The 286,495-nt window shown below is 39.9% G+C and overlaps 3 protein-coding genes and 1 pseudogene across 8 annotated transcripts; 2 read left to right on the top strand and 2 right to left on the bottom strand.

Moving 5' to 3' along the window:
* Positions 1–27,129: 27,129 nt before the first annotated feature.
* Positions 27,130–29,521, top strand: LOC140517542 (proteasome maturation protein-like; annotated as a pseudogene).
* A 23,301-nt stretch (positions 29,522–52,822) lies between these two features.
* Positions 52,823–154,441, bottom strand: PDLIM4 (PDZ and LIM domain 4). The gene is made up of 7 exons (XM_072629995.1): positions 154,156–154,441; positions 123,717–123,868; positions 96,674–96,758; positions 62,616–62,785; positions 57,980–58,137; positions 54,108–54,228; positions 52,823–53,348 (listed from the first exon to the last, which is right to left on the bottom strand). Exons 1-7 carry the CDS (start codon positions 154,363–154,365, stop codon positions 53,144–53,146), a joined length of 1,101 nt encoding a protein of 366 aa, XP_072486096.1. The 5' UTR covers positions 154,366–154,441; the 3' UTR covers positions 52,823–53,143.
* Positions 154,442–220,783: 66,342 nt separating this feature from the next.
* DLGAP5 (DLG associated protein 5) lies at positions 220,784–260,359 on the bottom strand. 6 transcript variants are annotated; one of them, XM_072629989.1, is made up of 15 exons: positions 259,859–260,359; positions 247,842–248,108; positions 246,408–246,622; positions 242,751–242,813; positions 238,709–238,805; positions 238,504–238,605; positions 238,080–238,156; positions 237,517–237,812; positions 236,522–236,640; positions 234,444–234,573; positions 233,548–233,633; positions 232,363–232,523; positions 230,507–230,599; positions 224,077–224,305; positions 220,784–221,303 (listed from the first exon to the last, which is right to left on the bottom strand). In XM_072629989.1, the coding sequence occupies exons 2-15, from the start codon at positions 248,074–248,076 to the stop codon at positions 221,224–221,226; spliced, it is 1,983 nt and encodes a 660-aa protein (XP_072486090.1). In that variant the 5' UTR covers positions 248,077–248,108; positions 259,859–260,359; the 3' UTR covers positions 220,784–221,223. The 6 variants fall into 6 exon arrangements, with proteins under 6 accessions (XP_072486090.1, XP_072486091.1, XP_072486092.1 ...); XM_072629990.1 differs by having other exon boundaries at positions 238,086–238,156; XM_072629991.1 differs by having other exon boundaries at positions 238,709–238,790.
* Positions 259,519–267,866, top strand: LOC140517536 (uncharacterized). The gene is made up of 5 exons (XM_072628901.1): positions 259,519–259,612; positions 259,661–259,757; positions 260,243–260,735; positions 261,231–261,480; positions 266,824–267,866. Exons 1-3 carry the CDS (start codon positions 259,519–259,521, stop codon positions 260,670–260,672), a joined length of 621 nt encoding a protein of 206 aa, XP_072485002.1. The 3' UTR covers positions 260,673–260,735; positions 261,231–261,480; positions 266,824–267,866.
* Positions 267,867–286,495: the final 18,629 nt, after the last annotated feature.

Here is a 286,495-nt window from a genome sequence, read left to right as displayed (position 1 = left end):
AGGTTGGCAGTAGCAAAAACATACACTGAAATGTAAAGGTTGGTGAATGACGTTGATCTAGATATCCCACGTCTTAAACTGTATTATAAAATGGTAAATATCAAAACAATATGATACTAAGAAATAGAGTGGTGAATCAGTGGAATAGAGTAGGCGCATAATATATTATACTTAATGATCATGGTAATCTAGTATATGATAACCCCCTAAATCTATACTTTTGGGACAAAAACTCATTATTTGACAAAAATTTCTGGGAAAACTGGAAAACAGTATGGCAGGACTAGGTATAGGTTGACAAATCACACTGTATACCAAGATAAGGTCAAAATGGATACATGATTTGCATATGAAGGATGATAGCAAGTTATGAGAACATGGAATAGTTTACTTGCCAGATCTAGGGATAAGGGAAGAATTTAGGATGAAACAACATATAGAGAGCATTCCAAAATGTGAAATAGATCATTTTGATTATATAAAAAAAATTTCACAAACAAAACCAATGCAACCAAAATTAGAAGGAATGTAGAAAATGAGAAATTTTTTTGCATCAAGTATTTCTGATAAAGGCCTCATTTGTCAAATTTATTGAGAACTGAGTCAAATTTATATGAATACAAGTCATTGAAAAAAAGAAAACAAGTCATTGCTCAATTGATAAACGGTCAAAGGATATGAACAGGAAGTTTTCAGAAGAAGAAATGGTTGTTTTAACATGCAATTGGGAGAAAAATCAAATATTATTTTTTAAAAATATGAAGGTTAGCATTATCAAAAACAGACATTGCAATGCAAAGGTATATAAAACACTCCCCACCTTAGAAATCATAGGAAGCTTGAATAGCTCAATACTATATAAAAAGGTCAACAGAGACAATGAACTTGCCTTTAGGACACAGACTGCATTTATACCTTTGTCTCTGGTCATTCATCTACATGAGGTTCCCACAAGAATCTGGGAATTGTTGCTCATCATGATAAGCAAAAGTGGAGTCCCTCACTGAGAGTACTTGTTCTGTACCAGGAAGGATTGTTGAGTGGGAGAGGTTAGACCTATCTAATCTCAGATCCAAGTCTCACAGAAAGTCAAAGGATAGAAGCTTCTGCCAATTCTGAGGTGAACATTATTTCCAAAGCTTAAAGAACACTGAATACTCTAGTTGGCAAAGGTACTGTAACACTCCAGCTGAATAGAGAATGGCCAAGTATCCACCCACTGTTGCAGTGCCAGAAAGTAGAATATGACTGTAGCTTCCCACGGAAGAGTAAGCTCACGGAATCGAAGCAGTCACTGGAACAGAGACTCCACACCCTTAGAAGGGTCCAGTGGCTGAGAGAGTTGCTTGCACAGCCTGCCTGGCCTACTGGGTACCTGGGTACCCAGCTCTGGGCACACTGGTGGGGGAGAAGATCAAGAGATACAGGTTAGGAGAGCAGCCACCCAAGGGTTAGCTCTAAACCTCTGATAATGGTAATGTTCGTATCTGTGATGATTCAAATGCCAATGTCAGAGGGTTTATTAAACAAGATTTGGGTGGTTCACTGGGTAGGGAAGGGGGGCAGATATATATTAGAAATAAGGGTGATATAAAAACAGAAGATTTCAATAAAAATTAAAGTTAAAAAATTTAAGTGGTGATTAAAGGTACAGTGATGTTTGGAGCATGAACCATATTAGGCTTGTCCCAAGTAATTAGAGGGACCTTAGATGATGAAATATTATCATGGCGATCATAGCTGCCCAAAAAACAGGACCAGACTTACAGTTACTCACAAGTGGTAAGACTGATCAGGTAAGAAGAAAGACAGGACAATAGAGAGAGATTTCAGGAGACATGTATATATACTAGCCAAATGACTTCTATGCTTCCAGCTGAAGTATTGGATAATAGTATAAAGGGGGATTTGACCTATCAGTTCCAGATCTAGGAACATGCTCTCTAAGAAACTGTTCAAGCTCAGGGGCCAAAAAGTTCAGTTATTGGCGCTGTACAGAAGGGGTCCCACAGGGCTGGTCTATTGTTATGAATGTGGTCAGGATATCCCCCTGCATGCTGAGCACCCTCTGGGTATGTCAGCAACTACAGTCTGATGGAAAGGAGTCAGAAACCGATAGAGGGTGAAGGGTTTGGGGTCAGGTGGCATCTTAGACAATGACTCTTCCTAGACCCATTCCTCCAGGATTCACAGGGCCAAGGACTGGAGTGAATGTAAAGATTGAGGAGGTGGAATGCTAAACTGTGCTTTATAGTAGGCTATAATATTACATCTGAATTACTATTACATCTGAATCATTCTGTGAGCAAATCTGGAGGCATCTACTTTTCTAAGAGGAAGAGACTACTTGTGGATTTAGTGACAAGGGCTATTTATACCAGGAGTTTATTGTAGGACATCTGAAATTCCCAGGGAAGTTCTGGTCTTCTGGAAGGATGTGGGCATGGTATTTCTAGACATAAGTGTTATTCCTGATGTTTTGGCTTTGGTTGAGCCAAACTCAAGCTTCTGTGGAGTAGAAACTTGGTAAAAGTAGTACTTACTCACTAAGTTCTTGCTGAGCAGGTAGCAAGTGAGAGCCTAGTTTTTTAATACCCTGTCCTCTTGGTAGAAGCTTGTCAGAGTAGAATCATGGAGATCCTAAAACAGGAAAGAACCACAGAGGCTATTTAGCCCAATTCCTTCACTTTAGTAATGAGAAAACAGAAGCCCATAGGGGTTAAGGGACTTTCCCAAGGTCATATAAGTACTTAGTGGCAGGGTCAGAATTTGAACCCAGGTTCAAACTCAGTACTCCAAATTCAATCCCCTTTCCACTATACCAGGCAATACTGGCAGAACTCCACAGGTTTCTCTCTAACCAGCACTCTGAGACTTTTTTCTGAGCTAGCAATTGATATGACTCCTTAGAGGTTTGGTTTTGGAGATTTTGCTCTGCCTGAGGAATGGAGAGGTTATCGAAGGAAGAAACTCAGCACTGGATCTGTAGTGTTTTCTCTGCATGATTGCGATGTAGGTGGTGCTCAGGGAACTGTTTGCCTCCATGACTCCTGACCATTATGAGAATGGTCTAGTAAAATTGTTTTGTCGAAGGTGAAGGATCTAGGCAGGCCTGAACAACATATGACCCTTGTAGCCCTTCCAAGGATTTCAGGAAGCCCAAGAAAAATATAGAGGATGTTAAAGAAAGTAAAGAAGTAATGAGTGCTTTGTTCATGCCCTGCTTAACCTGCCTTCCATTAGTTGCTATTGTGCCCATCATGTAACTTAGCAGGTGGGTTGCCACTGCATACTCTCTCCTGTTTTTCACATAACCTGTGGCAACCAACCATCGTCAGTCTGTCTCTAGTCCAAGACAAGCAAGAGTCATATCTTTTCACTGTGTTTTAGGTCATTATTGGTGTTGAACAGGGACAAAGTGAGGGCAGACATGTGCCAACACAGCTGATGCCCACTCTGCTATGAGTGGCAACAGCATCAGGCCTTCTTCCCCTCCCTTGATACACAGCTGCTCTCAAGTTACATGAACGTCTGGCACTTTCTCCAAGGTCAGACACTCAGTTCAATATTTTTTGTGTATGAGCAGTTGCTGTGGAGATTTTTTGGTTCTAACATTAAAGTTTTTGGGGTGACTTTATACAATGGGTGATAAGAAATAGAAAATCAAATCAGAGCATAGAGTGTTTACCTAAAGTAGACAAATAGATACTTGTTTACTTGCCTGAGAGACAAAATATTGTGCCTTCTTTGTTGAGAAGTAGCAGCCATTCCAAAGGAAGACAATTTTCTTCGCTATGTCAGATCAAAACATCCTGACTTGAGCAAATTGAACACCAATGAAAAGCCAATTAAAGCATCCAAATTATTGAAAAATCTCAGTGGGTAACAACAATTTTTCATGAAAGTAAATCGATTTCAAACATGATTCTGGAGTACTATAAACTGCTGACCAGAAGTATGTGTCTCATTAACTAAATGTAAATAAGTAAGAAAACCTGAGAGATGTACAAAAACTTCTACCATTTAACAAAGTAATTTCAAAAGCATTAATGTAATTTTATGATAAATAAAAATCTTAAGCAATGTGTACTTAATTGATATTAATTTAAATTACCCTTTTAAAATATGATTTATTTGCAAAATAGTTTAATCATTAATTATACCTTTACCAAGTGAGCTGCAGCCTGTAGAAGTTGAACCTAGTCTAATTTTGGCCCCTTCTTACTGCCAAGTTGTGCAGGTCTGATCTAAGGAATCAGCTGAGAGTAGCTAACTCAATGTCTTTGTTATAACAACCTCATAATAGTGGAGTGAAAGGAGACCAGGAATGTCATGATTTATGTAGACAACCGTACCCTGAACCGAAGAAATAAGAAGGATTGTACACTGTGCTAGGAGCCTGAGATTGTCTTCTAGAGAGCCAGAGGGTTTTGTGTTTTTGCGGTTGTTCAGTTATTTTTAGTCATGTCATACTCTTTGCAACCTCATTTATTTGGTTTTTGGCAAGGATATTGAAGTGGTTTGCCATTTCCCTCCCTAGCTCATTTTATAACTGAGGAAACTGGGGCAAACAGGATTAAGTGACTTGGCTGGCATCATACAGCAAGTAAGTTTCTGAGACTGGATTTGAACTCAGGAAGATGAGTCTACCTGACTCCACTCATCCACTGTGCCACCTAGCTACGTTAGACCTGGCCAGTTACTAGTATCAGATCTCTATGCAAGAAGAAAATAGAGTAAATTTTCTTTTAGGAGTAAAATGTCTATATTTGTCCACTGAGGCTGCACCAGAGGCATAATGAGTGCTGCTTTTGCTGGTAATGGGGGTAGTAACTAGGAGGTTGATCAATCCACAGACATAAGTACCTAGGATGTCAGGAACTGGGGATGCAAAGACAATAATTTAATAGTCCCTGCCAGCAGGGGACTTGTATTATATGAGGAAAACAATATGTATATATAAAAGTATATGGAAAGCAAATGCGAGGTAATTTTAGGGGAATCTAGAAAGATCTCATGGAGAAGATATCACTTGAGCTGAGCTTTGAAGGAAACTAGAGATTTTTAAAAATTATTATTTTTGTTTTGAATTTAAAGCGTACAAAAAATAGAGAGCATTTCCATATATAAGATTGAAGAAAAAAAGGAATATATGTGAAACAGTGAATCTTTATTATATAAAGCTTGCTTTAAAAAATATGTAATGAATCTAACATGCTACTTTCAAAGCTGTCCTATTTGTTTATTTTCCCTCTTTTGCCTTTTTTCTATAGATTAAAAAAATAATGAAGTTCTTTTGCTTCTTTTCTTTCCTTTGGCAACCCTATCACTAATTCTCATCTAGACCCCCTAATCTTCTTACCCAAATAAAATAAGAAAAAAACAATCCTCGTACCAAATAAGCATATTTAAGCAAAACAAACACATATATTTGCCATATGCAAAAATGCATGACTGTTTTAACTTGTGTCCATCATCTCTCTGTCAGAAGGTGGATAGCATGATTCATTAATAGTCCTCTGGAATCATGGTTGGTCATTGAATTGATCAGACTTATTCTTAGTTGAGTGATCTTGAATTTTTCAAAATGGTTTTTCTTTGAAGTGCTGTCCTTACTTTATAAATTGTTCTCCTGATCCTACCCATTTCTCTCTGCATCAGTTCTTCCCTGGTTCCTCTGAAACTGTCCCTTTCATCATTTCTTATGGTACACCCATCTCATTGGGATCACGTGTATATTTGTTCTGTCATTCCGCAGCTGGTGGAACCCCATTAGTTTCCAGTTCTTTGATAGAACAAAAAGATGTGCTATAAATATTTTTTGTACAAATAAGTGTTTTTCCTCTTTCTTTCATCCTTTTGGGGTATAGGTCTAGTATTGGTATAGTTCTGGTGAAAGGGTATACATGGACTTTGGGGTCATAGTTCCGAATTACTTTCCAAAAAGGCTAGACCAATTCACAGCTCCACCAAGAGTGCATGACTATACTTCTCTTGCCACTACCCCTTCAATAATTGTATTTTTCTTTGTTTGACATCTTTGTCAATCTTGTGATTGTAAAGTAGAACCCCAGGCTTGTTTTATTTTGCATATTTCTATTGTCATATGGCTTGGATTTCTCCCTTTGAGAACTTGCTATTCGTAGATATTGAGATAGTGCCAATTCTCTACGTAGAATTGACTGTCGTTTCTATATATTGGAATCAGTTCCTCACAGGTTTTTGATATTAGACTTTTATCAGAGAAAAGTTGTTACAAAGAATTTCTTTGTTTAACCATTTCTCTTCTAATTTTAACTACATTAATTTTGTTTGTACAAAACTTCAATTTTGCATGACCAAAATTATACATTTTATATTTTATGAGACTCTTTATGCCTTGCCTGGTCATAGACTCTTCCCTGGTATTTGAAATGAGGGCCTCTAAGAGGCCGAGATGAGGATAAGGTACATCTGAAGCATGGTGGACAGTCAGTGTAAACTCAGTAATAGGAGATACTATATGAGGAATGAGAGGTCTGTCTGGCTAGGTTGTAGACTGCAAGAGGTGGGGTAGTTTATAATTTGCTTCAAAAGGTAGGTTGGAGTCAGATGGTGAAGAAGTATAAATGCCAAATACAGGAGTTTGTGGTTGATCCTTGAGGCAATAAGGAATAATTGAAACTTATTGAGTAGGAGAGTCAGATCTGTGCATTAGAAATAGCATTTTGATGCCATCCACATTCAGAGAAAGAACTCTGAAGTTTGAATACAGAGCAAAGCAGACTATTTTCTTTTCTTTTGTTTTGTTTTCTTCCTCATGGTTCCTCCCATTTGTTCTAATTCTTCTATACAACATGATTAATATGAAAATATATTTAATAGGAATGTATATGTAGAGTGTATCAGATAGCATGCCATTTTGGGGAAGGTGCAGAGGAGGGAAGGGGAGAAGATTTGGAACTCAAAAGCTTGGGAAAGTGAATATTGTAAACTAAAAATAAATAAATTTAATTCTAAAAAAAAGAAATAACTTATCGTAAAAAGAATTAGCATTCCAACAACTGTGTGCAGTATAGAATGGGGTGTGGGAGGGTTAGAGATTTGAGGTAGAAAGCCCAGGTGGAAAGCTGTTGCAGTGAGAGCCAACTGGGGATGAACTAGGCTGGTGAATGTGGGAGTTGAGGGAAAAGTCTGGATACTAGAGATGCTTTGAACATGAAATGAAGCATCAAAAGAAGGACTTGAAGGGAGAGGGCAGCAACATCTAGGGGAAAGATTTCCTAACATCTTGTACCAATTAGAGGACTTTATCAACCCTCATCCTAATCTGGCCTGGGAAACTAGATGGCAACCCAGAGATGAAGCAGGAATAGACAAAGAAGAAAAAAGGGGAGGAAAGGGAGAAATATCTTTCTTCTTTGAGTGGCAAGGAGCAGCTGGGAGAAACAGGCCAAGAGAACTTGTGTGAAAGAGCCTCATCTAGACGATGGGACTCTAGGTGAATCTAGGAACTTAGACAAATCTTCAGGGCTATTGATTCCTCATTTAAATATCTTTGGTTTATTTTCCTATAAAGAAATAATGTCCTCTATGATTCTGTGAAGTGCATACTTCCAAATGAGGGGCTGGTGTTGATATGCTGAGGGTTGCTATGCTTACATTTTCCTACATTTCCCAAGTAGAGGGCTATAAGCAAAGAATATTGACAGCATTCCTTAGAGTTCCCCAGGCCCTTCAGGTCATGAGACAGTCTCTAATACAAAGGTTAGTTACACTTATAAAATGGGGATAGCAATGTCTTGCCTCTCTCATGAGGCATGGTGAGGAACAAAAGGCATCATGGATGTGCAAAGGCTTAGGGACTTTATAGAGTAGTGCCTATGAGAGGGAAAGGAGCAGACAGGGCCATGCCTCTGGCGAGCTCACAGCTGATGGACACTGAGGTGTCCACTGAATAATATTGGAAGCAGCAACTGGTGTAGGAACCATGTGTGTGGGGCAGGTACAGATATAAACATGTATATCTGTTTCAGTGTGAAAATTGGCAGCGGACTGAAGATGAATTCAGAAGCTGCCTCACTGAGTAGAAAGTAACTCAGAACATTTTTTTTCTGAAATGAAGTGTTTCTTTTGGGCAAGGCCTTGCAGAATCACATCAGGTCAGATTTGGAAGAGATCTCAGAGAGCATCTAACTGTGCCATATTAATCTGAGTTATTATCATTATATTCTATTCCAACCCTACAAGCAATAATTCCTCCCATGGCAGGGGTTCTTTTTAAAAAATTAATTAATTGATTTTAGTTTTCATCATTCATTTCCATAAGATTTTGAGTTCTAAATTTTCTCCTTCCCCCCTTTAATACGGTGTGCAATCTGATAAAGGCTATACATGCACATTTATATTAAACATACTTTCACATTAGTATGACAAGGATCACAGACATGGAGTCTGTGAACTTGTTTGAAAAATATATCAATATGTGAATTTCAGTATAATTAGTCTCCTTTGCAATCCCATGTATTTTATTTTATGCATTTAAAAACTTTATTCTGAGAAGAGGACTACAGGCTTCATCAGACTGCCCAAAAGGTACAATAAATTATATCAATGATACAAAAAAAGGTTAAGAGCATCTGCTCTATGACATTCTGGACTAATGTTATCCAGGTTCTACTTGAAGACATCCAGGAACAGGAAACTCACTACCTTCCAAAAGAGTACATTCTACTTTTGAACAGTTCTGCTTTCTAGCAGGTTTTTCCTGACATCTGGTTGAAATTTGCCTCTCTGCAATTTCTATCTTTTGTTCCTAGCTTTGCCCTTTAGGACCAAGCAAAATAAAAAAAATTAAAAAAAAATCTCTCTTCTTTATGGTCCATTCCACCTCAAATAATAATGATGATAACAACAATAGTAAACATTTATATAACACATTAAGGTTTGCAAAGCCACTTATGCATATTATCTCATGAATTAATAATGACTAACATCTATATAGTGCTTACTGTGTGCCTGGCACGGTACTAAACCCTTTTAAGTTATTATCTCATTTGATCCTCACAACAACCCTGGGAAGAAGGTGCTATTAATATTCCCATTTTACAGATGAGAAAACTGAGGCAGACAAAGGTGACTTGACTCATTCAGGGTCACACAGCTGGTAAGCGTCTGGGACCAGATTTAAATTCAGGTTTTTCTGATTCGCTGCCCAGTGCTCTATCCAATGAGCCATGCAACTTCTCCTTTTCAGACCACATATTCCAGTTTCCTTCTGCTGATTATCGTGTTGCATTGTGTCTATTTCTTTCACCATTTTGGTCACCCTATTATGGGTATGGACCCACTTGACATTGTCTTTCACAAAATGCGGTGTATAGAGCTAGATTCCTCATATTCCAGATGTCGTCTGCCTAGGGTCGAGCTCAATGTTTTTGAAAAGCTATGTGAGAACCCAATTTTCACAAATGGAACAAAATAAAATGCCCTCTGGAAGTTTGCCTTCTAAAGGACTCCCACTGTGGTTCTTGTATAAAGTGGAAACTCCTCTGTCAGCTGAAGAAATGTCCCCTAATTTATAATCTCTAGTAATCTGTGTTTGCCTAAATCAGGGAGAAGCACAGACATTTGTTTTAGACAGTTGATGATAACATGCAGCCAACCTACAGTAACTTTTAAAAATTAACCGCTACGTAAAAGTTTATTGAGAGAAACAGTGTCTCCCATGGTGACAAAAGCCTCCACTCTGTCAACCTTTAATAATACTTTGAAAAGTTTTGGTAGGCTTGTGCATGAAGTTAGATGGAACCTGGTTTCTTCTGTAGTTCTACATTCATACGTTATGCAAATAGCAGTGTTGTTCAGTTGTTTTTATTTGTGTCTGACTCTTTGTGACCCCATATGGGGTTTTCTTGGCAAAGATACTGGAGTGGTTTGCCATTTCTCCAGCTCATTTTACAGATGAGGAAATTGAGGCAAACGGTTAAGTGACTTGCCCAGAGTCACATAGCTAGTAAGTGTCTAAGGGCATATTTGAACTCAGGTCTTCCTGACTTCAGATCTGGCACTTTATCCATCGAGCCACCTAGACGTCCAAGGAGGAATGTATTGAATGATATATATACTTAATTAGGGTTCAAGCCCCAGTCCAAGCTTAGATGGGAACCTTCAGAGGTTCCCAAACTTATTTGGCCTACCTCCCTCTCTTCAAAAAAAAAAAATATTCAGCTTCCCCCTAGAAATCTATTTTCTCTAACCCTTTAAAATTTTTTTTTAAAAATTGTGTTATTTCAAAAAATATAGAATATATTTTTAAAAAGGACGCATGGGGGGGGGGGTTGGACCCTAAATGGTGGACTAATAGCATGGACTTTGTAGAGCACTCCCCCCATGCCTAGCAAAATACCTGTAAAAATTACTCTAAACAAATTCTGGAGCTGCAGAACTCACAGAATGATGGAGTGAAGCAAATCTCCAGCCCAAGACAGCCTGGAAGTTCACCAGGAAGTGTCTATCATGCCATGCTAGGAGCAGAGTGCAGTCCAATGTGTGCCATGCCAGCACACAGAGGACCTGAGCAGGCCTTGGGGGAATTGAAATCTCTCATTCCTTTGGCGGTTTCCAGACTTCACGACCCCAAAATGCTGAGGACAAATTGGAAAGTCAGTCAAAAAAAACCTGTGGGACCTGTGTGAGAGACTAGAGTGGACCAGCCCCAGCTGCAGGGTGGCAGAGGGGGAAGGGGATGGAGGAATCAGCAGCAACCACAGTAGCAGCAGGGGCAGCGGCAGCCACTGTTTCTGGAGCTCTAGGCCCACAGATTGTGGGGGATCAAGCAACTGACAGTACACCCCCCCGCCCCACTGGAAGCAGAGAACTACGTTGACAAAGAGCAGAAAAGTCAAGTCAATGCCTGGGGAAATGAGCAAAACTGAAAAAAGAATCAGACTACAGAATCTTACTTTGTGACAAAGAAGACTAAAACATGTAAACAGAAGACAATAAGTCTCCTCCATCCAAAGTCTCCAATAAAATATGAGTCGGTCTCAGGCCATGGAAGAGCTCAAAAAGGATTCTGAAAGTCAAGTAAGAAAAGTAGAGCAAAAATTTGGAAGAGAAATGACAGTGATGCAAAAACGAGTCAACTGCTTGCTAAAGGAGACCTCAGAAAACGCTGAAGAAAATAACATTTTAAAAACAGACTAACCCAAATGACAAAAGAGATCCAAAAAGCCAATGAGGAGAAGAATGCCCTAAAAAGCAGAACTGGCCAGATGGAAAAGGAGATACAAAAGCTCATTGAAGAAAATAATTTCTTAAAGATTAGAATGGAGCAGATGGAAACTAATGACTTTATGAAAAATCAAGAAATTACTTTTAAAAAGCCAAAGGAATGAAAAAATAGCAGACAATGTGAAATATCCCATTGGAAAAACAACTGACCTGTAAAATAGATCCAGAAGAAGCAATTTAAAAATTATGGGACTACCTGAGAGCCATGATCAAAAAAAGAGCCTAGACATCATCTTTCAAGAAATTATCAAGGAAAGCTGCCCTGAGAGTTTAGAACTAGAGAGTAAAATAGATATTGAAAGAATTCACCAATCACCTCCTGAAAGAGATTCCAAAAGGAAAACTCCTAGGAACATTGTGGCCGAATTCCAGAGCTCCCAGGTCAAAGAGAAAATATTGTAAGCAGCCAGAAAGAAACAATCAAGTATTGTGGAAATACAATCAGGATAACACAAGATCTAGCAGCTTCTACATTAAGAGGTCATAATGATGATATTCCAGAGGTCAGAGGAGCTAGGATTAAAACCAAGAATCACCTACCCATCAAAACTGAGTATAATACTTCAGGGAAAAAATGGTCATTCAATGAAATAGAGGACCTTCAAGCATTCTTGATGAAAAGAACAGAGCTGAATAGAAAATTCCACTTTCAGACACAAGAATCAAGAGAAGCACGAAAGGTAAACAGGAAAGAGAAATCATAAGGAACTTACTAAAGTTGAACTGTCTACATTCCTACATGGAAAGATAATATCTGCAACTCTTGAGACTTTTCTCAGTATTTGGATAGTTGGAGGGATTATATACACTTAGACAGAGGGCACAGGGTGAGTTGAATATGAAGGGATCATATCTAAAAAAATAACATTAAGGGGTGAAAGAGGAATACATAGGGAGGAGAAAGGGAGAAATGGAATGGGGCAAATTATCTCTCATGTAAAAGAGGCAAGAAAAAGCTTTTTCAATGAAAGGGAAGATGGGGGAAATGAGAGGAAGAAAGTGAAGCTTACTCTCATCACATTTGGTTTAAGGAGGGAATAACATGCACTCTTAATTTGTTATGAAAATCTATCTCATACTACAGGAAAGTAGGGGAGAAGGGGAGAAGGTGGGTATGAGGGGATGATAGAAGGGAGACCAAATGAAAGGAGGGGGTAATTAGAAGTAAACACTTTTGAGGAGGGATAGGGTCAAAAGAGAGAATAGAATAAATGAAGGTTAGGAAAGGATGGAAGGAAATATAGTTAGTCTTTCACAACATGACTTTTCTGGAACTTTTTTGCATAACTACACATGTATTGTAGTATTGAATTGCTTGCCTTCTCAGTGAGGATAGGTAGGGAGGGAAGAAAGGAGAGAAGTTGAAACTCAAAGTCTTAAAAAAGAATGTTGAAAATTGTTTTTACAAGCACCTGGGAAGTAAAATAAACAGGTAATGGGGTATAGAAATCTATCTTGCCCTACAAGAAAATAGAGGAAATGGGGTAAGGGAAGGGAGGGGTGTGATAGAAGGGAGGGCAGATTGGGGGAAGGGATAAGCAGAATACATAATATATTGGTGGAAGGGAGAGATGCGGAGAAAATTTGGAAATCAAAATCTTGTAGAAATGAATGATGAAAACTAAAAATAAATAAATTTTAAAAATAAAAAATGATGCATCTTTAATTTAATAATTTATTGTAAATTTGTGCATTTTCCTGCATTGAAATTTTGATAATGAATTTTGCATCATATAACCATATAGTATTGTACTGTAAACAAGCCATTACATGCACACATTCCTGCTGATGCATGCTGGATTTCCTGACAATGTTTGACACACTCTCCTGTCAATACTTGCCTATTAAGACCTGTCGGCAGATCTGACCACTGATGGGTTATAACTTTCACTTTGTGTGCTTATTTGGAAAATAATGTAATCGCTGCAACTACATAACAAATAAAACATGGATGAATGGTTTTTCAAAATTCTCTTCTCTTCTTTCCTTATGCTTCCACTGTCCCCTTATTTTTATTCAGCTCCCCCCAACTGCACTTGAGGCCATCACCCCCTGCCCCTGATCATTCCAGTGCCCCTCAGGGGCCTGTATCACCCACTTTGGGGACATCTGTACCTTCTCAAACCAGTTTGCACCAGACTAACAAAATCAGAAAAGGATTTTAAAATCCTTTTAAAAGGATTTTACTCATTTACTTTTACTCATTTTAAAAGTAAAACATTTAAATGAACATAAAGCAATTGGCAAAGGAGTAAGGAAAGAAATCCACAAATATATTCTGGGGCCACAGTTCTCAAACTTTTTCGAGTCAGGACCCTTTGCACCCATAAACATTACTGAGGACTGCCAAAGAGATTTTATTTACATGGGTTACATCTATCAATATTTAATATGTTAGCAATTAAAACTGATAAATTAAAAAGTTGTGAATTCTCACACAGATATAGTTAGAAAAAGGAAGAGCATCTTAGTGACCTTTTCAGAAAATTGTGGTTATTCTTTGATAATCCTATACCTAAAGCTGGGCAAATGGTAGTTACTTAAAGGGTTGGTTGCAATGTAGAATCTGAAGCCCAGTCAATGAACTTTTCCTACTCAGTTACATTAAAATTCATTGATCCATCTTGTACTTGTAGTGGATCTTTTACTCATATGTGATTTTATAACATCAGCATTGGACATTTGGAAAATATTGGTTGTTCACTGCGTTATGCAGACACTGACCCATTTCATTATACAATATCAAAAACTTCACGGTTGTCAATAATACAAGTTTTCCAAAATTCTAATTTGTACTGGAATACTCAAATTGTATAATGAGCAACAAATACCCATAGCTGTTTTCCTTGAAGTGACAGGATTGAAGAATATTCATTTGAATGAATGAAAGAAGTGCCAGGCTCATTTTATTCATTTTTGAGAAAAATGTCTGCCAACAGGGCAGCTAGATGGTGCAGTAGGTAGAGCACCAGCCCTGTTGTCAAGAGGACCTGAGTTCCAATCTGGTCTTGGACAGTTACCAGCTGTGTGACCCTGGGCAAATCACTTAACCTTGATTGCTTCAAATGAAAAGAAAGAAAGGAAAGAAAATATCTGCCCAATACCCAAATCTGAATATCATACTCTGCCTGTCAGTTGTTCTTTCAAGTGAGAATAGTGTTCCATGAAAAAAGGGATGAGCTCAGATCAAAAACTCAAACAATCACATGTGTGCTCTTCATCTAAACAACCATCATACTTTGGTATGCAATAGAAATGCTTTATTTGTACTTCTCTTTTCAGCACACAGAATATTAAAGATATGTGTACTTAAGGGTTGATATTTAGTAAATTTAATGATTTTTAGTTTCATCAATGACATTCTTAAATGAAACTGGAAAATATGTAGCAGTGAAGGCTCCCTTTCTCTTTATGTGTTTCCCCCTACCAATTAGAGTTTTAGACTTGTAATGCAATTATTTATCCTCCCTATTTTATATATATCACTTGGGACAACCTCTTTCATATGTAAGATTCCTGGATTTGAAGTACGCTGTGAAATGGTACTCACTAAAAACTATAGTTTATGATTCTGAGCAAGAACAAACACTAAGCAAAGAAGGCAGGGTTTTTGTCCTTCACCATCCTATTCCTGTTCCACATTCCTGCCCTTAATTTTGTCTCCTGTTTCTTTTCCTACCAGTCAGACTATTCCTTTTTAATCTGATTTGATGGCTCATCAGCCACATCATTTCCTCTGAAAGAGCATATTCTTTAAGACCGGTATCTGCTTCTTCTCATTTCTCCCTGTATTCTTTCTCTTGTTGACTTTATCATTGGATTAATTATCATCTCTATGAAGATGATGCATAAATCTCTATATCTAACTCCAGTTTCTCCCTAAAGTTTCAGTTATTGGGTAATACTATATAAGGTAGTCACTTCCCCTAAATTAGATTAATCCTATAGGTTTCATGGTATGATTCAGCTTGCTCAGATTAGCACTGTACCTGCTCACCTTAACCCATTCCCAGGTTGTCTCATATAGTCACATAAGGCAATGGTCCAGACTTGGGAATACAATAAGCTACCAAAAAAAAAGGCTACAACTGCTGATATTCCACACCCCTCCTCTCCCAAGCAGCCTATATGAAGCCCATTTCTCTCCAACCCCTTTCTCCAGATGAGAGAAAATTTTGTTCCTATGACTCAATAGAATTTTCTGGAGGTTATGGGAGGGAAGAGGAGTCATGTCTAATTCAAACCCAGTGTCTGACTTGTACCCTGGAACCTATTAGAAACATAAAATCTGTATTCTTAAATTGGTTTTTGGATTCTTTGTCTTTTCAGTTCACCAATATCTTAGTATTTTCATTTCCCACTGATCCCATATCTAGGAAATTGGCTCATTTAAAGCCAGTCTGATAAAATTACACATCACAAACTGTCTACTGGGCGTTTCAGACTGAGTGTTGTAGAGACACTCAAGCTTATCATATCCAAAATGGAACTTAATCACATATGCCCATTTTTGTCCTCTGACAATGACATCTGAGGGCCTGGTTCAGGTGCTCATCACTCAGCATCTGGACTATTGGAAGAGCCTGTTGGTTGGTCTTCTGACTCAAGTTGTTGCCCACTCCAACCCATCCTCCACTCGTCCTCCACTGGTGCACTGATCTTCCTAGAGCTCAAGTCTGACCTGTCACTTTTTCCTCCCATTCAATCAATTCCCATGACTTTTTATTGCCTCCAAGATCAAATATAACCCTGTATGACTTTTAAAATCTTCCATAACCTGACTCCTTGTACCTTTCTAGTCTTTTTAATACAGAGTTCTTTGTATTTACTCTACAATCCCATGGCTCTGGCCTCCTTGTTGTTCCTCACACAAGCCCTTCCATCTCCCAACTCCAGGGATTTTCTCTGGTTGTTCCTCATGCCTGGAATGTTCTCATCTCTGCCTCCTGGATTTTCTGGATTCCTTCAAGTCTCAGCTAAGTCTCACCTTCTTTAAGAAGCCTTTCCTAGTTGTCAATCTGTTGATTAATTCCAATGGAGATAGCTTATTTGAGTCTAATTGTTTTCATGTAGTCTCCCCCATTAGGCTGTGAGCTCCGTGAGAGCTGGAACTGTTGTTTGCTTTTCTTTGTATCCCTAGTGCTTAGCACAATGCATGATATATAGAAGGTGCTTAATAAATGTTAATTGATTGACTCAACTTTTCCCTAAAGTCTGCCCCTATTCCAAACTTACTTTTCTGTCCAAGGCAGTCTCTGAGGTTCATAACCTCTGTTTTTTATCAACTACTCACTTGTCCTAACCCCACATATCCAATCAGTTGTCAAATTGCTTCTTTCCTTCTTCCACAAAATCTCTGGTATCCAATCCCTTTTCTCTACTCACACAGAGACTACACATTCAGGTGTTCATTGCTTCTCACCTATGTCATTATAACGACCTTCTAACTGGTCACCCTGCCTTAAGGTTTTCTCTACTTCACTCCAACCTCCACATGTCTGCTGTTATATTTTTCCTTAACCTCCTAACAGACCATGTTAATCACTTTCTCAGTAAGCTGCAGTGCCTCTCCATTGTCTTTTGAAAATTATTTATTTTTAATATTCTTAAAAAATTTTTTTGAGTTCCAAATTCTCTCCCTCCCTCAACCCACTGAAAAGGCAAGCAATATGATAACAATTATACATGGGAATCATGTAAAATGTATTTCCGTATTAACCATATCACAAAAAAAATCAAGAAAAAATAAAGCAAGCAGGAAAATTATACTTCAATTTGCTTTCAGAGTTCATCAGTTACTTCTCTGGAGGTGGATAGCCTTTTTCACCACAAGTCTTTTGGAATTGTCATGGATTATTGTCTTGATCAGAGTTGCTAGGTCTCTCATGGTTGATCATCTTCACAATATTTCTGCTACTATGTACAATGTTCTCATTCATCTCAGTTCATACATCTTCCCACGTTTTTCTGATACCACCCCTATTGCCATTAGTTATAACACAACAGTACTCCATCACAATCATATGCCACAACTTGTTCAGCCATTCCCCAATTAATGGGCGTCCCTTCAATTTCCAATTCTTTGCCAGTCTATTTCTTGATTTTGAACTTTATATTAAGGTTAGACTTCTTACTTGGGGTGGAGAGGCACTATCTCAAGCTTCAGGCTTTCTTATGCTGCTGCTTTCAGGGCCAATTCTGGGAGGGTCTGCAAGTTTTCAGTGCTTCCAAGGTAGTGTGATCCGGAGAGAGGTATGGTCACTGATCTCTTGGTTGGCACTCTGGTTTTTACCCAGAAAGAGCTCCTGCTTCTCTACAGCTGCATACAGAATTGTGCATGGGCAATGGAATCATTGATCGCTATTAGCTCCTCCCAGTGCCAGCAAAAGGTTCCCTGTAATCTCTTTCTAATCAATTGTCTGAACAACTCCAGAAATAACTGTTGCTACTGTCCCACCTGCCTCCAAGTCCCGCCACTGGTATGGCCTCTGCATGCTCTCAAGGTCAGCTCCTAGCCCAGTGTTACAGATCTCTTCTGCCAAACTCCTAGGTTGTCTTAGTCTGGAAAAATGTCTCACCGTGGCCTTTTATTGGCTCTGCCAGTTCAAGATTCAATTTGAGGAACTGTTTTAAAGTTGTTTAAAGGGGAATGTTAAGAGTTTGACTGGGTAGCTGGCTCTAATCCACCATCTTGGCTCTGCCCCACCCTATTGTCTCTTACATAAAAACTAAACTTTATCTTTGAAAAGCTTTCACAACTGGGCCCGACCTATCTTTTCAGACTCATTGTACATTACCACCTATCTCCACCATACCCCATATCAACAAAACTGGTTTTCGCTTTGTTCCCATCTTTATGCCTTTCTACTGGCTATTTCCCATGCCTGTATAGTGGATTCAGTCTCCCACGGTGAGGCCCTCTATATCTTCCCTTAGGTTTTTAGGGGAAGTCCTGAAGGGTTGGGGGTATCTTCTCTAATGCTATTGGCTTGAGCCCCTATTCTGCTATGTTCTCTCTAGTATCAATCCTCAATGATTATTACCACTTTCATTTCACATAGCCATTTAACATTAATGAGCTTTCACAAAGGGATATTTACTGAGAAGATATCGCAAGAACAGAAGGACACATGCTTTCCCTTAACATGCTTCTCTATACTAGTCCCTGAGAAGAGTGGGTTAAAATTTAAAGTAGCTTCTCCATGGGCCTTTACCCACCAACTTCATTTCTAAATGTTTCATGGTCAGAGGATAGGTGACTTTGCATTCCTACTGTCACTGGTCTAGGTCAGTCAGGCCAAGACCTTGCTCACCTATGCTCAGCTTCCTTTGAATCCCAGCATGGACTCTGGATCTACTAAATTTCTGTCAGTATTCCAAACTATTTAAGCTCACAAAGTTGTAGTTATCTTTAATGCCCCCTTTTCTAAAATCAGGTAAAGTAGACAGAAACAACAGCAGGGTCACCAAAGGCTCTTCTTCTTCACTTGAGCATAGCCAAGCAGGAAAGAAGAAGAGAGAGACACTTGCTTTGGCCTTCTGAATTCATTACAATTCCAGCTCAGTGGCCAATTAATTTGTTTCTTGGTTATGTTTTTACCAGACCAGAACCAGTTAAGTGATGTTCATGCATGCTCAAAGCTGGGGAGCAGAACCTTTCCAACATGTGTCATTGTGACTTTCTGGAAGCAGGCTCTCCAACTTCTTCCACTTGGGCAGGCAGCAGGTAGAGCATGCTGGTTATGCTTGGAGACTGAGATTCCATGGACCAGGCTCCTACAACACTTGGAATGCATCCCCTCTTCACCTGTGCCTCTTTTCTTTCAGGATGCAGCTCAAGCACACTACTTTTTACATGAAGCTCTTCTGGATCTTCCAAATTGCTAGTACTCCTCCTCCTTAACTACTTTGAATTTATTTCCTTGATTTTTATTCTGTAAATATTTATAAATGTGCCTATCTGCTCTCCCATTAGAATGTGAACTCCTTAAAAATAAGGATTGTTTCATTCTCTATATTTGCATCTGAGCAATTGAGAACAATGCTAAATATTTGTAGGCCCTTGATGAATGCTTTCCAGTTGGTTACTGGAGATGTTTGCATTCAGTACATGGCTATATCTAAAATTCACATCAATCCAAGGAGTATTTATTAAGAACATTAAGTATGATGGGCTCTGGAGATCCAGAGATGACAAAAGATATCTCCTCTTAAGGAGTTTATAATCTGTTAGAGGAGACACATAAATAGACCAACAAGTATGTTAAGAGGTAAACTGTTTGAAGGGCAAAAGTGAGTTAGATAAACAGCCTTTTAGAAAATTTGAGGAAGGAAAGATCCCTTTCAGCTGTGAAGGTGATAAGGAATAAAGAGAAGGAAGGGAGGGAAGTCAGGACTAGCTTCATAGAAGGTGTAGAATCTGAGTTGGACCTTGAAGAAAGTTTTTTTTAATTTATTTTTTTTAAATTAAAAAATTAATTTATTTTTCATTTCCAACATTTACATCCACAAGATTTTGAGTTCCAAATTTTTTCCCCATCTCTCCCCTCTGCCCACCCCAAGACATCATGCATTCCAGTTGCCCCTTCCCCTAATCTATGCTCCATCACACTTCTCCCTTCTCTCATCCCCTCCTCCTCTATTTTCTTATAGGGAAAAATAGATTTCTATACCCCGTTGTCTGTATATCTTATTTCCCAGGTGCATGTAAAAACAATTTTTAACATTCATTTTTAGCACTTTGAGTTCCAGTAGCTCATCTTTCCTTCCTCCCCTCCCGTCTCCACTGAGAAGACAAGCAGTTCAATATGGGTTTTACATGTGTAGTCATGCAAAACACTTCTATAATAGTCATGATGTGAAAGACTAACTATATTTCTCTCTATCCTATCCTGCCCCCCATTTACTCTATTCTCTCTTTTGACCATGTCCTTCCTCAAAAAATTTACTTCTAATTACCCCCTCCTCCTATCTATTCTCCCTTCTATCATGTCCCTCTCTTGTCTTCTTCCCCCCTCTACTTTCCTGAAGCACAAGCTGGATTTTCATACCAAATTGAGTGTGCATTAAGCCAAATGCAGTGAGAGCAAGGTTCATTCTTGCCCTCTCGCCTCTTTCCCTTCATTGAAAAAACTTTTTCCTGCCTCTTTATTGTGAGAGATAATTAACCCCTTTGTATTTCTTCCTTTCTCCTCCCAATATACTCCTCTCTCACTCCTTAATTTTATTTTTTTTAGATATCATCCCTTCAAATTCAACTCACTCTGTGCCCTCTGTCTATATGTACATAATCCCTCCAACTATGCTAATACTGGGAAAAGTCTCAAGAGTTACAAATATTATCTTTCCATGTAGGAATGTAAGTGTTCGACTTTAGTAAGTTCCTTATGATTTCTCTTTCCTCTTTACCTTTTCATGCTTCTCTTTATTCTGGTGATTGAAAGTGAAATTGTCTATTCAGCTCTAGTCTTTTCATCAAGAATGCTTGAAAGTCCTCTATTTCGTTGAATGACTGTTTTTTCCCTTGAAGTATTATGCTCAGTTTTTCTGAGTAGGTGATTCTTGTTTTTAATTCTAGTTCCTTTGACCTCTGGAATATCATATTCTAAGCCTTTTGATCTCTTAATATAGAAGTTGCTAGATCTTGTGTCATCCTGATGATGTTTCTACAATACTCAAACAGTTTCTTTCTGGCTGCTTGCAATGTTTTCTCCTTGACCTGGGAGATCTGGAATTTGGCCACAAAATTCCTAGGAGTTTTCTTTTTGGGATCTCTTTCAGGTGGTGATTGGTGAATTCTTTCAACATCTGTTTTACCCTCTGGTTCTAAATATCAGGGCAGTTTTCCTTGATAATTTTTTGAAAGATGATGTCTAAGCTCTTTTTTTGATCATGGCTCTCAGGTAGTCCCATAATTTTTAAATTGTCTCTCCTGTATCTATTTTCCAGGTCAGTTGTTTTTCCAATGAGATATTTTACATTGTTTGCTATTTTTCATTCCTTTGGTTTTGTTTTATTATTTCTTGATTTTTCATAAAGTCATTAGCTTCCATCTGCTCCATTCTATCTTTAAGGAATTATTTTCTTCAGTGAACTTTTGGCCCTCTTCTTTCATCTGGTCAATTCTGTTTTTTAGGGCATTCTTCTCCTCATTGGCTTCTTGGATCTCTTTTGCCATTTGGGTTGGTCTATTTTTTAAGGTGTCATTTTCTTCATCATTTTTAGGTCCACTTTCGCAAACAGTTGACTCATTTTTCATGATTTTCTTGCATCACTCTCATTTCTCTTCCCAAATTTTGCTCTACTTCTCTTTCTTGATTTTCAAAATCCTTTTTGAGCTCTTCCATGTCCTGAGACAAATTCATATTTTTCTTGGAGACTTTGGATGGAGGACCTTTGATTTTGTTGTCTTCTGTTTGCATGTTTTGGTCTTCTTTGTCACCAAAGTAAGATTCTATTATCTGATTCTTTTTCCAGTTTCTGTTCATTTCCCCAGGCATTAACTTGACTTCTGAGCTCTTTGTAAGGTAGTTCTCTGCTTCTAGTTGGGGTGGGGGTTGTACTATCAGCTGCTTGATCACCCTACAATCTGTAGGTGTAGAGCTCCAGAGACAGCCCGCTGTTCCTGCTGCTGCTACTACTGCCACAGGCTTCTCCACCCCCCTCCACTGCCCAGGGGCTGGGGCCCAGACCACTCTACTCTCTCACAGAGGTCAGACAGGTTTTTCCCACTGACTTTCTAATTTGTCATTGTGTTTTGGGATTGTGAAGTCTGGAAGCCACCACAGGTGCCAGAGATTCAGTCCACCTCTCAGCCTGCTCAGGGTTGTAAAGGACAGCCCACACTGCACTGAGCTGGGCTCCCAGAGCAGTGCAATAGATACTTTCCATCGACTTTCCAGGCTGTCATTGAGTGAAGATTTGGTTCATTCCATCATTCTGTGGGTTTTGCAGCTCCAGAATTTGTTTAGAGTCATTTTTTACAGGTATTTGGCTGGGTTTGTGGGGAGAGCACTAGCAAATCTCTGCTTCTATTCTGCCATCTTGGTGAATGACTCTAAAAAACTGATTTATTTTTTATTTTAAAAAAATGTTTAATTCTGAATTCTCTCTCTCCCTCTGCCCTTCCCCCACCCATTGAGAAGGCAAAGACGTTATATTAAGTATACATTCGAAATCATGTAAAATGTTTCTTTATTAGCCATGTTCCCAAAAAAAAGCAAGAAAGTGAAAGAAAGTGAAAAAAATTATGCTTCAATTTGCACTTAGGTTTCATCAATTCTGTCCCTGAAGGTTGACAGCATTTTTCATCATGAGTCCTTTGGAATTGTCTTGGATCGTTGTATTGATCAGAATAGATTGTATAATATTGCTGTTACTGTGTACAATGTTCTTGTGTTTCTGCTCACTTCATTTTGTGTCAGTTCATATAAGTCTGAACAGATTTTTCTGAAACCATCCTGCTTTTCATTTCTTATAACACAGTAGTATTCTATCATAATCATATACTACAATTGGTTCAGCCATTTCCTAACTGATGGATATCCCCTCAATTTCTAATTCTTTGTCACTGTAAAAAAGAGCTGTTATGAATATTTGTGTACACATATGTCCCTTTCTTTCTTCTTTGATCTCTTCAGCATACAGACCTAGTTGCAGCATTGGTGGGTCAAAGGGTATTCATAGTTTTATAACCCTTTGGGCCTAGTGCCAAGTTATTCTCCAGAAGCATTAGATTAGTTCATATATCCACGAATAGTACATTAGTGTCCTAAATTTTCCACATTCCCTCTAATATTTGTCATTTTCCTTTTCTTCCATGTTAGCTAATCCGATAGGTATGAAATAGTGCCTCAGAGTTGTTTTAATTTGAATTTTCTAATCAATAGCAATTTACAGCTTTTTTCATACTCATAGCTTTGAATTCTTCTTCTGAAAACTGCCTGTTCATGTGCTTTGACCATTTATCATTTGGGGAATGACACATCGTTTTATAAATTTGACTCAGTTTCCCACAATATTTGAGAATGATGCTTACTTAAAGAACGTTTTCAAAGGAGGTTTTTAACAGGGAAGTAATGACTACAGAATGCCCAGATCCAGGAGAGGGCAGGAAGAGATCAGGAACAGCTGATCTCTGGAATTTGGCTGGAATGTAACTTGCCTGAAGCACAGTGTCTTGACAAAAGCATGTAGGCTGAAGCCAGAATGTAGTAGGCTTTAAATGTTAGGCTAAGATATTTGTATTTTATCCTGGAATCGAAAGGGATACATTGAAGGCTTTTTCAGGAGGGAAGTGGTATGATACCCCCAGGATTGGCCCCCACTCTCCATCTGGAACCTTCTTTCTCAGTCAATAACCTCATATTCACAGGATGCAAGCAATTACCATGACATAACTACAGAATTCATAGTGAAAATAACATGGCCATGTTTCATAGTGAAAATGAAAAAAAAAATGGTAAAGTGCTTCTGTTTTGGATGCCTCTCTGCCTCCAGTCATTGCAAACTCCTTTTTACCCTAACAGTTATTGGGGATGCCTGGGTGGGTCTTCCCTCCTTTAAAGCATCCACACTTGAAGGTCATGATTAGAATTAAGGAAAAGGAGTACAGAATTTCAAACTTTCTCATAGTTAGCAACTCAAATGGAAAGCAAGATCATGCCAGCTTCAATCCTCACAATCAGTTTGCATTGTGGCCTGCTTAGCAATGACATTAGGCAGTCACAGGCAGGGGCAATAGATTCTTAGACTACAGTTGCTGCTGTTGCACATTCTTGATCACAGTGGCTCTCTCTGGAACCCAGGAGTCCTGTTCTCTACATCAGCTGCCACTGGCCTGCACAACAGGCTGATAACCTCAGCAGTTTTTTGCTCATTGAATGTGGGCAGGAAGAGTCTCTCAAGGGCAGTGAAAGGGGGAAAGGGGAAATTGATCCAAATCTCATCCCCTCTTCCTTCCTATTACGTGGCTTTCTCATTGTATTCTTGACTATTCTGTGTTCAAACCATTTATCACTACAGGTCCTGAGATAGATAAAAATTTAGGACAGGTAAGAAGGCTGTTACTCAGGGGATTATATATTAGTGGTTGATGTCTGTCATTCCATTCCCCTCTTCCACTGTTTTTTCTCCCTGGGGTCAGTTAATGCTAATCCATGGACACTTACTGATAAGAGACTAATGACTTTCTGGAATGAGAAATATGGAGTGATTCCTTCAAATTTCTGCTACAGCTGTACGGAGAAGGGACAGGAAGAATGGAAGGGGGGAGGAGGGAGGAATAAAGTAAAGGAGATGTCAGAGCAAAAGAGAGAGAAAAAAGAAGGGTATGAAGAGGGGAGAGCAGAATGGCACTGGAATGAATGGGTCATGAGTCAATGAGTTAAGCTTGTGGCTTACAACTATTTCCAAATGATGCTTGGTCCTGTGCCTTCCTTCTCAGGAAACCACAGTGTCCTCTGGCATAATAGTTCCTGAGCTAGAGAAATAGTCTGTTCTGCTTGTTTGTCAATTCACATTAATAATGGCATTCACAGTATAATGACCTGGCCCTGCAGCCATATTACCAACCTCTTCCACACCCTGGGAAAGTCACACAAATTATTCCAGGATCCACACCCAATATTAATTTGCCTCAAACATTCCACAGTTCCCTACACAAGAGCCTACAAATGCACCCCACCAACTAACTATTAAGTCCAAATTCCAAATACCTGATACTAAAAGCCTTTTGTAATCTGGTGCCATTTTAGATTTATCAAATCACTAATCATCAAGTATTTATTAAGCACTTATTGTATGTTAGGCACTATGCTAAATCCATTACTCACCTCCAAAAATTCCTTGCTCTCAATAAATTGATCTCTACTTTGCTTGGCATCTGCCAGGGTCAGTCTTGCCTCTGAGTCTTTTCTTACACCAGGCTTCTTGTCTGAAATGCCCTTTTTTTTCTCCTTTCTGCTACAACTTTCCCCATTCTTCAGGGCCCAGCTGGAACGCTTTCTTCCCCAGGAAATCTTCCTGGTCCTCATTGATTTTTCCTTCTCTGAGCTCCTATGACACTTACAGAGCCGTTTAATGGTAGAGTATGGCTTCTAATAATTTTGGTAGAGAACTCCCACATAGCCAGGCAGGGTTCTTTATCTGGTTCAATGGAACACTCAGAGACTGAGAATTCAGATAAACAGTTTCTTTAATAAAATTATATCTGCAATCCCTCAGGCAACTAAAAGTAGCCTGAGAAGGCAAAAGTAGCAGACAAGGGTAATAAAAGCATCCAGGAGCTCTTGGTCAGTCCTCAAATTCTTCTTATGTTTTTCTTGTCCAAAAGATCCACAGGTGGGGCATGTGTAAACCCATCTGAAGAAAAATTAATACAAACATCCCTGGGACATCTCCACAGTGTCTTGGTTCCCAATAGCCCTGGTTGGTTTTGGGGAAGAGGTAGTATGTGGAGGTTAATGCAAAACCACCCACTATCACTATTATGGCCCACAACGGTAGGGAAGGCAGGATAGATGCTTTCTCTTTTGTACCTCACACAGAATTGCTCAACAAATGATTGCTGTGGGGTGAAGGGTGGTGTCAGTATATGGCTGTTGATAGTTCGTGGGAAGATGTGTATGACCTGGTAGAGATAAAAATAAATAGAACCAAGACATATATATACATATATGTATACATGTGTATCTATGTATATACATGCATATACATATATTACATACAACTAAGAGAGCTAGCTGTCTCACCAAGAGTGCTGTCTCTCTCTTTCTCTCTCTTCTCTCCCACAGAGTATCTATCTCTCCATACACACATGTGAATATTGAATTCCCAAGGACACTTTGACATTATATGCATTTAAATGAAAAAGACTACTAAAAGGAAGCTCAACTTTGAGTATGGAAACACCAACGAAGATTCTAGAAGAGAGGCACAAGCACATAAGTGCTTGCTATGTATTGGGCACTGTGTAAACACTGGGATACAAATATAAGCGAAAATAAAAGCAGTCCCTGTCCTCAAGGAGCTTACAGGAGGGGAATGAAGGACAGCAGCTTAGGTCAGATCCCTAAGAGGGACTAGTTGGGTAGAAATCTGTATGCCTTGGCAGACATAACTCTATATTGACTGTTTTTGCCTAATTGTATTAATACTGAGTTCCAGTACAATGTATTTTTTGAATTCCCATGGGTACATGCATATATATACACATATATTATATATACACATATACATTTACCACACATATATTTGTAGTGTGTGTGTAATGGGGAACCTGACCGGTGAGGCTTTGGTCCTTACAGCATATACAACATCCTCTTCTTAATATCAAGCCAAATGGAGTCTTGGTGAGCCTACTTCTAGAAATGCATGGTTCAGGGACCCCTTTCCTTTCCTGTTCAGAGATTGCACAGGTTTTTTTTCTGACTAGTTTTTGTCGAAAAGCCTTATAGAATTGGCTGCTAAGCTAGAACTGAGGGTTCATACAAAAAGCTTGAACTGAGAAAATCTTTCCATCTTTTCTGGTGTCAAGAGATGCTAGCTGCCTTGTCTCCCAACCTGGCCACCTTTTGGCCATGAACACATGGTATGACTGTTTCTTTTGTGTATGTGTTTCTTTTCTGATCTCAAGTGAATAGGTATTGGAGATGGAATGTGCCATGTTGTGACTTTATGAACTTTGAAACATCAGGAGAATCACAGAAAGTCCCCTTAGCAGTCAGAATTAGTAATATCAATAGCCAAGTGCAAAGAGGAGTCAGTTCTGAGGAGCAGCCCATTTGATCCAGCTCTGTAGTGAATCAAACTGGCAATAGAGACATTAAGTCCTCAAGGACAACTCATCCATTGGCTATGCCACACCCAGAAGTGAAGTTGGCCGAGGGAATGCCAGAGGTGAGCAAGTTTGAGTCCATGTTTCTTAGGGACTGTAGTGGTAAAGAGCAGTAAGTTCCAGTCTGGGAGGTCTTTGTACTTAGATTCTTGTCTTATTTTCTTGGTGAGTGTCCCTTTGTAACAACTAATTGATGATAACTGGTCATTTGATACTGAAGGAACACCCTGGATAGGGGATACTAGAACAAATGCCTCAATACATCAAGGTTGCTTCTAGAATTTTGTAAGGAAAATAATAGTCATGAATAGCCATGCTTTGGGAAAATGGTAGCCATGCTCTGGAGACCAGACCTGCCAGTGGAGTGAGGCTTGAAAGAGTGAGCCCCAGAACCTGGGATCCATCAGGATTTGTTATCTGTTAATTTATGAAAGATTGTGAAGTTCTGATGAATGATTCTGGTGGCCAAGTTGTACTAGAAATGAGAATTATAGCAGACAATCCTGTTGCCCACAATCTCAAGGACATAAAATTGATCCATAAAATTTTTTTTAGGATTTTTTAAACAGATAACACCATACCAAATTCTCATAATCTCTAAGCTACCTAGAAAGAAAAGCTTTCAAAATACAGATAGCAAATGGAAAAAAAAAGTCATATAGGGATGTGTATGTGTTCATCCTTCATTGCCGAAGAAGACCATGCCATCAGAGAAATAATGACATGACTAGCACTTGACTTTGTTTTGAGTGAAGGAGGGTTGTACAGGTCACTGGTCTCACTTCTCCTCCACAGTCATCTGAATCCAGAGACCAGATATTCATCAGGATGACTGGAGATGACCCAGGATGAGGCAGCTGGGGTTAAGTGACTTGCCTAAGGTCACACAGCTAGTGAGTGTTAAGTGTCTGAGGTGAGATTTGAATTCAGGTCTTCCTGACTCGTGCACTAGTACTCTATCCACTGCACCACCTAGCTGCCCTCATATAGGGGTACTGTCATGATAAAAATCTGTGACAAAGATAAACTGAGGTAATAAAGTTCCAAGCATGTTCAATTTATTAGCAAGGCTAAGCAATTGCCAGTAAATGGAATCCAAGGCTCCTCAGTAGCCAAGGATGACAGAGCTCTTCTATAGTCAATAGAAAAGAACACAAAAAAAGAATCAAAAGTTACAGAATCTTGAGTAAGGCAGGTATTAACAATTCTTGATTGACTGAAGCATGATACCATAACTTGAGGTTGGGACATTCTGGGAATAGGGAATTGAAAATGGGGAACTATTTGGGGAATAGGGAACCATATTGATTTGTAGTAATAAGCTACTGGGCATTCTGAAGGAGTGGCAGTGTCATTTAGTAAAAACTCTTTCTTTCCTATTGGTTACAGTATTAAAAAGGTGTGGCAAGTAGGATGCTTAACAACATAGAAATCTATGCCATAACAAGAGAACTGATTAGGACTAGTTAAAAAGAGGAACTTAGCTCATCAGTTTACTTTTGTAGAAGCTTAGCTTTGCAGAAACAGTGGAACTACAGGGAGGATGAGAATGAGGATCAGTGCAGTGGTGGCAGGTAGGTGTATCAAAGATAAATACCAGAGGAGTTGGATCTCAGCTGAACGACATTATTTCAGTTTTTGAACTTTCAGACAGGGCTCCTTTCAGAAACTATGATATTCTTCAAAGAGGTTTTTTTCTTGGATCAAAAATGAACTTTTGCCAAATCATCCTCTCGAATTATCAGAAAAATATTTCCAGCTCATTCAAGATAAAATGAATTTTTCCACACTGAGAAATATCCCATGTCTATATGCTCTCTTGAGGTCACAGGTGGAATTCAAGGCAGTGAAATAGGTTCAGCATATTCCACTTCTTTAAAGCTCAAACCTCTCCCTGGATATTTTGGGGGGTAATGATGAGAGTACTGGATTTAAAGATATTCTTAATGATCCATCACAAAGTAAAATAATGAGAGAACCATATATGATGGTGGAATACAAACTTGGTTTACTGTATGAGAAATATGCTAATGAAAATAGAGGAACAGCATCTTGCTCATAATTGTCTTTTATTATGATTTGATGTGTATAATATTAAAAACATTTACATAACTTCTTATAGCTAATATATCCTATCAGGAATTTAAATTTGTTTGGCTCCATGTTGTACTACTACGTAACCATTTTATTTTGAGGAACTGAATATTATAAAGTGAGGCAATAAAAAAAACTGAACCTTAGTTCTTAAATAAGAAGACCAAATTTTTGTTATATATTTAGAGGTATCATCGTAAGAGCATAAAACAGATGTTCTAATTAACCTCATCTTGATATATCCTCTTGCAGTGACACCATCTGGTTTGAACATAGGCCTCACCCTTAAAACAAAATCTCTTAGAAAAAAAAAGTACCTTTTTGGAGACAAAACCCTTTAACTCAAGAGACTGACATCACTCTCCTCTTTTCTTGTGTAATATATTTTCAAATCCAAAGCTAACCTGAGCAGGATTCCAATTCTTATTTGAATAAATGTTTAAGTTAAAAGTTAATTAATTAATTAATGCTTAAGTTAACTTAAAATATTTTTTCTAGATTTTACCATATTAAAACAATTTATGAAAGTAGGCAGGGCTCTTTGGTTTGCTTTGGTTGCAAAGTCATCCTTATTTCCTGGGTTTGCCAGAAGAGAGTTGCCTTAAGGTTTACTTCACGCATTAAGTATTTTGCTCTGGTGATGGCAGTTACCTCTCCTGGCCAGTAGAGGGTACTAACTAGTGAGCTTGCAGTTAAAATGAAATTAATGGGTTTCATCGTCCCTGTAGCATACCAATTGTATAACAAAATGAGACCAAAGAAACGGATTTTTATGCATCAAAAGAAAGCAATAAACAAGATATAACATTAGGTAATCTAATTTTTAATTGGAGCAAAGATTAGGGACTTCCCAAATTAGGAGGGAGAAAACAAAAAAGTCCCATTCTTTGAAATGAGAAAAAGAGGTGTCCCATTCCTCCAAATGTCTATTCCAGGGGTGATCACCCAGCAGCCTCAGGGCCACGTGTGTTCTTGGTGCTTGGGTACGGGCTTTTGAATGAGTCCCAGGTTTTAGAGAACAAATTCTTTTACTAAGAGGATTTATTTTGTGGAGTTTGGATTCAGTCAGAGGGCTGCACTTCCGGATCTGGAAGGCCACATGTGGCCTTAAGGCGGCAGATTCCTCACCCCTGCATTGAATCAAAGGGACATGGAAATAGTAACTGACTAGCCGAGGGCTGACTTTCAGATAAGTCTGAGATGTAATTGTGAGAAAACTCCTTGCATCAGTCTTTGGATTTGACTGAGTTTCTGGTAACCTAGGTGCTTAGTTAAGATTCTTGAAGCAACAGGTAGAAGTGGTCCAGCTTCTCAGCCACTCAAGACTAGGTCCGAAAAATGCAATAAAGTTTTCCCACAATTTCCATTCTAAATTTTCTCACGGGACAAAAATTGGACAAGATCCATAATTGAATAGAAAGGGAACTGAACTCCAAAACTGAGTCACAAGATAGTCAGTGTGTTTCACTCAGTTCCCACATTATTAGAGCTGCCACCATTCATTTTACTGAGTGTTCAATCTAGGACTTCCTTTGTCTCTGTTTTGCTTTTGTAAGTTGCATCCAGATTCAAGTTATTTTATAAAAAAAAAAATTGTACTATGTGGTTAAAATATGGGAAAACAGGAAAATCCACAATAAAAATATTCCAAATTTATAAAAAACAGAAGAAGCTCACTTGCTGCAGCCAATGTTCTGCTGTCCTGCATAGGGTCATAAACACACTTTTATTTCTCCATTACTAAATAATATATATACAAATATATTTTCATATATAGCTATAATAAAATAATATATAACTATATAAAAATTACATATAAATAACATAACTAAATAACCTAATATGATTTATAGGAACAAACCTACAAAATCAATTGATTAAAAGAAGTAATTTATCACAATTTTACCATATAGCATTTCCATCAGCCTGTTACTGGAAGTATCTTAAAGATGTTCTTGGTGAACATTCAAAAGATGAGATTATATCCCAATTCTTTTGGTCAGTTACAAAAAAGTTATTATATCCTCCTGTGCAACAGACTATAGAAAATTAAATATAAAGTAATAATAGTAGGATAATGACTTATTACACCTTGCCTTATATTTCACTGAAAAAATTATGGCCATTTCCTGAGAGTTCTTTCTTCTCCTCTTTTCCTCATCTCATATCACCCAGGTACCTTCTACCACTATTTCCTTCTTGACTCCTTCTCTAGACCAAGGTAAACCCCTCCACATGCACAAAGGATCCCATTATTACTACTTCTCCAGCAGAATGCCCCTTTTATCATCCCCACTCACTCATTTATCTTCAAGTTCTCCTTTTCTAATGGTTGCTCCTCTATTGCCTATGAACACATCCATGTGTCCCCCATCTTCTAAAACCCCTCACTTGATCCATCCATCCCTGATAGCTGACCTTAACCATTCTAATTCTCAGGTATTTTCCAGATCATCATCACAGCCTGCATTCTCTCCCTCCCCCATCTCACCCCTTGGTGAATCCCTTCAACTCAACAACATGCTTGTTTCTCAAGCCCCTGCCCTATTATTCTATCCATGATCTTGCCCTGCTAAACCCCAGTCTTGGATTCCCCCTACCATCTTGGGGCTTTGCTCTTATTCTCCTATATGAAGCTGAATGAAGCTGGAGAAAAAACAAGAAAATGTGCTGACTGGTTCATTACAAATTTGTGTTATATTATTCCATTTGGGCCTGTATCATGGTCAGGAAATCCTGTACATCTCCTTAATCAATTCACTATCCCACTCACCATAGTGACTTTTCAAAACCTTTTTCATTTCTCCTCAAACATCCATTGTTCCGTTTCTTCCACCCTCTCAGCTGACAATCTTGCCTCATTTCATTGGAAAAAAAATTGGGTCCATTTGCTGAGAAGTCCCTCTTCTTACCTTCTCATCCCACATCACTCAGATGCTTTTCTCCACTATCTCCTTCACCCCTTTCTTATATGAAGAGGTGGCCCTTTTCTCCTTGTCGAAGTCAAATCTTCTATAATCACAAATGATTCTAATCCTTACTGTCTTCTGCAGCAGATTGCCCCTTCTATCATTTCCCTTTTCATTGACCTCCAATCTCTTCCTGTCTACTTTCTGCTTCCTTATTGCCTACAAATATGTTCTTGTCTCCCATCCTTAAAAACCCCTCCCCTGATCCCTCCATCCCCACCAGTTATCATGCCATATCTTTCTTTTCTCTTGTGGCTGAACTCCTTGAAAAAGTTATCTACAGTTTGTTCCATCACTTCCTTTCTTCTTGCCCTTTTTGTAACTTTATAGTTTGACTTATTCAAATGAAGCTGCTCTCTTTAAAGTTACCAATGATCTTTTAATGGCCAAATCCAATGGCCCAGTCCTCATACTTCTTGACCTCTCTGCGGTCTTTGAAACTGTCAATCACACTTTTCTCTTTGATACATTCTTTTCCCTGGGATTTTGTGACACTGCATTCTCTTGGTTTTCCTACCTGTCTGACTGCTTCTGCTCTGTCTCTTTTGGTAGATCTTCATTCAGATTATGACTAATAACCAGAAATGTTCTTCAGGGCTCTATCCTGGACCGTCTTCTCTTCTCCCCCTATGCTATTTGACTTAGTGATCTCAACAACTCCCATGGATTCAAATATCATCTTTACACAGATGATTTTCAGATTTATTTGCCCAACCCTAATATCTCTCTGGTGTTATATATCCAATTGGCTATTGGGTATCTGAATAGGATGTCTTATAGACAACTAAAACTTGAATGTATCCAAAACTGTACTCATGTTTTTTTTCCCCTTCAAATCTTCCCCTCTTTCTAACTTTCCTATTGCTATTAAGGGCACACTATTCTCCCCATCACCTAGGCTTGCGTTATTTTTGATTCCTCACTCTCTCTCATTCCTTATACCCCAAATTTGCCAAATCTTTTCATTTCTATCTTCGTAACATTTCTTATGTGTATAGCCCCTCTTCCCTCTGACATTACCGTCACCTTAGTGCAGGCCCTTATCACTTCAGGCCTGGATCATTGCAAGTTCAGTCATTTTAAGTCATGTTTGACTCTTCATGACCCCATTTCAGGGTTTTCTTGGCAAAATGCTAGAGCAGTTTGCCATTTCCTTCTCCAGATCATTTTACAGATGAGGAAACCGAGGCAAACAGTGTAGGGTCACATAGCTAGTAAGTGCCTGAGGCCAGATTTGACCTCAAGTCTTCCTGGCTCCCGGCCTGGCCCTCTGTCTGCTGTAACACCTAGTTGCTATATGTTTCTGGTTAGTCTTTTGTCTCAAGTCTCTTCCCAGTCGAATATGTCCTCTAATCAGTTGTCAAGCTGATCTTCAGAAGCGCAGGTCAGTCCATATCACCCCACTAACTCAATGAATTCCAGTAACTTCCTATTACCTCCAGGACCAAATATAAAATCCTCTGTTTGCTTTTTAAAGCACTTGAAAACCTGGCCCCTCCTACCTTTCCAGTCTTCTTGCACCTTATACTGCCTCCTTCCACGTACTCTGCAACCTAGGGACGCTGACTGTGCTGTTCCTTAAACATGACACTCCATCCCCAGACTGAGAATTGTCACTGACTCTCCCACATGCCTGATACTTTCCTTTCTTACCTCCACTTTCTGGTTCCTTCAAGTCTCAGCTAAAATACCGCCTTCTGTAAGATTTCCCAATTTCCACTCCTCCCACCATGTTTTCCAAGTGCTCCTCAATTATAGCACTTTCCTGCTGCCATTTATCCTGTGTATACACACACACACACACACACACACACACACACATATGCAGAATATATACACACACATATATATATACAAGGAGGATACACACACACATATATACACACAGCTATATAAAATTTATCCTGTGTAATGTATGTGTATATATGTGTATATATATATATATATGTCCTGTACATATATACATATACACACATATAAATATACACACACATACATATACAGGATATACACATACATATTTATATAGGATATATATACATACACATGTATATATATACATATATACAGGATACACACATATACACATATGTATATATACAATATGTGTATATGTATATACATAAAATTTGTCCTGTATAATGTATGTATGTATATATACATACACACAACACACACATATATGTTATGTATGTATGTATGTATGTATGTATGTATGTATGTATCTATCTATCTATCATCTATCTATATGTCCTGTATATATATGTGAGTTCCTTGAAAGCAGGGACTGTTTTGGTTTTGTTTGTTTCTTTTTCTCTTTCTTTAGATCCCCAGTCTATAGCAGCAGTTCCTGGAATATAGTACGTGCATAATAAGTGCTTATTGACTTGATGTCTCCTTTTCCATAAGTCTGTAGACAATATGTATTCAATTAACAAGAGTATAATATGTACTTTTTCCACCAGGTGGCACTGTAAAAAAAGCCACCAGTCAAAAAAAATTTTTTTTAAATAGAATCTATTGTACTTGTTATGAGGCAGGAAGATGACTGTGATGTATATTCAGGAGTATTACTAAAAAACTAGAGTGTCCTCATTGACTATAAACAAAGGACAAACAATCTCCTTTATATCTCTCAAGGTATATGTAGCTCATCAGGTAGTGGGCACTGGCTCCAGATTCAGTATTGATCTAGAGAAATAGAATTGAAATATGACTCAAATTTATTAAAACAGAAATTCCTGTGATTGCTCCTGTTCTGGTTGACTGGGAAATTTCAACTTTATGCTGCCCCCTACAAGTGTGTGTGTGTGTGTGTGTGTGTGTGTGTGTGTGTGTGTGTGTGGCACACAGTTTTGTGGCAGAGGATTTATTAATCAGTCAGCTCAATCAACAAGCACTCCATGCTAGATGCTGGGTATACAAAGACAAAAATGAAGTAGTCCACTCCCTCAAAGAATGGACATTCTCGATGAGAAGAAAACACGTATACATATAAATGAATACAAAACAGGTATATACAAAGCAAATATGAGGTCAAGGTCAACAAGCATTTATTAAGCCCTTACTAAGTGCCAGGTACTGTGCTAAACTCGGGGAATATAAAAAAAAGGAAATACAATCCCTGCCCTTTTCTTTGTATCCCCTGAGTTTAGCACATGCAAACAACTACATACAAACAAGATATATACAGTATAACTTTAAAGTAGTCTCAGAATGAAAGCACTAGCATTAAGGAGAAGGGGTTAGGGGAGTGGGTCTGGGGAAGGCTTCTTGGAGAAGGTTGGACTTCATCAGACTTGAAGGAAGCCAGGAAGTCAGGGGTAAAGATGAGGAGGAGCATTCCAGGTGTGGGAGATCATAAATGGAAATACATACAATCTGGAGACAGAATTTCTTTTTCAAGGAATAGCAAAGAATCTGGGGTTAGTGAGTTGTAGGTACATGCTGGAGATTAAAGTGTAAGAAATCTGGAAAAGTTGGAAGGAGCCAGTTTTTGAAGGGTTTTAAAAGCCAAACAGAAGATTTAGTATTTGATCCTAGAAATAACAGATACTGGAGCTTATTGAGTGTGTGTGTGCGTGTGTGTGTGCGTGTGTGTGTGTGTGTGTGTGTGACATGGTTCAGATTTGTGCTTTAGGAAGATCGCTTTGAAAGCTTAGTGGGGAAAAATGCACTACAGTAGGGAGAGACTTTAGGCAGGGAGACTAATCAGAAGGTTACTTCAGTAGGCATGGTGTGGGCACCAAGGTGGGGGCAATTACACAGGAGCTGCTGTTCAGTTCTATTCAACTCTTTGTGACCCCATTTGGAGTTTTCTTGGCCAAATACTAGAGCAGCCTGTCATTTTCTTCTCCAGCTTATTTTACAGATGAAGAAACTGAGGTAAATGGGGTTAAGTGACTTGCCCATGGTTACACAGCGAGTAAATGTCTGAGGCTATGTTTGAACTCAGGTCTTCCTGTCTCCACACCTGGCACTCTATCCTCTGTACCATCTAGCTGCCCCAGAGGAGAGAAGAGGGCATATACCAGAGATACAAGGAATGCAGAAATAGCAGGATATCACTACTCATTGACTAGGGAAGAGTTGGGGAGAGAGAGAGAGAGAGACAGAGAGAGAGAGAGAAAGAGAGAGAGAGACAGAGAGAGAGAGAGATTCTTTTGCCTTTCCTTTTCTCTCTCTCTCTCTATTCTCTCCCTTGGTGATCTCATTTACTTCCATGGTTTCAACCACCACCTTTATGCGGGAAGGGAGAATACTTGGTTTCAGATAGTTTTATCACTAATGGTCAGCATGAAGGAGTTCGCTTGCAGTCTCTTTTGTCTTAACATAGATTCATCTCCTTTGTCTCCTGTCAGAAGGCCAATAGGCCTGTGCTGTGACCAGTGCCACCAGTCATTCCTGGGAAACTGGAGAAACAGAGACATGTGTGTTGCAGCAAAGGCACTAGAATGGGCAATGGGGAACCTGGGTTCAAGTGTGCCTTCTACCCCTTACCCACTGTGTGGCTGTGGGTGTGCTAAGGTTTTGGGGCATCCGTTTCCTCATCTATAGTATTGGTATAGAAGTATCTGTACTACCTACCTCATGAGGCCATTGTGAGGAAAGTCTTTTGGAACTAACCTGCTGTAGAGATGGCAGCTGTTTGAGGAGATGGGAGCCAAAGGCTCATTGGTGGTGGTATTGCATGTGTGTGTGTGTGTGTGTGTGTGTGTGTGTGTGTGTGTGTGTGTGTGGTGTTGGAGTGGGGGTGGGGTCTTCACCCTGAGACTCTAAAAAGAGACAGAAGAGTTTTAAACACATTAACCCTAAGTAATGGGAGGATAATGAAATGAGACTACTCTGGCCTGGTCTGGGAGAGAAGCATCTGGACCATGTCACCTACAAAGGGGGCTCAGCCAGGCTTCTTGTCCTTTCCTTGTCGACTCTAGCTTGGGTCTGCATGAAAGGTGACTAAGGCTGACAGTCATGCTCTTTTGTAGGGCTCAGAGAAGTCTTAGAGGAGTACTGACTGGTTCTAGGACAAGGCAAATAGACAAAGCTTTGCAAGAAGCGGTGCCATGGGCAGTGGTGGGAGTAAGCAGCCTCCTGGAGTGAGAATCTCTCCAGCTGCAAGGGAGAATTGCTAATTAAATAAGGAAACAATACCTTAATCCTAATGAGGACAGCTCTCTGATTAAATACTGGTCCAGAAGGTGAACTTGTTAAAAAAACAAAACAAATCCCTTTCCTGAATCCCAGCCAAGGGGCCAGAGCAGAGCAGAGCTAACTAGGGCAGGATCTGATTTATTGTTGGATGACTGAGTTTCATAGACAATGGTTCACTGGAGGGAGGGAGGGAGAGAGGGAAGGGCCATGCTTGGCTGCCCAAATCTGTATTGTTAACAGGTTGGCATTAGGGAGAACACCTGCCCTCAGGCTCCCACACCTAGATGTTCTTTTGGACCTGGCTCCTGTATAACCTCCCCTTGGGATTTGGCATGAGGGCTGCTCTACTCATTCGAGACTCATCTGAAGTTTTTCAGAGACTGTTCTGAGGGGCAAACAGAGTAAGAGCAAGTCCCAGACTTGGAATGGGTGCCTGCTGCTTGGGGATCTGGCTCTTAGTGTGATATGTAGATCTCCCTTACAGCTGTGACAGCCCTACTCCCCATATAAGGGGAGGGGATAAAGAGGCAGGGAGCCTGGGAAGGAAGGGAGGGAGATCTGTGACTTTGAGGTCTTATGGCCTTTTCTTTTAGGTATTAGATTTGAGTGTTTCTCTAAAAGTAGAGACAAAGAGAACCAATAACTGCATTTTAAAAGCTTGGACAGGAGACGAGTACTATTAATCTTTTTAAAAATCAGCCTGTAAGGCAGTTTGCAGCAGAACAAATGAAAACTCTCTGTAATCATGTGAAAAAAATGCTCTAAATCACTCTTGATTAGAGAAATGCAAATCAAAACAACTTAGGTACCACAAAGCACCTTTCAGATTGGCTAACATGACAAAACTGGAAAATTATAAATGTTGGAGAAGATATAGGAAAATTGGAACTCTAATTCATTGTTGGTGGAGTTGTGAACTGATTCAACCATTCTGGAGAGCGATTTGGAACTATGCCCAAAGGGCTATAAAAATGTGCATACCCTTTGATCTAGCAATACTGCTTCTAGGAGTGTATCCCAAAAGAGATCATACAAATGGGAAAAGGACCCACATATACAAAAATTTTTATAGCAGCTCTATTTGTGGTGGCCAAGAACTGGAAACTGAGGAGATACCCATCAATTGGGGAATGACTGAACAAGTTGTGATATATGAATCTAATGAAATACTATTGTGCTATAAGAAATAATGAGCAGACAGATTTCAGAAAAATCTGGAAAGACTTATATCAACTGATGCTGAGTGAAGTAAGCAGAACCAAAAGAACATTGTATACAGTAACAGCAACATTGTGTGATGACTGACTTTGATAGATTTACCTCTTCTCAGCAATGCAGCAACACCTACAAAAGACTCATGATGGAAAATTCCGTCTATATCCAGAGAAAGAAATGTGGAGTCTGAACGCAGACTGAAGCAAACTATTTACTCTCTTTTTATTTTGCTTTTTCTTTCTCATGGTTCCTTCCATTCATTCTAACTGTTCTATACAATGTGACTAATGTGAAAATGTGTTTAATAAGAACGTATATGTAGCACCTCCATCAAATTGCATGCCATCTTGGGGAGGGGTAAGGGAGGGAGGTGGAGAAAATTTAAAACTTATGGAAGTGAATGTTGGAAACTAAAAATAAATGTCTAAATCAATATTTTTTAAAAAATCAGCCTGCAAAATGATGATGTATTTAAAAAAAAGATTTTTTAAAACTCTAAACATAAACACAAAAAGGAACATTTCTATAAATGCAGCAGAACATAAAAGAGGATTGTATATAAAACAGAGAACCTCCATTCCATTTTGCCTTTTAAATATTATGTATATATACAAAGATATGTATATATATATATCAATATCATAAATTCTACACATTACTTTCAAAGCTATCCTACTTATCTGTATTTACTTTTTGAACTTTGTTTTGTCCTCTCCTGTGTGTTGTTAAAAAAGATTCAAAAGCCTGATTTGGCGAGCATCACCATTGCTTTATTCTAACCCTCTCCTCCAATTTAAAATAGCAAGAAAACCCTCAACTCACCTATGCACTCCAGAGTTCTTTCAGAATTATGCTTCTGGGGCCTTTCTTCTTCTTCTTCATCCTCCTCCTCCTCCTCCTCCTCTTCCTCCTCCTCCTCCTTCTTCTTCTCCTCCTCCTCCTCCTCTTCCTCTCCTTCTCCTCCTCTTCTTCTCCTTTTCCTTCTCCTTCTTCTTCTCCTTCTTCTTCTCCTTCTTCTCTTTCTCCTCCTCCGCCTTCTTATCCATCTCCTCCTCCTCCTTCTTCTTTTTCTTTTCCTTCTTCTCCTCCTCTTCTTCTTCTCCTTCTCCTCCTTTTCTTCTTCTTTTCCTTCTCCTTCTTTTCTTCTCCTTCTCCTTTTTCTTCTTCTTTTCCTTCTCCTCTTTCTCCTTCTTCTTCTCCTTCTACTTTTTCTTCTTCTTATTCTTTTTCTTCTTCTACTCCTTCTTGTACTTCTTCTCTTTCTCCTTCTCCTTCTCCTCCTCCTCCTCCTCCTTCTTCTTATCCATTTCCTCCTCCTCTTCTTCTCCTTCTTTTCCTTCTCCTTCTCCTCCTCCATCTCCTCCCCCTCCTCTTCTTCTTTTTCTTCTCTTTCTTCTATCTCTCTCTTACTCTGTCTCTCTCCTGTCCTTCCTCTTTGATCTCATCTTCCTCCCTTGCCTGGGGCCTGGGTGAACCCACAGTAAGCCAGTATTGGCTGCTTGCCATCACTGAGCCAACTCACACCCTCCCTCCACCCTCAAATGCAGACATCAGGAATGAGGAGTTGAAAGAAAGTGGGGACTTTGGTTGTATCTCTGTGGGCAGAGACAAACAGTGGCTAAGATAGAAGGATGAACTGATCTTTATCCTCTAGAAACTGAAGGATCATAAAGATAACAGAACTAGAGCTGAAAGAGAACCCATAAATGATTTAATCCAACCCTCTTATTTTACAAATGAGGAAACTGAGGCCCAGAGAGATTAAACCATTTGCTCCAGGTTACACATGTAGTGAACAGAAGAGGCAATATTTGAATCTGGTCCTTCTGATTGTAGAACCAGTGCTCTTTTCTCATCCACTGAGAGTTCATTATGCTCAGGGCTCCCTTCAGACCCAGGGATGTGGGGGAGGTTGCTCTGAAGGACCCCTGGGTATCTCAGCAAGAAGAAGAACAACAAGAAATGGAAATTCTATGGATATTGATGAACAAAGGCTGCAAGAAGAGGCTGGAAATTTCCATACAGCCACAAGATGGTGAGAGAGTTGCTGGTAGTGGGTTGGGGAAGCTGGGAAGATGCTTTCAGTTCTCCTTTTTATGGAGTCCAGTCCCTGGGCAGTCTGAGGGTGGTGGGGACAGGAAAGGGACATGGCCCCTGTTGCTGTGATACCTTCCTTCTTGTGGCAGACAGCCCAGCCTCCCTGCTCCCAAGATCTGGATCCTGAGACTTTACAATCCTAACATCAGCCTCAATGTCTCCATCTGTGCAGGGTGGGAGCTCAGATTCACAATGCACTTTATGGGAATCTTTTAAAGCCCCTTAGCCAAAGGCAGTAAAGTAAATCAGGCTCTAAGTGACGTCTGAAATAGTTGGCAAAGGTCCAGGGGAGGGAATGGTTTTAATTGAGCAAATCCACTTTTATGGCTGCCAGGCCCAATACCTGTTAGGTTCATACCTGCCTGCAGACTGCCTGCCCTCCCATAGCTGGAGTCAGGAGTGTTTTACTAATAGTTTCTTTTAATGTGGCGTCAGTTGCAGGAGTGGTATCCCTAAGGAGGGGGATCAGAAAGTAGTCTGAGCCAGTAATGACTGACCTGAGGTTGCAACTTGCCCCAGTTCACCTGTTAAATTTTGAATGAGAACAGCTAGGATTTCAGAGGATAAATGCATGGTTGGACCACAAGCACTTATCCCATTTTTCCACTTGGCATTTTTTCTTCATCAGGGACTACAGGATTCAGAAATAGCTCTTGGGTCCCCAAAGCTTGAGGAAGGCTCTGTCCTTCACATACAGCCTCAGGGTGGGGCAGAGGGGGGAGGCTTTTACTTCTGGGAAGATTTTGAATTTGTTAACCATACTAAAGTACCACCAATCCAATAATGAGCAAATGGAAAGTCTTATGGACCTGATGTTTATATTGTGTTATGAGGACTGTCCTCTACATGTATCATGGGAGTGTTATTGTGTGGTTCATAAGGAAGCAGAATAAACATCTCTAGCCTCTTCTCCCCTCCACCCTTCTCCAAGGGAGACTGCCAGGAGGGGAAACAAAGAGCTGGAAACCAGAGGCTAACTGCTTACTTTCCTCAAAAAGAGGGAGTCCCAGGCTGGATTGCATCTATCTGCTCCCTTTAATATTATTAGTCTAAGGGATATAATTTTACGTTCATGTTAACTTCTGATTACTTTTTCATTAATCAAGGAAAAATGAAGACCCCAAGTTTTATATTCAAGGCTTTCCAACAAATACCAATTCCACAATGAACACAGGGATTCTCAAAGAAAAAAGAAAGATTCTCAAAGAAACCTGTTGATCCAATTCAATAGCAAAACAGAAATCAGAGAAGTTTTATATAACAGAATATATATTAGACAATACAGAGTGAAGGAGATTTGAAACTCAGCTTAACTGAGAGTCCCAGATCTCACCCTAGGAGAAACTCCTGGAAGGTTCCTGTATAACAAGCTGGGGATACGGGACATGAGGGAAAATGCTCACTCCTCTTATGATGAATTCTTCATAGAGTTTTTTCTTTTAGCACCTGAAGTAGGGTTGGCATCATCCATCTTCTTTCTGGAAGATGGAAACCAGTAGTACCTGAAGTACAGAAAGACTTGGTGATTTGAAGAAGACTCAAGAACTCACCTCTCTCTGACTCTTGCCAACTCTGCCCTCTCCTGACATAGGTGTAGAACTTTGATCACCGCCAACGAGGAGACAATCCCATACCAATGGCTTTGAGATTAGAGTTACATGTGCTTTCAGGCTTGAAGAATTCTTTACTTAAATGATCACATTTGATTCTTACAACAACCCTATGGAGTAAGTGCTACAGCTACTATTATCTCTATTTTACAGATAAAGAAACTGAGACTAAGAGAGGTTAAATCACTTAGGATCATAGAACTAATGAATGTCTAAGATGAGATTTAAACCCAGGGCTTTCTGACTTCTATTTCCTATGCATTCTGAGTCATTTCCTTCACATGACCTTATTGGATCCTCCCAACAGCCTTGTGAAGGAGCCATGGCAGGGGTTATTAAACCCATATTACAGATGAGGAAGTTGAGGCATAGAAGAGAGAAAGTTCCTTTCTGAAGGTCCGAATAAAGAGACAGTGAGTTTGTGACAGAGCCATAGCTAGAATCCAAGTACTGCCTTATTCTGCCTCCTCACATGAACTGACCAGTGGAAACGGGGAGATACTGGAGATGCTATTTTCTAGCCATCACCTGGAAGGCGCACCTGTGCTTTTGTAATTGAGCTCAGTCCACTCTCCAGGGCCTAATTATGTGACTTGTGAATTGCCCAAGCCTCTTTCTTTTCTTCTTTCTTCTACCCCTTCCCTTCCAGGGCTTGCTCACCTTTGGTCAGCTACATTACTACCTAACACATTTCTCTGGAGGAACCAGCACATGACACGCTCCTGCGGTGGGGCCAAAGGGAGATTACTGACGTGACAAAAGGAAATGAGACTTAGGTCGGGCCCCTTTGTGACTGTGGACATGAATAGAATATTTGTGGGGGAAGAAGATGACAACATTTGGAAAATATTAAGTTCATATAATTTCTGTAAACTTCAATTATTCATGCTCCTTTTCTAAATAGAGTATTCAGTATAAACTACTGTCTCTGACATTTATTTTGCTATAAAATTAGAGATTTCTAAGCCTGTTTGCCATAAGCTCATTCTGTTTTAATAGCTATATGAGGGTGAGGATAGAGACAAATTTGAATAGTTTGGGTCTTTCTATCCTGAAATCTCCAGGCTTTCTACAGAATAGAACTGGGGTTTTCACATCCTTACTGCCTAGTATATGCTCTCTTGGAGGAGAGGATGCTGGTAAACTGAGCACTCTATGGTCTTTGCATTTATATAGGGAAGCAGAACTTCAGGAATGGGAGACCACAGATGGCTTGTGATCTGCATTGTTGGAGAGAGTACCTACATCAACAACATCATGGATTTTTAGCATATTAGAGTTGGAGCAACAACTTCTCTGAGGAGCTGCTCATTTTCTCTTGCGTAGCGTTTTGGATAAAGCACTGGATTTAGGGTCAAAGGACCTCGGTTCAAACACAACCCTGCCAGTTAATGCTGGTGTGACTCTAGGTAAGTCACATAACTTCTCCTGACTCCAGTTTCTTCATCTGTAAAATCCAGTGGTCAGATTAGGTGGCTTCTGAGGTCTCTTTCAGCTCTAAATCTATGATCCTAAAATGAAGATAAAAATCCTATCCTCTAGAGTTGTTGTAGAAAAGGCGCTTTGTCAATCATAAAGGGCCAAAGAAATGTGAGTTATCGTATTATAGACAGAATAAGACAGGAAGCTAGTGAAGATGAAGAAGCAAGAACAAGGATAGTGGTGGCTTTATGAATTGTTGTACTCATTATTGTGGTTTGGCCTTCATTCTTGAAGAAGACCAAGATATCAGGAGGGTGATATCTTGACTTGCAAATGATTTGGATTTAAGTGAGGCAGGGCTGTGCTAAATCACCAGCCTCACTCTATTCTCTGGAGCCATCTGGGGAGTGGCAAGAGATAGATCAGGATGAATGGAGATGGCCCTGTATGCAATGGGAGACCTTGGCCTTATTAAGCTAAGATCTTTTTCCAGGTCTCAGTTTGTCTGAGGAAACACCCATTCAGTGATTAAGGCTAGGTAAGAAATGAGGCCAAAAATGCCCTCTTTTACATACTCAAAAAAAAAAATCAATCTGGGAGGGGAAGACCCGAAATGTTTCTGGCCAAAACAGAAACAATTGCTATTTACACTCACTTTGAGCCATCAAAACCAAAACAATTGAAGCTTGGGCCTATTGTTGGCCAATCAGTGAGAGCCAGAGTGATTTGGATTTAAGGCATGTTCAAGAGGGTACATTTGAATCCCTAGGGGCTTTCTCAAAACCTGGTTTTCCAGTGCTCTATTTCAAGAAATCACAAATGAAATCACCTGGGGCAAAAGAGTTAATTGTTCCAGTTTTTTTTAAATGATGGGATAGATAAGCAGAAAAGAGGGAAAAAAAATCTAGCCTGTAAACCCCAAGACATCTTGCGTGGTTTCAAAGACCAAAATTTATATTCCTTTGGGCAGAGCACCCGTAGGTAAGGGTATGATACCCAAGGTGGGACTTTATGAAAATAAAAGATTAAATGAGGTGCTCTGGTCACACATATGGCCACAATCAAAGGATTGCCTAATTTCCTAGTTCAGAACTCTTTCCACTATACTATGTGGCTTTCCCTAAATTATTTTCATTCTTCAATGAATGTTTCAACTCAAAGCCTACTTTTTCTAAGAAGCCTTCTCTGACTGTCCTAGACATCAAGGAATTCTCCCTTTTCTTAATTCCTGTATCTCTACTGGTCCATATCTCAGCTGTCTGAGCCTTGTCTTTCTACGGGGCTTGTCAATCATCTGACTGAGGTCAGGGGTTGGATCTTCTTTGTATCCTCCACAGCATTCAGCATAAAGGTAGGCAAGAAGTAATTTTCTATCTGCTAGATCCAATGGCCTTCTTTCCTTCCTCATCATTCTTGACTTCCTTTCAGTCTTTGGTCCTGTCAGTCATCTTCTGGATCCTCTCTAGGTTTTCAAGATTCCATTCCTCTTTGGTTTACCTCTTAGCAGTCATTCCTTCTCAAGCTCCTTTCCCACTAATGCTGTGTTCCCCAAAGCTCTGTCCTGGACCCTCTTCTCTTTTGCCTATGAATTGTCTTGCTTGGTGATTTCATCACCAAGGTATTTAGTTATCATGTCTATGCAGATCATTCTCAGAACATTCATCTAGCCCTCAACTTTATTTGGAGCTAGTCTTACATTAGTAGTTGACTATTAGACATCTCACAGGCATCTCAAACTCAACATGCCCAAAACTGAATGAATTATTTTCCCCCTATACCTTTCTCTCTTCCAAAATTCCCTTTTGCTATAAAGGATATCACCTCCTCCCTCTCCCCCAGACTGAAACCTTATCCTCAATTTCTCTCTCACCCTCACACCACATATGCTTTCTGTTGCTAAATTGTCATTTCTCCTTCACAGTATCTTTTATATATGTCCTCTTCTCTCCACTCATACAGCCTTTGTCACCTTACACTCAGACTCTTGCAATAGCTTTCTGATCAGTTTTATTGCCTGAAAGCTCTTCCCACTAGAATTCATCCTCCAATGAGTTGCCAAAGTGATTTTTCCAAAAAGCAAGTCTAACCAAGTAATTCCTTCCCCTACTTAGTAAACTCTAGAGGCTCACTATCACGATCAAGTATTAAATAATATAATAATAACATAACATTATATTATAATAGGAAATGTAATACTATCAGAATCAAATATAAAATCTTCTCATTGACATTTAAAGCTGTGTAGAATTTAGATTCTTTTTAACTTTCCAGTCTTACATTTTATTCCTTTCTAAGTATTCTTTAATCCAGTGAAACTGGACTTCTTACTGATCAGTCACTCAAAAATATTAAATCTTTACTAAGTGCCAGAGGATACAAAAAAGGGGGCAAAAATAGTCCTTCCCCTGATGGAGATCAGGTTTACTGGAGGAAAAAACATGCAAACAATTATGTACAAACAAAACAGATCTGGGACAACTTTCCAGTAATCTCCCAGGGAAGGCATTAAGATGAAGGAGAACAGGAACAGAACTCTTGCAGAAGGTGGGACTTTAGCTGAGACTTGAAGGAAGCCAGGGAGGCCAGGAGGCAGAGGTGAGGAAGGAGGGCATTTCAGCCATGGGGAACCATGAGCGGAAATGCACAGGATCAGGAGATGAGGTTTCTTGTTCAGAGAACAGCAGGGGGATCAGTGTCACATGGAGGAAAGTGAAGTGTATAAATGGAAAGATGGGCAATTAGGTGGAGCAGTGGATAGGTGCTGAGCCTGGAGTCAGGAAGATGCATCTTCCTAAATTCAAAACTGGCCTCAGATTTACTAGCTATATAATCCTGAGCAAGTCACGTAATCCTGTTTGCCTCAGTTTCCTCATCTGTAAAATGAGCTGGAGAAGGAAATGGCAAGTCTCTCCAGTATCTTTTCCAAAAAACGGTCAGACATGACTGAAAAGAGAGTGGAAAGATCGAAAAGAGTCACGTTATTTAAAGTTTTACAAGCCAAACAGATGAGTTAATATTTGATCTGGAGGCCATTATAATAGGGAGCCACTGGAGTTTGCTGAGTCGGGTGGTGACAGTTCAGACCTGTGCTTTAGGAACCACTCTGGTAGCTGAATTGGAAGAAGCACTGGAGTGGGGAGAGTCTTATGGCAGGAGGACCAACCAGCGGGCTATTACAGGAGTCCTGCAGTGCAATGATGAGGGTCTCCAGAGTGGGGACAGTGTCGTTGGAGAAAAGGGGGCAGATACTTTCTGAGATTCGTATTGTACGTATCTTATTTGTATAGTTATTTCCATGTTATCTCCCCAGTTAGAATATGAGCTCCCTGAAGACAAGAGCCATGTTTTTGCCTTTCTTTGCTTCTCCAGTGCCTATTATAATGTCTGGCATATAGTAAGTACCTAACATATGATTTTTGATGGACTGACACAGGAGGGAGACATCAGTTGGTCCTCTACTGGTTGATCCTCATTCATACTTGTGTATGAAGGGGACCACATTATCTAAGCAATCCTTTCCTCTAGATTCTTCACTGTTCCTTTCACATGGGGCATGTGCCAGGAAACCGAGTAGAGGGATCTGAAATGCCCTTGCTTCCATTGTCCTGCCAAGGCGAGTGAGATCACATTCCATCCTAAGGCTTTATTATGAGCAGAAGCTGCAAGCAGGATGTAGAAAGCCTTGAGATAATTCCACCTCTGGACACATCCTGGGAGGAGCTGCCAATTCCCATCAAAGGCAGTAAATGTATCAATTGCTCAAAACCCAACAAGTGTTTAAAACAGCCCTGAGATAATCAGGTGGAAAATCTGATTTTCGAGAACTTGTTTCTAAAGAAGAAAGTCATGCTGTATTCAGCCCTCTCCAGGTACACTGCTCCAATTCTTTTTGACAACATAGCTGAGTCCCTGCCCAGGAGCCCACAGGCTGATTTATGTGATAATAATGTTATTAAATCACGGGATCCATGAAGCTGTTTATGGGTTTAAGGTGTGCCTCATCAGGAATAACCACAAATAAAATATACATCTTGCACCTGTGGCATGAAACTAGGGCATGGGCTGAGGGAAAGAGACAGAGGGTGTGGTGAGATGGTATGGGGTGGGGTTCTCTGGGCCTGAATTAGAGAAGGAGAAAGAAAAAGAAGGTCTAGACACAAACTCAATAGTCCCTGAAACCAGTGTAATCAACCTACTTTCTATTTCCTACTAGAGAACTATTATTCCTCAGGACCTACCCTCTTTGAGCCTATGGACTACTCACAAACACTGAAGAGGCAAGGACCATGAAGTCTATAGCCTTCCCAGAGGATCATTCCCCTCCCCATGTGGGCTTTGCTTGTTTGAGAAATTATCCCTCAGTGCTCCTGCTAACTTTCCCATGCTATGGGAATGACAAATCCTGGCTTGGCAGGTCACCAGGAATTTGAGAGAGAGCACTGTGGCTACTTTCCTCAGTTTCTTCCTTTCTGTGGAGTCCCAGGTGATGGCTCCTTATCATGAGGAAGCCTTACTATACTGTGAAGCTCAGCAGACCTATGTATCCTTAGTGGGTCTTCAGTACGTCTTGCTGCAAACATTACTTCTTATCTCCCTTGCCCAACTCCCATCTCTACAGGTCCCCTGAGAGAAGCACCGGCCAATTGGCATGACTTGAAAAAGAACTCAAAAATCATTATATGATACTTCTCCTTAAATTTTAATGAAACAACAACCTCTCTGGAAGGGAGACTAGGCTTGACCATGGATTTGGGGGTAGTGGGGCCTCTGAAAGGGAGTAAGGAAATAGCTTTTTCCCATCCTGAGGTCTGGGAAACAAGTACGTTGCTGCTCCAACTTGGGCCAAGAAGAGACCTTAGCATTTGGCCATTCTCTATGTGACCTGAAGGCGCCCAAGGCAGTAGGGCTTTGCTATAAGATGACTGGGCAAGTGATAGGTGTGAAAAGATCATGAAAACAAGACAATCACCCTATCTGTTCAGCCAGGAACAGAAAAGAAGCTGACCAAGCAGACGCTGCTGACACCACAGACTTGGGATTTCCAGGGACTGTATTCTCTCTCGTTGTGCCCCATTACTTTTCTTCAGAGGATAGGAAGGTACCGAGAAATACTAAATACCAGTTAGAGGAATAACACTTTTCCATCCGGTGAAACTATGATTTTCCATGGTGGGCGATGGTCCGTTCCCACGAGGCACAGGCAACCATGACTGATCCTTTCCTCCCAATGATAGTTCTGAACAGATTGTGTGGGCTCCTGGCATGGCTCAACAGATGCCTACCATGAGCATCCGGATTTTCCTAGCAAAGCTTTTGAATCCTTGGCCCCAGGCCGTGCATGACCTAGGATTTCTTCTCTCACCCTCCAAAAATGAATGAACTGAATTCATTTACTGTTACCAAATCCCACACAGGCTAGTTTTATTACTTTCCTGTTTTTTTTTCGTTTGGTCACTCACCCACTCACCCTCCATCCCTAGATTTCAAACTCTTAGAGGGTAGGTTTGCTTCTCTCTTCTCCTTCCTTGCTCCCAATGGACTCACAGAAGTCGTGACCTGGGGGGTGGGGGAGCTCTTCTTATGTCTCTCCCAGACTGCAAACTCCTCAAAGGTAAGAGTGTCGATTCATTCCCTTTGACTTCTCCTTCCTCCACTAACCAGTAGAATTTAGCATTGGGTTCTATCCACGAACACTCACTGAGTACTTAATGAATTGAGACTGAGTTATGACATAACAGATAGTTCTTTTTTCTCCTGCTGTTTCCTTCTTCCCTTCATCCTGCAGTCCTGAGGATCATCTGACCTCCCACCCCAGCCATTGTTGACCTTGCCTTGAAGCAAATATCCTCTACTTTCCAAGTACTCAAACTACTTTTTTATATCCTGGGTAGTCTAGAGAACAGAACACATCTCTGCTTCCTCACATGTCCACACCTGGTACTCAGAAGGAATGGGTAGTGGGGTCCCAAGCAGGTCAAGTTTCAGATGTGATCTTGACTCTGACCCTGGCATGTGTGAGAACATCTCTCAGCCTGGGGTAGGGGAGGTAGGGGTTGTTGGAAGAAGGCCAGGGAGTGAGTCACTATTTGGGACTGTTACTAGAATTCTCTCTGAATTTCTTTGTCTCCAGGGCCTGGGTACTGGGTGGACAGTTTGCCAAGAGATCACAGAACTGCTGAGAAAAAGAAAAAAAACTCCTCTGTTCCCCAGTGCCTAGCAGAGCAGCTTCCTTTCCTCCTTACCCACACTGCCTCACAGAAAATCGTAATAGTTACCATTCACATAGCACATTAAGGTCAGAAAAACACTTATCACAAATATCTCATTTTATGCTCATAACAACCTCACATGGGAGGCAGGTTCTATTTTTGTTCCTATTTTACAGATGTGAGAACTGAGGCCCACCGAGGTTAAGTGGCTTGCCCAAAGTCAAACAGCTAGTAAGTATCTATGGCTAGATTTGAACTCAGGTTTTCCTGACTCCAAGTCCAGTACTCTATCATCTAGTCCTTTAGGTACAGAGTCATAGAAATGAATAGCTGAAAGGGAGGCCATCTAATCTGGCTACCTCAGCATAGTCATCGTCTTCAAAGCAACCTTGACAAATGGCCAGCTAACTCTCCACTTGAATAGCCCAGGTGAAGGGGAATCTACTGCCTCAGTGGAATGACAGTCCATCCCCCTTCTGTATAGCTTTCAAGAAGCTTTTGCCTAAACACAATCCTATCCCTTCCACTCTACAGCTTCCTAGTTCTTCCATCTGGAGCTAAGCGCAACAAATATAATCCCTCTTCAACAGGACAGTCTTTCAAATAGGGGCAGGTAGGTGGTGCAGTGGATAGAGCACCAGTGCAGGAGTCAGCAGGACCTGAGTTCAAATCTCACCTCAGACACTTGACACTCACTAGCTATGTGACCTTGGGCAAGTCACTTAACCTCAATTGCCTCATCTTGGGTCATCTCCAGTCATCCTGGACTCAGGTGGCTCTGGAGGAGAAGTGAGGCTGGTGACCTGCACAGCCCTCCCTCACTCAAAACAAAGTCAAGTGCAAGTCATGTCATCATTTCTCTGATGGCATGGTCTTCTTTGGCAATGAAGAATGAACACACTTTCAAATACTTGATGAGATATTTTATCTACCCCCAACCCTAGATTTCTCTTGGATAAACATACCCACCTTCTTCTAACAATCCACCGAGGGTGTGGTTGCCAGCCTTCTCAGGAATCAAGGACACTTTCTTTTGGATTGAATTACCTGTCAATATTCTCACTAAAATGTGATTCCTTTAAACTAAGCATAATTAATAGTAGAGATGTTCTGACCAGGGTAGACAGCAGGTTCTTATTTCCCACCCTCTGGAGAAGGTTAACATGTGTGATGTTTGTCTTGTATCTGTGTAGATTCCTGCTTTCAACTACTACTTTTATTTGGGGCAGTGTGCTCCACAAAATACCATTCACTACTGTGTCCTTGGCCACTGTCACCCATTGTCCTTAATGTATCTAACCCAGGACAGGGGCTTATCTTCCCTCAATAGGCAGATTTGAAAAAAAAACAAACAACCCTCCCTGGATTTTGCTCCCAGCAAACTACATGACATAGGCAGGGGCTGCCTTTTCACTTGGGCACAGGAAGTCCCCCTCCCCCATTCCTGGAGCACTTTCTCTCTTCACCTCCACCTCTTAGAACTCCCTCAAAGGCTCTGCTCAGGATGCCTTCTTCAAGGGGCTTTCCTGGTTCCCTTTGTGAGTGTCCGACACTATCATTTTGCATTTATTTGTATATATCCTGTATTTACTTATCTGTGAACATGTGGTATGCCCCCAGTTGAATTTAAGTTCCTTGAAGGCAGGAACGATTTCCTTTTTGTCTTCATATGCCCTCTTAGTGCCTCACATGGTGCCTAGAACATAGTAGGTGTTGAACAAGCACTCAGTGATTAAGGGTCAACACATCACTGGGAAGATTGGTTTATTCCAAAGCATCATCAGCTTGCACCTCCAGTCAGAGGAAGGAGTCATGGCTCTGCTTGGGGAAAGGGTCAAGGTTCAATGTGGGGCAAGGGTGGGCATAGTTGCCCTTCCTTCCCTATTATACAGTGGCTATGGCTGGTGCTCATGGCCCTGGATGATCCCTTGAGGATAGGAAGGGTGGCTCCCAGGCCTGGTACCCTTTGGGGCATGAGTGAACATGAGAATCTTGGCCAGAAAGAAAGTATCAAATGGCAGTGAGTGGCCATTCCTTCACCCAGCCCCCTTCCACTCCAAGGAGAGAAGAGAGGTAGCAATTATTTTGGGTTCAATGTCTATTCCTTCCTCCTTGATAGTTTTTTATTTTCTCTCTAACACTCCCTATGGGAGTGGGTGCTTCTGGTATTATGTCCTTTGTCCCTGGAAAGAAACAGTGTCTCCTAATCCTTTCTGCTTTGTGGCCATGTGTGGCCTGGTGTGCCTTGATGACTGAGCACCAGAGGCCAAATCAGAGCTGGGTCTAACTCCATGGGGTTGGCCGGAAACACAGATCTAAAACCTTAGATCTTAGATCCAAAACTAGGAGGGCTATCAGAGGCCATCTAGTCTAACCCCCTCATTTTACAGATGAGGAAGCAGGTCCCAAGAAGTTAAATGACTTATCCAAAAGCCTTGAGTCCAGCTTCTCTGATTTCAGAGCTCAGCACTCCTTCTGAAGTCTCCCATGTTTTATGATGAATCAAAAGACTTCAGAGAAACATGAGAAGGCTCATATAAACTGACACAGAGTGAAATAATCAGAACCAGAAAAACAAGAAGATGATTGTAGTAATGTAAGTGGAAAGAATAAAGAAACAAAACTGCAAGATGTGTAATTATAATGACCAAGAAAGCTGGCCCTTTCTTTTCTAAGGTGAAGTCTGTGGGTATGGAATATTGAGAACATGGTCAGATTTAGCTTTTGTGATCCTTGGGTTTACAGGGGATGACGGAAATGGAGGGGGGAGGATGATATTTGGTAAAAGGGTGACATAAATACAAAAGATATGAATAAAATAAAAATAAAATAAAATCATGTTTTAAAATTCAGGGCCATTCATTTAAGCTGATTCAAGCAGCTCATCTTTTTTCTTTTCCTATGAAGTGTTGAACACTTAACTATGTCATGAAAAGGACCTCAAAATACAGAATGTTGGTTTTATTGGTGACAAGGTAGAAAAGGCTTCCTATATTTACAGAGAGTCTGGATGAGGCCAGGGCAGAAATGTTAACAAAAGCAGAAATTACAATATAGACAGGGAGCAGCGCGAGGAGGAGCAGGAAATAGCTCTTCCATGGGGCAAACTTGATACCCTTCCTTCTCCTGAGGGAAAAGGTGTTTTACTGTGAAGGTGTCACCTACAAGGTTTGAGCTGTGTTACAAAGGGTGTAGTGTGTATGTGTGCATGGCTAGGGTGAGCCACCTGGTCAATGGCCCGCAGGTCTGGGGATGGCTGGGCTGCTCTCAGACAAGTTCAACTTTGGCGTTGGGGTAGACAGCTACAACGTCGTAACCCTCTGGGGGCTTCACCCGGGCCTTGGCATGGGTCTCACAGTACAGACACTCCTCAATAAAGAAGTACCCTCTCTGCTTGAGGTTGAGGCCACAGTCACTGCACATGAAGCACTCCGGGTGGTAGAGTTTGTCCCGTGCCTTCACAATTGTGCCCCTGGGGAGAGAAGGAAGGGCACGAAGAGAAATCACAATAGATGTTTTGATCACCACCTTGCACCAGCTTTCACTTCTTGGCCCTCCCTTGTTTTTGTTTTTGTTTTTTTTTAACGTTTATTAAACATACATTAAGACTTCAACAGTGAAAATGGAAAGAATGATAACAGGACCCAAAACTGAATGTTGCAAAATTATAATGACCAAACTTGTTCCTGAAGAGAGTTGGGAAATACTTCCTTTCTTTGTAGAGATGGAAGAATAGGAGTATGGAACACTGCACAGACTATCAGATTCAGCCGACATGATGGCTAATTTTGCTGAACTGTTATTTATTCCTCTTTTAAAAAATTCTTTGTTACAAGGGATGGTTTGTTGTGTAGGGGAGAGAGAAAGGGTTTTGAAAATTAAGGTAATGTTAATAGATCACATGTCCTACCCTTAAATTTCCAGCAAAAGGAGAACTCAGCATAACACATGAGGCTAATGTAGTCCACATCGAGGGGCCCCAGAATCTGTCAATGCCTTTGGTGCCTCCATTAAAAACCATTGCTCATGTGCCTGATGGTCACAAGCTAGCTGTGGCCTGAATCCTTCATGGAAGTTCTTGGCATTAAAGAAATATAGATGTCTTTCACAGGAACAGTTTACAAAAGTTGTTCTCATCATTGTAAGGGAACCTGACCTGCATGACATGCCCCAGCCCCAGAACTGACACACTAGAAGAGAGAGAGGAAGGAAGCTGCCTGTATGTACTCACACGATGCCATTCCCACATCTGGTACACTCAGGGAGCAGCTGCAGACTGCCCATGGGGCCACCTAGCTTGGAGACAGGAGACTTGAGGCTTCTGGGGCCACCTGCCCGATCTAATTTCTCACCTGCCAAGGGAAGGGACACATTTTGGACATGGACCAGACTTAAATGTCCTGACCATCAAGCTAGAGTTTAGAAAGCTGGGCAGTTGGGACAGGAGCCCAAAAGAGAGAGACAAGCACAAAACACATGCAGTCATTTGTACCACAGATGAGAACCCAAGAAAGATGGAGAACATACAGGTGTCACTTGGGGACAGGTGTTTGGGGACATACATATCATGCACATCTGCATCTATAGGGGCTCAGAGCCACTGGACTGTGAAAAGTCACAAACTTCATTTTGAAAACCACATTCTAGCTCCTTTGTGGCAGACTTGTGTCTCAGAGACATGGGGCTTTGGGATCCTTGGCTTGGTTTGTGGCCATGCTGGTGTTCAGGTACTTCATTGTCTGATCCACCCATTGTGCTACCCTGAGAGAGAGCTGTACCCCTGGCATCCCATCTTGCCCTTACTATTCTTAGTCTCCCACCCTTTCCAGCTCCCCATCCTGTTCCACACACCCTAATCTGTGAGACTACCAACAGGCTTCTCCAATCAATGACTATGTCTGTAATGATGGTAATAAAGATTCACCGAGTTTGAAATCATTGTGTATTTCTTTGGTACACATTCTGTTCTTACTTATCTGTGAACAAATTGTGTCCCTCTAGAAGAAGGTAAGGTCCTTGAGGGAAAGTATTGCCTGTCTTACTTTCATCTATTTATCTCCCGCATCTAACCCAGTTTCCAGCACACAGTAGGTGTTTAATAAATGCTTGTTGATTGACTGATTGATCTCCCAGTTCTATTCCTATGTGATGCAGAATGAATGAGAACCATTATAGAAAATGAGGGACACAGTGACCTGACCTCTTTGCTCGAGGCAGTTAAACTGTTTTCCTCCTTGCCCCTTTCTCATCCTCCTACCTTGGTCTCTTCCCCCACCCCCAAGTCATAAACCTGTACTCTGGTGCGAGATCATTATAAGTGTGATATCCACTGCATGTGGGCATACATTCACAAGCGTGTGTGCACAGACATTTGAAATGACACCCCTAAGCCTTGCATTGAGCATACTAGTATGCACATGTCATATTTTTATAGGCGGACAAAAATATAGTCATAAGATCATAGTTTTAGAGCAGGAAGGGACCTTGGTGGTCATCCAGTCCAACAGCCTAATTTTATAGTTGAAGAAACTGAGGTCCTGAGAAGTTAGGTGACTTCCCCAAAGTCACTCATCAGCATCAGAGGAGGGTTGGAACCCCCTAAAAAAGCATTGCTTTTTCTATTGGTTTTCTCCTGTTTCTTTCTAATTGCTAGTATCTGATAATCAGTTGTGATGCTGCCCACCCATTCTGGACTGAAACCTAGAAATGGGATGATTTAAACTATAGCCCAGAGAGAAGGAGCCTCCAGGATGCAGGCATATGCATCTCTATCCTCACTCCTTACTTCTGTAGGTAACGATGAACCCTCAGGTTCATCCTTTTTGTAGGTAAAACAGACAAACAAACAAACAAAAAGACCCCACACTCTACTACCACAAACTAAGAGCTTTGGGAGGCAGGGATATTAAGCTCACTATTTTAGCTAATTTGGGCCAATAACCCAAGCTGAGGCATGTGGGAAGACAAAGGCTGCCTAGATCACCTTTGGCCATTTCCAGGGAATATCTACCCAACTCCTCTGCTTCCTGCCAACTCAATACTGGCACTGCCTGTGGGACTCTGTCATCCTTGGCAGAGACCTCAAGGTCTCAGACACCATAGCTGGCCATCTGATGTTGCCTGATACAGAAGAGAGGGAAGAAGAACTTTCAGAAGCATTTAAGACTGAGATAGCTTTTACTGAGGACATCAAAGCTGGAGTATAGGGCTCTCATCTCTCCCCCCTTCTGGCAAAGATGCAGAGACACAAAAAGTCATAAAAGCTATAAGCTCAAAATCCTGGCATAAATATGGTAAATAATCAGTTCTTAGGGTTGTGGTGGCAGAAGTTACCAGGGCAAATACCAGGTTACAGCAGGGAAAAGGGGAAGGGTCACCCCATGACATGGCATAGATTCTCAAAATCACAAGAGTGAGGTCTAATTAACTCGCAGCCCCTCTGCTTAGAATGTCCTGTACGGAGAGACTTCTAATCCGTCCTACGGGATATGCAATTTGGGATGTCCAAAAGGCAGTTTGTGATTTGAGACTGGATTTAGAGAGACTAAGGCTGTATAAAGAGATATGAAAGTCATCTGTATGAAGATGAAAATTTGAACCCATGGGAACTGATGAGATTACCAAGTGAAAGAAGACAGAAAGAAAAGGGAACTCAGAACAGAATGTTGGGGGACACTCATCATTTTCAAGCAAAAAAGATTCAGCAAAAAAAGGCTGAAAAAGGGAAGTAAGACCAGTAGAGAGAGTAGACTCATGAGAACTCAGAAAGGAGAGTGCATCTAGGAGATGGTCAATAGTGTTAAATGCTTTACAGAGAAGTTAAGGATGAGGGTTGAAAAGAGGACTTTAGAGTTGTCCGTTAAGAGGTTACTGAGGAGCATAGAGCATCTGCCCAGGAGTTGAGACCTGAATTTGAATCCAGCCTCAGATACTTACTAGCTGAGTGACCCTGATAAATCACTTAACTCTGATTGCCTCCAAAAAAATAAAAAGGAGAGAGAGACAGAGATGGGGAGGGAGATGGGGGGGAGGGAAATAGGGATAAATATATCCTTTGAAGAAAATTCCAGAGGGAACTTACCTCAGCCCCATAGCTCTTGACCACCCACAGACAGATGAGGTCAGCTGTTTCTGACAAACCAATCAGCCCCCTCAAGCCCTACATGTTCTAATGTCTGACCTGCACTGCCTAAAGTCAGTCTGCCCTGTCTCAGATGGATTACTGTTTAACTAAATCTGGGACATGAGTCTTGTCTACCCACCCCTCCTCTCCAACCCCTAAGTGTGAGCTCTCTGAGGGCAGGAACCAGGGCTGTGCCTCAGTCTCAAAAGGAGAATGATGTCTGGGTCAGGAATCCCTTGAGAAGTTCAAAATAATACCCCAAATGCCCATAGTTTCTCTCTTAAGTGTTCAGTATCCTTTAGTTTTTCTTAAACTTTCATCAGTGGGCACAGAGTCATTTTATAGGTGATGACACTGTGCGATAGCAATTTCGCATACAATCCTTCTTTTTAAAAATGTTTTGTATATTGAAATGCCTGTGTTGGCTGATGACTGTTAGGCTCATGATGAAACCCCACCCCCCCTTGCATTTTTAGAGGCTTAAAAAAAGAGAAAAAAGAATGATAGAGTGTTGCTTCAGACAGGTCACTTAATCTCTCTGAGCCTGAGAGTTATTGGAAGTAAGTTCAGAGGAGAACCCAAGGTTCCTGGCTCTCAGTTCAGTGCTGACCACATCAGATTGTGGCACTCCTAGCTCAGAAATGAACAATCCAAGAGCGTTAATGGTCTGTAGGGAAGTTGTTTTCTGTTTTTTACTGAAAGCTGTATTTTGAAAGCCACCCCTCCCAACCCCCATCTTACTGCTAATGGGTGAGGTTAGGCACTCAATTCATTGAGCCCACCCTTCTCATGAGGACAGAGGCCCAGAGGGGTAAAGTAACTATTCCAAGGTCATGCTGTCAGTCAGTAAGGGGCAGAGGCTGACTTTGAATGCAGGTTTTCTGATTCCACAGTTTGGACTTTTCCTGGTAGGTCGTACTTTGTCCTAGGCAAGCATAAGACTGGGTGGGGAGAAGGGAAGGAAGGGTGGGACATCTTACCATTTTCTCCAGCTTCTAGCATGCCCTGTAGGTATCTGAAGGACCCAGACTGCTTGGGCTCCGAGGCAGGTTCTCCATATTCCTGTAGCATTTTATACACATCAGATTCCACATCAATGCCATTCCTGCTCCTTGGGAGAGATCTTGTAGAGTCAGCACTGCAGGGAGTGGAAGAGAGAGAAAGCACAGGTCCCATGTGGGAACTTTCCAGCTGCTACCTACAATGGACCCTCACCCTCATGGCTCAGGCCAACTGGAGGAGCTGTCCCCAGACAGGGTGTCTGATAGAGACAGCCAGCTCCTCATCTGCTTGGATCAGAGCTCAGCCCAATTTGGGCCAGGTGGAGGAGTGGGAAGATTGTGGGGGTGGGGGCAGAGTGGTCCACGCTGCTCTCTCCTAGAGAGACTCTGCTCTCCTTCTAGGCCCTAGTAATGCTGCCTCATACCTCTAGAGGGAAGGAGAGGCTTGCCTATGGTATCTTGACTGGAAGGAGTCCAAGTTGTTTAGAGATCAGGAAAAAAGGATCATATCTGTGAAGGATCATAGATTTAGAGCTGGAAAGGAAAGTAGGATTATGGAATCCCACTCTCTTATTTTAAAGATGAAGATACACATGACTACACATGTATAACCTATATTGAATTGCTTTCCTTCTCAATGGCGGTTGGGGGGGAGGGAGAAAAGGAGTGAAGGTGGAACTCAAAGTTTTAAAAACAAATGTTGAAAAATTGTTTTTCCATGCAACTGGGAAATAAGACATACAGGCAATGGGGTATAGAAATCTATCTTGCTGTGCAAGAAAATAGAGGGGAAGGGAATGAGAGAAGAGAGAGGTGTGATAGAAGGGAAGGCAGTTTGAGGGAAGGGGTAATCAGAAAATGCATGCCACCTTGGGGTGGGGGGAGAGGAGAGAGATGGGGAGAAAATTTGGAACTCAAAATCTTGTCGAAGTGAAAGTTGGAAACTAAAAATAAACAAAAAAGAAAGTGGGAAAAAAAAGATGAACATAAAGAGACCCTGAGGGATTCAGCGACTTGCCTAAGGCTAGCTGATAAAGTGCTAAAGCTCAGTGATCTGAGCTCAGGTTCTCTGCCTCCACATTCAACATTCTTTCCACTGCATCGTGATTCTGAAACGGGAGTGTCCTGGTAAATGTGTTTTTGTATGTACTTTTGTCCCTTCCCTCCCTCACTCAGGGCTTAGAGGAGCTCAGCGTTCCCCCTTAGATGATACAGTCAACAACTTCATGGAATACCTTCCTTTCCCAAGTCTATGTCTCTCCCATCCTGTTCAAATTCTCCATGAAATCATGGCCAAGAGCTCCCCATGGTTTAAGGGGTGGAGAGCCAGGATCTTTACGAGTTTCACAAAATCCCTGGGGTATCCTGGGGGAGAAGCCAAAGTAAAGCAGAATGATAAAGTGCAGTGTTTTCAAACCTAATCTATGACTGAGGCAGTGTGGTACAGTGCAAAGTGCGCTTGTTTGGGAGTCAGAGGACCTGAGTTCAATCTCCCAGTGTAACTTTGAACAAAGAGCTTTGGGTCTGTTTCCTCTTCTGTAAAATGAGGGGGTTAGACTATATGGCCTCTAACACCCTTTGCAGCCCTGAATCTATGATCCTACAATCACTTACTACCTGTGTGACCTTGGTCAAGTTACTCCCACCTCTGGGCTTCAGTTTCTTCAGCTATAAAATGGGAGTAGAGGGGTTGGACTAATATAGTAGTATCAAACTTATATAGTAACGGAACAAGGGGGTAGCTAGGTGGTGCAGTGGATAAAGCACTAATGCAGGAGTCAGGAGGACCTGAGTTCAAATCTCACCTCAGACACTTGACACTCACTAGCTGTGTGATCTTGGGCAAGTCACTTAACCTCAATTGCCTCATCCTGGGTCATCTCCAGTCATCCTGATGAATATCTGGTCACTGGATTCAGATGACTGTGGAGGAGAAGTGAGGCTGGTGACCTACACAGCCCTCCCTCACTCAAAAAAACAAAAGTCAAATGCAAGTCATTTCTCTGATGGCATGTTCTTCTTCAGCAATGAAGGACGAACACACACACAGTAACAGCCACATATTGACTTAGAAAACCACAAATTAACATTTTCTATGTTGTATTGTATTTTCATTTATATTAAACAATCCCCAATTACTTTTTAATCTGGTTCAGCCAGGGGAGTTTGGAAGGCCTTGAGTCTGACACCTCTGGACTAGAGGACCTCAAAAGTCCCTTCCAACCCTAAATCTAAGATTCAATGCTGCAAGCTGGTAAGTTCTCTATTTTTTTCTACAAATTCATCAGGGTAGCTTTCAGAGCTTCAACACTACGACCCAGTGCTGCAGAGAAGGAGAATCACGGAGCTGAAATGACTAGGTCAGCTAGTTCAAACTCTTTATTTTACAGATAAGGAAACTGAGGTCAAGGAGATGGGAGAAGAAGGTTATGAAGAATCATTTTCAAAATATTCTAACTATAGTTTTTAAGGTTTTTGGTAGTGAAAGTTTTGGAACAAAAAATGCCCATGAGGATTAGTACTGACTGGTGGTGAGGAAACACTGTTGTTCGGAAGGGAAGGGCTGGGTGCTTAGCAAAGGGCAGAGTCACAACCCCATGTCTTGGGTGGAAACCCAGACCCAAAACACTATACATGTCCCTGGCATCTTTAGGGCCCCCAGAAACTCTGACCCAGTGCATACCTGCCCTATGTACCAGTGGCAGAAGAAAGTAGGTGACTGGAGCTATACTTTTAGCATTACCATCCAAATCTGACCAGTTACTTGGGACTACCCTTGATTCCCCTTGTCCAAAGAGAGATCTGTTTCTCTGCCAAGTTCTCGGAAGAGAACTTGGAAGGAGGTTGCTTTTGTTGACAACTTTTGGTCAAGAATTGAAGGGGGATCCAAAAAGCCCCAGCTACCTTGTTTTTTTATGGCTAAATTAGCATTTAGATTAAATGAACACTTCTTCACTGAAGTGGAGGATGATGAATGTTGAACATTGTATACGCTGTGGAACACATTTTATGTGCTGGGTATTTTTGTTGAACCACTTTTTCTTCTTCTTTCCTTTTCCTTTTTGTTATAGGAGCGGTTCTCTGGGTAGGGAAGTAGGGAGGGAATTATTTAGAAGTGAAAGGGATTTAAAAATAAGAGATATCAGTACAATTTTTTTTTTAAACAAAGAAAATAATGTGTCTCAGAGCTGATCAGAGAAGAAATAGTAGTGCCTGGCCAGACCATGCCTTAGACATGGGTCTCTAGCCTAGACCTCACAGGACAGCTAGAATCCTGAGGCAGAAAAAAATGAACAATGGGGAGACCAGTTAAAAGTCATCTGGAAAAAGGGAAATAAGTCCCAGGAGGGCTTGAAGAACATGGAATTCTGGAAAACATAATCAGAGCTGGACAGAAAAGCGGATGATTGCGTCTTTGATGGCGAAGTCTGTTGGCTGATTTATTGAACGTTTAGCACCTGTTTCTGTCTGAAAATCACAATGAAGCAAGCTTTTGCCTTTCTGCTCCACTGGAGGTTTCTGTTCTCCCTGAGTTTACCCTAGGACACATATTTTATTATTTGAGAGACAGGATGGTGTAGTGGATAGACAGTGGCTTCCCAGTCAGGAAGTCCTGAGTTCAACATACTGGCTATGTGACCCTGGGCAAGTCATTTCATCTCTCAGCAACCTAGACTGTTGAACTGTGGAAGGCTAAATTGCAGGGAAAGTGCTGCTTTGGTAAAGGTAGTTCCTGATCAGGAGCTCCACAAGCCAGTGGAGTCATAGGTCTGATCCCTATTCTTTCTCTCTAGGAGAAAAGACCCAAAGGACAGATGCTCATTGACAGATTCTCGAGGTGCCATGAAGAATATGTCCACTAATTTGTTGTTGCTGTTTTTAACTGGACATTTAGCAACTTTTTCTTCCAGCCCAAACCTGCTTCTTAATTCCTGCCGGTCTGGGATAGGGGCTCCAGTTTCTGTATAATTTTTGAGAAAAGAGGTATTTCTCAGAGGAGAATGTGTCTGGGGCTGCCCCCTCTCAGGAGGGTATCCTTTCCTTTCTTCCGAGTGACCAAAAGAATTCTACAATTTAACAGGTGGAGTCAACAAAAGCTAGGATGGGGACACTAGGGTAGGTAATAGAAGCCCCAGGAAGGCACAAAAATGGAGCTAGAACTGTGAAGTTTTGAAGGAGAAACAAGAGCAGCAAAAAAAAAAAAAAAAAAAAAATCGCTCCTGCAGCTGTAGCTTGGGTTATGGCAGGGGTGGGGAACCTGTGGCTTTGAGGTCACATGTGGTCTGCTAGGTTCTCAAGTACAGCCCTTTGACTGGATCCAAACTTCACTGAACAAATCCCCTTAGTAAGAGGATTTGTTTTGTAAAACTTGGGCTCAATCAAAAGGCTGTATACCCAGGAACCTAGACAGACTCAAGGCTGTAGGTTCCCTACCCCTGGGTTAGGGGATAGAGTAGGAAGGAGCTGAGGCCAGGACTAAATTACTGGAGAAGGGGAAACTTATCTTGGAGAACAATCTACCCCAAAGGGTAGAAGTACTCATGGTGGACCTTGAGGTCCTTGACTATTTTAGGCAAGGGTTAGGGGAGCAGTGAGGGTTAGCTGTTCCACTTACCTGTGGGGTGGAGACACATGGAGGTTGCTCATCTGTGCCTGCAAACTGGCCTCACTGTTGTGGGAGTAGAGGCGGGATGGCGTCCCATATTGGAGGCCCAGACTGGCCTTGCTGTCAGCCAGGCTCCCTCCTGAGGCTGAAGACCTTCTACTGTGAGTGAGTCCATTGTCCTAGAAGTAAGAAAATGTTGTGAGGCTGAGACAGCTCAAGAGAGTGTGGGTAAACTGAGGCAGCAGTAAAACACACATCTACTCTAACATAGACACCTGAAAGAGACAGCTGCTTTTGCAGCATCTCCTTGGTCACTGTTTTCTATTCAGTTCAATTCTATTTGTTTTGACAAGTGGTTATTAAGCATTTGCTATAAGCCAGGCACTGGATGAGAGACACAAAAACGTGAAACAATCCCTACCCTTAAGGAACAGACATTCTGCTGGGGATAATAGTATCAGACTATGTTTCTGGGACTAAAGGGGATTCACAGAAGAATTCCATGAACCTAACGAGGTTGCTGGAGAGGCAGTGGTGGGTATTTATATCTACCTTTATACCTCTTTCATGCACTTGTGCACCTAGCACTGAGGAATGATTACTGCAACCAGGCCCTTTAAAAGGCCTGAGTTGTACCTCAGTTGGGACCAAGAGTGTGTTGTGCCTTTTTGCTGCGTAGGTAGTGAGGTGTTGGTAAATCTTTTACAGACTGCTCTAGGGAGGGAGGGAAAATAAGCAGGATCCACTTTTAAGTTTAATCTGTTTTCTCCATCACTTTCTTAAGTCTAGACAACCAACAAATCATGAATCAAACCCTGCTGATTTCCAAGGTGTGAATGCTCACACTGAAAACTTACCCATTGGTTAGAGCTGTTGGACCTAGCCGGATTACAAGGGGACAGCAGGGGGCTCTGCCACTCAAAGTGTTTTCCTCAGGGTAGAGGTTATCTAATGTTGATGGAATATGATAAGATATAAGCACTTACTCTGTGCTGGAGGTAATAAATACCAAATTGAGGGAATCTTTGCCTCCAAAGATCTCACATTCTAATAGAGGGACACAACATACATACGGGAGTGGAGGCCAGGGAAGGAAGTCTTAGTCTATGGAGCCCCAGGGATTATGAATGGAGCCACTGGACAAAATGCCCCTTTCAGGCTACAGTGGTAGTTCTGATTTAATTAATCACTCCTAGAGGGGCAGTTAGGTAGAGCAGTGAATAGAGCACCAGTGCAGGAATCAGGAGGACCTGAGTTCAAACCTCTACTCAGACACTTGACACTCACTAGCTTGGGCAAGTCACTTAACCCCACCTGCCTCATCCTGGGTCATCTCCAGTCATCCTCATGAATATCTGGTCACTGGATTCAGATGGCTCTGGAGGAGAAGTGAGGCTGGTGACCTGCACAGCCCTCCCTCACTCAAAACAAAGTCAAGTGCAAGTCATGTCATCATTTCTCTGCTGACATGGTCTTCTTCGGCAACAAAGGAGAAACACACACAATCACTCCTAGAACAGGGGCAAGAGCCATACACGTGGGTGTGCATATGTACTTGAGTCTAGGCTCACACTTCAGTGTGTGTGTGTGTGTGTGTGTGTGTGTGTGTGTGTGTGTGTGTGTGTGTGTGTGTCCTCCTGGATGGAATTAGAAGGTGATCATTGTTCCTATTTCAAAATGGAAACTGAGGCTAAGGAGAGGGAAGAGATTTATCCAGAGGCAATATGAGACAGAATTGAGACTAGAGTTCCCAATCTCTGAAGGCTTGTCTGTGCTTATCTATGCTATTTCTATGTAGAGTGGCCCTAGAGTAGCCTAATACCCTGTCCCTACTCTCCAACAACTCCCTTAGGTTATAAAATTTAGAACAAGGACATTCAAACGTGAAGCAGATTGGAAGATGGCAGAACAGAAATGCCAGGCTTTGCCAGTGAATTAGCACCAAAGAGATTGAAGTAACCCTTGTTAGTTCAGTCCTATCTGACTCTTCATGACCTTACAAACCATACTGTCCATGGGGTTTTTTTGGTAAAGATACTGGAGTGGTTTGCTATTTTCTTCTCCAGTGAATTAAGGCAAACAGAGCTTAGCTGACTTGGCCAGGGTCACACAGCTAGTAAGTGTCTGAGGCAGGATTTGAACTCAGGTCTTCCTGACTCTAGACCCAGAGCTCTATCCACTGAACCATCTAGCTGCCTTGAATTAACTCTGCACTCCTCTAGAATCTCAGCTCCAACTTCTAGGTGGACCTAAGCCTCTAATTAATATACATGTCATTTGTGAACAGTCTTATACCCTCTATTGGCTGGGGGACCAGTGTAAACCATACTTCCCTATAAGGGTTAGGACTCGATTTCTGAGTCATTGTGTGACATTGGACAAGTCCTTTTCTCTTTCTGGGCCTTAGTTTCTCCATCTATAAAAGGAAGACAGTCTCTCCCAACACTGAGAGTCTAATTTAAGCCTTTAGAGGGGAACAAGCTGGAGGACCAGACTCCTGTGGACCTGGGGATGGAAGCAAGAGTCCAAGACACTGTTTTGAGGCTCACTCAGCCTCTGCTCTTTCAGGAAGGGATGAGGGCTTCCTCCCCACCTTCCAAAGCCCTGAGTCACCAAATCCCTGCTTCCTGACGGTGGGGCACCCCAGGACTGGAAACCAGGAAACTTTTGAAAGTGGTTTGAGCCTAGGGGGGTGGGAGCAGGATTACAATGACTGGGAGGGTTACAGACAATTCAGCTGCAGCAGCTGAAAAAACAAAGCCAGCCTGGGCTTGACAGTCACCTGCTTGGCCCTTTGTGATAATGCTCAGTTCTGTGGCTATCCTTCATCCCCACCCATCCAGAAACTCCTGAGCACCATGCCTAATGCCAATGCCCCAGTGGATTGGTTAAGTGGGGAGGGGTTGTCTAGGAAGGATGGGAGACTGCATGTGAGTACTGAGGGCATACAGGACAGGTAGGAGAAGAGTAGCCTATAGAAATCAAGATCATGTAATTGGAAAAAAATAAAATACTATTAAGTGGTCAAAAAAAGAAATCAAGAGAATAAAAGATTGGAGAAAAATGCCCCCCCCCCCCCCCAAACCACACACTCACTGAGATACACACACACACAGACACACACACACTCTCTTTCTCTCTCTCAAAGGTACATGTTTACATATGTACACCCCTCCCCAACCTCCAAACACACAGAATTCTCTTGGAGAAGATCCAGTGTCCAATGGAGAAGTGAGGTTGGCAAAGTCTGTCAAATACCAGGGGTTTTCCAGCTGCTCACAACTGGCTCGTCACACAAGTCTGCCTAAATCCTTCTTGTGAGGTAGGTCTGCAGTTGTTTGAATGAATTACTTAAAAACAGCATTACAGGCCAGGCCAGGCTTCTGCCAGCCAGAGCTTCCTCTGCCCAGTAGGAACAGAAGAAGCTCCAGTAGAGGTGCCCATGGAACACTTCCTATGGCTTGTCTGACCTTCCGAAATGTGATTGTTTGAAGACCACTGAGTAAGAATATAGGGAGACAAGCTGAGGCCTGGGTCTCACACAGGACACTGACTAGTGCAAAGCAGATGATGATGATAGATATCTGATACATTCCCTTTATGGGCAAAGAATCTCTCTCCCTCTCCTTCTATCTACCCTTTATATTTTGGTATATACTTTCTTCTTATCTCTCTGTTTCCTGAAGTATTTCTCTTAACTTCTGGTTAAGACAGTAACCAGAGGAGTCTGGCTCTCCCACACCTAATTCATCCAAGATCTATAACAGCACCTTATGGAATAATGTTCAAGAAATCCAAAGAGAAAATGTACTAAGCACCTTCCTCCAACCTACAACTGGGCAAAGAGACAGCCAGAAGCCTGAAGACATGGGGATGCAGGGGGACCACTCCTGACAGTGGTCAAGCACTAAAGAGAAAAAGAATATGGTAAATAAATTGGGCACACCCATAAATAACACTAGAAAACCAACAAATAAAAAACTCTCAACTAAACATTAAAATAGAAATTCTGAAAAAATGAAAGGTTAACAAAAATGAAGGCAAAAAAATCCTCATTTTATTAAACTTGGAGCTGTTTCTTTTTTTAACTAATAAAAATGCATTAGTTAACCTATTTTAAAGAGAGACAGGGAAAGCAAATTGATAACTTAAAATGAAACAAAAAGAAGTCACAGCTAATGAAGAAGAAATAAAGGAAATTATTAAAAATTTTTTTTCAAGGGGTGGAGCCAAGATGGTAGAGTGAAGGGGCTTTGAAATTCCCCTCCAGAGAACATTAAAATAACACGTCAAAATAAACTCTGAAGTGTCAGAACCAACAAAAAGGACAGGGTGAACAATTTTCAGGTCCAAGATAACTTAGAATTTTGGCAGGAAAGCTCTGTCTTATTGAGGTGAGAATGGACCACAGACTAGCTTAAGCTCCTCCAGCACAAGCTGTGCCAGGCAAACCAGCAACAGGTCTTGGGATTGTATTGGCAGCTTCTGGAACTCTTAGTCCATAGACAATGAGAAGGTCTGACAACTGTTCAGGAGGAGATTACAGGGGACCTTTTGCTGGTAACCTGAGCATAGTTCCAGATATCAGTATCAGGGTAAGTAGGAGAACTAGCAGGAACAGGGACCCTGGACACAGTTTGAGGGTAGAAAAGAGTTCTTGTGGTTGCTCATTGACTAGAGCACAGACTAGGAGAGCAGTGATCACATCTTTCCTTAGATTATACCACCTTGGAAGAACTAAAGACGTATAGACCCACTAGAACTAGCTCGGAAAACAGCAGTACAAAAATTTGAAGTTTGGGACAATGCCCTCTCCACCCTGGGAGCAGGGTCCAATTTTAACATAAAGTTAAAAGTCAAGAAATAGGTTAGAAAAGTGATCACACAACAAAAAAGAACCTGACCATAGAAAGTTACTATGGTAATAGGGAAGATCAAATATAAAAACAGCTACAGGCAAAGCTGCAAAGAAAAATATGAATTGGTCTCAGGCCCCAAAAGTATTCCTAGAAGAGCTCAAAAAGCATTTTAAAAAATCAAATAAAAGAGGTAAAGGAAAAAATGGAAAAAGAAATGAGAGTCATTTAAGAAGATCATTTTAAAAAGAGTCAACAGCTTGGTAAAGGATGCACCAAAAATACTGAAGAAAATAAATCCTCAAAAAACAGAATAGGTCAAATGGTAAAAGATGTACAAAAATCCACTGAAGAGAAGAACTCTTTAAAAAGTAGAATTGGCCAAATGGAAAAGGAGGTACAAAAACTCGCTGAAGAAAATTCCTTATTGTGTAAGAATTGGGCAAGTGGAAGCTAATCACTCCATAAGACATCATGAAACAATAAAACAAAATCAACAGAATGAAAAAATAGAAGAAAATGGGAAGTATCTTGTTAGAAAAAGACCTGACCTGAAAAATAGATTGAGGAGAGGTATTTTAAGAATTATTGGACTAACTGAAAGCCATGTTCAAAAAAAAAAAAAGGACCTAGACATCATATTTCAAGAAATTATCAGGGAAAACTGCCCTGATATATTAAAACCAGAGGGTAAAATAAAAATTAAAGAACCTGCTTCTCATCTCCTGAAAGAGATCCCCAAATGAAAATTCCCAGGAACATTATAGCCAAATTCTGGAGTTCTCAGGACAAGGAAAAAATATTGCAAACAATAGAACAAATTCAAATATCATGGATATGCAACCAGGATAAAATAGGATTTAGCAGCATTTACATGAAAGAATCAGAGGGCTTGGAATATGATATTCCAGAGAGTAAAGGAGCTAAGTTTATAGCCCAGAATCACCTACTTAGCAAATGGAATTCTCTCCTTCAGGTAGAAAAATGGATATTTAATGAAATAGAAGACTTTCAAGAATTCCTGATTCCTGATCAGAGCGGGAAAGAAAAGTTGACTTTCAAATACAAGACTCGGGCAGGAGAAGCATAAAAAAGCAAATAGGAAAGAGACATCATAAGGGACATAAGGGACTCAATACTATTATTAGGGCAGTTAGGAATCTACACCCCCTCCCCCCATCTTCCCCTCTACCATAAAAACTCTTTTGTGCCTCTTTTATGTGAAACAATTTACCCCATTCTGCCTTTCCCCCCTTCTCCCAGTACATCCCTCTTTTTCACTCCTTAATTTTGTTTTTTAGACATCATCCTATTATTGCTAATTCATGTCTGTGCCCTCAAGATTTTGAAGTATCATCTTTCTATGTAGGAAAGTAAATAGTTTAATCTTATTGAATCCCTTATGCTATTAGGATATGCCAAGTCCCAGGCTCACTAGGCTAAAATGAGGATAATAACATTTGCTCCTAACTGCTTCATTTGGTTGCTGTGTGAGTGAACTGAAAAAGAACGAGTACACATACACATTTATACAACTTATATGGCAACAATAAAATTATAAAGAAAACAACTTTGAAGAACTCTGACAAATTCAATGACCTACCATGACTCCAGAGGATCAGTGATGAAGCATGCCACCCACAGCTTGATGGATGAATGGTGGACTCACGGCGCCAAATGATACATACATCTTTGGGCATGGTTGATGGGGTAATTTGTTTTACTTGACTGTGCTAATATATTAGAAGGATAGTGTTTTCTTTTTAAAAAATGGGCAATTTGGGGGAAGAGGGGAGCAAGAAATAGTTTTGCCAAAAAAAAGAAGGAAAAAAAGAATGAAAGGAAATTAAAAGGGGGTCATTGAAGCATTGTTTAAAATGCAAAGAAGAGAAAAGAAGGAAGCTGAGAAACATAGACAAGCAGGACAACTTTGAAAACAACATGCTCAAATTATATTCTTTTTTTAAAAAAAGCAAGTTACACTTAATAGATTTGTGGATTCATACATAAATCTTATTTTGTTTCCTTTGAGATGGAAATGTTCTCTGTCTCTGTCTCTCTGTCTCTCTTTTAGAATTAGATAAATTCTATGTTCATATGGGTTCTATGTCCATGTCCCACCATGAATCCTCCAAAAGAGCATGTTCCCAATGTACTGGAAGCCTTCCTTTAGATTTTTTTAATGCTTTATGGGTGTCATTGCAACACTTGTCCATGTACTTCCTACTTGATTGACATTTTTCTGTCATGCAATTCCCTTGATGATAAAGATTTAGGTTAATTTTTTCTGAGGCAATCAGGGTTAAGTGATTTGCCCAGGCTCACACAAATACTACTAAGTGTCTGAAGTTAGATTTGAACTCAGATCTGTCTGACTCCAGGACCAATGTTCTATTTTTTTTTTTGAGGCAATTGGGGTTAAGAGGATATAGTTATGATAGAGGACCAGTATAATCACAGTGGAAAGAATAGATGACTAGAATTCAGTAGACCTTGGTTCAAATCCCACCTCTGACTAATTAATTTTATGCCTGGTTCTGTTTCCTTATCTGTATACAGAGATAGTACATCATAGGGTTGTTATAAAGATAAATTTAGAAAGATTTTGAATTTGACTATGCCTGCTGTTTAAGGACCAGACTGGCAAATGCTGGCTCTTCACCAGTAGGTGATTAATTTTTGACCATTTTCCAACTCAGATAACAAGAAAAAAATCAAAACTGACTCTTAGTCCTGGATGGCTCCTTTTACTTCCACAATGAAAATGTAGAGGGACAAAAAAGGGGACAAAGGATGCTAAGAACCCCATGGTTTTTAGGCTATCTATAACCATTAATTGTTGGTATTTTGAATGTGACATCTTTGTCCAGTGACCAATGAGCTGATACACTACTGGGGGAACTGAACCACATCCAGAATAGACATGTCATAAATGGAACCAAAAGGTATAAGCAAGTCATGGCTAGGTGGTAGGCAAACTCATAGGTCCTCCTTGGAAAGTCAAATAAAGGAACTGGTTTCTTCAACAAATGTAATTGGGCATTTAATCATCTTTCTAGGCCATGCTCATGATGAACCCAAGCAAAAAGAATGTCATGAACAGCTTGGGTACAAAATGAGGCAGGTTCATTAGAAATGATCAATGTGTTGACTTGTTTTCTTTAACTGTACTTTACTAACACAGAGGATTCTATTCAGGAAAGGGGAAGACCGTAGGAATGACTGATGTAAAAAAACTATCAAAAATATTTTTTAAAAACCAAAAAGTTCATCACATGAAAGTAGTAGCATCTTCTTTGAGATCAGTTGAAAAAGGCAGAGAAATTCTACCAGTGTTTCTTGCCCAGGGGGAAGTGGAGAGTAATTCATTGGCAACTTGGCAAGGCCATTCAAACCAAGTCAACGTAAAAAGATGAGTTCAGGGGAAGAGATGATTAATAAAAACTCTGATATTAGATAATTATAATCAAGACATGATAGGGGCCTCAGAATCAGTCTATTGATAACATATACTATGTACTCACTATGTTCTAGGCACTGTGCTAAGTGCAGGGAATACAAATATGAAAATGAAAGTGATCCTTGCAGTCAAGGAGTTTATAATCTAATGAAAGAAGATGGGGAGAAAGTAGAGGGGTGACTAGGGGCATGATGGAAAAATCCAGAGGATCACAGCCAGGAGAGAAATGAAGAGATGCCCAGACTGGGGCCTTATCTTTAAATGGAGGTTCTTGGAGGACCTTCCATCCTCCAATCAGAGTAAAGGGCAGAGAGTATAGATGAGGTGTAAGTTCCAGGGCTAAAGTGAACTTACAGGATTAAGAAGTTTCTGGGTCATGATGAAAAAGTCCAGACAAGTGAAGTTGGGTGGGAAATGACCTCTTGTTCAACCTATGCACTTTTCAGATGAGGAAACATAAACATCAGAACTGAGACTTGAATTCAGGTCATCCAGTTCTATAACTAAAGGTCTTTCCATGGTCCCATAATGCCTTTCTGCAATGAATTGAATCAAAGGTAACTCTGCCACTGACCCACTATATGACCTTGGGCCAGTCATATCCCTTCTTTAGACCTCAGTTTTCTTCTTCATAAATGGAAAATAATTAGTTTAATCAGCGAAACATTCCCTTTTCCCTTTTATTTATAAAACCCTGTGTTTGGCAGAGACTTGGAAATAAAGATGAGTAACTGCTGGTCCCTGCCCTGGGGAACTCAGTCTTTTAACAAGGTTTGGAACAAGTATAAATACATAGGATAATCTCTCTCTCTACTAGACTATTGTGAAGGTAAATGAGATAATGGATGGCAAGCCTTTAAACAGAAGATAAACTTGAGAAGTTAGTGGAAGAATGTGAGGTCGTTGTTATGGTCGTACCATCTTGGGCCCCATTCTGGATGAGATCATTCATTCAAGTGCAACATGCTAATATACTGTTACTGTGCCCATAGTCTCTGTGGGAGACACTGTTGATTTTGGTGTTATACAAGGAATATTTATTATACAATGTTTATGTAACTGTGGGCAGAGGAGGGTGCCAGGCTCTGGGAGAGATACAAAGATGAGGTAACATATAGTCCTTACTCTTGTTGAGCTCCCAATCATTTAGAAGTGCTCTGCTCTGGTCCAGTCAGGGTGCATCCTCTTTGTTGCCAGAAGTCTGGGAGCCCAAGACAGTACTTTCTCAACCCAAGTCAGCCAGATTTGTAGTATTTTAATTCCTGTTTTCTGCCCCTGCAGATACTTAAGAGTCAGACAGAGGCAGCTGCTCATTCAGTGATTGAATGAGGATGAATTCAAGACCATGACATTCTTATTAAATAGAGAGAAAACTTCTGTCATTTTTTGATGTATGATGCTGCCAGGATATGCTTTGTAGCCAAATGGGAGTGTTCTCTTAAACACATACACACACACACACACACACACACACACACACAAACACACACACGAATAACTGAAATGTATGCAATGCCTACAGGCTAGAAACAAATATGATCTCCTTTGGACCTCATGACAGCCTTACGAGGTCATCTGACAAGGTATTATTATCCTCACTTTATAGATGAGGACTCAGGTTCTAAACTCTAAGTTTACAGCATACAACCAGTAAGCGTCAGGACCAGGACCCAAGTCTAGTGCTCTTTCTGCTACTGGATTGTACGTGTTTCCATACACTGACACACACACACACACACACACACACACACACACTCACATGTATAGCTCTACCCCTCACACCAAGATTGAGCCAAATGCTACCTCTATGGGGAGACCCTTTAAAGACCCACTCCAGTTGTTTAGGGAAAGGGAAAGATTAATGGTGTGGTTTAAGACATGGATGTGAACTCCTCTTTATTCTTTTGCTGGGAACCCAGTTCTGGGATTCCAAGTCCCTTATTGTTTATCATGTGTCAGATACTATTTTAGGTCAACTGGAGATAAAAGTTCCATGCAAAGATGGAAACAATTCCACTCATAAGCAGCTTATGTACTAATAATAGAGACAACAAGTTCATGTATAGTGAATACATACATACATACATACACAAATATATACAAACACATGGACAGTACTTAAATACAAAGTATTAAACTATCAAAGAATTATTTTATAGAGTTAGAAAAATAATAACAAAATTCATCTGGAAGAGTAAAAGGACAAGAATATCAAAGAAATCAATTTTTTAAAAATGTGAAGGAAGAAGGTCCACAGTGCCAGATTTCAAACTATATTACAAAGTGGTATTCATCAAAATAATCTGGTACTGGCTAAGAATTAGAGTGGATCAGTGGAATAAATTAGGTACACAATACGTAGTAATAAATGACAATAGTAATCTAGTGCTTGACAAACCCAAAGAGCCAAGCTTTTGAAACAAGAACTCATCATTTGACAAAAATTGCTAAGAAAACTGGAAAGCAGTTTGGCAAAAACTAGGCATAGACCAACATCTCACACAACATACTAAAATAAGATCAAAATGAGTCAATGATTTAGACATAAGAAGTTAATCATAAATAAATTAGGGAAGCAAAAAAAAAATTACCTCTATGGATAAGGGGAGAGTTTATGACTTGAGACAAACAAGAGACAAAGAGGATCATTGGGAGCAAAATGGATAATCCTGATCACATGAAGTTAAAAAAATTTGGACAATTAAAACAAATGCCGTCAAAATGAGAAAAAAAGCAGAAAGCTAGAGGAATAATTTTTTCCACAAGTTTCTTTGATTAGGGTTTTGTTTCCCAAATATATGGAGAACTGAACCAAATTTATAAAAAAATAAGAGACATTCTCCAATTGATAAATGGTTAAAGGATATGAACAAGGAGTTTTCAGAAGAAGAAATCAAAGCTATCAATATTCACATAAAAATGTTCTAAAAATCACTATCAATTAGAGAAATGCAAATTAAAACAACTCTGGAGTACGACTTTATGCCTATCAGATGACTAACTGACAGAAAAGGAAAATGCTGGAGGGTATGTAGAAAGACAGGTACACTAACGTACTGTTGGTGAAGTTGTGAACTGGTCCAACCATTCTGGAGAACAATTTGGAACTGTGTCCAAAGAGCTATAAAACTATGCATACCTTTTGCCCCAGAAATGGCACTACTAGATTTGTATCCAAAAGAGATCAAATTAAGTGAAAAAGGACCTACATGTACACAAATATTTGTAAAAGCTCTTTTTGCAGTGTCAAAGAATTGGAAATTGAGGGGATGTCCATCAATTGGAGAATGGCTGAACAAGTTGTGGTATATGATTGTTATGGAATACTATCATGTTATAAGAAATGATGAGCAAGATGGTTTCAGAAAAACTTTAGAAGTTTTATATGAACCAATGCAAAGTGAAGTGAGCAAAACCATGAGAACAGTATACACAGGAACAGCAATGTTGTAAAAATGGTCAACTATAAAAGACTTAGCTATTCTAATCAATACGATGATTCAAGACAATTCCAAAGGATCCGTGATGAAAAATGTTATTCCCATCCAGAGAGAGAGATGATGAAATCTGAGTGCAGATTGGAGCAGACTTTTATTAAATTTTATTTTTCTTGCTTTTTTTGCAACATGGCTAATATGGAAATATGTTTTGCATGACTTCACATGTATAATCGATATTTTATTGCTTCTCTTCTCAATGAAGAGAGGAGGGGAAGAAGAAAGGGAGAGAATTTGAAACTCAAACTTTTAAAAATGGATGTTAAAAGCAAACAAATAAATAAATGAAAATAATTATGGAGAACAGTAGCAATAGAACGCACTAATTTCATACAGAAGAGGGTTATTGGGCTCCATTTTAGAGGAAGAGCAGGATTTTATAAGGTGGAAATGAGGACGTAGTGAATTCCATGCATGGGGGCACAGCTCATATGCCACATCCTAGAGAAAGCCCTTGTGTGAGCCCCAAGTTTTCTTTCTTCTATGATTCCTCAGTTCATAAAGTATATACTTACCTGGTTTTATGTTATTATAACCCCCAAGTGGAAGGGAAGTTCACTGAAGACAAGGACTTGTTTTATCTTTGTATCCCAGAACTTAACACTCTACCTTGCTCATGTAAAGTGCTTTGCAAACCCTAAAATGCTATAAGAAGGCAAAGTCAATTATTACATAGTAGGTATTTATTGCTTGCTGAGTTGGATTGGAAGAGGGGTCCTCCCCAGGGTCAGACAAAGATAGGCAGGTCAGGCAGGACTGTTGACACAAAGAAGGGCAGGGAGAGGATGGTGCAGACAGGGCGCAAATGCGAGGCTAACTTTCCAAGCATTCTTAATTCACTAAATCATTAATTCACTATATTATAAACATAAAGTTCCGTTGGGTCCTGAAGTCCAAAGGCTGTGTATTGTGTGCTACAGAAGTCACTGCCATCCCAGGTACCACGGAATCCCAGACCAGCCATTATAGTCTCTATATCGTGTGAGTTATCTCACCTAACACTGTAGCATGTACTACTCCTTTCCTGCCTCCCACAGATTTTGAGTCCCCCTGAATACAAGGTATAGGCCCACACTTTCACTGTCTCTCTCAGGCTATGCCCTCCATGAGAGTAGGGCCTGGGTCTTCCCCTGTGTCTCTCACAGACTATTGACCCTCTGAGGAAAGGATCTATGTCTATTCTTTCTCTGGCTCCCTCCAGGCTTCATTCTCTCCATGCTACAACCAAATCTTTCTGAGAGCAGGATTCAAATTTGAGGATTTGCAGCAGAAAAAGGTGGGCTTTTCATCTAGGCCAATCTTCACTTTTACAGGTGAGTATTCTGACTCAGAGAATTTAAGTGATGTATCCAAGCTCATACAGGTAGTAAGAAACAAAGCTAGTTTCTTAGACTCCAGATCCTGGAATTCTTAATGGCCCTTTATACACTGGGAATACATTTCTTTTGGCAGGAAGCTTAGTACTACAAAGAACCTACTAGAAAGATCAAATGATATGCTTTTCCTAACCCCAGGACAGGATATATGGCTTGGAAGGGATCTACAGCCAGGTGGATGGGATCTGTCCTGTGGAGAACAGCCCATTCATAACAGCAGGGAAGGCTGGGGCCATTCCAGAGCTAACCATCCAGATTTCCTAAGAGGAAAGGAGACACATTGGAAGGAGACACATTGGTGTGTTTGCTGGGGCCTATGAAGTGATATAGTCACATATTCAGGCACAAAGTCTAAGCAGTGAGGACTTAACTACCTGCTGAGCACAACAGGCACCTTGCTGTCTGCTTGGAGAGGATAGGCCATCCTCAGAGATATTCAGGGGCTTAATTAAGGCTTTGTGTCTGAGCCTTATTCTTGGCAAGATGAGGCATCCTCCTTCCTGAGACATGACTATATGGGGAGGAGATAGAGATGCCAGGATGCATTTTTGTCTCTCCATATACCTCTTGGACTTTGATGGGGGAAACAGGGTCTTTCTGTGTTTGCCTCCACATCTGAAAAGACTTTGGAAACTTCTGGAATCCCAAATTCCTCCTGTATCTTAGTATTCCTCTCATGAGGGCCTTCTCTACCTCCTCCCACTTTTTTGGGGGGATGGAAACTATTTAAATGAAGATAGATTGTGGAGTCCAGAGTTCTACAGGAACCTATATTTATCTGCATTTTCATTTCTCCCTCCTTACCTTTCCCCACCACCCACTAAACTCCTGCCATTATCTCAGGTGTGAAGACTGTACATGATTCAGTGTAGGGTCTTTCTCTGATGAAAGATTTTTTCAAGAAGGGCCATATAAAAACTGAGCCCTCCCTCCCCCCTTTCTGGACTTCTCCCTTCTCCCACCTATCCTGCCATGAGCCACCACTAAAATCCTCTGATGCCTCATTGAGACTGGTCTGTAACTTTGGATTTTCCAAGGTTATATATGTTGGGAATAGAGGGAAGGGCAGAAAGAGGGTGAGATGGGAGGTGGAAGAATACAAACTATGGTGGTTCATAGCATCACAGGATCAGAGAGCTAGAGTTAGAAGTCATGTCGTTCATCAGAGAGCTAGAGTTGGAAATCATGTAGTTCAATCTCCTCATTTTACAGATGAAGAAACATATCTTAAGGAAGTAAGTTCATATGTGCAGCTAGGCGGCACAGTGGATAGAGTGCCCCCTGTATTCGGAGTCTATCATCTGAAGTCTTGCCCAGATATGTGCAGAGACTAACCAGAATATCTGCTATCAAGTGATGAGTTTTTTCAGGCACAGTATCTCAAGAAGATGCTTTAATAAGGAACAGGGGCTGGGAAGTTGCAATATCCATCAGTGGAGAGAGTACCTGTGCTGATGAAACAGAACACTCAAGTTTGTTGTTGTTCGGTTTTTTTGCCCCATGAGGCTATTCCACTCAATCATCTCTGGCTCTGTTCTCTTATTTTCCAGAGAGCCTTAGATCCAGCCAGTCTGTGGTTTCATAGCCATTTTAATTTTTAAAGGTTTGGTTGCCCTCATGGGATTCAGTTTGCCTCTTCTCTCAGTTGTAACTTCAGCCAACTGGGAAGTCTCATTTTGGCCATTTCTGCTGCCATCCCCTCTAACTGGCACTGATTCCTAAAGCTCTAAGCCAGGGGGAGCACAGGCACTTCCATAATACTCAAATCCTTCCCTTTTTGACTTTCTTAGTATCTTCAACTCTTAGCAAAGCATCTAGCACATAGTAAGCATTTGTAGACTGACTGACAGATTTCTTTCTCTTTAAATGTCTGCCAAGATATCCTCTTAGATCTGGGAAGCCTAGAAAATCTTCAAGTGGGCATGGGTGGCTCCCAAGTTTGGGCAGAGCAGGTTGATGTCTTACATGTGCAACCCAGTAATCACTAAAAACCAAGCCTGCTTGAGGTTGTCTCTAAATAGGTTTTAGGGGGTTTCTCTGGATTCTCCTATAGGGCAGCTCAGTACATACTAAGTGAAGCATAGTGGACTTTCTCTAAGCTATCAGAAAAGTTTAACTGCTTGGTCAGTGAATGACCTCAGAGTTCATGACTCACTAGCAAATAGTATGTGCCGGAGCCCTTTTTTCCCTCCTTGATCATGACCCTGGGGGGTGATAGGTAGGTTGTCTGAGTCCAGTCAGTACAGACAAGCAGTTTAGATCCTTCCAGCCCCAAGTGCCTTTTCCCCCAAGTCACAGATTTTACATGCCTAGGCCTACAGCTTCCTGCCTTCCCCAATGGCCCCTCTGTTCCTCTCCTGCCCACTGCTCCCTTTTTCTTGATAATCTCATGTCCCTCCTCTTTCTCTACCTCTACTTCCTCCTCCTTCTTATTCCCTAGTTTCTCTTCTTTCTATCCTGTTCCCAGCTCACACCACTCAGAACTTAAATAAAGACAAGTCGAGGATGGAAGTGAAACCAGGTCTTCAGCAACAAGCTATTGTCTATGATTCTAGAAACACATGTTTCTGAGCATCTGCCTTCAAGTATCAAAGATTCTCATTCTTTCCCCCCTCCCCAACCTTAAGGAACTGTTTTAACCCTCACAGTGTTCACTCCATTATGCAGCTTTGCCAAAGCTAATTATCTTTGTCCTAGAGTGAGGACTTGTTAGCCACAGAATATTGGCAGTTCAGTATCAGATAGAGTAGTCCATGGGCAGAATACCCATTAAAATCTTGAAAATGAGTCTCTTCTTGTTCGTGTATCTGTTATAAAGATGGGATCAAGGTATTTTCTGCACAAACAGTTGAAACCAGTGGTCTTGTCTGTCTCAATTATGTGGTGGTTGTAGGGCTTTAAAAGTCAGAGGAATAAAGATCCAAGGTAGAAAACAGGTTAGAAATAGGGAAAAGCATGAAGTTGAAGCAATTACTTCTCATCCAGTCTGAAAGATGAAAATCTAGATCAAAGCTAATCACTGGAGAGAAAGAGAAGGTTACCACGTGGTCCAGTTTGGTCTAATTCACAGTCACCCAGCCCTGAACATGGGGCCCAGATCTGTTTTTCTTCAGTTCCTCTTAGGCCATTCACTGTGTCTCTTAGACCATGAGATTCCTGAGGGCAGGATCCAGGTCTATTTCTCTTCTGTCTCCTCTCACAATGTGAGTATATAAGGAATGGACACAGTGCTGGGCACACTGGGTAGATAAGGCCTTAGAACCTGATTCACAGATAAAAACAACAGTAGCAGCTCTGGAACTCAACTGGAGTGTCAGGCCCCTCTGGAATAAGGTGGGATGGCCGTTCCCCATCCCTCCAATCCAGGCTACCGCTTCCTCAAGTTTCCCTGACAAATAAGTCACAGTGGACTCTGGTCCTATGTTCAGCTTTATATTTAAGTTTGAAAGGTTTTTAATTCTTTTCTCCCCACCCCCACCTCCATCACCTTTTATTTTGTTAACAAAAGAGCAGGAAACCTTCCAGTGAAACTCGACTCCTCTGGAGCTTGTCACAAGTAATAGGTCTGTATCTGCTCCTAATAAGGTTTGCTGGAATTCATCCTGAAAAACTTCTCCAGCTAACATGGAACAGATGGGGTCTGAGGCTGAGGAAAGGCAGAACGTCTGTGCACAGGGATTGTGCTGCACACGGATGCTTAAATGCCTTTAATTTTCTAACAGCTAGAGAGAAGGGACAAAAGGACCCAAAGCTTCATTTCTGTGCTGAGGGCAGGTCTAGAGCTAGCAAACTGCACAGAAGCATGCTGGTGGAGAAAGCACCTACTGAATTGACCGGGAGTGGCCCTTCTGGAGGAGAAAAGTATGAAGGGGCTGGGGACTGGGTTGGCAACCTCCAGGAAGATGATTGGGTCATCATAGAAAATATGGCTCCTGTTCCATCCAACCCTTCCTTCAGGCACCCCTGCATTGTCCAGAGGGGGCATCATCTTTTCACTGAAGGTGAAATAAGAAGAGGGCTCAGTTCAGAAAGTCCCAGCTTGCTTTGTTTTTCATCATTTTCCATTCATCTAAGTCTTCCAATGGCCTGGGTGCTACTCTGCCTTCTGACACCCAGGCAAGACCAGTTTTTCATTCAAGGCCAGAGTTAGCACCTACAAAGACTCCATCATGGAAAGTATTAAGATCCAATTTGCCTCTTCCCCCTCAAAATTCTGCTGGCTGCATGTTTAAGTGGGTGATGGCAGTACCCCCTCCCTCTCTGCCTCCCCCCCCCCCAGCACCATCCAAGAGGGAGTTTCTGACATGAGGTTTTTATTATGACTTTTTGATGGAAATACCATGTGCTCGGTACCTCAGTTAGCAAAAGCACTGAAGTAGTTTTTCAAAACAGAAAAATAGCAAGTTTTCCAAACTAAGGAGAAAAACAACAACCTCCAAACAAAATAAACCAACCCGAAATTAACTGAAATGTCCAAGTACCTGTACGGAATGATTCCGTGAGAGGTGTTATCTGACCTACCAACCATCATCAGTGAGAAGAGACTATCTCTGATGAGTATTCCGAGAGGAGGAGGATATCTCTGACTAACCCAACATCCTTAGGGAGAGAGGTACATCGCTGACTGAAGACACAAGCAGTACTAGGAGATTTGTCCCTATAGTTACTTATATGCACTGAATCCAAAGCTGGATATTGTCGAAGAATCATGGGACCATAGACTTAAATCTGGGAGAGACTTCAGAAATCATCAGATTTTCCTTTTTCATTTTACAGATGAGAAAACTGATCGCCAAGGAAGTTAAATGATTTAATAAGATCACCCAGGTAGAAAGTGTCAGAGTTCTTACAGGGCTGATATCCCTCTTTGATCCTAAGGTAAGAGAGACATCATTCCAAGACTTCAATGGAGGGTCTGAGCCCTCTTCCAGTCTATGCCTGCTCCTGTTTCTTCTGTCTCTTTTTCTTCTAATTCTCCATGGAATTCTTTTGTTTTAACTGAATAAACCTCCTTCAACCTCCTCTTTTCTTCTTCTCAGGTCTCCAAAGAACTTCAACTACTTCTATCCCTAAAATCTCCTTCTGCAAGGATCTGGGGTAGGTCAAGGACAAGATACTCACTCTTGTCTACTTCAGTCCACCATTGGTGGTACATCCTTAAAAACAGTCTTTGTATAACACAAAAACATCCAAAATAGACTATGCGTCTGTCTGTGATTGTCTTTGTGCTATTGTATGAGCTCATCAAGGGATCCTATCATTTATTGAAGTGATGTCCAACAAATAAGACTTGTCAGATAATCACAGACATACTTATTGCAACTCTCAATAAGTTATAAAGTTGGACCCTTAGATACTCAGATTTTCAGACATTCCTACATTTGAATGCCCAGTCAGTCAGACAACCGGAATGTCAGAATCTCCTCTATCAGTCAGGAGACAATTCTGAGACAATGTTCTAGCCAAAAATAGATGCAATCTTTGCTCCCAAGGTGGGTTCAGGCCAAAATAAGTTTGCTGTCTTGCAAGCTTTTGCTTCTCATTCTTAAGCAAGACATTTTAAAGTCTCTTTATCCTTACCAGGTAATAGAACACTAACCAAACATATACACAATTTATAGAACTGATTTTTTAAATTTGAGTTTGTCTCAAATTTAAATTCTTCTTCTTAATTCTCAACATTAGGACTTACCTGTGGCTGCCCAGATAAGCAGAGAGTTTGAGGGAACAATGGATAGAAGTGACTAGGTAGGAAGTTAAAGATTTGGGCTAGAGATAAGGAAATCTTTTTGGAGGAATATAATAGGCTTTTTTTAAGGAAAAAAATCATAGATAATTAAAACAACTCAATCTGATCTATTCATGTAAGTTGTTGATAAAAATGGGATATGATTGGAAAGAACATAAACACAGATTATAATAATTTGATATAGAAATTTAATCCTGTAGATCAAATGATGTAAAAAAAAAAAGACCAAAAGAACCTAGAAAGCATCTTAGCAGACACTTGTCTTACCTGTTTAACAAAAAAGATATGACAGCCAGTGGTAATACCAATTTAGAATATTAACATTTTCATATTAAATTTTTATTCTGAACTCAACAAACACCAAGTAGAGAGGACATTTGCTTATACCTAGTAGAACAGAAAAAAACACTACAGACTTTTATTATATGTAGCTTGATTTTTAAAAAGTATATAATAAACTTAACCTATAGCTTTCAAAGATGTCTTGCTTCTGTGGAACTCACTTGTACAAATCTTATGAAGAAACATGTTGGAAGATTATGAACAGTATTGCCTCATAAAATAGGAAGCAGCCATGGACCAGTTTAAAGAAAGTATGGTCAAAACAACAACCAGGCCAAGTCATCCCAAAGGTATCAAAGGAAGAAAATGGAAGGATAACAAGTAGATGAAAAATGGCCATGATCTACAAACATTTTTGTCAGAAACTTTTCATCATCAAGATAAATGGAGTCACTCCCTTGGATTCCAACAACACAGTCCTACATTTGCTTAGAGAGGAGGTAGAAATGACAGTAATAAGAATAAAGGTGGAAAAAGCAACTGAATTATGAAGGTATTCAAGGACTGAATTGTAAGATATTTAAAAAAGGAGATTAAGGTGTGGAATAAATCTCAGACATTATTAAATGCTAAATGAAAATACAAATGAGAGAACATGTACCAACCTATATGCTTATATACCAGCTATATAGTTTTTAAAAAAATACATCAAGAAATTAATTGATGACATCCTCAGTGAGGGCACTTGTAGGGAAGAGAAAACTTCTATGAGAAATATTCCATAATAGATAATATATTTGTTATCTCACAACTGATTAAAATATAGAGAACACAAGATTCCACTGTGTTTATTGTTTTTACTATTTTTTGTAAATAGTATTGTATTTTTTGTAATTACGTGTAAAGATAGTTTTCAACATTATTTTTATAAGATTTTGAGTTCCAGATTTTTTTCTCTCTCCTTCTCCTCCACCCTCCCCAAGATGGAAAGAAATCTAATACAAGTTATACATGTGCAATCATGTTATTATTTGTTTATTATAAGAAGCATTTGATTTGGTACAATAAAATTGCCCCTTAAAGGTTCTCTCCAACAGGGTATTTTCCATCCTTATATAAAAATTTTTCTAATTTCTCTGAAAGGTAAATAACAGAGACTACCTTGTTTGGTGACCCATGGTCGTCAGCTGAGGTATAAAACATTGAGGCATGTTCATTAAAGGTATTTGCCACTGTTGTTAGAGGAGATCCATTGCAAAACTGAGGTATGATGTTATTTCCTATGGACCTCAAGTCCCCCAGATAATTTGTCTCTGGAAGACCATGCTGATGCTATCAAGCCTTAGAACTTCTGTCTTTCCAGAAGGCTGCCTATCTCTTTAGAAGTCTGAGGGCAGGAGTGGAAACTGAATTCAAAGTCATGACTCCAGTTACCAGGGAAAGCCAACAATTCAATATATTTGCACTTACCCTGCCAGCCTGAGCCCTCCTGATCAAAATCTGTAACCACTCAAAAAAGTTTCATCTAACCATCCACACAAGAAAAACCAAGTGGATATACATCTATTGTCCAGATTTTGATTTTCAGTCATATTGACAATCTATAAAGCTCATTCATTGGTAAATATGCCTTGCAAAGATAGTGCAAATGGACAAGCTGGGCACCGAATTAAATAAGAGGAAGGGAGCAGATTGAATTGCCTATAGGAATTTCTTCTAGGAAGGAAGGTTTTAATGCCAACATTCTTTCATCAGTGTTGTATGGTTGTGAATCATGGAGCACTATAATCTCTGAAGAATTAAAAATGAATATTACTCAGGGTGCAAGAAAGAGATACACAGATGAGAGTAGGCTTAGACACATAACTAAGGAACTATGAATAAGAACTGGAATAACAGATGTCTTCAAGGAAACTCATAATTGAAAAAGAAGATAGGGTGGTCATAAGTCAAAAACAAGGGATAACTCAAGGGAAAGCTTGTGTTCTACCAGTATCTCTTCAAATGTCAGGAGAAAGTAAGGAAGATTCCCAGTGCATTGGATGGACTCTCAGGAGAGCTTATGGGAAGATATGGCTGAGAGTGGCACAGGAAGAGCAGGAATGAATAGGTAACCTTTTTTTTTTATCATGATGGGAACCTCTACATTCATAAGATGAAGGATTCATTTGAATATTTGATAGCATCGACAATTTCAGTTGTTTTGAGAGGAGTACAGCCAGGATGATGAAAAGCCTTGAAGATTATATCATATATAACTGATTGAAGGAACTGTAGGTATTTAACCTGGAGAAAAGAATGCTCAAGGGAGATAACTATCTCCAAGTATTTGAAGGACTGTTGTTTGACAGTGGTATTAGATTTATTCTTGACCCCAGAGAGGCAGAATTAGAAGTAATGCATAAAAAAACCCTATTTTTAGTGGCACTGGTTGTGGTAATGGCTAAACCAATTGTGGTATATGTATACAATGGAATAATACTATACTATAAAAGATTATGTGTGTGATGAATACAGAGAAGCAAGGAAAGACTTACATGAACTGATTCAAAGTGAAGAAAACAGATTAAAGAAAACATTTTACACAATGACTACAAGAATGTAAACAGAAAGAATAATGACATGAAAATAACAAAAAAATGAATGCTGCAAAATTTCAAAGAATAAGCTTGACTCTAAATGAAGACACTTCCTCTTACTCCTTTACAGAAAGAGGTGTAGAATTCACAGGTGTAGAACATCACATCATAATGTCAGATTTTTTGACTGCTTTATTTTTGCAGAATTTGCTTTATGCTTCCATTTTCTTTTAAAAATTATTTGCTATAAGGCCTGGCTCTATGGGAAGAAGAGGGACACAGAGGGAAATCTGTAGAGACAAAGGGCACTCATAAAAAATCTACTTAAAAAAAGAAGTAAGGCAGCAGAAAATAGGGGGGAAATGCCATAGTTTTAAAAAGAAGTAATGGGTAGATATTGTGGAGAGCCAGATTTTAGCTCAATGTAAGAAAAATCTTAATTACAGCCACTAAAACTTGGCTACCTGAGGAGTCAGTAGGTTCCCTTAATTAAAGGTCTTCAAGGAAAGGTGGGCTGGTCACTTTTGGGGAGGGTATGCTAGGTAGCTCAATGGATAGAGCACTGGGCCAGGAATCAAGAAGAGCTGAGCTCAGATCTGGCCTCAGACATTTACTAGATGTGTGACCCTGGGCAAGTCACTTGATCCATTTGCCTTAATCCACTGGAGAAAGAAATGGCAAACCGCTCCAGGATCTTTTCCAAGAAAACTGCATGGTCCATGGGGTCACAAAGAGTCAGACATAACTGAACAACAACAAATGATTCAGGGATGTTCTGGAAGAGACTCAGGCTGAGAGTTTCGTAGTTAAATTATCAATGTGAGCATCTACATCCTGAAAATTGGTAAATTCTACAAATCTGACCTTTTAATGACTATCTAGACTCAATAAATCAAATTGGAAAATGTCAATAATGTTAACCAAAACTGAAAGTGTATTGGGCATGCCTTTTTTTTTGGAGAGCTGGTTGTTAAATACTTGCCAGCACCCCCTTGGATGTAGTGGGAATTCTTATTCATATATGGCTTATATATGATGGTCTTCTAGAGCTGACATTCTGTGAACTTGGTAAAAAGTAAAAGGGCTGCTTTGGGAGGTAGTGGGTTTCCTTTCACTAGAGAACTTGTAGAATAACTTGAATGACAACTCAATGGGTATATTAGTGGGCATCCTTGGGAAGGTATGATGACCTCTGATGTCCTTCCCAGTTCTGATATTCTGGGGAACATTCTGGCTGGAAAGTACCTGCTGTATGCCAGGTCCTATGCTGACGGACAGCTCAGCACTTGGTTGCCAGCCTGGATTCTGAAACCAAATGGAACTTTCAGGGCTCTGAATGTCTCTCCAGAAGGCTGCCTGGTCTTTAGGGGTCTGGGGGTGGGAGAGGAAGCTGGATTCAGAGTTGTGACTCCAGTTACCAGGAAAAGCCAGAGTGATTCAATATGTTTCCACTTATCCTGCCAGCCTGAGTGCTATGTCTGCGGACCACTACTTTCCCTTCCAAAGAACACATAGACTTGCCCCCAAAAGCAGGAGAGAAGGAGAAGGGCTCCATGTGCTTGCTGCCCTTCCTGCCCCCCCCCCCAACTTCCAAAGTTAGTTTGAGTGTCAGTGTCCCTCCTTTCAGGACCCCTAATGTGCTCCTTGAATCATCTGCTATGTGAGGACTTGAGAGCTGCAGACTAACTTACTGCACTTCTCCCTGGCCCCTGGCCAGCTCTCCTTTTGCCCCACCTCCTGGAATACAAACATCTCCAAACTGCTGTCCGGGCACTTGGAGCTCTGTTTAGTCTAATTCTCCTGCAGCTTCCCAGGGGAGAATAGTCCTTCTCTGCTTAACAATGAGCTCTCTGTTAGCTAGTAGCCTGGGGTGAGCCCTGATGGGCCCTAATACTCTGAAAGACACTTCTGGCTCCCAGGTTTCCTCAGGAATGTGGCACCAACAGGACCCAAGAGAAGCTCCCCGGGAAATTCTCCAGTGCTGTTTCTTCCCCTGGAGGTGAACTTGAAGTCCCTGCTCACCCACCCCATTGCTCAGGTGGCAGTGCCCACTGGGCACTATACCAAAAGAAGCTTAATGTCTTTAGCATTTTTGTGGTCAAATTTTATGAGGTCTTGTGTAAAACCACAAAAAAAAAGTCCACTCAAGGGGTCAGTGGCAGGTGATGAGTTAATTCTGTCCTATCACCCATGGATAAAAAAGGAAGAATGAGGCAGTCAGAGCAGCCTGAGTCATCCTAAGATGTCTCCATGGGGAGGAAAAACTGATGAAGAAAACAGTGACCTTTCAAGACTGCCTGGGGACTGGAGGTGAGGGGGTGGGGATAGGAGGAAGGAGCCTCAGGTAGGTGTTACTGACACCCCTGGAATGTGGCTAGTGGGAGGTTTAGGACCTAGCTTTCAGAGTGAAGGAATCTCTGCCCCCCCCCCCCCCCCCAACCAAGCTGCCACTCTTCATTAATGATCCCAAAGCCTCCCAGGATGACAATAACAGAACTTCACTCTGAAGGGAAACCCAGGCCAGTTAAGTTTCCAGATCTCAGTTTTCTTCTTTCTCTTTGGGGACCAGTAGAGTTTGCAAACATGGACTCAGGAGTCTGGTTCCAACTTCCCCAAGCAACTGTGAATTCCCCCAAATACCCAATGAAGACTTGCTGAGCCCTTTCTTATCAAGAAGCAGGCCAGAGTGTTGGGCAGTGTGTGTGTGTGTGTGTGTGTGTGTGTGTGTGTGTGTGTGTGTGTGTGTGTGTGTGTGTCACAGAGAGAGAGACAGGGCGGGTGGGGGGGAGAGGGAAGGAGAAAGAGAGAGAGAGAGAGAGAGAGAGAGAGAGAGAGAGAGAGAGAGAGAGAGAGAGAGAGAGATTGAGATCCATAGGCCACATGACTGTCTTTTGCATAGACTTTCATTTTTTACTATAGGTCAAGCAGCCCTTGACGGGTGGGGGTGGGGTGGGCAGGAGAAAAGAGATGAGATGTAGAAATGTGGATTTCAAAGCCCCCTCCCACGCAATAGACACATTGGCCAACAAAATACAGCAGAGAGAGCATTGAACTGACAAGCAGTCAAGACATCTGGATTCTCATCTTAGCTCTGTCAATTTCTGGCTAAATGACCACTGGTGAGTCCGTTCCCCCTCTCTGGGTCTCAGTTTCTCCATCTATAATAAAGGGTTTGGATTAGATGACTTAAAAGACCTTTTCCAGCTCTAACCTTTTATGGTTCCATGATCTCCAGGGGAAAATGGAATCTGGTGGCTATAGCAGGACTTGGGGATTATTTGTGCATTTTTGCCAATGGGTGATTAGAAGGGGTGACACATTGTTTGATGAGGAACTTTGATAGACTTAGCTCTTCTGAGCAGTTGAAGAATCTAAGACAACTCCAAAAGGCTCAAGATGGAAGACACTATCCACCTCCAGAGAAAGAACTATGGAGTCTGAATGTAGACGGAAACATGTAATTTGCTCTTTTTTTTTGTTTTTTTCTTTCTTGTGGTTTCTCCCATTCATTTCATTCTTCTATACAACATGACTCGTGTGAAAATATGTTTAATTAGAATGTATATGTAGAGTCATTATCAGATTGCACGTTGTCTTGGGAAGCGGGGAAGGGAGGGAGGAGGAGAAAATTTAAAACTCAAAAGTTTATGGAAGTGAAGGTTGAAAACTAAAATTAAATAAATTAATTTTAAAAAAATGATGACAATAATAAAGATTCTCATTAACTTTGGTCTTAAGCTGAGAGGAGAGGAGTCCTCAAGTATCAGTGAACATGTATTTTATTTATAAGATCCCTACTATGTGCCAGGCATTCTGCTAGTGAATGGTGATACAAAACCAAAACCAAAATATTTGCTGCCCTAAAAAGGTTGATATTCTATGAAATATATACCAAGTAGATACAAGGTAATCTTGGGAATGGGGGGCGGGAGGAATTAACAGTTAGAAGGATGGAGGAATGGGTTCATGTAGGAGATGAACTAAGGATTCTGATTTGAAGAGAATAGGAGCACATGTAGTTCAGAGAAGGAGAATATCTAGGGCTTAGAGAGATGGGAGGTGGAAGGTCATATGTGAAGGTCAAATTGGCTGGATTGTAGAGTTCATAAAGGGAAGAACATATAATGTAGTTGCAAAGGAAGTTTGGAGCCAGACTTTGAAGCACCTTAAATGTCAATGGAATTGACATGGCATTCTAGACCAATAGCTACTAGGATTTTTTGAGTAGGAGAGTGACACAGGTCAGATTCATCCTTTAGCAAAATCACTTTGACAGATGTGTGGTGGATATGTTGCAGAAAGGGGACTGGAGGCAGGGAGACTGACTAGAACCCTATTACTATGGCCTAATGGAGAGAGGTGAGGAGGGACTGAAGGGGGAGGATGCAAGAGATTTTGTGGAGGCAGCATTAGTAAAATGTAATTTTTCTAATTGCCTTTTGCAGCCATTACAGACCCTCCCACAGGTTACAGGGAGACGTTTCTCCATTTGAGACATGCTGAGCTATTGTCTTTCAGCACAGATTGAGAGGGCGAGACAAAGGAAGTAGTCACATGGAAGGAGTATGGCATATTTACATGGGAGCAGGCACATTATTTGATTGTACATGGTGCTGGATGGATCTTCTCCTAGACAAAGCAGGCATCTCAATCTTTCATCCTAGCTGGGTAGTGACATGCTTTGACAGTGTCTATAAACTACATCCAATTACATGGTAGGTGACATTTCTCCAGAGTCCAATGAGGTATTTCCTGTCATCATCACCCACAGGAGGGATGTCTCTGTGCCTCTCTTCAGAGGGGATGCATACTAATTTTTTTCTTGTCCTGGGTCTGAGGTACATTTGTCACTACCTATAAATCTCTTCTGGCTTCTTCCTGAATTTCAGTCTTCAAGATTTCTACCACACCTCCAAATGAAAGACGTATAGATGTCAAAGAGAAGGGAGGAAGGCAGGAAGGAAACAAACATTTATTAAACTCCTTGGGTCAAGTGATTTATAATTATTCTCTCCATTGGTCCTCACAGATACCCTGAGAGGTGGGTGCTATTATTATTATCTTCATCATCTCCATTTACAGATGAGGAAACTGAGGCAAACAGAAGTTAAATGACTTGCACAGGGTCACAGAGCTGTCTGAGGCTGGATCTGAACTCTTCCTGATTCTAGGCCTAGTTCTCCATCCTCTGTGCCACCAAACTGCCTGGGGGATACCTAGAGAGAGCCCAGAGCTAAGACTCAGGGTCCAGCTTCAGACTCCGTGGGTGACCCCAGACAAATTTCTTCCTTTCTTTTGGTCTCAATTTTTCTATCTGTATGATGGAAGTACTGTCATTATCAACACAGGATGCCAGGACTATGGATTGGTGAGTTTCCTGATTAGAGATTCCTGAGAGTAAGCAGGTTGATGCCATGGAAAGGTTTTATCCCCTTTTCCCCTTTCTCTTCCATGTTTTATGCTACTGACACCTTATAGGTCATCTTGTGAAACAGAGGAAGGGGCAGAGCCTTCAGCAAGAGCTGACAGACAATATTTGTTCAGGTTTTCTATTGTTATTTCATTACAAGCTTCTGTAACAAAGTTTGCCTGGCTTTCCCCAGAGGAGCATTCTCTCAATGATGATAAAAAAGAAGCCAAATAGTGTCCTAGAAGTTTCCATAATTGAAAGAGATGTGTGTGTGTGTGTGTGTTGTGTGTGTGTGTGTGTGTGTGTGTGTGTGTGTGTGTGTGTGTGTGTGTGTGTGTGTAGGGGAAGCCACAGGCATCCCAGAAAAGGGATAATGGCCTCATTCCTTCTTTTTTCCATGTTTATTTTTAATTTATACAATAGAACAAGCATTTCCATACCATAGTATAATAAAAAATATGATTGCACATGAAACTGAATATCCATTACATACAAGTTAGTATTGCCTTTAAATATATAATAGCTATCATGTAAATTTCTTTTTTTTTAATTTTTTTCCTCCCCCCCACCCCTACCCTAGAGATGGCTACCATTAGACACAAGATGAAAGTAAAACCATTTTAAGAAGTTATTTTGCCTAATTGTATGACAATAAATTTAACTATTTAAGTGAAATATTAGAATATTTACAAAAATATAAGTTGCCTAGATGAGCAGAAGAGGAAATAGAATATCTAACTAGACCTGTTTTAGAAAAAAAAATAAACAGGCCATAAAATGAGCTTCCTAAGAAAATAGCACCAGGATCAGATGGATTTACAAATGAATTCTATCAAACATTTAAAGATCAACTAATTCTAATATTAAATAAATTATTTGTAATAATAGGCAAGAAGGGATCCTACCAAACTCCTTTCCTGAGACAAATATGATACTGATACCTAAACCAGAAAGAGTGAAAACAGAGAAAGAAAATTATAGAGCAGTTTCCTTAATGAATATAGATGCCTCATTCCTTCTAGGTAGAATGTTCAATAAGGCCAGATAGCAACATTGAAGGTTTCAGAATCCAGTTAAGTCTTGAGGGAGCAGGGGTGAGGGGTGGGGTGGCAATGGGGAGTGGGGTAGGGCAGTGAGGGTGGGATGAGCAGGGCGTCAAAATGCTCTCTGGTTTTGCCATTCTAGTGCAAAACATTTCTTTCGCCAAAGATCAAAATACAACAAGGCCTTTTAATAATAGCAGCACACTAACAAGATGCTTCTCCCTCCATTCATTGCAGAGGTGGGGAATTACAGACATGCATCGCTGTGTATACAGTCAAAAAGGGTCAAAATGTCATTTAGTTTGCTGAACTCCTTCCCCTCCTCCTTTTCTTTATTCATCTTTGTTTCAAGGGATGGCTCATTAGGGAGGAGAGAAGGAAGGGATATATTTAGAGTAGAATATATTGTAAAAACCAAAGGCACCAATTAAAATAAGAATTTAAAAAATAATTCCTCACACTCAATGGACTCATAGATTTGGAGCGGGGAGAGGTTTTAGAAATAATCTAGTCCAGCTCCCTCATTTTATAGATGAGAAAACTGAGATCCAGAGGAGGAGGGTGAACTGGGTACGTTTGCAGATGCAGAGAATGAACAGGGACAGGGTTTGATCCTGGGTCCTCAGTCTCCATAATCAGTGTTCTTTTATCTATAGCATCTTTGCTAAGAATTCTCAGGCAGCCCTGGAAATTAGTGGGGCAAGTATTAATATCCCTGTTTTATGGAGGAGGAAACTGAAGCTTGGAAGAGTTAAGGGATTTTCCCAAGATCACACATGTAGCAAGAAACACATATAGCAAGACTCTAAACCCAAGTATCTTTCCATATAACTCTATCTCTAAGTAATGGGCTGACTCTACCTAGAATATTCTTAAAATCCAGTGTCCTGCAACTGAATCACCCACTACCAAAGTTCCTGGTGAAGAGATATATATCCCTCTTTGAAGCAGAGAGGTAGGGAATTCCTAGGACAGAATGTTACGTACATTGTCAGTTACTATATAGGTCAGAGATGATTAACTTGAGGTATGTGAAGTTGTTTTACAATTTTAAAAAATAAATTGATACTTTCCTTATATATGTTTTTATGTAAACTAAATATAAAATGTACATTTATACATGTTATTTAAGTATAGTTGAAGTAAAGCTCCAGAAATGCCCATCCCCCAGACCATAGAAAATACTGGTCTCATGGTAATAGTTAGAAGAAACTTTTATATTAGACCCAGCTCACATATGCCCTTCCATTTTCTATTCTTGCCTCTAAAGTAAGGCTATTGACACTTGAGAGATTGACTCAACCACCTAGCAAATTCATTAACACCTGGTGAATTCCCAACTGACTTGTATTTTTAGCAGTTTTGTGTTCATTCTGACCACAAGGGCTACTAGAATCCTGAGAAAGACTCTAACTTTGGGCCAGGACATTCTCTCACCAGGATTTCACCAAAATGGAAACCGGAGTGTCTCTTCTGCTCAGCAGCTCAGTCTGGTCTGCTTCTGTCTCAAGTCAGCAGGAAGCTTTCAAAGGCAGTGAGGATAGACCCTGATGGAACCAGCTGTCCCAGTGATTGATGTGTTCCCCATTATCCCACAGTCCAGAAGAAAGGAGAATGTCTCAGTACTCTCAGGCAGCCCAAATGCTGTGCCAGCTATGGTGACTGTCCAGGAGAGCCAGTCAGCAGACCTGTACAATTCTGAGAGCTCCTGACACAGTCTAGTGGCAGCCCAACAGGTCATTATATCTTGTGCAACATTCTGGGTCACCAGAGAAACAATAGCCTAGTGAATCATCCTTGACAAGTCCATCAATGCTGAAGGATCAAAGGTGAGAGGGTGGGATAGAGAGTGAGGTCTGTGGTCTAGGGTCTGATAGGCCAGGACAGCAGGTGATGCCCAATGACAGGTCCAAGTTCAGGACAGCCAGAAGGTGGACTTAATGAAGGACCCATGAGGATACACCAAACTGGACAAGGGGGAGGATTTCTGAAAGCTGCTACTAGAGGCTACAGTGTTACTATGTAGCTTTCTTGAACATTCTCCCTAGAAGGAATGGGGCTGTTATCCCTTCTCCAGGATGCCTTCCACCCCTCACTTCTCATCCCCAATTTGTGTTGACTCCACCCAACCAAATCCTCCCCATCTGTTAGGGTCTTATCTGCCTAGAAAAAAGTCAGTCCTTGCTCTCAAGGACCTCGTGGTCTAACTGGAAACTGTGTATAAACAACTGTGAACAAACAAGACTTATATGGGACAAATTGGGGATACTGGCAAAATAAGTCCCCTCCCCCGCACTTCCCTACCTGTAAGACCTCCTTTTTCTTTTAAGAGACCTCCTATAAATCTTGCAGACCTCCTGATTCTCCTATTCCCTTAGGCTCAGCTCGCAGATACTGTAAAATGTATAGGAATAGTCTAATAAACTCGCTCACACTGTGCTTTGAATGACTGATAAATGTTTCATATATGTGCCCTCAGAAGACCGAGGAGAAAAACCCATAGGAAGGAAAGTAAAATTCCAGATACTGAGGCAGGGTGCTAAGGGATAGCAGTTGGGGTGGCAGAGGGAGTGTCCTCAGTGTCCTCATATCTGCCCAAATGTAGCACTGACCTTGAATTTTCTGTCTCATGGCCTTTTAAGGCAATTGCTGGCTACAGGGCTACTTGTCCATGAGAGTAAGACATAACCCCTTAAGTTTCTTCATGGTATAAGTTGTATTTAGGGTCTTCCTTGGGAATCTGGATTTACAGAGAAAGATTATTTCAAGCTGTTTGGACACATAGATTGTTTTTGGCTGTGGTTTCTCCAGGAATTAGACATCTATTCATCCTACCCCTGTGAGACTAGCTCCCACAATTCCTCACATGGGGCTTAATCTTACTTTACCCAAAAAGATAGAAGGGGGCTATCAGTGCACAACTTCTACAGTCCCTCTTCCCCTTCCTGTTCCCCTCCCCACTTATTAATACCAAATATCTATGTAGGATTTATGAGGACACAAGGAAGGAAGAAAAGAGGGTAGGATGGAGGGAAAGAGGGAAGGAGGGAGGGCCAGTTTTTCTTGGCCTCAAGCATTACCAGTATCTGTATCAGTATCAGTATCTGCTCAAGAAAAGAGGAAGGCACAGCCCTGTGCCAGAACTAGCCCCCTTAGGCTGAAAGTGTAGAATGTGCTTGAACTCTCCTGGGGGGTCCTGGGTCAGTGATGAATTCTGGGAGCTATTGACAGCCTGGCTAGAGAAAGGGAGGGAGCAGAACTGCTCTGGTTTTCTGAACTCAGACTCCAGTTGCACTTTTTGATGTGGTGAAGTAGATTGAGATGGGGGAGGGAAATCCTGAAACCCAAAAGATCTGGAGCATTTCCCCAAACATAAAATATGGACTCCTCCTCCAAGGGCAATATTTGGGGGAGGAGGATTTTCCCCCTCCCCCAAATCATTTAGTCTCTCATTCTTCTTGGTCCCATAAAAAGGCCTGTAATAATGACTGCTTTGCCATCTGGGGAGGGGGAAAAAAGTAACAAAGGTTATAATTTCTAAGCCAAATTCTTCTTTTACAATGGTCCTTTTCTTTAGAAAAGCTGTGAGGGGCTGTGGTTAGCCAGGCAACAATGAAGCAGTATGTAACAGGGACTTTAAAAATTAATATGGAACCCTGGCATTTTCCAAAGACTAGATCTTAATCTTAGGTGCCCCTGGGGCAAGTGAAGGGGGTAATTGAGAAAGCAGAAGGTTTTTTTTAAAGGGGAGGGAGAGTATGTATAAAGAAAAACAATGCAGAGTTGAGGTTAGAGCCTAGCAGCTGGGAACAGCTGGGAGGGCTCAGATGGCATTAAAATGTTCCAGCCCAGACTCAGCTGCTACATACATGTATATAGGCATGCCTATATACATATACACACATATGTTACCAATATAGCCTGATGAGAACTCACATACTGGACTTTAGATACAACAAAGAGCAAAACTTGGGGCTTTTGAAACCTCAGGGTCTCTAGCCCTCTGTCCCAGTTACATACCCATAAAAAGCCTCCTGTAAAGGTAGAAGCAGAGCAAACCATGGAAATGAGAGGCAGTGTTTTGGAGTGGACAACGTGCTGGTTAGGCAGCCAGAGGACCTGTAGTCAAATCCCACCTCTGTCACTTACTGCTTCTGTAGTCTTGGGCAAGTCACTTAACTAATTTGCACCTCTGTTTCCTCATCTACCAAATAAAGGCATTGGGCTAGTTGACCTTTAAGGTCTCTTCCAGGCGCTAAATTTATGATGCTATGAATGGTTTCTTGTTAATAGGGATGAGACTTTGCAGGGTCTTTATTAGCACTATCCCAACAAAAGGCTGAATGGGAGCATTGATGTGCTGTCTCTCGGTTTGGTGTTTCTGGCCTGTCAGTGACACATGCGGCACAGGACTATGTGTTTCATCCCTGGGGTCTCTAGGGTCTGTGGAATGTTCTCTCTGGAGCTTTCGTATTGAATAAGACATTTGTGCAATCGTTCCCTAGTCAGCTTAATACACAGTCCATTGTCACTGTTGGGTGAGGGAAAGATAGAGGGTCCAGCATTACTCAGAATCTACGAGCCTTCTGAACTGTTCACAGGGCAAGAAGTGACCAAGACTGAAAGGAGTTAAGGCAGAGAGAGATGAGTGGAGAAGGAAGCAGAGAATCTTGTCTTTCCAGCTTCAGTATTTGTGCTGAAACAGTTGTCTTCCCTTTCTCTCTGCTGCCTTTTGATTCCCCCTATTCTTCCTGTTCCAGGCTACTCTTTTGCTCAGTCCCAAACCTGCTGACCAAATTGCTTGACCACTAAGTAAAGACAATGTATAAACTTTTTATTCTAGGCATTGTATATAGATCTAATGATATGGCCAATAACCAAGTTATTTGACCATTAAGTCAAGAAAACTCAGACAGATAGCTTCATGAGACACTCAGTAATATCTTAGGGGTAATTAAGAAAGCAAGTTGGGATTCACTGATACTATCTCAGACACACAGATTCTAGTGGGACAGAATCATCAGAACCATATGAGGTCTAGATAAACACTAGATATAGCCCAGACTTAAAACTAGCATTATGTAAATTGCAATATATGGAGGTAATGGAATATAACTATGCTATAAGAGATGATGAAGAATTCAGAGAAATATGGAGAGACTTATATAAACTGATGCAAAGTAAAGTAAGGAGAACCAGTTTAAAAAAAGTAAAGCAGTAATAGCAGCAATGCAAATGCGAAGATTACCACCAAACAAAAAGAAATTGAATGTTGTACAGTTATAATGATGAAGCTTGTTCCTGAAGAAAAGATGAGAAAATGTTTCTCCCTACTTTCTTCAGAGAGGTGGGGAGGTGGGCCTATGGGTGTGGAATGCTGCATGTATTGTAAGATTTGATCAATGTGTTAGTCAGTTTTGCAGAACTGCTTTTTGCCTCTCTTTTTTATTCTTTGTTATACTGGGGATGACTTGCTGGATAGGGAATGGGGGAGGGATATATATTCAGAAATGAAGGGGATGTAAAAACAAAAGATATCAAATAAAATGAAAAAGAAGCAGTCAGGTTTAGGGTTATGTTGACATTTCCTTAGAGTCTGTGGATTATTAAATGGGAGGGACCCTAAACTTCTGGAAGATTTGGGATACTAATTAGTAAGATAAATGCAATTATCATCCACTTCAAGATGCTAGGAAAAGTCCCAACTGGCCCTTCCACTGTCCTCTCTGGCAGCCTCCTAAAACACCTATGAAGAGACAATCATACGTACACCCATGGCTTGGGACTGAAAAGGATGGACTCCCACATCCCCTACCTGTGGTTCCAAGTCTATGTTGACTCTGTAGGCTTGTGCTTTGCCATCATCGGGATTGCTAGACGACCAGGCCTTCCCTTCAGTTCTATAATAAAGAATTTAGGAGAATTAGTAAGTACTATCAGGAGCCCAACCTGATCAAATTGTCTAGACAAGAAGCTTGTCATCCACTCAAAGTCACAGTCATCACAGCTCAATGATGCTCAAACCTATTTAGGCAATCACGCGAGGTCTAGGGAGATGTCAGGATGCATGGGAAACACTTGTGGCCTTGGTGTCACTGACTTAGACAAATATTCCATGTAGGCAAGGCACCAGGAAACCACAGAGGCTCTGCAGTCCCCTTTCAGCACAATAGACGACTTCACTCCTGAGATCTCAGAAGAACTAGATTTCTAAGGAATCACTCCTCCAAGTCATTATCCTCATCAGGAAACTAGTCTCTTATTGGAAACAGAAACTAAGAGAAACAATTAATATTAAAAAAAGAGGATTAATAAGATTTAGTGCTCCCAGTGTCTCATCGTGTTATTGTCTATGGTACAGTCCAGCCCTTGATCGCACACTGCCATATTTTGTCTTTTGTGTGAGCCCTGTTTTCTTTCCAGATTGTGCACAACTCTTTGAAAGGAGGGCCTGGCCATCAACTGGGCGAAGCAAAACAAACTGCGGTATACGAATGGAATGGAATTGTTGTGCTGGAACAAAAGACGAAGGCTGCAGAGAAGCATGGAAAGACATTTATGAGCTGGTGCAGGGTAAAGTAGACCAAGGTGGGAAAACACCATGCACAGCGACTACAACGGTTTAAACAGAAAGGCTAGCAACAAAATCCCTGCAACGGAGCACCATGTAATTGTAGTAAACAGTTAGTGCTCTTTTCTTTGTAAAAGTGAGAGAGACTCAGGGTGGGAAATATTACATGTACTCTCAGATTTGGTTGATGTCTGATTTGTTCTCCTAAATTGTTTTTTTCTCCCCTCCCTCTTTTGTTTCTTTGTTACAAGGGTTGACTCTCTGGGGAGGTGAGGATTAGGAAGGGAGGGGAGATGGAGATATATTGGGAAATGAAGGTGATGTTAAAAAAAAAAAAGGATAGAATTTTTTTGAAAGAAAGAAAGCAGGGGGCTAGGGTTTCTTCGTTCTCTGTTGCTCCAGACTCCAAACTTCCTGAGGGACAGGATTTAGGTCTGCTTCTCCTCTGCTTCCTCTGGACTCAGCTCAATGGGGGTAGTTCCCAAATCTGGTCACCCTTCTATCTCCTCCCAGACTGTAGCTGCCACAAGAGCAGAGCCTGATTCTGCCCCCTTTTCTGTCTCCCCAACAGCAGAGACTGTCATGAGGAGGTTGGGTGATGCTGAGTGACTAAGCTGGATTTGCTGTTTATTTTTCTTCCAAAGGAGATGGCTAGGGGAGCATGTCTTTACTTAAGAAATAAAAATTTAAGAGAGTTTCAAGGCAAAAACAAAGTGAAAAGGCTAACGAGGCAGAAGCTATATCCTGACAGAGGTTGGAGGGAAGAACCATGTGACACACCGAGGAGGAAGGGATGAAGGAGGACCATTGGGCATTTGGAGTTAAGTGGCAGATAAAGCTCCTACCATACATAGATACGGCAACTGAACCCTTTCAGGAAGAGGCAGCTAGCTACTTGTAGTCCAAGAGATGATGATGTAGATCTGTGGGGGTTGTTAGGAGAGAGATTAATTTATAAGAAAGAAGACCCAAACAGTGGTGATTGGTGGCTCCCTGCTATTTAGGTTTGTATTCTTATTTTTTTTTTTTGGTCTGGACCTTTGATTTCATCTATGTAGGGAATTCCTGTTTCTAATGCAAATCAATAACTTACAATCTTATAGGGGAAGTATTGACAGGTCAAGTGACTTGCCCTGAATCACACAACCATTATATCATAGTATCAGAGACAGGAATTGAATCCACTTCTTCCTGACTCCAAGGCCAGCTCTCTATCCACTGTACCACACAGCCTCTCCGGCTATTTACTAATCTGTTATTAATAATAGAAAGGTCTGCTATTTTTTCATTGTCAGTAGAATAAAATACTAACTCTTTATTCAGCATTTAAAGCTCTCAACAATCTGACTCCAACCTACCTTTGCGACCTAACCTCTGACCTAGCCAAATTAGATAGTTAGCTGGTTCCTAAACTCAACCTACTATCTCCTTATGCCATGCAGTGCCAAACTTTTCCCAGTGCCTGGAATATACTTCCCCCTTATCTCTACCTCTCAAAATATTTCTCTTCTTTCAAGGTTCAACTCAGGTACCACCTCCTTTACAAGGGTTGCCCTAATTACCTTCCCCTCTTAATGAAATTTGCCTCTTCAGTTTTCCTTGCACTATACTATTTGTTTATGGGCTGCATTCCTCCTACCAGGCGTGGGGAATCTGCAGTCTTGGGGCTCCATGTGGTCTTGAGGACAAAGGTTCCTCATCCCTGCATACAAGTTCCCTAAAGGTAGGAACTTTCCCTTATATCCCCTAGTTTTCTAACAGTACCTTGCACATGGGAGGCATATAATGAATGTTTCTTGAAGTAAACTGACTTCCCACAACACATATAACTAGGATGTTGTAGAGAGAATCCCAAGGCTTGGCAAACCTGGTGACCTCAACCCACTCATGGTAATCCACATGAAGTCAATATTAGCAACAGAAGGAGCTGAGAACATACTGCTAAGGCCCATGATGTCTTGAGCAAGAAACTGACACATGGTATTCTGATGCCTTCTGTTGATTATAGGCAGAGAGGCTTCACAGAGAAAAGGCAGATTTGGGAAGAGAACATCTAGTTAGGGACAATATTTGGATTTTTGGGTCAAGGCTTAAAATATAGGAATGGGCTTGGCCAAAGATGTAGTATGCTCAATGGAGATTCATAAAAATATATCACCTGAGGTCTTCCAAAGCTGTTCAAGAAAGCTTTAAACTAAACAGAGAGGGGGAGAGAGAAAACCACCCATGAGTCTATAAAACTAGATATCAGAGACAGTAGCAGCCACAACATAAGGCAAAGGGCAGCAGAGATACCCAATAATTTGTAAGAGAAACCCCCCCCCCCCAAGGAACCAGTAATTAAACCAAGGGCTTTAGTGGTTTGTATGCAAATATACAAAGTAAGGGTAATAAGCAAAGTGAATAGAAATCCTTACTCAAAGGACAAATTTGACTTCATAGGCATTGTTACACTTTGCCAGGATAAGATTCATAACTGGAATATGTCTGGACAGGTATATCTCATGGAAAAGCAATAGAAGAAATAAAGGATGATTGGTTGAGTGGTATTGGGATAATACATTCATGTGACATAATCCAGCAAAGAGAGGAGGAAAACACTAGACAGAAAATTTGGATAAAGATGAACAAAAGGGAACAACTGAAGTGATCTCACCATGGATAAATAGAGGTGTACTACCCTGACAGAAAGAGGAAACAGATGAGAAATTAAGAAAATAGATCACAAACCTGGGGCATAGCTATGACACAGCATTTGTGAGATACTTCAATTATTCAAACATCTGCTATGGTTTTTTCTTGGCCAAAAGCAGAGTGGGTGATAAATTATTGGCTTGCCTGAAGGATAATTTCATTCTTCAAATTGTGAAGAAATAAAGTGGATAGAGCACCAAACCTGGAGTCAGGAAGACCTGAGTTCAAATTCAGCTGCAGATACTTAATTAGCTGTGTGATCCTAGGCAAGTCACTTCACTTCTGTTTGCCTCAGTTTTCTAACTTATAAAATGGGGAAAATAATAGCACCTATCTCTCAGAGTTGTTATGAGGATCATATGAGATAATTTAAAAAGCATTTAGCAGTGCCTGGCACATAGTAGGCACTATAGAAATGCAAGCTATACCTATAGTTAATCTGGAAATGATTCTGATGAGTGGGGATGGACTAGTTGCTGAAGTCAAAATGATAACTTGGGAGAGGAATGACCGTTCCAATGTTAAGTAAAGTGAAGTCAAGCATCATCAGATATGTACCCTAGATTTAGAGCAGGCATATTTCTTTTTTTTTTTTTTTTTAGTATTAAACATATTTTCACATTAGTCATGATGTAAAGAAGAATTAGAACTCATGGGAGGAACCACGAGAAAAAAGAAACAAAATAAAACAACAAAAGAAAAGGAGAGCAAAAAGTATACTTCCACCTGCATTTAGACTCCAAAGTTCTTTCTCTGGATATGGATAGCATTTTCCATAGTGAGTCTTTCGGAGTTGTCTTAGATCCTTGCATTGCTGAGAAGAGCCAAGTCTACCAAAGTCAGTCATTGTACAATGTGGTTGTTACTGTGTAAAATGTTCTCCTGACTCTTCTCATTTCACTCAACATCAGTTCATATAAGTCCAGGTTTTTCTGAAGTCCACCTTTGAGCAGGCATATTTCAAAGGATTCAGAGAAAGGTTAAGTAGAATCCAGTGACTTGAAATTCTACAAGGAATTCAGCCTAAGAAGGACAGAGCATTCTCAAGAATGAAATTCTGATGATGGAAACAAAAACAACTCTAGTGAGGAAGAAATATGGGAAATCTGGAAAGCAGGAATTCATCAATGTAGATTGTTTTAAAAAGATATGACAAGCGCAGGTAATGGTGGATGAATTTTTAAAAATGTGTTTTATAATCCTGTGAGAATGATGTCAGAAGCACTAAAATTGAGAATGAGCTCAGGCTGTTGAGGGTAACCAAAATGTCAACCAAAAGGTGTTTTTAAATGCCTACATCAGGAAAAAGAGGAAAATAAAACACTCTCAGGGTATGGAACACTGACAATGGATGATGGAGAGAAGACAACTACTTAACTTTTATTTAGCTTTTCCTTTCTCTGCTAAGACAAATGGTCTTTAGAACAGGAAAAACAGAACAAAACTGGTTAATAAAGAATTGAAATTTAAGATAATTAATGAGGTGATGGTCTCCAGTAATGGCTACCTGACTCTGAGAAGATACACTGTAGGGTATTGATATAACCAGTAGGTGGGATTGCTAAGATCTTTCAAAGATTATGGAGAATGGGAAAGGTACTTCAAGACTGGAAAATGGAAAATGTTCCATTTTTAAAAGGGGGAGAAAGTAGAGATTTCAAACTGTGAACCAGTGAGGTTGACTTTAGTTATGATTAAATTCCAGAATGTATGGTTAAAGTTAAAATGAATGAACATCTAAAAAGGGAAGCAGCAATCATCGAGAGCAAGCATGGCTTCATCACAAGCAGGTCATGCCAAAAAAAGAAACTGCATTGCTTTTCTCATAGCTACTAGATTCGTAGACAAGTGAAATGATATGTATGTAATTTACTTGGATTTCAGCAACCAAATCTATCATATTATACTTGGGGATGAGAAGGAGAGGGGAACCTAGGCAGTAACATAGTCTAATGGATTAGGAGAGGGTGTTTAAAAATAAAAGTAGTTATTAATGAGTTAGATGTCATCTTGGAAAACGGCTAATCATAGAGTACCAGTGGGATACGTCTTTGGTTCAGGACTATTTAACATCTTTGTCAGTGATTTGGGTGGACACATAGATAGCAAACTTATTAAATTTGCAGATGACTCAAAGCTCTGAGGGATAGGCAAACATGTTTGAAAATAGAACTCAGCAGGCTTTAATGGTGAGCCAAAGCTATTGAGATGAATCTACATGGAGGTAAATGGAAAGTCCTTTATTTGAATTTTTAAAATAAACAGCAGAAGCACAAAATGGAGGTAGAGTAGCTAGACAATAGTTCCTGTGAGAAAAATCGAGGATTTTTGTTGGAATGCAAGTTTGATACAGCACCAGTGTATCATAAAAGTAAGGGAAGCTTAATGCAATCTTTGGCTGTATGGAAGGAGTACCACAAGGAGAAAACGAACAATCTCGTTCTACTCCATCCCAATTAGACTACAACTGAATTATGTTCAGGTCTGAGCATTAGAGAAGCTAGGTGGCTCAGTGAGTAAAGTGCTGGGTCTAGAGTCAGGAAGACCTGAGTTCAAATCCAATTTCAGACGCATTAGTAGAATTGGAACTAGAACTTAGGTCTCTAAGCTCTAGTATACTTTTTACTATACCATAATTGGAGATGAACATTGTTAAGACATTAGAATTTTGCCTTTTGTTGCCATGACTGATCAACCCAAAGGGATGACGATGAAACACTCTTTCTCACTGTTCATACAAATGTAAAATGAGACATCCTCTGATAGACGCTAATGTGTCAGTTTGTGTTTCTTAACTGTGCTTTTTTGTTACAAGGCAGAGTGTGTGTGGGGGTGGGGTGGGGGGCAGTGGAGGTTACTGGAAAGTAACATTAATGCAGTAAAAAAAGAAAAGTGTCAATGAAGCATTTTTTTCAAAGCTGCTTTGTTGGAAGAGTTCTTGACTTTCAACTTTAATATTCTCTCCAGGGATACCCTTAGGGAAGCTTTGGAAATTCCCAAGGAAAAAAAAGTGCACCAGAGAATGGCCCCAGTCAGGCCTTTACCTCACAAGGCCCCTTGTGGCAGAGGATGTGTGGGTGAGATCCTAAGATGAGGAAGCCCTTTCTATTCCCAAGCTCCAACCTTTCCACAGGCTGAAATATACATAGCATCCAGTTCCATAACATTCAGTGCTTGATAGATATCACTAACATAGGCTTTCGTATTCATTCATTCTTTAGGAATGTATCAAAATTACCCTTGGTATCAATGTTCCAGTTAGCCAAATGGAACTGTCTTGCATATATGTAACTTGGCTTGGAGACATTCTTTTGCCACCTGGAGCCTCAGGGTCCTTCCAGGGAAAGCATTTTTTTTAGCCATAAAAGCAATTCATGGAGAGACGTGTATTTACCCCAAACTCTTTGAAGACAAGGGATTTTTTTGCTTTAGTTTTTGTATACCCAGAACCCAGCACGGAGCCTGGTATATAGTAGGAACTTAATAAATACTTATTGCTTGATTGATTCCTGTCTCAATTCACAGAATGTTGGAACTGGAAGGACCCTCAGAAATCAGCTAGTCTCAGCGAGCACTTTACAACCTTTAATATGTACTATGGAACTCAGGAACCACAATGATTGTTACAGTCCATGAGAAGGGGGGAGATAACTCAGCACTTAGAGGGGCAACCAGACAGGGACTATTAGATCTCAGTTCTTGTTGGTCTCTGCAGTTACCTGAGTTCAGAACCCACTTTAGATACTCGCTGTGTGACCAGAGAAGCCTCAGTTACCTCCTCTATAAAATGAGGGGTGGTGGTCACTTTGCAGGATTATTGTGAGGTTCAAATGGGATAACATGGGCATGTGCAGTGCTTTGCTAAACTTAAAAGTTCTATATAAATGTTAGCTATTATTATTATTAGAATTGCAGAGCAACTAGGTGGTATAGGGGATCAGTGCGAGACCTCAAGTCAGGAAAACTCATCTTCCTGAGTTCAAATCTGGCCTCAGATACATGTTAGCTGGGTGACCCTGAGCAAGTCATTCAATCTTGTTTGCCTCAGTTTCTTTATCTCTAAAATGAGTTGGAGAAGGAAATGGCAAACCACTCTAGTATCTCTTCCAAGAAAACCCCAAATGGGTTTTTAATCATTTTTTTTAACTCTTTAACCCCAAAGAGTTAGACATGAATGAAAAATGACAACAACAATTATTATTATCACCACCATCATCATTTTTTCTGGTATTAATATTCAAGTGAGGAGGGGATGGCTCCCAGGAATCCTGCAGATTTTCTACCTGAATGCTCTTTCCTTCTCCCTCTGTCAGCTGTGATCAGCAAGATATGATGACTTACTATTAGGATTCTTTAGGAATTCCAGCATGGTATAGTAGATAGGAACCAGGCCTTGGAGCCAGGAAGACCTGAGTTCAAGTCCTGCCTTTGACATACTGGCTGTATGACTCTCGGCATGTCACTGAATCTCTCAAGGCTCCGGACAACTCTGTCAGACTCTAGTTACAGAAAAATGTTCCACCTGCTTTGGTAGAAAAAGTTTCCTCACTTGGTAATTCCCCATACTAATGAAGTCACAGGTTCAGTGAGTAGGAAATAGATATTAGGCCTTATTCATTGGTTGTTGTATTTTTTTTTTTTTTGGCCATCTCTTCACTAAAATCATTTGACATTTGCTCTGGGTCCAGATAGGAAACAGGCCATTGTGAAATTCCTGCCTTGCCTTAGAAACCAAATACCAAATACAGTTTAGAATAGTTTCCAATAACAGAAAGGTTTAGAAAGCAGATTGAATCCTGAGTGATGTTGAGGGGTGGCCCTCCTCTGCTTTGAGGAGGCCCAAGAATTTTTCATACCTGAAGTAAGCAGCTCAGAGGCAGTAAGAGTGTCTAGTGTCCTTAATCCATAAGTAATAAGGGAATCTGGAAATGTGTTTTAGGCCTTAGGTGAATCTGACTTGAAGGGGTTTTTATCTAGAAGGGTAGGATTCCTCATCCCACTCCACTCCTTTCCCATTAACCTTTCTATAAGAAGTTGCCTTGAGATTTGTTCAGATTTTAGCCCCTGATTCATGAAAATTCCCAAATTCTCACAGATCTAGACATGGTTGTTGTGCTTTGTGAATCAATCCTAACCTACCATTCTTAACTTACCTTCCCTCTTCCCCTCTGCCGCATCTAGTCTAGGTTCCTCTCTCTTCCCTGATCAGTTCAGAACCATTCCCATGCCTTTACTTACAACATTCCTGTAGCCCCTCCAAGACCTCCTGCTCCCTGGCTTTCAGCTTATGATAATTTTCTTCTCCTTTATCTCCTCATATGGACAGCCCTTTTCTAGGCACCTTCTCAGCTAATGTACATGGATGAGATTGCCTTCAATTAGTGGAGATGGAGACTATAGACCTGACTTAGTGAAGGTGCCTGGGAAGGATGTGTCTCACAAAGGAATGGCAGGACCTAGGTAGCCCAATCCTTCTGTGTTGGAGTTTGAGGACCACCAGGTTGGGCTCCACCTATGTCCTTGGGGAACCTCAGGGAGGCTTATCCCCACAGATGCAAACACTGGAGGAAATCCCCAAAGGGAGACTCTAAAACCCTAGCCCACCCAGCTGCCCCCAGGTTAATGCCATAGAAAGAAGGTCCCTAATTTTCCCTGTTATTAAGTGACAGGAAAGCCTGTCTACTTGTCTATTTCTGGTAGAAAGGTTTAATTTTCTGGCTCTGAGGAAGAAAATTGCTTTCAGATGTATGTCCCAAATTGGAAGACATTAAGCTCAGATATATGGAAACCATTACCCAAATAACACTCTAGTTCTATCTCTCCTTTCTAATTTAGACTGATTCCTGCTTTGTGGATTATGGGTGGAGATATTGCATCCTCAGTCAGCTCCAGCCTATCTCTCTAACCTTACTTTCCTCTCTGCCCCTTTAGGCCTCCTTGGCTCCAGGCCGGCTAGTTTGCTCACAGTTCCCCATATAGGCTCATTCTCACCAATATGGATTTACTCCCCACCAAGCCAGAAACCCAGGATTGGGGCACACTCATTAAACCTGGATAATTAAAAACTTTAAATCACCACCTTCTGTGACTGGAACATAGGCTTTCAGCAGGTTCTTTCTTAAAGCACATTCAGGAAAACAGCTTACATACAAGCCCCCACAGTACTTTACATCAAGCATCCCCATCTGGTTACAATTCCACTGAACTGCTCTTTCTGATTTAGGGTTTCTCATCAAAAACCAAAATGCTGGTTTGTGTTTTCCCTTCTCAGGGTGCAACACAGAAACATTTGTGTGGATGATGGGGTGTGTGACAGCCAGCAGGAGACTGTGAGGGCCAGAGGCCTCTCCCTTCCTGAGCTAACTCAGTCTTCTTGGCCTGTCTTGAGCTCATCTCTTCCGCTAAATTGGGATAGAGATGTTGCAAGGAACCCTTTAGCCAGCTTATGTGGGAGCTACCAGTTTGTCTTGACTCCAGGGGCTGACTCCCTCAGAATGGCCTTAACTGGGAATCATGAATCACACCACATGTTATGTGGACACCATCCTGGGCCACCAGGGGAGAAGATAGGAAGGGTCATCACCATTTCTGGCCCTCAGTGCCTTGCCGTGGCCAGCCAGAGAGCAAAACCTCACAGCCTGTGTATGCCTGCAGAGAGATCACAAGCATTCCTTACAGCCCCAGCTGACTGCAGCTGCCTATGTAACCTTCATACTCCCAAGGCCAGACTAGACCTACCCTGCTTTGTACACAGGGGAATGGCCACACCTGGAAGATCACAAGATACTTTCTTCTGTCCCTGTTTTCTTCATCATTATAGTCTTTAGATTTAGAGATAGAAATTAACTTATTTAGTCCAACCGTTCCCCATCTCATTTTATAGTGGAGGAAAGTGATGCCCAGAGAAATTAAGTGGCAGAAAGCAAATTTGCCCCTGGAACTTCTGAACACAAGTCCATTGCCCTATGCTCCATCCCTTAGGGTTTTCTTCTCTAGATTCAGGGGAGACTGACTGCCTCCACCTCTCTAGGAGCTACACAGGCTTGTTAGCCTGTCCTTAGCAAAACTGAATAATGTTGCAAGCATAGAGTGACCTCTCCCACACTGGCTCACACATGCTTGGATACCACAATACTGTCCCAAGGGAAGTTTTTACCAAGGACAGAAAGAGAGTTACACTGATCATGGCGGCTGTATGCAAGATGGAACATGAACCAAAGATGACACAACATCTTTTCTAACAGCTACAGCTCTTGTCACAGAAAGTCCAGAAAATAATTTATCCTAGAAGATCACTTCAGTCCTGGAATCAACAGCTTAGAAATATCCTCCACCCCACTGGACCCTCCCTTCTAGAAGCTCCTAGAAGGAGGTCACCCTGGTCAGATAAATATAATTACTCACCAAAATGTACTCCCTGAACTTTTCTATCATGCCCCTATCCTGGTACTTCTGTCACATCACACCCCCTTTTAGCTTCCTTTTTGTATTGTTTTTCCCCATTAGAATCTAAGCTCCTTGAGGCAGGGACTGTCTTTTCTTTCATTTTGCTTGTATTTCTGTCCCTGGCACTTAGCACAGAGCCAGACACATAGTAAGTGCTTGCTTACTGACTGCTGTGATCTACTGGTCATGAAATCACCGTCTCTCAGGAGGCTTTTGGACCTGAACAGCGGGGAGTTAGGTGCAGAGGGGAAAGGCCATGTGTACCTCAGTATGTCCACCTGGGCTAGCCTAGAGCAGGGAACAGTGTGAGGCTTCCTACCTTCCCAGACATGTTAAGATACTATTGAATAAAGGTAGAAAAACGCCTGGAATGCTGATGAGCAGTATCAGTCTCATTAATGAATTCTTCCTGCAAAGCACAGCAAGAGATTTGACTGTTTTTCAAATGGGAGGAATTTCTAGTGTGGCCTCTTGCTTTGCCTAACAAAGGTATTTGGGCTTGGGAGAGTGCTGTGGTGGAAATAATGCCAAGGAAGTCCTTCAAGAGAATTCACACCAAGTTTGATCCCAGAGAACAGATGAGAAAATGCGCCTTCATCTTTTCTTCACAGAGTTGGGGCATTCTGGGTTCAGAATACTGCCTATAGTATCAGATAGAATTGATGTGTTGGTTGATTTTTAAAAATTATTTTTTGTAACAACAAAGGATCGCTTGGAGGTAGAAGAAAAAGGAGAGATTTATTTTGAGTGAAAATGATATAAAAACAAAAAATCAGTAAAATTTAAAAAAGAAATTAATTAAATGAACTCTCAGACTATCTTCTCACATAGTACATTTGTTGAAAGTTCATTAGAATATGGAAGTCAAAACTGCTTGTCTGGCAACTCCTACAACCACACATGACTGCAGCCTGGAACTCTAGGTTTGGAGTCAGAAGACCTGGGTTCAAATCTCCATTTTTCCTCTTCCCATGTAACCTTGGACAAGTCAATTCCTATCTCTGAGTTTTGGTTTCAAATGATCATTTAGATAGAGGGGTCAAACACTGTCCTTGGGCCAGCAAAACTCCTGGGTGTGTCACCTGAACCAAATTAAAATGTAATTGGGAAAGGTTTAACAGAATAAATTAAAATACAACAATACAATACAAAATAAATGAAAACACAATACAACAAAGATAATGTTGATTTGTGGTTTTCTAAGTCAATATGCAGTCAGTAGGGATCCCTTTTTATTTGGATTTTATACCACTGACTTACATGACTTCTAATGCCCCTTCCTGCTCTAGATCTATGCTTTCACAGCAGTGATGGTAAACACTCATATATACCTGTAATCTGGCCTCTCCATCCACCTTACTCCAGTAGAACCAGGAAGAGATAGGATTTCTAGTGGTCTCAGGGCAGACCCTAAAGTAAAGAGAAGGGAGCCATGGATTCTGAAGTAAAGGGGAGAGGAGAGGATGAGAGAAGGAAATAAATGAAGATCTTAGCCAGACTAAAAGAAACTCAAAGAAAAGGATGAGGAAACCCTGGAGAAAGAATGAAGGAAATGGTTGTAGGTGGGAGTGAGAGTGATGAGGAGCCTGGGTCTAAAGGCTAATTTCAAAAGCAAGAGTGAGTTGGTACTCAGATACGTGTATGGACCTGTCATTGACAGGTGCCTAAAGGTCTGGAGACGGTAATATTAGAGGATAAAGGAAGAACCTATCAACCTCAATGGGTAACAATAGCTGTGGTGAGGCCAGCATCACACTCATCTCAATGAACAAGGTGCTGTCTGGAGACAGGAATGCCCAGAAATTGTGGGAGGCTGGAAGGGTCTTGGAGTTGGAAGGTTATCCATCTCATCCAATCCCCATCTGAACCAGAATCACCTCTAGAACACCTCCAACTAGTGATCAATCTTCATTTGAAGAAAGAGGGGGAACAAAAATTAAAAACAACTAAACCTGTGATTATTTTACCTTTTAACTATTCACTAAGTATGAGAAAATATCTAGTCTCAATGACGTCTGTATCACAGAGGGCTCTGAGGGAGTATCAACTACTGTCCAAATGTGATATTCAAGAGATAATATTTAAAGTTTTTAAAAAGGACACCAACAGTTAGGTGGGTCAGTGGAAAGACCATTTGACCTGGAGTCAGGAAGACCTGAGTTCAAATCTGATCTCAGACACTTACTAGCTGTGTCATCCTGGGCAAGACACTAAACCTCTGTCTGCCTCAGTTTCCTCAACTGTAAAATGGGAAGTGTAACAGCACTTAGCTCCAGGGTTGTGGTGGAGATCAAGTGAGGTAGTATTTGTAAAGGCTTTAGTGCAGTGCCTGGCACATAATAGGCACTTAATAAAGGCTTATTTCCTTCCTTCCTCTCATGAGAATGGCTGCCTGTGTTGTGTGAGAGGATGGGGAAATGCTACTTGTGTTTCCCACAATTCTTCTCCTATATCTCAGAATGATCTGGAAGATAATTCAGTGCTGCTAAGCCAAAAGAAAAAAATGCAAGCTGTCTTACAGATCCAAATCTTGCAAGAAGGTTGAGGCACATACCCAAAAAACAAACTGAGTTTCTGGATTTCTTTAGTCATTAGCTTGGTGATGTTTACAGACTTAAGAGTCAGGGTAACACACTAGCACATAGCTGAGGAGGGATCCAAAGTTAGACCTTCTGCTTGAAGTATATTGTTCACTATATCACACTGACCCTCAAAGGGTATGCCCCCCTTTTCTATAGGTTGCTTAGGTCCCCAGGGAAAAAAGGGGAGAACCCATCTAGAGGATCTCGGTGATACGGACGCTGCTGAGACTGAATCCACAAGGCTATATTTTTCTGACCTGCTTTTCTCAGCTCAGAGTCCCAGTGGGACATGCTTACAAATTAGCATGAAAGAAAGAAACTGATCCCATGTAGGTGTTCACATGCTATGTGACTGACTACCCAAGGAGAGATACCAGGTCAGAAAATTCCCTCCCAATCTACCCTACTGTAGCTCAAGCCACAGCTGTCTGTGTGGGGAAAATTGCTTAAAAAGGATAGAAAGAAATTATGTTTTCCCAGAAATTTTTGGCAAAGATGTGAGGCCTCCACAATTCAGTCAGGTCTACATGCTGCCTATCTCTCATATTTAGTTGGATTATTCACTATTCCAGTCATCTGTGAGTGACCAAGAATGTGGGTGCTTCTCCATGCCAGGTTCTGAGTGATATGTTAATAAATGCTACCTGGTAGATTCTTCAGAATGGATACTGGATCAGAAGTGGGCAACTTGGGAGGTGGTTGGAGAAAAAAAGGGTTGGATTAATTGTCCCCTAATGTTCCTGCCAACTTTGTGATTCTTTGGTGGGTTTTACCCAGACTAAAGAGCCTGAAATGCCTCCAGGTCACAGATCAGGAAATTGCCATCTGCACATCCCAGGAACCAACAGAAACAGGGCATTTCATCAGCTTTGGACAGACCAAGCAGTAACATTCCAACATAGCTAGAATGCCTGATTATCCCTGAAAAATGGCCAGAACCCAATCAAGCCTATTGTGGAAGTAAGAAGTCCACAGATGTTGCATGTGATTTGGGGCTTTTTCAGTGTATTGACTAGTTGTGTAGATTTTTCCTCTTTTTTTTTTTTTTTGCCTTTAAAAACTACTATTTGTTATATGGAATGTTTTTCTGGGAAAGGAAGAGAAGAAGAATGGGAAAAACTACAGTGATGTAAAAAAAGATATCAAGAAAAACTTATTTTTAAAAGAGAAAAAATATGGCCAAAGGTGGACTGGGCCATGGGACAGAGCTATTTTCTTATCAAGAGGGAGCCTCTCTCCCCTTTCTGCTCAATAGACCTACAGAGAACAATCAGAAATTTATTCAGACTTACAAGTCTTTTATCAGCACCCTTTCCTGTGTACCACTTCCTCTTTAGAACATCTAAATTTACACTTTACTCACTGGATTCACCCAAAGACAATATAAACAGTGGGCTTTGGTCCAAAAGAGCAAGGTTTTTGCTGTAGCTCAGGTGCTATTCTGTGATAAAATCTGAAGACTAAATTTAGTCCAAATTTTGGACATCGAGGGTAGGATATCCAGAAACATTTCAAATTCAATTTGTAGTCCTGTCTGCCATGAGGAAACAAAATGGTGGTCACTTCAGTTTCCGATGGCCTCTGTTATACTAAATGGATTTCATTTGAGCCTTGCCCATGGTAGAAATTGCAGTGACTATACTGACCAAATAAAAATGAAATGTAGGTTTGCTAAAATAGCAGTTTTGTGAAAACTAGACCTTGGGTATGAAGATGTGGCCATCAGCATTAGATCCAGGTCTTTTCCCACTGACTGTACCACATGAACACAGATCAACATGTTCATGACCTCACAGAAAGAAGAGCAGGCCTCCAGAAACATATTTTCCCCCCTTTTTACTCACTTAGACTTTGGTGGAGTCATTTATCATTGGAGGTCGTGGAGATTACTAGCTCAGGTTATTTAAATTCTGACTTAGGTACATTGAGGATCCTTTAATGCAGAATTAGTTAAGGAATGAGATATTTCCTGAGCACCTTTTGTGGACAAAGACTGATGTGGAGAACATGGAAGAAGCAGGGAAATAAACCTGCTTGCAGAGTGACCATAAACATTTGGGAATAATAATAATTATTAATTCACAATTATTATTAATAATTAGTAAATAATTTTTATCATCATAATTATTACAGCAAACCCTGGCTATAGGATCTTTGTTTTCTGGATTGGTTTTTGGTCACTTTTTTTCAGTTTTAGAAAGCACAGTTCTCAGAGGGGGTTTGAGGCTGACTTAAATGTGGCTTCCAAAGGCTGGGAAGACTGAGTGGCATTTCCCAGACCCTTGAGGTGATGCCCCCTGGCACAAATCGTCATTCATTCTTCCCCAAACAACGGGGAAAACAATATTCATCTCATAGATAGAAGCTACCAGTGACTGAATAGGGCTGTTTCATGGAGAAAGGGCACAAAACAGGAAGTACTCACAAAGTCACAAAGAACGGAACAGTGAGATGTAATGGACAATTTCTCCCATTTGCCCTATTTTAGGAAAAAGTGCCATCAGAAATTCCAAAAGCCTTAGCCAACATGATATTTTGCTTTGTTTTTTCTGGGTGGGGTGGGTGAAAAGAGTCAGAGCAGACCACCCATCTTCACTTCAGCTGGGGGGGAAGCTCAAATCCAGTTCAGGCAAACCTAAAGCATCTGAATGATGCAATGCAAAGAGTCCCGGACGTGAGAGCTGAGAATTTGGGTTGGAATCTCATCTGCTCTTTACTACTTATGTGACCTTGGGCAGGTCTTTTAATGTTTCTGGACCTTTCTCTCTTTCTTGATCTGTAAAATAAGAGTTTCAACTAGACAGCTTCAATCTCTTCTAATCCTAGAGTTATATGTTCCTGTGATGTTGTCTAGGGAAGTAATATCTACAGATTAGGAGATATTTGGCACAAACCATATGAACATATAGCCTTGCCTAACTACCCACCTCCTTCTCTAAGCTAATCAGTCCCACAGAGGAAAAGATAGGGCTGAAATGGTGAGATCATATAAGAGACCATCTAGCCCAATGACTTCATCTTGAAGATGAGGAACCTGAGACCCAGAGAATTTAAAAGACTTAACCAAGGCCACACAATTAGTAAGATGTAGAGCTAGAATTAAATTAGATTAGAGATACTTGGACCCTGAACCCAACACATTTCTATAGCACCTTGGGCACAGCTGACATTTTACTGCTCTTCTGGCAGGTTTCTGGAGGCTTGAGTCTTCTCTGCATGGAATGGCATCCCTGAAGAGAGGTAGTGCCCTGTCTCTCCACTGTTCCTCTCTCCTCCCCTCCCTCATGGAGATGCAAGTGATTGTCAGAATATCACCATCTTGGTTCCAGCCTCTACGGATGCCAACTTGGTCAAATACTGACATTATTTCTTTAAAAGGTGCCAGAAATTGGTAAAATAAATGACAGCAAGTTCTTGGGATGGATTTTTGGAAGAATGATTAATGAGCACTTAGAAAAGGCAGTAATGATCACATCAGATGTTCATCAAGAATAGATCATGGAAGACAATTCTTGTTTCCTTTTTTTTTTTGATAGACCTATAGATGGGTTGGTAGGGGTGGTGTTAGAAAGATGGTTGACCTAGATTTAAGCATTGATTTGATAAAGTTTCTCATGTTATTCTTGTGGAAAAGTTAGAGATCTGTGGGCAGCATGAGAGTGCAATTAAGTGAATTCAAAACTGAATCAATGGCCTAAGTTACACTAGTCATTAATGGTTGAATGTCAGCTTGGCAGGATTTTTTCAATGGAATTCCCCAAGGGTCTGTGCTAGGCTGCCTTGTGCTATTTAATATTTATAAAAAGGACTCAGAGGCATGTTTATCAAACTTGTAGATGACTCAAAGTTGGAGAGACAGCCAATACATTGGAAGGCAAAGTCAGGATCCAAAAAGATCCTGGCAGGCTAGAACATAGAACCAAATTTATTAGAATGGATTTTAACAGGGATATATGTCAAGCCTTAGGCTTGGATTTAACAAAAAACACCATCAAACAACTTCACAGCTACAAAATGAAGGAAATATGATTAAAGGCATGTAGGTGGCATAGTAGACATGGAGTTCAAATCCAACCTCAGACACCTCCTACCTGTGTGACCCTGGGCAAATCATTTAATCTTTATTTACCTTAGTTTCTTCATTTGTAAAATGGGGAAAATAATAGTACCTACTTCCCCGAGTTGTGAGGATCAAATGACATAATACTGGTAACCTGACATAGTGTAGGAACTTTATGAATACTTCTCTCTGTCTCTTTCTGTCTCTCTGACTCTCTCCTTCTGTCTGTCTTTCTCTGTCAGTTTATTCAGAAAAGACCTGGGGCTTTAGTAGATTTCAAGTTCAATATGAATGAACAGTCTTTAAAAAGCTGTGGTCTTGGGTTTCCCAGAGAGGTATATTGTCTAAGACTGGGGAGATGATAGGCCTGGTATCCTCTGACCTGATCAGAACATATTTGGAGTACTGTTTACCATGCTGAGATATGGCGGGATGGAGCACCAGGTTTAGAATCAGGAAGATTCATCTTCCTGAGTTCAAATTTGACCTCAGACACTTATTAACTGTGTGACCCTGGGCACGTCATGTAACTCTGTTTGCCTCATCTGTTCCTCATCTGTAAAATGAGCTGGGAAAGGAAATGGCAAACCACTCCAGTATCTTTGCCAAGAAAACCCCAAAATAGGGTCTTGAAGAGTTGGACATGACTGAAACAACTGAACAAAAATTGCAGTGCTGAGACATTGACAAGGTAGGGAACATCCAGGAAGGCAATCAGGATGATGGAGTCTCAAGATCATGTCATATGAAGATCAATTAAAGGAACTTGGTTCCTTGAATGATATATAGACTGGAAAAGAGAAGACTATTCTCTTTATCTCTCTCTCTCTCAATTTCTCTCTCCCTCTCTCTATACATATATATGTGTGTATATACATACACATATATGTACATACATACATACACATATATATGGAGGGGGGACAGACATGATAGATCTCTTCAATCGTTTGAAAAGTTATCATACAGAAAAGGGATTAGATCTTTGCAAGAGAGACCGAATTTAGGAGCAATGAGTAAAAGAAATTGCTAGAGACCAAACTAGGTTTGATGTCAGGAAACTCTTCCTAACAATAAAGGTGAGTCAAAGGTGGGAAGGGTTGCCTCTGAGGGTACGAGGTTTCTGTCTGGCCCACCCCACTATTAAAGATCTTCTAACAAAGTCTAGATGACTAGGTTAGTTTGAAAACAGAATTCCTATTCAGACACAGAATAGTTTCAATGGCTTCTGAGGTCATGAGATTGGAGATGGTCTCCATCTCTGTGATTCCGTGATCACCTCAATAATCAAAAGGATAGAATGATATCAAAAGGTGCAGCAAAAGCATTTGACAAAATATAACAAGCATTAAAGATTTTTCCTTGACATGATTAAAAGCATTTATCTGAAATCAAGAACTAACATTATTTGTAATGGAGAAACACTAGAAGCTTTTCCACAAAGATGAAGCAAGCTAGGAAGTTAGCCTTGCCTATTCTCGTGTCTAAACGCCTTTAATCATTCAGGTGGCAATTCAGATTTCTTCCTTCTCTCCAATTTCTCTCGTATCTTTCCCCTTTTCTCAGCCTACTTGGCCACCACCCCAGTTCAGGGTCCTCTGCTGGATTTCTTATCTCCCCCTTTTAGACACACTGTCCTCTCCAATCCATTTTCCCCACAGTTGCCAAAGTTGTCTTCCAAAGGAACATATCTGAGGTCTGACCATATCACCACCTTGCTCAAAAATCTTCAGTCTCCCTATGGACAATAGTACAAAATTTAACATCTTCACTCTGCCATTTAAGCAAGGTTCTCCATAATCTGCCTCCCATCTACCTTTCATTTTTTCTATTTTTTTTTTTTTACAATTTTATTTATTTATTCCAAATTGAAGAAATAAAACAAACATTTCCATAGCAGAGCAGAATAAACAAGAAGTCATCTTTGTTTCTGGTTTTAACTCATGTTATGTCCCTAGCAACCATTCTCCATTCCAGTCAAACTGGACAATTAGCTGTTTCCCAGAATCAGGGAGTGTGCCATTTCCCATCTCCATTCCAAGCCTTTTCACAGCCTACCTCAAATTCCTAGAATTGATTTCTTCATCTCTGCTTCTCAGTATCCTTAACTTCCTTCTTGGCTCATCCTTCATCCTTTGTGAAACCTCCTCTCAGCTCACCATTGATATTATTATTATAATATTAGTGACCTTTTATTTATTTATCTTTGTATATGTTGAATTCTCTCAGTTGAGTATAAGGTTTTTTTATAAACTGTTCCATTTTGGTACTTAATTCTCATATATAGCATCATGCTTTGGACATGGTAGATCCTTAGTGCTTGTTGATTTGAACTGGACTGAACAAAAGGTCAAGAAATAAAAAGAAACAGTAATAAAATTTAATGACAATATGACTTTGGAAAAATTGATGCCTGAATATTGCTGGTGGAGTTGTAGTCATTTGTTCCAATCTCTTTGAAGAGCTATATAGAATTACGTAAGAGGAAGCATGGCTTAGTGAATAAAGAACTAGCCTTGAAAGATGGGAGAGCAATCCAGGTCCACGTACCACTTCTGACTCATGCTAACTGTATGACCTGGGCACATCTCTTAGCATCTCAGGGCTCTATGCAACTCTCTAAGAGTCTGATTTGCAGAGAAGGTGCTTGGGAGTTCACTTCTAGTAAAAATATAGTCTCTAACCTATATGGAATTTTAAATGTACATATACATATATGTATGCATACACACCAAATTTTCCAAATTTAGCTTCCTTTGGAAGAGGAGAAGGAAGAAGGGAGAAGGGGGATATATACACACACATATATGACCTACCTATACAGAAAACATTCCTAGCATCACTATTTGTAATTGCAGAACAAAAAAGTGACACAAGGAGTAACCAATAACCAGTGGAGGAAACGCTAACGAATAATTTTATATAATGTAATATTCCACAAAAAATAATATTGAATATGAAGAATTAAGAGGAATACATGAAGATATTTGATGTGATGCAGAACGACAACAGGATTAAAAAAATAAACCAACGTGTACACCAACTACTAGTCCGGAAATAAAGTCAACACCAGAAGGCAACAAAGTATGGGTCAAGTACAGTAGACAATGTTGATACCACCACTATCAAAATTAAAACACACATCCTTCCTGTTAACAATCAGTAAGCTGCAAAAATGGAAAGTGATGTGTACTATCAGTCTCAATCTTGCAATTAGGCGATTCTGTTTAATTGTTTTCAGGAAATGTACTTGGTAGGGTGAGGTTATTTGGGTTGGGAAGTGTCTGTTGTGTCAAAACAAAATGCAGGAATAAGTTCAAGAAATGACAACTATGAACAATCCAGAGGAAAATGGGGAAACTCACCTGAAGCCATGAAGAGGGAAGAAAGAATCATAAAAGCGATATAAACAGAACACAGCTGTGGAATGAAAACATGAACAGGGGGAGAACGTTTCTCTAGACCACAATGGACACTTTACTTCCTTGTTTGAGTCAATACACACAGAGTGTTTCCTTTAATAATTGGGATGTGGTCACTGAAGAATTTAAAAAATACTCAGAAGAGAACAGAAAAACGGTCAGTAGGAAACACAGAGAAGCAGGACAGCGTTGAAAATAACATGCTGAATTTGTCATATACTTGGAGAGAGAAGTAAGCATGGTACAAATTCCTGGCTGCTGGTGTAATTCACTTTTTCTGTTCTACTTTGCAAAGGGAAATACTCATCTTATTTAGGGTTTGTCAAGCTCTGAATAAAAAATACAATTAAAAACAGAAAAAACAACTAGCAAATGAAGCAAAGTATATGGTTACCTTTATAATCACTTTTTATTATTTTGTTAAATTGTCTTTTGTTTCTATTTATACTTTTATATACTTATATTGGAGGATGAAAATTAAAACAAAATTAATTAAAAATCAATAAAAATAAAAGGTGCTGATCTGATGGTCCTGGCTTTTAGCAATAATTGTGTGCCACAAACTGGTATCTTTTCCAGGGCTTGCTTTTTCTGTTAAAAGAATAATACTTCCAAATGTGAATTGAAGTGCCAAGCTCTCGCCTTATGGACCTCCCGCCCACTGCCCCCCAACCAAGCCCAGGGAGAAACATCACCTAAAACCGGATCTTCACTCTCACTTCCGTACCTCACACCCTAGGCAGGCAGTCTCCTGCTTTCCCTCTCTCTGTCAGTGCTAACGCTATCCTTCTCATCACTCCAACTCAGAGCTTCAGTCAACTGTCTGACTCCCCACTCTTTCTCATTATTCCTTTCAATATATTGGCCCATCCTTCCATTTCTCCCCTAGTCCAGGTCCTCATGCCCTTCCTAGGTCATTCTTAATAGTCCCCCAGTTGGTCTCCCTGACTCCAGTTCCCTCCCTAAGCCATCCTTCACACCATTTCCAGAATTATCTCTTTAAGCATGGTTTCCTTCTGCTCAAGATGGTTCCACAGTGCCTAAAGACTAAAGTCTAAACACCACACGCTGCCATTCATCACCTTCCATAATCTAGCTTCAACCTACTTTAATAGATTATTGTTTCCCCCTCCCTCCCCCCCCCACACCCTTTGCTCTAGCCAGGCTTTACCTCTCTCTTTCCCATACATACTCTGGTCTCCTTTCCACTGCCACTCCTTAGCCCATATTGTTCCTACCATCTAAGACACTCCTCTTCTCTCCCACTGTGTCTCCAGCTCCTACCCATCCTTCAAGATCCACTCTGTAATTTCTACCTCTGATATGAAGCCTTCTCTCATGACTTTACCCACTAATAATTTCTCTCTTCTCTGAACACTTGAATAATGCAAGAGGTTGTGTCATCAAGTATTGAATATCCTTGTTCAAACTGTGTTGCCTGTGATTATGTTTTGTGTCCCCAACTAGACTGGGAGCTCCTCCAGGCTGAGGCTGTATCTCTGTTTATCTGTTCCACAGGAGAGCATGAAGTTGGGCATAGGGTATTGGGGTTTGTTGGTGGGAAGTGGTTGAAAAACTTTGCTGCTTTAATGAAAATGTCAGGTCATGAAAAGCAGTCAAAACCCACTAGCCTAGCCCAGAGAAGCTAGAGGTAGGTATATGGTTTAATCAGATGCCACCAGTTATGGCTATTACCTATCGCTGCCTGGGGAACTTAAATCTGCCTTCTAGGTCCCTCTTCTGCTGCTATAACAGGCTTAAACTAACAGATAAATAGCCAAGAAACTCATTCACCATGACCTACCTATCTGGGCAGGCTGATTAAACCTGTGATGTCCAATACTGTTTTTGGTTATGAGAGAAAGGTTTCCAGTATCCCTCAAATAATTACAGAACATCCCTTAATAGCAGTAAACATTGTTACAGAAGATTCTGTTCCCAACGGCCAAAAAAAAAAAAGATGACACAACAAATAGACCCTGGTCCATCGATGACGTTAATGTCTGGGGAGCTCAGTGTGGACAGCCTGATTCTATCTCCTCCCAATCATTATCTTCTTCCTTCACTGTTCTCTGCACATGGCCTGCTTTTAGGATGGCACTTTCTTTAGCTAGTCTTTCTCAGTCTGGGGGGAACTTGGTGGGCTTGGCTGGCAGATGAACAGATAGGAAGTTTATGATCCCTAGATGGAACTTTGGTTTTTAAAGAGGAAAGAAACATGGTGGTGGTAGGGGTGAGGTACCATATCCCTATCTATCCCATTCTCTGTCTCCAGACATATTCCTCACACTCATATTGAGTATCTATCCCATGATGGGAAAATGAATACAGAGCTAACTTTGGAGTTGGAAAGATTGTAGACCCTTCACAAATGTTTCTTGAATGAAAAAGTATTGGACCTCTATCATATATATAAGGCATGATTCTTCTGAAGTGCCTCCATATACTTATATACTTATACTTACAGTCCTCTGATTGGGTCCTTATAGTATTCCTGTAAGGCAGGCAATATGATAAATTCATAGGGTCAGAGATTTGGAGATAGAAGGGATCTCTAGTCCCATCTAAGTCTAATCCCTTCATTTTTCATATGAAGAAACTCAGGCCCAAGGCACATTGTTACTAGGTGTCAGGTGGGATTTATTTGGTACTTGGACTCCCAAGTCAGTTCCTCTTTTCACTGTACTTTGCTGTCCTCAGGCTCAGAGAGTGGAATGACTTGTCTATATTCACCTTGTGAGTGAATGGTGAAGGCAGAATTTGAATTCTTGATTTGAAATTTGAAATTTGAAACCAAATTCTCGTTAATGCCTTCAACCCCACCCCCATACTCCAGGGATCTAGACTCTGGGAGCAATTCCTTCTCCCCTTCCCCCACCAATCCCAGGTTGGATACTGGCAGCTAGTGGTGCAGACCACTTTGTATCTGGTTCAGACCAAGGACTCGAAGTAAGTGAAACATGAACTTGGCCAAGAGGAATTCTGGGGTGTGTTTGTTCCTACCCAGTGGAAATGGTGAGGTTCAGTGCTGGTTCTAGCCGGCTCAGTGGGGTTTTTGATTTGGTTAGTATTACAATTATAATATTTTTCTTTGGGTCTGTGTTGGTACTCAGTATAGGAGCAGTTCCAGTCTCTGATTTGCTTTGGTTCAAGCCCTTGTTCAGTTTCATGTGCTCCCTAGTAACCCTCCTCCTCTCTCCTACCCCTTGCCTGCTCTCTGCCACAGCCCCAGGGAACGAACAGTAATGTGGTTCTAATCAAATAATGTTAACCCAGCAGGAACTTCTCTCCCCTCCCCCCACTAGATTTCACCCCCTCTTGTGTTCCTCCCTTCCTTGTCTCTCTCTGTCTCCTCTTTATAACTACCCCATCCAGTTAGCCCCTGAACTGAGCCAGAAACCCCAGGGTCTCTGGGCCCCAGCCAAAGATTGAGCTCATAGAGGGCTTTTTTCTTGGGTATATGAGGGCACAATACCCCAGTTACAGCTGTCTGCCTCTGGAGTGGTTTTGTGGAGTGAGCCCCTCTGCCAGCTAGCTCTGGTTTCACTGAAAGGGACGGGTAGTCTATGGCCAGATTCATTTTTCAAGGACCTTGTTATAGCCACTGCTTACAACCTGCTACTCTTAGTTCTCACAGAAAACTTCCCCATGACTCATCTAGTCTTGAAGGGACTAGGCTTCTACAGCTTCCTCACCCTATTTGCTGCTTCCACTTAATAGATCATGGACCTCTGCAGTCAGACTGTCACACCAGACAGATTAGCCATTCACCTGGAAGCAGGAAGGATGGGGATACTGGAAAGGTCCCTGCCACTCCAAGTCTCTCCCAGTGATGCCTGAAAGTTGACCGTTTGAGAGCTGCCTCCTCCAAGGGAGGTGACACCAGGACAGCAGCTAGCAATTTTTAGACCTGGCATGGCACAAACTATGTCCCGGAATATGCCCTCAAGTTCTTTAAGTCTGAACACTGTTTAGCTGGGGAGGCTGCTATGGGCTGTAAAAGTCCAAAGAAGAAGAACTCATTGAAGGTGTAGAAACCAGATTGTGGGAGAAAGTGGCTGCCAGGGTAGAAGGAGGTAGAATGTGAAAACTTCCTATTTTATGTATTTATTTTATTTACGTAGATTTTGATTGATCTCTTTGTTTTTACATCACCTGATTTCCCCTGTATTCCTTCCAACCCCCTTCCACAGAATCAATCCTTACAATAAAGAAGAGGAAAAATCGATAAAACTGATAAAAAAGCATGATGTTAAATACAATACGCTATACCCAAAGACTCCCTACTTCTGCAAAAGAGTAAAGGGAGGTGTCTCTTCACATCCCTTCTTTGAGACCAAGTTTGGTCATTATAATTTTACATTGTTCAGTTTCTATTATTTTGTTATCATCGCTATTTCCATTTGCATTGTCCTAGTCACTGTGTGTGTTGTTTTCTTGCCTCTAATTACTTTGAATTAGTTTGTATAAGACTTTAAACATAGCTTCCTATTTTAGCTAATCCTTCTTGCTAACTTGATAAACTCTGTTGATACTTTGCTGAAGGACATCCAGTATACCATAAGCAAATTAAGAGAACAAGGAATAGTTTACCTGTTACATGTACGGAGAAGGGAAGAATTTATGACCAAATAAGAGAGAGAGAATATTATGAAATACAAAATGGATGATTTTGATTACATTAAATTAAAAAGGTTTTGTACAAACAAGACAAATGTAACCAAGATTAGAAGGAAAGCAGAAAGATGGGAAACAATTTTTACAGCAAGTATTTTTGATAAAGGTTTCATTTCTCATATATATAGAGAAATGAGTCAAATTTATAAGAATACAACTCCTTCCCAATTGATAAATGGTCAAAGGATATGAACAGGCAGTTTTCAGATGAAGAAATTAAAGCTATCTATAGTTATATGAAAAAGTGCTCTAAATCACTATTGATTAGAAAAATGCAAATTAAAACAACTCTGAGGTACCACCTCATACCTATCAAATTGACTAATATGACAGAAAGGAAAATGATAAGTGTTGGAAAAGATGAGAGACAATTGAGACACTAGTGCATTGTTGGTGGAGTTGTGAACTGATCCAACCATTCTGGAGGACAATTTGGAACTATGCCCAAAGAGCAACCAAACTGTGCATACCCTCTGATTTAGCAATACCACTACTAGATCTATATCCCAAAGAGATCATTAAAAAGGGAATATGCGCAAAATATTTATCACAGCTCTTTTTGTGGTGGCAAAGAATTGGAAATTGAGGGATGGCTAAACAAGCTGTGGTATAAAGATGTAATGGAATACTATTGTGCTATAAGAAATGATGAGCAGGTGGATTTCAGAAAAACCTGGAAAGACTTGAATGAACTGATACAAAATGAAATGAGCAGAACCAGGAGAACACTGAACATAGAAACAGCAACATCATGTGATGATCAACTATGACTGACTTAGCTCTTCTCAGCAATACAATGATCCAAGACAATTCCAAGGGACTCATGACAGAAAATGGTATGCACATCCAGAGAAAGAACTGTGGAATCTGAATGCAAATTGAAGCATGCCATTTTCACTTTGTGTATGTGTGCATGTGTATGTGTGTGTGTGTGTGTCTATGAGTGTGTATGCTTGCACGTGTGTGTGGCTTGTCCCTTTTGTTCTGTTTCTTCTTTCACATCATTGATGTGGAAGTATGTCTACATGATTGCACATGCATGACCTATATCAGATTGCTTGCTGTTTAACAACCTCTGCAGGGGAAAAAAAAATGTACCCATGACACACTTTAATCTGCATTATTAAAAAAAAAAAAAGACTTCCAGTACACTGAGTATCCTCTAAATTCAACAGTCTAGGGACAAATTCTGATTGCCTGATGACAGCTGAGGCTCTGGGTGACACCAGTGCTAAGTCCCCAGCACTTCGGTGTGATTGAATTCTTCAGTCCTTTTTCCCAGTAGCAGATCTAGGGGTTTAGGTGGGGTGGAAAACAAACTTTGCTAACTTCATCCCTTGCCAAGGCCCACCCTGATCCTGATTCTACATATTTGACTCTCCCAAGTTCCAAAAACCCTTCCCTACCTGTTCACAGAGAGTGTCAACTGGTCCAGACATGCTTTGATCTTGCTCTGGGCTTCCAGGTGAGTCATGCTATCTGCATTCTCCCCATTAATGGCCTGGATCACGTCTCCTGGGCATAGGTTGGCCAAGGCTGCCTTACTGCCAGGGTTTATCTGCAGGAGAATGAAAACGGGTCATCACAACGCCCAACCTCTCAGATCCCATCTTCCAGAATCTGGATGTGGCAGCGTCTTATTTTATATCAATGATGGCAAGTTCTTGTTGTTGGGATATTTCTTTTTACCCCCCTGAAAGTTATTATCATAGAGAAAGTCCTTAGAGTGGTCCCGTGCCTATTTTGCATATCAGGAAACTAAGGTGCAGAAGGGAAGAGACTTGCCAAAGATTACTCAGCTAGTTACTGGCTTCTAATGACTCTCAAGTCAAGCACTCCTTCCATTTCTCCACATGCTTCCAGGCATGTGTTTTCCAAACTGAGAACATCCACAGAGATACTCAGCTGAGCTCCTTTGATCAGTACTTCCCTTGTATAAACTGTTGGCCTCAGGCAGGGGTCTGTCTGGTCAGCCTGGAGAGAAAGGCAGACAGGCCAGGAGGGAACGGACATGGTCTCCAGATCCATAAAGATCAGCCCTTCCCATAAAGCAGTTACTGTCTTCTCGGTTTGCAGAAGCAGCTGGTGGTCTAGCTGGAGACACTGTTTATTATTCCTCTATGGATTCCTCACCCTGTTTATTGCTTCCAAACAACCTCTATTGCCTTTGATGGTATTCACCATGCACAGCGATGATGCACTGATAGAATCTTTCTAGATCCTAATGGTTTGTCCAACAAACAGCTCAAAAAGAAGTGAGAAGTCATGATTAATTTAGATTGTGCAGAGGTACAGATATACTTGTGAAGAAATAGAGGTTGAAAACAAAAAATCGGACCCCACAAAGAACTGGGAGAATAACAAAACCAGTAAACAGTATAGCTCCGTCAACTCTAGGAAAGTAAGGAAGAAAATAAGCATGGATATAGCACCAATATGTCCTAAGTACTTTTTACAAATATCTCATTTGATTTTCACAACCTTATCAGGTAAACAGGGCAACTAAGTGGTATGGTAGATAAAGTGCCAGACCTGGAATCAGGAACACTGAGTTCAAATCCAGCATCAGACTGACTCCTGAACAGGTGCTCTGTCCATTATGCCACCAGCTGCCTCTAAAGCAGGGACAAAGATTGGTTCCCATTAATGTCTTGGGAATTTCCAAGATGGACCTAGATGGGCTTGGATGTATCAGGGCTTTTCTAATACCTACAGCCAAATGCAGCAAGGACAAAGCTCTGGTTAGAAAATTGTCTGCTTGGGAACAGCTAGGTGGCTCCATGGATAGACTACCAGCTCTGGAGTCAGGAAGATTCATCTTCCTGAGTTAAAATCTGGTTTCAGACGCTTTCTAGCTGTGTGACCTAGGGCAAGTCACTTAACCTTGATTGCCTCAAAAAAAAAAAAAAAAAAGGAAGTTGTCTGCTCACATCTTTCCTTCACTATCTCCATATTTCTCAGGACTACTACTCTTAAAAATGAAAGCATAACACTTTAGGCATGGATCTAGAGCTAAAAGGAGACTTAGGGGCTATCTGACCCAACCCCTTAATTTTCCAGATGAGGAAACTGAGGCCTAGAGAAATTAGGTAACTTGCCAAAGGTCACCAAGTAGTTAAGAATCAAAGGAGGTATTTGAACTCAGGCCCTCCCTTTCTAGAGCTAGTGCTCCATCCATTAGGCCACAGTCTTTGGTTCAAAAATATGGCTCTATCTCTCTAGTCCTCTGTCTTGATCCTTGCTTTCTTTCTGTCATAACAAGTCTGTGAGGTAGGCATTTATTTGACAAATCATAGAATTATGCCTGTCTCTTTGCCACAGCAGCTCAGCCAGATGGTTTAGAGGATAATTGCTTGATCTGGATTAAATCATGACTCCAAGAGGAAAAAAAATGTTGAGGCCCCCTAATCTTAAAGCTTAAGGAGCCTGTTTGAGCGCAGGGTTAGTTAGTTATTGATGAACGGGCCCGGCCTGGGTAGCATGTAAATCGGAGGAGACAACAGCCCCTTTAGCTGTTGTCCTAGGAGAATGAGAGAGTGGGCATAACTAAGTGCCTAAGCCTAATCCATTACTGGAGATAGTTCAGGAGCCAGGCCTAGGAAGGTCTGCTGACAGTCTCTGCCATCTCAGTAGGATAAGGAGGGGGCATTTGTCCTCCTTGCCTTTCCTCATCTCGGAAGACTTCCTTGCAAAACCACTCACTGACATACTGGGGACGAGGAGCATATGTGACTTAAAAGTTGGAACCAGTCTATTCCCTAAAACCAGTCCAAGCTCACTGAAGTCACACACTGGGAACCCAGTCTTCTGGGACAATGAGGATGGTCTTGGTCTAAAAAGCACAGCCTCACTATGACCTCCTCCTTGTCTTCAGTGACTGATTGATAGCACAGAAAAGCCCAACTCATGCTCTCCTTCCTTGGGAAGGTTTTTAGAGGTGATGTGAAAGAGTTTGTCTGAGGTTGCAGTCGATGACCTGCCGTCAGCAGATGATGGCTGCAGGAAGTGGTTTGTCACCAGACTGCTAAATACCAACAGTATATGAATCAAGTCCCCTCTTGTCACCTGTGTCCCCCACTCTTGTACATACACAACATTTAAATACATATACTCAAATACACAAGGGGCCAAGTACATATGGCTGGAGATGAGTTGTGGAGTGAAGTTCTCTGAAGGCTACTGCCATACCAACCCAATCATCCGACTGATCCTGTGACATGCTTGCTAAAAGGCTAACACAGTCTTATGTAGGGCCCTCTGCACTTTATCCCGGTCAGATCCCAAATGATATAGTTGTCAGTTCCTCACACAAGGGACCAAGTACAGGAGGTTGACAAACCAGAATGATAAAGAAAAAGAAATAACAAGACTATTATCAGTCAGTTAATAAGCAGACGAACAGCTGCAAAAACAAAATTGTCCCTGCCCCCAAGGAAATTCTATTCTAATACTGAAGGCATCATGTACAAATACAAGTAAGTATATGCAAAATAAAGTAGGGAGAGCACTAGCAGCTGGGGGTGGTCAGGAAAGACTTCACATAGAAGACTGACCATGTGTTCGTCCTTCATTGCCAAAGAAGACCACGCCATCAGAGAAATGATGACCTGACATGCACTTGACTTTGTTTTGAGTGAGGGAGGGCTGTGCAGGTCACCAGCCTTTCTCCTCCAGAGCCATCTGAATCCAGTGACCAGATATTCATGAGGATGACTGGAGATGACCCAGGATGAGGCAATTGAGGTTAAGTGACTTACCCAAGGTCACAGAGCTAGTCAGTGTCAAGTGTCTAGGGTGAGATTTGAACTCAGTCCTCCTGACTCCTGTTCTATCCACTGCACCATCTGACTGCCCCAGAAGACTGACCAGTGTTGAAAAGGATACCAAGGATTCTTAGAAAGGAACTAGGAGGAAGATAATAGCTAGCATTTATATAGCATCTTAAAATTTGCAATGTTTTTTACATACATTATTTTACTAGAGCATTAAAAGTGACTATAATTTCTACTTTATAGATGAGAAAACCAGTTTAGAAAGATCAGATCACAAAGCAAGTAGTTGAGGCAAGATTTGAACCAGGTCTTTTTTCCTACCTACTTACTTCCAGTCTGTCTGTCTGGAGAAGAGATGATGAGACTAGGAGGGAGTGGTTAATATGTGCCCTGGGGTATCTGAAGGGCTGTCATATATAAGAGAAGGAAGATTTTGCTTGAACCCAGAGGACTGAAGTAGAACTAATGGGGGATGAGAGAGAGAGAGAGAGAGAGAGAGAGAGAGAGAGAGAGAGAGAGAGAGAGAGGGAGGGAGGGAGGGAGGGAGGGAGAGAGATAGGCTTGATGTTAGGAAAATCTTCAGAATTATCTCAATAGATAGTGAGTACCACATCACTGCAGGTCTTCTAACAGTAGATGGATGACTACTTCCCAAGGATGGTGAAGAATTTCTGCTCAGGTGGATTTTCTGTTCCTTCCAACTCTGAGATTCTGAGAAGTTCTATTCTGAGCCAGGAGAAAGCCCTTTTCTAAAGGATGGTTAGCTCATAGCAGGAACAGATCTCTTGAGAGAGGATTTTATTTTTCTTTCCCTCCTTGAGTTAGTGAGTGGTGTTTCCTCCAACACCTTTCTCCCCCTCCTCCTCGAGTGTGCCAACCCCCCCCCCCCCAGAGCAGAGGGCAAGTTCCCCCATGGGCACATTTGTCCCTTTGGAGTTCAAAAATGTTAGCAACTTGATATTTGTGCAAAAGGGGCAAAAGAAAAAGAGCTTTAGATAAGTCACCAAAACTATGCATAGAGAAATACGTTAAACAGCTATTTAGACTGAAGATGTGAATACGGCTTCTGGAATCTTTCTGGAGAGTATTTTGTTTAGGGAGCTCAGCAAAGAATAAACTGGACCCACAACAAAGGATTCAGCACGGTACAGAGTTTACTGTAATGTCACTTCAGGGCTTTCAAGAGTGCTGGGCATGGAATTAGAAGAGATCTCAGTTTGCATCCCACCTCCGAATGGACACACATTTTCAGACAGGGTCAATGTGTTATTTTAAGGGCAGATTTCTTCTACTGAGAGAAGGGGAGAGTTAGTGGGTAATAATAGGGATGTAAAAATAAAATGAAAACTATTCAATAAAACATTGAAGAACATACAGAAGAAAAAAGAAATTCAGGAAGGTACACAAACAGAAATTTTGTTATGAGTAAGTTAAGTTTAATGTAAACTTTCTTTAAAAAGCAAACTGTACATAAGAGAAGTTTATAGTTTCATGTACTAACATTTTATAGTTTATTGTTTCATATACACAATATTTTAGTACACAAAGAACTTCTCATTCATACACACAATATTTTAGTATACAAAGAACTTCTCATTCTTTGAATACTAAAATTTTCATGCCTGAAGATGGAATCAAAAATTTAAAAGACAATTAATTTAAAAATAAAAAGAGCCATAGACTGGGAGGCTAGTGGACAAGAGACTGGGTTCTAATCAGTCCTTGGCTTTCCTACTAATTTGCTCTGGGTGGCCTTGGACCAGTCCCTTCCCTCCTTCAAAATTCAATTTCCTCGTCTGGAAAATAAGGACATCAAGACTATATGAAAGCGAGGTTCCCTCTCTCCCCTGGCAGTCTGTTTTAATAACTAAGCATTGTTCTGGGAGCTGTGTAATCTATTCAAAAGGCAGCTAAATTGTCCCCTGTGAACATGGCTCATTTCACAATCCTTTCAGCAGAAGCTTTGAGGTGCAGAGAGAGAAACTTTTCTGTTAAACTCAGATTTGTAAGACCCGAACCCCAGCTCTGTTATTTATTCCTTGTGTTATCTTGAGAAGTCATTTGACCTCCTGGAGGGTCAGTTTCCTCATTTGTAAAAAGAAAATACTGAATTACATGATCTCTGAAACCAGTGATCCTTTATTCCCCTTCATCTGGGTGAGGACTTGGACCCCAGCCAGGATGTAGACCACTGTGTGCAGAGACTCATCTCACAGTGGCTTTGGTCAAAAAATGGCTCTATGTCTTTCCAATTATGCTCGTACTTTGTTTCAGGTGCTGCCCCCAGGCTTCAGGGGAGCAAAAGAAGCCTGGGAGGTGGGAGTTTGGTCCATGGCGTAGGTTAACCAGTAATGAAGGGTAGGAACTGATGGGGCTTCCAGCAGGCAGGTAAAGGAAGAGCAGGGATTTGGGATAATCCATGGTGTCAGACCACAGACCTTGAATTTCTTCTGTTTGCAAGGATCTTATGAGAGAGGGGAATTTTCCTTCTAAACCTGTAGGAAGTCCAGCCTTAAATCTTAGATTTAGAACTAGAATGGACATTAGGAGTCATTTAATTCAATTTCATTTTATAGATGAAGGACAGAGGGAGGCCACTTGCTCAATGTCACACAGGTGACAGTAGAGATTTGAACCCAGGACATTTGGCTGTTCCTCCATCCTCTCCCTCCCTCCCCTGTCAAGGAGAAGAAAGTGAGGCTGGTGACCTTGCACAGCCCTCCCTCACTCAAATCAAAGTCAACTGCAAGTCATGTCATCATCTTGATGTCATGGACCTCTTTGAGAACAAAGGACAAACACAACCTGCGAATGAGTAGCATCTCTCCTCTCCTCTCCTCTCCTCTCCTCTCCTCTCCTCCCCTTCCCTCCCTTCCCTTCCTCTCCCCTTTCCTCTCCTCTCCTCTTGTATTCTGCCCAGGGGAAGATAGGCCAAAAGCTGCCTTTTTTTCTTTGGGTTTACTGGCTACATTTCTTGCTCAAGGATCAAACCTTTAAATCCTATTCACACTGGAGCTCACAGACTGGACAAGTCCCCACCCACCTAGTACAAAGTGTATATAACTACTAAATAGTAATTGTTTCTCTTTTACCCAACCCTGAGGGCCCCTCCCAGTTTGATTTTTTTTTTTTTTTTTGGATTAAAGGGGTCATCCCTTGAGCAACTTAAAGAAGCCTACTCATTGAATGGGTGTATCTCACTCAAAGTAGGAATGTGATAAGACCTTAGCCTGAAAGGGCCAGGGTCTCCCATTGCATCCTGGGCCATCTCCAGTCATCCTGATGAATATTAGGCCACTGGATCCAGATGGCACAGGAAAAGAAAATGAGGTTGGTGACCTTGCACAGCCCTCCCTCACCCAAATCAAAGTCACCTACAAGTCATGTCATCATCTTCTTTGAGATAGAAGGACAAACACAACAACAACAACCCTCCCCGTCTCAACTCAGGCCTTGGGCTGGAAAACTTACAGAGCCCACTCCCTCTGTCTCTCTCTGTCTCTCTCTGTCTCTCTCTCTCACACACACACACACACACACACACACACACACACACACACACGCACCCACTCATCCATGCACATGCACCCCCCCCCCACATGCATGCACATGTATGGACTCTGAAGAAGTGAATGCATAGATCTTGACACATTGAGAGAAGAGTGGCAATATCCATGCCATAGGGTGCATGGACGATTAGATAGTTTGGTGCAGCATCACTAAGGCTACGTGGCTATATGTATCACCTTGGACAAGTCACTGAATCTCAGTGACCTCAGTTTCTTCGTCTGTAAAATAGAGGATTGCATATATTGGCCAGTGAGGTCTCTTTCCACATCTAAATCTATGATGCTTTACTTTTCTGGGAACAGGAGGGAGAAGCTCATCTAACTAGGTATTGGGGAGGAGATGAGGCGCAGAACATTGTCATTTGAAGTCTATAGAGTCTTCTTAATGGGAAGAGCCCCTATTTATCTCCATTTGATCCAGTAAGTAGACTCCTACCCTGGCACAGGTGGTGGGCTCCCCAAATGGCCTTGACCTTCCCCTCTCTGTACCTCAGTTTCTTTACCTACTAAACAAGGTAAATAACTGTCTAGTTCACAAGGCTGTTGAACCATGCTATATATTGGAAGAGGAGGAGAGAAAAGATGTTCCTGGTCACAGCCTTCTTAAATTAAGACTGTTTTTAGTCTTCCTTTGTGGAAAAATAGGGGAGGAAAGGGAAAAAGAGACCATGGTCTTACAAAAATGTCAGTCTCATTTTTCTAAACTTGCCTAACTTTTTACTATTTATTCCAACTGAAAAGCATCTCCCTTTCTTCTGGTAGAAGAGTCAAAAATAGCACAGTGTGGGCTCAACAGGAGCTTCATGGACCTTCAGCCAGACTTTTAGCCATGACCATGATGCCCACTCAGTCAAGGTGCCTGAATTTTCACCATTAAATCATCATTTCTGTGGTTGTATGTTTACATACCCTTTCTAGATGCCTCTTTTAAAATCATTATTATACAATAGGATGATTCACCAGGTAAGGGAGGAAGAAAGATATATTTGAAAATAAGGGTGGTGTAAAAACAAAAGATATAGAGAAAACAGATTTTTAAAACAATTCAGTCTTTCCCACTCATGGGGTGCACCTAGTTCCTAAAACAGGAGTGTGAGTTTATTAGACACTTTCCTCGTCCTGGATGAGATAGTTAATGTGAAAGTCTTGGGGTGGTGGTAGGGGTAGGGAAGTGAGGTCACTGAAAAGGTGTTGAAAAGAGAAACAAAACATGTATAACCTATATCAAGTTGCTTGTTTTCTCAATGTGGGAAGGGGGTAAGAGAGGGAGGAAGAGAAAGAATTTGGAACTCAAAAAATTTTTAAATGAATGTTAAAAATTGTTTTTACATGTAATTGAGGGAAAAATAAAATATTAAATTGAAAAATAGAAAAGGAAAACAGGGAACTTGGGAGACAAGCAGCAATAACTTCACCAGCTGTGCCAGACCCTTGTCTGTCCCCACCCAGCTGTAAAACACAGAATCACAGAGTCTGAAAGCAATTCTATCACCCACCTGTTTGTACCTGTCCCTGGAATGAGGACTGTCTTCTACAAGCTTCCCCACAGATCTCAAGTGAAAGGGAAATCAGTACAACGCACAGCTGTCTGTTCCATTTTTGAACAGCTGTAATTATTGGGAAGGGATTTTGTTTTTTTTTTTCTTCTTATATCTAATCTAGATCTATCTCTTGGCAATTACCACCCATTGCTCTTAGGCCTGTGTTATAGCAGACAGCTGAAAGGTTCTAATTCTCCTTTCACATGACAGCCATTTAGTTATTTTAGAATTAACTACCTTCTCCTCATCACCTCCAGGCACTTGGCACACACACACAACACACACACACACACACAACACACATACAACACACACACACAACACACACACACACATAACACACTCACATACAGGAGGAGGTCTCTTCCTGGGTATGGCACTTGTGGCTGATCCACCAGCGTGTCTGGTGTTAACTCATGATTTAATAAAGTAAACAAGGAAATCTGTGACCAGGTATGAGGATATATCAAGGGCAATCTCTTTGTACTAAACTCCACACATGTCCTAGTAAGACCAAGTCTTCAGTTGCCTCATACAAATGGTAGGCCTCCTCTAGACAGGCACTAATTTACCAGTGTCCTTCCTCTTCTGTATTGTTACAGGGGTGGGATTGCAGGGGTTACAGCTGTGAAGTTTGGATTCAGTCAAAGGGCGGCTCTTGAGAACCTAGAAGGCCACATATGGCCTCAAGGCCAAAGGTTCCCCACCCCTAGTATAAAATGTAACACATTCCTTACTCCATAAATGGCCTGACCAAGACTGAGTTCAGCTGGACTAAAGCCTACCTCCTTCTGGACACTCTACCTCTCTTAATGAAGCATAAGTTCTGGCAGTCTTTTTGGCTGCCATGCTGCTTTTTGACTCATGTGAAGCTTACAGTCAGAAATATGCTCTTCAGGGAAAACCAGCTCTTCAGGGGAAAAAAATACACATATGACACACTAATATTTAATCTCTCAGTGCATAGCAGAGAACGAAAGAAATCTTCAAGGGAGCAAAAAAAGATGGACAGTTCTGAATACAACATGTAGTATTTATATAGGCCTTCTTGAAATGGAAATGTATTTCTGCATACTGCAGTACATTCATTGCTATATATCTGCTATATATTTCCCTTAAGTTCTGCTGTGTACAAGGTAATGCTTTTTTTCCTTTCTTATTTTGTATTTGCTTTAATATTTAAGTTTCTAATATATTTTTCTTTTCTTAAAAAATGTCTCTTTTTAGCATTTTCATCATCTTTTTAAAACTCTAGACAATCAACCAAACAATAAATTAAGCCTTGATCTGTAGCTTTGCTGATTCCTGAGACATAAATGGTCACAATGAAAATTTAACTCAGTTCTCAAGAGCCAGTATGAACTAGATCCAGCAAACTTCGATTAAAACTTTCAGATCTTTTCTACGTTGTCTAGCCATTCTATTTCCCATCTTGAATGTATGATTTTTCTTTTATTTTTGTTTGAGATTTTAAAAATTCTAAAGTCAAACACCAAAAAACTATTTCCATATGCCCAGCAGAACACAAAAAAGATTTCATATGAAACTCTGAGTCTCAATCAACTTCGTAACCCTTTTCTTTTTTAAAAACATATAATAAATTCCACCAGATACAGTCTTTCTGAACTGCCTTCTATTCTCTTCTGGGTATCATCAGAAATATTAAAATGGCCATCTTTTGTGGGGGACGTTACTATTGCTAACTCTCCATTTTCTCTTTTATGCTACTTTCTCTTTCTAGTTGTTTCCTCCAGATCATTTATTTCATTTGTTATCTCTCATTTTATTTCTTCTAGATATTTAGTAGAAAATTCTTTTTTTTCCCCTTTGAGTCTCTGCTTACAGTTATTATGGAGTTAGATTTGCAATAATTTCTGATATTGCTTAGTGTTTTCTTTGACTGACTCATCTTTCCAGCTTGAGTTCCTGAACTGGAGCATTGTGTCAGGGCCAGATTCCTCCTCCTGCTGTACTTTTGGATGGGGTGGTTTGCCCTGCCCCAAATCTCCTGGATTCTTGTACTGACCGCCACCTCTCAGACTTAGGCTTCCCTGGATCCTTGAGGCTCCAAACACTGGAACTTCAGGACATTCTTTGGTGTCTTAAAATAGAGAGTTAGGGGCCTCAGCATCCAGGGTGCCTGGATTGTCTGGGTCTGAGCAATGAAGGCCTGCACTGTCTGCCAACCAGATTCCATTCCCAGGGGTTCCCTGCCCTACTTTCAGCCTTCTGACCATCATGGAGCCTTCTATACTTGCTGTGTCTAGGCATAAAGCCTTAGAGACTATATACCTTTGCTATCACCCATGAGCTTTTGGTTAACTTTTGTTCAGTCTTGGGGTTGAAGAAGTCACTTATTTTAATTTTCTCATCGGATTTCTTGATCATTATTCAGTCTGGTGTGAATGTTAGGGTTTTCCTGGACTACGCAGGTGAAAGCTAGGCTATCTGCCTCCTATTCAGGTAACCATCTTGGCCAGAAAGCTTGGAGTTGTTGGTGTATTTTTTCCCCTAAACCCAAGTATAGGACTTTAAACTTATCTGCCTGTTGGATATTTTGAGTTGGACATCCTATGTCATCTCAAACTCAATATGTCCAAAGCAGAACTCATGATCTTTTCTCTCAGACTTACTCCTTTCTTTAAATTCCCTTTCTCAATCAAGAACCACCATGCTTCTGATTCCATAGGTTCATAATCTTCATGTCATCCTCAACTGTTCAGTCATCCTCACCGCATATGTCCAGTCAGTTAGACATCAATCTCTTCATTTCTACCTTCATAGCTCTCATATCCAGTTCAGGCCTTCATCACCTCTTCTCACCTGTTCTACTGCATTTGCCTCCTAACTGGATTCCCTTTCTCCCTCCAGGCTCTGCCCTGTCTAATCCATCCTTAATACAGCTGTCAAAGTAATTTTCCTTACATGCAAATCTGGCCATGTCACTCATCTACTATGACTCTATATTACCTCTAAGATCAAACGTAAACTCTTCTGTTTATCATGTAAAACCCTTAATAACGGGGCTCCACTCCGCCTTTCCAGCCTTTTGAACATTATTCATTTTCACACAATTCAGTCAAGCTAGACTTCTCACTGCTCCTTGTCCATAGTATTTCATTTCCCTCTCCATGACTTTATAGTGACTGTCCCCTAGGTCTGAAATCACTCCCTCCTCACCCTCACCTCTTAGAATATACCCAGCTTCTTTCAAGACTTAGTTCAAACACCACTTTCCACATGAAGTCTTTCCTGGTTGCCCCAGCTGCTAGTGCCTTTCCCTTCAAATGACTTTGTATTTATTCTGTAACATCTATCTATCTATCTATATGTATGTATAGACATCTATATCTATATATCTATATCTATGTCTATATATGGTCTCCCTGAGGAAGACAGGGAATGTTTTACTGTGGTCTTTGTATCTCCATTTCTGGTGTTTAGTAGGTATTCATTACTGATCGATTAATCCCCATCCAATTTCATCTCCTTAGCTTTGGCCCAGTGTCCTAGCCTGTCATTTTGTATTTCATCATTCAAGGGTTTGGATCCTAACTCAGTGTCAGCTGCAGATTTGATAAACATGCTCTCTCGGCCCTTATCCAAGTCACTGATAAGAATGTTAAACAGTAGAGAGCCAAGGACAGATCCTCAGGGCCTTCCCCAGGAAACCTCTCTCCAAGGTGAAAGGCCCAATAATGACTACTCCCAGGCAAACAATTCCAAATCTCCCTAATTGACCCACAGTTCACTTTGTCAACAGAGACAGAGTGAAAGGCTTTATCAGGTGCTAGGTAAACTGTTTTCTACACATTCTTTATCTATTGATCCAGCTAGCATCCCTAACACAAAATTGATTTTAATCAAGCTATGCTAATTTTCCTTTTTCTAGATGCCCATAAAACATGCTTTTAATAATGCCTTCTATGAGATAGACATTTTTGAAAAAGGACTCTATGGGAATGTTTAACTTGCCTATGCATACTTGTTACATGAAGTTCTTTTTTTCTTTTAAAATCTAAGGGATTTGGAAGAAAAATTTGAAAGAGAAAAATAAATATTTGCTAACTAAAAAACAAAATGAAAACAACTATTTGTTCTAGGATTTTGCAATGAATTATAGTTAAGTTCAATGTCCCATACTCTATACATTCATATCATCTTTTCTTTTTGGAGAATCAGGATCTCTGACCTTATCTCTCAGGTGGCAGCACTTGTCCTGTTTTCCATGGTCTTTCAAAGACTCAGTCATTCTACCCCAAGCTCTTTCAGTACCCTGCAATGTACTTCTTCTAGGCCCAGGCATTCAAAGTAATTGATGGCTGCTCCATGTTCACTTAACTTCTCCTAACTTCCCTGTGACTTCAATTCCTGGGATCACAAAGAAATTTCCAATAGTATCAGTGAACTATGATCAGTACAATCCTCATTTGATTTTAGATGGTACACAGAGAAACATGACTGCCTCTCTCCTTTTAGCAGAGAGGTGGCATATGGTATTAGAAATATGGAATGAGAAAACATCAGACAGAGCCAACATGGTAAATCAACAGGTGCCTACTATGGGCCAGGCACCATTGCCAAGCACTGGGGCTACAAAGAAAGTATAAAAAGGTCCCCTCCTCAAGGAACTCAATGTAATCAGGGAAACAAAATGAAAACAACAATGTACAAAAAAGGATATAAACAGCATCAACTAGAAATAATCTCAGGGGGAAGCACTAGCATAAAGGCTTCTTGCAGAAACTGAAAGTTTTAGATGAGGCTTTAAGGAGGTCAAGATTGGTATATTTTACTTAACTTTATTGCAAGGGAGGGTGCTTTCATTTTTTATTTTTGATGGGGGTGTGGAATTGGGAAATAATAGGAATGATTTTTTAAAAGCATCAATAAAACATTTCTTTAATTCCATCACCACTGCCCCCCCCCCCCCCCCTCAGCAATCTCCTCCTGGCACATTTGGACTCCTCCCTTTGCTTTCCATTGCAAAGGAGAAGAAGCCAAGTATTTGGAGGTGAACAGTAGGTTAACAGGGCCAGGGTTTCCTAGGTTCAAGTACCTCCCAGCAAATTCCATCCTGACCCACCTTGGATGAACTATTCTCTGTTTACATAGCCAGCAATAATTGGGCTTAATAAACTTTCTGAATGTTAAATTTGTATGTGTGTGTGTGTGTATGTTTACGTGTGTACATATTCTACCCCATTCTTTCCATTTCTTCCTCAATTGCATTCTCTCAGCTCCAATTTTTGTCACCTTCCTTTTCCTCCCACCAGACCAGGAAAGCATTATCAATGGGTCTTTCCACAGGGCTGGCTGCAGCTGCTAATGTGTGGATTGGGTCATCTTAACTATTTGCCCCTGAGACAGAACACATTTCCTTCTGGAGTCATGGGTGTGCAAGTGTGGAGCAGAGGGAGGAGGTGGGGAGGGAAGGCCTTGAGAGGTCTCTAGTTTAAAGGCAAGGCCCTCGCTGTGTCTGCTCCCACCAGCCTGGCTCTCGTTACCCATGATTTAATAAAATAAACAAGGAACTCTGTGAGCAAGTCCAAAGATAAATTGTCAGCATCTTATCTATGCTCTGCCATGCCTTGTCGTCAGCCTGTTTACAAGGAACATTTGTCTCTAGGAGTCTGAAACTTAAGCCTTGCTTCCCTGCCCTCCAACTATACCACATGCTTTCTGGGCCCATCCTGACAATAGGGGAACCTTTCATGAGGAAGATTATTTAAAATCAAAACACTCATTATGAGCCCACACAGGGAGAGGGGACAAGTCACAACTCAACCCAGATTAGCCTCTGAAGCAGGCTGACAAACCTCTGGGGAGATGAGCTAGTGGCCAGGTGAGGTTGCCATAGGGAACTCAATCCTCTCCCTTGAGAACACACACTGTTTTGGAAAAAGTCATCAGTGTCTCTTCCTCCCAGCACCTCCCCCTTGGGCTTCCATCTAGGGTCCACAGAGTGAATAAAAAACGAAGGTATTAAAAAGGAACTCTGAACACTAGTGGTGGTGGTAGGTTAGAGTAACCCTCCAACACAGTAAACATAGTTGATGGTGGCAGGGGTTCATTTTGACTCCACTGTGGTTCAGGTCATAGATTAGAATGCACTTTGTCTGATAAAAGGGTCTCACCCAAGGCCAATGCCCTCTGAAATCTGTGGTTCCTCTTTCCTGATTTCAGAATTCTAGCTCCTTGCTCTAACGCCTCTAAGAGTCCCTATTCCAACTACTCTTCAAAAATCCTGGCCTCTGTTCCATCTTCAAGCTCCCAAAATCCTCACTGACCTTGAATAAAAAGATATTTTTCGGACAAGAAGTGGATGTCCACCATTTCCCAGAATAGCTGCATTTCTCTGGAGTTAGGATGAACTCAGTCTTCACCAAGGGTACAATGGAAAACAATACTATATGTGAAGGTTAAAGGCCTTGGGTTCCAATTCTGACTATGTGACTGTGGGCCAGTCACTTAAACCCTGTACCTCCTTTTTTTCTTCTGTAAAATGAAGAGGTTGAACTAGCTAGCCTTGGAGGTCCCTTTCAACTCAAAATCCATTACCTTATGATTCAAACAAGACTGTAGCTTGGGCTAAGGCAGGCCATATTTAGTAGACATAAGGGGTACAGAGAGGCCAGCCACATATGCTGGGTCAGGGGCAGCAGGAGAGTCTCAATGCTGCCTTTATACTGAAATTCCATTTAAACCCTCATCATTCAGTGTCATTGGATCAGTTTTCATCAGACATGGGATAGAAGGGCAGGGCTTAAGCTTCATTCCAGGGCTGATGAACCTATCTCAAAGGGCACACAAATATAGATCTAAATATTAAATCTTAAGAGTTCAGAAGTCAAAAATGATCTAACAGCAAAGGGCATATGTAGGTCTGTGGCTATCATTAGACAACTGGGTGGCTTAGTGGATAGAAAGGCCTAGAGCCAGGAAGGCCCAACTTGACCCTGGGTAAGTCAGATAATCTTTTTTCTGCCTCAGTTGAAGAAATTTCAGCTATAATATGCAGATAATAATAGCACCGATCTCTCAGGGTTGTTGTGAGCATCAAATGCAGTAGATTTTAATCATTGTTTCCTTCCTTCCTTTCTCCCTTCCTCTCTCTCCTTCCTTCCTCCCCTCCTTCCATCCATGCATCATAGCTAGTAAGTGCTTAGGAATAAAATACTGGTTTCCCAGTCTTCAGAATCCTGGGGTTACTGGAACTACATTCTTAAGGCTAAAATCATCTGGGTCCAGAAGGTAGGAGAGCCACAAAAGTGGCAATCAACAAAAATCTGAAAATCTACTTCAAGGCTACAGAACATCATGTGGGAAGAAGTTGGTATCTTTACTTTGTGATGCCCAGGAAGACAACACTGAGGAAATGAAAGGCCAAGACTGGTCACCACACAAGTTGTACATTCAGATGATGGGAGGTAGAAGGTCTAAAGAGGAGAGATGACCCAAGGCACCAATATTCCCAAAGTCAATTTGGTGACTCCAAAGATACTCTAGGAGGCAGTATGGCAGAGTGGAAATGCTGCTAGCTTAGTCAGAGAATCTAGTTCCACATCTTACCTTTGACATAATCTGTCTTTGTATTCTTAGGCAAGTCAGTATCCCAGGGAACTCAGTTTTCTCCTCTGTAAAATGAAGGAGTTGGGTACAATCTCATGAGGGCCCACCACTGCAGCTCTGGCCTCTGTCATTGTGTTACCAAAGGTTTTTTTTGTTTTGTTTTACTCTTTCGCAGGGTACTTTCACTCTGGGTTCCAGAATTCAGTTGAGTTCCAACAAAAATTTATCAGTCATCTTCTGTTTTTGTCCTTTCAGGGATGCACCAAGGACTCTCATTTGTCCAAAAATATATTTCATTGTGAAATTCTTTTGAACTTTGACGGAACTTTGATCAGGAAGGCAGCAGATCTCAGTTCAGTAGAGAGTATCTTGCAGAAAAACAAGTAGACAAAATGATGTGGACTTTGGAAGGGGATTAATTATGTTGGATCTCAAGCCTGTGATTTCAAAGTGTATTTTTCGACATTAAATAGCCATTCAACTAAAATGCCTTTAAATGCATTTTCTTCCTCTGGAAAGGCAAATAAATGCAGACTCTGAAGGTGTGCCCTGAATTCTTGTAATTCCTACATGGAAAGTAAATGTTGCGCCTTGTACCTAGTGAGTGCTGGGTAAATAGTATAGATTGGTTTGTGGTTGATAAGATTGACCAGAAAATTAGTGAATAGCTTGTGACTTAACGAATACCGTTTCCCTGCCCTCCATTCCCATTGTTTCTCTTTCTAGGGATAGTCCCATGACAGGACACTGAAGCCAAATCCCCTTTTGGTAACCCTAGGACAGTCTTCTCTGGGTCTCAATTTCTTCACGTATAAGACGAAGAAATTTGGCTAGGTGATGTCTTTACTTTGTGATCATATGACTCCCACTTGGAAAACACCAGTTATAGAGAGTTTCCTTGTCCACTGGTCCAAGGTCTGGGAAGGAGACTGGAATTAAACTCTGTTTGTCCCCTTTTCTCCATATGGGTTCATCGATATTATAGCTCCACCTTCCAGTTATCACACTACACTGAGAGATGGCTCCCCAAAGGGGAAAGAGACTGGATTAGTATTGGGTATGCTTACTATGAATAGTGTGAATAAGAGAAGGGAGGACTGAATCAGTGAACTCTGAAATGAAGGGAGCTGCAGTTCTTATAAAGGAGAAAGTGAGAAGTCTGGAGTTAAGTAGCCTTGGCATTAAGTCAGAAGATTCATCTTTGGAAAATGAAGCAAAATCCCTGAAGAGAAATTCATACACCGTCTATTACAGAGAAAACAAACAACTTCCTCTTCTGCGAGCACAAGTAAAATAAATAGAGTGAAGCTGGCTTACAGAAAAGAAGGACTTCACTCTTTTTTTGGTCCAGCTTCTGACCATCTGTAAGCACAGGATTGGCACTTGGTTTGGTTAAACTTTCTTATAAGTCAATTCCAAAAGGTGTCTCTTTAGATTAGTCAGTTGACAAAGAAAAGGAATATCAATTATTATTTTGCAAAGGGAATTTCTAACTGATTTGTAACAGCATGTGTAACATGTGACATGTAAATTGCTAAAAGTCCTTCATGGGCCAACTGAAGCGTCACCTTTTCCAGGAAGTCATCCCTGATTTCCAATCATCACCCCCCACACACTTCCCAGATAAAAGTGGTCTCTTCCTCCAATAATTTTTATTGTACTTTGCCTGACACCTTCTTTGTATTTCCTTCATTCTTGGAGACATGTCCCCTCCCATATCCCAGCCCATTATTATCAGCTCCTTGTGAATAAGGCTTGTGTTCCCTTTTGTATCTCCTGTATCCTACACAGTGCCTTACATATAGAAGGTGCCTAATGTTTGTTGAATTAAAATTGACCTTAAATTATAAGAATATTCATATCTTATCTTTAAATTATATCATTAATAAATCTTGTTTGGTCTGGACCTATGATTTTATCTTTATGGGGAACTTCCAGTGTGGAAATTCCCTGCACCAATATAGATTGGTAATATGTCTAGAACTCAAACTTAAAGTTACTTGGGGCATGAGATGATCTGATATTATTCTGAATTTGATTTCAGGTACAATTGTTTGCATTGTCATGAGTCTAATAGTCTATTATTTAAGAGAGATGTCATATGCTCCCCAGTGGAGTGTAGTTTGAGAACTATTAGAGGTGGGATGTCTATGTCTGGGAAAGGCTAAGAAGACAACCTTGGCATGGTAAGATACTCTTGATTCAGCGTCTCCATTGTGTCACTTCCTTTTGAACAGGAATATTTCCCACCTGATTAAATCCTGAGTCTGGCTTTGGTACCCTCTAAATGGGAGTGGGACTTCATATGATTGGCTGTTCCAGAAATTTAATTATGACTCTTACTTGAATTAAAATAGAGTTAAGGATGCTTTAACCTTGCATCCCTGTGTTGAGTATTCTGTGCCCTTAGTCTTGGACCTGGAAGACCAGTTTTGGTGGTGTTACGGTCATGTCCCTGCTTCTTCCTCTCCTAGCAAATTTCTTTTATCAGGGCAGGTGAACCATATGAATTTGTCGTTGCAATATCAGGTTAATACTAAGACATCTACTCTAATAAGCTGTAAGTGGGAAAGATGTTTTGATCTGAATTTGTAGTCATTCCACGGTCTAAGTAAGAGTTAAATTACTGCTTGAACTTGTCATATGTATAAGATTAAGTTTCTTTAGTACCTCATTCTTTCAGAATGATACGGGAATAAACAAAGATGAAGGAGCTTGTGAAACAAAGGTGAATCATTTGTGAGGTTAAAGTCAGAAACCTCTTGGTTTTCCTCATCTTAACTTTTGTCTCACCACTGGACTTTGATGATTCTGGAGGAAAGAGTGAGACCAATGACTTTGCACAGCCCTGCTCCACTTAATCCAGTTCACTTACAAGTCACACCTCATGATGTCACTGGTCTTCAAGAAGGAAGGGTGCACAGCAACACAACTTGGGGCACACAGAGGTTCTAGAATTTGCTTGGAGTCACTCAGCCAGTAGAAATCAGATATAAGATTTGAACTCAAGTCTTCCTGACTCCACTCAAACAGGGGAGGGGGATCTGCAGCCTTGAGGCTACATGTGGCCTTCTAGGTCCTTGAGTGCAGTCTTTTGACTAAGTTCAAGTTTTACAGAATGTCTTTTTATTAAGGGAGTTTGTTTATTAAAGGAGTACCTAGAGGTACTCAATGTGACCTCAAGGCTGCAGGTTCCCCATCCCTTCACTAGAGACTTTATTGTTGCTGCCTCTAGCTCTTTCTTCTTGTATTTTAAATTTTGCCATATTTGTTCACTAACTTTGATTTACCCAAATGAGTTTGAAAGCAGAAATAAAATTTTTAATTCTTCATTCAAGAAGCTAAATTGAATTCTTACACTTGCTCTCTGATCTGGAGGCTGAAACATTACAGCCTCTATTTGAGGAAAGGGGGGAGGGACAGGGGAGGGGGACCTGCAGCCTTGAGGCCACATGTGGCTTTCTAGGTCCTCGAGTGCTGCCTTTTGACTAAGTTCAATGGTCCTGATTCTGCCCAAGCCTGAATAAATGTAGTGTAAGTGGCATATATTGGTGCTTTGGGGCACTTTGGCCTTTAATAAACAGCCTCCTAGCTCCTGAGCTGAGCACAATGGCCAGATGAGAGGTTCAATTAAGCAGGCTTCTGCTTCCATCTATCCCACCCCCATACACACACACACACACACACACACAAACCCTAGCACCAGAGGGACCTTTCAGGGTTTGTACAAGCTGCTAAATAGTGATCTGAGCTCTCCAACAGGCAGGAGTCACTGGGGAGGAAAGCAGATTCCAGCAATTTGGGTCTAGTCCAGTTGAAACCAGTATCTGCAACCACCTTAGACCCACAGGAATCAATATTAGCTATTTATACTTATAGAAAACTCATCAGTGTTCTCGAAGAAAACTCTCACTTTTCACCGAAAGCTTCAGCCTCTCTTGCTGGCGTCGGACCCAGAATCATACCTAGGAATTGTTTTTTTTACCAACTGGGGCAGAACACTGCTGGGAACAGTTTGACTTCAAGTAAGTTTGTCTACTTGTGACAAGAGCAGAGGGAGTCTGTTCTACAGAAAGTGTGGTCCTCAACAGAAGGAGAGGGAGAACCTAGAATGATACCCTCACACAGTCATGAGATTCTTGGAGTGGTCATACTGAATCCCTAAGGAAACTGTAGAGGACTAGACAGGTGGCACAAGCCAAAGAGGCACACATTTGAAAAAAAGATAACAAAGTCTGCAAAGCATAGAACAGGGAGTTCACCTTCAGTTACTAAGGAAAATCTAGAATCAAAAGGATGATTAGTGAATATTTAGGAGAAATGGTAATCACGAGGAAATAGCTCGGCTTCACCCAAAACAAGTTATGCCAGGCTAATTCCACTTTCTTTTTTGGGCAGGTTATAGACTGTGAAAGGGGCATTTAGGTGGCACAGTGATTAGAGTGCTGGGCCTGGAGTTAGGAAGATTTGAGTTCAAATTCATGCTCAGACACTTACTAGCTGCATGACTCTTGGTAAGTCACTTAACTCTCTTCGCTTCAGTTTTCTCATCTGTCAAATGAGCTGGAGAAGGGAATGGCAAACCACTCTAGTATCTTTTCCAAGAAAACCCCAAAGGGGGTCACCAAATTTCAGAAATGACCCAAGTGCTTGAAGAACAACAAAAAATAGAATGTGAAATGCTTTACTGGGGTCTAGGTAAACTATATCTACATGCATTCCTGACCTGTCAAAGTCTCCCTCATGTTGTTTGCTTTGGGACCTGTGATTAGAGAGATGCATGCTAAATGCTAGCATGGGCAGGCAGATTCAGAACTGTTTGAATGACCAAACCAAAAGGGCAATCAGTAAAGAGATGTGGTAGACTTGGAAGGATATCTACAGTGGAATATCCTTGGATCTCTACTGTTTAATGTCTGTATTAATTATTTGGATGAAGGTACATGATTATCAGTTTTGCAAATTACACAAATCTTTAAAGAATAGATAATGACTGTATAGTTATCACATGGGTGGATTCTGTGCAAAGGAGGCATTGGAAAGTGACAGTGATACTAATATATATATATATATATGTATATATATATATACACATTATATATCTATATATACATATTATATATATATAACATATGTATGTGTATGTAGATAGATATATACATACATTTTTTTTAAAGAAAGGATAGCTAATATGTTTGACTCATGGATACATGATCCAAAAATATTCCAACAGTGTGGAATACTGGGCTACATCTCCGAAGATGAAATTTAATAGAGATAAACGTAACATTCCAGAAATCAGCTTTACAAGTATAAGATGGGAGACACGTAAGTAGAGAGCAGTTTGCCTGAAAAAATATGCAGCCATTTTAATGGACTGAACGCTTAATATAAACCAACAGTGTAATGTACTGGCCAAAAAAAAATGTGATCTTCAGTTGGACTCAAAGAGGATGGTCCTGCTCAATTCTGGCCTGGTCAGAGCACACCTGAAGATCCTGTCTATTCTAGGGGGCACATATCTTACAGAAGCAAGCAACAGATGACCGTAGTCAGGTGCTAGACCTATAGGCCATGCCATAAGAGGACTGTTTAGTCTGGAGAAGAGAAATCTTCGAGACTTCTTAAGACACAATGGCTGAGTAGTGAAGACCTTCATATGGGGGAGGGAGGGATTTATATATACACTCTCTATATATATACATACATATGCATATCTGTGTGTATAAATATGTAAATATGTATATGAATATATGACTTGTTCTGCTTGGTGCCAGAGCACAGAACTAGGAGCAAAGAATGAAGATTGCAGGGAGACAGATTTAAGTACCATGAAAGGAAAAACTTCCTAACAACTGGAGGTAAAGGAATGTGGACTGGACTGTCTTTAGAGGTAGAATCCCAACCATTTACCATCTCCAGCTGAAGGCTGGATGACCACTGCTTTGACTAGATGGCCTGAGAGGTCCTTGCCAACGTGAGATTCTATAATCCTATGACTAAACTTTCTATCTTCCCTAGGGCCTAACAGCATGTTTTGCACACAGTGGATGCTTACTACGTGCTTTCTGATGTGAACTGCTCATCCTCCACATTTTTGCCTCAGATTCTTTAGCCCCAGTGCTTTGCAGACTCTAATCCCATCCTGGCATGGTCAACCCACTGTCAACAAAATGTTGGTTTCACCTGAAAGTCAAGCCAGTTAGCTCATCGATGCTTATACCAACCTAGACAGGGAAAGAGTGGCTGAGGGTGCCTACACCATGGAAAACAAATGATTGCTAAGATTTAATAGGAGCTATTTGAGAAAACCTGAAACCCTTACTCACAGACTGGCAAAGGCCCCAAACCAAGCCTCAAAGCCGTTTCCTTGAAGTTAGCACTAACTTGATGGGGGGGAGGGCGGAATTTTTTTTTGTTTCACATCAGCACCAGGAAGGGAGCAGACTATGAGTAAATAGGAGATTGCAGGATATTAAAACTTACATTCCATGTGGAAGCTGGAGAAGCCACAAAGGAATTGGCTTAATCAGAAAGCTGCTCAGTGAAAAGAATTAGCAATGAAAATCTGGTTTGCGGAGGGACAAGGAAAGCCCATGAAAGGAGAGAAAAAACAAGGGTTGATCAAATTGCTGGACCTGATGATGGAGGGCTGTGGGTGGAGTTTTGTGTGACTCAGAAGCTCAAAATAATTTAGCAGAGTTGTGGCCTCTGCCCCTGGTCAAGCAATCACTCTGATTGAAAAGCTTGCACTTGGACGCTGAGGACTTGGGTTCAGATCCTGGCTTGGTCAGTTCAGCTTGTTAGCTGTGTGACTTTAGGAAAGTGACTTCACCTCAGTGGTTCTTAAGTTTCCTTACTTATAAAATGGGAGGAGGGGTTTAGAGGACCTCAGAGATCTCTTCTAGCTCTAAAATTTTGGTCCTATGATCCTAAATGATTTGTGCACGAGCAAAGTAATCAATCAACAAGTATTTACTAATGACCTACTATGTGCTATGCATTGGGGGAGACCTTGGGGAAAGACAAAAATGTTCCTTGCACATGTTCACTGATAAATATACAAATATGTGTGTTCGTCCTTCATTACTGAAGAAGACCATGCCATCAGAGAAATAATGACATGACTTGCACTTGACTTTGAGTGAGGGAGGGCTGTGCAGGTCACCAGCCTCACTTCTGCTCCAGAGCCATCTGAATCCAGGTACCAGATATTCATCAGGATGACTAGAGATGATCCAGGATGAGGCAATTGGGGTTAAGTGACTTGCCCAAGGTCACAGAGCTAGTGAGTGTCAAGTGTCTGAGGTGAGATTTGAACACAGGTCCTTCTAACTCCTGCACAGGTGCTCTACCCACTGTACCACCTAGCTGCCCTAATATACAACTGAATTTACTGTGATTAGAGTAGGGGAGGGTGGGGCAGGGGATTCTCATTAATTACTGGTTAAATCAGAGAAGGCCTCATGAAGGAGGTGGCCCTTAAACTGGGTCTTGAGCGGTCAGGAGTACCAAGAGGCAGAGAAAAGGAGGGAGAAAATTCCAAGCATGAGGGAGAGCCACTGCAAAGTCACAGAGGCTGGAGATAAAGTATCTGAATGGTCTTCATAATTAGTTACAAATGAGCTTAGAGCAAAGTTCAGTGCTGTTGTTGCCAAGTTCAGATACATTGAACAAGCACCAGACACAAGGCACTGTGCAAGGTCCTGAGGTTAGAAGAACAAATTGATGAAGAATTCCTGCCAGGAAGGAAAAAGGGAGGAAGGGAATGAAAGGAGGAAGGAAAGGATGAAGGAATAAAGGAGAGAAGGAGGGAAGGAAAGAGGGAGGGAGGGAAAGAGGGAGGGAGGAAAGGAAGGAAGGAAAGGAGGAAAAAAGGAAGGAAAAAAGCATTTATTAAGCATCAACTATATGCCAGGCATTGTGTTAAGCCCTTTACAATGATTTTCCCATATAATGTTCACAAAATGACTTGCCCAGGGTCCCACAGCTAGTAAATGTCAGAGGTTGGATTTGAATTAAGGTCTTCTGACTCCAAGCTCTATGGATTGTTCCCAAAGAAGCCACCTAAGTGGGGATGGGTAGGAATGACATTTATTTAAACAAATAAATAGGACAGAGAAAACACAGAAAGCTAGGGGGCTTATGAAAGGTTTCCAATAGGAAACATTTTAGTTGAGGAAACTGGAAGGAAACTACAAATTCTAAACAGTGTTGTTAGGAGGGAGTGTATTCCAAGAAAGAGGAACAGCTTATGCAAAGGACTAAAGATGGAAGGTGGAATGCTGATTGGGGGAGCAGCACAAAGGCCAGTTAAATGAGAATGGAAAGTGCATAAAGGGGAGTAATGTGAAATAAGTCTGGAAAGGTACGCAGGGCCTAAACTGTGAAGGGCTTTAAATGCAAAGCTGAAGAATTGGTTTTATTCCAAAAGACTAGGGAGTCACTGAAAATTCTTCAGCTGAGGAGTGACCTAATCAGACCTCAGCTTTCAGGAAGATTATTTTGGCCAGCTAGCTACTTAGATGATGGATTGGAGAGGGAGAAAGACTGGAGGAAAAGAGACCAATTAGAGGTTGTAGCAATAGTCTAGATGAGAGAGAATCCAAACTAGCAGGAGCTTTGTAGGTGGATCAGTTGTGTCCCACATGCTCAGTCAATTCATCATCAGTACTTACTGAGCACCTGGTGGGATTTTAAGCTTGGTGACCTGCAACTGTGCTATGGGGGAGTCTGACATGAACATCTCTTGACCTGGAGGAACTCAGTCAGCCTTGGGAGATAAGAAAGTGCCCCAAGTGGAAAATGAAGTGGTTGAATTAAAGACCCTCTGGGGTCCTTATGATTCTCAGATTCAAAGTGATGCCCCAGGCCACGACAAACCACCAACAAGCATTTATTAAATACCTCCTGTGTGCCTGTGGAACAACTAGAGAAGAGGCCTGAGTAAAATGGAAACACTGATAACCGGGTCAATGACTTTTAACAGAACATGGGCAGTGTCTTGGTGCTGCCACCGATTCATTAGGTGTACTCACTGGCAGAGTGTCAATTTCATTCCTCTCTTTCCAGTCCTTTATTTTCTGCTTCTTCAACAAGGAAGGAAGAATGGAATGGGAGCAGGAACACTGGGTGGCAGCTCATATTTATTTTTCCTCCCTTCTATAGTTTTTTCTTAGTCTAGAACTATGACTTCATTGGTAAAGAAGACTCCCAGGGAGAAAATTCCTCCTACCTAGGCAGATGGCAACCTGTTCTGCAACTTATAATCTTAGAAAGTTGCCCAAGGCACTGGGAGGTTCAATGATTTGCCCAGTCCTACAGATCGTACGTATAAGAGGCAGAACTAGAACCCAGGCCTTCTTCACAACTCTGAAGGCTAGTTTATTGTTATCCATTAAGTCCTGATTCCTCTCCCAAACTTCTTTTTTTTTTTTTGAGGCAATCAGATTAAGTGATACCCAGAGTCACACAGCTAGTGAATGTCTGAGGCTGGATTTGAACTCAGGTCTGCAGGGCCAAATCTCTATTCACTGTACTACCTAGCTACTCCCTTAACATTGAGAGAATTGCCATAGCTGAGCATCAGAGTTTATGAAGCAAGTCTAAAATACTAGGCAAATGCAGCCCCCAAGCCCAGATGCCCGGAAGGGTCACCTGGGCTAGACCAAACTGTGCTACAGAGACACGGGAGCCGGGCCAAAGACAGTCTAGGTATGTTAGATAGCAACAATAGGACAAAGAAAAGTAAGTAGGCTTAGCACTGACTTAAATCTACTTTAGATTAGAGTCTATAAAATACTATTTTCACCAGGAATGGAAGCCACACCTTCTTTCCTTCCTTTTGTTCTTTGTAACTGGTGTTCTTTTGAGAAAAGACTTGGCCAAATCGTACCTTAGTTTCTCCACCTGAAAAAATAAAAATGCTGGGGGGAAAAAAGCTAAAAACCCTTTACCAAGATCCCCTCTGGAGACACCCACAGTTGGTCAGGACAGGGTTGTCTCACCTGGAAGAGGGAGGGACAACACAAGGTACAAACTTATCAAAAGACTGTCAAGGAACCAGGAGGAGCCAATTCAAGGGGAAAGCAGTCCTTGGTGAACGTCGGCAATGGCTCTTAGCAAGACATTTCAGGGACCAGCTTCAGGGCCTCAAGAGAAATGGAAAAAATGGTAAACTCTTGCTTCCTGTGTGACCTTGGACAAATCACTTCTCTCTGTGCCTCAGTTTCCTTTTCTGTGCAACGAGAGGGTTGGACTTACAGAAGTTCTCATTTCTTTCCCAGATTTAAATAAATTCTACCGTTTGACCTGGGTCTGGCTTACACCCACCCAGAGGAACTAAACAAAAGCCTCTCCCATCTTGGCCACACCCTGTTTCCAGGGTTTGCTTTCTGAAAAGCCCTGGTGTGGATGGACTTGAAAGCCAAGCCTCCCCCTCCCCCTCAGTGCAGCTGATTTACACTTCCCCATCTGTGTAATGGGTAGTTCCCTCTGATGTGGGTTGAAATCCTTGAGACAATTAAAGGCCTAAGTATCTGACCAGTTTCCTCCCTGAGTAACTGTGTGCTGAGACACAGCTCAGCATTCCACTAATGTTAGGAAATTGTCTGTTTCAAGAGCCACTTCACTATTTTGGTAGTCTAGCAACACCCACCCTGTGCCAAACCCTAAACCCTGCCTGGTCACAGTAAGCACATGTGTACATCCAGTACCAGGAGGCACCGATAAAGCCACAGCCCACATGCCTTTGGAGAGCAGTTCTGCTGTCAGACATTCTATTAAAGGACAAAAGTGTTGAGTGGATCCTAGAAACTGCCCCATTTGCTAGTGACTCCCCCTATAATCTTCCAATCCTGGGCCTTTCTTCTAGGAAACAGATGAGTAGTGTGAAGCAGACAACGCTCCCGAAGTATTATTCATTTCTCAGTCCATATATGGCCACTTACGCTGGGGCAGTGTCTCACTCTGAAGCATAAACTCAATGTTTGGCTGACCTCAGCTGCTTGTAACACAGGCAAGGACAATTTAAACTAAACTTATTACTAGGGAAAAGAAAGTACTAGAGATCTCATTAGTTTGTTGACTCTAACGGAGCAGAGAATATTTAAGACCCTACAGACAACCTAATACAATCCCCTCACTTGACAGATAAGGAAACTGAAGCCCAGAAGAAAGGAAATCATTTTCCCAAGGATGCAGTTATTCAGAACTGGATTTGAATCCAAGCCTTTGGACTCCTCCAGTGTTCTTTCCATAAATCCATGTTGCAATCCTCCTCCTACACTACTACCTACTTGCTTCCTGCCCTCTATATCAGGTTTGACCAGAGACAGTACTTTCTGACAATCTACACAATGACCACAACATTGTAAACCTAAAGACCAAATAGATTAAAGTTTAATGCTGTGTAGTTATAATGACCACGTTTAAGTCTGAGAAAAGTTGAGAAAATGCACCACCCCTTGGTATTAGGACCATCTCACTGATTTCCACTCTGCCATGAATGACAAATGGAGGAATGAATGAGCTGAACCCGGAGATGGTCTGAGTGTAAGGTCACAGGAGCAGAGATATGGAATTCCAGGCCCCTAATCACACCTGACTTAGGCCTTCTGGACTTTACCCTATCAATGGTGACACCTTATCAAGGACAGATCCCCCTTGGATCCAGACCTCATCTCTCTACCATCTGATATAAGCTGAGTCTCACCATTTGAATCCTCCCTGACATGCAACATTCTCTCTTTTAATGCAAGATCTACCTACCTGAAATCAGTTCACTTAATTACAAGCCACTGGATCCTCCTGACATTCCAGACTGCTTTTTTGTCTATGACTGGATATAACATTTATAAGTCATCTCCATTCTTGTTGGTTTTAAAAAAAAAAAAAGGACAAAATGTATCAACCTGTGTTGCAGAGGTGGGGGGCAATGGATATGGAATACTGCATATACTGCCAGACAAAGTTGGTGTGTGTGTGTATGTCTGGGTGTGGGTATGGGTGTGTTTCCTCTCTTTCATTTTAAATCTTGATCGCTAGGTATTAGAAAGGGAAGGAAATGGTGGTGTAAAAACAAAATATCAATAGAAACAAGATTTTTAAAGACAGTTGAGCTGGATTTTGAAGGCTTCCAAGTTTCACAATATTCTTTTTGAAGTATTTTCATGTTTTTTTAGAGAGAAATGGCTTCTTTCAATCCAATTCCTTCCAATGGGGCAAATTCCACAGACCATACCAGAATGGGAGCCCTCTAGGCCTTGCATCCCCCAACCCAAGCAGTCTGTGAAATTCCTTAGCCTAAATGTTGATGCCTGGAAGGCCAAGGACTCCCCCATGGGCATATCTAGTTTATGTTGTTTTAACAGATGTCTGTGTTCCTCAGCTCACTCTGCATGAGCAGCTAGTCAAACCCCATCAGCTGCCTTGAAACCTACCCTCCCCCAGCACCTTTCTGTTAAAGGAGACCAAAGGGCCCAGACAAGTACCAGCACAACAAGCAACTTCTGTTTCCAAACTGCATTTTCTGGCCCAGCCAGGGACCCTCACTCAGGCACTCTGGAACCCTTTACCCTTTGGGCCAGTGTAGATTTCATGAACAATCTTCTGTTTATAGAAAAAGGAAAACTCCATCCTTTCACAGCTGGGTTTTCTCGTGAGGCCGATGGCAGTTTTATGGGCCATTTTATCCCCTCTGTTCCAAAGGATTAGATGCCTACAGAGCTCCAAGGACACAGGATTTTCCCAAAGACAAAAACTCTCTACAGTCATCTCCAGCTCTGGGCCACAGTCCAGTCCCTGCCCTGCTCAGAAACTAGGCAAACACTGCCTCCTTCCCACTGCCAGCTCCTAAGGTCAGTGAAGCAGATTAAACAGGAGCTGACATGGAGATGTGAACACCTTCAGCAAATGTGTGACCTGCTCCTGCCCTCCTGAGCAGCTGGGGGTGGAGGTGGGGGTGGGGTTGGCGGAGGGGGAGGGATGTAAGTTCTCTTCCACGCAGTTGTCCACACTTAACAGGGCAGAAAAGAAGGAGGCTTCAGATTTCCCCCAGCCCTCCGCCCCACCAGACATGTAAAGCCACAGCATCGTCTCCACCAGGACAAGTCCAATCCTACCCTACATGAATTTATTAAGTACCTATTATGCACACTTTGCGTTAGGCACTGGAGATCAAAGAAAATGAAAAATTCCCCAGTCTCTAAGGAGATTGAGGGGTGGGAAGGTCGAAAAAAAAAATACAAATACCAAGTGATTTCTTAAACATAAGTTTATAGCAGGGGATTTCAGGCCATGGACCTATGGATTGTAGGCCCAATTTTCTTTTGTATCTCCGCTCTGCCATGGAAAATACGACTCTAGTTAGTCTGAAAGGTGCCCACTACATTAGATGACCACCTGTTGCCAAGGCTACTGGCTACTTCTCTGTTTTTAACAAGAACCCCAGGGAGGGGTTTGGCTCAGAGTCTTGTCTCCCCATCGGTCTATGGACTTCCTAAACAATCAGGTCCCCTTCTCTGTCTCCTTCTCACCACCTAGCACAGGGCTAGTCGCATGGCTGAGCGGTAAGACTCTTCTAGCGCTTAAGACTGATTGTGTGAGGGGAAGGTGAGGCTGCCTCTTCCTCGCAGGAAACAAACTGCCGGCTGATCTCACCCGTCGAGGGCGCATTTCTCATCACTTCTCCCTCGGAGTCCCGGAGAAGTCAGGGGTGTGCGGGATAAAAGGGATGAAGTATCCTAAACCCAGCCAAACCCTCTCCCGGACTGGAGCCTAGAGCATTAGGCAGGGTGCTCCTGTGAACCTAGAGGACCTCAAAGACCGCAAGGGGTGACAGTGCGTCCAGGGGGCGTCCAGCTCGGTTAGGGCCACAGAGAGCTGTGACTCCTTTGATCCAATAACACTTCGCTGGAAGGGCACACACGGAGAGCTCCAAGTGGCTTCTGCCAGCGTTATACTACCAGGGAGAGGGGGATGGATGCGGCAGACCTCCCTGGCCCTGCCGGGCTGGCGGGTTCGGCTGGCTCCCGGGCGGGGCGCTGCGCGGAGCAGTGAGCGCCTGGAGCATCGCGCCCAGCGCATGGTCTCCAAGTTCCTCAGCTGGAAGCGACGCAGACCACGGACCCATGCCTCCTTCCCCCAGCCAGGCACTAACGGGGCAGAAACCTTGGAAGAGGTTTTCTCAGGTTAGGGGCTCAGAGGCCGGAGGTGGGCACTGGCAGTTTTTCACCTTCCCTCCCCACGGCGGCCCCAGCCACAGATCGCCACGCTGTGTTCGTCCCCCATCCCCGCTAGGTCTGCTAGAGCCTTTGTCTCGGGACCCCTCCCAGGGATCCCCCTCCTACAATCCCCCTCCCCGGGATCCCCTCTCGCGGGCCCGGGACTCACCCGGGAGATGGTGAGAGCGGTACTAAAGTCCTTGCCGCCCACCAGGCGGAAGCCCCAGGGTGAGGGGCCCTGGAGAGTGACTGTGTGGGGCATGGCGCCTCCGGGAACCGGGACACCGGGGGGCAGGACACCAGGGGCCGCCGCCGCGATCCCGCCACCGCCGCAGCTGCTGCTGCTGCCTCCGGGGCCCCTCGGTCGGCTCCGGTGCATCCCCTGCCTGCTCCAGCCCCTCCCCTCTCTCCTCCTCCTTCCCTCTCTCCTCTTTCTTTTCCCTCTTCCCCCTCCTTCCTCTAACCCAGGGAACGCCTCCCAAGCCAGTCACTCCCAAAGCCTTGATCTCAGACTCTGACAGGTCAGACAGCGTCCAGGGAAATTTCGGGGAGATTCCCCCTCCCGATGGGCTAGAAATCAAACTGTGACTCTGAGGGAGCCGGGTGTCAGAGTACCCCGAACCCCCCAGCCCATCCATCCCAGGACCCACTTCTTTCTTCCCCTCCACCCTATCCCCTTCTCTAGTAAAGTCGGAATATGAAGCGCCAGCCCTGGGATGCCTGGGTTGCACACCTGCGGGAGGCGAGGTTGCGAGATCCTAGAAGGAAATCCTGGGCACCTCTAGCCCCGCAGCTCCCCAGGCAAACAGCCAAGTATATTTCAGGAACCCGAGACTTCCGGGGGCATCTTCACATCACCGCCCTCAGGAGCAGGGATGCAGATAACCCGAGACCCAGGTATTCCAGAAGCCATTTAAAATGTGCATTGATCAGACTTAAGTGGTTTTCAGTCTCCTGGAAAGTCTGTGTTTTTGGAAAGCAGGAAATCCAGGGGACAGTGACTAATTTACCAAACCACCCAGCTCCCGCCCAGCATAGCTGGATGATGGGAAGGCCCTTGAGCTGACAGCTACCTGCATTTGCTGTGTTCACCCTGCTGCCTCTCCCCTTCTGCCCCTGTGTCTCCCCAGCCTGCAATTCTGATTATGCTGTCTAGAAGACAAGAGATATAACTGATGCCAGATTCTAAGGGAAATTCCCTAGGAAGTTTCAGGTTAGGAAATCCCCTCTTCCCCAGGGAGTTCCTGGGGCCAGTGTGTTCTCCCCACAGGTGCTTTTTGTACCCTAGGTTAGAATGGCTGAACTGGACTGTTCCACACAGTGGTGGGGAAGTTAGAACTGGACAGAAGGCAGGGCTCTGGGATCTCGGGTGACTGAGACCTCTGCCCTCCTGGCATAGCTGAGAGTAGAAATGAGGCAGCTAGGGATGGCCTGGTCTCAAACTGCTCCTGGTTAAGGGCTGTGGTCATAGGATTAGAGAGCAGGGTATATACACAGATACACCTAGGTACATATAGGCCGCAGCTAGATGGCTCAGTGGTTAGAGGAAGGGGCCTGGAATCAGGAAGACCTGTGTTCAAATCTGATCCATGGGGTCATGAACAGTCAAACACTACTCACACACATGAGTACATGCTACATATATACATACACCACACATATATGCATGATTTTACTGAAATGGAATTGACTAAACTGATTAAATTCTATTAAATTAACATTTATTAAGAACCAACTGGATATCAGAAATTTTTGCCCTAAGGAACTTACATTATATTAGGAAGAACAGTTTGGACATAGAAAATTAGTTATGAGCAGTTTGTGTTAGAACAAATGGTTCCAGGAGCAAGGAACAAATTACCTTTCCGCTCTTATGGACAGAAGAAGCATTCATAACTAAAATGACAGAGAGGATCATAAAAGATAAAGGGGACAATTTTGACTATAAAAAGTTAAAAGTTTTTGTGCAAACAAACCTAATGTAGTTAAAAGTAGAAGAGAAACAGTAACTGGGAAATCTTTACAGCAAGTTTCTGATAAAGATCTCCTGTCTTAGGCATAAAAAGAATTTATTTGAATTAATAAGACTAAGATCCATTACCCAAGAGTAATTTGGCCATGAAGGACATGAACAGGCAATTTTCAAAGGAAGAAACCTATGTTATTAGCAGCCATTTGAAAAAAAAATACTCTAAATCATTAATAATTAGAGATAATCAAGTTAAAACAACACTAAAGCTCTACCTTGAATGCATCAGATTGGCCAACATGACAAAAGAGGAAAATGACAAACAGAAGGGTGATGGGAAAAACAGTTTCATAGGTACACTGTTGGTGCTACTGTAATGGGTCTAGTTTTTCTTGAAAGTAATTTGGTACTACACCCCAAAAGTTATTTATCTGTGTATTTCCTTTGACCCAACTATACCACAGGAAAAGGACCTAAATACGCAGGTATATTTGTAGTAGCTCTTTTGGTAGTAACCCAGATTAGAAACTAAAGGGGAAATTTTATTGGAGAATAGCTAAATAAATTATGAATGGAATATACAGAGATGGTCACATCCTGGATCTTGCCATTCCTCACAAGAGTTCCAATTCCACATTTATGAACTCTGAAATTCTTAATTTGATCATAATCTTTTTTCATTCTTTCTTTGTCTCTGCCTTATACTGCCTCATCTTCACTATGACCTTTAATCCCTTGACCCTTCAGTTCTTCCTCAGGCCATCAACACTGGCTACACTGTCCTCCCTTTCCCATTTTTACTAGTTGGCAAAGCAGTTTAACTCTACAATATCTTCTTTTCTCAAAGTCCCTTGTCTTTTATTCTATAAATGATCTTATTCTGCCAAGCACCAACCTTAGATTATTCCCACCTTGTCTCTTACTCATTGTGCTACTGAACAAAACTGGAAAAAATCATAAAACAATGCAGACTGGATTCACTAAAAATTTCTGTTACATCATTTTCATCTGGGCTCTCACAGCAGCAAGGCAATTTTTTTGTATCTCCTTAATTGATTCATCATCCTACTCACTACATCAGTTTTCTAAGCTTTCTTCATCCATGCTTAAACCTCCTTGATTCCCCTCTCCCCTACACTACCAGCTAAGAAGCCCTTACCCTTTGCCCCTGGCATTGGCTAGGGGTGGGAGAGTGGGGGAAGGAGGAGATACAAAGACAAAAGAGAAAAAAATCCCTGCCATAAGGAGCTTACATTCTATTTGGTGGAAATGTTGTGCACATAGAAAATTAGATGCAAAGACAATGTGTATTAGAACAAGAGTTCCAGAGGACACGACAGAAAGTTAGAGTAGAGTGGTATGGGGCTAACATAGCCCATTCTCTGTAAAGCTGCTGGGTCCACAAAAGGAAAAATCCTGTGTTCTCTCTCATTCATTTATCCCAGCCATGTCCTGAACATAACTTTGTCAGTCACAGAAGTAAGAATCCTGCCATCCTGTGGAATGATTCAGAGGGGAAATCTAGGGCCAAATATTGTCTTCTTTCCCCCATAAGAAATCTTTCTCCACTTCTCTGTTACCTCCTTTGTATCGTTTCTATGATTTTTGTTTTGTCTCTCCAACTAATCTCTCTCTCTCTGTCTCTCTGTCTCTCTGTCTCTCTCTCCTCTCTCAGTCACAGTGGATAGGACAGGGCCTGGAGTAAGGAAGATGAGTTCAAATATGGCCTCAGAGATTTACTGCCTGTATGACCCTGGGCAAGTCATTTAACCTCTGTCTGCCTCAATGTCCCCAAATTCAAAATTAGGACATTAGTAGCACTTACCTTCCAGGATCAAAGAGATAATATTTGTAAAGTGCTTAGCACAGTACTCAGGGCATAATAGGTATACAAAATTTTTTTTTCCCTTGAAAAAAAATTTCTGCTATCTCTTGCTTTATATTATCTTCATTTCTGGATATTTCTCTCTCTGTTCAGAAAGCTATTCCCTGTAATAAAGAATAAAAAAGAAAAAAGTTAATAAAATTAGTCTACACATCAACTAAAACTGAGAGTATGTATTTTGCTCCATACCCATAGTCACCTAACTCTGCAAAGATGGCTCTCTTCAACTACTCTTTTTCTTCTTGCTTTTATACTTTTTAAAGCCTCTTCCAATTTCTATCAGTTCTAATCAGTTTCTCCTTCAAGAATTGTGCCTCCACCCCTCTCTTCCCAACTATGGAAATTTCCTCTTCTTTCTCTCAGTCTTACATTGTCCTGGCCCACCTGGTCCATCTGCACAGAAATCAAAGCTACATCTCTGGTTCAATTTAAAATCCCAGGAAACCAGAAGGTAAATGGATTCTGAATCTTCTGAGATGCTGGGGTCCCTTTTTCTCAAGAGGAAGTTCATAGCATCATAGATTTATGTTTCATCCCTAAAGGATAAATAAGGTTCATGAGGGCAAGTACTGTTTCACTTTTTGTGTGTTTCCTTATTATCTAGCACAGTGCATGATGATAGTTGAATAAGAAATATTTGTTGAATGATTGGTTTCTTTAAACTGGAAAAGACCTTAGGGGTCATCTGGTACAATCCTTTCATTTTACAGGTGAGAAAACCAAGAGAAGTGAACCGATTTGCTCTTGGTCACACATTCTTACACTAAATCAAGATCCAGACTTATCCTAAGAAAATATAGTGCCATCAAATCAACAATCCCAAGTCTTAATGTAGAAGAACATACACAGGAAGTGCTCTGAAATCATTTGCTGGCTCTTTATTCCTCCTGAAAACCTCATGGGGTGAAGGAGGCATTGTTAACCTTCCTAGGTCTGAGCACCTTAGTCTTTAAGGAAGAGTTAAGTAACTTGTTTGTTGTCTTGGACAATCTGTCTGGTTCTCACTGCTGGTGGAAAGCCATCAGCCAATAAGACTTATTGCCTAAAATGTACTCAGTGTTGTGTGTAGCTACTGTGAGAGACAGATGGAGAAGGAGCAGAAACAGACCCTACCCTCAAGGGTCTCCCCCAATTTGGAGACAGAGGAAGAGCAGGACCAGGTCAGGCTCTCAGAGAACTCCTAGACTGGGAGTTGTGGAGCCAGTTGAAGGGTCAAGGGGAGGTGGATGAACATGACTCTGGAAATGGTGAGAGGATGATATCAGAAGATATGGGAATTAAAAGCAGGATTAAATCTAGATGATAGTGACAGCACTGAACTCATCCTCTTTTGGAGGGGAAGAGAGAATGGATGTGCCACACATGGATTAGAGCCAGGAATTCTGAAAGAGTTACAAGTTCACTGGAGGGGTTTAGGGAAAACAAGGCATTTTATCTGGCTTCTTTCCCTGCTTCCCCTTTGTGTCTTTTTCTATGTGTCTGTCATGCTTCTGTTGCTCTGTCTTTCTCCCCTCCATCTTTGTCTCTGTTTTCTCTCAGCCCCTATATCCCTCTTGAGCCAGAAGCTTGACTATCTAGTAGAGACAGGTGAAGAGAGGGCTTCGTGGCAGTCTCTCCCAGTTCTCTCTGTTCAATGGCTTAAAGACCTTATCACCAGCTGCTTTCTTTGGCCACAGAAGGTGTGAGAGGCTCACAGCCAGGAACTGACTTTGAGAAGAATGACTCAATCAATCTTTCATCCCAACCATTTTCTGGCCAAACATATGCTGGACACTGTTTCTGCTCCTGAACCATGGGCAATGAAAGAAGGCACAGACAGTTTCCCAGAGTCAGTGATATAAGCTTGTGCCCCCAGAGTGCCCTTCTATTTCTACAGTGATGGATGGGGGAAATGCCACTGAAGTGGGTTGCCAAAGTTCCTCCCTCTTCCTCCCCCTGGAGGTCATAGCAGTTTATGTACAGATTGGCTGCACAATGGGACATTCCTGGAAACTGCTTGACTAGTCAGTTGTAAGAAATCCTGGCTGGGGAGTTAGTGAAGGAAGTACCCACGCTGATGGAATCTTAGATCCTTGAAGCTGAGATATAAAGTGCTGTGTGAGATTCAAGGGAAAGAAAGATCATTTTTGCCTAATGGATTGGGGAAAGCATAGCATTTGAGCTAGACCTTGAAGACTGGGTCTGTAACTGTCAGTGAACACTGGATAATAATAAAAGTCTTTTAATAAACTTTTTTTGGGGGGGAGGCATCTAGAACTGAGATTTCATTGGTATAGGGAATTTTAATGGAAGAAACTCCCTCTTAAAATGCAGATTCAGCAATTGTTAGGCAATTTATAATCTTAAAGAGCTACCTGGGGGCCATGAGGTTAAATAATTTAGCCAAGTTTATAGTCAGCCTGTTAGAAGCTGGACTTTAACAAGACTAAGAGGTTGTCTCAGTTACCATTCTGCTAAGCTGTCTCATCATTTAAAAAAAGTTTTATTGATATCTTTAGGTTTTACATCAAAATTTGATTTTCAGCCTAGTGAACCTTCCCTTGTAATAAACCCAAAACAACCAGGTCTGACAGGATATATACACGATGCTGCACCCATACTCTGTCATAAGTTTATATGCATCTTCCTATGCTTCTCATATTTGCTCTTTCTTACACTATATCATTATATTATACATGCACTAGATACTAATGTTTCTTAGATTACGTCATGATCCCATTTAAGGTTTTCTTGGCAGAGATACTGGAGTGGTCTGTCACTTCCTTCTCAAGTTCATTTTGCAGACAAACTGAAGCAAACAAGGTTAAGTGATTTGTCCAGGGTCACATGGCTAGTAAAGGTCTGAGGCTGCATTTGAATTCAGGAAGATGAGTCTTCCTGACTCCAGGCCCAGTGCTCTATCTAGTATGCCACCTAGCTGCCATATCCCTACTCAAGCAACAAATAACCTTGAAAATTAGAATAGACAAAATAGAAGCTAATGACTCCATGAGACAAGAAAAAAATAATAAAATAGTCAAAAGACTGAGAAATCAGAAGAAAATATAAAATATCTCATAACAACAATATAACAACAAAAGACCTGGAATATAGAAAGAGAAGAGAAAATTTAAGAATCATTGGACTATTTGAAAGCTAATATCTAAACAAAAAGCTTAGATGTAATATTTCATGAAATGATAGAAGAAAACTGTCCGTATCTCTAAGAATGAGAGGATAAAGTGGAAGTAGAAAATATCTATCAGTATCCTTCTGGAAAAAGTCCCTGAAAACTAAGGGACATTATAATCAAAATCCAGAAACTCAGGTTAAAAAAAAATGCTGCAAGTAACCAGAAACTGCCAGGATCACACATGACTCAGCAGCCATCACCTTAAAGTATAGGAGATCTTGGAATATGACATTCCAGAAGGCAAAAGATATAGGCTTACAACCAAGAATAAGTAAACTAGTAAAACTAAACATACTTCCATATGAGAAAAAGTGGATCTTGCTATGAAAAGGAGGACTTCCTAGAATTCCTGATGAAAAAAAAATCAAAGCAAATATAAGTCAAGAGAAATTATAAAAAGAAAAAGAAAGGACAATCATAAAGAAGGATAAATTGCTTACAAAATAAGAAGGTAATGTACGTGTCTCCTCTGAATCCTGTCATCATCAGGAGCCTTACAGGAACTCTTAATTAGAAAGAAGATCTGGAGTGGTTCTGTTATACCTTGATGATCTTAAAAGAAGAAGGAAAAGGGAGAGGAAGGTTAAGAAAAATTATCTCACATAGTCAGTGTGCACAAATAGAAGTCTATACAAATAAGGAGGAATTGGAGGAAGCAGTAAGTATGGAAGAACACACACACACACACACACACACACACACACACACACACCACAATTGGATGGATTGGAATTAGGAAGAATGTTGGGATAAGTATTGGCTCCAAGGGCAACAGAGGGGCATGCTAATGGGAGCCTTGTGGTGGTGGTGGTGGCCTAGAACAAGAGAAAAGAATTGTAGTGTGTAATGCAGGACATAAGGTATAGGCACAGCAATATCTGGAGGTGGCTCTCTTTGGACTACTAAGGAGAGGAGATGCTCTCAGAATCAGGAAGAAGTACATCCCTCTTGATGGCGGCAATCAAAGGAAAAGTCACAGTTGCCCTATTCTAGTTGTATCTGGGAAGAGGTGTCACTTTAAGGGAATTTTAATCTTTTATTTGGTTCAACCCCATCCCAGAATCTGGAATAATATTTCTATTGGAACCCAAAGACTTAGGAGAGAATCTCTCCTCTGGACTTCATACTTATCAAGCCTTTATTCTTTTGTTGGTTTGTTTTGGGGGGGAGAATGGATGAACAGCAAGCTACGTATATTTTTTGTATAGTTATAATAATAACCTGAATATTTCCCAAAGTTACTCACACTTCTAGCACATCTATTCTCTCTCCAAGTGTGATAATAACACATCAAGGGCAATACATCAGAATGAAAAGATCTACTTTGTTGAACTTCCTTATAGATATTCACCCCAGACAGTGACACCATGGTCATTTCCTACTCCCATCAATAATTTCTTTTTTAAAAAATAAATTTTACTGATATCTTTTGCTTTAAAATCACATAAATTTTCCTTTCTGTCCCCTTCTTTTTCCTTTCCCAAAGAACTGTCTTATATCAAATAAGATGTTTTTTAAAGAAAAAGAAGAGAAAAGGGCAAACCAATAAATAAATTTTAAAAATCTGAAAATTACACAATATTTCACTCTTACGGACCACCCATTTCTACAAAGAAGTGGAGTGGTGTATTCCTATATCTCTTCTTTGGCACCATGCTTGTTCTTCATAATTTTACAACATTCATTTTCAGGAGGCCCTCCCTGAGGCAATTGGGTGATGCTTTTCTACCATAGGAAGGAAAGAAGCACTGGAATCTCATGTTCCCAATGATACTGTTATTTCTATTTCCTTTCCCTTTAAACCTGAAAAAAGAGGTGGAGTGGATGGGACAGAGAAGCACTTCTGTTCCTTCTGCCCCTCTGCCTCAATTCCTGTCGCTCTTTGTTTGCTTCTCTTGTGGGTTGACTCCTCACTAGGCTTTTGCTGACCCCATCTCAGCCCAGAAATTTGTCAGCTCATCCTTGGCATTCTCAACCCCATTTGGTTTCTTGTTTTTCCTATAGGAAAACTACAAGCTCTGGAAACCTGTGGAATTCCCCTTTGTCTGACAACAAAACAAAAACAAAAAATCCCAGTCTTTTTCCTCCCTGTTTTTCTCTGGGAAATACCAGTGAAACTAGATCCTGTTTCCCTTCATTTTTTATTTACTTTCTATTTTCCACTCTTTGGCCAAGGCTCCACACTCAGGGCATTTGGTTTCTTTTTGACTCTCGATTCTAAAGGTAGGATAAGTCATTCCTGTAGCACAGCGTCAGGCAAACAACTTGGAAAAAGAACCCTGGGGTCTCTGTTCTCAGGTGAAAAGCTAAATATTCCTCCTTCTCAGTATGTATATGTGAGTACGTGTGTGTGTGTGTGCATGTGTCTACCTGTGCCCCATGTTATTGGGGGTCTTTCAGAAGGCCTGAGATTAGCAGCCAGTCCACCACTCCTGCTGAGCTCCACAGCCCAGTCTTTGAAAAATGGCTACATTGGTAGATAGATATAGGTGTTGACATCAGCTAGTCATTGCTATCCTCCATCTCTAATCTGAGGGGGCCATTCAGTCATCAAATTGGAGGTAAGAAGATATCGTCCATGGTTTGTTATCTATTCTCTAATAGATGTTGAATGGTAGTTGGATGGGAGAGATAGCAGGCTCTTGGGAGGGGTGTGTGTGTGTGTGTGTGTGTGTGTGTGTGTGTGTGCGTGTATGAGGGACTGGTGCATGTACAAATATGAAGGAACCAATAGAGAGGGAGAGATTGAAGATTTGAAGAGGGTGGGGATGATACTGTGGACAATGTGTTGGAAAAAATGGAAGGGGATGGAATCAAAGGCTCATTTAGAGGGTTTGGCCAGTGTAGACCTGAACTAAGCTTCCATCAGAGACTGGAATAAAGGAAGAAATGGTGAGGTGTGATGTCAAGGCATTATGAGATAAAGAAGAGGGGTTATCAAAGAAGAAGGAGAGAAGATAAATGAGTTCTTGTAGTATTTTCTTAATTTGGGGTGTTTGAATTGAAGGCCTCAGTTGCAATGATCAGGGGAAGGGTTAAAGTTGGAGTCTTGAGGAGAGAAGAGAGAATTTGGAAACAAAGTTGTAGTGAATGGTATAGAAGTTGATTAGAGAGGAGGGGTAAAAGAATTGCCTTGCTGAAATCATTCCCCAGTTGTGATTAGATAGTGGACCTAGCTAGTTAGCATGATTGTGAGTTTTTCCTCTAACTCAGTAACACACAAAGAAGCAGAGAGGGATAGGAGAAACACAGAGCTGAGGTTTGTCCAGGCATGGGCTTCAAAAGTCCAGAGGGAGAAAGGGTGTTCCAGAAAAGAGGAGAGGAAGGTAGTCCATTTATAGGAGAGCAAATATGGCTGTGAAAGGACTCAGAATTATATGTCATTTGAGGCAACTAGGCTGTTTAGTTGGAACCAGAGAAAACTTAAGGCTTGTATAGCTATGTCATGGTGGATAGAGATCAGGCCTCGATGTCAGTAACACTTGAGTTCAAATCTTCCTCTGAAACATACGAGCTGTATAGACTCCCAATTCCCCCAAACAACTCTATAAGATGGTCAGCTGCAAAATGATCCACATGACGATTTTCTTACCAGAAGTTATCTATAACAATGAAATCTCAGGTGTAGCCCAACCTGAGAGTCATCTTTAAATACCTGAAGGGTGATATTGAGGGATTATGTTTGTACTTGTACTAAGTAGTTCCTGGGGCAGAATTAAGTCTGATGGGTTTAAATTACAGAGGGAAAGATTTTTAGCTCAATATAAAAAAGAACTTGCTGCTGATGTAAGCTGTCCAAAAATCAAATCGTGAATTCTCTGTGTTACTGAAAAAGAGCCATAGGATAATAATGGGTAGAATGCCTAGACCTGGAATCAGGAAGACCTGAATTCAAATCCAGTCTCAGTTGTTTGCCTACCTGTGTGACCCTGCACAAGTCACTTAATCTCTCTCCTACCTCTGTTTTCTCAACCATAAAATAGGGATAGTGATAATAGCACCTACCTCTCAGGGTTGTTGTGAGGATCAAATAAAAGAGCCTGGTACATAATAGGGGCTTAATAAATGTTTGTTTCTTTCCCTATATTTAGTCCTTCTCCCTCATTTTACAGATGAAGAAGCTGACGACAAGGGCACTTAATTGATCGGCTCCAGGATCACACAGCTAGTAAGTTGTCCAATGAAGAAAGGACCCAAAGTCCTCTAACTCCAGAGAACAACAATGAGTTTGGATGATGCCAATCAGCAATGCTGGATGCCATCTTCCTTTGATGGGCAAATGGTTAGACTTGAGGACCCCAAGACTTCTTTCATATTTTCAGATCTGGTGAGTCTGATTTGCTCTGAGAGTCAAAGCTAGTTCAGGATCCTGGTCTCCACTCCTCCCAAACAGCTATGAGAGAATGTGATAGCAAAGTTTGTTTGACCAAACTGCTGATCATCCTGCAAAATGAGTGTTACCCTGTAGAATGCAAGGTTATTGAGGACAAGGGCCTTTTCATTTCCAATTTTTTCAAATGAATTCCATTTAAGCATTTACTGTATTCACAGGGGGAATTGGGAATTGCTAAGTGCTTAAATAGAATTGAATTGAAGGTGAAGCCTTCTTCTTAAAAAAAAAAAAAGTCTCTAGACTTGGTGCTCAGGGCCATACTCAGCCTCTGACTTTGAAGAAGCTTTCTTTTCAGGGTTACTGTGAAGTCCTAGTAGTGAGAGGGGGAGTTTCTTAGTTCAGGCCTCAAAAAATGGACTTTGAGCAGCTTAAGGCTGAGGTGCCTAGTCCTGGGCAAGGGAAAACTTGTGTGAGATTGGCCTCCCACAGTCTAGTTGCCCTACATATGTGAATCTCCTCCTTTTAATGAATCATGGGTTTTTGCCTTAGATTTAGAACTGTAAGCAACCTTAAAGGACATATAATCCAACCTCCTTTAAAAAAAAAATAGATGAAATAGTCACATGGGCAGTAAGGAGAGCTGGAATTCAAATTCTGAACTTTTTACTATGAATCCAAAGCAGGTGAGTGACTAGGAAAAAACTTTATTTCTGGAAAGGAACTTCTCAGAGATTTCTGTTTACCCATTTTGTCCAGGGCTCAGTAACTAGGCCACCTCCGCCAAAACACAAAAGCAGTATGGCTCCCTTTAAGGCTTCTGACTTAAGCTTCAGCATATGTCTGTATGGTAGGGAATGCAAATAATGTCATCCCTATTTGACAGATTCAGAGAACTGAGCCTCAGAGAAGTTAAATGACTTCCTTAAGGATACAAAGCTACGGAATGGAAGAACAGGGACTTGAACCCACTTCTCCTGATTCTAAATTTAGTGTTCCTTCCATAGTACACTGCTGGGATCTGGATAGCATTCTGAAGAAACACTTGCAATTTGGCTCACTGGCTCCAGGTGGGAGCTGGAATGTTTAGGGGTGGGGGCTTCTTTCAAGGGCAGCTAGGTAGCCCAGTGGATAAGGCACTGAGCCTGGAGTCAGGAAGACTCATCTTCTAGAGTTCAAATTCAGTCTCAGACACTAGCTGTGTGACTCTGGACACATCACTTAATCTTGTTTGCCTCAGTTTCTTCATCTGTAAAATGATGGAGGAGGAAATGGCAAGCTACTGCAGTATCTTTATCAAAAAACCCCCAAATGGGGTCATGACTGAAAAATAACTGAATAGCAATAGTTTTCAAAGACCACATCCTAGGGTGAAGGACAACGAATTCTTGAACAATAGAGTGCTACAGAGGCATTCCATAAGAACTGGCAGGAAGACCTGAGTTCAAATCTTACCTCTGAGTCTTACTGTGTTACTCCATAAGTCACTTAACATGTCTGAGCCTTGGTTTCCTCATTCCTGTAAAAGGAAAGTGCTAAACTTAATGTCCTCTAAGGTCCCTTCTACCCCTGGATCAGTGATCCAAAGAAATGAAATGGAGATGATAATACAAAATAAGGTGTACAGACTCAGTTCAGGTATTCAGTCTCACTATGATGCAGTACAGACTCTCAGAGCTACACTCAGGGGAAGAGAATGCACAATTGCAGAGGAAATAAAGGGGAAGCTCAGAAACTATTTCCCAGTTTTATGCCAATGGAACTAATAAATTGGAGGAATATCCATACAAAAACTTATAACTGACAAAAATTAAACCATCCAGATTGACAAAAGAAGAAATATACTATTTCAGTGGCCTTGTATCTGAAAAGGAAATCGAAGAAGCCATTAATGAATGATCAAAGGAGAAAAACCAAAAGGATTATAATGAAATTCTTATGGAAGAGCAAGAATCAAGGATAATTAAGGATTATCTCAAGAATCTCAAAGATAGTAACATTAATATAACACCTACTATGTACTAGACATTGTGCTAAGCAGTTTTAAAATGTTATAAATATAAATATCTCCAGTCTTGGAGATAACACTATTATTGTCCCCATTTTACAGTTGAGAAAATAAGGTACATAGGAGCTAAGTGACTCACCCAAGGACACTCAGAAGCACCTGAGGTCAGCTTTGAACTCAGGTCTTCTTGACTGTAGGCCTAGCACACTAATTACTGTACTATTTAGCTGCTTATAATAGTAACAGGGAAAGTAGAAGGAAAGGGCTTATCAGTAACAGATCTCAAGTGAAGTTGAGGTTTAAAAAGTAGCGATCTATTGGTGGAAAAGAAAGGGTATAGAATATAGTTGCAAATGAACATAGTAGCATAGTGCTTTATAAATTTAAAAATCTTAGGTACTAGGGGAGAGCCTCATTATTTGATAAAAACAGCTGGGGAAACTGCAAGCAGTTTGGCAGAAATGATACAGACCAGCGTCACGTACTGTATACCAAGATAAACTACAAGCGGATACGTGACATGACTTATCCAAATGGATACATTACATAAAAAGTAAAATAAGCAACTTGGAGGAGTTAAGAAGAAATTACCTTTCAGACTTGTGGATAGTTCATCACCAAACAAGTGACAGAGAGGGTCACAGAAGATAAAAGGGACAATTTTGATCATACAAAATTTAAAAGTTTTTGCACAAAAAAACTAGCAGTTAAAATTAGAAGCGAAACAGGTAACTGGGAAAAATATTTATAGCTAGTTTTTCTGATAAATGTCTTCATAGCCAAGATATATAAGTGATTCAAATTTATAAGACTATAAGTCATTCCCCAATAGGTCAAAGGATATGAAGAGGCATCTTTCAAAGAACTCTAAACTATCAATAACCATATGAAAAAAATGCTTCAAATCACTGTTAGAGAAATGTAAATCAAAACAACTCTGAGATTTATCTGACATCCATCAAACTGGCAAAGATGACAAAAGAGAAAATAGCAAAAGTTCAAGGGGCTGCAGAAAAACAGGCACACTGGAGTGAGTGTTGGAAGAAATGTAGATTAGTCCAACCATTTAACAAAGTAATTTGGAATTCTGCCTCCAAAGTTATTAAACTGCATACCTGCCCTGCTAACCATCTACACCACTGTTAGACTTACACCTTAGAAAAGAGGAACCTTATATGTTTGAAAGGATCTCAATGTATGAAAATATTTAGAGCAGCTGCTTTCATGGTAGTCCCAAATTAGAAACTAAGGGAGCACTCACCTATTGGGGAGTTGGCCATTCCCCAGTCATGTTATATGAATGTGTTGGGATAATATTGTGCCTTAAGAAATGATGAAAGAGACAATTTCACAGAAAACTGGCAAGACTTTTATGAACTAATACAGAATGAAGGGAACATTACAGAGAAAAAACTGTGAAAGACTTGAAAACTCTGATCAATGCAATGACAAATGCAAATGATAAAACAAGTCCAGGGAACCTAAGATGAAAAATGCCATCTATCTTCTACCAGAGAGGATTCAGAATATGGAAAATTCAGAATGAGACATATTTATGAACACGATTTATGAACAATATCGAAATTTGTTTTCCTGAACTATGCATATTTGTCATGAGGATTTTATTCTTCATTTTCCTTTCTTTATTGCATACTGGGAAGAGAGTACTAGGGGAAAGATAATCAATGACTGGAAAAATAAATAATGTTTTACAAGAGGAAAAAAACCTTAAGCTGCAAGGTGAGGAAGAGGATTTATAGATATAAAATGGATCTATTCTTTGGTAAAATTAGAAGTAAATTAAATCCTATTTCTTAGGATACTGCTAACCCAACTGAGTTTTTTACACCAGTAGGAATCCTAACTTAGCCTAAGACTTCTTTGATCATAGAATGCAACTAGTCCTGAAGAGCAGAAATGCATAAATTATGATTCTCTGTATATTTTTACATATAGGTTCTAAAAATATCAACATGAAAGAACCATAACCATACCATGCTCATACTTTGAAAACTTCAAGAGAGTAATCCTGCTAACAGAAAACCTTCATATCTTGAAATGCATACATGCTCTGCCATGGATCATGTTTATTTGGTTTCTTAAAATATTTACTTACCCAGGAAGTGATTTCTTTCTAGACCCTAGTTCTGAGAGCCTATGCTCATGTGCAGTCATTTTAAGTATAACTACATTATACAGTATTTCAAACTCAATGAATTCGTAAACTTGTAGGCAAATTTATTATATAAGGTGAAGGACTGAACTTGAGGGGCATTCAGGCCAAGGTATGTCATGTCTTAAATCAGAATTCCCCAGACAGTCAATATAGAATAATGACAAAAGAATGACATACAGGGAGCATCTACTCAAGGAATGGCCACTTAAATAGCCCAAATGAGGAGCTCTTTTGTCAGCTTTGTAGTTAGACCTGAAGGAGCAGTCTTTTCCTTTCCTCCCCATTCACTTGCATTGCTGTCTCTACTGCCTTCAATCTTCTGCCAAGTCATATGATTCCTCCCCGGAAACCTGTCACCAACAATCAGATTGACCTGGAGAAACAAAACAAAACATAATGACAGCTCCAGGAGTCTCTGTGCACACCTCTAGATCATGATTTATTTAAAATGTTTGGAAATAAAGGCTTGAATAGAGTCCAAAATTCCAACAGAAGCCATGCCTGGTCCAAGCTTCTGTTTTCAAAGGATATTACAATTGAAGTTGGGGGGAGAGCGGGTTGTAGGAGGAGCTTTGTTATAAAATTAAAATAACTATAATAATAACTTTCATGTTGATAGCACCCTAAGTTTACAAAGCATTTTCCTTCTAACTCCTCTATTAGGTAGATAGTAGAACTTTTAATAACCCTGTTTTATAGCCCAAGAAAACAAGACTTAGGAAAGTTAAGTAACTGGCCCAGGGTCATACAGATAAGTGAAATGCAGAAGGCAGGATATGAGCTTAGGACTTCCTAACTCTAAAGTTTCCTGACTCTCCATTCACTAGACCATGCTGTTTCTCGATTCTTCATAGATTATGTGTCCCAGAAGTAATAAGACCGGAAATGGTATTTAAACAGTCCACTTTCTCTGGAAAGCCTCCCTCTTTACTCCAGTTCTCACCAGATTGTTCTTCTCTGAACTCTGTCCCATGAGGAGGTTAGACAAGATGATCTCTAAAGCATTCTCCAGCTCTCATGTACTAAAGAAAGAAAAGGAGGTGGAGGTGGGAGTTTAGAACAGCTAAGGAAGGAGCAGAGAGACATTGTTGATGCTGCTTCCAGGATAAAATTCTCACTTCATATCCTTAAGTTTTCCCTAAGACTATATATATAGCCTTTCAGCATTTGAAGACATCTTGCATAGGAAACTTAGCCCTAGCCCCATCAAGGACAGCCAGGGATCATGGAGAGTAGTGTGTGAGGAGAGGTACCACATGTTTCCCAAGAAGAGAAGAGATGATCTGTTGCTATTTCAGCCTCACTTTTCTCCATCATTCTTTGCCCCTCATCTTCTCTTCTAGCCAAAATCCACTTCCAGGTCAATAACCTTGAAAGTTGTTGCATTTGGGGAAATGGGAACCAAATTATCAACACTTGGGCCCATGTGAATGGTCTCCTCCCAGGCTTGAGGAACCTTGTGAGTATAGGTTACCACCTCTTCCAAACTATGTTCCTCATAAATCCCTACCTATATATTTCTTTTACCGATTGACCAAAAGACACTATTCAAAGTAAATCATATTTAATTTAACAGAATAGCAAGATAAAAGACCAGAAAAAAATTTCTCATTTTTAGAGAGGTATTGTTTCCTACACCAACACACACACATACATACACAGAGAGAGAACATGTATGACCAGGAAACATGCATAGCTGCTCACACATGCGTGAGATACATGTGACTGGGTCATCATGTCTTCTGGTAATGTCATCTTGGTCCTCTGCTGCTCCCATCTGTCTGCCACACTCTGGCATTTCTGCTGCTGACCTCTGGTGCCACCAGGCAGTTCCTTTCCCAAGGAGAAGAGCACATCTGCCAGCCTTTAGCTTACAGATGAGGCACTATCCTTAGTTCTTTGATCATGTAGAAAACCCTTAACCATTTTGAATTTTTTTTAACATTTTGTCCCTACTGCCTGTCGTAGTGTAACTCTTGAGTTATGGCCAGAATATTCTTTTTAATTTCTATCATTCCTTTTCCTGGCAAATCATTCCCAGAAGCTCCACTTAGTGAAACAGTGAAATAATTGGATGAAATTGTGAGAAGACCCCCTCCTAAGTCCCCTCCCCCATTATTCCCTCTTGAGGTTCCAGACAATCACAGAGGTTGAGTTGAGCAGAGAAGCCTGACAAGGCAGATGATCTTTGTCCTCTGTACATCGCTACCCCTCAACCCCCCACCACCTCCAACAACATGCGTGTTGTCTTTTCAGATATATGTGGTTGGTGGGTATGCTATTGGTGGGATCCCAGGTATTTTGTCTGAACATTGTACTGGAGGGCAGAGATGGGAGGCAATGAGAACTCTTAACAGGCTCCCTGGGCTGACACACTCTGCTTTCTCAGGATGCACTGAGGGTCAGGGTCAGTTGACCCTATATATTTGACAAACTCTTCTCTTCCTTCCTGCAGAGTTTGCATTAGCTCCCTTCACTTCTGAGAAACAGGCTCTTCCTACTCCCTGCTGACTGAATGTGGGAGGTCAGAGACTCTCAGAGTATGATACAGGGACCTCTGGTGGTTTCTGAGATCCTTTCAGCAAGTCTGCAAGGTCAAAACTCTGGTCATCATAATACTAAGATGTTTTAATTTCTAATATATTAAATATCTGTAGCTATAACCCATGGAAACAAAAAGTCTTTGGGGAAGGGTCCTCATCAATTTTTAAGAGTGGAAAGGGGTCCTGAGACCAAAAAACCTGAGAACCACTGGGTTAGGGGAAAGATCACATGCTAGTACTTTGAGAGATCTGGGCTCCTGTTGTAGCTCTGCTATTAGTTCACTGTATTTCCCTAGACAAATAATTTCTCTGAATTTCAGTTTCTCTACCCTTAAAATGAGGAAAGCAATATCATCCTACTGGTCTAATCTGGAATGTTCAGCCTAAAGGACTTTATGGAGCTTATATTTCTATAGAAATGTACACTATTGTTCTTTATTACCACCACCACTATCATCATCATCTGAGTTATTCTATAAATTTACAATATTATTCACAAGGATCCACCTTCAACTCTCTTCTCCACCTCAGGGACATAAAGACTAGACCTCCCAAGTCACTTGGAGTAGAAGAGAAATTAGCTACCCAGGGAAAAGCAGGGTCAGGCTTACAGAATCATTTTATGGTCAGCCCTTTGGGAGAGGCATGTGAAGCAAATTCTGGCAGTCTTTGGATGAGGACTGGGTAGGGGATGTTCACGATTCTCTGACCCCAAAGACTGAAGATGACTCAGTTGAAATCAAGGCAGAGGCATATCTCACCTAGGAGACTTGCAATAATTTTCAGCAACACCTGGGACCCTTGACCATGAATTTGGTACTTGGGAGATTGAATGAAGCATAGGAATGACTCCTTACCCAGTAGGCAGGGAAAATATACCAACATGCAATCTACAGAAACAGGGGAATATAAAAAAGGAAAAGGAAATGAAAAAATAACTGTCTAGTAAATGAAGAGTATATGTGTATATGTGTATGTGTGTATAAGTGCTATACAAATGTCATTCATCCATTCATGTTGAGACAATAAGGCAGAGCGATTAGAACAATGTATATAGTGCTGGATATAGAGCTAGATTAGGTCAAACAGGTTGGTTGGCTATAAAGGAGGCTCCTCAATGGACTCAGCTGCTTCTAGGTTAGGTTCACTCTTTCATAGACAACAGTGGTTTTCACTAAATTCTGGCTTTGGCTTAGCTGTGTGTGTTATAGCTAGAGTGAATGAGTCACATCTCTATGTTGATTGTTAATTGTTAACCATTATTTCTTTTTTTAAAAATAATTTATTGTTTTTTAGGTTTCAGCATTCACTTCCATAAGATTTTGAGTTTTAAATTTTCTCCACCTCCTTCTCTCCCCTTCCCAAGATGGCGTGCAATCTGATATAAGCTCTACTTATATGTTTATATTAAACATTTTCACATTAGTCAAGGTGTCAAGAAGAACTAGAACCAATAGGAGGAAGCAGGAAAGAGAACAAACAAAAAGAAAACAAACAGTCTGCTTCCATCTGCATTCAGACTCCAAAGTTCTTTCTCTGGATGGGAAGAGCATTTTCCATCATGAGTCTTTTGAAGTTGTCTTAGATCCTTGAAGAGCCAAGTCTATTAAAGTCAGTCATAGCACAATGTGGATATTACTGTGTACAGTGTTCTCCTGGTTCTGCTCACTTCACTCAGCATCAGTTCATATAAGTCTTTCCAGGTTTTTCTGAAGTCTGCCTGCTCATTGTTTCTTATAGAACAATACTATTCCATTACATTCATATACCACAGTCATTCTCCAATTGATGGACATCCCCTCAATTTCCAATTTTTGGCAAACACCAAAAGAGTTGCTATAAATATTTTTGTATATGTGGGTCCTTTTCCCATTTTTATGATCTCTTTGGGATACAGACCTAGAAGTGTTAACCATTAATTCTTTTTTTGTGTGGTCTTGGCTGCTTTGGGATCAAAATTGGCGGCCTTGGGGACAGATTTGGTAGCCTTGGGATCAGATTTACTGACCTTGATGGCAGACTTGGTGACCTTAGGTCAGTGGGCTTGGTAGTCTGGGGGTCAATGGTTCTGCAACCTTAGAATCAGGCTTTGTGATCCTGGGGCCTGGACATTTGATGCTAACTTTAGAGCCTGGCTTGTGGCCTTCTTGTAGCCCTCATGCTGGGCACTGCCCTTAGGGATCTTGGGCCTGAGGAGCTTGGCCTTGGAGGCCTTGATGCTCAGGGCCTTGATGGATTCTGCTCAAGCCTTGATGGCTTTGGCTTTGTTGACCTGCATCTTCTTCAGCCCCTTCTCATTGTGTTTCTTGGCAAAACTCATGTTTCTCAGAAATCCATTGATAGTTAACATAATACATAAAACTGTCAAGTGCAAGTCATGTCATCATTACTTTGAAGTCACACTCTTCTTCGAAAATGAAGGACGAACACAAGAACAACAATATGCAATAATATATTATCAATGTGACATATAATAAGATATTAATACAACATAACTATATGGATTGATATACTTGTATTAATATAATATGTAATAATAACTAAGTAGGAATCATATAGCACCTACTGTGTGCCAGACACTGTGCTAAGTGCCTTACAAATATTATCTCATTTGCTTCCAATAAGTACATATTGGCCTCTTCTGTTGCCTTAAATCGTTCTTTATCACTTGCCTTGCTATTTCATTTTTCAGCTTTTCTTTTTATCTCCTTAAATTATAAACTCACCAAAGTACTTTTCTTTTAAAAAAAAATATTTTCCCCCAATTATATGTCAAGACAAGTTTTAGTATTCATTTTTACAAGATTTTGAGTTCCAAATTTTTCTCCCTCCTTTCTTTTCCTCCCCTCTTCTGAAAATGGTAGGCAATTTGATATAGGTTATACATGTGTTATCACGTAAAACATATTTCTGTATTAGTCACAGTTGTGAAAGAAGAAACAGACTAAAAACGCAAAAAAGAATAAGGTAAATAAAAAAATATGCTTCCATCTGCATTCAGAGTATACCAGTTCTTTCTCTGGATATGGATAACATTTTCCTTTAGGAGTCTTTGGTACTTGTCCTGAATCATTGTGTTGCTGAGAGGAGCTGAGTCATGCATAATTGATCATCGTACAATATTGCTGATAGTATGTACAATGTTTTCCTGGTTCTGCTCATTTCACTTTATATCAGTTCCTATAAGTCTTACCAGGTTTTTCTTAAATCTGCCTGTTCATCTTTTCTTATTGTGCAATAGTACTTCGTTACATTCATATAACACAGCTTGTTCATCCATTCCCCAATTAATGGGCATCCCCTCAATTTCTAATATTTTGCTTCCATGAAAAGAGCTGCTATAAATATTTTTGCACATGTAGGTCCTTTTCCCTTTTTTATGATCTCTTTGGGATACAGACCTAGTAGTGTTATTGCTGGATCAAAAGGTAAGCACAATTTGGTTGCCATTTGGACATAGTTCCAAATTGTTCTCCAGAATGGGTGGATTAGTCCATAATATCACCAACAGTGCATTAGTGTCCCAATTTTCCCACATTCTTTTCAACATTTATCATTTTCTGTTTTTGTCATATTAGCCAATCTGATAGGTGTGAGGTGGTAGTTCAAGTTGTTTTAATTTGCATTTCTCTAATCAAAAGTGATTTAGATTCTTAGAAATTTGACATAGTTCTCTATGTATTTGAGAAGGAAGGCCCTTATCAGAAATACTTGCTGTAAAGGTTGTTTCCCAGCTTTCTGCTTTCTTTCTAATCTTGGTTGCATTGGTTTTATTTGTATGAAAGTGTTTTAATTGAGTATAATCAAATGATCTATTTTACATTTTGTAGTGCTCTCTTTCTTGCTTGGTCATGCATTCTTCCCCTCCCCATAGATCTAAGAGGTAGATTATTCTTTGTTCTTCTAATTTGCTTATTGTGTTACCCTTTATGTCTAAATCATGCACTCATTATGACTTTGTGTTGGTATACAGTGTGTGATGTTGTTCCCTACCTAATTTGTGTCCTATTGTTTTCCAGTTTTCTCAGTAGTTTTGTTAAAGTGTGTTCTTATCTCAAAAACTGAGGTCTTTGGGTTTATCAAACGCCAGGTTACTGTGGTCATTGACTTCTATATCTTGTGTACCTAATACATTCTCTAACTTTTCTAACATTGTATTTATCTCCTTAGTTTCTTTCTTGTTTATTTTTGGATTGGATTTATTGAGTTCTGAGATGTCCCCCACTAGTATAGTTTTGCTATCTATTTTTTCCTGTAACTCATTTAACTTCTCCTTTTAGAATTTGGGTGCTATACCACTTTATGCATGCATATTTAATATTGATATTGCTTCATTGTCTATGGTACCTTTTAGCAAGATGTAGTTTCCTTCCTTATCTCTGTTAATTAGGACTATTTTTGTTTTTACTTTGTCTGAGATCAGGATTGCTACTCCTGCTTTTTTTTTTTTACTTCTATTGAAGCATAATAGATTCTGCTCCAATCCCTTACTTTTACTCTGTGCGTCTCTCTACTTCAAATGTGTTTCTTGTAAGCAACATATTGTAGGATTCTGGTTTTTGCTCTACTCTGCTATCCATTTTCATTTTATGGGAGAGTTCATCCCATTCACATTCACAGTTATGATTACTAACTTTGTATTTCCCTCCATCCTATTCTTCCTCTTGCTTTTCCTCTCTCTCCTTTCACCCTTTCCCTCCTCACCAATGTTTTTCTTATGTCTACCACCTCCCCTGATCTGCCCTCCCTTCTGCCAGTCCCCACTCCTGTTATTTAATCTTCTCCCTTCCTACTTCCATGTCGAGTAAGATAGATTTCTATATTCAACTGATTGTGTATATTATTTCCTCTTTGAGCCAATACTGAGGAGAGTAAGGTTCAATCAATGCCCATAGCCCACCCTCACATCTTCCCCTCCACTGTAATAGGTATTTTGCACCTCTTCATATGAAATAATTTACCCTATTCTACTTCTCCCTTCCTTCTGCACCCAGTGTACTCATCCCTTATTTACTTTTTTATGTCATTCCCTCAAATTCACCTTATATACCTATACCCTCTGTCTATGTATATTCCTTCTAGCTGTCCCATGTGATACAATTTTTAAGAATTACAAGTATCATCTTCCCATGTAGGGATGTAAACAGTTCAGCTCCATTGAATCTCTTGTGCTTTCTTTTCCTCCACCATACTGGTGCTCAGGGTTTCATTTGCTGAGGTGGGGCTTGCTGCTGGTTTGCTGGAATGGTTCCTGTCCTGGACTGTGCTCACCTTTTGCTTGAGTGAGACAGACTTTTCCTGTCAATCTTCCAAATTTCTTGGGCTCAAAGATTATCTCATCCTGTGTTTTTGTTGGCTCTGCCATTCCAGGATTTGTTTGGGGGTGCTATTTTATGGTTCTTTGGAGGTGAATATGGAGAGTTACAATGATTTATTGCTTACTCTGCCATCTTAGCTCCCAGAAGTTCCTAAGGTACTGTTCTTAAACCTCTCTTTCCTCTTAATCCAAGAATGAGGTCTGGAAATAGAAAGTGTTAAGTAGTGATCAAAAGGTCAAGATCCCTTAGAGTTGTGGAAAGCAGCCTGACTTAAGAGTCAGGACATCTGGATTCTAGGACCACTGTGTGATTTTGGGTAGGTCCTTTCTTCTCTTTGGTCTTCAGTTTCTTTTTCTGTAAAACAAGAGAGGGAGTTGGGGTTTTGAGGGCTCTGAGTTCCAGGGCTAAGAGTTCATGGTAATGGAAGCCAAGATGAGAGCATTCTAAATCTGTCATCTTGGAGTTTTTACTCTTCACTGCAATCATGAGGCTCAGAACAGACCATTAACCCTAGGGGGAAGCACTTTCCTGGGATCTTCAGGATCCAGAAAACTGGTAGTGGTTGGAAGAAATCTTCCCAATTAATATAGAGAAATTTCTAGCTATTGGGTAAGTCACTTGATGTCTTTGGCTTCAGTTTCCTCATCTGTAAAACAAGGAGCTAGGTGACCTTTAAGGCTTCCTCCAATTCTAGGGGTCAAGGAAAGTTTTTCTGTTGTCCATATGGCTAGGTAACTAACCGTTTGAGAGATCTAGTTTGACCATATGGGGCTGCATTCATATGGTATTCACAGTAAGGGTCTGGGAAACCTCCTAATCAGCTCTTAGTTTCCCAGGCCCTGCTTCAGAGGATTCCCAGGAGTATTAAGGCCACAGAGGCCCCTGGGTGACATCACATTATCCAGGAAAGTAATGGTCTAATGTTTGCCTGCTAGAAATGTTCACTTTCTCTGCTAGCCCTTCTCACGTATGGGAGAACCCAACGTTCCAGACAGGCTGGCTGCCAAGGCCCATGAGCTACAATTTGGAAAATATGATGCAATTAGGTTTAGACCAAGGACACGAAACTTGCTTTTACATCAGATCTAAATCCCTAGGCTGAGAAGCAGAAAATAGGAGGCCAGTGTGTCAGTGAGAAGATGGGGCTGTTGTGGGGGTAGAGGTAGGGGGTACTTTGGGAAGGATACAAGGTAGACCCCTATCAGATTGGTGTGAACTAGAACCAGTTTCAAAAAGATACTTCACCCTCTACCTCCATCCCTTTCTAGGGGCTTATAGCTCCTAAAGACACATCGTGTAGCAGTCTTTTGTCTATTCATTCTGATAAATAAATGACATTAACCAGTTTTCCTGAAAAGATTCCTCCCTATCTGAACCAATGGCTGGTTAGCTGGTTGTTCTTCATTCCTGAAGAGGACCAAAATGACATCATTGTGTTGGAATCAAGGTACCATCTGTGTGACTGTGACTGGTTAGGGCATTACAGACTTGGAAGCCTCTACCACAGGTTGGGCACAAACCAATACTTTGTAGTGATAAAGAGATTAGTACTATAAACTTGAAATAAAGATATTATTTGAATTTAAGATCCATTATCTCTATAGAAGATGCTGTTGAGTTTTGTTAAGCTTGTTCAACGGGCCAGGATTGTGAGTATGAGGCACCCAGTGGCAGGAGCTGGGTATCTTTGAGCACAAGTTCACCAAGATAATAGGCTTATGATCTTCATGGGTGTGTGTAGGAGACAGGTTGCATTTTTCACCTACTGGCAAGAGAGGGAACATAGTTCCTTGGGAATGGATGCCACCTTAAAACTTGGTAGGAGCCTGGACTATTACAATAGCTTGTCAGTAGGGCTACCTGCCTTAAGTCTCTCCCTACACCAATCCATCCTTTGTTCAGCTACCAATGATTTTCCTAAAGTAAAAGTCTGAGCATGTCACCCTCTGCTCAATAAATTTCACTGGCTCCCTCCTGCCTCCAGTATCAAATACAAAATGCTGTTTGGTATTTTAAAGCCTTCAATAACCTTATCCCTTGTATCTTTCCAGTCTTCTTATTTCTTACTCCCTTGCCACATACTTTTCCATCCAGTGATATCCTCCTGGCTGTTTCACAAACAAGACACTCCATTTTTCAGCTTTAGGCATTTTTTTCTGACTGTCCTCCATGCTTGGAATGCTCTCCCTCCTCATTCATGTCTGCCTACTTGCTTCGCTGGCTTCCTTTACTTCTCAACTAAAATCCCATCTTCTACAGGAAGCTTATTCCAACTCATTTTAATTCTAATTAATTTAAATTTAATTTAATGTTAATCCCACATATTGCTTGTTTGTACATATTGGTTTACTTGTTTCCCACGTTAATTTGTAATTTCTTTTTGTATCCTCAATGCTTAGCACTGTTCCTGGCATACAGTAGGTGCTTAATTACTGTTGTTGTTTCTTCTTCATTCTCAAAGAAGACCATGGCATCTGTTGACTGATTGGCTATAACTGCAGGAACTTAGTTCTAAGTTTTCCCAGGCTCAGCGCTGGAATTAAGGAGCATGAAAAAATTTTGTGAGGTGCAGAGTGGTAGAAGAATGATACCAGAGGAGTTAGAAAGAAATTGTAGCCTCTAGAGGGGTCATTTTATCAGAAATTGGAGAAGGAGCCTGACCTTAACTTGTTGTTGTTCAGTTGACTCGTGTGCTACTTTCAGTGACTCCATTTGGTACTTGGAGAATATATTGATTGAGGTAGTTTGACATTTCCTTCTCCAGCTTATTTTACTGATGAGGAAACTGAGGCAAACAGGGTTAAGTGACTTGCCCAGGGACAGACAGCTAGCTTACTGACCTTCTCTTAGGCATTTTCAGACCTCCCAACTCAGTTACCCTTAGTCTACTTCAATCATCCTCATTTGTACAGCCATTACTGAATTGCGCATTTATCTCTTTCTGAGAAGTAAGGTTAGATTCACAAAAGCATAAACTTTTAGTGCTGGAAGGGACCTCAGACAATGTTAGAAACCATCCAGCCCAACCTATTCCTGGCCAAGAATCTCCACTACAATTTGCCCAACAGGTGATCTTCCAGCCTCTGCTTGAAGATCTACAACAGAGGGGAAGTCATCACCTCCCAAGGCAGCCTATTCCCTAGTGGACTACTCTCCTCATCAGGAAATCTTTCTTAATATCAAACCTGAATTTTATTCTTTACAACCTCTATTTATTGCTCCTGATTCTGTCCTCTGGGGCCAGACAGAACAAGTCATCCCATCTTTCACATGACAGCCTTTTAAATCTTTGTGTTCCAGACTAAATAACCCCAGTTCTTCCCACTGATCCTCATATGACATGGACTCACGACCCTTCACCATCCTTGTTGCCCTCCTCTTTATACTCATTAGTTTTATGAACATCCTTCCTGCATTGTGGTGCCAAGAACTGAACACAACCCTCCAGGCATGGCTTGTCCAGAGCAGAGGCCAGCAGGGAAGCCCATGTACCAGGAAGCCCATGTACCAGGAAGCCATGCCTTTTTTGTGCATCTCTTTAACTTTTCTTTTTTGTTTTGACTGCTATATCATATTGCTCATATTGCACTGTTAACTCATAATTAGTTTGTAGCCTAATTAAAGGTCTGGATCTTTTCCAGACAAACTGCTTTTTAATCATGTCTCTTTCAGCTTGTACTCGTGAGGCTGATCTTTAGAACACAAGGGTAAGTAAGACTTGACATTTCTTTTCCTATTAGATTTTATGTCACTTGTTTTAACACAATGTTCCAGCCTGTCAAGAGCTTTTTGGATACTAACTTTTCCATACAAACTGTTAGCTATCTCTCTTAGTTTTGTGTTATCTGAGAATTGGATGTGCCTGCCTTGATACAACTCATTGTTATAAAAGTTAAACAGCAGCACAAGGCCAAGCAAAGATCCCTAGGGCATTCTGTTGGAGACAGGCTGCCAAGCTGACATCAAAGCATTAATGACTATTCTTTGAATCCAGTCATTCAACCAGTTCTCAACTGGCCTAATTATACTAAAGTCTAAACTCTAAACCCAGGCCTCTCCATCTTTTCAAAGAGACTGCCATGAAATATCTTACCAAGCAATTTGCTAACATTTAGATAAGTTCTTTCTAAGGTATCCCCAATCTGGTATAGAAACTTTGTTATAAAAGGAAATAAGGTAAGTCTGTCATGACTTCCTTCTTCCCTCCCTCCCTCCTTTCCTCTCTTCCTCTTTCCCTCCCTCCCTCCCTCCCTCTTTCTCTCTCTCTCCCTCTCTCTCTTTCTCTTTCAATATGGCCACTGTGTGGATTCATTTTATTTGATTGTGCTTATTTGTTTTTTTCTAATATTTTTATTTTTTCCAATTACAGGTAAAAGCAATTTTTAACATTTAAAAAAATTTGAGTTCCAAATGCTCTCCTTCCCTTCTTCACCTCTCCCCTCACTGAGAAGGCAAGCAATTTGATATGGGTTATACATGTGCAGTCATGCAAAACATATTTCCTTATTAGTCATGTTGTGAAAGAAAACACAGGGCAAAAAAAAAAAAACCCCAAGAAAAATAAAGTAAAAAATGTTTGCTTTGATCTGCATTCAGACTCTATCAGTTCGTTCTCTGAAGATGGATAGCATTTTTCTTTAACATAAGTCCTTCAGAATTGTCTTAAATCATTATATTGCTGAGAATAACCAAGTCATTCACAGTTAACCATCATACAATAATACTGTTACTGCATACGATGTTCTCTTGGTTCTACTCACTTCACTCTGTATCAGTTCATGTAAGTCTTTCTAGTTTTTTCTGAGAACATCCTGCAAATCATTTCTTATAGCACAATAATATTTCATCACAATCATATATCACATTTGTGATTGTCCAATGTTTGTCCATTTTCCCAATTGATGGGCACACACTCCGTTTCCAGTTCTTTGTCATCACAAAAAGAGCTGCTGTAAGTGGTACATACATGTCCCTTTCTTTTTTTCTTCCCTTTTTAAAATTTCTTTGGGACACAGACCTAGTAGTGGTATTGCTGGGTCACGTGGTATGCATGATTTTATAGCCCTTTGGACGTAGCTGCAAATTGCTCTCCAAAAAGGTTGGATCAGTTCACAACTCTATCAACTGTGCTTTAGTGTCCCAATTTTCCCATATCCCCTCCAACATTTGTCATCTTCCTTTTCTGCTATATTAGCCAATCTGATAGGTGTGAGGTAGTGCCTCTGAGTTGTTTTAATTTACATTTCTCTAATCAATAGTAATTTAGAACATTTTTTCATTAGACTATAGATAGCTTTGATTTCTTCTGAAAACAACCTCTTTATATCCTTTGAACATTTATCAATTGGGAAATGACTTTGTTCTTATAAATTTTACTCAGTTCTCTATAAAATGAGGCTTTTGTCACAGAAATTTGCTATATTTTTTCATACTATCATTATCGTGTATTTCCCACCATTCTATTTCCCCCTATTTATCCTTCTTTCTCCCTCCTTTCATCCTGGGTCTTCTCAAAAGTGTTTTATTTCTGACCACTGCCTCCCTGAATCTGCTTTCCCTTCTGTCAGCCTACATCTTCTCTTTTTCCCTCCCTCTTCAATATACCTGTAGAGTAAGATAGATTTCTATACCCAATTGAGTATGTATTATTCCATCTTTGAACTGATTCTGATGACAGTAAGTTTTAAGCACTGTCCCGCACCTCTCTGTTTCCCTCTGCACTGTAAAAGCTCTTTCATGCCTTTTTTTATGTGAGATAATTTACCATATTCTACCTCTCCCTTCACCCTTCTTTCTGTTCATCCCTCTTCTTCACAACTTAATTTGATTTTTTAGTTATCATCCATCATACTCAGCCCTCTTTCTCCTCTCCAATTTTATTTTTTTTTTAGATATCATGCCATCATAGTCAACTTGCACTTGAGTCCTTTGTCAATGTATACTCCTTTTAATTGCCCTATTAATGATAAAGTTCTTAGAAATTACAAATATCATCTTCCCATGTAGGAATGTAAACAGTTTAACCTTATTGAATCCTTAAAATTTCTCTTTCCTGTTTACCTATTTTATTCCTCTTTTGAATCTTTTATTTGAAAACCAAAATTTCTATTCAACTCTGAACTTTTCAACAAGAATGCTTTAAAGTCCTTTATTTCATTAAAATTTTTCCCTGAAGGATTATGCTCAGTTCTGCTGTATAGATGCCTCTTGGTTGTAGTCCTAGCTCCTTTGCCCCTTGAAATATCCTTTAAATTCCAAACCCTCCAATCCTTTAATGTAGAAACTGTTAAATCTTGTATTATCCTGACTATGGTTCCATGATATTTTAATTCTTTCTTTCTGATTGCTTATAATACTTTCTCTATGACCTGGGAGCTCTTGAATTTAATTATAATATTCTTGGGAGTTTTCATTTTGGTAATTTTTTCAGGAGGTGACCAATGGATTCTTTCAATTTCTATTTTACCCTCTGGTTCTAGGATATCAGGGCAGTTTTCTGTGATAATTTTTTGAAATATGATGTCTAGGTTCTTTTTTTTTTTTATCATGACTTTCAGGAAGTCCAACAATTCTTAAATCATCTCTCCACAATCTATTTTCCAGGTCAGCTCTTTTTCCAATGAAAGATTTCACATTTTCTTCTTTTTTTATACCTTCATTTGATTTTGCTTTATTGTTTTTTGATATCTCATGGAATCATTAGCTTTTACTTGCCCAATTTTAGTTTTTAAGGAATTATTTTCTTGATTGAGTTTTTGTATCTTTTTTTCCATTTGGTCAATTCTGCTTTTTAAGGATTTTTTCTCTTCGGTGAATTTTTGTACATCTTTTTCCTTTTGGACTATTCTGTTTTTAAGGTGTTATTTTCTCTTGTATTTTTTGGTGCCTCCTTTACTAAGCTATTGACTCTTTTTTCATGATTTTCTTGCATCTCTCTCATTTTCATCCAATTTTTTTCTCTGTTTCTCTTATTTGATTTTAAAAAGTCTCCTATCAGATGGGCTAATATGGAAGAAAAGGAAGATGACAAGTGTTGGAGGGGATATGGCAGTTCTTTCAGGAATTCTTTTTCGGCTTGAGACCAATTCACACTTTCCTTTGAAGCTTTGGATGTAGCAGTTTTGATTTTGTCTTCTTCTTCGTTTATATTTTGCTCTTTTCTGTCATCATAGTAACATTCCTGTGGTCAGATTATTTTTTCATTGTTTGTTCATTTTTCCAGTCTATTTCTTGACTTTTAACTTTATGTTAAAGTTAGGTTTTCCTCCTGGGGTAGAAGGGGCACTGTCCCATGCTTTAGGTTTTTTGCGCAGTTGTTTTCAGAGCTAGTTCTGAAGGGTCTATAAGTTTTCAGTTTTTCCAGGTTGGTGTGATCTAAGGAGAGTTCACTACTGTGCTCTGAACTTGGAGTAACCACAAGCACTATTATTCTGCCCTGCAACTATGACTAGGGTCCCCACTCTCCTGAAGCAGCACACTCTAGTGCGCTAGTATTCTTTCTTACCCTGAGAATGTGATCCCCTTAGCATCTGTGGGCTGAGAGCTCTGGTAGCTGCTCTTGCTGATTCAGTCACCCTCAAGGTCTGTTGCTGGTTTGCTAGGACATAGCCTGCATTGACCTGCCCTCCACATTCACCCAGGTGAGACAGACCTTTCCTGCCAACCTTCTAAGTTGTATTAGGCTGCAAAATTGTTTCATCCTGTTCTTTTATTGGTTTTGCCACTACAGAATTTATTTTGACATGCTATTTCAAAGTTTTTTGTAGGGGAATTTGGGAGAACTGAGGCAAGTCCCTGCCTTTACTCTGCCATATTGACTCTGCCACGATGTGTTTTGATGAAGCCATGTTGATCCTTTGAAATCATTTCGTGCATTTCTTAATGTTCTCTGCCCATCTCTTTATAAATGCTTTCTAGAATTTTGCTGAACATCCTAGTAAAGCTTATGGACTACAGTTTGCTGTGCTTTGCACAGATTGCTCTATCCCTCAGTTCTGTGCATTTTCCTTGGATGACTCTCCCTTGCCAGAAAAACTCTTCCTCCTCATTTCCATCTTCTGGCTTCCCTTCTGTAAGAAGCCTTTACCAGTACTGGTGCTGCCCTTCTGAGATTATCTCCAGTTTACCTTGCTTATATTTTGTAAGCATGTAGTTATTTTCAGATGGTCTTCCTCCTTCAAAAGTGAAGTCCTTCCTACAACATTTCCAAAGGACTCGATGCAAAGTGCCATCCATATCCAGAGAAAGAACTATAGAATCAGAACACAGAATGAAGCAGACTATTTTCTCTTTTGTTATGTTTTGTTTTATTTTGTTTCTTCTCATGGTTTCTCCCATTTGTTTTAATTCTTCTATGCAACATGACTAATGTGAAAATGTTTTTAATAAGAATGTATGGGTAGAACCTATATAATATTGCATGCCATCTTGGGGAGGGAGAAGGGAGAGAGGGGGAGAAAATTTAAAACTTATGGAAGTGATTGTTGAAAACTGAAAACAAATAGATTAATTAAAAAAACATTAAAAACCCAAATGTGAGGGTTCTTGAGGGAAGGGATTATTTTTTGCCTTTCATGATATCCCCAGTACTTGACAGCTTGCCTGGCACATGGTAAGCCTTTAGTAAATACTTTGTTGACTCAACTCAATTAAAAAAAAAAACAACTGGGACAACAGCTGCCCTTCTCCAATTCTGTGGTACCTCGCTCATTCTACAAGATCTTTCAAATATCACTGACAGTGACTTAGCAATCACATGTGATGATTTTCCCACTGCTGACTGGGGAGTTATTTCCCCATACATAAAACAATACTGGGAGGAGAGAAAATAAACAAAAATCAAGCTAGAGTGAGAGCAAAGTGTGGAAATATGTAACTTTTCCAGAATAGGATCTCCCAATGTCTGTCGGTTTTGTCAAGGGCTGTCTGATGGCTCTGTATGTCTATTACATCCCCCTAGAGACAGCATCTAACATGAGCTTGTGTATTAGGGTATAAGGGCTCATAGGATTGTAGACCCTTTAGGATTTTAGAACTGAGAAGGACCTTAGATTTAATCCAATATCTTCATTTAACTGATTAAATTAAACTGAGGAAATGAAGAGGTTAAATATCTTGTAGGCCAGGACTATGCAAGCCATTCTAATGGTTTAGGTTCAGGACTGAAGTGAAATGAGACACATGTGGACCATCGGTCAGTTAAAAAAAGATTTATTTAACCATGGCATGCAAAGACTCTTTAGGCAAGGAGAGAGCATTGACTCAATGGAGCACAACTTCCCTAACTCTGCATTGTCTCATGTTCCTCTCAAGCCTAAGGGAAGAGAGCCTGAGTCCTCAATGGCTTTTGTTCTTAGGTCACAGGGAAGCTACATCAGGAGTTTGAGCCTTAAAGCCCTGGACAAATCAAAGCTTAAGGAGGAAAATTTCAGTCCTTTCAAAGGAAGACCTAGCCTAGCCTGGATGGGGTCTTAGAAAAACTAGTCTAGCCTATATTGCAGGGACCCTAGTAGATACTGTTTCTACCATACAAAGTCAGACAGGCAATAAGGAATGGAGCTGGAATAACATGTAAACACATAACTATGAAGGGGAACCAACGATACTTATTGGAATTAATATCCCCCAAATCAGAAGTGTGGCTGCTGAAAAGTATGTATAGTAGAAGTAAGTAAAGGAAGACATGGCAGTAAGGAAGGTTATAATAATGGTAATAACAATGATAATATTTATATAATACTGACAGGCTGCAGAGCACTTTCCATATATAATCTCATTTAGCCCTCACAACAACACTGTGAAGTAGATAGTTTTATTATCCAATCTTACAGAAAAATGAGGCTGAGAGAGATTAAATGACTTGCTCGTAAGTGTAGGAGACAGGATTTGAACCTGGGTCTTTCCGACTCAAAGCTCAGCAATCTATCTATCCATTATATATAATCAGAGATGATACATATCATCTCCAGAAATATGGGTGCCTTGTCAGGGTATGTGTCCTAGACACATGTTTACTTGCCATGTGTGATTCCCTTCACATATATTCTTGATCAAGTGTGTCCTCTATATGAGGGATTTTACCCACTGCTTGTATGGAAACTTATGAATATGATTCATGTGCACAGGGGGAAGTTTTCTATGTCATCTGTCTTGCTGTGCTATTAAATTAAATCCTCTGCGTTAATCTAATCTATCATTTTTGATTAACTTGGTTGGTGAAAATAAATACATTGTTAGGCTCTTCAGAACTTCAGATCTCAAAGGATGCTGACCTATACCCACAGTGGCCCACCCTGTGTGGGAGAAGTGAGGTAAGTGTTACAGTTACAATACACAATATTAAATAAGTGTATTAGAGAGCTACATATAGAGTACTACGTGAGGGCATCAATTTATGACTTTAAGAGCACTAGACTGGGGGTCAGGAGGCTTGAATTTGGCACTTGTCATCTGTCTGTCCTTGATCAAGTCTCTTAGGTTTAACGTATTACTAATGTAGCAGGACTGATTCCCTTTTACCCAGAGCAGGCATGAAGCCTAAAGCTGAGAGTTCATGATGAGTGTAATGGGGAACTGGCCACTAAGCCCAGTCCTTACAAACATGTGCAGAGTGCTTAGTTGATGCAATTCCCATATGAACTTTGGAACATTGGTAGACATCCTGTTACTCATTCCAGTCCTCTAACCATGTGTTGAACAGGAGCTTCTGTGATTGGTTATGGATGTGTGGCCAGAACTAGAGATGTATCCAAAAGGCACTAGATGATCAGAACCTCTTTCTTCTCTTATGGTGATTTCTTCCTGCTTGTCATTGTTCCAGTGAGAGAACTGAGACAGTGATGTAAGGGGAGAGGCCTTGGGCTCTCCCTGTCAGAGGCCAAGATGAATATGGACTTTGACTCTTTGCCTTAGGATTTTTGTTCTTTCCTTTTAAGTGAAAGAGATTGAAGTATATACCCTTGTGAGTTTTGAAAAGTCAGGAGACAGAGCAACCAGCAGATCTGGGAGTAGAAGATTAGTTAAAGTTTGTAGCTAGCCAGTCTAGCATTGAGGGCCAGAGGAATGAGGAGTGACCTCCAGGACCAGCCCAGTAGTAGTTGAGACAAAGGTTCATCCAGAAGTGATCTTGCATTTGGACTTGTTGCAGGAATATGTTGGTAAATGTTTAATAATCTGCTCTCTGGGAGAAAAATGCATGCATGATAGACTCATGTTTAATCTACATTATTAACATAATTTTCTTAAATTTAGATAATCAATAATCGATAAAATAATAAATCAAGTCCTTATTTGTAGCATTTGTAGATTTCTGATATGTTCACATCAAAAGATTTAACATTTTATGAGCATTCCAGTACACCCTTGACTAGGTTTTATCTTAGTGGGGGGGGAGGGGTGTTTAATGTGATGTAGAAACTGTGTTAAGTACATGCCCAATCTCTCCATCGACCAAAGTGGCAGAGGGGGGAGTGTGTCCCCCAAGACGTTGGGAGAAAATGTTTATCCTTCTGTTCTTAAAGTAACTTCAAAGTAAATAACCTTTTGTAAAAGCTAATCAATGTTAATTGGTTAAATTTAACTTGGGTGGTAATCTCTGGTAGCTAACAGTGGGGTGTGGGGAGCAAATTAGAAAGGAAGCTTGAAGCCTAGAGCAGTAGAGAAAAACACTTTAACCCCTTGAGTGTACGTCTAGGACGCTGAGGGGAAAATGTTGCAGGTCTCAAAACGCTAGGATCCTGAGATTTAGAGCTAGAAAAGACAATCCATTTTAATCCCCTTATTTTTCAAATGAAGAAACTGAGACTCACAGAGTGAAAGGTACTTACCCAAAGTCACTTAAGTAGTGATTGAACCAGGATCCAAACCCTGATGTATTGACCCTCTCTGGGGATATTTCCTACACCATGCTCTCTCACCATGAGACACAAGCTGATGCTGAGGAACCCATAACTGAGGTTGGAAAACAGAACACAGATATGGGGGAAGAGAAGAGATAAGGGGATCAGGAAATTGAAGGATGGGGATAGGCCACATGGCTTAGTGGTGAGAATATTGGATTTGAGGTCAGGAGACTTGAATTTTTTTTCTCTGTGACTTGTATCATATGATGTCACCTTCCTGGGAATTAGTTTCTTCATTCATAAAATGGGCATAAAAATCCCTGTTCTGCCTCACTAGGGCTGTTGTGAGGAAAGTACTTTGCAATCTGGAAAATGCTATGGAGATATGAGCTACTATTAGGCTAAATGCTGCTGCTACTAATAATAATGGAATATAAACTGAGGACCCTTCCTTTTTCATCACTCCCTTTTATGTGCTGTTTTTCCCTATTAGAAAGTAAGCTTTAGGGTGGAAACTGTTTTGTTAAAAAAAAAATTTTGTATCATCAGTGCTTGCCACAAAGCCTAGAATACAGTAAGGGCCTATTAAATTCTCATTCATGTGTTCATTCATTCAATCATTCATTTGATGTTAGCTTAGAATAATGAGGGGCAAACACAGAAAGATTTTGGAGCATGGAGAGCCTTGCTAATTAATAAGCATCATATACATATATATGCATATACACCTACAATTAATTTATATAATATCATATATAAAAATTCATTAATAAACATGTACAGTTTACAGAGGTTAGGTCTGTACCTTTGAAGGCCATTTAGGCTTTTTTCAAATGTTCATGTTATTTGACTTCCCACTTATAATCAGTATCTTATTGCTTGCTTTCTCAAAGGGTGGGGAAGGGGTGAGAATGAAGGAGACAATGAGGAACTCAAAATGTTAAAAAAAAGTACGTGTAATTGGGAAATATTTAATGAAATAAATAAAAATGTATTTCATTTTTTTTCATGTTATTTCTGCTTCCTGGAAGAAAAGACTCCTTGGCTCAGTTGTGTTGCTGGACCCAGGCCTGACCATGCCTGTACCCTTATGCTTAATATTTTCCTTATATAAGATAGCTCCCTAAAACATTCATGCTCTACAAATACTGCAAACCCAGAAATCCTACAATGTAAGACTTCTTTTTTTCCAAGTGACATCATGAAGTTGTGGCTACTTCCAGTATGAGTAGTTTCCAGTCTCAGGAATGTGATTTCATTTCATCTGTTGGGACAAAACAAAATCAGTTTTTCAAATAGTCATATCCTGCTATTTTTGTTTCTCTTTCAGCTGGTTGCTATAGCATGGATTGCTAATTTTTTCCTTCTGGCCAGTTAATATCTATTATTATCCTTTCTGAGGCCCAGGGGTAAGGGTGGAGTTTGTCAGTCCAGGTAGGATCTGTCCCATGAGCAAATTACACATGCAAGGACCTAGATTTGGATTGTTGTGAATCTTAGAAGTTCTTATTAACTTATAAATAAAGCTGTTTAGGTTGTCAGTCTGTTTGCCTATGAGGAAAGCAGTGAGTATTCTCAGGGTAGGCGGGTCTAGCAGGGGTAGAGAACATGTGGCCTTCTAGGTCCTGGGGTGCAGCCTTTTGAGTCCAGGTTTTACAGAAGAAATCCTTTTTATTAAGGGGATTTGTTCTGTGAAATTTGGATTGAGTCAAAGGCCACACTTGAGGACCTAGAGGGCCACATGTAGCCTCAGAGTTTCCCTCAGGCTCCTCACTCCCATAGGGAGGGTGTCAGATATTGATGATCATGTTCTGCTTTTCTGGGGACAGGGATTTCTTTTCCAGCACTCCTTGTATATCCTCTGATACATTCTGGCTTTGTCAGTAACTTCTTCTATGACTTTGAGCTTTATTTCTGGTTTCTGGGCCACAATTTCCTCATCTAGAAAATGAGGACTTGGCCCAGATGATCTCTGACATGCCTTCTGGCCCTGTCTTATTGATCGCATGCTGACCTTTAACCTTCCAGGGGGATCTTCTATCATGAAAATGAAAATTCCAATGCAATAAAACTATATTCTGTATAAATAATCATACTAATTAAGCATGGATGCAGAGCAGAACTGAGAAAGTGTTACTCCTTCCCTTCATTACTCAGGAGGGACCATGAGTGTGGAATACTGCATGTACTCTCAGAAACAGTTGATATGTTGGTTGGTTTTGCTGAATTCCTTTTTCCCCTTTTTTTTCTTTTCTAAAGTCTTTACAAAACCAGTAAAAAAAAAAAAGCAAACAAGAAAATAGAAATTTTCTGGAATTCAGGCGCTTTGGAAATTTGTGTACTTTTCTTTACATCTATGTGAGGGGTCTGGCTTCTGGGTATGTCTCTAAGGGGACAACTCTAAGGATTTATTGTTGTCCCTCCAAATGCTGTATAATTAAGACTGGAATTAGAAAAAAAAAGACACAAGACTACTATGTCAGAGGTTTCCTCAGGGGGGGGGACCCTCATTGCCTCAGTTTCCTCATCTGTAAAATGAGTTGGAGGAAGAAATGGCAAACCACTCAGCATCAAGAAAACCCCAAATGGGGTCACAAAGAGTTAGTTGTTTGTTGATTTTCTATATCATCTCCAAACTTTAATATATGATGCCCCAGACCCACTTGCTGGAGAATAGTCACAACTTCCTTTAGAGACCCACAGACTGACAGCATAACTTTATTTACAAGGTAATAGAAACTGATTGGATTCACATCCATCCAAGCTCAAAGTAGAAACCACCCCCACTATCCCCCCCCCCCCAATTCTTTCATCCCTCTCTCACCCTCCCCTTCACTACTCGACACTGAAGAGTGAGAAGCTCTCTTCCAGAAAACTTGAATAGTGTCCTTGACTTACAGCACTGCCCTAGACTGGAGAACTTTAGGCTGGCCTGGGTTGTCGGAGTTTGCCCCGTCTCATAATTACTCCCCTCTGGCCTCTCTCTGAGGAATGAAGCTTGGTTCTTACAGGTCTGCTCTCTTGCTGTTCTCAGCGGGGATCAGTTGGCCACTGGTCTCAGTTTCCAGCAGGTGGCACTTGTTGTCTTCCCAAGGGTCCAGCTCTCTAACAGCTGATTCATATGAGGAGAACCTCTGGGTGTACTGAGAGTTCCAAAAGTCACCCATGCTATTAACTTACTCTGCACAATTCCCATAGTCTCAGGTCTCACCATGGAGGTCTCTCAACTTTATAGAAACAAGCTCTTTGTACTTCCTGCCAGGTTTAGAGGGGACAGGGCCAACTTTTCCCAGGTAAAGTACAATCAGTGAACTTGGAGTCAGAAGACTAAGGTTTGACATCTATCTCTATCAAATTCTAGCTGTGTGACCTCTAGCGAGTCACTTCACCTTTCTAAGTCTCAGTTTCCCTAATCTATAAAATGGGGATAATGGTACTTGTATGTACCATTGTATGTACCATGAGGTACGTACCTCACAGGGATGTCTTGAGGAGAGTGCTTTGAGATAAGATGTTTTGCAAACTTTAAAATGTAATGGAAATATCAGTTATTAATATTGTGATTATAAACCTTAAAGCTGTAGGAATTGGAGCTGTTACAACTGAGACAAATGAAAAGTTCAAGTGACAGTTTCCAGGTAATCAATAATCAATTTATTAATTAGGCTAGTTGATAATAAATTGATGGCCAGTGGTTTCTCTTGGTAACCAAAGATCCTTAATAGAGGATTATACTTAATATACTTTTAGGAAAAATGGGGTGCCCCTGACAGGTAAAAATCAACCCTGATTGGTGAACAAATAATGAAGGGATGGGCTACAGGTCTTCAGCTCTTTCTGCTGAGAATATGTCTTGATCATCAAACTCAGCTGCCTTCAGCAATCTGGACAAAGGAATCCATTTCTACCCAGTCTACTCTGGTTGGTCTCCTTCATGTACTGGGTTGCCCTAAACTCCAATGGAGGGGTGCAAAGGCATAGAAAGACTTGATGTTTTGGGGCTGGAATTTACCTAGATCAAATTCTGTTTACACTCTAAATAGAAGTAAATTCTCTCAATTGGGTGGGATCCTGCCCAAAATGAAGCATATTCACAGAGGATTTGGGCAATCTCATCTCTCAGCCTTGTTCTTCAGAAACTAACTGACTGAACTACAGGGACTGGTCTGTGAATGATCCTGATTTAACAATTGATTATTAATATAATACAAAAATCATCACTTTTCTCACTATTATTAGCATGACAACCATTATTGTTGCTGCTATTTTCCCAAATAACTTCAGTTTGGGGGACAGAAATCATTGTCAGCATTCTTCAGGATAATTTCCAGATATTCAGTAGGTTTTCTAGACATGATTTCACTGTCACAGGGATTTGTGAGGGAGAAGAGAAAAAGGAGGAAAATGAAGTTGTGTGGTTCAATAGAAAGAGCTCTTCAGATTTGAATTCAAAGGAATTTGATTTAAATCTTGGCTCCCCCAGCTGTGAGACCTGGGGAAAGTTACTTAATCAATCAGTCCATTAGGGTAGGAGGATGTCAAGAAGGGCCACAGCTCTATCAAATCTATCAATTAAAAGTGCAAACTTGTTATGTCACATGGAAAATGCATTAGGATTGTACAGCTTAGAGAAACCTAGTTCAGAACTTGGTATTCCAGTGATGGGCCAGCCTAGTAGGGAGCCGTTTCAAGCCAAGGTCCTGAGAGGAAATAGCTTTGGAGCTGGAGGGGGAAGGAGAACATCCCTACTTCTTCCCTTTCCCCTTCACTCTGATCACCTTCCCTTCACCCCTTCTCTCCAAAAAAAGCTGTCCCATGTCTCAGCTTTCCTAGGTCCCTCTCTGCGCTTCTGTTTTCTCAAACTCTAAAAGGAAGGAGTTAGAACAGTTGAATTATAAGATTACTTGAGGCTCTAAAGTTATGATCTTATCTGAAAGAGGAGATGAATGATTGATTGAATGGAACCAGCAGAGACCGAGCTGTGAACCATCTGTAGCACAGGTTCCAAACTCAGTCTCCCAACCCCCATTAACACTGACAGATCAAGTCAATAAATAGCAGCCGCCCACTTACCCCCTCAGGGTTTACAGGGTGACCTCAAGAGTTTGGGGAGTGGTTTCTCTAGAGCTATTCACAAGCCCTTGATGATAAATTTTCCATCAATTAGCAATTGATGTTGATTAGCCAGCCAGACTTCATTGGCTTTTATATCTATAGTCATATGAAAAAATGCTCTAAATCACTATTGATTAGAGATATGCAAATTGAAACAATTCTGAGGTACCACATCACACCTATCAGATTGGCTAAGATGACAAAAGAGGAAGATGATAAATGCTGGAGAAGATGTGGGAGAGTTGGAACACTAATTCATTGTTGGTGGAGCTGCCAGCTAATCCAACCATTCTGGAGAGCAATTTGGAACTATGCCCAAAGGGCTACAAAATCCCTTGACCCAGCAATATTACTTCTAGGACTGTATCTCAAAGAAATCATAAAAATGGGAAAGGGTCCCACATGTACAAAAATTAGCACATGTAAAAAATAGCAGCTCTTTTTGAGGTGGCACAGAATTGGAAATTGAGGGGATGACCATCAATTGGGGAATGGCTGAGCAAGCTGTGGTATGTAAGTATAATGGAATATTATTGTGTTATAGGAAAGGATGGGCAGGCAAATTTCAGAAAAACCTGGAAAGACTTACATGAGTAAGTCTGAGTGAAGTGAGTAGAAATAGGAGAACATTGTACACAGTAACAGCAACATTGTTCGAAGATCAGCTTTGATAGACTTAGCTCTTCTTCCCAATAAGATGATCTAAGACAATTCCAAGACTCATAATGGAAAATGCTATCCACATCTAGAGAAAGAACTATGGAGTCTGAATGCAGATTAAAGTGTATTATTTTCTGTCTTTCTCTTTTTTGTTTTCTCTTTCTCATGGTTTTCCCCTTTTGCTCTGATTCTTCTTTCACAACATGATGAATGTGGAAGTATGTGTAATATGATTGAACATGTATAGCCTATATCATATTGCAAGCCATTTTGGAGAGAGGGGAAGGGAGATACGGGAGGGAGAAAATTTGGAACTCAAAATCTTATAACAGTGAATGTTGAAAACTAAAAATAAATTTAAAACAAAAAAATACCATTTAAAGAAAAATTAAAAATAGGGACAAGGAGTCTAAATGTAATGATGATAATATTAACTAACATTTACATAGTACCTATTATATTCCAAGCATGATTTACAAATATCATATTTGATCCTCTCAAAAATCCTAGGAGATAGGTCTTATAATAATCTCCCTTTTACAGTTGAGGAAACAGAGGCAAACAGAAGTTAAGCGTCTTGTCCAAGGTCATACAGCTACTCAGTGTCTGAGGTTGGAATTGAACTCAGGTCTAGCCTGGTTCTCCAGAAGCAGTGCTCTATCCACTATACTACCTAGTGGTCTTTAATATGCACACAATTAGCTAGACATATATGGCCAAAGCCATTACTTTAGATGTACCCTATTTTTTTTTCCTTTCTGAAAGGTTGACTGGAGAGAGGAGGATGCATGAGCCACCACATTTTTCTCCCCGTCCCCATTCAACCAGTGATTCTTCTAGTCATCTGGGGAAGCATCCCTAGCCTCTATCTAATCTCCTGACATCAAACCTGAAGCTCCTTCCTGTTCTTCACCCCAGCTTCTGTGGAATCAGTAAAGATTTGGGGATGTATTTTGCCCCTGACATTTATTATGTGACTGAGCCAGAAGGTGCAAAGATCCCTGGGGAATTTCTTTCAGGGGTTATAGGATGACAATTGTTTGAGTCAATCCATTAAACCAGTTCTAAATCACCTCTTGTATTTTTGTCAGTAGCCTACATCTCTCCATTGTCCTTTCCCTCCTCTACATTTGGCTGTTATGAGAAATATTTCTGCTCATTTTTTCCATTACTCTCTTCCATGTTTCACAAATAAACCTTTACGAATATGTAGTGTTATCTTTGACTTCTACAGCTCTCTGCTTGGCAAAGTAATCAAATATTTGCTGGTTGAGATGGTTTGGGAGCATTTTTTGGTGTCCTTGTGACAACTATTATACATCAGATAAATTATCTGAAATGTTTTTAATTGGAGTTAATGTCTTCACTCCTATTAATTTCTCACTTCTCAGAGTCAACATCTTATTTAAACGGCTTGGTTTAGTGTTATAATTGTATGTTTTATCTACTTATTATCTTTTCTAACAATTTATTTTTTTCATATTTCTTTCATTCATTCAACAATCTGACTACATCCTGAAAGCTGATTATAAAATGACTGCCATGCTAGTAACCTCCTTGTTTACTGAGAGACATTGAAGATAGGGCACTGAAACTGTAGTCAGGAAGACATGAATTTGAATCTCACCTGAGACCTCCAATAGCTATGTGACCCTGAGTAAATGTTTTTATCTCTCTGGTTTTAGTTTCCTCACCTATAAAATAAATAAACTATCTCAGCAACCCGGTTTCTCTCCCAACTCAAAATGTATAACCCCATGATAACCTATAGTCAATTCCTGTGGGCTTTTGACTTCTCTAGAAGAGTGTATTCAAGATAAGAGCCCCTGAGAAGTCTACAAACATGGCATTTTAAATTTCTTAATCAAGTCAATTTAATACACATTTATTAAGCACCTACTAAGCTCCATGTGGTTAGTGCTAAGTGCTAGGGATAAAAAAAAAAAGGCCCTGTAATAATAGTCCCTGTCCTCCAGGAACTTACAATCTAATGGTGGTGGTGGAGACAACATGCAAACAAACCTATATAAAGCAAAGATGAATACAGAATAAATTAGAAATTATTAAGAGGGGGAAAGTACTTGAATTAAGTTGTGTTAGAGAAGGTTTCCTTTAGAAGGTGAAATTTTAGTTTGGACCTAAAGGAAGCCAGAGGCAGCTCGGTAGTAGAGTAGATAGTGTAAGGCCTAGAGTCAGGAAGACCTGAATTCAAATCTGTCCTCAGACACTTATTAACTGTGTGACCCTGGACAAATCACTTAACCCTATTTGCCTCAATTTCCTCATCTGTAAAATGAACTGGAGAAGGAAACAGCAAACTATTCTAGTATCTTTGCCAAGAAAACCCCAAACAGGGTCATGAGGCACCAAAGATGACTGAAATGACTAAACAACAACAACAAAGAAAGCAGGTGAAGTCAGTAGTTGGAGTCAAGGAGGAAGAGTATTCCAGGCATAGGAGGTAACCAGAGAATATACTGAGAAATGGAGTGTCTTGTTCATGGAACAGCCAGGAGATGTGTCGCTGGATCAGAGTACATGTAGAGGAACAAAGTATAAGAAGACTGGAAAAGTAGGAGGGGGCTAGGTTATGAAAGGCTTTGAATGCCAAACAAAGTTTTTTGTATTTATTCCTGGAGTTAATAGGAAACATTGGAATTAATATTGAGTAGAGTTGGGATGGTGGGGAGGTGACATGATCAGATCTGGGTTTTTTTGGAAAATCACTTTTAGCAGATGACTGGAGAATGAATTAGAGTGGGGAGAGACTGGGAGGTAGGTAGATCCACCAGCATGCTATTGTAATAATCAAGATGTAGGTGATGAGGGACTGCACTAGAGTGATAGTAGTATCAGAAGAGAGAAAGGGATATATTTGGAATATATTGCATAGGTGAAACCAATAGGCCTTTTCAACAGATTGGAAATGGGTGTGAAGGGGCAGGGTGAAAAGAGTCCAGGATAACTCCTAGGTTGTAAGTCTGAGAGAGTGGAAGGATGGTGTTGCCCTATAGCCTAAAGGAATGGGGCGGGAAGGAACATGACTAATAATGAATTGATACTACAAACTTATAGGGAAATAATAAGTACCCACTGAGTTTCATAAATTAAAGTCCAGTCCCAAATAAAATGTATTGTAGAATATTAAAAGAAGGACAGATTCTGAGCCATTGACAATGATCTTAGAAAAATCAAAGAATAGGACACGTTCTGCAGGTTTGGAGAAGGGCAAATAGGTTTTTCAAAAAGGGGAAGAGAAGGATCCTAAAGGTCATTAAGTTGATTTCAATTTTTGGCAAAATTCTAGAATAAATGTGAAGATAATTAATGAGCAAGTAAGAAAAGTATTCAGGAATTATAAAAAAGCAAATGATACTTTAAGAGGCCATGCCAGACTAACCTGATTTCCATTTGGACAGGATTATTAGATTGATAAATCAAGGGAAAGCTGTAAGTACAGATTATTTAGATTTTAACCCAGTATTTGATAAAATCTCTTGTCCTATAATCGTGGAAAAAGCAGAGACAAGACAAAGAAAAGTCCCTGCTCCTACTACTGTAGGTAAAGATGTGTACCTGGAGTCTGTACATTAGGATTCTAAATGTATATCCCTCTCAGAAACATTGTTACACATGATAGCTTTTATTTATTAGCAGAGGATCATACCTCAGTTACCGTATGAAATTTTGTGGAATAGCTTGATTAACTAGTTACCATTTATTATGTACAATAGTATTCCATTACATTCATATACCATGTAAATAACCATGATTCTGAAGAAAGAATTTTAAATGACTGACCTAAAAACAAACTTTCAGAATACTAGCTATAATTTGGGCACTGCACATAATCAACTCTAAATTTATCTCATACAAATCTGGATTTTCATGTAATAAGGTAAACATGACAAATATCTCTCAATATGAACATTTATTTTTTATATAAAATAAGAATAACGTCAATAAATGTTTTCTTTTTAAAAATATTCTGTTTTAAAAAGGATTCATCCAGCATTGACTTAGTTTCAATAATTCAACCTGTCATGTAAAATTAAGGGCCCCTGGACTTTCACATTTGATTCTCTTCCCACATGCTCATGACATGCAGAAACAGAATCATGAAGGTGTAAGCGATTTGACAATTAGAAAAATCAGAAAAAAAACCGCTATAAACACGTTTTATCCTCAACCGAGTTAAGTTGGTGTGCTTGAACATCAAAAGTAATAATATTTCCCGCAATGATTTCTTTGTAACATAGATCCTAATTCCTAAAGCCTAGTCAAGAGCTGAGTACAATGTATCACATCAGCGCCATCTAGAGGCATGAATATGTCATAAATACATGGACCAATTTTTCTCTCACTGCTTTCTGGGGAAGTAAACCCTACTTTTCTTCCAAATCCATAACAAAACAGCTTTGTTCAAACAAGCAGTCCTTAGCTGACTTGAAAGGCAGCAGTTAATCGAGTCTAGTCATTTTAGTTAAAAAAGTTTATTCACGTAAGAATATATACCAACTTTCTATCCAAAACGTTTTTGATTGCTGCGTCAGACTAAAGGGAAATCACGAGGGATTTCTAGCACTATTAAATATACTTGATTTTTCAACGTTCTCTATTTTTTGAATAATGGCTTTTAAATATATCACTTTTTAAAACCTTTCATGTTCCAAGCTGGAAATAGTTTCTTGGTTCTTAAGCACCCTTCCATGTTGCGTGTTGTTCTAAAATAGTTGGCTACTCTAAGCATGAAAGTTGAAACAATTTCAGGAGACTGCTGCCTTTTAACATGTGATAGGAACAACTGATCTCAGATATTACAAACATAATAATACTGTAGTTCTCCCCCCCCCCCAGTGAAAAAGCTTTATTATCAGGAGATGAAGAGTGACTGGCATTCTGGGATTCATGGTTCAGAAGGACAGGTGTTTTTCCCTTTAGTCCTGAAAGGGATTTGAAATCTTTGAGCCAGAAGGTAACCATGAGTCCAACCCGGGAGCTTTGAAAAAGACACATACATATAGTCTATGACAGGGCAGGAGGGCAGCGAGGTGGTGCAGTAGGTAGAATGTGGGTCCTAAAGTCAGGAAGACTCATCTTTCTGAGTTCAAAGCTGGCCTCAGATAATTATACTAGCTGTATGACCCTGGGCAAGTCACTTAACTCTGCTTGTCTCAGAAAACAACTTGAACTGGAGAAGGAAATGGCAAACCACTCCAGGATTTTTGCCAAGAAAACAGAAAATGGGTTGTTGTTGTTGTTTGTTGTGTTTGTCCTTCATTGGACGTGATTCAAAATGACTAAACAATAACATGAAAAATGAGGAGTGGGGTAAGAAGGAGAAAGCTGTGACCAAAGTGAAGGGCCCACCCTGGACGTAGGTCCTTGGGATGAATTACTTGAGGCCTGGGGGGACTCAGTTCTATCCCTTTCCAGAAGGGAGGAGGGAGGGAGAAAGAAGTAAGTATTGACTTGCCCACTCTGTTACCATTTAAAAACCTACCTCCTTTCCCCCCACCCATAAGAAACCTATTAATAACTAGGAGGCATTATGTGAGTGCTCAAAATGACTGAAATAACGCAGGGCTTCACAAAATCCTAGCATATCACGTCACCCCTAAGGATCTATTTCCTACAAATTTTGTAATTGTATCATTTTGCTATATGACTTCTAGTATTGACTTAGGTACCATCCCCTGCCCTGCACACATACAAGTCTTTGGATCTATTTCACTGGTTTATACCAAAGAAAATACTTAAGCCCCTCAAATACTACAAAAAGCCTGAGATTGATTTTATATGTTTTGGTTGGATTTTAACTTGAAAATTAGTATTAGCTGTAATTAAATCATCAAAACTCAAGTAAGCAGATAAGTAGTTTGAGACAAATCTGAGGTCAAGAACTGAGGGGTACGTGTTACAAATAATACAAATGGTACCACAGCCTGGTACTTCCGTTGGACCTAATTAGGTAGCAATCGAACACATGAGAAACTCATTACTAATTTTGTTATATCTTAAGTTGTATGAGATTTATAATGATTGTGTTTGATTTTCTATGTTTAAAAGAGGATTCAAGTTATATTTGAGGTTTGTTTCATTATAGGAATGAAATATGTGAGTGAAGGTACTAGGAAGAGATAATCCAATTTTGAAAGGTTGATGATAATAATAGCTAGCATTTATATAGCACATTAATGTTGGCAAAACACTTTACATGTTATCTCATTTGATCCTGACAGAATTCTGTGAAATAAGTAGGTATAAGTGTATTATTATCTCCATTTTACAAATAAGGAAACTGAGGCTGAGGGAGGTGAAGTGACTTATGGACATATAGCTAAGTAAATATCTGAAGCGGATGTAAACTCATGGCTTCCTAATTGCAGGTCTATTATTCTACCTACTATACCACCTATACAGTATAGCCTCTAGAGTCTGTCATAGCTAAGAAAGACACTTCAGAAAAAAAAAATAGATCTTATTAAATAATGATACTTATTTTTTCTGTCTCAACCACTAATTAATTATATAAAGATTTCTCTTGTAATTTGGCCAGTACATTTCCATTGAGGCAGCTGGTTTGACTCAATTTAACTGTTTCCTCAACTGTAAAATGGGGGTATTAGTAGCATCTACCTTACAGGGTTGTGATCATCAAACTGTTATCTGGGGAAGTAAACGCTGTTAACATTTTACAAAATTACCTTGTAAATATTACTTGTAGTACTAGTAAATATTTGTAAAAAGTGCTTAGAAGTTGTGCTATTTAGTAGTTGCCATATAAATACTTACTCCCTTCCTCTTCCCCCCTCTACTTCTATTATGTCAGTCAATTGTTCTTACAAAATGATCAAATGGTGTTGCACTTTTATATCTTTAACAAATAAGTTCAGAGAGGTAACAAAACTCATTGAAACTTCATCTGGAACATTTAAATTAGTCTATTTTTATTCTGAACTTAACACACAAAATAAAATGGGGATTTTCTTTTTTTTAATTAATTTATTTGTTTTCAGTTTTCAACAATCACTTCCACAAGTCTTAAATTTTCTCCCCCTCCCTTCTTGAGACAGCACACAATCTTATATGGGTTTTACACATACTTTCTTATTAAACACATTTTTCACATTAGTCATGTTGCATAGAAGAATTAAAATGAATGGGAGAAACCATGAGAAAAACAAAACAAAACATAACACGAGAAAATAGTCTGCTTCATTCTGCGTTCCAATTTCATAGTTCTTTCTCTGGATGTGGAAGGCATTTTGCCTCAAGAGTCCTTTGGGAATGTTTTAGGTCCTTGCATTGCTGTGAAGGGCTAAGTCTATCAGAAACAGTCCTCACACACTGTGGCTGTTATTGTGTAGATGTTGTCCTGGATCTACTCATTTCACTCAGCATCAATTCATATACGTCTTTCCAGGCTTTTCTGAAGTCCTCCTGTTAGTCATTTCTTATAGCACAATAGGATTCCATTACATTCATATACCACAACTTGTTCAGCCATTCCCCAATTAATGGGCATCCCTTCAATTTCCAGTTCTTGGCTACCACAAAGAGAGCTGCTATAAATATTTTTGTCCATGTGGGACCTTTTCCCATTTTTATGATGTCTTTGGGAGACAACCCTAGAACTGGTATTGCTGGGTCAAAGGGTATGTACATTTTTGTAGCCCTTTGGGCATAGTTCCAAATTGCTCTCCAGAATGGTTGGATCAGCTCACAACTCCACCAATAATGAATTAGTGTTCCAACTCTCCCATATCTCCAACATTTATCATCTCCCTGTTTTGTCATCTTAGCCAATCTGATAGGTGTGATGTGCTACTTCAGAGTTGTTTGATTTTCATCTCTCTAATAGTGATTTAGGGCATTTTTTCGTATGATTATAGATAGCTTTAATATCTTCCTCTGAAAACTGCCTGTTCATTTCCTTTGACCATAAAATGGGGATTTTCATATACATAGTAGAACTGCAGGTCTCTATTATGTACAGTTTATTTTTCTTTTAAAGTATATAATAAAATTAGCCAGTAGCTTTCAAAACTGTCCTCCTTGTCTGTCCTTTTTTTCTGTCCTTTTTTCTTTTCCCTTCATTTTTGTAAAATGTACTCAATTATCCTCCTCCCCTATTTTCTCTCTTTTCCTCTCCTTTCCCTTCCCTCTTTCTTTTCCTTCCTTCCTTTTCTTTCTTCCTCTTCCTTCTTTCCTTCCTTTCTTTCTTTCTTCTCCTTCCCTTCTTTCTTTCCCTTCTATTCTCTCTTTTTGCTTTCTTTCCTCTGTTTCTTTCCTTCCTCTCTTTCTTCCTTTCTTTTCTCCTATCCCTGTCCCCTTGACTCACCTACCCTATGCTTTGCCCTGGAAAAGAAAAAGAAAGCTGTTGTAATAGAGTCAAGCAATACAAATCCCCACAATGACTATATAAAAAAAATGTTTTATTTTCTAATGTAAGTCCATCACTTCTCTGTCAAGAGAAAGAAAACAAGTTTATCAATTGTAATGATCTTAGTTCTCAAGTCTTTCAAGGTTGTTCTTTATAATGATGGAGCCATTGTATAAATTGTTCTGGTTCTGTTCATTTTTCTCTGCTTCAGTATGTACATGTCTTCCCAGTGTTCTCCAAAAATCTTTCATTTTTCTTACAGTGCAATAATAACCAATTACATCCATAAGCCATAATTTGTTCAGCCATTCTACTTAGTTTCCAGTTCTTTGCTATAACAATGAGCTGCTGTAAATATTTTTGTGTACATGGGTGCTTTTCCTCTTTCTTTAATCTCTTTTAATAGGGGCACTGATAGGTTTAAGGGTACACACAACTTAGAGACTTTTGGAATATTTTGGAACATACTAGGAATATTTTTAAATAGGTAAGAAACTTCTATTTCCAAGTTCTTAAGATGTGCAGATGTGAGGGTTGCTTTTTTTTGTAGATAACATACCTAAGTTGTTTTCAGCAATAAAGTCCCGTAATGATAGAAATATTTTCAATCATTTCCAAAATGATCTCTCTGTGAGGAAATAAAAAAGAAAGAATCAAGGAATTTCAGAGCCAGAAGGGAACTTAAAATGATCTATTGTAATCAATAGATTTGTTGTTGTCATGTCTGTTTCTTCATGACCTCATTTGGGGTTCTCATGGCAAAAATGAGAGTAGTTTACTGTTTCCTTATCTAGTTCATTCAACAGATGAGGAAACTGGGGCAAAGACCTGCCCAGAGTCACACAGCTAGGAAGTATCTAAGACCAGATTAGAACTCAGGAAGATGAATCTTCCTGATTCCAGGGCCAGCACTACTGAGCTACCTAGTAGCCTAGTCAATAGATTAGATAATGGCTAAGTAAATTAAGGAAATGAATGTAATAGAATATTATTGTGTTGTAAGAAATGATATATATGATGAACATAAAGAAGCATAGTAAGACATATGAATGGATGCAAAATATGGTAAGCAGAATTAGGAAGACAGTATATGAAATGATTACAGCAATATAAGTGGAAAGAATAACCACTACAAAATGATTGAAACTGTATGTTATGAAATTACTTAAAAAAAAACAAACCACAATCTTGGCCCCAAATAAGAGATACAAGTACACATCTTTCTCTGCTCCGTTGCAGGGGTGGGGGCCATGGGTGTGGAACATTGTATATAACATCAGATTTTTTTTTTTGATGTATTGATTGGTTTGTTTACTTTTTCTTTTCTGCCTCTTAAAATGTCTTTGTTGCAAGGGATGGCTCTCTGAGGGGAGAGAGAAGGGGGATGTGGAGAGAAAGTAGGCAATGTACAAACAAAAAATAGCAATAAAAGCATGATTTTTGAAAAAGCTCTCTCCATAGCCGCTTTCAACAAACAGCTATCTTTTCACTCATTGCTAAAATGCCACCTTTACCATGAAGGGACTGGAGAAGGAAATGGCAAGTCAGGCCAGTATCTTTGCCAAGGAAACCTCAAAAGGATGGACATTACTGAAAATGATTGAACGCACACACATACCTTGAAGGGACAGAGTAAACATGATCTTTTTTTTTTTTTCCAAAGGAATACACGTTAGGTAGCATAAAATAACAGCCATGGTCATCACAAGAATGGTCATCAAATTTAGAACATGTCTTTTTTAAAAGAAAAACGTTCAACCCATCCTTAAGCACTTTGTCATGAGAGCCGATGAACTTCTGTATGGTACAAAAGAATTTTGTGGTCATGCCCTGTTTCATTTCAAAGTGTTATGAGTATCTTGATACTTACAGGTTTTGTTTTTATGAAATTAGAGATACTGATGACACATTATAGTACTTTGTGCATTTCTGGCTCCAATGTCTTTGCTGCAGGGGTCTGCCTATTTAAGTATGCAGCAAATGAATTGCATATGTGGTTCTATCTCTGTAACCTTAAACCAGAATCCTTTTTTTTTTTATTCCAGTCAAAACAGCTGCTCCATCAATAGCTACAGTCACATAATTTTCCTATATTTTTATTAAAGAAGTAATTTTACTATTGAGGATATGTCTTCTCTGGCAAATCTTTTTTTTTTAGTGACTCACAAAGAAAGAAGTGTTTTATGTATTTCATTATTGAAAACCAATCAAGCAATACCACAAGCCTAGATACATTAGAAACATCTGTACTTTCATTTAACTGTAGAGCAAACCTCTGAAACTAAGAAACTTGCTCTGAGAAATATTTCTTCATTTGTTGAAGAATCATAATCTTTAGCATTTTTCTATGCATATTACAACTATATTTACTGATAAGAGAATGTATTTAAATTTGTTGTCACATTGTTTTCTGTGTATTATTTTTAGCTATTTTTACTAGGGCAGGAATAAAACAATTTTTCATGATGGTATGTGGCTTTTTAGATTTTTGCTATTAAATTAAAAACCTCATTTAGTTTTAGTGAGATGAAATGTCATAAAATACTGGATTGAATATTATGTGATTTTAGTTTTTAAGCATGTTGATCATTTCAAAGTTCACGGGTGGTCATGATGGTTTCATATTGTCATCATCTAATATCTCAAAGCACAATTTACCCTTAGGGTAAGTTTTAGGGTTAACAAGAATAGATATAAATCCCTATTTCAAATAACATTCTTGACAATTTTGACTTGTTTTGACTGAATTTTCGTCAGATCTGATTGTTTTTAACTTGGAGCTGAAAAGCTAGAATTAGAAGCAGATGGCAGCATCAGCATGTCAAGGACATTAGCCTTGGAGTCAGGAAGACCTGAGTTCAGCTCCCACATCGGATATTGTGTGACCTTGGGCAATTGTCTTAACTTCTCTGTGCCTCAGTTTCCTCATGTGTAAAATAAGTCGGTTTGATTCGATGGCCTCCAAGATTCCTTCCAGATCTAAAGCTATACATTTCATTTTTGCCATTTGCTTTTGTGCTTATTACTATTATCTTCAATCTATGATGATTGGGGTTTTTTTGGTAGGAATCTTTTTAATTAAGCCACATCTAGTTTGTGTGGGTTAGGTTAATTAAGGCTAGATAATTTATAAATCCATGTAGGTACACACAAACTGTAATACATCACAATACTCTGAAAACAGATGACTGTCAACCCTTCTATACTATCAAACTCTTACTTTTTCTGGGGATACTTCCCATATAATACATGATCTTGAGTGTCTGACATATGGATTGAGGTCATCAGTGCCAATCTATCTGTTAACTATTAGTAGTGCTTAATTTCTCTATTTTAAGTATAAATTGAAGTCCTATTATTTTGTTCTTGCACTCTATGGATCATCTTATTACCTCCTCAAGTGTATCCACTTCATAGATCACTGTTGCACTAAGACACTTGTATTAAGTTCCATAATTCTGGACCCTTTCCTTTTACCATGACCACCATTTTCTTTCATCCCTGTGCTGATTTCTGGGCTGGTCAGATGCACAGGCCCCAGTCCTCTAAGGGATTGGGTAAAATCTTCTGGTAAAAGAGATAAACCAAAAGAAATGTATAAATATTTAAAATAAATATGTGGGGGACAGAGTGGGAAAGGAACACACTTAGGCACAATCCACAGGGAAAAGGTAGGGGGACTCCAAGAAGCCTTTGCTGCTGGGTCTCTTCTCCACCGGTTATTTGACTCTCTTGCTGGCAGAACCTTACAGTCTATTGTTCAGAGATTTTCTCATTTCAAGAATGACTACACCAATGAATTTTTCAATCACAGCAATTATTGAAAATTGTCTACCAAGTTGTAGAGAGGTTTTGGTTTTCATTGGTAGGGGGAGTACCCACACTGGGAAATCATACATTCTTACGGTAATATTTCATTTTTTAAATATTTATTTTTAGTTTTCAACGTTCACTATTATAAGACTTTGAGTTTTAAGTTTTTCCCCTCCCCAAGACAGCATGTAATCTGATGTAGGCTATACATGTACAATGTATATGTACATGTAATCTGATATAGGCTATACATGTACAATCATATTAAATATAATTCCACATTAGTCCTGTTGTAAAGAAAAAAACAGAACCAAAGGGGAAAACTACAAGAAAGAAAAAACAAACAAAAAAAGGAGAGAAAATAGTATGTTTCAACCTGTATTCAGACTCCATAGTTCTTTCTGTAGATGTGGATAGCATTTTCCATTTAAAATTAATATTTAAAAAAATAAAAACACACAAACATGACTATGCTGTCACATGCAAACCAAAAAGAAGCAGAAAAGTGCATTTATTGTTTTATCTGTTATTATTTTAAAACATTGATTTTTATGATTAAACTTTAAATATCATTCATACTGCTTTCTTAAGGACATAATATAATCTTAAAAACTGCATTTAGAACATGTAGTAATTACACTTTTTGGATTCTTTGATGCATCTGTGAATCACCATGGAGGCCTGCACCACATGGTGGAGACCTCCATCTAGGTCTCTTGACAGTGTGTGGTTGTATATAAAGCACTGGGCTGTCCATTAATTATGCCACATTTAGTAACTACGTATTGTGTGATTCTGGGCAAAATGAAATGCAATATTAAGAGAAAGGAATAGGTGATGCAGCTCAGGGCCTGAAGTCAAGAAGATTCGTCTTCCTGAATTCAAATCTGGCCACAGACACTTACTAGGCTGTATGACCCTGGGCAAGTCACTTAGCCCTGTTTGCCTCAGTTTCTTCATCTGGAAAATGAGCTAGAGAAGGAAATGGCAAACTACTCCAGCAATCTTTGCCAATAAAGCCCCAAATATGGGCATGACTGAAATAACTGAATAACAATATGAACTAAGCTGGCAATAATTAAATTTTAAAATCTTGACAAAATAATATATGTATTTTTTTCAAATAACATAAAAATTGCTTCACAAAGCAATATGGTCATTTAGTGGAGGGGGGAGGTAGACACAACAGGGAGAACCTCAAAGTGTCTATTGTCAAGCCTGAGACCTGAGGATTTGAAAATGTGTCCTGCTGAGCTGAGATGATAACTGAGCAAACTTCAGAGGCTGTGGTCTCTCACAGGTATTTGGAAGGGTCAAGACCCAGAAGGTCAGGGTTCTAAGGCTGTAGTGAAATGGTTGTGGGCCCTGATGTTCTGATTAGTTTCCTTGCCTCAAGTCCACCTCCATCTCCAATCCAATCCAGTAAGATGCCAAAGGGATTTTCCTAATGCACGTGTCTGTCCATGTCCCTTCCCTCCCTAATACCTCCAAAATCAAATATTAATTCTTTGGGATTTAAAGCCTTTCAATATGCAATGACTTTTTGCTTTTAAGTCTCCTTATGCTTTACTTCCCTTCACTTACTCTCCATCATTTTTTAGTTGTGTCTGATTCTTTGCACAAAGATGCTGGAGTGGTTTACAATTTCCTTCTTCAGCTTATTTTACAAACAAGGTTAAATAACTTGCCCAGGGTCACACAGCCAGGAAGAGTTCGAGACCAGATGTGAATTCAGGAAGATGAGTATTCCTGACTCCAGGTCCAGCACCCATTTCATTGTGCCACCCAGATGCCCTAACTCTACCGTTCCATAATACTGGCCTTCTTGAAGCTCCTGAAATAGGATCCTCCATTTCTCAGCTATGTGCCTTTGCACTGGTTGTTCCATATACCCTAATCCTCTCCTGTCTCATTTTTACCTTCTGGTATCTCTTAAGTCTCCCCTCAAAATATTCTACAAGGGTTTTTAGTGGTTTTCGCTCCTCCTCCCCCTGCTGCTGGTGTCTTCTCTTCGAGATTACCTTCCATTTGTACTGTATATATCCTATATGTATGTAGCTATTTGCTGTGGTCTCTTCCATTAGATTCTGTCTCTCTGTCTATGTTCGTCCTTCATTTTCAAAGAAGACCATGATGAGCTCCTTGAAAGGAAGGATAATATTTTCATCTTTCTCTGTATCTCCAGAGCTTACTAAATAAGTTCTTAACAAAATTTTGTTGACTGACAGCCTGTGAAGAAATAAAGCATCTTCTGTAGCATAACAAAACTAAAATAGATGAAATTTTTGATCCAGAACATTGGGGAAGATATTTCTTCTGTTTCTGTCTGTTTTTACAGACTTAAATTATGGGATGATTTACTGTAAAGGTGGAAACTTTTATAACACAACTGAGTGAAATAAAGTTTTGGAAGTTTAAAAAAATATGGGTTTGCATATTGGAAAACAACAGTTTTCCAGAATATCCTGAATTGTTCATTTCTATGATGACTTTCCTCCCCCTCAGGTGTTATGGCAACTAAATATTTGATGGATTTTTTTCTCTTTAATAGATAACTTTGAGTCTCATTTTCCTCTTTGTATGTGTGATAAAGGTTAGTATCATTTAGAAGCAATAAATTAAAATAATTATACCACTAGAGGCAGTATTGCATAATGCTTGGAAACTTCCTCAGAACAAGGAAGGCTAGGTGCTTGTTCAAGCCTGGTCTCTGATAACATACTGATAGTGTGACCTGGGCCTTCACTTAACTTCTCCATGGTATACTTTTTTTATTAATTTGATTTTTTTTTTTTATTAAAAGGGGACATCCCTTGCATAACTTCTTAAAGAGGCCTATTCATTGAATGGTTGTATCTCACTCAAAGTGAGAGAGTAATAAGACCTTAGCTTAAAATGGCAAAGGTTTCAACCTGTATCATGCGCCATCTCCAGTCATCCTGATGAATATCGGACCACTGGACCCAGATGGCTCTGGAGGACAAAGTGAGGCTAGTGACCTTGCACAGCCTTCCCTCCCTCAAGTACGAATCTTTTTTATGTACACTCAGTTCTAACTTAGCAGCCAATTGAAGAGGCCCCTTTTCACCATGGAGTAAGTAGAGAGATGACTGTCATAGAATACCTGTTCTGACATTCACATGGAGGACTGTATCAGGTTGAAAATACCACACATGCCTGGGCTGTCATTGACCAGTCTCCAAACTTAAGATCTTTTAGCTTTATCAAGTAATGTTTCTTGGCAGGTTGTACTGAGGAAGGCACACTCTTGTAGGTCCCTTGGCAAACAAGACTAAAGATATTGGCAAGTAAGTGGCACAATGGATAGTGAACTAAACCTGAAGTCAGGAAGACCTGAATTCAGATCCAGTCTTCGACACTTTCTAGCTATGTGATCCCAGGAAAGTCACTTAACCTCCATCTGTCTTAGTTTACTCAACCATAAAATGGGAATAATGATAACATCACCTTCCCTGGCTTACTGTGAGGATAAAAGGAAATAATATTTGAAAAGTACTTTACAAATCTTGAAATGCTATATAAATACTAGCTATTACTATTATTAATATAAAATGAAATTATACAGCAGTCACTTTGGTGAAATTTGAGTCCAAGGTCAAATATCCAAATTGTTACTCATCAAAATCTGAATAAGTTCAATCAGATAAACAGTTGGCATCATGAGAGCTTAGCTTTAGCAAAATAAAATTCACTCGCCTTGGTCAGATAGAGAAGAGAGAAAGAAAGGATTAAGATTCACAGGAAGATATACAAACATAAATGTTTTGACAGAATTATAAAAACGTAATCGATACATTTTATTTTTATGACACAAGGATTTATTCTTTAATTCATTTATTATTGGGGGTAGGAGATGACCATGATGTCATTGTCTAGGGGTGAATCTCTGTGACGAAGCTCAGCAAAGCAGAAGCATTGACTTTGAGGCGTTGTCTTTGGTGTGTTGTCATCACATTTGGAGAAAGATGTTGAAGGGTCTCTTCCTGCTAGAAGTGTGAGTAACTCTGGGAAACATCCAGGTTGTTATTATAACATTTTGTTGCAGAAAGTATCTGTAGTTTACTCATCTGCCCCTCCCCTCAAAAAAAGACAAAATGAAACAAAAAAGGACACTGATCAGCTGGAAAGAGGCAGAGAACATCTTGGATAGTGAAGAATCTTGAATTTGTGCCATATGAACAGCTGAAAGAAATGGGGATGTTTATTCTAGAGGGATGAGACTAGAAAGAAGTTAAAATACCTGACAGGTTAAGATGCTAAAGAGGATAATATTTATTGTTTTTGGCCCTGGAGGGCAGAACCTGGAAAATGTGCATGAATGTATAGGTTGCTAAGAAGCAAACATCCTGAAGAAAGCTGCCCCAAAGTGGAATGAACTGCCTTATGAGATGCTGGGGATCTTCAGGACCTCTCTTCTAGAGGTTGGATGATCATTTTTAGGTCTGTTTTAAAGTGGAAGATTTCTTTTGGGTTTGAGCCAGATGTCTAACTACTCCAGCTATAATTCTCTGATTCTCAAGAATTTGCTCTTTGTTGGTTGGGAGATTAATTAGTACCAATTTGGTCTTAGCACCCCAGGACAGCTGAGCTAAAAGGGTATTTAAGAGATTGTTTAAAGAGCAGAACCTGAGATAGCCAAGTAGTAGAAAGTATAGTGAACAGGTGCCAACTGGCAACTTCATTGCTCACTGAGAAGGTCTAGGCTGCAAATCTAGGGTGGACTGAGAAGGGGACCCATGCCTAGGTGTGGCATTTCCAGGGTAAAAAGTGATCATAGGCCTGAAGTTGTATACCTACAGAGAGAAGCAAATTCAGAAGCAAGCAGCAATGTTGTGTCTTGGACCCCAGAAGCAGAATGGGGTCTCAGTTCTAACCCAGTCAGAAGCCTGCATTAGGAATAACCAGAGCCGAAATTCCAGACCAAACAGAAACTTACTGTTCTGTCATTTTGAACCAGCAGAGCTTCCCAAGCAGCTGATAGTAGCTGAATCCGGCAGCAGTCTGCTGTTGTTTGTATCCATACCCAGATCAGAAGTTGCAGAGCTCAGACTAAGGGGCAGAAATCAGACTTTGCCCTGAATCAGACTACTTTGGGAGTCCTGAAAGCTTGAAGATCTCCAGACTGAGCTGTCCCTAAGATCCTGGAATAGCGACAGTCAACACTCCAAGAAAGCTGCATTAGGACCAGTTCAGAGGTTCCCTCTAGAAGCATGTCAGTATCCAGCCCTAACATCAAATCCAAAATCAAGAAGTGTATTGGAAGAATGCACAAACCAAAAAATTTCACCACAAGAAGCCATTACGGTGACAGAAACAAAGAAGAGAATGACTCCAAAACATCTCCTAGCAAAATCTCAAAGAAAAGCACAGCATGGGCAGAACTTCAACTAGAATTCCTGGAAGAGATGAAGTAAGATTTTTTTTAAAAAGTTAAAAAAATTTTAATCAATGAAATGTGAGGAAAAATTGGAAAAGAAATAAGACCTATAAGAAAAAACTGTAAAGGGAAAAACCATGCCCATGCAACAATTCCCTGATAATTAGAGTGGAGCAAATAGAAACCAATGATGTCATTAGATAACAAGAACTATTAAAATAAAGTCTGAGAACCATTAAAGCAATCTGAAGAAGAACTGAGTGCTATCAGAAGTGTTTCCCCCTAGAATTCAAAGGCTTTCTCCTAGAGATGCTACATCATCGCTAACGCCTGGAATGGCAAGACAGCAGAATTATTAAAGACATATTTCTTATATCAGAAGACTATTCTTCCTTTGGGGTTTAATAGACTGTATTAGATGTGTCTAATATTAATCAAAATTGCCTTTTCTGAGGAATGCACTGACTCACTGTCCTTCAGGGAAATCTAGGTGACAACAAAGCATTGTTTGCTCATTTCAATTACCATCATCTTTTGAATTGATGATGGTAAATATTTCCTATTTGTATACAGTTCTTGCATTTATATGTTTCCTTCTTCAGTTTTAGTTAAAGCTTTGTTTAAATAAGGAGAGATTTTTTTTGGTGACTAAAAAAATTAAAACATTTTAAAAAACATTTTATTTAAAGTTTTAAGTTCCAAATTCTATCCCTCCCTCCCCTCCTCCTTCCCTCACCTCAAACAGTAATTAATCAGATATAGCTTATACATGTGCAATTACATAAAACATCTCCATATGAATCATTTTGTACAAGACTCGAATAAAAGAAAAAATGAAAGTGAAAAATAGCATACTTCAGTCTGTATTCAATCAATATCAATCAGTTCTTTCTCTGGAGATGGAAAGTATGCTTCGTCATTAGTCCTTTGGGATTATCTTGGATTATTGTATTGCTGAGAATAGCTAAGTCATTCACAATTCTTCATCGAATAACATTGCTGTTACTGTGTACAACGTTCTTCTGGTTCTGTGCACTTCACTATACATCAGGTCATGTAAGTTTTTCCAGGTTTTTCTGAAATCACATAAGGAGAGAATTATGGGGAGAGAGAACCCTCTGTTTCTATTGCATTGTTTCAGTAAATAGCACATTTAGTTTAAAAAAATAGAAAAATGTTAAGTACTTCATAGCAAAAAAACAACAGACCTAGAAAAAAGATTGAAGACAGATAATTTAAAAGTCATCGGACTATCTGAAAGCCATCCCTCCCTCCCACAAAAAAAGCCTAGACATCACATTCCAAGAAGTCTTAAAACTGCCTAGATTTCTTAGAACCACAGGGAAAGGTAGAAATTGAAAGAATTCACTAGTCACCTTCTGGGGGAAAAAAGCTTCCAGGAATATTACAACTAAAATTTAGAGTTTCTAGGTCAAGAAGAAAATACTACAAGCAACCACAAAGAATCCAAGTACTGACACATCACAGTCAGGATCACACATGACATAGCAGCCACCATTGTAAAAGAGTAGAGAACTTGAAAAATGATGTTCTAAAAGGCAAAGAATCAATTAGGTTTACACAACCAAGAAGAACTTACCCAGAAAAAATTAGCATAATACTACAGGCCAGAAAACGGATCTTCAATGAAACAAGATTTCTAAGCATTCCTGACGAAAAGACTAGAACTATGAAGAAACTCTGAAGTTCAAACACAGGAGTTAAGAGAAACATTAAAAAAGTAAATATGGATAAACAATGATAACTGACTACACAAGGATAAATTGTGTATATTTAAATATAGGAGATGATACATTTGTTTCCTAGTATCATCTGGGGTCATTAGAGGGTCCCAGCAGGGGTTCTGTTATGTCTTGATTTTAACAGAAGAATGCAAAGAGAAGGGAAGAGGAATACACTGGGTGGGGGGAGGGGAAGGGAAAAGGTTAGGGAAAAATTATCTCACATAGTTAAGGCTCACAAATAGACATCTCTACAAACAATGGTGGTGGGGAAGCAAACAACACTTGAACCTCATTCTCATCTGAAGTGGTCAAAGGAAGGAAGAATAAACCCACACACAGAGTTGGGTACAGGAATATTTCAATCAAGGAAGGAGAAGAGGGTAGGGGGAATTGGAATGAGGGTAGATTAAGAGAGAAATTAAGCCCAAGTAAAACAAACTTTATTTATAAAATATTTATGGCTCTCTTTCAGGGGGCAAAGAATGGAAAGCTCAGGGGGTGCCCATAAATTGGAGAATGGACAAATTATGGTGTATAAATGTGATGGAATATTATTGTGCTATAAGAAATGATAAAGAGGGTGATTTCAGAGAAACCTGGAAAGACTTGTATGAATTGATACCGTGAAGTGAACAGAACTGATAGAAATTTATACAATATTGTAACAACAAACAACTTTGGAAGAATTAGAAACACTTATTAGCGTAATGATCAAACATGATTCCTGAGAACTAATTATGAAATATGCTACCCACCTCCTGAGAGGTGAAGGACTCAGTGAAGAATGAGATAAAAAGTTTTTTTCAACACTACCAATGAGGAAATTTGTTTTGTTTTGACTACAGTGGTGGTTCTAAATTGGGGCATTTGATGCAAGGACTTAAACAATTTCCAATGGTCTTTTAAGGCAAAATGTCTACCACATCTAGAGAAAGAACTATGGAATTCAATCGCAGAATGTAACAGATCATTTTCTTTTGTATTACATTTTGTTTTGTTATATGATTTCTCCCATTCATTTTAATTCTTCTATGCAACATGAGTATGGTGAAAATGTATTTAACAGGAATGTATGTGTAGAACCTATATAAAATTGTATGCCGTCTCAGGGAGAGAGGGGGGAGGTAGGGGAGAAAGAGAGGGAGAGAGGGAAAAAAAAAATCTAAGTTATATGGTAGTGATTGTAGAACACTGAAAATATATATATATATATATATATATATATATATAAATTGGGGCATTTGGAGGGGTGGGGGAGGGATTGTTGAGGTAGGAGAGTGAGATGGATTTGTGCTAATTGAAAAAAATAGAATACAATTTTAAAAATTGCACTGGGTCTCGGTTACCTCATCTATAAAATGAGGAAATTGAAACTAAGTCATCTCATAATATCTTTTCAGGAACTAAGCACCTATAAAGTTTTGAGAGAGAAAATGGCTTGCCTACAGCTAGTGGTACATCTGATTAGCAACAGATCTTTCATTTGTAATATTTAAACCTGACAAAGTACTGAAGTTAGTGACTCTAAGTCAAATATCTAGAAGCAACTGTAATCTTCCAGGCTTAATTTTTAAATTTAATGTAATTTCATAATGGAACCAAGATTCTACAGGATCATGGATTCAGAGTGGGATTCAGAAGGGACCTATTCCAATCTCCTTATGGAAGATCAGACCTAACTCAGGCCAGGCTGGTAGTTTAAACTTGAGATTGTAAAAGAAATGAGTCTCATTTTGTTACCATTTTTAAAATAGTTAACAAAAGGCTTACTAGGCATAGCAGAGAAAAGATATTGAAACAGAACAGCGTTTTGGTCAGTGGGGTGTATCATCCCTGCCTTTACGACGATACTCCTTGGAAATTCAAGGAAGGAGGTGTTTGTTGACTTGTTCAGTGATGGCTTTTTGTATGCAGACCACCAAGAAGCCATGTTAATGACCCACACCTCAGGTTCCTAGGCCAGCCATTAAGGATCCAGGACAATTTCAATACCATTTAAGGAAAAACTAGTCTATCCTCACAGGGCCTTAGAATATTGCTTCTAGCACATCTTTCATTTTATAGCTGAGACAATCTAGGTCCAGAGAAGTTGTTACTTGTCCAGTCCTACAAATAATTAGTTGCAGAGCTGGGATCTGAACACAGGTTCTCAGACTCCAAACCTAATGCCACGCTGCCCTTAGAATAAACCATATATAGTTTATCTGTATAATTTGTGGATATATTGCTCTGTATTAGTAGAAGAGATTTGGTTAATGTGTTAACTTAGTAAAATTTTGGTACCTGTGGTACAACAAACGGAATACATCACTTGTAATTATTCTGTTCTGAGGAAATAACTCTGATGTGTATGTTGGCAGGTGGGGTGGATTTAACCCTCATTTTAATATTACAAGTTTTAACCACTTGCTACTGGCTAAGAAACAGAGGGGTAGATCAGTGGAATAGGTTAGGTACTCAAGATACAGTAGTCAATGAATATAGCAGTTTTCTGTTTGATAAACCCAAGGACCCCAGCTTCTGGGATATGAACTCACTATTTGACAAAAACTGCTGGGAAAACTGGTATGGTGGAAATTGGGCGTAGACCAACGTCTGACACCATACACAAGAATAAAGTCCAAATGAGTACAAGATCCAGGTATAAAGGCTGATATTATAGACAAATTAGGGAAGAAAGGGATAGTGTATTTTTCAGATTTATGGAGAATGGAGAAATTTATGACCAAACAAGAGATAGAGAACACTACAAAGTTCAAAATAGATAATTTTGATTACATTAAACTGAAAAATTTTTGCACAAACAAACCCAATGCAACCAAGATTTGGAGGGAAGTAGAAAATTGGGAAATTTTGTGACTAGTGTCTGTGACAAAGGCTCATTTCTAAAATATACAGAGAATTGAGTCAAATATACAATAGAAGTCATTCCCCAACTGATAGACAAAGGATATGAACAGGCACTTTCAGAGGAAGAAATTAAAGTTATCTATAGTCATGAAAAAATGCTCTAAATCACTATTAGAGAGTTGTAAATCAAATTTACTCTGAGGTACCACATTACACCTATCAGATTGGCTAAGATGACAAAACAGGAAGATGATAAATGTTGGAGATGTGGGAGAGTTGGAACACTAATTCATTATTGGTGGAGCTGTCAGCTGATTCAACCATTCTGGAGAGCAATTTGGAACTATGCCCAAAGGGCTACAAAAATGTACATACCCTTTGACCCAGCAATACCACTTCTAGGGTTGTATCCCAAAGACATCATAAAAATGGGAAAAGGTCCCACATGGACAAAAATATTTATAGCAGCTCTCTTTGTGGTGGCCAAGAACTGGAAATTGAAGGAATGCCCATTAATTGGGGAATGGCTGAACAAGTTGTGGTATATGAATGTAATGGAATACTATTGTGCTATAAGAAATGACTAACAGGAGGACTTCAGAAAAGCCTGGAAAGACTTATATGAATTGATGCTGAGTGAAATGAGCAGAACCAGGAGATTATTACACACAGTAACAGCCACAGTGTGTGAGGACTGTTTCTGATAACTTAGCCCTTCACAGCAATGCAAGGACCTAAAACATTCCCAAAGGACTCTTGAGGCAAAATGCCATCCATATCCAGAGAAAGAACTATGAAAGAACACTTGTTTTTTTCTCATGATTTCTCCCATTCATTTTAATTCTTCTATGGAATATAACTAATGTGAAAATGGGTTTAATAAGAATGTATGTGTAGAGCCCACAGAAGATTGCAAGTTATCTCAGGGAGAGAGGGGAGAGGGAAGGGGAGAAAATTTAAAACTTATGGAAGTGATTGTTGAAAACTGAAAAATAAATTAATATTACAAGGGTTGTTTATGTTTTTTAGCAATATTCCTTCAGTCTAAATTAGGGAGGAACTTGAGGACCTACTCAAAATGACTTTGTCTTTAAAATTGGGATTATTAATTTTAGGTAGAAAGGAAAAAATAGGTTATGATAGCACCACCCAATTTTTAAGTAATACTCAGATTTCAGACATTTAATATCCATATTTATTAAGCACAGCAACTATTTTTAAATGAAGATTTTAATGGAACAGGTACATTCAAAAACATAACAACCAGTGCATTCAAATGTTATATTACACATTTTCATTACTTACAAATAAGTAGCTCTGGGATGTCATAGATTGGAGAATTCCTGCCAGTGATGCAGATTATAATCCTTTCTGGCTTGCCCATTAAGTCTCGTCCATTTTTTCACAAAATTTCACCATGGTTGGAGGAGTTTACACTATCCTAGAGGTTTTCCTCACTTTTTGCAGACTTAATGAGAGTCGTACTGGAGTACTCTGGTTGCCCATATCATCCCTTGTTCTTGCCATGTGATAGGCCCATCTTCTCTTCCTGTTAGACCACTCCACCACGACATCCTTTAATATTATTCTTCAGAGGTCCTTGGTTACATGTTGCACTCTGCTCACAACTACAACATGCCTATCCTCACCCATGTCTTTTCTGTGATCTTTGGCTCTGTGGAGGCAGCATTAGCGACAAACACCAGTAAAATAGTATTGAAAATATGGGTCTTTGTTTTCCCTGGAAGCTTGCAGGGAGGAATGTCAGTAAATGAGCTTTGTGTCTTCCTGAAAGCAGTCAGGCCCATTCTCCTTTTCAATTCTAGGCCTAGTTCATTGTCCATCTGTACCATCTGTTCTAGACAGACTAAGACAATCTCTGTAGACTATATCCATCCACATGCAATTTGAAATCTGGGCAATAGATGTTTTTTCCCATTTAGTCTCTGCTCCATGGATAAACAGGTTAAATTCTTGAGTTATTACTACAATAACAGACCTCTTTTAGGGGACTCTGCAATGGTTTAGATAGCACAATGCTATCTGCAAATAAGAGCATCTGGAGGACACCATCATCCACAGGGAATCCCTTTCTTGCTCTGAGCTCTGTACTGGATTTCCCTATCATAGAGGCAAGCGTAAACTCTCTGTTTTACGTCTTGATATTAATTATTGGTACCAAACAAGGCTATTCCTGTTGTTATATCAATAGCAAACAATCCCGATGTATAGATGGGAGACACCTGGCCTGTGTCTCTCTGTAGAGTGGCACTCTGTTCTATGGAATCAAGTGGGTTGTTTTTTTCATAATCAAGAAGCATAATGTCATCTTGGACGCTTTACATCTGAATAGTGCTTGCGAAATCTTGTTTAATTGCTATAATGTTCTAATTGACTCAGTTCAATTATAGTGTAATTTCAATTCAGTTACAGTATAGATAATTCTTAAAGATTTGAAAAAGTATCCAGCAAGGAATCAAAGCCAGCGGAACTGGCACACTTGAACCATAACATCATAGACCCTAAGGTACTTATAGACTTACTCTCCTATCTATACAAAATGAGATTAGCATGAGACAGAAGGTGAAGAAGTTGAAAACTGCACTGAGACTTTTGGAATACCCTGTATACGTATGGAGTGATAGGCTTGTGAATCTTGTATACTGGAGGTCTTTATATTTATAAGCAGCAGTTACTATGCCTATTTTCTAAAAGCCATTTCATTTATGATTATTGGAAAATTACTATGGTTTCCCTGAAAAAAAATCAAGCCAATTCTATTCATTCTGAGAATACTTAATAAAGTTATTTGTTTTTGAATGTTCAGTTGAGGTTAAAACTTCAAACTTATTAAGAGCAGTTATTCAGTATATAACGTGTAAATTTTTGGGGAGGGAGAAGTTTTATTTGTTTACAATTACAAGAATTTCATAATAAAGGGGGCAGTGAAAAGTGAGGATAACTTTTAAGATTTAATTCTTCACATAGCAGATGAAATCACAATGTACAATGATCTCAGAAAGTTGCTCCTATACCTGATCATTTGAAAATGCTAAATTTCCCAATGAGATGATTTGAAAAAAATTACAAAAAATAAAAATGGTACAAATATTACTAACCTAAGGAGTTTGTTAGGTTTAGTTTTCTAAACCAATTATTCTAACAATGTTGTCTGATTTGGGGATTGTGTTCCTTAAGTAGAAAATGGTCATTACCACTGTAATTCCAAGTTAACATTAAAAAAAAAGTCTGAGACATTTTCTTGCCATTATGTGAAACTAGTCATTTTCTGATAAACAATAGCACTTCCTATAAGAAAACAAACTTTCCCCACAAATTAATTTATATATTAATGCATATAAGGATCTTTTTAAAAGCAGGTGGTCTAATGGATAGTGTTGGACTTGGAGGAAGGAAGACCTGAATTATACATCTTGCCTCAGTTATTTACTAGCTCTGTGACTTGGAGCAAGTCACTGGATCTTTCAGAACCTTGATTTCTTATTCAATGGGGACAATAACAGGGCCCACCTCACAGGGTTGTTGTGAGGATCAATTGAGAAGAATACTATGAAGCACTCTGCAAATCTTACAATGCTATAGAAACATAAATTTATTACTGCTATGTTTATTCCAACTACATAAATATTTAATGTTGAATTAAACTGAAACATACAAAGCATGTATGGAAATAGTTTCACCCTTTAATACTGTATTCTGTAAATATCTTACCATATACAATCACTCTAACATAAAAAAGAATAGTATAGCAATAATAAAAATAATAAAGATTCAACATCAATGATCAGTGAAATCTCTGGAAATGTATTTAAATAAACAATGTTCCCAGGTGGCTCAGCGTCCACAAAGGTTTTTGTAGCCAATGTATAATCCTTTGAAAACACAGCCTTACAAAACTTTCACGATGGGCTCCAGCAGTTTTCAGTCAGGGTTTATTGTGGCTTTTTTACATTAGTGATACAGTGGGAGAGGGGAACATAAGTGGTTCCAGTTTCCTTCAAGAAGATTTCATTTCTTATTCCCAGGTGTTTTGTGCTCAGTTGGATCATCTGTTTTGTTATGAACAGTCTCTTTAGACACACTGATAGCTAAAGTAGAAAAAAAATAGTGTTTAACAATTTCACAAGAAGTAAAAAATCTCAACAGCATTTTCTAATAGTAGGAGCAAAAAATACAGTAAGAACAGCTGGAACCTAACTTGAAACAACTTTGGAAATATCCAGGAAGGTAAGATTTATCATATTTTACTTAATTTTTTTTTTAAAATCATAATACTCCAAACTAAGATGTTGGAATATCAATACTATTGAAGGTACTAGGTACTAAAAGTACAAAATGAAAAGTCTCTGCCCTGGAGAAACTTCTATTTTATTGGGAAGAAACATCACCTTCCCTTATATAACAATAAGACATAACAATACAAAATGATAAATAAATAGGAAATATACAAGATAACTTCAGTAAGGGTAGGATATACCATTAACAACTAACTAGGAGAGGAGATGAAAATCTAGAAAAGCCTCCTACTAAAAGGCGTGACACTTGAGCAAAACCTTGAATCACTTTAGGCAAACATGAAATCTGCAATTCTCTGGGCAAAGAAATCAGGAATCAACCTGTTCTCCAGATATGGCCACAAGCTCAGCATGGATACCATGAGCAATGCACTAACCTTGAGAGACAGAAGACCTGGGCCTCAGCTCTGGCTCTGCCACTTATTGACTGTGCGACCTCAGGCAAGTCACTGCATGTCTCTGGGTTTCAGTTCCCTCATGTGTAAAACGAGGGGGGATTATTATGCTTCACAATCACTGAGGTCCTTTCTACTTTGAACCTTCCTTGGGTGAACAACGCAGGCTCATAGACTGGGCAAAGCTCAAGGAGCTTGCTGCTGCAGGGAACTGTCACTGACCACATGTTAGGACCCCAAGACAAGTTCAGTTAGTTTAGTTTCCAGTCCTGAAGAAGCTATTACAGGAGTCACTCTCTCTACCACATAAGCTGACCCAGGGCACTGATGCATCCACAGCCTGGGCATGGTCACTTCAGCCTTAGGTCGTACTAGAGTCTATTTCTCTTGCTGCACTGCCTCCATTGAGATGTTCCCACTGAGGAGGAACAGTCACAATACTCAACTACGTCAAAGCCTGTGATCAGCTTGCCCTTATTCAATGGTTTCACTTGCTGCTTCTATAAGACAAATTTTTTTAGCATTCCCCTTTGTTACCTTATCTCAAGGCCAATCTGTGCTTCTTTCCTAGATCAGCATTTTGCAGAGCTATGTTCTATGGAATTTTTACGATCTGCAAGATAGAACTAAAGTCATCACTACCCTGCTATCTATTCCTATGAGAAAGTTCTGTGAGGTAGGGGATTTAGTTTGTGGCCAGACACACAGCCACACAGGTATTTATTTATTGGAAGGGCCAGAATTTGGGCATTCTGATTTCAAATTCAATCCTCTCCACTGCAGCACACTGCCTAGTCTTGTAATGCAAATACTATTTATCCACATTTTAGAGGAGTTGAAATTGTGGCTCAGAGAGAGTGAGGCCCAGGTCACATAACCACTAAGTACTCCAAGCAAAACTCAAAGTTAGGCCTTCTGGTTCCAAGTCTGATGCTCTTCCCACCATACTTTATTGCCTAAATACAATGAATAGAATGTTTACCAAGGATTAAGTCTCGAGATAATTTTGAAATGAACTTTAGCTCTGGCAGCTAAGATCACTCATTTCATGTTAAATGACACTTGAATGTAGCCTATGGAAATGAAACTGATGAAACAGATAACCACTGAATAAATAGGAAAGTAGTGAAAGAAAAAGAGAATGATTTCCTTAAAAGTACTAAAAACGGATTCAGATGATATATTTTTCTTTTTTTAAAAAAAATTATTTTTAAATATTGGAAAAGCAAAACAAAACCCTTGTAACAAACATGCATAGACAAGCAAAATAAATTTCCTCATTGACCATATCCAAATTATGTCTTATTCTGCATCTTGAGTCCAGAATGGTGTATTTTCTAATGACACCATAGAAACCTATTAGGCATAAAAACCCTAAAGACTCAAGTATATTTATTCCCAACTAGTAGACTGCCCTCTAGGATCAGGTCTTTGAAAGGCTTGCCCAGTAGTCCTTCAGGCCAATTGCCATGGCCACACACCAATCTCTGAGGTTTGTTGAGATTCCCAGCAGGGCAAATAAAACAGCTAGGAACTCCCTCCGCCTGCTGGACTCACAGTCATTATCGCTCTTCCCTCCTTACCAGCTCAAAGATCTTGCCATCAGAAAACACTACCCCACTTCAGTGATCTTAAGGGAAAATGGAAGCTTGTTCACAAAAAAGAAGTACTGAGAACAATCTTGGACCAATAAAATTTACAGTAATGACTTTGACAAATCTTCGTATTAAGATTACAAACAAAATAAATAGGGAAGGATACAGTCAAGTGAGAATTATTTATGCTACCTTTTCATATTTTATTCTAGACCTACTTCTCTCCAACTAGCCATGTAACCATGCGCAGGTCACTGAAACTTTATGAACTTAGTTTCTTCATCTGTCCATTGATGATAGTCACTATTATGAAGATAAAAATGAAATAAAAGGTACAGCAGAACTCTGAAAAAAATATTTTAAAGAGCTTTTTACATATTTATGCCAATCATAAATACACTTCCCTGCCCTGGGGAAAAAAATAAAACAAAACAAAAAAATGTGAGTAAATATTCTTGTTCTATTCATTGCTTGAAGAAAATACACTATTTCCTTTCCATTGGCTTAGTTCCCCCTTTTAAACCCTACACACATACAAAGTTCTACTTGATGAATACTTTCAGCAACAGAACTAACCTGAGAATAATTTAACTGGGCTTTCAATTCTGAAAAACCCGGCATCAAAAACTATCTTGTCAATTTCCTTTGCTTTTGATACCATGGGGGCTGCAATCTCAAAGGGAGGTTCTTCCTGCTTAAGTTTCTCTCTCATTGAAGCTTTTAGAGCAGCAAGGCGACTTCGAGCTGCAGTTCTTGCAGCATCATCCTGTTTTGACTTGCATTTTTCAACTGGTACAGCTTTCTTCTAAAAAGAGAAAAAGTTAATGACGTATTAAAGATGCTCACTTCTACCTACAGTAAGTTATTCAGGAAACATTTTACTAAGCACCTGTTGTATGCAGATGACTGTGCTAGGTCTATCTAGAGCAACAAAGGTGAGGAAAGAAGAGGGGATTCTTATTTGTACAGAATTACATTTTGATCGTGGATAGGTTAAGATAAAAATAAAACCCACAGATAACTATAATACATGACAGAAAAATAGTTTATTAAAATGGTAAAAGATAAATTTCACCAATTAAGGGGATTGGGTGAATCAAAGCTATTTCACTGAGAAGGTGGCATTGAAGTTAGTCTTTATAAAGAGTTTTCCTTTACTCTTCAAATCAAAGCTCAAAGACTACTTGCTGGGGATATTTCAGAAAGGAAAGCTGTCCTAGCATAGACCCAACTAGATGATCTCTGAAGTTTGTTCTGAGAATCTACAGATAAGTGATATTTGTCAGACAAACTGGGGAAGTGGTATTAAGGGAGACAGAGAAAATAGCAAAGTTTGATTGGAGAACACAGCATATAGAGGGGAACAGAAAAAGATAAAGGCAGAAAAGAAGGAAGGCATCAGACTGTAGAGTTGAACTCTGAAGAAGCAACCACTTAGCATCTGTGAGCAAAGAAGTGCTATGATCATATGTATACACCCAAGGAAGAGAAGTCTGGAAGTAGCATGAGGTCAATCTAAATATACTTGCCTACACTGAAAACCAGACTAAGTAGTTTTGTTCTACCCATTGCTTTAAGAAAGCATATTGCTGGGGGTGGAGCCAAGATGGCGGAGTAGAAAGACACACATAAGGAGGCTGCCCCAACACAGCCCATAAAACACCTGTAGAGAGGGACTCTCAACAAATTTTGGAGCAGCAGAAGTGGAGAACAACATAGTGGAGAAGATTTCCAGCCCAGGGTGACCTGAAAGACCCACAGGAAATGTCAGTTGCACTGGTTGCGGAATGGAGCACGGAGCACGGAGCCCAGCAAGGTCGTCCAGCCCAGCCCTGACCTTGTGAGCAGGGCAAGTGAACAGCCCTCCAGGGCAGAATCTCCAGTCATGGAATCCCCAGTCCCAGCAGCAGAGCATCTGCAGATCCCTCAACCCACAGGCACCAAAGGTCAGTGATGAGGTTTATTCAGCTGGCCAGGAAGGGAGAAGGGCCTTCACATTGGGCAGGTGGCAGGAGATCTCATGGCAGCCCCTACAGAAGCCTGAGACCATTGCTGGATCATAAAAACCCCTGGGGGCACTGAAAGGCTAAGTCTTACCTCAGCCCTGAGTAGACGTCCTGAGGCAGCTGGTCTTTGTCTCGCACTGAATGGAGGCCCTGTCCCCACAGCTTAACTAAATCCCACACCACCAGTGCTAGCTTGGTGGAACTGTAGGTCAGGTGCCAGTGGAGAGGAAACTCTGCTAAGATTCTGGGCACATAAATCCTTCCCTGCGCCCAGACCAATACACACTTGATTGTGCGACCTTGGAGAAACTGATATCTTACAGGTCCCCAGAATATACCCTACTCTTGACAAAGGACCCAAAAGTCAAGTAACTGATTGGGAAAATGCCCAAAAAAGGGAAAAAAAAATAAGACTATAGAAGGTTACTTTCTTGGTGAACAGATATTTCCTCCCATCCTTTCAGATGAGGAAGAACAATGCTTACCATCAGGGAAAGACATAAAAGTCAAGGCTTCTGTATCCCACACATCCAAAATAAATATTCAATGGGCTCAGGCCATGGAAGAGCTCAAAAAGAATTTTGAAAATCAAGTTAAAGAGGTGGAGGAAAAATTGGGAAGAGAAATGAGAGAGATGCAAGAAAAGCAGGTCAACACCTTGCTAAAGGAGACCCAAAAACATGCTGAAGAAAATAACACCTTGAAAAACAGGCTAACTCAATTGGCAAAAGAGGTTCAAAAAGCCAATGAGGAGAAGAATGCTTTAAAAAGCAGAATTAGCCAAATGGAAAAGGAGGTTCAAAAGCTCACTGAAGAAAATAGTTATTTCAAAATTAGAATGGAACAGACAAAGGCTAATGACTTTAAGAGAAACCAAGAAATCACAAAACAAAACCAAAAGAATGAAAAAATGGAAGATAATGTGAAATATCTCCCTGGAAAAGCAAGTGACCTGGAAAATAGATCCAGGAGAGACAATTTAAAAATTATGGGACTACCTGAAAGCCATGATCAAAAAAAGAGCCTAGACATCATCTTTCATGAAATTATCAAGGAAAACTGCCCTGAGATTCTAGAACCAGGGGGCAAAATAAATATTGAAAGAGATCCAAAAAAGAGAAACTCCTAGGAACATTGTGGCCAAATTCCAGAGTTCCCAGGTCAAGGAGAAAATATTGCAAGCAGCTAGAAAGAAACAATTCAAGTATTGTGGAAATACAATCAGGATAACACAAGACCTGGCAGCTTCTACATTAAGGGATCCGAAGGGCGTGGAATATGATACTCCAGAGGGCAAAGGAACTAGGACTAAAACCAAGAATCACCTACCCAGCAAAACTGAGTATAATACTTCAGGGGAAAAAAATGGTCTTTCAATGAAATAGAGGACTTTCAAGCATTCTTGATGAAAAGACCAGAGCTGAAAAGAAAATTTGACTTTCAAACACAAGAATCAAGAGAAGCATGAAAAGGTAAACAGCAAAGAGAAACCATAAGAGACTTACTGAAGTTGAACTGTTTACATTCCTATATGGAAAGACATTATTTGTAACTTGAAACTTTTTTCAGTATCTGGGTAGTTGGTGGGATACACACACACACACACACACACACACACACACACACACAGAGCACAGGGTGAATTGAATAGGATGGGATCATATCTTAAAAAAATGAAATTAAGTGGAGAGAGAGAGAAATATATTAGGAGGAGAAAGGGAGAAATAGAATGGGGCAGGTTATCTCTCATAAAAGAGGCAAATAAAAGACTTTTCAGTGGAGGAAAAAAGAGGGGAGGTGAGAGAAAAAAACATGAAGCTTTCTCTCATCACATTCCACTAAAGGAAGGAATAAAATGCACACTCATTTTGGTATGAAAACCTATCTTACAATACAGGAAAGTGGGGGAGAAGGGGATAAGCAAGGTGGGGGGGGATGATGGAAGGGAGGGCAATGAGAGGAGGGAGCAATTTGAAGTCAACACTCTTGGGGAGGAACAGGATCAAAAGAGAGAATAGAAGCAATGGGGGGCAGGATAGGATGGAGGGAATTATAGTTAGTCATACACAACACGACTACTTATGGAAGTCATTTGCAAAACTACACAGATATGGCCTATATTGAATTGCCTGCCTTCCCAAAGGGAATGGGTGGGGAAGGAGGGATGGGGAGAAGTTCAAACTCAAAGTTTTAGGAACAACTGTTGAGTACTGTTCTTGCAACTAGGAAACAGAAATACAGATAATGGGGTATAGAAAGTTATCTTGCCCTGCAGGTCAAAAGAGAAGATGGGGATAAGGGAAGGGAGGGATGTTAGAAGAGAGGGCAGATTGGTGATAGGAGCAATTAGAATGCTCGGCATTTTGGGAAGGGGGGAAGGGAGAAATGGGGAGAGAATTTGGAACCCAAAATTTTGTGGAAATGAATGTTGAAAACTTAAATAAATAAATAAATTAAAAAAAAGAAAGAAAGAAAGCATATTGTTTACTTTCCGTTGGCTAAGTTCCTTATTTTCTGCCTCTATACATCCTAAGGTTTTACTTAATGCATAGTTTTGTCAACAAAACTGGAGAGTGACTTCAGCAGGCTTTCAGTTCTAAAAATTCTGGTACCACTGGAAAGGGAGAAGAGAATGGAGGTAGTTTAGGACTCGAGTCCTAAGAGCCTGTACTAGGGGAGGAGGAGGGGAATAGAGAAGGAGCAGATATAAAAAATTACAGATGTAGAATCAACAGAACCTGGTAACTGATTAGATTCCATGTGAGGTAAGAGGAAGAACCAAGGATAATAGGAAGGTTTTGAACATGGGGAATCTAAGGTGGTAAATATGTTAGAAATAATAAAGCCATGAAGAGGAATAGGGTTAGAGGGAAAGATAAGCCCACTTCTGGATACAGTGAATTTGAAAGGCTCTCCATCTTGAAAGGTTTTACTGCCAAGGGAAGATATAGAGCAAAGGCTAGTGATGGTTTTACAATCCACTTCCATAGCCATGAAGTGAAAGGTCACTGAGAGAGAACTTAGAACAAATATTCTTAACCATTTTTGGGTCATGGACTCCTTTGGCAGTCTGGTAAAACCTATGATTCCATCTCAGAATAATGTCATTAAATGTAAAAAACAAAATACATAGGATTACAAAAAAATCTAATTATATTGAAATATAATTATCAAAATATTAAAAAAAAAACAAAAACAAGGTCACTCAAGAGGACAGAGAAGGAACAGTTAAAGAGATAAGAGAAAGCCAGGTGAGTATGGTGTCTGTGATGAATGTCCAAAAAGCAGAACCTCTCCAACACACTTCACTCCCAGGTGATAGTAGACTGCCAGTGTGAAGAACTTAAGAACCTTCACCCCACCTTCCATTCAAGAACGCTCTTCCCCTAACTGCTGCTGATTTCCTCAATCTCATTCAAGAAATTCTGAGGATACCCCAATTCTCTTATGATCTCTTGGCATATATCCTTATGGCTTCCCTTTCCTTAAAGATTCTAAATAAAGAAAAAGGAGGGTGGATGGGACATTTCATAGGTAACCCTTCTAGTCTGCTTCTCCTTTATTACTGTGATAAAAGCCTTAGAAAACTTCAAAGGGGTATAGATAAACACTGTTTTATAACAGTGAGCCTGGAAAGAAAAAAACCCTTGGCAAAGAGAAGAAACTCATATTAGAAATGTTAATTACTACTAATAATGAACTTTTGAAACACAGATGTAGGTATCTAAATTCATTTTTCCAGTCTTGATTTAAAGCTCCATTCCTGAATTTTCAATGCTTTCTAATCCAATAGTTTGAAAAAGGAGTGTCAACTGCCTCAGCTAGAGTGGTGGCTGTGAGTAGAGAGGAGGGCACTAACTGGGAGATTTTACAAAGGCAGGAACAACAAGATTTGGGAACGGATTAAAGTTGTGGAGGCTGAAGAACTGAGGATAATGTCAAGATTGCAAAGCTGAGAAACTGGAAGAATGGTGGTGCCCTGTGCATTAACACAGAAATTCAGAAGTGGGCTGGGTCCAGGAGAAAAAATAATCAGTTGTTTTAGACATGTTGGGTTTGGAGATGTCTGTGGGTCATCTTAAACATCTAACAGGCAGTTGGTGATAGGAGCTAAGGAAAGAGAGGGAGACAGACAGAGACACTATGGTTAGATATATTAGATATATGGAACTGGGAGCCATCTGAAGATAGAGAATGATTAAACCTTTGTGAGAAGATGGTGTTCCTGAGAGCATATAGTTGAGAAGAGGGTTCATAAGAATCTTGAAATACAACTACAGGTAGCAAAGGAGATTGAGAAACAGCTCAGAGAGTAGCATTATAAAAACTCAGAAGAGATAGTACCTGGGAGGGTGGTCAACACCGTCAAATGATACAGAAAGGTCAACAAGGAAGAAGAATGAAAAGAGGATTTTAGGTTTGGAGAACATTGCAACACTGTAAAGAGCAGTTTTACTTGTGTAATGAAGGAGGTGAGAAGTCAGACTGCAGAAGGCTAAGAGATGGAAAGGAGAGAAGTGAAGGAAGACAAAGAGAAGAGAAATATAGGGCAATGGTTAGAGGAAATGACAGGGTCTGGTGAGGGTTTTTTAGACATAGAGGGCACCTGGGCTTGATTTTTGATAGCTGGGAAGGAGCTAGTAGATAAGGAGAGATGAAGATTAGGGAAAAGTGGGATACATGATGGTGTGGGCAATCTGCTAAAGAAAACAGAAAGGGATGGGATCTAAGGAATGTAGAAGGATTGGCCTTTGCAAGAAACAAGGCATCTGTACATCTTTCTTCTCCTACTAAACTCCTAAGGGTAGGGGGCTTATCTTCCTGGGGACTCAGCATAGTGCCTTACACATACTAGGAGCTCAATAAAGGTTTGTTGAATTATTCTGTTTAGTGATGAAAAATAAAATTGTCCACTAACTATTTTCAGAGTTGAATAATAAAAATGTTCAGTTAAAAGACTATGGAAGAATTGAGACCAGATTTTGAGGTCACTAGCTTACCCGGATAACTTTTTGGCTTATGGTATTTTCTTCTTGCCATTCTGATTCCTGAAGCTTACTCAGTTTTTCGAATTTTCTGTTCACATCTTCTACCTATTGATAGATGAAAATTCAACTGTTTATAAATCCATGACAACAGTGACTGACTAAACAACTCCAATAACATCAAGATGTACTTATAATGGACAATTAAAATCATTAGTACAGTTCTGGAATTAAATACTGAAGAACTGGAAGCTCAGGCCCCAGTTTTAAACTGTCTCCAATTCTGTGGGAACTTGGATTAGTCACTTGAATAGCTAGGTGTCTCCCCAATGATTGCATCAAACAGGAAATACCTATCACCCATCTACTTCATCACAATCACAGTAGTGACATGTAAATAACTCCACAGACAGTACAAGGTAAACTGACTAAATATATGTAAACATAAGCAATAAATGTTATTAGTGATTGACTGGTGCCACAAGCTGAAAAAGAAATGAGAAAAATAATAGCTACACATTCTTCCTAAGAATCACCAAGTTTGTTTTTTTAAAAAATGTGGTTAAGTGATTTAGAATAATGATATTTTATCAGTATGCAATGATGCTTACATTTCTAAAAAACACATATAGGATTATGCTTATGAACAAAGTCCCTAAGGCCAGGTCTTCACTCTAAAATGGCAGATAAAACCTTCAGACTTAGAATTCTTAATGAAGATTCTTGGAAAGAAAGTAGTATCTAAAAAAAGTTGAAAGCAGTACCCAATAGCGCTCAGTCTGAAACTCAACTTTAAACATACTGTGACTATGGATTCATATTACTCTTGGAAAAATCCAGACACCTATTCCACCTATTAAACATCATTACTATGTTAATGGAAGAAAAACAAAACTATATTCTTTTATTTATTTATTTAAAACACAGTTTTAAAACAGTTTTAAAAACAGATAAAGCAATTCAAACTTTTGGTCAGGTGATACTTCTTTTTGAAGCATTTACAATATGGACCACAAAAGAATTTTTTTTTTTAAACATTAACCAACTGAGACACAAATAATATTTATGTTGCTAAATTCACAAGCTCTTGACCTAATTGTCTCCACAGTATTACTAAGAATTAAAGGACCCTAACTTATTGTTGTTGGTCTAAAGTCCTATGCCTAATAGCTTAATTTTAGACAACTTTGGATGTTCCCCTACCCATAACCTATAACTGAATAGATCTGGTATTAAGCTTACAAATCTTTTGACTATAGGAAATTGCCACCAATAGTAAGGACATTGCAGGGTTACAATATCTCTCCAACTTCATGTCAATTCCAGGCAGGATTAGATTGTCCACTTGCCTTCAGTCAGGCTTAAAGTCTACCGGGTGTCAGTGGGGAAACTGAGTCAGGAGAATCCCATCTCAGCCCATGCTGAACAGCTACTCTCCCACCCTTCCCTTGAGATCACCTATGCAGTTCATACCAGCATCTCATCAGCTTACTGGCATCATGGATTAGAGGCTCAGATCGCCTTTCTTGCTACCCACACCTGGAGTTAGACTCAGAAGAACAGTCACTTAATAGTCCCATAGCATCTAAAAATGGCAAGTTCCAATAACCAGGTTTCAAATATGATTATAGTTTCACTTTGGCTAAGGAACATCTTTTGAGGCAAGTCTTAAGTGGCTTACATGCCTTTCTATACATGTTCTAGTTCCTGATTAAATGGCAATCATAAAACCAAATTTACCATTAAAACTTTGACTTTTCCATCAACGCCAAATTTTACCCGAGGTTACCTTCCTCTAGGAAATTTAGACCAAAATTCTTTTCTCAAAACTATATTCTTTTTGACTTTTATTTCCAATAGACACTACTTACCTGAAAATTGACCATATCCCAAAATCCATCCAGATCCATGCAGGTAATCTCCTTTTGGCCAGATTTATATTCACAATCATTCACCAATCCTTCAAACTGTTTGAACCTTTCATTTATAAGGAGTCTTGTTTGACCAACTGTTGTGCGAATGAGATCTTTGGCTATTTGAAAATTAGGTTTTAAAAAAAAACAGTTCATTCATAGAGCACAAATATTTAGCCTGAAATCTGCCACCTGACTGTGCAGAGAAGATCCCAAACCCCAATTTTCCTTTATGGGGGCAGGGGTTGTGAGTGGGAGAGTTATGTGAGATGAGAAGGGGAGGTCCAGATCCGTAATGTCACTGGTATAGGAAACTCATTCTATCAACCCCAGTATAGACAGGCAATTGTTCTGTAATTGATAGTCTTAGAAAGCTGCCTGGGGACAGAGGGGAAATTATTGAGGGATTAAATGGCTTGTCCAGAGTCACACAACCAGATAGCTAGTTTGGGTGGGGGTGAAGGAAGGGAAAGGAACAAGCATTTATTAAGTGCCTACTCTATGTGCCAGACACTATGCTAAGTACTTTATAATTATTATCTCATTTGATCCTTACTACCCGGGAGGTAGCTGTCATTATTAAGTAGGCGTCATATTATACCCATTTTATTGCTGATGAAAGTGAGGCAGACAGAGGTGAAGTGACTTCCCCAGCTTCTAAGTGTCTAAGGTCACATTTGAACTCAGGTCTTCCTGACTCTAGATCCAGTGCTCTTCATGGGAAGAAAACTGTCTAATAAATAGAGGCAATAGGGAAGCACTTGGACTTTACTATATGGGGACAGGGTATGGGGGACGTGATCAGACCTAGTAAAAATTTTTGGCAGCTATGATGAGGAGAGAAATTTCAGTTGAGTGTGAAGCTGGAAGCCAGATTACTGAGGTAGCAAATAAAAATGGTCAAAAAGACCAAAAATGGCCTCTAAGTCAAAGGAAAAATTATGATCAAATAGCACAAATTATTTATGTCCTATTAGCCATATTCCATTCTAGCACAGAAATACAAGAAAAGTAATGCTAACATCATACTAAACAGAAATTTATCCTTGAGCAATAATCAAGCTCTAAAATAGACCAACTCTAGATTTTAAAAAATCACTAAAATAAATTTGAGATGATACTACATAAATGTTATCTTCTTACCATCATCAGGAATATCCAGTGTAAGTTTCTTTTCCCATTCATGGCAGAGTCCTGTCAATCTCTCAGTTTCCGATCGAAGAATATTTCTAATTATGACAGAAATATTTTAATTTTACAATTGTTCCCCACACCCTAGTAGCTGAATATAATTAACATTCCCATATGCATACACAAAATGAGATGGGTATGAACATTAAGAATTAGTGTCCATATCTTTCAATATAAAAATTTTAAAATATTCTATCCACATAATATAGTATGGAATAGTCAGATTTAAAATTGAAGTTACATTAAGCAATTGCATAACTGGATATGCCTTCACCATAACATGAGCCTTGAAGAGAACAGTAAGAGCAAAAGCCTTCATCAGTTTTCAATGTGACATGTCTAGATTTGCTCTCTTGATTTCCCACGAGGTTGAACCTAGACAGGGCAGTCAGGACATAATGAATCTTGAATTTTGTTTCCTAGACAAAATGAACTCTGTCTTTTCCCACAATTATCCTGTCCTTTCTGACACACTGCTTTTGCTATTATTTCTAAAGCCTGAAATGTCTCTCTCCCCTTTCTTCACTCACTCAATTTCTATCCATCCTTCAAAACCCAACTGAAATACGAAGTCCTCAACATGGCTTTTCATGAGCCTTCCCCATGGGTTTCCACCCTTGACATCTCATGGAGCACTTTTACACCGCTGAAATGTACTTTTGATGTAATATTTAGCATTACATATATCAATGTGCATGACACCCCATACACTCCACTAGGGTAGGGATCAGATCTTATCTCTACTTCATATCTCCCCTGATGTTTATTCTTTGCATAATCAATATTTAATAAAATATTTATTAAGACTAAGAAAAAATCTTTATCTGCCAAGAATCAAAGTGACAAACCTGAAATATGGTACATCACGTTGTGGTGGTGCTGCTTGATGTTCATTTATTTCAAGCAAAGGGATATGTGCATTTAATGGAAGATTATCTGAATTTGTTTTAGTTTCTCCATTTTTATTTGAAAGATGATCTATAATTAAAAAAAAAAAGAAACAAAACCCCAAAACCTAAGTGTGAAAACTCAAGTTTGTAAAACAGTTCCTCTCTTTGGCAACTAACTTTCAGAAGCCTTTTGATTTTCCACTGCTATTTTCTTCCCTCAGAGGCAGCAGGTATATATTATAGTATTGGGGTACTAGATATACCCCAAAACTCTGTCTTAGGTCCCCTCTTCTTCCCTTTCTCTTGGTGTCTTCATTAGCTTAACATGGGGTTTAATTATTATCTTGATATTAATGACTACAGAGTTCTAATTTCTCTCTTGAGCTCCAGGCCCCATAAATCAATCCTTTATTGATCTCAAACTCACCATGTCCCTAGCTGAATGTATCCACTTATGTCTCCCAAATCTACCCTTCTTCAAAACTTACCTGTTTCTGCTGAGGGTACCACACTCCTTATGGTTACTCGATTCACATCCTCAGCATCTTTCCAACATGTGCTGACTCTTAGCTTTCCTTCACATATTCACTTTACATTTCAGATCCTGCTCTCTCTCTCTCTCCATCTCTGGTATTCCACCTGTTCTCTTCACTAAGTCACCATGTTGGTTTATACCTTTACCACCTCTCACCAGGAAAATGACAACAGCCTCATATTAAGCCTCCCCTGCCTCAAATCTCTCCTCACTCCAATCCATATTTCACCCAGCTAGCTGCCAAAGTGATTTTCCTAAAATTCACTGCTTCCCAATGACCTTTAAGATCATACGTCAACTCCTCTATTTGACTCTATACAACTTAACCTCAATCTACTTTTCCAACATTCTTATCTATTAGTCCCCTTCTCATACTCTATGGCCCAGTCAAATTGCCCTGGGCCAGAGAACAATGCCAGGAAAACTCAGAGGAGAGAGGGGTCTGCAGGGTCAAACACTCTAGAGGGATTGAGGAAGGCAATGTGTGCATAAGTACATACAGAATAGATACACAATGAATGAAAGGTTCATAGGTGGTAGGCCGCTAGTAGGTGGGGGGAGGGGAAATGTGGGGGAAGAATCAAAGAAGGTATTTGAGCTGAGGTTGGAAGGACACCTAGGATTTCAAGAGGCAGAAGTGAGGAAAGAGAGCATTCCAAGCAGGAGTTCAGCCAGGGCAAAGGGAGAGAGGTAGGAGAGAGAGTGCAGTGTATTCACAACAGCAAGTAGACCAGTATGGTTATTGTATAAGACTGGAAAAGTAGAAAGGAGCCAAGTTGCCAATAGATTTAGAAGCCAGACAGAGGAGCCTCTGTGTAATCCTAGAATATGGAGCCACTGGAATTTGAGTAGAGGGGGTGATGCTGATCAGACCTTTGCTTTAGGAGAATCATTTTAGTAGCTTTGTCAAACATAGTTTGGAGTGGGGAGACCAAACAGGCAATTACAATAGTCCAGGTGTGATGTGATTAAGGTGTGAACTAGGATGAAGAGAGGGGAAATGTGTTAAGAGATCTTGAGGAGGCCTTTAAGAGACTTGGTAACAGCTTGAATAAAGGGATAAGATAAGGCAAGGAGCTGAGGAGGACAATGAGACTGAAAATGGTGACAGGACTCAGGAGCAAGAGATTAGAGGGAAGCAGATGATGTAGTACTGAACTAGTTCACTGAAGAATTGAGAGTGGGAAGTGAAAAGCATAGTCAGAGTAGCAGTGATAGACAAGCAAAGTACTGAGAAGGGGTAGAGGAACTGGAAGCTGAGGAGAAAAGGAAGAACAGACTTAGAGAAATACAGAATGTAGAAGATTATTGTCATATAAAGGATTCTCTGAATTCCCTTCAGTTTTTCAGCTCTCCAAACTATTTATTAGTGATTCTTTTATTTCATTCATTCATTATCTTCTCAGTTGTTATTGTTTTGTCACTATTACCATTACACTAAACAGATTTTAATAACGTGTACTCTAAAAAGATCAAAATTTAACAAGTTCTCTTCTTATACCTTTATCCAGAATTTCCTGGCATCTTGGAGGAGTTTGCAAATCAATCAAATCCTGCTGAGCTGGGGTGTGACAGTGAGTTTTATTTTCTTTCAAAGTTTCTCTATTTGATTCTTGATCACTAAAACAAAAAAAAAATTACCTCTGACAACATGAAAAATAAACATAACCACGTATTTACTTCATAGAATCTGAAACTAGATTAACATATTGTTTAAAATGTTTACTTTCTAAAAAAATGTAATTTATAGACACCTTCCATTTTTAAATCTGAGTCAAAGAAATTCTAAGATTCATTAGCATCTTATTGGGGTCCTAAAGAAAACCTGTTCAGCTCACCCTTCGTGACTCTGTATGAGGTTTTCTTGAAAAAGATACTGAAATGGTTTGCCATTTTCTTCTCCAGTGGATTAGACAAACAGAAGTTAACAGAGTTTAAGTGACTCCAAGGCCTATTTTGAATTCTGGTCTTCCTAATTCCAGGTCTAGCACTCCATCCACTGGGCTATCTAGCTGTCTCTGAAGGCAGGTAGGAAACTTACTAAAGCCATTAAAAGAAGATATTGGATAATGGAAGATAAAATTGCTGACTGCCTTTGCAAAATAACTGTGTAGCCATCTTGTTATCTCAAAGTTCAAATGGCTTTCCTTAGCTTTATAAAGCATCTGGACACTTGTTTCCTTATTTCTAGAGGCAGTCTTCTTTAAGAGCAGAGTTCTAGAAATAAAAATTTCTGAAATGTTGCTATGGCACAATTATGCTTTCCTACAAATTGTTTCTGGTAGTACTGATAAGCAAACAAAGATTTACACTGAAAACAAAGATTACATTGAAGAGTAAGACTAATTATGCCTCACTCCCCAGCACCCCTCCACAAAAAAAAATCCATAGGAAAAGGATAAGGACAAAAACACCCCCTCAGTTTTAAAAAATTACAGTTAAGTAGTGCTTATGATAAAATAAACTACAATAAAATAATTAAAATTAAATTCTTACTCTTTAATTTGTAAAGGGCTCCAGAAACTAGGTTCCATATAAGTATGTTCCTTTTGTGGGGAAATGGGTTTCATTCTGTAATTCATTAGACTATCTAGCGGTTGAAACACAAAATTTTCAGGAGCAAAGGAAGACTTCTCTCTCATTTGGGAAGCAAAATGTGTCTCAGGTAAGCACTCTTTTCCAAGAAATTCAGCAATTTCTTCTGTTGGTGATTTTTCAGATTTATGAGAAGATCCTTCAGTAAGTGGGGTCCTCAAGCAGTCGTCTTTCTCACCAACATTGGAAGGAAGGTCCTAGGTGTAAATAAATAGTAATAGTAGGTTAATGTTACTAGGTTATGACATGTTAAATGAATGGTTAAGGGTATAAGGCCATAGTGTAGCAGTAGGAAGTTTGGAGAGAAATTAGCCTTGGAGTCAGGAAAACCTCAAGTTCCATTTCTGCCTTGGGCACATACTCCATCTCCAATGACAGAGAACCCACATACCTAAAGGCCACTTATTCTACTTGGGGATGAACGGTATGATGTTATTTGATATACTGATAGATTAAATTCATACCTTTACCTCGTCAGCTTTAAGTTCAATCTTTGGAGGAGCTCTTTCTTCAGTTCGTGCTTTTCTTTCTGCTCGGTTTTCTGAAAGATGAAATAAAAATACTCAATTTCGCTTGACAAAAGAAACTATAGCTAAGCATATATGCTATTACTTGAGAGAGATTAAAGCAAATTATAAAAACACATTATGTTGGAAGGACTGTCATTGAAGAGTCTACTATAAAATGGGAATGAGAAAGTGTGTAAATGAGAAAAAAATCTTGCTCCATGTAAGCTACTATGCTTTTCAAGCTTTCCTTTAACCTGTCTTTCTTGTTCTACAATTAAAAAATGACACACACACACACACACACACACACACACACCCCCACACACCATTAGTGACTGGAACATTTATCTGAGAAATCCATGATGAACACTTTACTCACCACTGACAAGTTTTGGCATTGGCTTTCTCACTGGAAGAGATGAAGCTAGTTTGGGGATTTGCTTGGCTGCTGATCTAGTCACTCTCATATCAGGTTGTTGAGCTGTGACAAAAAAATCCTTTTTACTGAAATCAAATTCTATGTAGAATATAGTAAGCTATTCTTGTGGCAGTATCAACACATTATAGTTCCAAAATCTTCATACCTTTCCTTTCTTTGCTAGAATGGTGTTCAGAAGTTGGCTTCTGGCCAGGTTGGACTGCTTCCATATTGTGCCCATTACTGACCTGGTCAACATAGATCTATTAAAAATTATTAGGTGCTAAACTGAGTTCTTCCACAAAAATTGGCAAAGGCTCAGATGACTTGAACACACAAAACATAAATGACAACAAAGGCCAAAGCAACACAGGATAATAAGAAAAAGGATAAATATCACAGAATCTCAGTTGGAAGTGATTTCAGAGGCCAACTAGCCCAAGTGATAGATACACAAGAATCCTTTTATCAGCTTATCTGATGAGTGATCATACAGCCTTTCCCTGAAGATCTTTAATAAAGGAGAACCCATTCTCTCCCAAGACAATCTACTTTTGGATCTAATTTTTAAAAAGTTCTTCCTTATGCTGAACCTAAATCTGCAAAGTTCAGAGAGTTACAGCAAAGGAATGGATTCATCAACTGAATTATCAGGATAAAGGGAGAGGAGGGTAGTAATTTGATAGACATTGAATGAGGAAGGACCAATTGTTTGGGGCTACCATCATTAGGGTCCCATGAAGAGTGGCTTGTCACAAGCTGGGGTCTGGGCTACCTTTTAAGTCCTACCTCCTTCACTGAAAATGTCTTACATTATCCACCTCCATGTTATTGGACATGTTTCTTAATGTCCTTGGAACACCCTCTCTTCCCCATTCCATCTGTAACTGCCCAAAGCCTACTCATTCTTCAAGATCTAGCTTAGGGAGAAGTGGCCTCCTCTTCCTTCAGTAAACACTATTTCTACCATTCCTGTACTGAATATGTAATTTACAATGCCCAAGAATCTTAGATGCTAAGTTCCTTAAGGGCAGGCATATTTTTGTGTCCCCACCTACAGCACGTAGCATAACCCCAATGCATTAAACTACTGTTAAATCGGAAAGATGCAGTTCTAGTCTCACCTCTGTTACTTACCAGTGGCATGACCTTGGGCAAGTCACTTCACTCTTAAGCCCTAAATTCTTCATCAATAATAAAGGTACCACCACTTATTCTTCCTAAGGGCATTGTTTTTGAACCTCAAATGATACTATGTATGAAATACTCAAGTGAGGCAAAATGCCTTTCACATCCTGAGAAAGAACAATGGAATTGGATTGCAGAATGAAGCAGACCATTTTCTCTTGTGTTATGTTTCGTTTTCATGGTTTCTCCCATTCATTTTAATTCTTCTATGCAACATGACTAAGGTGAAAATGTATTTAATAAGAATGTATATGTAGCACCTATATAAGACTGCATGCTGTCTTGGGGAGGGAGGGGGGGAAAATCTAAGATATATGGAAGTGACTGTAGAAAACTGAAAACAAATAAATTAATTAATAAAAAAACAAAAAAAAAAAGAAATACTCAAGTGGAGCTGTGATCTCATTGATCTCCAGTGATGCAAGATTCTAACACAAATCCTGTGCAACTTGCTTATGTTGCTCCAATAATTCACCACAGAGGGAGTCCACCCACCACCTGGAGGCCTTCCTCACTTTCTTCTGTCATAATGATGGCACCACTGGATTCTGTGGTTTCATCCCTCTTGTCATGTGACCAACCCATCTTCTCTTCCCATCATTCAATCTCATCATGACATCCTTTACCACTATTCTCCTTCAGTTCTTCATTGGTTATATTTTGCAGACTGCTGACACCCACCGTTTGTCTCCAGTGCCCTTTGTATGATACTCATCTTTGGTTCTCTGGAGCTAGTGCTGTTCTGCCACACAGAAACATCAGTAAAACTTCAGCATCAAAAGGATGGGCCTCTGCTTTCACAGAAAGCTTGGGGTGAGGTAAAGAGTTCTGTAATTTACCCAAAGCAATCCACTCTGTTTGCTTCCTTTTCAATTCTAAGCCCAGCTCATTGTCACACTGTACTGTCTGTCCCAAACATATGTACTACTGAGTAAGGTATCTATCAATGTGTCTGCTGAAACCTGCGCAGTAGATATTCATAATCTATCTGATCTCTTCTGTGCAAATGGACAGACCAAATTCCTTTGAGTGATTATAGATCAAGAGAGGCTTCACAGTGCCTTGGGGCTTGATATAATCATCACAATGCCATCTGTGAGCAAAACCTGGAGAACCTCACCCTTAACATGGAATGTATGTTTCTTTCCTTCCTTCCTTTCTAATTTATTATTTATTTTTGACTTAAAAAAAATTTTTTTGAGCTCCAAATTCCCTCCCTCCCTCTTCTACTTCAAAACAAGCAATATATCAATTATACATGTGAAATCATATAACACATTTTCATATTAGCCATATTTCAAAAAAGTGAGAAAAATAAAGTAAGAAAATCATACTTCAATCTGCACTCAGGTTCATCAGTCCATCTCTGCCAAGCCTAGAGGCCTGTATTGGGCTACCCGAGTCTTTCCTACCTGTCCCAGGTCTTCGGCTGGCCACGCTGGATGCACATATGAGAGAAAGGACGTTCCAGAGTCAAACAGGGGTTGAGCTTTATTTCAGGGTCCGGGTTACAAATGCAGGGGGGTCTTCCTTAGGAGGAAGAGGGGGAGATCTCCTAAGGAGGCTAAGCTTAAGGGATTGGAAATAAGCGGGGAGAGAGGGGGAGGGGAGAGAGGAAAGAAAAGAAGCGGAGCCCTACTTTTCTCTTTGGCTCCACACGTGCTAAGAGAGCTTTCTGGCTTCCTCATTCCTACTTAATCTTCAGCCACACAGTTTGCATCTCAATACCATGCTGTTAGGTAACTAGGTGTGCTCCAATCCGGGACGACCTCGAGGGCAGGGAGACTCCACCCATCAGGTATCTCCGGGGGAGAGGCGGAAATACCCGAGCTAGCCGAGGTAGCTCAGTCTGACCTTCTCGAACCCCCGCTGTTCATGGAGGGCCTCGTAAGACTCTAAGATTTAGAAGTCCCACTTTTACCTGCCCGAGACTGTCCACACGGAATTGAGCTTCCAGTCCCAACACATCTCAACATCAGTTCTCTCTGGAGGTACACAGCATTTTTTCATCATAAGTCACATGAAATGTCTTCTTGGTCCAAACTCTGCCCTGGATTGCCTCCATCTCCCTGCCCATCATGGATGAGCATCCATCTCCCTGTTTTATTCCTCACCTGATGTATTCTTAGAGGGTTATTGACTAGGTTGATTTCTGTTATGACTTCCAAGGAACTGAGAATGATCTTTATGTAGAGACAGCTATGAGAGCTTGTAACGTAGTTTTGTTTTATAGAATTGAATACTTTTTTGAAATCAGCAATAAGCACAATGAGATCTCTCAACATCTTTCAGTTAACTGAGATCCACTGTTGAACAATAGTAGCTTTTCTCCTTGTAATCTCATTGCTTAGCACAGAATTTACATATAGTAAGAGCTTAATAAATGACTTTCCATTCATTCATCTTTTTTTCATTTTTCTTTTTTTAAAACCAATTCTTATTCTTTTCAGTTTTGAGAACTTGATGGTTAGAATGTACAAAAACTGCTAACTCAGGGATAACTCCCATATCAATATCAAATCTTTGTTAAAATGTAGTCAATTCTGTTTTTTTTTTTTAAAGAAAGTGTTCATGATATAGAGGCATAAGACTTCAATATAAATAAGTATTCAGCTTCTTTAGTTTCTTTCTTGTGAACCATATTTTCACAGATACTTCTTTCTATCCTTATTTTTTTTTACTTTTGCATTAAGGTTACCCTGTATCAGAATATATGTTGATTTGATAGGTATTGCCAAGTTCTCTGTAGAATTTTGTTAGCACCTCAGCAACTGATGTTGGTGTAAAAGCTGCAATTATTTGCATGATGATCTTTTTGCAAATACTTGTCACTAATGTGGCAATGTGCAATGAGCAAATGTTTTTTATTAAAGCACTAGAAGGGCTAATTGGTCTAAAATTTTCAAAGAATTAAAAATACTTCAAAGATGGTAAATATCTACTGGCATGCAAAAGTCAGAAAATTTACTACTGATTCTTTGAAAAGACAATGAAGAGACTTCATAACCTGATTAAAATACCTTTGGCTGTTCCTTTTGGTCCTTAGCCTTTGACCTTGTGATCCGTACAGAGGTCTGGATAGCCTAGAGTCAATAAAATAAATAAAAGAATTTAGAGAAAAAAGAATCAAATGGTCAAGGGATGTACTTCTGGGCCCTTTCTTTTTATTTATTTATTTATTTTTTATTAACTGCTCCATCTTTTCAATACCATTCCATAAAATTGAGAGCAAAATAGATTCTTCCCATCTAATCAGGTTTTTGCTCTCCTGAATGAGGAATAAATTCTCAGAAGTTGAAGAGCTCTACTATAGTGTTTTCTTTATTTTTTTGTAGGGTTTTAAAAATCAAGTTTTTAAATGCAAGTTCACAAATCACATTTTATTTCTTAAAATATTTGTTGAAGAAAGAATTATTTCAAATAATTCTATTTGAATTCTAAGGTATGATCTAACTGGTCATGTCACTCAGACTCAGAGAACTTCAGAGTTGGAAGGGACCTTAGAAGCTATTGAAATTAACACCTTACTAAACAGTATCCTTTCTATAGGATGGTTAGCTAACTTTAGCCTAAAGATGTCCAGGGAAGGGGGGACCCCACTGTCTTCCAAGGAAAGTTCATTCAACCATCTTGAATGATTCTAACTGTTAATTCTTTCCTTAAATCAAACCTAAATTCATCTATTTGCAACTTCCAGTTACTGCTCCTACTTCTGTTCTCTGAAGCCAGGTAGAATATGTCTACTATTCCTGATTCTAGAAGTCAGTCCTTCAAATACTCCATTTGGGGTAAACTGTTGGTGTAACTGTTAAAACCTCATGTTTTCCTAGTCACTCAGAAATGAAAAACTTGATCACTATGCAAATGTAAGTATATTAAAAGCAAACCTAAATTTGACAAATTCTATGTCACTGAGACTTTCTTGGCTCAAACATCCAATTCAGGCAAATGCGAAATTGGTATAATCCTGTTAGAATAGCAAAAATACTTGTATTCTACTCCCCTTATCTCTAACCCCACTGAACTCTCCCCTGAAAGCTAAATTTTGTTGTTGTAACAATCCTTAGTAACTTTAACCCAAAAGACTTTCAGGAAACACCTCACTTTCCCAGTGAAAATCTACTGTAATCAAGCAAATTAGTTTTTGCTTTACTTATTTGTTTCTATTTGTTTAAAAGATTGGCAGCCCACAGGGGGAGGTGCTCTCAGGGACATCTCAAGAAATTATTGAGCTCATTATTCCCCACCACTAGAATTCTTTCCTTCTATGACTCCCCCCCTACACACCTTTACTCTTTAAACTCCTAAGTCTTTAGCTTGTCAGTAGCACCTACAGTTATTACTTAATACCACTGGAATCAAACAGATTGAATGACAAAAAGATTTGAGATTAAAAGGACAGGCAAGGGGCAGCTAGGTGGTGCAGTGGATAGAGCACAGGCCCTAAAGTCAGGAGGACCTGAGTTCAAATTTGACCTTTCTAGCTGTGTGATCCTAGGCAAGTCACTTAACCCTGTTATGTCCCCTCACTTCTTTGAAAAAGGATAGGCAATACTTGGGGTGCTTACTGACACTGTTATATATAGATATATATAGATATATATGTACACATATGTATATAGTTATAGTTCAGCCATGACTATAAAAAGCATGTTTTAGTCCACATTTAGAAAATATGTTGAATAATATCACAATTCCTACACTGATTTTAACATATTTAAAAGCAGAATGTAATTCAAGTAGTCTGATATTGATTAGCTTTAAAAGGGTAAATTAAATTTACAAATTGGCATTTAAATTTACTTGAATCACAAATTAAATGAATTTTAGATAATGCATAAAAATAAAACACCATCTATAGCACTGTTATAATTATTTGTTTAGGGAGTTTACCATCATGACACTGGACACACACACACACGCTTGACCTATTGAATAGGTCTCAATCTACTATTCTGTTTCTCATGTTAGCAGAGAAGTATATTTTGTAGAAAATGTGATTGCTTACAAAAAACTGACCTCAAAAGTGATCTACTTGGATATGCCCTGAAATTCATTATGGAACTAATTTAATTAACCTATTGATTAATTTAAATGCTTGATTTTATTGTTTTACCAGAAGCCTGGACTAGTGAAGTTTTTAAAAGCTTACTATGTCCTATGCGAAGTAGTGGTTACTCCCTTTGTCATAAAACTGCTTCACTCATGTTTCAAGATGGGTTCCCAAATTCTAGATAGTCATCTGGAAAAAATGCTCAGAGTAATACCATCCATTCTCATAATTTTAATAAAACATTAAATACATCAATTTAGTTTGGTCTTTCCATACCTGAAGGGAGGAAGAAGGGGTGTTATCTATTCTCATGAGATACCCATCATATATACTGAATTAATTACTTTAACTGCCCCTCTTTGCATCTCTTCGGGTTTTGTTTCTTTCTTAAGGCCCAGAGATCAGAATTGTATATATCTTAAGTATACAAAGATTCCATCTTATCTTTGATTTCTTTATACATACACAATATTTCACATTAGGATAAGACTATCTGCTTAGCTTTCAAAATCATTCCTAATGATGCTCACTATTCTGGTTTTTTGGCCTTTGAAGCATTGAGGTTTTCACAAAAAAGTTCACAAGGACTCCAAGAATATAGCTCATACCTCATTAGTTTAGAAGGATTACTCTCTAAAAACAAGTTATCTTTCATATACAAAAGCTAATCCAATACTTTTTTGACTTTATCAAATAGCTTGGTGAAGTCTTCTTACAGTTTATGCCCACAAGTTTGGCATTTTGATATCTAAAAGAACTCAGTATTATCTGAAAACAGATATTAATTGCATATTCTCATTTCCAAATTATTTTTTAATGAACAAAAGAATAAGCAGAGTGAACTCATTAACCCTCCACTCAGCTCAAAAAAACCTGCGTATCTATATTAGGTATTTCCTACCAAACCAACAGCTATTATAAAACATTTCCATAGACATAAACTTACACGCTGATTCTTAAAAATAAACAGTAATAGTCTTTGGCAAAGAAATGTGTCAATGCTTTCTGAAAGTCTTGGAACAATTAATTAAATTTAAAATGGCTTAGTAGGTTTATTTTTGCCTTCTGGAATGTTATTCAAATTTTACCTACAAACTCTACTACGGCCCATTCAACATTATTTTTTGGCTAATTCTTTATTTCTACCTGCATTTTAGGCTTTTTAATTACAAATTCTGATACTTCTAGTGTCTCTCACCTATTTTTCATGTCTTCAAAAATCTCATTTCTTAATTATATTCCTTGTAGAAATAAAGTTATCTTAGAATAGCAACCTTCAATCATCCTCTTAATTTAGTATGCACATACCATTTATGACCATTAAGAGGTAGTTTGGTACCAGTGGAGAGAGCACTGGACCTGAAGTTAGTAAAACCTGAGTTCAAATCTAGCAAGTCAGTTAAATTCTATTTGTTTTAATTTCCTCATCTGTAAAATAGGGGAAAGTAAGAGCCCCTATCTCCCAGGGTTGTTGTGAGGATCAAATGAGATGATATTTGCAAAGCATTTTTTGGACCTTAAGGCACTAAGGTAATGTTAGGTTTTATTATTATTATTATTATTCTTTAAACTTTGACAATGATTCCAGTTAGCTCATTTTTGCCCATTTAAGATGTCAGCTTACCTTCTTTGGTTCAGGTTTCACTGTCTTCTGTCCTGGAAGAGCTCTAAGAAACTGAGGTGGGTCAGGTTTGTAAAGCCCGACTTTAAATATCCCTCCTTCTTTGGCTTTCTCTCGCTGCTCTTTCAGTTTTTGAAGCAGCTTTCTCTCTTTATACTGCTGAAGCATCTCCTTCCGCTGATCACTCAGCATCTGGCGTACAATGTTGAGAGTTGACTCTTAAGGCAAAAAAGGCAATACATGTGAGGTCCTTAAAAAGATTGTCTAGCCCCAGTGAAATCAGACACCATGACCTGAAATAAAACCAGTCCGTACAGCTATGCATCGAGTCATCCCCGCTGCACACTTTCAAAAAGGTCATTACTAACTTTTTACACCCTCCATCCATCCCCAATTCCACTGACCTCTCAATTAAGAAAAAAGGTCAATGTTTTATCAATGCAAACCCATTATGATCAAAATCTAACAAACTGTAATCTGGCTTCTTTACCTTATGCTTTTACTGAAAACACATCCTTAAATACCTTAAGTAGCCTTATCGTTTCCAAATTCAGTGGTCTTTTCTCAGTTCCTTATCAGACACTGTGGAATAGCCTTCTTCTTGACATTCTCTCTTCCCTCGACTTTCCTGAATTGTAGTTTCCCCAATTCCATTTTGTCTCTGATTCCCTTCTACATTCTCTCTTCTTCTTTTTGGTCCCTAACTGTAACATTCTCCAAGCCTTAGTCCTTGGTCCTCTGTTCTCTTTAAATGTGTTTGTGTGTATTACATGTTCTAGTGTATTACATATTATTACACACGCACACATAGCCTTTTCCACTGGTGAACTGATTCTGGTTCATGGCATCAAATGTCACTTTAATACTAATGACATAAATTTATATTTGTAATCCTTCTTTCTTAACCAGACTCCAGGATTAGGTATGTTAGCCCCGCATCTTCAATTACCTGGCCATCTTCACAGGAATGTTTGACATATTTATCCTATCCCAAATGGAATTCATTGTCACTTTCCCTTCTATCCCCGTCTAAAAGACCTCAAATTTTTCTTTCATATTGAAGGCACCACCACCCTCCCAGTCAAAATCAAAGGAAACCACTGATTCTCCATGTCCTGAACATCCTACCAGGTGCCAAGTCCTCCACCTGCATAATTTTTTAAATCTTTGTATTTCTAGCATCTAGTACAGTGCATTTGCATCAAGTGGGTAGTTAATAAACATTTGTTGAATTGAATCCCTGTAAGTTACTTCTGTTTTGTTTGAATTCCTGTTGTTACTTTTTTACATCATCCATATTAAAAGACCTTTCACCTAAAGTGTTTAAGTGACATAATACTTTGAAGCTCTACCTTCTCCACAGGAGGTGATTACCTTCTGGATCAATTTCTTTAGAAGTTTTCCAATGACTTTCCAGCTATGATAAGCCATACTCACTTGGCTTGACGGTGTCCTTTTCCAGAATGTTTTCAACAGTCTCATCCAGTGGAGGAAGATTTCTCTCTTCTAAATTTGTGGTATTGACATCTATTAAGCCAAAGTGTCTATTCTGTTCATATTTTTTATATCTGTTTTCCTTCCATGTAATTGATTTCCGGTGAGCAACTTTGGTTCTTATCATTTCTGTGCTTGCATCCCTTCTGTAGCGATTAGGAATTGATGAAGATGCCATCTTTTTCCAAAAACAAACAATCCTGCTTATTCCTGAATAAATACAAAAAAGAAATTACTGAGATCTAAATTTTGTAGTCTATAATCTTATATTACTCAAGGATTTACCCAATATTTTTGGTACATCCCAAATGACAGCAATATAGTTTATCTTTATTTAAAACTCCTTTGTATGTTAGTATCACTAATAAAAAATAAGCAGTAACAAGTCAATACTGGGGACAAATTTTATTTCAAAAGCTTTTTTTTTTTTAAAACTTTTCAAGCCTGAGAAAATGGAAAAGGAAGAAAGTAATTCGATAAGGGAAGGAAAAGGGCAGTTGATCACTAAGGCTTTTGGTATCTATGGTTGTCTTTTTTGTGCTTTTCCATAAGGTCTAATATCCTTCCATAGAATATTGGTGTGACCCTACCAGTGTTGTCAAGTTCTGAGTCATAAAATACTATTATAGGGGCAGAGCCAAGATGGCAGAGAAGAAGGACAAACCTACTCTTAGCTCTACCCCCAAAGCCCATAAAATAACTATAAAAAATGACTCTAAACAAATGCTGGAGCAGGAGATGCCACAAAATGACAGAGTGAGATTTTCAGTCTAAGCCTGGAAGGCTGACAGGAGTGCAGCCCAGCCTTGGCCACATGGCGCAAGCAAAAGGACTGGAACAGGCAGAATCCTGGGCAGCAGCTATGGTTCCCAGATCCCCATAAACACCAAAAACTGCCTCAAAGGTCAGTGAGAAAGCTCTTTCACCTGGGTGACAAGGGAGCCAGGTCCTGCTCCAGCCCTGGCCCCAGGGTGAGCGGAAGTCACAGTGGCACAGCATCCATTTTTTGGAACCCTCGGCCTAAAGACCCTGGAGGAAAGTGAGTTGCTGCTCTGGATCTCAGCCCTGAGTGGCAGCCCTGGGGTGAAGAGGAGCACTTCTGTAGTGGAGGCTCTGGAGAGGGACAGTAGATCCTGGGCAGAAAAGCCTGTGGTTGCTCCCAGACCAGAGAGAGTAAACTCCTCTCCCTTGATAGTGCCACCTTGGAGGAACTGAGAACTTAAAGGTCACCAGAGTATACCCTCCACTTGACAAAGGACTCAAAAGTCAAGTAACTGGCTGGGAAAATGCCCAGAAAAGGGAAAAAAAATAAGATTATATATAGAAGGTTACTTTTTTGGTGAACAGGTATTTTCCTCCATCCTTTCTGATGAGGAAGAACAAAGCATACTATTAGAGGAAGACATCAAAGTCAAGGCTTCTGCATCCAAAACCTTCAAAATAAATTTGCAATGATCTCTGGCCATGGAACAGCTCAAAAAGGATTTTGAAAATCAAGTAAGAGAGGGGGAGGAAAAATTGGGAAGAGAAATGAGAGAGATGCAAGAAAATCATGAAAAGCAAGGCAACAGCTTGCTAAAGGAGACCCCCCCCAAAAAAATGCTGAAGAAAATAACACCTTTAAAAATAGACTAACTCAAATGGCAAAAGAGGTCCAAAAAGCCAATGAGGAGAAAAATGCTTAAAAAGCAGAATCAGCCAAATAGAAAAGGAGGTTCAAAAGCTCACTGAAGAAAATAGTTCTTTAAAAATTAGAATGGAACAGATGGAAGCTAATGACTTTATGAGAAGCCAAGAAATTACAAAACACAACCAAAAGAATGAAAAAATTGAAGACAACGTGAAATATCTCATTGGAAAAACAACTGACCTAGAAGAGACAATTTAAAAATTATGGGACTATCTGAAAGCCACGATGAAACAAAGAGCTGAGACATCATCTTTCATGAAATTATCAAGGAAAACTGCCCTGATATTCTAGAACTAGAGGGAAAAATAAATATTGAAAGAATCCAATGATCGCCTCCTGAAAGAGATCTGAAAAGAAAAACTCCTAGGAGTATTGTAACCAGATTCCAGAATTCCCAGGTCAAGGAGAAAATATTGCAAGTAGCCAGGAAGAAACAATTTGAGTGTTGTAGGAATACAATTAGGATAACACAAGATTTAGCAGCTTCTACATTAAGGGATCACAGGGCTTAGAATATGATATTCCAGAAGTCAAAGGAGTTAGGATTAAAACCAAGAATCACCTACTCAGCAAAACTGATACTTCAGGAGAAAAAATGGTCATTCAATGAAATAGAGGACTTTCAAGCATTTTTGATGAAAAGACTAGAGCTGAATAGAAAATCTGACTTTCACACGCAAGAATCGAGAGAAGCAAGAAAAGGTAAACAGGAAAGAGAAATCATAAGGGACTTATTAAAGGTGAACTATTTATATTTCTACACGGAAAGATAATATTTGTAATTCTGGAGATTGTTCTCAGTATTTGAGTAGTTGGAGGGATTTATATACACATAGACAGAGAGCACAGGGTGAGTTGAATAGGAAGGAATCATATCGAAAAAAATAAAATTAAGGGGTGAGAGAGGAATATATTGGGAGGACAAAGGGAGAAATGGAATGAGGCAAATTATCTCTCATAAAGAAGCAAGAGAAAGCTTTTTCAATGGAGGGGAAAAGGGGGGAGGTGAGAGGAAAAAAGTAAAGCTTACTCTCATCACATTTGGCTTAACATGCACACTCAACTTGGTATGAAAATCTATCTTACATTACAGAAAAGTAGGGAAGAAGGAGATAAGAGGGGTATGGGGGGGGGATGATAGAAAGGAGGGCAAATGGGAGAGGGGAGTAATTAGAAGTAAACACTTTTGGGGAGAGACAAGGCCAAAAGAGAGAAAAGAATAAATGGGGGACAGGATAGGATGGAGGGACATATAGTTAGTTTTTCACAACATCACTATTATGGAAGTCTTTTGCATAACTACCACAAGTATAGCCTATGTTTATAGCCTATGCTTACCTTCAAAGTGGGAATGTGGGGAGGGGGGAGGGTGGAAGGGAGAGAAGTTGGAACTCAAAGTTTTAGGAACGAATGTTGAGGATTGTTTTTGCATGCAACTGGGAAATAAGAAATACAGGTAATGGGGTATAGAAATCTATCCTGCCCTATGAGAAAAGAGAGAAAATGGGGATAAGGGAAGGGAGGAAGTGTGATAGAACGGAGGGCAGATTGGGGGAAGGGGTATTCAGAATGCACAGGATCTTGGGGTGGGAAGAGGGGAGAGATGGGAAGAAAATTCAGAACTTAAAATCTTGTGGAAATGAATGTTGAAAACTAAAATAAATTAATTTTAAAAAATAAAATAAAATACTATTATCCATATGAGTAGTAGCAAACTACTCATAATTCAAAGAAATAACTCTTGAAGTATGCTCTCTCTCTCACACACACACACACACACACACACACACACACACAGCTTGTCCTCCTTTCCCTGGCATTGACACACACACACACAGCTTGTCCTCCTTTCCCTGGCATTGACACACACACACACACACACACACACACACACACACACACACAGCTTGTCCTCCTTTCCCTGGCATTGTCTCTTCCAGTTTAGGTGCCCAGGCTATCCTTGACTAAGGAGAACATCTCATGCATCTGAAACAAAAGGAAAGTTGGTTGTATAAAAGCAATCATTCAACAGTGTTTCTGTGAATTTCATCTTTATATGCATACTTTCTGTGTTTTTTTCTTACCATGGTTTCCAACAAACACTACAAAATTAGCTTCACCAAGTAATCAAGATTTATTGCTTCAAAAATTGCTTGTATTGGAGTCTTTTGGGCCACAGAAAAACATGAGGCTAATAAATATGAAAGCCTAAATTTATATATATATATATATATATATATATATATATACACACACACACACACACACACACACACACACACACACACACACACACACACACACATAAGTTCTCTGGAACTTACTTTCAGAAGATTTAAAGTACATGAAAAAGTATCCAAGGAGCCATGCTATGACCTCTTTTCCTCCCTCCCCTCACTGAAAAGGAAAAGCCAAATCCCTGTTACAAAATATATACAGTAAAGCAAAATCAATTTCCTTGTTGGTCAGGTAAAAGGCAACATGTCTCATTCAACACTCAGTCTTTTGCCTCTCTACCAGGAGGTAGGTAGCATGTTTCATCCTTAGTCCTCTAGAATCACGGTTATCATTTCACCAATCAAAGTTCCTAAGTTTTTCAAAGTTTCCCAAGTAGAGGATTCCAGGAAAAACAGAAAGAAATAAACAGAAATCAGTGATTGATTCAAAGAGTCAATAACGTAGTTATTGACTTTGGTTCATTCTAATTTTCTGGGAGTTTGTGGCTTGGGCAAGGTTTTAATACCTCTTATACCAAGTTGTTAATTCCTTTTCCATCTTTTCTTCTTTAGCACTCTTTTCTTTTCCATTTTCCTCTATTTCTCTTATTTCATTTACAAAAAATATTTTAAACTTCTGCTTGATCTCTTCTGTCATTTATCAGTGAATTTATGCCCAAACTGTGTTTTTCTTTGAGGTTTTGTATTCATTTGTATGGATTTCTATCTTGAGTGTCCCTGTCACCGATATAGCTTTTTTATGATAAGATTCTCTTCTTTGTTTGTTTGCTCATTCTTCCAGCCTGTTTCTTGACTTTGGACTTTATGCTAAGGACAGACAATGTACAATTCTGGAGGGAATGTCTGGGCTGGTGTTGGATGTTGCTTTCCTAGGGGTACCAAGTGCTATGTTATTCTATGATCTCAAAGACAGTTCAATATGGGTGCTCTCTGTATGGTCTGATCTAGAGTAAAAATTATTTGTTGCTCCTGGTTTGAGCTCCACAAGTTCCTAACAGGTTTAGTTTTTATCAACAGTCCTTTAAGCTCTCCTTTTTGGAGTTCCATTAGATTGCTGTCAGCCAGTCTACCATTGTCAGCCATCTGGAAAGCTCTACTGGTACCGAGGGATAGAACTGTAGGTGCCCCCCTTTGATTTGGGATTCCTGGTAGTGACAGAGTTGTCAGTTGGCACCCATCCCTCAGTCAACACAAGTTTAAGTCTTTCTATGTTGCATCTGGGACCTCTTCTTGCCTAGTATATAGCCTCTCCTACCCTGGAATGTTTTACACTGTGTGTGTCTGGCCAGACCCAACATGCAATATCCAGAGACCCGTGTGTTTCCCTCTGTCAAGTGGAGCCACAAAAATGTCTAAGTGTGATATTTTTCCCCTTGAATTTATTGATCAGGATCTGGTCTAGTGAATTTGGGGTTTTGGGAGAGTTTCTGCAGGGAACTCATATTTCCTACTACTCCATCATTTTGGCTCCTCTTCCCACTAGGGCCAGAAAGTAAAGTGACTAGATTTCTGGCCAATATGGAAAAGCCCAGCTCTGCCACATAAACTTCAGCAAAACGTGAAAACCATTTCCAAAAGAAAAATGATAAAGAAATACAAAGAAGCTTAAGTATGTACTTCTATTCAATCCAGAACTGCACAAAAAAGTGGCCAGAAACTGGTGGAGGTAGGTAGAGAAGTCTCAACAGGGAAAGTAGCACTATTGTAGGTAAAGTAGAAGCCAGTGGATGTGGGGAGGTCCTGTCAAGGAAGTCAACATAAATACATAAATTAGCCAGAAGTTAAGGGCCCTGAAAGTCATTTTAAGCTCTGCTAATTGAGAACTTGAAACAAGATCCAGACCCTGGACATTCAAAACAGAAGCTGAGGATAGAACCAACTCTATAGACCATTGTCCAGAGAAATATGACTAAGAGCACTGGGACTCACTGTAAGAGATGAGGTGATTTTAGCACATGAGCTATGCAGGAGGTCTAAGACTAGCACTGCCTAAAGCATCCCACTAGGACCTACCAAGGAACACACAAAGTTCCCACTGAGGAGCATGCAAGAACACAGAGTCTGGCCAAGGCTAGAACCCACAGTGGATTACTGGGAGACAGAGGCAGAAATGAGACACTGATGGTAAGGTTGGGGCCTAATGCCAGCTACCTTATCTGGATTGTCACTACCAAGTAGACAAGTCTAAATGCAAAATCCTAAACCAAAAACTGAGGCTAAAAATGAGTAAATAGAAGAAATCATAAAAAACAATGAAGAAATACTTTAGGTTCAGAGAAGTTCAAGAAAAGAATAACACCCCAATGACAAGTAGAACCACAGAGGAAAAAATGGCTTTTGCCATAAAGGCTACAAGAAAAATACCACAGAAGAAACGAAGCAAGAGAATAAAAGGAAACTATAAACAAAATGAAAGTTTGGAGGAAAAAAGAGAAGGAAAAGAAAACTAAACATCTTAGAACACAAAACCGAAAAATCTGACCCATGTAGAGGATTCCATGAAAAACAGAATGGTATAAATAGAAACCAGTGATTGATTTAGTCAGTCAATAAGAATTTTCAATAAGTGATTTCTAAATGCCAGGTACTATGTTAAGTGTCAGAGATACAAAAAAAGACAAGCATACATTGCCCTCATATTCAATGAGAGAGCCAGTACACAAGTAAATTGAGTGAGTGTGTGTGTGTGTGTGTGTGTGTGTGTGTGTGTGTGTGTGTGTGTGTGTGTGTGTGTGTGTGTGTGTAGGACCAGAAAAAGGTCTTTTACAGGTCAGATTTAAGCTCAGTCTTGAAGGAAGTCCAGGAAGCAAAGGATGAGAGCATTCCATATGCAACAGCAACAGAAAATGTCCAGTCAGGAGACAGAGTGTTGTATGTGAAGAACGATAAGTCTAGTGTCAATGGATGGTAGCATACATGTTGGGGAATAAAAGTTGAGAAGACTACAAAGGTTAGAAGAGATCAAGTTGTGAAAGGCTTTAAAAGTCCAATAGAGTACTCATTACTTGATGCTGGTGGTAACAGGGAGCCAATGCAGTTTATTAAATAGGTAGGTGGGGTGGGGTGACATGGTCAGACTTGAGCTTTATAGAAATCATCTTAGAAACTAAGAGCCTAACTAGAGTAGGCTCTCCCTACTCTAGTTCATCCTTTAGAAACTAAGAGGATGAACTAGAGTAGGGAGAGCCTTGGGACAGGAAAAACAGTCAGCAAGCTACTGTAATAATCTAGGCTAGATATCATCATGGCATTGCTGTGTGAATGGAGATGGGGATATATAGAGGAGATGATGTAAAGATAGAAATGACAAGACTCAGTAACAGATTGTTTATGTGGAATGGGTGACAGCAAAGAATCAAGGATGAAAGCTTGTGAGCCAAGGTAACTGGGAGGGTGCTTGCACTCTTGATAGTAATAGAGAAGTTGGGAAGGAGGGATTGATTAAAAAAAGAAAACTAAATTCCCAAACAGCAAAAAGTGAAAAAAGTAGTAATCATCATATATAAAGAAAATAATTTCAAACAGTTTTGCCCAATTATATGACAACTTGTCAAAGTGAACATTTAAATGAAGTAGGTAAACAGCTATAAACACAGAAAATATCCTCAATTAAAAGAAAACAAAAACTGCATAACTCAGTCTCAGAAAAGGAAAATGAATATTCCATAAATGAACTCCCAAAGTAGGGGGGGAGGAGTGTGTGGAAATCCCACTGGGGACTAGATGAATTTACAAGTGAATATTTTCAAACACTCAAGTAAAAATTAATTCCAACACTACATAAGCTGTCTGCAAAAAATAGGAACAGAAGGAATACATGTACTAAGAAATTGCTTCTATGATACAAATATAGTATTGATACTTCAAGTAGGGAGAAACAAATCAGAAGGAAACTAAAGAGCAATAGTCCTAAAGATTATTGATACAATTTTAAAATAAAACATTAGCAAAGAGGTTATAACAACACATCAAAAAAATATATATCAAAATACATATGATATATATCAAAAATTATATATTATGATCAGGTAGGAAAAGTTGGCTCAATAAGCAAAATTATAATTAACCATATTAATGACAAAAACAATCAAAACTACACAATTATACTAGATGCAGAAAAAGCTTTTTGATAAAACTCAATATGCATTTGTTATTTAAAAAATCCACTGAGCATAAGAACAAATGATTTTTTCCTTAATATGTTAAATAGCACCTATCTAAAGCTAATAGCCAGCTTTACATATAATGGAGATAAATTACAGGCCCTTGCAGTAAAATCAGGGATATTATCATTATCATTATTCAATGGTAGATTAGATCTAGAAGTAACAGAATGCAATGAAATACAGTGTTTGAAAAAACCTAAGACTGTGACTACTAGGGGAAAGACTCACTATTAGACAAAAACTGGAAAGCAGTCGAGGACAAATTAGGTTAAGTACAAGATCTCACAAGTCTTATATTTAGTACAATAAGCTCCAAATGGGTCACAAATCTTAACATAAAATGTCACACAAGAAAGAAATTACGGAAAGAGATAACTTTTGTGACCATAGATAGGGTAAGAGTTCACAGATATGGAAGAACTTAGAAAACATTAGTTTTTATTACATGAAATTGAAAAGCTTTTGCATAAACAAAATCAAATTAAGAAGGAAATAATTAACTAGGGAAAAAATCTTTGTAGCAAGTTTCTCTGATATTCAAGATATGCAAGATGTTATTAAAATACGTAGGAATGAGAGTCTTTCATGAAAAATAGTCAAAGGATATAAACAAGCAATTCTCAATTGGAGGCATCAAATAACAGTCATGAAAAAATGTTCCAAATCATTAATAGAGAAATGCAGATTAAGATAACTCTGAGGTTTTCTTTCATAATGTGCTCACTGACAAAGATATAAAAAAGGAAAATGATAATTCTTGGAGGGGTTGCAGGAAAACATGCATGGTGGGGCTGTGAATTGGTCCAGGGATGAGAAACCTTTGGCCTTCCCAGAACAAATCCTCTTAATAAAAGGATTTGTTCTGTAAAACTTGGACTCAGTCAAAAGGCCACACCCAGGGACCTAGAAGGCCACACGTGGCCTTAAGGCCCCAGGTTCCCCACCCCTGGTAGCCATTCTGGAAAGAAATTTGGAAGTAGGCTCCCAAAATTGCTAAACTATGCATACTCTTTGACCTAGCAATAGCAGTGTTAGTCCTATACTCCAAAGAGTTAAAAGAGGGAAAATATCCTATGTACAAAATATTTTTAGCAGCTTTTTGTGTAGTTGCAAAGAATTAGAAACAAAATGGGTAATCATCAATTGGGAAATGGTTGGGGACAAATTACAGTACATGAATGTGATGAAAGAAAGGACTGTTTTCAGGGAAAATGGAAAAAAATGTATGAAATGATGCATAGGTGAGCAGAACTAGGAGAACAATTTATTGATGACTGTAAAGTGCAACAACTTTGAAAGACTTGATTAGACTCTGGAGGACTAATACTACCCACATACTAACAAGTCCTAATAGAGAGGTAATGGAATTAAGGTACAGAATGAGTAATACATTTGTCTCAGCAAATGGGAGTGATTACTTCCTCAGCTGTGGTTACTCATTAGAAGGACGGTAGGGTTTTTTGGGGAGGGAAGAGTTTTAAAATCAATGAATAAATAAAATTATTTTTGAGAGGGAAAAGAAATCCAGGTTAGATTTATACAAGGAATATAGGGTTAGTTCAATATTAGAAAATTATAAATATAACAAACATTATTAACAAAAACAATAAATATGTTCTTATATCAATAAATGACAAAAAGCTTTTTAATAAAATGACAATTTGTCATTTTAAACATATTAAGAAGCATAGGAATGAAGCATTCCTCAATATGGTAAATAGCATCTATTTAAAACCAAGCACTAGTTTTATCTGTATTGGAGCTGAAGATGAGAATATGCAAATTAATACACTGCTAGTGGAGCTGTGAAGTGATCCAATCTTTTGGAACTATGCCCCAAAACTCACTAATCTATGCACACCTACTGATTCTCAGATACAACTACTTGGCTTATACTCAAACCCTTATTTATAAAAATATTTGTAGCACCACTTTTTGTTGTAGGCAAGAACTGACATCAGAGTGGGTGTCCATCAACTGAAAAATTACTGAGCAAGTTTTTTATAAATGTTATCACAGTTAATACATGAGAAAAGGATTCAGAGAAACTGCAGAGTGAACTACCTACACAAAAACAACAATGTAAAGAGAAATCATGAAAGACTTAGGAATGATAATCAATGAACCCAATGACTCCAACAGACTGATGTGGATCTATACTTGGCACATAAGTTGATGGACTAGAGATGCAGAATGAGACACAAAAAGTGGCTGGATTTGAAAAACGTTTTGAATGACTCTATTTATACCACAAGGGAAGGTTTTCTTCCATTTTAAGGGAGAGGGGTTTGGCAAGAAAGCAACAATAAGTGATTCCAAAAAAAAGGAGCAAAAGAAAGAAAATGTCGTTTGTGAACTTTTTTCTAAACCGAGAAAATGAAATTCATGCTGTACACCTTTGGGATGGCTGTTGCTCCCCTTCCCTTCTTTCTTTTCTCCTCTAAAGCCTTGGACACGATACAGTGAAACCCATGGACTAAACATGGAAGGGTCCCTGCCCAACCTCCACTCAATGGCTGGTTTTGGACCCTCAGGGCTTAGAGGGAATGTCAATAGTAACAGTTTCTCTTCCAAACAACAACGCTGAGGCTCCTGCCCCTCCTAGCATGATTTATCTATTTATTTTCTCTTTTCTATGAAAGGGGCTATCCCCCCTAGACCTTTGAAAGAGGCCAGTTTACTGAATGGGTATTACCTCACTTTAAGTGAGTACCTGAGAAGATCTTAGCCAAGGGGCCAAGGTCTCCCAGGCCATCTCCGGTCATCCTGATGAATATCTGGTCACTGGATTCAGATGGGTCCAAGCAGAAAGTGAGGTTGGTGACCTTCCACAGCCCTCCCTCACTCAAAACAAAAACAAGTGCAAGTTATGTCCTCATTTCTTTAATGTCATAGCTTCTCAGAAAAACAAAGGACAAACACAACAATAAAGGCTGTTGTTCCATGGGTCAAACTCTTCATGATCCTTCTGACTCGTTTTCTTGGCAAGGACACAGGAGTGGCTTGTCATTTCCTTCTCCAGTGTCCCCATTTTACAGAATGAGGAACTGCGGCCAAGTTAAGTGACTTGCCCAGGTCACACAGCCACATCTGAACTTAGGAAGATGCTCTACCCACTGTGCCACCCAGCTGTGTCAGCCCTGGACCAACACCATTAGAATTACAGTATGTTAACCTGGTAGAGGGCAGTTAGCCCGTTCTGAAATCAGGAAGGCACGAGTTCAAATACTCTCAGACACTAGCAGTGTGACCCTGGGCAAGTCACTTAACCCTGTTTGCATCTGTAAAATGGGCTGGAGAAGGAAACAGAAAACCATTCCAGTATCTCTGCCAAGAAAACTCCAAATGGAGAAGTTGGACATGACTGAAATGAGTAAACAACAAAAATCTGATGGGGTCTAGACCTAGACCTCCCACATAAGGAAACACCCTCTACCAGTGGTGATCGCCACCACCTCCGCACTATGGCTTTACACTTGTTTAGAACACCGGAGGTGGAGTGACTGGTCCAGGGTCACCCGGCCAGCATGTGGCCTTATGTCAGGAGGCTTGCAGACAGGCCGAGGCAGCTCTTGGTGCACCGGAAGGGAAGGCGCCACACGGACTCTGCCCACTATCCAGGTACTAAAGAGTAATTGACTCAGTTTGTCTTTTCTCCACTACCACCAGCACCGGGCGAAGGACCCCCTCAGAGCCAGAGCCCAGCGACACCAAGGCGGAGCCGCGACTCCCCAGCGGCCCAAACTGCCCTTCTCCAGAGGCGGAGGCACGGCGGGATCCTCCCCCGCCCCCACACTATCACACACATACACCCCCTTTTCTCCTCCCCTCCCCCCACCCCCACCCAACCCCTCCAGACGGACCTACCTGCGAAACACACTTTCCTAGCAAAAAAGGTTCTGGGGAAACTATCAAAAGAAAAGGATAAAAACACCGCTCTTCCCCCAAAAACCGGAAACGCCCAGTTTTCAAAATGAAGTCAGATCGTCCACCTCCGGGACGCTTAAATTTCCCGCCTCCAGCTTATGATTGGTGGAGCTCTATAGGGCGCTTCCTGATTGGTCAGTTCAGGGAGCTTCTTGGATTGGTCTAAGGCCGGAAACGAATGCTGGGAGAGGCCGAAGAGGATGACGCTTGTAACTACTTCCGACTGGGCTGTATCGGCGGGCTGAGTAGCTGGTTGGGGCTCGATAGATTTCCGCCATCGTTTCCACTGCTTGTATAACTGTTTTGTTATTGTTGAGCGCATAGGGGAAAGGCCCCGGCCCTTGGGGAATGCTGGCTGCCCACCGACCTGTCACCTTTTCCCCTCCCCCAGCCTCCCTCGGAGAGCGGAGGCCTAGTGGGCGGGGCGAGAGGGAGGCTTCCGCTCTTCCGGTTGGTTCCGGGCGGGAGAGGATTCACGGTCCGCTCATCCCCTTCGCGGGATGCAGCGCGGTTGGCTTCCGTCTCGTTGTTCGTTGGATTAAACCGGCGGGATCCGTCCTCCGCCCGGATCCTGGAGCAAGTCTGTGGGATGGGCCGGGCTGCCGGAGGAGGCTTCCCATGCGCGCTGCTTAGAGTTCTCTCCCCCGAAGAGAAGGAGGAGGAGGAAGAGGAGGCCGGAAGGACTCAGCCAGCGGGCCTGTCTGTAACCCGAGCGGTCCCGCAGTACCGGCCTGCCCGCCTCGCACACTTGTGAGCATCGCATGACGGAACGTGGAAAGCGCTTTGCGGCTCTGGAAGCGCTCTCGAAACGCTCACTGTAATTTGATCTTACACGTGGTTTGCAGATGCTTGCTATCCTTAAATAGAATATTAATATTAACGGTTCATAAGTGCATGTTGATTAAGAACAATTTTTTGTTGTCAGCAGTTTGAACCTATGAAATATCAACTTAGAAAAAGTGCTCCAAGTCACCCATAATAATTATATAATATACAAATATATATTATGCATATAAATTAAAACAACTTTGAGGTTTTATCCTCAGGCCTATCAAATGAACTAGGGTGATTGGGATAGAGACAGGACCCATAATTTAATTGGTATAGGAAACTACCCGTGCAGGTTAGTAGCTTTTCTGAGGATCTCCATTGGTAGAGGGAGTTTCCTTATCTGGTGTCCTTATAAGGTATCCTTGTACCTTTGGAATCACATACCTATAGTCTCCGACAAAGATCTTCTCTATACATGCTTATCTAAGCCAACTGCTTTTCCCATCTTTGTTTTAGCCAGTGCCATTTCTTTCTCCTATAGAAACATACCTGCGTCTTGCCTAAAGCTCCATGCAGACTAGCCCTGAAACTTTATACAGACTGGGCCAGTATCTCTACACGTAGTACACTCAGCTGGATCTGTGAGTATTCCCAACAGTGACATAGATTCCGATTCATCCATGCTTGCCTGTCTTCTGGACTTTTGCCTTTGTCCTTCTGTAAGTTCATCACAGGATCCACTCAAGATGCTAGAACCTGGATGTTAACAAAGATACCGGTGGAACTTCTAGGTATGCTCACTCTTTGACTAGCCCATCTTTTTTGATGGTACCTTTTTTTGATTATATCCTTTATTCCATTTCTCCTACAGAATTCCATGTTTGGTATGAGTTGCAGCCTCATTGCTTCTCTATTGTCCTTTGGATAATCCTTAGTTTCAGTTTTTTGGGGACTGTGGTGTACAATAACTCATAGCTATACAACACCAGCAGAAGAATATTGATATTAAAAAGGAGGGTCTCTGTTTCAAGGAGGAATTAGAAGTCCTTAAAGAAACTGGCAGTTTTTCAAAGGCAACCCAGACTTCTTTTCCTTCTTTTCCTAGGTATTTGCCATACCTGCACATTACATATACGTGTGGTATAAATATATGAATGTATATGTGCCTGTGTGTCCATAGGGGTGTGTGTGTGTGTGTGTTTTAAATGTGCACAATAGTGGGATCTGATTAATTTTTCTTTTTTTGTTGTTCCTTAATGTTTCATTTTTTTTACATTCTTTTAAAATATTTTTGCCCAATTACATGTACAAATAATTTTAACATTCTTTTTTCAAATTTTGAGTTCCAAATTCTCGCCCTTCCTCCCCTTCTCTTTGAGAAAGTAAGCAATTGATGTAGTTTATACATGTATAGTTGTGCAAAACATTTCCATTTGAGTCATGCTTTGAAAGAAAAACACAGACAAAAAAAGAAAAAGCCAAACCCAAGTAAAATAAAGTGAAGAAAAAGTATCTTTCATTTACATTCAGGCTCTACCAGTTCTTTCTCTGGAGATGCACAGCACCTTTCATTATAAGTTTTTCAGAATTGTCTTTCATTATTGTATTACTGAGAATAGCCAAGCTATTCCCAATATGTCGTCATACAATATTGTTATTACTTTGCACAATGTTCTTCTGGTTCTTCTCATTTCGCTTTGCATCCATTCATGTGAGTCTTTCTAGGTTCTTCTGAAAGCATCCTGCTCATCCTTTCTTAAAGCACATAGCATCCCATCACAATCATTTGCTACAACTTGTTCAGACATTACCCAATTGATGTACATCCCCTCAATTTCCAATTCTTTGCCACCATAAAAGAGCTGTTATAAATATTTTTGTACAGATAAGTCCTTCTCCTTTTATTTTGTCTCTTTAGGATACAGACCTAGTAGTGGTATTGCTCAGTCAAGGTGTTTGTATAGTTTTATAACCCTTTGGGCATAGTTTCAAATTGCTCTCCAGAATGACTGAATAACTATATAACTTCACTAACAGTACATTAATATTTTAATTTTCCCCACATTCCCTACAATGTCATTTTCCTTTTCTGTTATATAAGCCAATCTGATAGGCACATGGTGTTAGCTCAGAGTTGTTTTAATTTGTATTTTTCTTATCAATAGTGATTTAGAATATTTTCTCATATGACTATACATATCTTTAATCACTGTCTTAAAACTGCCCATTTATATCTTTTGACCATTCATCAGCTGAGGAATAGTTCTTATTTCTGCAAATTTGACTCTGCTTTCTATATTTAAGAAATTAAGTCTTTATCAGAGAAATTCACTCTAAAAGATTTTTTTTCACAGCGATGACTAAACTCTGTATTTCACTCCATCCTATTTCCCCTATTTACTCTACTCTCTCTCTCCTTTTACCTTGTGCATTCTCAAAAGTGTTTTGCTTCTGACTTTTATTTCCCTGAAACTGCCCTGCCTTCTATCAGCACCACCACCCCATTCTCTTATCCCCATCACCTCCTACTTTCTTGTATAGCAAGACAGATTTTTACAGCCAAGTGAATGTGTGTTATTCCCTCTTTGGGTCAATTTCAGTGAGAGTAAGGTTCATATATTACCCCTCCTGCCATATCCCATTTTCCCTTCCATTGTAAAATCTCTTTCAGGCCTCTTTTATGTAAGATAATTTACCCCATTCTATCTTTCCCTTTCCCCTTCTCCCAGTACATTCTTTTTTCTCACCCCTCAATTTTATTTTATTTTTTTTAGATAATCATACCACCACATTCAACTCATACCTGTGCTTTGAATATGTATACTTCTAACTGCCATAATAATGAGAAAACTTTCAGGAGTTACAAGTATTATTTTCCTGTGTAGGAATGTAAACAGTTTAACCTTATTGAATCCCTTAAGATTTCCCTTTCCTGTTTACCATTTTATGCTTGCCTTGAATCTTGTATCTGAAAGCTAAAATTTATTCAGCTCTGGTCTTTTCATTAAGAATGCTTGAAAGTCCTCCATTTCATTGAATATCATTTTTTTCCTCTGAAGGATTATACTCAGTTTTGTTAGGTATATGATTCTCGGTTGTAATTCTAGCTCCTTTGCCCTGTGGAATATCATATTCCAAGCCCTCTGACCTTTTAAGGTAGAAGCTGCTAAATCTTGTGTTATACTGATTGTGGCTCAACGATACCTGAATTGTTTATTTCTGGCTGCTTATAACATTTTTTCATTGGCTTGGGAACTTTGGAATTTGGCTATAATATTCCTGGAAATTTTCCTTTTGGGATCTCTTTCAGGAGATGATCAAGGAATTCTTTCAATTTCTATTTTACCCCCTAGTTCTAAAATATCAGGATAGTTTTCCTTAATAATTTCTTAAAAGATAAGGTTCTAGGCTATCATGTTTGCAGGTAGTCCAATAGTTCTTAAATTATCTCTTCTGGATCCATTTTCTAGGTCATTTTTCCAATGAGATATTTAACATTTTCTTCTATTTCTTCATTCTTTTGATTTTGTTTGATTGTTTTGCAGTGCCTCAAAGTCATTAGCTTCCACTTGCCCAATTCTAATTTTTAAGGAACTATTTTCTTCAGTGAGCTTTTGTACTTCCTTTTCCATTTAGATAATTTTATTTCTTAAGGAATTCTTTTCTTCAGTGGATTTTTGTACCTCTTTTTTCTATTTGACCAATTTTGCTTTTCAAGGCATTCTTCTTCTCATTGGTTTTTTGTGCCTCTTCTAGTATATTTCCTGTCTGTTTTTTAAGGTGTCATTTTCTTCAGTATTTTTTGTTGACTTTTTTCATTATTTTCTTGTATCACTCTCATTTATCTTCTCAATTTTTCCTCTACCTTTCTTACTTGATTTTTAAAATCCTTTTTAAGTTCTCCCAATTCATCGTTTTATTTAAGGCTTTGTATATAGGAGTTATGGTTTTGTTGTCTTCTCCTGAGCTTTTGTTTTGATCTTCTTTTCACCTTAGTAACTTTCTATAGCAGAATATTTTGTGCTGTTTGCTCATTTTCCAGGAATTTCTTGACCCATGCTAAAGTGGGGCTCTACTTCTGGAGTGGAGGAGTTACCATCCCAGGTTTTTTGTACAGATGTTTTCAGAGACACTTCTAGGTTCCTATAAGTTTTTAGTTCTTTCAAGGTGGCATGATCTAAGAAGAGGTCTGTGAGAGATCACAAGCACTCTTTTACATCCTGGAACTATGAACAGGGTCTCCACTCCACTACAGTCACAAGTTCTAGTGCTCTTCCTCACCATCAACAGTCAGCCAGATCCAAGTATAGGCAATGCAAAAGTTCTGCCTCTGATGTCAGCTAAGTAGTAAATCTCCTTCTGACCAGTTGTCCAATCCCCCTACTGTCTGTGGGCTGAGAAGTCTGGAAACTAGAACTGATTCAGTCACCCCTGAGTCTGGCTCCTGATTTTCTGGGCCTAGGTTTGCTGTTGTGGCCTGCACTGGACTGTGCTCCACACTCACCCTGGTGCAACAGACCTTTCCTGCCAACCTTCTAAGTTGCCTTGGGCTGGAAAATTGTTTCACTTTGTCTTTTTGTGGGTTCTGTTGCTCTAGAATTTGTTTAGTCATTATTTAAAGATATTTGAAAGGCTTGTGGGGGACCTTAGGTGAGTCCTTGCTTTTACTCTGTCATCTTGGCTCCACCCTGTCTTATTAATTAAAAAAACTACTTGTTATTTTGAAAAAATAGTCCACTGTGATCTTATATTCATCTGCCAGCTTTGTGAGCATGTTCTTCTGGGACTAATGTCCTCACAGATACTGTCCAAGGTTGGACTGTGACTTGAGTAAATCCTTGGTAAAGATGAACATACAGTTTAGTGTATTGTCAGCAGATGCATACCAAAAGATACAGATCTGATTAGTTCTATGTGGAACTTATTGAAAAGTCTGGCCTTCTTGTCCCTTCTGAGAATATGAATCTCTTGAGGACCAGCATTCACCAGTCTAGTGGCATCAAAAGGCAAGAAGAATCCCATGCACCTGAAAAGTACTTTTGGTCATGAAGCAAAACTGAATCCTGGAACTAGCAGGTCAAGCTCATCACTTAGCCTTGGAGGCATACTAACCATTAACTGGACATCTCAAACAAGAGCCTGACCCACCAAGAATTCCTTCAAGGTTGTCATACAGGAGTTATCAGCTTTTTCTTCAACAACTTAGCTTTTTCTATGAGCTAGTTTTATATGTCTTTGTTGGGCAATAAGTTACCAGCAGATTTGCTGGTCCCTATAATATTTTTATCTGGCTAGTCAAAGATTGGGTTGCAGAGGTGAACAGCATTCTTGAAGGGCAATAAAAGAACATTCCCCATAATAGTTGTCATGGGGGAAAAATCAACTGAATTTGGTAGGATGTGATCTATATGAGAGAAGATACTCTTCATTAAACTTAGGGAGGATAATGAGAGAAAAGGCAACGGGAGGAAGGAGAGGGGGGATGAAGAACTAATCAAAAGAAGAAAGTGAATTCTTTCAATAGGAAGAAAACTGCCTAGTGAGGAAGCTTTGTGGTGTAACATATAAAAACATTTCATTTGGAACCCAAGTATTTGCTGAAGGTGGGCAAGTATATACCTGGACTAGTCAGAACTAGTTTCCAGATCAATAAAATAAATTAATTGAACTACATGAATTTTGAGATCCCTTCCAGCTAATGAAGCATTGACAAAAGGTTTGGCTAGATTGAGATCAAAGCAAAGAGATGAATGGATTTCCAAAACTAATTCAAAAAGACCAGATTTTTGTTATTCACTTCTTGAGCTGTGGCTTGCTCCTGCTACTCCCCTATGATCCTTCTGAATGCCCATTATAATAAGCCTATTCTGGATCTAATGGTATCAAAAATGCTGACCTCAAGGGTGAACTTAAGTAATCTTTTGTGAAGGTGGCCTAGTGCCTGTCCTCCTTGCCCAGGATGAAAGATGTATCAAACAAGTGTTTCTGGCAGTGGGAAGAAATGAAACTGGGCCTGAATAGTCTGGTCTCACATATGGGTTTGCTAGAAATCTACCAGTGGCTTGCTCATTAGGGATATTAAGCTGATTGGTTTAATGTAAGTTGAAGTGCCCCATAACTGTTTCTTTTTCTAGGTTTGAATCTCCTAGGATCTAGGCCTAGATGGTCACAGCTAACTTGTTAGCATCAGGAAGAGGCAAGAAGTATCCCACATTCCCAGGAAACATCATGGTATAGTTAGCTTCAATAACCATTGACGAAGTCCTGGGATGGTACACAGTCAGTCTGCCAAGCAAGTCCTACCATTTCTCTGGTATTCTGTGAGTTACTTCTTATAAGGTGCACTGTAAGCACTCCTATACAAAGGGCAGGACAACCCTTATCAGAGCAACCTCAGCATCCATGATCTCTGAGTAGAGCTATGCACTACTTAGTTGTTGTTGTATTTGGACAGACCTTTGATGGTGGAATTATGAAACAAGAGATAGAAACCCATAGAGTGGTGTGCTTTAGGAAGATGCTCTTTATGGACATAAAGGGTAACATGAGTAGTATCCAGTGAAATGCACTCAGATTTTATATGTTTAATCAAAATAAGAGAAAAAGCAGAAGTTTCAATAGTTCATCTATCTAGAGATAGAAAGGACCCCAGAAGCCATCTGATCTAATCTCTTCATTTGAAAGATAAAGAAGTTGAAGACCACAGAAGATAGATGACTTGCCCAAGTTCACACAGGTGGCAGAACTGAGGTTTGGAATCAGGTCCTTCAAATGTTGAGCCAGTCATCTTTCCTCTGTGCCAGGCAAAAATTATCGAAACAAGTTATTGAAGATAATACACTTTTCATGTGATGAATACAAGCTAGACAAACTGGACCTTATCAGCTGAAGAAAAGGTTTATCACTGTAGAAGGGCAAAGATCACAGCAAAGAGTCAGACAAAGTAGTTCAACCCATGTCCTTCCACAAAGATCTGGAAAAGCATCAGACTAAGACTGATCCAGAAGTCCAAGGGAGGAAAAATCAGTGAATCATTTTTCTTGCCCAGGTTACCATTGGGACAGAGAGAGAAAAATCTGCAACTATTTACCACCAAAACGCTTGTGGGGATCAATCACCCACCCCACCTTTCTCAGTTCTGATGGCAACTGCCAAAAAACAAACAAATAAACAAAAACTTCATGTGGAGGCTGACACCTCCACTGACCTTGTCAAGGACTCAAGCCATCACCCAAGTTGAGCTCTTCATTTCTCCTCCTGAGCAGAAGATTCAGACCCTTGAAGAAGATGAAGAGCTCTTTAAGATGCTAGCAAAACTGCTCCAATCTGCATGCAAGTAGGACTTCCCAGAATGGAAATAACTTGAAGCTGCTGAAACACAAGGAAGGAGAAAGGAGTGATTTACCTTCTCCTGAGGAGGGATGAAACTTGACTAGCCCAGAAAGTGAGAGGGCCTGAGTCTGGAACACACACTGACTTTGCCAAGAAGTCTAAGGTAAAATTTGAAGAATGAGGATCAGACAAAAATTGTGCTGACCAAGTTGCTGAATAACTACAAAAGCTTTCACGAAAAGACAAAAGCAAGAACCTCAAAGCCAAGAATCATAAGAGAAAGAGACCAATCACAAAAGCAAAGAGAAACAATAGATGTTGGGCTTTGTGTTATCTATTTTCTTTATTTGTTATTTTATTTTGCATTTACTATGTTTGTTATAGTTACTTTCTAAGCTATGATATGACTTCATGCTTCTTGACATGAGTGTTATATGTAAGTGAATGCTTTTGAGATGCTCTCCCAACCCCTGATGAGGGTCAAGAAAGGTGCAGGAACCACTAGAGATCTCTATTAACCTAATCTGGAAAGAATTCAATGGACTCAAGCAATCTTAAGTCAAATAGGCAAAAAAGTTTATTATTATTACCCTTTTCAGCGGGCAAGAGTTCTTAGGGAACCTGCAATTTAAAAGAGTTATAGATAAAGTTTATATAGATTATTCTATAGTAAGATGTGTGCCAAATATGCTAACTAGGTGTTTTGGGGTGTGATTAGGGAGTGGTTAAAGAGTGGTCAGTTCTTTTTTTTATATTTTATTTTTATTTTTTAGTGTTCTACAATCACTACCATATAACTTAGATTATTTTTTCCCTCCCTTCCCCTTCCCTGTCCTTTCCCTCCCCGAGATGGCATACAATTTTATATAGGTTCTGCATATATTCCTATTAAATACATTTTCACTATAATCATGTGGTGTAAAAGAATTAAAATGAATGGGAGAAATCATATAACAAATCAAAATGTAAAACAAAAGAAAATAATCTGCTACATTCTGTGATTGAATTCCAAAGTTCTTTCTCTGGGTATGGAAGGCATTTTGCCTTAAAAAATCATTGGGAATTTTTTTTAAGTCCTTGCATTTCAATGAAGTTCTAAGTCTACCAGAAAAAAGTCTCACACACTGTGGTTGTTGCTATGCACAAAGTTAGGAGTGGTCAGTTCTTAAAGGAACGTGCACTTTTGATATCTACTGCGCAGATAATAGCCCAAGGTGGGGGGAGCTACCTTGAGGTGTAGTTTTAGGCCTGAAACGTCACTAAGTCAACCAACAGTCAGGGCTGACCATAAAAAAATCAGGCTTCTCTCATCAATGTCTTTGTTAGACAAGATTAACGGAAAGGGAGTACACATACATCTAAGTAGAAGATACATATGATTGGGCAGTGAGTAATAAATTTTATGACCCAGTGCACAGTTTAGTTTAGTCAGTATGCAGCTGGCTCTAAGTGATAAATTCTATAGGTACAGCTGGCTACAATGGCAGGAAGGGAGATAACAGTTCCTGCTGGGGCAGGCTGGAGGGAGACTGCCTGAGATAGTGAGTGGGATAGGTTTAGTGAAGACTTCTCAGATTGTAATGGAGGGTTTGGGTGGGAAAGCAGGTGGGGCAATCCAGAGATCTTGATAGGGGCGGTATGGGAATGAATACAGATCTTGATGGGAGTGATCAGCAGCCTAGGGAATGGGGTTTTGATGGGATCAAGGGTAGGGGGAGAAACAGAGACCTGAGCACATTGATAATGAAAAGCCCATGGGCTTCCTGAGTCTGCTGGAACAAATGGGAAGATTAGATTTGAGTAAGAAAGGCCAGATTAAGTAGGAAGATTCAAGGGGAGCTCAAGGAGGCTTCCAGAGTCTGAACCCCATCAGAAGATCTGGACTTGCCACATAGCAAGGACAGAATATAATACCTGAATAGCTTGAGAAAGACATGGAAACCAAGAAAATGTTTAAACACTGAGAGGAAGGCTAGCTCTAGCTCAGTAATTAATACTCTAATCAAGGTAAGCAAGCAAACACATACGCAAAATTGCTCAAGGCAGGATGATTTCAATGGGTTGCCATCAATATAGCTTTAGTAAAGATAAGTTCATATCCAAAGATGATTATGAATGAGTTTGATGAATTCAGATATATACTGCTGATCAGAGGAAACTGCTTCTAGGAAAATAAAGTTTCCATAACAACCATTATGAAGAAAGATGTTTAGGATACACAAGAGAAGCAAAATCAAAGGGGCTGATGAAAGGAAAAATGGATTTCAGAGATGAAAGCAAGGAAGAAACTGAATCAAATGCATCTGTAAACAGAGGTGACACTGATGAGGTTTAGGAGTGCAGGGGACCCCAAAATTCCAAAATCCGGGTCCTGCCCAAATGAATTCAACTCAAGCCTTCTTAAAGCCAAAGAAAGACAAAGTTTATTAAAGATTCACCAAACTGGGTTGGCTCTTAAGGAGCCTAAGCATTTGTAACACTTGTATTCACAAGTGGGCCAGATAGAATTCCAGCTAGACAGAGTCTGAGCTGGATTGAATCTGAGTGTCTTCATGGAGGCAAGATGGAACTTAAATACAGAAAAGACTATAGGAGGGATCTGGGGATGATCTGGTAGTCTAGGGTGATGGGAGGAGGGGTTTAGAAAGGGTCTTGAGGAGAAGTCCAAGGAGGGGGTGACTGGTCAAGGGTTGGAAACTGCTGGAGGCAATCAGGAGATATCAGACAATGGAGGGCCTGGGCCAGAAGCAGGTATTGCCAGGTAGCCTGGGGTCCCAGGGATGGTCTCCATAGATCAAACCCAGGGAGGATTCTGATGGGAGTGGCTGGTAATAGGATCAAAGGGAAGAATATCAAAAAAATGCTAAGTAGAAGATAGGGAGTATCTTGCCTGGGAGAAATACAAGGGGAATCCAAGGAGCCCCTCCAAAGGTCAGACTTTCCAGGGGCCCTTCAGACTAATGGGACAAAAGCCCTCCCGATCCCAGGGGAAAAGGTCTTGGCTTGGGCCTATACCCCATCAGTACCATTTCAGTTAGAAGGCATGCTAGGGTCTCCTTCCCCTGTTTCAAAAGTCTCCTGAAACAGGATTTCAGTAAGGACTGGAAGAGACAAGCTAGGCAGGAGATGTGTCGGGAAAGTCATTTTAAGAACCTGATTGTTAGGAACAGTTATTGTACTTTCCAAATGGTCAGTCTTTTTCGGGCATTTTCACTACATTTCTGCATGTTTATTTAGTAATGCAGCTAGATCACATGTTTATCACTTATTTGGACAAAATCATAGACAGTCTGATAACCAAGTCTACAGACAAATGATTTAAAAGATTGTGAACCTTAGATGGCAGAGTCAAGATCCAAAGAGATTTAGATAGGACACACAAGTAGAATCCAAGGGTTGGGAGATTGTCAGTGGTCACATGGAGGAGAGATTGCACTTCCTTTGCTTGGCCCTAGAGGGAAAACTGTTAAGTGAAAGGGCAAGTTACATGGGATGATTTGTCCCCTTATTGACTTCAAAGATGGGAGAGGATTTCATTCTCTGACTCTCCTACACTATGAGAATCTTTCATTTAAGGGACCCTGTGCACAAACTGAGCATTCTTCATTATGAATGTAGGCATTTCATAATGTCTCAAACGGTTCTCTTATCTGTCATATCCTGCCTGTAATATTCCAAATGCCTCTGTGCTCTCTTCTTTTCCGACTCTTTAAATAAAAGATGCCAAATTTCCTCACTGTTTGCACCCTCCCCCCTTTTCTGAATCAGGCAATATCTCTCATCCCTAGAAGATGAGATCTAAGCAAGATGTTAATTGCGGTAATTAATGTTAATTGCTATCATTAACAAGTAAAACGTATTAATAACTAGTGAATAGCAATGGCTACTTGGATTTTTGTATTAGCTACTATTGAAATTCATTGGAATGAATGCTTAATAGAATAATATTGAATTGAGAGAAATTATTATTTCTCCCTCATATTAATAATGTTATTGAACTGAGACCAGAATGTTTTCAGAAGCCTGAAGGTTGTTCAGTCTCTGATAATGAGATTGAATTAACTTTCTCCTCAGTCTTGATCTCACCCAACTTTTCAAGGAATTTAATCTAAGGTGGGGAAAGCCCACTATGCTCCACATAGATATGGGTGGGGATAAATTCTTTGATTAGGTTGCTCAAGGGTTGGGAATTTAGAAGTAAATGACATAATTAAAGTTATAGCCCTCAGCCACTCATTAGACTAGGTACACCTCTCATTGCAATATTCATTCTCTCTCATTGTTAATGAGTTGATTACCATCCTCAGGAATACCCATTCTTCCTGTCACTAATGGTCTTTGGCATTTGAGAGTGTCACTGTCTGATTTTATTGGTAATATGCTAGCATTATTAATAAAATTACTAATTAACCAGAAATTATGTCTCTTGAACTTTTAAAAGATCACAGAATGAAGCATTTATTACACCCTTGGCAAAGCATGGTGCTAAGTGCTGAGGATATACACAGAAAAGTGTGTGTGTGTGTGTGTGTGTGTGTGTGTGTTCATTGCCAAAGAAGACAATGCCTTCAGAGAAATGATGACATGACTTGCACTTGACTTTGTTTTGAATAAGGGAGAGCTGTGCAGGTCACCAGCCTCACTTCTCCTCCAGAGCCATCTGAATCCAGTGACCAGATTTGGTGAACCACCAGCGTCCCCACGTGGCTCAGTGAAGTGATGAAGAAGAAAGATACGGGCAGGTGGGGGAAGATAGGACAACTCTACTTTATTGAGCTGAGGGTCTGAGTTTAAAAAGACAAAAACTGCAAGTCTACGTGACAATTTACTCGTCTCCCATCCTAGTAATTTGACCAGTCTTATTGTCTTAAAGAATGTTATCCTAGAGGGCATTTGTCTATTTTACATATCCCTTGTACTCTGTAGTTCTCTTGTTTACCTCACGGAGACAGCAACATCCATGGGGTATGGAGAGCAATACTAGATGATAATGAGCAAAGTCTCAGAGAACAGGCTTTCCCTAAGTTCTCACTTAGATTCGACACCACACTGTATCCTAGCCCTCAACAACCACATACTCAGAATGACTGGAGATGACTCAGGATGAGGCAATTGGGTTTAAGTGACTTGCCCAAGGTTACACAGCTAGTGAGTATCAAGTGTCTGAGGTGAGATTTGAACTCAGGTCCTCCTGACTCCTTCACTGGTGCTTTATCCACTGCACCACTTAGCTGCCCCATATAAAAAGTAAGACTGCTCTCAAGGAGCTCACATTCTAAATGGAGAGACAAACACTACAGGGTTCCAGCTATAAGTTAGATGGAAAGGTCCTATGGAATTTAGGGTGTAGCAACAGATGATAAATTAGCCTCTACTTTGATGTCATTTTCACTGATAAAATCATCTCAGTTTTTTACATAAAAACATTCAACAGTGTCAAGGATTTCAGTAGCAAGAACTATGAGCTATCCTTCAGTTAGCTGTGGTTACAGCAACTGTGTAAGTAGTTGCTGGGCTGCATCTTCAGACTGGTTGTGTTCTGGTATGGTGGCTGAGGGCATTGGCCTTGATGCACTGCTATTCCCAAAGCTCTTTGGGTCCAGGGTCCTGGGCTGTCTTCATCAGGGTCTGAGGAAAGATGATGGCCAACGTAAGGGTGGTGGGGATCATTTGACTTGCCTATCACAAGCTGCCTCCTGTTTCCCTCTCAAGGTACCTTACTGCTTTGGCTATGCTGACTTGCCTGCCATGTTTGTGACAAGTAGTGGGGGTGACTGGTCTTTTTTCCATAGGAGTTGCATCCCCAGAGAAGAAACTCATGGTTTGCCACTCCTAGACCTCTTGTGGCCAAAATTATGAAAATCCATCCCAAAATGACAAGAACTATTTTATATAAATCCTGCATCAAAATCCCCACAAATAATTGCTATCATTTTATCTATTTGGTAACTTTCTTGTACAAAATAGCCTAAAACTGCACTAAGACTTTTGGAACACCTTGAATACATACACATTATCTCCCCCAAGTAGACTATAAACAGGGATGATTTTTTTATTTCACCAGAGCCAAGCACAGTGCAAGAAAAATATCTACTTAATTCTTATTGATGATCAATAAGAATTATTTTACTTAATTTTATTAGCTTATTAATTAATGAAATTATTAATTAATCAATTTATTAAGTTTAATTAGGCTCAATAAATTGAGATTGCAGAGTCCAATTTAGACAGTTGTTTTTTGGTTTTTTTTTTGTTTTTGCATCTTCTGGACAATTAAATCTATTCAAGAAAGTAGGTTCTCAGAAGATATTGGGTTCCCATTTTGGCGCAGGTTTTCCCAGAAAATATAACTAACCAAACGCTGAATATTAAGTAAAGGAGATCTGTAAACTTACTTTAAAAAAAAAGCACTCATGAGAAGAATCAATTCAGTCCCTGAAATATTTACCACCTGGTGGGCTGTAGAACTATGTGGAGAAAGTCAGTTCTAAAGTGGGAAAGCCTGAAGCCATAGACTGGGAAGCCTACACTTAATAATTACTAAGCTTTTTGAAGACAGGGATTGTTTGTTTCCATTTTTTCTTCCTATATAGTCAGGACAGTAGCAGAATACTTGACAAATAATAGATGCCCAATAAGTGTCTGTTGTTAGATCAAATATTTGTGGCTAACAAGAGTATAATGAAGGGTATAAGTACACCTCTTCCTACTATTTCAACAATTCATTTATTTTTAACTACAACTTAGCTCATTATTTTTTAGAGTAATTATTAATGTAGCCCCATTTCACCATGAAAATGACTGTTAAATCCTAAGATCCATTCTTTCATTTTCCTGGTTGACAAGAACTTCACATCATCTGATAAGGCTTCCTATCTAATACAGGAGAAGCCCTTTTTATAATGGCCAAAATGAGTTGCCTGGCTTCTCACTGGCTACTTCCTGCAGCAGGGAGCTTACTACTGCAAGAGATAGGTCTTTTATTGTGCCACCGTCAACTCCTTTCTATAGACCAGAAGTCTACCTTCCTTCCTTCAACTTAACTTTAACAAACCTCCAAGGACAGGCAGAATGAGTCGAATTCACCATAAGTCCCTTTCATTCACTGGATGCACTGATCCTGCATTACACCCACCCACTCACACAAACACTCACACACACACGCACACAGACACACATACACACCCTATAAGTCCCCCTCCCCTCTTAAACAGCTATATTGCTCCTTTGGCCTCCTTTTATGAGAGAGAATTGAATTGTCAAATTTTTACTCAGATCCATAAACTCGCTTTAAAAAAAACACTCTTGAGAAGACTCAATTCAGGCTCTGAAATGTTTACCATCTGGTGGTCTGTAATCCTACTTGGAGAACTGAAACACTCAAGCATGCTCATTTTAAGAGGTTTCTGACCAGGTAATTGGGCTAGGGGAGCAAAACTTTTGCTTCCCTTGTTCTAGGCCTCTTGTGTTCAGCATTCAGCTACATGGGAGGGAGATGAGAGAGGAGCAGCTTAGTTGAATGTTAGAATAACAAGAGAATTTTCATTGCAGTTTTGATGAAAACAAGGTCAGAAAACTGTTGAACATTGTATTATATGCTAGGCACATGGATATTTAACAAGTGAGAGCTTCTGTCTTCAGTGAATTTATATTCTACATGGGGGAATGAATGAATGAAAGCTTCATGTTGAGGAGGTTCTAGAAAGCCTCATTCCTTCCACCAAGGAGGAATGTGGAACTTGTGGAACTTGGTGAACTGAGAGCTGACTTGAGGTACAGAAGATCTAGATCTCTGTCCATTTGTGACATACTGGTTCTGTGATGCTGAATGAGTCACTAATCACCTCACTCTCCCACTTAAGTGTTTAAAAAACACTAATTCCCAATTTGAATTTTTGTTGGAAACAGTTTTAATCAACAAGCATGACACAAAGTTTTCTATACTAATAGAATCATCAGTCTGCCTAGAAAGAAGTTTGAAAAGTCAGAATCAGCAACACCTGGGATCTGCGTAATTCTAGTTCAGATGCCTAGTTATTGTGTGAAGACAGTTAAACTACTATGCCCCAAATGCTCAGCTTCCTTAATTGTAAAAACAAGATAAAAACCATCTGGTAGTTCCAATTTCCAAGAATTGTTGGGAAAATTGAAATGAAATTGCAGAATGAGTTGGAAATAGTCCCAGGAAGTAGGTCCAATCTGTGCTTCACTATCCTTAAATAGCATTACATATTAGTGCTTTAGAAAATAATTCTTTACACATTGATTTTCCATAGCACTCTCATAATTACAACATCCTTGCCTTAACTATCCCAAGAAATAGGCAGAATAGAAAGTGAGCAGAGTCAAGAAGTGAAATGACAATCTATGTACTAGAAAAGATGTAGAAAGAATTGAGAAAAGTTTTAGAGTTCTTCTACCTCAATACTGAAGTAAAAAGTACCAGGGCTTAGAAATAATGACTTCCCAGTCAAGTTCAATTCAAAAAGAGCCTTTCAGTAGCATGTGAGATATTTCAAGCTCTGTGTTTATAATTAAGTAAGATGCAGGATTTGAATCCCAGTCCTGATTCCAAACCAAGGCCTTGCCAACCACCCACAACATCTCTAGAAGACTGATCCCTAGGAAAGGCAAGAAAGAGAAACCATTTATTGGGGAGAAGGGGAAAAGCAGAAAAAAACATTTTTTGCAAGCAAAAAAAAGAGAAAAGTTAGAAACCACTAACCACACTTTAAATATCTGAAAGATTTTCAAAAAAAACTTTCTTAGAGAAAAAAAGGTATTCTTTTCCTCTCTTGGTATCTCTTCACTCTAAGAAAAGCACTAGAAACCCAGTTCCTCCTAATCACCCAGCCCCGAGTTCTCTCTTTTACCTGATCCAGATGCTTATTTTGGGTTAGGGGGTATGTGCAGATTTCACAAAGCAGAGTTGTTTTCTTCCTTTTTTCCACCTACCTTGTCTCCCCTTGCACCTATGATGGCTTGTTGAGAATAAGTGGTATTCTGGCCATTCTTAGATTGGTATTAAACTTCAGCTGGAAATATCTTGGGATCTTTTCCATCCCCCCATTAAAACAAAACAGACAACAGCAAAATCCCTCCTTCTCTAACATAAATATAACTTGGTGCAAGAAAGCTGGAGTTGGGGGGAGGGAAAGTTATTGCAAGGAGCAGCAAAACTCCAGAGTGTAGCTGCACCAGATTACAATATAAGTGAGAAATATTTAACTAAATAAATATAACATACAACTCGATGCAGAATGTTAATTTGTGTTTTTCTAAGTCAATATACTGTCCATGGGGCTCCATTACTATCTGTGTTTGCCGTCACTGGTGGGAGTGACTGGAGGTCAGCTTCCTGGATGGATAGGAGGCCAACCTATTTCTGTGGGACTTGCCATGGTTATCTTTGCACCACACCATCCAACTCAGAGTTCGGAGTTCTTGTTTTCATTTTGTCATCTGGCTAAAATAGGTGTCCTTTCTCCCTCTCCTCTCCTCCTCTAGGGGACTCCTAGGGCATGATGAAGAATGACTGGCAAATCATTTATTAGTAGCAGCTTTTGCCAGATAAAGCTTGAACATTTCAGGGTTCCCAATAGATCTCCTCCAACCTGGAGGGATCTAGGACAGGGCTGGGCTCCTGTAACTGCAGAGGTGTTAAATCCAAGGGTTTCCACTTCTAAATCCCTCTCTGGGTGGTTGTTGAAGATTCCATTCAATTGTATTTATTCAGTAAATGTTTGAGATTAGTTATTTTTTAGTCTTGTCCAACTCTTTATGACCCCATTTGGTGTTTTTTTGGCAAAGATACTAGAGTTGTTTTCCATTTCCTTCTCCAGATTGTTTTATAAATGAACAAACACGGTTAAGTGACTTGCCCAGGGTCACACAATTAATAAGTGTCTGAGGCCAGATTTGAACTCAGGAAGAAGAATGTTCCTGACTCCAGGCCCAGCACTCTCTCTACTATGCCACCTAGCTGCCATTTTTTCTTTTTCTTAAAGATTAGAGGCTAGACCTATTATGACAGAGCCAACAATGTCCCTAGAACAGAAAATGTCAAAGTATTAAACAGAGATCCTGGACTTTGAGCCCAGAATGCCCTGATAACATAGCATGTTAGAATGTAGGATCATAGCCCTAAAGCTAGTAAGGGGAATTTCAGAGGTCATCTTGTGCAATGCCTTGTTATAGGTAAGAAAGCATTATCTATGGAAGTTAAGGGAGCTCTCTACTATCACATAGGCATTAGAAACCAATAATGTGGCATTAAGCCCTAGAACATGAAATATGTAATTGAAAGAGAACCTAGAACTGGAATCATTCAGTACCTTAATTTTTTGGAGGAGAAAGCTGAGAGGAATAAATGTGACTTGCCTAAGGCTCATCTCCAAAGACCTATTCTAATCTTTCTAATTCTAAGATTCTAATATCTTTTATTCCCCTTCCTTTTTTTGGGGGGGGGGGGGCATCTTTTAGGAAATGTAAGCCTAGGTTCAAATAGGCAAATCTGTCTTGTTTTAATTTCTGTACCTTAGGGCTAGTATCTGCCAGTCCCCTTTTCTTCTCTAGAGAAAGATGTTCTGATTACTCCTACATATTAAAGTGCTTTATAGAGGGAGACTAAAAAGCTTCTAACTTAAGGGACAAAGCAATGCGAGGAGTTTTCAATGCAGTAGTATGTGGTTTTTTTGGGGGGAAGGGGATTTGGGTGGGGGAGGGAGTTTTTACATAAGTCCAGGCAGGTGAAGGGAAGGCAGTGAGAGTGCAAAGAGCCCTGTACCAAGAGTCAGAAGATGTAGCCTCCAATTTTAGCTGTTCTCCCAGTCACTTCACACCTCAAAGTTTCCCTTTCTTTTATTTTCCCCAATGAATAAGTCCCTATTTTATCTTCTTCCCCTCCCAATTGCCCAATTTTATAATAAAAGAAGAAGAAAACTCTCCTAACAAATATACATATTTGGCAAAAAGACATTTTATATTGGCTATACCCAAAAATGAATATCTCATTCTGCATACCATCATCTTTCTGGCAGGAGATGGGTATTGTGCTTAATCTTCTGTCCTCCAGAATTGGAGTTTATCATTCCATTGATCATAGTTTTCAAGTCTTTCAAAACTGTTTTTTTCTATAACATTGTCATTGTATGAATAGTTTTCATTCTGTTTATTCCACTCAGTATCAGTTCATAGAGATCTTACCAGTTCTCTTTGTAACTAATTTGTCACATTTTAGGATTCAATAATACTCCACTATATTCATATGCCACAATTTGTTTAGGCATTCCCTAATAGGTAGATATCCCCTTTGTTTCTAGTTGGCATTTACTATGAAAAGATCTCCTTGCAGCCCTTCCATTTGTCATTTTCCTCTTTGTCAACTCTGCCAATCTAATGGATGTGAAGTACAGCTTGAATTGCTTTAATGCTATTTCTCTATTTCTCACATTTTCTCCACTGATTATTATTTTCCATCCACTTGTTGGATAAATGACAGCAAAAGCTCCTTCTGGGTAAGAGGTGAACAATATGGCAACTGAAGTAGAGCCATTCCAACTCCCAATGAGATGATAGGTGGGAAAGTACTTCATGAATTGTAAGCTGGAATAAAAGTGTGTCATTAGGGGAAGTTCTAGGTCAACCATTCTCAAACTTTTTGGTCTGAGAACCCTTTGTCCTCTTAAAAATGACTGAGAACTCCTTTACAGTTTTAAAAATTATTGAAGACCTCAAAGAGCTTTTGTTGGTTATATCTGACAATAGTTAGCATATTAGAAATTAAAACTGATCTTTAAAATATTTATTAATTCATTAAAAAAACAAACCCATTACTTGTAAACATAAATAATAAATAGTTATTTTCCAAAACAAAAGGATTTAGTGATAAGAGCAGCAGCATTTTACATATTGTTTTGCAAATCTCTGTAATGCTGGATTTTCATCTCTTTCCACAATGTCAGGTGTGCTATGTTGTTTTAGTTGTGAAGAAAATCTGACCACAGAGGAGATATGAAATTGGAAAAGGGAGGAGTGTTTTAATAGGAAAATAACAGCTTAGTATTATTATGAACTTCTTTTAACCACGTAGAGCCCCAGAAAGGATCTTGGGAACTCCCAGGGGTCTGTGAACCAGACTTTATATTTCCTCTATTGTGCTTCTTTGGACTTCTCCAATATTCCCCAGGAATCTCTTTGTCCTGCAAGATCACATCAGTCCAATGAACCTCACTGGCACCCTCTGCACCTGGCTTTCCTTGGACTGGAGGCAAGAGAACTCCTCCCAAAACTTACACTTAGGGCCAGCCATCTCTTAACTTCCCACCCTGTCCTTTCCCCCTCCCTTTGAGGCTTCCTTTTATCGTCCCCCACTGGATTGGAAACTCCTTGAGGGAAGGGACTATCTTTTCCTTTTTTGTATTCCTAGTGTTTAGCGTAATACCTCTCCCAGATTAGGTCTGAATGTTTCTTTATTGACTTGACATATTTTGAGAAATGCTCCTCTAGGTTATAGTTAATCATTCTAGGGACATGTATTAAACACATACATTTTCTATACAATCTTTTACTCTGCTTTGGGCATAGGCCAGCTTTATGGCCTGCTTAGAATCATGAATTCAGTCCATAGCCAGAGATCTAAAGCTAGAAGAGAACTTAGGGCCTACATACTTCAGATCCTTCATTATGCTCATAAGGAATCTGAGATTCACAGAAATGAAATGATATACCTAAGGTCACAAGGATAGCAAGAGGCATAGGTTGAATTTGAACTCAGGTCCTCTGGCTCCAAATCCATTGCTCTTTCTACTGTATCACATCCATCATGTGTATCTCCATTACTCTTAAGGTCACCTGCAATTTAAGTTCTTCACAAATATTGTATTTCCTTCTTCCCCTTCTCCCCCTCCTCCAGTCATTATTGACAGCCTCAGAGCATCTAGGAGAGACTATTCATATTTAAAAGGATGAGTTTGGTGTCAAGGAATATTGTAGGTCCATGAAAAGCACTTTCCAAATGAAATCTAGCCTGCTGTCCCGTTTGATTCTGGACCAGTTCATTGTCCATCTGTAGTGCTTATCCAAGATTAATGTACTGGTAGGCTAGTCCATGGAATCAAAGTTACAGATTTAAGAACAAGAATAAATCTGAGAGGCCATCTTTCTGACTCCTATGGAGTAGACACAAGTGTCAAGGAAAATACACACACAACACAGACACACACACACACACAAGAGACTTTTGGTCTTCATAATATTTAAGATCATTTTTGGACTTTAATGAGGGCCAGAGCTTGAATTAGTCAGTCAGAAGAACAGCCCGGACCTAACAGTCTCTTTGTTCTCCAAAGTAAACTCAGAGCATACCTCTTCTGATGTCAACAAGGCCAGATGGGGTTGACTTAGCATACTTTATGAAACTCTTAACCCAAGACACTATCTTGAATAGTGGGACTTTTTCTATATCTTAATATTTTGTAGACTTATACTACATTACAGTATGTTAATGGTAAAGAAAACACAGATATCCTGGGTCATAATTTCAATTGAAACTTTATCAACTCTGTTATCTTATTGTATTTACAACCTATTCAATTAATAAATTCCTTTCTCATGGTATAGTTAAACACATATGGAGACCATAAATCTGAGGGACACAGACACCCTTGGATTGGCCTAAAATATATTTAAGCCTGGTCATTCCTGTAACAGTCAGTCAGAGATTTCCTTCTGGCTCCATAGCCATATAACCGCTAACTTTAAGGGAATAAACAATATGCATTCAGCCTCTTTGCCTTTTTTAACCAAACTTTCAGGTCGACAGTCTGGATGTACACAGACAAAATACTTCTTAAGGGGGCTTAATCCCTCATAGATGGGGGAGAGGAGGTCACACTTCTTTCAGTCTCTGACTCATTGCCCCCATGACTTGCAGTTGACTTTGATTTGAGTGAGAAAGGGCTGTACAAGGTCACCAACCTCACTTTATTCTCCTGAGCCATCTGGATCCAGTGGTTTGATATTCATCAGGATGGCTGGAGATGGCCTAGGATGCAATGGGAGACCCTGGCCCTTTCGTGCTAAGGTTCTATAGCATTCTCACTTTGAGTGATATACTCTCATTCAATGAATAGGCTTCTTTAAGTAGTTGCTCATGGGATGGTCCCTTTAATCAAAAAGAAAAAAAAAAATCAAACTGGGAGATGACCCTCAGCGTTCCTGAGTAAATACTATGTCTTGGTCCTCTTGTGTGTGTTCATCCTTCATTGCCGAAGAAGACCATGCCATCAGAGAAATGATGACATGACTTGCACTTGACTTTGTTTTGAGTGAGGGAGGGCTGTGCAGGTCACCAGCCTCACTTCTCCTCCAGAGCCATCTGAATCCAGGGACCAGATATTCATCAGGATGACTGGAGATGACCCAGGATGAGGCAATTGGGGCTAAGTGAATTGCCCAAGGTCACACAGCTAGTGAGTGTCAAGTGTCTGAGGTGAGATTTGAACTCAGGTTCTCTTGACTTCTGCACTAGTGCTCTATCCACTGCACCACCTCGCTGCCCTGGTCCTCTTCCAGGATGAAAGACAAACACAACCTGTGAGTGAGTAGCAGCTCTCCTCCTCCTCCTCCTCCTCCATTCCACCCCCAAAAGCTGTCTTTTTTCCTCTGGGTTTACTGGCTACATTTCTTGATCAAACATCAAGCCTCAAACTCAGTTCACTCTGGAGCTCACAGATTGGACAAGTCCCCACCCACCTAGCTCAGAGTGGATTTAAATACTAAATAGTAATGGTTTCTTTTACCCAGGAACCCTGAGGGTCTTCTCCTCCCAGTTTGATTTTTTTTTTTGTTTATTAAAGGGGCCATCCCTTGAGTAACTACTTAAAGAAACCTATTTACTGAATAGGTGTATCTCACTCAAAGTGAGAATGCAAGAGGACCTTAGCTTGAAAAGGCCAGGGTCTCACATTGCATCCTGGGCCATCTCCAATCATCCTGATGAATATCAGGCCACCCAGATAGCTCAGGAGAAGAAAGTGAGGCTGGTAACCTTGCACAGCCCTCTCTCACTCAAATCAAAGTCAACTGTAAGTCATGTCATCCTCTTGATGACATCAAGAATGTCTCTTATGACATATACTACCTTCATGTGCCTATGTGACTACTTGACTGTTCTGCAGGTGTGATAGCATTCCCTACCCTTGGCTCAGATATCTTGTGGACTCTCATTAGGTGCACTATGGTTTTCTTACAACCAGAATCAAGCCAAGTCTTTCAGTCTCATCCTCAGTTAGACATAACTATGTAGCTCTGTTTATCCTAACACAGGCTTTTGAACACTTGGTGCAAAGACTTGCTTAATCTGTGAAAACCCTGTTAAAGAAAGCAGTTCTAAGTGTCATGGTTGAATGTGCTCCTCTCAACATTTTGGCCTTCGTCACTGATTGATGCTGATATTGCCACCCTAATTTGGGGGTAGGGAATGGAAAGGGAATCACAGCTTTATTTTATTAGCTATGTAGTTAATAAAAACTAGTACTCTACTTAGCTAACACCAATTCTTCTCTGCCTATCTAAGATTACAATTGAATTTATCATCCTATAATCCCAGCACAGAGGGTCTACCTAATGTGCTGGCAGTTGTTCTAAGGTTCTTGACTTTGTGATGTCAACAAAGGAGCAAGAAATACTCAGTAGCTTTGTGTTTTTACTCTTTTCTAATTCTTTTCTCTGTTATTTCTTGCTTGGTCATTGTGGTTCAGGCAATAATGGCCTTAAATGTGTCTAGATTGGTGACTTTATCATTAGCAATAGGATGTTGGCCCAGGAGCCCCTCAGGGCAATGAACACAGTATGGAAGTTTGTTAGGTAAAGGACAAAGGACCAGAGAGGCAAAATTTTTGAGCGCCCTTATTGATAGAAGACCTCATTATCTCAACTTGAATTGATTGCTTCTGGGACCGTGACTGATATTTTTCCAAGAAACCTTGAATTTTGTCTATTTTAGGGCTATCTACAATCACTCAACACAAAGATGTTGTTCTATTAAAATAAAGATGGTGTTATCGAAGGAAGAGTGGGCTTCATGGAAACTGAACCAAAACATCTGTTCTTAGAGCAATGTCCATGACAAGAGATGTTTGACTTTTTCCTACTCTTTTTTACCTCCTTTCCCCCTCTACTCACATTCACCTCTCCCCTTTCAAAATCCTCATCTTCTGTAAGGTGACTCCTCTGAATCTGAAGATGGTTCTTTTGGGGCATGTGTGTCAGTATTCCATCAGATTCCTCCTCAGCTGGTGATTACTTTTCCCCTCTGTAAATAATGGGTTCTCTTCTCTGACTTGACTGATCTTTTCACTGCTTCCCTCCCTCCAGTCTGCTGTCATCTGCTTTGTTCCCTCCAGCAGTTGTGATAGCCTAGTATTCTGTATTACAGGGTACTCTTTTTCTTTCAATCCAAAATACAAATAGAAACAGAGAAGAAAAAACAGTTGAGATATCAATCTGAACTGGCAAGATTACAGAATGAACTGGGTGTAATGGTATAGACAGAAAGATGTCTCTGTAGTTTTGATCCTGAATGGAAAATAATGAAGTCATAAGTAGCAAAGACAGTAAGCTTGTCCTTTCTCTTCAAATTCTGCTAAAGATAGAGTTTGAGAAGACTGAACATCATTGAGAGGTAGAGCTTGAGCAGATACTTAAAGGAGAGCTTGAAAGAAATTGGGAGTAGAAATAGATGTGAGATTCATCTGAATAGAGGTCAGGGGACAGCATAGAGAGATGAGAATGCTGAGCATAGAAATGTAGGAATGAATGCTCATGTTTTAGGGGCTTCAGGAGTCCAAAAGGCCAGTGAAGAAGAAGAGGGGAAGGTCATAGAAATAGGCAAGATGCATGGAAATCTGGTGGGCATAGAGTTTGCTAAGTTGGCAGTCATCAGTGCCCACAACAGAAAGATAAGAGGATGAAGACTGAGATAAAAGCAATAGAATTTGACTATTAAGACTTTTGGCATTTGGATCTACTACATTTCCCTTTCTAATTTGTAAGACAGTGAGGAAATAGTGGATGGTATGGAAGTAGAAGGCACTGAATAAGTTTTTCTACAATTTGGTGTAATAACAGAAAATATGCATAGAATGCTAGTTTGAGGGGTTGAAGAAGAGTCCCTAGAATCCTAGAAAAGCTCCCATCAGGTAAGGGAAAGTGGAGCACAGTTATAGGCAGAAAGGAAGGGGCCAGGATAAAGAGACATTTAAGGTAGCTCACAAACAAATTCAACTGATTGTATTTCTTTTCTATAAGTATCTTATCTTTTTGTATAAGTATTATCTTAAAGAGTCAGAAGGGACAAAATTAATAATACAAGTATGGAGATCATCCTTACCATGGAGAAGACCTTCTGATTCCTGGAAAGAAGTACAAGGATTTAGAGAGGTCTTGCAAAACAGTCAGGACTTCCACTAGAAACTTATCATATGTTTTGGATTTTTAAAATTATGCATTTTCTTTTTTTAAAAATTAATTTATTTTTAGTTTTCAAGACTGTTGGGGGTGTAAGCTCAGTTTTCACGTGGACAGTCTCAGGCAGGTAAAAGTGAGGACCTCTAAACCTCAGAGTTCTCACGAGGCCCCCCCAGGGAACAGCTGGGGATTGAGGCGTGAAACACGGGCTATCTCGTGCATTTCCACCTCTTCTCAGTGGGAAACTTGCTGGGGTGAGCATCCCACCCTTGAGATTGGTCCGTGTCTGAGCACACCTGTTGTTAATTAGCTAGGGGCTGAGAGCACGCACGGTATTCACGTGCAAACTATGCGGTGGGAGAACTTAAGTAGAGACAGGAAAGCCTGAAGGCCCTCTTCTGGATGCGGGGTCCCCTCCGGGGGCTCTTCTTGCTGCAGGGCCCTTGGAGGGAAGAGGGTCCCTCCCCTCTTCCACTCCCATCCTCTTGCTGTATGATCCTTGCCCCTTGGGAGGAGGAGGATTCCTCTCTCCTGAGGAAGAATTCGCCCTGCATATGGATACGTAACTAAGACCCTGAATAAAGCCTAACCCTTGTTTGACTCTGGAAAGTCTCTTCTCTCAATATGTTTATCCGGTTGGCCTCTGAAGACCAGTGAAAAGGTGAGTAGACTCGGGTAGCTCATTAGCCTCTAGGCCGAACACAAGACACTTCCACAAGACTTTGAGTTCCAAATTTTCTCCCCATCTCTCCCCTCTGTTCACCCCAAGACAACATGCATTCTGATTACCCCTTCCCCCAATCTGCCCTCTCTTCTATTATACCCCTCCCTTCTCTTATCTCCATTCCCTCTATTTTCTTGTAGGGCAAGATAGATTTCTATACTCATTGCCTGTATTTCTTATTTCCCAGTTGCATGTAAAAACAATTTTCAACATTCTTAAAACTTTGAGTTCCAGCTACTCTCCCTTCCTCCCTCCCCACCCATACTCACTGAGAATGCAAA

This window comes from Notamacropus eugenii, chromosome 1 (assembly GCF_028372415.1).
Source record: "Notamacropus eugenii isolate mMacEug1 chromosome 1, mMacEug1.pri_v2, whole genome shotgun sequence".
Classification (NCBI taxonomy): Eukaryota; Metazoa; Chordata; class Mammalia; order Diprotodontia; family Macropodidae; genus Notamacropus; species Notamacropus eugenii.
The sequence above is the reverse complement of the archived record's forward strand: the minus strand, read 5'-3'. Positions and strand labels throughout refer to the sequence as shown.

Coding starts and splice junctions, on each gene's coding strand:
- PDLIM4 (XM_072629995.1), bottom strand. CDS start 154,365: ATGCACCGGAGCCGACCGAGGGGCCCCGGAGGCAGCAGCAGCAGCTGC. Junction 58,138..62,615: donor CATGTGTCTCCACCCCACAG/GTAAGTGGAACA, acceptor CACTCCCTGCAG/TGCTGACTCTACAAGATCTC. Junction 54,229..57,979: donor GCTAGAAGCTGGAGAAAATG/GTAAGATGTCCC, acceptor TTCCCTTGGCAG/GTGAGAAATTAGATCGGGCA.
- DLGAP5 (XM_072629989.1), bottom strand. CDS start 248,076: ATGGCATCTTCATCAATTCCTAATCGCTACAGAAGGGATGCAAGCACA. Junction 232,524..233,547: donor ACTGGATATTCCTGATGATG/GTAAGAAGATAA, acceptor ATTTTCAAATAG/CCAAAGATCTCATTCGCACA. Junction 224,306..230,506: donor TAAGCCAAAAAGTTATCCGG/GTAAGCTAGTGA, acceptor TTCTCTTTTTAG/AAGAAAGCTGTACCAGTTGA.
- LOC140517536 (XM_072628901.1), top strand. CDS start 259,519: ATGTGGCCTTATGTCAGGAGGCTTGCAGACAGGCCGAGGCAGCTCTTG. Junction 259,613..259,660: donor GGACTCTGCCCACTATCCAG/GTACTAAAGAGT, acceptor CACTACCACCAG/CACCGGGCGAAGGACCCCCT. Junction 259,758..260,242: donor GCCCTTCTCCAGAGGCGGAG/GCACGGCGGGAT, acceptor TTGAGCGCATAG/GGGAAAGGCCCCGGCCCTTG.